Source organism: Asterias rubens, chromosome 10, assembly GCF_902459465.1.
Source record: "Asterias rubens chromosome 10, eAstRub1.3, whole genome shotgun sequence".
NCBI lineage: Eukaryota > Metazoa > Echinodermata > Asteroidea > Forcipulatida > Asteriidae > Asterias > Asterias rubens.
In genome coordinates, this window is record NC_047071.1 from 1,264,553 (window position 1) to 1,552,910 (window position 288,358).

The 288,358-nt window shown below is 38.7% G+C and overlaps 12 protein-coding genes across 26 annotated transcripts; 5 read left to right on the top strand and 7 right to left on the bottom strand.

The window, feature by feature from the left end:
- Positions 1 to 1,505: 1,505 nt before the first annotated feature.
- LOC117295753 (AP-3 complex subunit beta-2-like) lies at positions 1,506 to 24,504 on the bottom strand. Of its 2 annotated transcripts, none has more exons than XM_033778485.1 (23): positions 24,253 to 24,504; positions 23,118 to 23,193; positions 21,334 to 21,408; positions 20,444 to 20,539; positions 19,820 to 19,980; positions 19,327 to 19,393; positions 18,318 to 18,500; positions 17,212 to 17,394; positions 15,893 to 15,990; positions 14,746 to 14,935; positions 14,267 to 14,399; positions 13,653 to 13,762; positions 12,430 to 12,606; positions 11,341 to 11,527; positions 10,775 to 10,893; positions 9,549 to 9,663; positions 8,680 to 8,885; positions 7,524 to 7,620; positions 5,364 to 5,458; positions 4,714 to 4,894; positions 3,612 to 3,747; positions 2,862 to 2,959; positions 1,506 to 2,056 (listed from the first exon to the last, which is right to left on the bottom strand). In XM_033778485.1, the coding sequence occupies exons 1-23, from the start codon at positions 24,375 to 24,377 to the stop codon at positions 1,758 to 1,760; spliced, it is 3,207 nt and encodes a 1,068-aa protein (XP_033634376.1). In that variant the 5' UTR covers positions 24,378 to 24,504; the 3' UTR covers positions 1,506 to 1,757. The 2 variants fall into 2 exon arrangements, with proteins under 2 accessions (XP_033634376.1, XP_033634375.1); XM_033778484.1 differs by having other exon boundaries at positions 5,364 to 5,470.
- A 1,496-nt stretch (positions 24,505 to 26,000) lies between these two features.
- Positions 26,001 to 45,504, top strand: LOC117295754 (secretory carrier-associated membrane protein 1-like). Of its 5 annotated transcripts, XM_033778490.1 has the most exons (10): positions 34,181 to 34,194; positions 34,711 to 34,789; positions 35,294 to 35,374; positions 36,120 to 36,221; positions 36,899 to 37,007; positions 37,907 to 38,035; positions 39,769 to 39,934; positions 42,480 to 42,581; positions 43,180 to 43,312; positions 43,717 to 45,504. In XM_033778490.1, the coding sequence occupies exons 4-10, from the start codon at positions 36,177 to 36,179 to the stop codon at positions 43,909 to 43,911; spliced, it is 879 nt and encodes a 292-aa protein (XP_033634381.1). In that variant the 5' UTR covers positions 34,181 to 34,194; positions 34,711 to 34,789; positions 35,294 to 35,374; positions 36,120 to 36,176; the 3' UTR covers positions 43,912 to 45,504. The 5 variants fall into 5 exon arrangements, with proteins under 5 accessions (XP_033634379.1, XP_033634377.1, XP_033634378.1 ...); XM_033778486.1 differs by lacking the exons at positions 34,181 to 34,194; positions 34,711 to 34,789 and adding an exon at positions 26,002 to 26,236; XM_033778487.1 differs by lacking the exon at positions 34,711 to 34,789 and having other exon boundaries at positions 34,050 to 34,194.
- Positions 45,505 to 51,969: 6,465 nt separating this feature from the next.
- On the top strand, positions 51,970 to 58,265 carry LOC117295756 (monocarboxylate transporter 13-like). Its single transcript, XM_033778491.1, has 4 exons — positions 51,970 to 52,189; positions 52,612 to 52,749; positions 56,646 to 57,503; positions 58,065 to 58,265. The coding sequence occupies exons 1-4, from the start codon at positions 52,009 to 52,011 to the stop codon at positions 58,190 to 58,192; spliced, it is 1,305 nt and encodes a 434-aa protein (XP_033634382.1). The 5' UTR covers positions 51,970 to 52,008; the 3' UTR covers positions 58,193 to 58,265.
- Positions 58,266 to 59,467: 1,202 nt separating this feature from the next.
- On the bottom strand, positions 59,468 to 65,411 carry LOC117296067 (glutaredoxin-like). Its single transcript, XM_033778934.1, has 3 exons — positions 65,228 to 65,411; positions 61,898 to 62,053; positions 59,468 to 61,201 (listed from the first exon to the last, which is right to left on the bottom strand). Exons 1-3 carry the CDS (start codon positions 65,273 to 65,275, stop codon positions 61,091 to 61,093), a joined length of 315 nt encoding a protein of 104 aa, XP_033634825.1. The 5' UTR covers positions 65,276 to 65,411; the 3' UTR covers positions 59,468 to 61,090.
- A 3,351-nt stretch (positions 65,412 to 68,762) lies between these two features.
- Positions 68,763 to 70,841, top strand: LOC117295955. The gene is made up of 2 exons (XM_033778767.1): positions 68,763 to 70,564; positions 70,622 to 70,841. Exons 1-2 carry the CDS (start codon positions 70,027 to 70,029, stop codon positions 70,675 to 70,677), a joined length of 594 nt encoding a protein of 197 aa, XP_033634658.1. The 5' UTR covers positions 68,763 to 70,026; the 3' UTR covers positions 70,678 to 70,841.
- LOC117295953 (transducin-like enhancer protein 4) lies at positions 69,234 to 145,423 on the bottom strand. Of its 6 annotated transcripts, none has more exons than XM_033778764.1 (23): positions 144,981 to 145,423; positions 143,409 to 143,506; positions 139,632 to 139,695; positions 137,743 to 137,787; positions 125,232 to 125,294; positions 124,642 to 124,716; positions 120,366 to 120,392; positions 115,318 to 115,362; positions 112,222 to 112,402; positions 111,639 to 111,646; positions 95,490 to 95,603; positions 93,685 to 93,747; positions 93,313 to 93,456; positions 92,657 to 92,780; positions 92,002 to 92,120; positions 87,470 to 87,549; positions 78,929 to 79,109; positions 76,955 to 77,125; positions 75,987 to 76,132; positions 75,035 to 75,146; positions 74,399 to 74,481; positions 71,681 to 71,861; positions 69,234 to 70,992 (listed from the first exon to the last, which is right to left on the bottom strand). In XM_033778764.1, the coding sequence occupies exons 1-23, from the start codon at positions 145,002 to 145,004 to the stop codon at positions 70,861 to 70,863; spliced, it is 2,280 nt and encodes a 759-aa protein (XP_033634655.1). In that variant the 5' UTR covers positions 145,005 to 145,423; the 3' UTR covers positions 69,234 to 70,860. The 6 variants fall into 6 exon arrangements, with proteins under 6 accessions (XP_033634655.1, XP_033634653.1, XP_033634654.1 ...); XM_033778762.1 differs by having other exon boundaries at positions 120,366 to 120,386; positions 124,642 to 124,734; XM_033778763.1 differs by having other exon boundaries at positions 93,694 to 93,747; positions 124,642 to 124,734.
- Positions 145,424 to 202,111: 56,688 nt separating this feature from the next.
- LOC117295977 (protein SMG5-like) lies at positions 202,112 to 247,304 on the bottom strand. Of its 2 annotated transcripts, XM_033778803.1 has the most exons (22): positions 247,145 to 247,304; positions 246,538 to 246,636; positions 245,574 to 245,697; positions 244,869 to 245,031; positions 244,022 to 244,114; positions 243,426 to 243,594; positions 242,724 to 242,849; positions 242,022 to 242,314; positions 241,222 to 241,362; positions 240,141 to 240,280; positions 239,129 to 239,348; positions 238,758 to 238,844; positions 238,422 to 238,643; positions 237,941 to 238,113; positions 237,203 to 237,278; positions 236,654 to 236,841; positions 222,069 to 222,242; positions 206,417 to 206,476; positions 205,841 to 206,000; positions 204,453 to 204,543; positions 203,363 to 203,443; positions 202,112 to 203,066 (listed from the first exon to the last, which is right to left on the bottom strand). In XM_033778803.1, the coding sequence occupies exons 1-22, from the start codon at positions 247,216 to 247,218 to the stop codon at positions 202,844 to 202,846; spliced, it is 3,177 nt and encodes a 1,058-aa protein (XP_033634694.1). In that variant the 5' UTR covers positions 247,219 to 247,304; the 3' UTR covers positions 202,112 to 202,843. The 2 variants fall into 2 exon arrangements, with proteins under 2 accessions (XP_033634694.1, XP_033634695.1); XM_033778804.1 differs by lacking the exon at positions 246,538 to 246,636.
- A 444-nt stretch (positions 247,305 to 247,748) lies between these two features.
- On the bottom strand, positions 247,749 to 253,870 carry LOC117296192 (sugar transporter SWEET1-like). 2 transcript variants are annotated; one of them, XM_033779086.1, is made up of 6 exons: positions 253,669 to 253,870; positions 252,928 to 253,005; positions 252,307 to 252,430; positions 251,491 to 251,652; positions 250,875 to 250,994; positions 247,749 to 250,059 (listed from the first exon to the last, which is right to left on the bottom strand). In XM_033779086.1, exons 1-6 carry the CDS (start codon positions 253,734 to 253,736, stop codon positions 249,967 to 249,969), a joined length of 645 nt encoding a protein of 214 aa, XP_033634977.1. In that variant the 5' UTR covers positions 253,737 to 253,870; the 3' UTR covers positions 247,749 to 249,966. The 2 variants fall into 2 exon arrangements, with proteins under 2 accessions (XP_033634977.1, XP_033634978.1); XM_033779087.1 differs by lacking the exon at positions 250,875 to 250,994.
- A 572-nt stretch (positions 253,871 to 254,442) lies between these two features.
- Positions 254,443 to 259,905, bottom strand: LOC117296004 (probable UDP-sugar transporter protein SLC35A4). The gene is made up of 7 exons (XM_033778836.1): positions 259,739 to 259,905; positions 258,456 to 258,561; positions 257,931 to 258,125; positions 257,098 to 257,213; positions 256,445 to 256,601; positions 255,771 to 255,917; positions 254,443 to 255,533 (listed from the first exon to the last, which is right to left on the bottom strand). The coding sequence occupies exons 1-7, from the start codon at positions 259,819 to 259,821 to the stop codon at positions 255,336 to 255,338; spliced, it is 1,002 nt and encodes a 333-aa protein (XP_033634727.1). The 5' UTR covers positions 259,822 to 259,905; the 3' UTR covers positions 254,443 to 255,335.
- A 181-nt stretch (positions 259,906 to 260,086) lies between these two features.
- Positions 260,087 to 266,438, top strand: LOC117296005 (dolichol kinase-like). Its single transcript, XM_033778837.1, has 11 exons — positions 260,087 to 260,171; positions 260,676 to 260,810; positions 260,967 to 261,042; positions 261,247 to 261,563; positions 262,065 to 262,216; positions 262,501 to 262,588; positions 263,234 to 263,382; positions 263,899 to 264,096; positions 264,585 to 264,756; positions 265,390 to 265,488; positions 265,703 to 266,438. The coding sequence occupies exons 2-11, from the start codon at positions 260,690 to 260,692 to the stop codon at positions 265,918 to 265,920; spliced, it is 1,590 nt and encodes a 529-aa protein (XP_033634728.1). The 5' UTR covers positions 260,087 to 260,171; positions 260,676 to 260,689; the 3' UTR covers positions 265,921 to 266,438.
- A 710-nt stretch (positions 266,439 to 267,148) lies between these two features.
- Positions 267,149 to 271,821, top strand: LOC117296130 (protein FAM221B-like). Of its 2 annotated transcripts, none has more exons than XM_033779004.1 (7): positions 267,149 to 267,195; positions 267,981 to 268,318; positions 268,971 to 269,114; positions 269,327 to 269,437; positions 270,241 to 270,438; positions 270,812 to 270,931; positions 271,434 to 271,821. In XM_033779004.1, the coding sequence occupies exons 2-7, from the start codon at positions 268,012 to 268,014 to the stop codon at positions 271,625 to 271,627; spliced, it is 1,074 nt and encodes a 357-aa protein (XP_033634895.1). In that variant the 5' UTR covers positions 267,149 to 267,195; positions 267,981 to 268,011; the 3' UTR covers positions 271,628 to 271,821. The 2 variants fall into 2 exon arrangements, with proteins under 2 accessions (XP_033634895.1, XP_033634896.1); XM_033779005.1 differs by having other exon boundaries at positions 267,156 to 267,195; positions 267,986 to 268,318.
- An 816-nt stretch (positions 271,822 to 272,637) lies between these two features.
- On the bottom strand, positions 272,638 to 274,887 carry LOC117296131. Of its 2 annotated transcripts, none has more exons than XM_033779007.1 (3): positions 274,792 to 274,887; positions 273,998 to 274,203; positions 272,638 to 273,791 (listed from the first exon to the last, which is right to left on the bottom strand). In XM_033779007.1, exons 2-3 carry the CDS (start codon positions 274,192 to 274,194, stop codon positions 273,605 to 273,607), a joined length of 384 nt encoding a protein of 127 aa, XP_033634898.1. In that variant the 5' UTR covers positions 274,195 to 274,203; positions 274,792 to 274,887; the 3' UTR covers positions 272,638 to 273,604. The 2 variants fall into 2 exon arrangements, with proteins under 2 accessions (XP_033634898.1, XP_033634897.1); XM_033779006.1 differs by lacking the exon at positions 274,792 to 274,887 and adding an exon at positions 274,627 to 274,785.
- Positions 274,888 to 288,358: the final 13,471 nt, after the last annotated feature.

The window sequence follows — 288,358 nt, forward strand, 5'->3', positions numbered from 1 at the left end:
TGAAAAGTTCACAAGGCTATAGCCTTGTGACTTTTTCGTCATTATGTGAAAAGTTTACAAAGCTATAGCCTTGTGATTATTTCGTCAACATTTGAAAAGTTCTGTGATTATTTCGTCAAAATTAGAGTGTCACGGCCGAGTGGTTAAGAGCATCGAATTCAAGTTCTGGTGCTAAGTCACAGGAGTGTGGGTTCGAATCCTGGTCGTGACACTTGTGTCCTTGAGCAAGATACTTTACTATTATTGCTTCTCTTCACCCAGGGGTATAAATGGGTACCTGCGAGGGTAGAGGTTGATATTGTGAATGACAAGCTTTCGGAGCGCCACGGCAGCTCGGGGCTGTATACTCCCTAATGGGAGCTGAGAAAGATTAAAGGGATGTTTATTGGCCCAATGACCAGGGGACTAATGTAAAGTGCATTGATACGGTTTATTGTGAAATGCGCTATATAAGAATTTGTTATTATTATTATTATTAGACGCCTTATTGTTGCTTGGCAAGACCTGACCTTACAGAATCCACTTTTACGTTCAAAGCATTTTGCTTTAAAGACTTAACACATTTTGTCACCAAGTTGATATAAAGCAACATTTCAGATTACACCTAATAACAGAGCTCATGAAACAGAGATATCTACTGTACATGTACGTTCACAAACTTTGACAATGTAATTTATCACCAATGGAAGGCACTGGACACCTTTGGTAACTCACTGCTGGCAAAGACCAAAATTCACACAATTGGTCACATGTCATTTGATTTGTGAAACACATGTCATTTGATTTGTGAATCACATGTCAAGTGCTACCTTTTGTTCACCATGCATGGAAGGGCTATTGCATTTACAGTTGACTGAAGCTATCCACATTTTGAGTTTCACGAGTCTACGACCACCAATTATTACTAGCGATATTTTCTATTTTTTTTATGTTGATTTCACAAAATACTCTATAAATTTAGTATAGAATTTGTACTACATGTACAGTACATTTACACAGAAAACATGGTTTCAGTTGTTTTACATTGATATAGTGTGTTTTTTCCACGATACTCTACATCTACATGTATACACATGAACACAGACATGAATGAATAGATGTTGTGTGGTTAATAGGCCCCTTGCATAACGCAAAACGCAAGAGGGACGTTGAAGTCACGCGCACGTTATGATGCACAATGAACAGCTATCATCCAATGATTTGCCTGCTCTTGTCTCAATCAGGGCTCTTTTTTGCCTCAGTGAACGCACTTTTTGAGAGTGTGACGCCGTATGAAAAGGGTCTATTGAAGCTTCACACTGGTTTCTTTAAAAATTGCAACTTACTTCTTAAAAAAACAGACGTTTCAAATATTTGATAATGCTGAATATGGAAAACACTTCATCGTCAGCTCAGAAGATTGCATTTTTGTGGGTGTTGACTGGTAAACAATTTCTCTAAAGAAATGTCTTGGCCAAAAGCCACGTAGTCAATTTCAAAGAAAAATAAATATATTTATATTGATAGAATATGGCTTTTTTTTTTTTTTGGGGGGGGGGGGGCTTTTTCAAATAAGAACACCATTTATAGCACTGAGCTGACTGTATGTTCAGGAACAGGTCTGAATGAAGCAGTCACTGTTTCCAGGAGTTCATTTAAATGAATCCGCTATTGGTACTGTAAATCAACCCCCACTTTGAATTCCTCACCCCTCATCTACCCAATGGAATGCCTCACTAGTTGATAAATGGAATGATCTATTGTGAACTTTAGGGATGTCATACTTTAACAAGTATCTTCTTAATGTCTTTCACTAGCATACTACCTATGACCATCTTCTCACAGTTGCTGGTAATTTTTCCCTTCCCGTCGCTGGATGATTTGACAGTAACGAGTACCACCACACCTTTAGATAAGGTTTTGGCCGCAAAGCGGAAGGTCATGAGTTGGGGGTCGCTGGCTGGGACTATCTGCACGTTAGCGACTTCGGCTACTTTGGCGATGATCTTCTTCTCTGTGTTATCGGCCTCTGGAATGGTGATGTTGTCTGAATTCTCATTCATACCCGTCAGCTTGCCTGAAATTAACCAATTGGAAACATTTCAATTAGGGTTTTTGTATCCATTAACACCGATGTGTGTTAGCACTATATACTAAGTACTTTCCGACTACTACAACTGTTGTGGGGATCCGAGAACAAAATAGGTCCACATAATGTTGGTACTTCAAACGCTATGTGGACTTACACACACGTCCACACAGTGTTTGTTACAGTGTTGAAGAATAGGATTTTCCTTGAATGAACAGAACAAAGGAATGTCCACACAGTAACGGCAACACAGAGCTGTGTGTGTGAGAGCGTGTCTACCCATTGAAACCAAGGTCTTTAACAAAAGGGATGCGGGTGTTTGACAGAGGGAGGACGTCCTCGTTTCGCTTTCGTGTATAATGGGAGGACAAACAGTAGGAGAACAAAGAGAAGTCATCGATTGGTAGCTGTAAGCACAAACAAGTGTGGGTGTGAGTAGGTATACACATTCAAACCGGGGACCTATAACAAAATGGGACAATAGTGTCCACGGTTCGGGAAAGGCTCACGCTTGGAAAATGTGTAAAAAAACAATGGGAGCTGTTGCAAAAAAGCTGTAAAAAAGGAGTAAATACAAAAGAGGGACAATAGGAGGTCCACGGTTGCAGGCTTATACAACAGTACTGGCTTATATGTGTGTGTCAAGTGTAGTGCTTACAATGGACATGCACATAATGAGTAGTGTGGCCCCTGTCCTGTTTGTGTACATGTAAGTGTGATACATACACACATCACACTTGCAAACAGCACAGGGGCTACACTACTCAACAAGAAACGAATGATGGTGACTTACTTTGCTGTAGGAGGAAATCGCTCTCGTTCATACTGATTGGCTGAAGAAGCTCACCAACAGGGGCCTTGATGCTTACACTAAACTTGCGAGTCTCCGTACTGTTAATACAAATAAAAAACATAAGAGTGAATTCATGTGTGGATGTGGTGCAAGACTAGTACATGTGCGTATTCAAACTTCAGAGACCAACTTGGAAGACAGTGCGAACTGATTATTTGCAACACGCAAAGTCACTTCAAATTTGCTATTGCGTCAAGTATTGACCAGGCTTTACTCTTCAACACTGATATGATGCGATCATGCTAAATGAGTCATGAAAATACGTTTGTAAATGATTAAAATAATTTTTGTCTCATGAGACAAAAATTATTTTCATGACATTGTTTTACTCATTTCCCCAAAACTACAGAACCTCAGCACGTAATATTTTCAGGTAAACTTTCTACTATCATTATCTTCAAACTGTGTAAGTTTAGTGTAAATCTGTGGTCATTGTGTTTTTTGTCCTACAAAAGTTACATAGACCCTTTAAGTTAAGATTTAAATTGTTCTAGCGTGAAAAGTCTCTGACTTTGTCGGGAAGAGAGTTCCATAGTTAAGGTGAATCATATTGGAAGAAACATTGATTGAGAACTGTGTGTGGACTCGAACTGCTGTTAAAAGACCTTTCAAGCATAGATAATACTCTTTTTAAATGTTTTACAACATTTTGCTTGATCGCATCACATTTCATCCCAATAAGATAATTACCAGATTTCAAAGTTAGCCGGCTGAGTGGTGTCTCCGTAGTCTATGCCTAACGTAACAGAGACTGACTTTCCAACTCCGAGATTTGTCACCTCTGGAAACTCATGTAGCTTCATCCCCGATGAGAGTTTACTTTCTCCTGCAACAAAAACAGAAGCTGAAGTCAAGAAATTGAACTATCCCAAGGATGTAAAATCAGCAAAAATAAAAATTTAACAGTGAGTGGATTCGTTTATAGCTCTCTCATCCAACACTCAGTGACGCTCAAGGCGCTTGAGCATTCAGTATATTCCTGCATGGTATGTTGGACTACGTTTGAAATATGAGACCTAATCCTTTTACATGCATGTAACACCATGTAACAAGGTGCTGGACATGGTGCAATACATGAATGCAGCCAATCAAACCAGGAATACCACGGCAAACCCCTGCTCTTTTTGATAAATGCACTGTTTTATTTTACATGCACATGGAACCAATGGCTTTACGTCAATTCTAAAGGAGGAACCATGATGGTTAAGTGTCTTGCTCAAGGACACGGGTGTTACGCCTGGGATTCGAACCCACACTCTGCTGATCAGAAGCACCAGAGCTTGAGTCTGGGGCTCTTAACCGCTAGGCCATGAAACACCATAACCCAAAACCCAAAACCCAAAACCCAAAAGTAGTGAGAAAGATCCCGAGCATCAGTAGAGCTACAGGCCTGAAAATTCGCAACATGAGAGGGCATGGCCACTTTCATTTTTCAAAGCGTGATTTCATTGGAAAAATCTGTTATGTCTCTTAGGAACTTTTGAATAGCTGAAAGGGCACAAAGGCCAAGAACAAGGATGATTTCACAATGAGCCAAGATTGATCTTAAGCAGTGAATCAATCTTAACTGCTATGCAAAGCGAACTGTCCTAATACAAATAACTATGGTGATGACACATGTAGTACCTCCTCTAATGTTTATACATTAAAGCAAATGTAGAGTATAGTAACGATAGGTTGAATTGCAATGGTACAATATTTCAATACATAAAATTTCTCAAAGATAAACTTGTCTTGGTGGTCTTAGTGTTTTGTCAAGAGTTGTAGTTATGATGATAAGTAACTCACTCACCAAGTTTGATTGTCTGAATCACAGCATCGCTGCTATTCGTGAAGTTGAGTTCAACTGACACCATGGTCGTAGAATACATGCAGGCATTTCGAGTGAAGCGATACGTTGCTGCAAGGCCTTGGCTGTTCATGCGATTCAACAGCTCGTACGTTTGTGTCGGAGTGAACATGGCGCTACTCACCTATACAAAAGCAAAATGTAATGTGATGATCTGTTACTTCTAAGAGACCAGCTAGTCAAGTCAACTTAAACAGAGCCTCAAAGGCTGCCTGCCTTGGGTCGTATTAATAATCAAAGTTTTATAAAGCGCCGGTATCCGCCAATGCAGGCACTCATGGCGCTTGCTCAAAAAATCTGCACTCTAGTCAGCTGCATGAGCTTCAAGTGCATTGCTCGTGATATACATGTAGCATACCACTTTTCAGAATAAGACCGGATATCCATGTGTCCGCCATGCATTGTGCGTAATGCGTAGTGCCCAATGCATACAAAATATATTGAAAGGTCAGCCAGTAGGAGGGTTAAGTAGGCACCTTATCAAAACTACTTCAGGATAAACTGCAGAAAAAATTATCCACAGAGGGCAAATCAATGAGAAAAAGTCAAAAGCTAAACTACTTTTTTAAAATTATAATAACAAGCATTCTTACTGTCATTCCTTGTGACTTGTTGCTGATGGAGAGTCCTTGGAGATCAGTCGCCAACGCCGGCGTCAACATCCCCCCTCCGATACCACCTCCCTGCACTGGAGGACCAACTGTCATGGATGAGTTACCATGACAACCACAACAACAACAACCATGCACAGTACATGCCAGCAAGGTGCGGGAGACCAAAGCACAGTGGAGGATTTCACGAAGGAGGGAGGTTTGGAGGGAGGTTTGGAGAAAGGGGAAGCAAAAAACGCAAAGGGGAAAAGGGTAAAACAATATCAAGCAAAAAAAAGTTTAAAAGCAAGCCCAACTGACCACCCCCCAATAATTATGCTTTTTACGTGTTAGATTTGAATATTGTATGGTACAATGACATTCTTGATCACTAGTTAAATTTCAATTCATCAGACTATACCAAGCTTTTGCGTAGTTACGTAAGACACGGTGAACACCCAAACACAATTCTGAATGAATGTGTATGTCACAATGGTACCAGGGTTTACTCATCTGGAGGTTGCTATACAAACCAAGTCTTGCCCCAAATCATTTGACCTGGCGTCTGTCTCTATAGTCTGAGGAACTCAAATGCAAGCAGTAACTTGTGACTAAGCACTTGTACCAGACATTAATCACATCTAACTCGCAAATGGCTTATTCCCAAATTGATGTGGCCGGGTTTTGTTTATGACGTCATGCAGTTGATTTATAATATTGGATGTCTACGTTTGGAGCTACATTGCACACTTATTGTACAGGCCTGTACAGCCGCTTTCCAAGTTCTATTGTAAGCTTGTGTGTGATCTCTGGTTATACATGTACATGTTGTGTATCCAGTGTCATGTTGAATGGCTTCCAACTGACACGCCCAGCTCAGTTGGTAGAGCACCGAAATACCAACCCGGAAGTCACAGGTTCAAATCCTGTTTTAGTTTATTTGTCTTTGTTGAAACCTAGTCGATTTTTCTTAGTTCTTCCCAAATATGTTAAATTATTTACCCTTGTAAACTATTACTTGTTTTTTAAAAGATACATGTACCAAGACAGTTCTCTTGTGGTTTAGTGGTTTTTTTTTATGAATGTGCATAGGCAACACTTTGTTTTATGCAAAGGTCCCTCGGCCCCCACCCCAAAATAAAACTGTATCACTATAGGAAATGCCTAGCAATGTTGGGAAACGAACTAGAATTTCTAGCACTACCCTGCATGTTCCAGTCAGACCAGCCATTTGCATATGAACTCCACACTTGAGAAGTACTTGTACAATGTACATGTACATATCTGGGAAGGCATGGGACATGTGGCAAGGCATTTACAATGGATCAATCAACCATCAACACAAATATTGCACATCGCATAAAAAAAAACGACAAACCAATGCCCATCAACTACATGTATAAGTACGACACTGACAGCATGCACACATACAAACCAGCAATGAAACACCAATATCAAGATCCATCTATAATGAGCAAAGCAAATGACTGTTTGCCACAAAGATGATTATAATGACAAGCAGCTACATATTGGATGCCATATTGGATTCTCTCGGCCATATTATTTGATTTCATATTAGACTCTCTCAGTCCAGCAGTCATATTGATTGTCGTATTGGACTCTCTCAGTTATATTGGATATCATATTGGACTCTCTCAGTTATATTGTATGTCATATTGGACTCTCTCAGCAATATTGGATTTCATATTGGACTGTCTTAGTAATATTGAATTTCATATTGGACTCTCTCACTCATATTGGCTGTCATATTTAATGTCTCAACAATATTGGATCTCATATTGGACTCTCTTAGCCATATTGCATCTCAAATTACACACACACAAACTTCACAAAAGTAATTCATCAAAAACAAATACTTGGAGTGCAAAGAAAATGCAATTGAAATTTGGCAGAACAGTGCAGAAGTATCACAATTTTATTTGTTTACACCAGTAATTACCAAACCTTGACCAAGGTATTCCAAATCTGCGACAAATTCCAAGCATTCTTTTTCCAAAGTGGGCCAACACTCAATGCTTCTTATTCTGAAAGCACTTTCACATTCTTCAATCATGTCTGTGTTTGGTTTTGTTCACCTCTCTTATGTGGGCCTTCCCAAAGAAAGAAAAAAATATATTAAAAAACAAACTCATGTGGACTTACAGTCGTCAAAGTTGAGGAGTTGGACGTTGGACGCTGGCTGATTCTCTTTCTTTTTTTTGCTTGCCTTGCCTTTGGAGGGAGTTGATTTAGGAGTAGCCTACAGGAAAGGTGTAAAGACAAAACTGTAAAATCACCAAATCTGGTTCAAGATTGTCTCAAAAGTCAAAGGCTTGGCAACAAAAGACTTCCTCTACACAAACCTTCTCCTGTAATACAATCTTGACAAATAGGAGAAACTAGTCTCCAGAGAGGCAAATAATACAATAATTATTACAATTCCAGCAATAAAGTGAGTCGCATCCCATTCTCTGCTGCCACTTCTCAGATTGTATCGTAACGTAAACTTGGACGTCACCCATGGTTTGTATCGTAACGTAAACTTGGACGTCACCCATGGATTGTATCGTAACATAAACTTGGACGTCACCCATGGATTGTATCGTAACGTAAACTTGGACGTCACCCATGGATTGTATCGTAACGTAAACTTGGACGTCACCCATGGATTGTATCGTAACGTAAACTTGGACGTCACCCATGGTTATACAGTCAGTTTCAGGTTGAATGGCTTCTGCCTTGCACCCCAAACAAAGATATTAGCACAATATATAAACCACCATCTTATGCTACTCTATAGGTAGAGTGCCCCAGCCAGCTAATCCAGAGATTGCAGGATCAAATCGTATTCTGGTAAACTTTTTCTTTGTTCACCCCAAAACTTTAAACATATATGTTTTTTTTCTTCTTCAAATAATGAGACTGCAAACATAGGGCTAGATACTGAAGCTCTATAGGTCGAGTGCCCCAGACGTTTAATCCACAAATTGCAGGATCAAATCCTGTTCTCATGGTTCTGGTATTTGTCTTTGTACACCCCAAAAGTTTTTTTTTTGTACAATAAAACTGCAAACATACGGCTACATATAGCTGTATAGGTAGAGTGTCCTGTGTATTTTACAAAGAGTTAAGACTAGTCTTATCTCAGGTTAGGACGATTTACTCTAGCCTTAAGTTTTTTAAATCTCCTAGACCTAACGCTTTGGGAAATTGACCCCAGGCCAGTTAATCCAGAGGTTGCAGTAACAAATCCTGTTTTGGGTCAATTTTTCTCTGTTCATCCCGTTAACAGATGCTTTTCTTGGAAGCAGGGGGGTACCTTTTTTACAGGGACATCACTATCCGAGTCACTCTCATCACTGCTGGATGCCGACGATGACGAGTCGCTGTCACTACTCGTTGCGTCGCTACTGCTACTGCTAGATGACTCATCAGACTCACTGCTGCTGGTGCCGTCGCTGTCTTCACTCTCTGAGGAGCTGTCTGACTTGCTATCAGAGTCCGATCCCTCGCTGCTGCTCACATCTGACAATCAAAATACAGTCACAAAATAATAATCAATTTTATTTTTTTATCGCTTAAAGGGTCTGGGTACTTTTTGTAGGACACAAAACACAATGTCCACAGATAAAACAAAATATTCACACAGTTTGAAGATAATGATGGTAGAAAGCTTCCCTTAAAATATTACTTGCTGAGGTTCCGTAGTTTTTGAAAAATGAGTCACAAAAATAATTTTCCCCTCTGAAGACAGAAGTTATTTGAGCATGTTAAACGTATTTTTGTGACATTGATTTACTCATTCCTCAAAAACTACATGTATAGCACCTCAGCAAGTAATATTTTAAGGTAAGCTTTCTATCATTATCTTCAAACAGTGTAAGTTTAATGTAAATCTGTGAACAAAGTTGTTTTTGTGTGTTACAAAAAGTACCCAAATCCTTTAATTTTATTTGAAGAAACAAGAAATACCAACTCCCTTGAGTGAGTTACTGGATCCTTCCAGGATTACCCAACTTGCTGCTTTGCAGAGAAATTTGCGAAGCAGTCTTCTTCTTTCATTTGATCTATGGACCAAGGTGAACATTGAACACAATTCAATGGGTAGTTTACGTGAAGGTATCCAGATGCTAAGCAGTAATTTCTGCTATACCAAATTTTTTATTAAATTAAAACCGGGGCACTTACCTGATCCAGACAGCTCCTCTGCCTCCGAGCTGCTGCTGGAATAGAACGATTTATTTTTACGAGTCGGCTTCTTCTTGGATGTCGGTCGGTCGTTGCTCACCCAGGAGCGAACCTCCTGAAAACAAAAATAAATAATCAATTGACTGAGTTATACCCGCTTCAGACAGGCACTGAACTCTGTACATAAGGACTCTAGGTCGACCCAAATAAATAATGGTTTCAGACGGGCGCACTTAACATAATATTTAAATTGGCTCGTCTCATGACAAGATCGACGACAAGATCAACGTCTGAAACCAAGGCGCTCCTGAGTCATTAGGAACGACTGCAAGAGTCAGTCTTATTACTTCTAGTGCATCCAGTCGCTCCTAATTGTTTCAGACATCAAACTTTTCATGTAATTAATTCAGAATTTGGTTCGGCACGACTCTGGAGCGCCTGTCTGAAAAGAGTGACATATTGCTAGGTCAAATATCATAGAGCTGCTTAAAGGGAAGGTATGTATAAAATTAATGGCAATAAAATATTTGGATAGCAGCCTACATACAGCAGCTTTTTCATAGTAAAAAGCATTTTGAGAATGATTTCACTCCGAAGTGATGTGATTATGTAAAAAGATATCAGGTTTGTTATGCCACTAAATTAGAATCTGAGAAGCGTTACTGTCGTACACCAGGGCCCAGTTTCAGAGAACTTGAAATACTATCAATTTGTTCTGCTACAGCTAACGTAAAAATAGTCCCCTTTTCATCCCCCTGGTGGCGGTTGATTTGGGTCATCAGTTAAAGACACTGGACACTATTGGTAATTGTCAAAAACCAGTCTTCTCACTTGCTGTATCTCAATACCTAACAAACCTGTGAAAATTTTAGCTCAATTGGTCGTCGAAGTTGCAAGATAATAATGAAAGCAAAACACCCTTGTCACGTGAAGTTGTGCGCAACCTAAAATTCCAAATCTGTGGTCTCAAAATCGAATTCGATGAAAATTACTTTTTTCTCAAAAACTACGCCACTTCAGAGGGAGCCGTTTCTCAGTGTTTTATACTATCAACCTCTCCCCATTACTCGTTACCAAGTTTTGTGCTAACAATTATATTGAGTGATTACCAATAGTGTCCACTGCCTTTAAATGTAGCCTTCACCTTGAAGTGTCCGTCCATAGTCTTGTGATGTAAAGCAACCTCCCATAAAAAAATAAAAAACAAGTAAAAGAGTTCTTCCTACCTCTACATTGCGAACGGATGGGTCTGGCAGCTCCTCAGGGAAGTTAGGCAATTCAATGTAACCCATAGCTTTGGAATTGATAATGTGGGACAGTGATCCAAGCTGGAAATGATCTCGATCTACAATATGGAAACAAAGACACTTAGTTTTAATAATAATAATAATATTGAATTCTTATATAGCGCACGTATCTGCATGTACATGTACCAAACAAAATCCTCAAATTCTGAGTATATACAAACTTTTAGAAAGATTGCAGTGATGAATTCTGAGACCCAATTATGTAGCACCTTATAAAGGTAAAGGTGCTATGGCGCATTCAGGAGCAACAGTCAGGAGCACCGGGGCGAACCCCTTTTCTTTTCGATAAGTGCTTTGGGTTCTTTTACTCCCAAATCTTCTCTGATTTTCACAGGTTTGTTATTTTATGCATATGTTGAGATACACCAACTGTGAAGACTAGTCTTTAACAATTACCAATAGTGTCCAGTGTCTTTAACCACAAAATAGTAGCACCAAAGATTAAAACTACAAAATCCACTTTTAACAAGGGGGAAATGGCTAACCTTTAAAGACAGACTCCAGAACAGGGGCAGGCTTCGGCGACAGAAAGATCTTCTTGGCGTGTTTACTAAGAGCCCCGCCCTTCTCTCCGGGGAAGATAAGCTGACGTAGGAAGCGGGCCCGATCTCTGATGTCGTAATTCTGGTCGTACTTGGCCAAGTTCAGCACGTATTGGAATAGTAGTTTGGTCTGAGAATGGTTGAGAAATTAAATTGACAAAATACTTTCATTATAAAGAAGACTCACTCTTGCTTGATAAAGTTTATCACTTTAACAAACATTCATTTGGCACAAGACAAGTCTTCCGATTCAATTTACTTCTGTTCCTCGAGTCAAGTAGAATCATTCTTAACACACCTTTAAATTAATGTTTATTCAAATAAATGGGAGTCAATACAAATTTAACTTCAACACTCAGTTAAAGGAACATTACAGAATTGGCTTTTGCTAACAAAACAGTTGCTGGCAGTATGACCACTTTATGTTATCCACCATATACATAATTGCTGACAAACCTTAGAAGTTTGATATTGATCGGCCATCTGGTTCTCCAGAAAATAGTGAAAATCCGAATTTTGCATGACATTGATTTAAAAAATAATGAATAAAATGCTCACTGAGCGATAAGATCCAAAAGGGGAAATTTGTTTTATTTATTTCTTATCAAAAATGTCATTTCAGACAGAAATATTTCAAGGGATGTTTTCTACTATCATTATCATCATTAGACCGTGTAAATCTGTGATCATAGACGATTTTTGTTTGTACTAATTCTGTAATGTTCTTACATTTAACTTACACCGTTAAGATACTGATAGAAGAAAGCTTACCTTAAAATATTACATGTTGAGGTGCGGTAGTTTTTGAGACATGAGTAAAACAATGTCGCGAAAATCACTTTACCTGCTTAAATAATTTTTGTGACTTGTTTTGACTCATTTCTCAAAAACTACAGCACCTGAGAAAGGAATAGAAAATCTTTCATTATCTTCACTGTGTGAGCTTAATGTTATACTGTGGACATTGTGTTTTGCGTCCTAATAAAAGTACCCGGACCTTTTAAGCAAGTTCTTGATATGACTTAACATTACCTGTTTGGAGTTGGTAAGAAAAAGCTTTGCTCCTAGATTCAAGATCTGCATCTTGACGATGTCTTCCTCGTTGGTGAAATCTTTAGCCATCTTGCGGAGGACGTCTGGGGCGATCTTTGGCACCCGGTCAGAGTACTCCCCGATCAGCCACAGGATGCTGGCCCTTGCCATTGGCACCTGTTAAAGAGACAGAGAGAGAGACACAGACAGACAAACAGAAATGTTAAAAAAATATAAACTAAATATTGAAAATTTACCTCATGAAATGTCTTTAGTAATATTCATCATGTCGGTTTTCAGGTCGCTGTCCAGTCTGTTCTGGGTAGACCTGCTTTCTCCCTATGGCTCACCTCCACTTAGCCCTGTCCGTCATTGCATGTCATTAATTCTGACACGAAGCTCTGCCACATCTTGGGAGGTCCGCCAATGGTTTTGACTCTTATATAGTGCAATTCCAAAGAATGATCATTTGATCACTGGGCCATATATTTGTATCCTTTAAAAATCTCCGCTCCCAGGAAGTATGGAAGTATCTAAGTCCAAGGCTCTGTGGTTTACAAATAGTCACCCAAGGACCTGTGAACTTCTCCCATTACTTCTCCGACACCCAATTTCAATCAAGGCGAGTTTAATTTGCAGCTACAAACAGTACGAATTGGCCTTAAAAGCCATTGGACACTTTCGGTAAACAGTATTGTCCAGGGCCCACACTTCGTGTATCACAACTTATATATAAAATAACAAATCTGTGAAAATTTAGGCTCAATCGATCATCGGAGTCGGGAGAAAATAACAGGAAAACCCACTCTTGTTTCCGCGAGTTTCGCAGTGTCATGACATGTGTTTAAAATAAATCCGTAATTCTCGCTATCGAGATCTGATATTGTTTTAATGTTTTCCCAAAAAGTAAAGCATTTCATGGAACAATATTTCAAGAGAAGTCTTTCACCCTTACCTTCTGTAAACCCTGTAAACTATTTGTAAATCTGTGAACTTTTTTTTTTTCTGTACCGAAAGTGTATAATGGCTTTAAGGCCAGACAAAAAAACTTTTCCTGCAGCTAAGTTCACAAAACGCAACTTGTGCCATAAACAGTGCACAAGTGGACTAAAGCAGTTGCGTAAGTTTTCATGAAATCAGCTGCTGGATGGTAGTCACCCACAGGTTGTCCCGATTTATTTTGAAGGAGCCCAACACAAGCTCATTGGTAAAGTCTTACGTACCGTGATGGCGTCAGCCAGCTTAGCCATGTGGCGGATAATCTCCTTATGCTCTGTCGGATTCATCTGCAGTAGTTTCTTGATCACTACTACACTCTCAGCAACCACAGCCTCTGCAGGTGACCAAAAAATAAAATTAATAATAGTAATAGAGGCTTCCTATAATCATAGCAGCGCTTGATGCTTAAAGACACTGGACAACTTTGGTAATTGTCAAAGACCAGTCTTCTAGCTTGGTGTATCTCAACGTCTGCACAAAACAGCAAACCTGAGAATAATGGAAGAAAAACACCCTTGTGCTTTCAGATGCTTGAATTTGAGACCTCAGCTGAGGTCTCAAATTCAATTTAAATATTTTAGTTAGAAATCACTTCTTTCTCAAAACCTATTTTACCTCAGAGGGTGCTGTTTCTCACAATGTTTTATGTTATCAACAGCTCTGCATTGCTCATTACCAAGTAAGTTGTTATGCTAACAATTGTTTTGAGTAATTACCAATAGTGTCCAGTGCCTCCAACACATTATACACTCATTGAACCATTATCAGCAAAGTTTATGGATTTCAGAAATGGTAAGGGAAGAATGCCGCCCTGTTTTAAAAAGGGACTATGCCTTACCGTCTCTATTTGACATGAGCCCCATCAGACCATTCATACAAGAGTCCGTCACCTCAGAGATGTTACTGGCGCACCTCCCTATAGCCTGAATGGTAGCTGCCACAAAGTCTTTGTCTGAGCTCGTCACATAGGTCTGAAGGTAATGACATAGGGGAGAAAGGTTCAGAGGGGATGAGAGCATTATACAATTGATATACTCTGTGACGGGATCCATGGTGTTTTGTACACGCTTTGTATCGCTTTCGGGGTATATTCATTCATACCCAAAACAGTTATTAAAGACTGGAACATATTACCACCACAGACATCATATCCATCAAGGACAATAAGACCTATAAAGGAGCCGCTTTAATCCACCTCTAAATCAACTTAAAACTAAGGCGCAGGACAAACCATGATACCCCTGGAAGCAATCAAAATACTTTTGAGAGCGCCCTCATGCTGTCAGATATATGGCGCATTGGACGCTATCATCTCACCTGTAACTCTCTGAGAATGGTTGCAATGCTGGTCTCGCCGGCAATGTTAGTCAAGATCTCCAGCTTGAGGAGACGGATGTGCGTGGGGTCACTCGATCGCACAAAGAAACTCTTGAGGAAGGGCTCAAACATTCCACGTCTCTTGGCACTCATCGTGGCGATGTTACTCAGCACAATGGACTGAACTTCCCTGAGAACGATTTTCAAAAACATAATTATAATTTGCTGTATTGTTTGAAAAAATTGTGTAAACATTTAGAAGTTTGGCAAAACATTAAATTTTGGTTTTACCAATTTGTATACACTGATGTGTGTTAGAACTGTATACTCAGGACTTTCCAGAGTTCTGTGAACAAAATCACAGGCATATTGCGAAGGTGGGAATCGAACCCACGAACTTTGCAATTCTAGAGCAGTTTCTAAACAACAAAACATTATACAGTTTATTGTAAAGAGATATCTTAAGGATGTGTGCCCATACTATCTTGTCTATTAATTTTGGTTTTTACCCATACACCGATGTGTTAGCACTGTATACTCAGTACTTTCCCGAGTCCTGTGAAAAAATATCACAGGCATGTTACTCGGTGAGATTCGAACTGTACTGAGAACTGAGTATTCAGTGCTAACACACATCAGTGTACGGGTAAAACTTCGTATTCTTTATCCTTGATGCAAATTTGAAATATCTCTAATATCGTTGCGGTACCCGCTGCCAAAACTCAAGACACTGCTCTAGAATTGCAAGGGTCATGGGATCGAATCCCACCCGAGTAATATGCCTGTGATATTTTTTCACAGGACTCGGGAAAGTACTGAGTATACAGTGCTAACACACATCGGTATATATGGGTAAAAACTCAAATTAATAATAAACATGATAAACAACAAATCAGCTGAAAATATACTTGTAACTCTCCCCTCTATATACTAAAATAATCCTCTCTGCAAACATGGCAAACACACACAACAGGCCTTACTCGAGATGTGATGTCACTGATCGGTAGAACATGAAAAGTAACCAAAACTACCAAACAGGCATGTAACAAATAAATAAAAAATACAATTCTTTATCCCTGATAAGCCAAATTAGCATCAACAACATAATAATAATGACAACGAAACGAAATAAACAAATCATAATTACCTATGGCTCCTGAGTAGTCGTACCAGCGGCTTAGCAATTACTCCGACTTCATTTTTAGGTGCCAGATGGTGATACATCTGGGCTACTGCCATCACAACCTTCGCACAAAACAAAAATACAGGTATGTGTTTTGCCTATAGAATACCTGTACGTGTACGTTGCATGTTGTGGCCGAGAGGATTAGAAAACCAAATTCAAGCTCTGGTGTTTCTGATCAGCAGAGTGTGGGTTTGAGTCCCAGGCGTGCCACCCGTGTCATAAAGCAAGGCTAACCATTATTGCTGCGTCCTTTGGATGGGATGTAAAGCCCGATGCACATAAAAGAACCCTGTACACTTAAAAGAAACGGAGCTCACACCTGTGTTTCTGGTTTGCACTTACTAATGTCAAGCAGGTAATTCTATGGAAGGAAAGCGCAGAATTCTACAAAAGCAGAAGTTTGGCACTATCTGGTAATTCTCTGTTCCTAAGGTGTCATAAATGTAGAAGTTCCTGCAACCCCTCAGCTCTTACTTTGACAGGCATAATATTTGGTTTTAGGAAAAGAGTAGGGTATTTTTCAGATCAAGGGATGACCTCCTTGTCCATATGGTATAGGGTTTAAAGACACTTGACACCTTTAGTACTAGTCAAATACCAGTCTGTCCACTTGGTGTACCTCAACATATGCATAAAATAACAAATGTGAAAATTTGAACTCAATTGGTCATCGAAGTTGCAGAGAATAATGGAAGAAAAAACCAGGCATGAATTTCAGACCTCAGCTGAGGACTCAAATTCAATTCAAATATTTTAGTTAGAAATTATATGTACCCAAAAACCATGTTACTTCAGAGGGAGTTGTTTCTCACAATGTTTTATACTATCAACAGCTCTCCTTTGCTCATTACCAAGTAAGTTTTTATGGAACAATTATTTTGAATAGTTACAAATAAGGTCCAGTGCCTTTAACAGATTTTTTATGTAATTCATCTAGGTTTTTTTCTGATTTTTCCCAAGTAAAAATGAAAATCAGACTTAAAGACAGTGGACACTATTGGTAATTGTCAAAGACTAGTCTTCACAGTCGGTGTATCTCAACATATGCATAAAATAACAAACCTGTGAAAATTTGAGCTCAATCGGTCGTCGAACTTGCGTGAAAATAATGAAAGAAAAAAGCACCCTTGTCACACGAAGTTGTGTTGTTTCTGATGCTTGATTTCGAGACCTCAAATTCTAAACTTGAGGTCTCGAATTACCAATAGTGTCCACTGTCTATAAGTAGGAATACATGATATTAATGCTCTGAAGAGTCTGATTATTTTCTCTTTACTTACGGCAGAATTCCTGCTCTGTAGCAGTGGTTTGACACTCCTCAGCAGAAGTCGGTGATCGGTGTCCATGACGTACGGCTTCTTGACTGGTTCGTCCTTCTCCTTATCAGCATCTTCCTCCTCCTCCACCTCCTTGTCACTGTCCGAGCCGTAGAAAGACTTCTCATTCTCTTCTTGGATCATATCCTTAAAGAAAGAGACAATTGTAAAATAATAATAATAATTGGTTTTTATATCAAACTTTACACACCCGAAGGGAGTCTCAAAGCGCTTCCGACATTATTACCCCTGGTCACTGGGCTATTAAACCATCTCAGCTCCCCGAGGAGAACACCCTGTGCAACAAACTAAGCTAAATAAATCACAAGAACCATCTCTGCTCTCACAGGTACCCATTTACCCCTGGGTGGAGAGAAGCAATTTTAGAAAAGTGTCTTGCTCAGGGACACAAGCCACGACAGCAACTTCATTACAAAGCACTGGTAAAGTAGTACAGAAACAGGTTGGAGAAACAGCCAGGGTTCGGTCTCATAGAGCTGCTTATAGTACAGGTCCGTACGTCAGATATTTGGATCCAGCTGGATTTTCCTGCCAAAATGAATTTTATTGGCTGATTTCAAAAAAGTTCGGTACCATTCTTTGTAATGGTGTCTTCAGCACTGGTAAAGTAGGAGAGAAGCAAGTTGGAGAAACAGCCAGGGCTCGGTTTTATAGAGCTACTAAGCAAAAATGAGAAGGATACCAGTCACAAAGTGTACTTGTGACTGTACTTTCCCCCCGAGTCCTGTGAAAAAAATATCACAGGCATATTACTCGGGTGGGATTCGAACCGACAACCTTTGCAATTCTAGAGCAGCGTCTTACCAACTAAGACTACCGAGATTGCCTGGTAGCTAGAGGCAGCTCGTACTGAGTATACAGTGCTAATACACATCAGTGTATGGGTACAGGACTCGGGAAAGTACTGAGTATACAGTGCTAATACACATCAGTGTATGGGTGAAAACCAAAATTAATATTCTATTCTGGTAAGCATAATTTTTGTTGAACTTGGCTACTTTTTGTGATTTAACAGCTCCAAGAAATTGAGCCCTGAAGGCTACACTTACTGCCTTGTTGGGATCCAGGAACTGCGTCCTTGAGTACCTGGTCAGCATGTTGATGATGACGATCTGCCCCCACTCCTCAACGTCGATCAGGAGGTTGCACAACTTGCGGAAGTTTTTATGGATGAGGTCAATCCTGTCTGGACAGACCTCCTCAAAGGCGTTGACGACACTACCGGCAACAAGCTAATTCATAAAGAAGAAACAGATTAATGAAGATTGTGTACTACTGTTTATAACTATTTAGCAGAATTTTAAAAGAAAACTCATGTTGCCCGTAAAGATGGTGTCTACTGGGAACTATCAACATGTAACTTTTTAGCACACAAATGACGCGTAAGGACATTATGTCATTTGTGACATTTTGGTTCAGATGGGTCATTCAATGACCGTTAGACCCCAAGTGTGTCTTGCAATGCAGGTCAAAATTTTGAAGTTCGAAGCTACGCAAATTTCAGTTTTGTTACCTTATTCATAGTATTGTATCTAGCAGTTCGTTAATTTGAGTTTTGTATCTTGTTATATCTTTTTCAGGAAAAACTATAATTGAACAACTTAACAGAATAACAAGGGGACACAGTATTTATTTTAACAGTGTATTTATTAAATGTAATGAATCATTTTAAAGACAGTGGACACTATTGGTAATTGTCACAGGCCAGTCTTCTCATTTGGTGTATCTCAAATAACAAACCTGTGAAAATTTAAGCTCAATTGGTCGTCGAATTTGCGAGATAATAATGAAAGGAAAAGCACCCTTGTCACACGAAATGTGTACATCGAGACCTCAAATTCTAAATCTGAGGTCTTGGAATCAAATTCATGGAAATTTTCCTCTTTCACGAAAACTACATGAACTTTACTTCAGAGGGAGTCGTTTTTCACAATGTTTTATACTATCAACCTCTCCCCTTTACTACATACCAAGTAAGTTTTTATGCTAATAAATCTTTTTGAGTAATTGGCAATAGTATCCACTGCCTTTAAATGTAATGAATCATTTTAAACTTACGGTGGTTTTATCAGCGAGTAGTTTCTCAATGACTTCTATTAGTTGGTCCTTTTGTTCTGGGTCAAGACTAACAAAGACAAAGACAAATCTCATCAATTTGCCATGAATAGCAATAACTACTTTCTAGTAAAATATGCAACTGATATTCATGTATTGAGCATAAACACCACTGTTTCCTGCAATTCAGTAGAGGTGGTGTGGCACTTAGTATGTACATTTATAAATGTTTAAACCCCCTAATTGTGTTTGTAAAGCACAATTAAACATGGCCAAGTGATCTCACTCCACACCAATAAGACTGGATGAACTGTCTTAGGTATTTATCAATGAAACTAAGGCCAGCCTGCACCATGAGAGCATACCCTGCATACAGAGTATGCTGCGCAAAATACACCTTGGAACTGAAATTGAACCAACTAGTTATGCTTCTCCACCAAACCCAATGATACCTTCCAGTTTACTTAAACACAATATTAAAAAGTATCGTAAATACCTGTAGAGTTTAGGAATGGCATGGGCAGCAGTCTTCCTGACGTAGGGCGACATATCATTGACACTCTCCTTTATAGCCAGCATCATGATTGGAACAATCATCGGTACCCTGATGCTAGACAGGACTCGTAGGGCAGAAGCTCGAATCAACTGATTTGGATCCTAGAATAAAGAAATCAATATCAGTCGGAATACTTTAGTTATTTATTTATTCAATCATGTCAATCAACACCATATTTATTAATAAAGGATTTCTTCTGAGCTGAATGGAAATGAGACAAAAAGACAGAAAACTGATTCATTACTTTATAAAGTGACTCTTCACGAGGGGGGATATCAGGACAGCCACAATGCTTCTAGTGAATGTGGTCTCCCTGTTTAAATTACATATCACTCTGCAGCAGTGATGCTTATTATAACAGATATTCCCCTTGATCCACCAAGCGTAAAAGGAGCAACCTGGCTGTATTCCTACCCCCAGCCTATAGTGGTTAAGAAACAGCACAAAGAACTAAGTGGTCTCCTGAATTCCCCAATCTACTCCACGGCAAGCTCTTCTCAGAGCTGAAATAGATTTTTTGTTTTCACCACACCCCCTTGACATCTTATGAGAGTTCATTCATACCTTCAGCGCCTTTTGGAATGTACTGATTGACAACAAGGCCAAGTCTTGCTGCTCCTCTGCGTATCGCACCAGGTAAACATACACCAACTTCTTGATCTGCAACACGGAAATAATTTAGCCCATTATACTGATTTACGTCACAATCACATTTCATCTAACTTAAAAACTAAGCAATGTACATCAAAAGTTTGATTCATTTGGAGTTCCAAAACCAATTTCACTTAAAGGAGCACGTTGCCTTGGATCGGTCGAGTTGGTCTATACAAATTTATGTGATTGGAAAGATGTTTTAAAAGTAGAATACAATGTTCAACACAAATTTGCCTCGAAATCGCGTGGTTTTCCTTTTACTTTGCACACTAACAAGGCCGGCCATTTATGGGAGTCAAACATTTTACTCCCATAAATGGCCGACCGTGTTAGTCAACGAGGTAAAAGGAAAACCACGCAATTGCGAGGCATGTTTGTGTGGATCACTGTGTTCTATTTTTACAACATCTTTCTACCCATATGCATTTTATTAAAAACAATAGGAGACTTTCCAACGCTAGGTGGCAGCAGACATACCGGGTAAATTTCCATTGTTTACGTAGTTCTGAACATGCGCATAATTCTGAGAACAATGGATTTACCCGGTAAGTCTGCTGCCCTCTATCGTCCCAGAAAGTCTCCCATTACAAACACTTTTGAAAGACCAACCCCACCGATCCAAGGCGTGTTCCTTTAAGAAAGCCTTCCTTGTTATTTAAAGTATCATATGTCATCATTTTTCCAAACGCCACTAATGAGGTCTACCATAACTAACATGCACAAAAATGTCCTTATCTCAAAGTGGTCTCAAGACAAAGAACCCATGGGTATGTATTAAGCCGTTTTTGTTGACACTTTACCTCAATATTCTTTGAAACAACATTTTTCACAACAGCTGCAAAAAGATCGGATGCATCCTTGCCTTTGGCGATCATCTGAAAGTTTGAAACAAGAGAAGTTCTATGAGTTACAGGCATGGAATTCATTTTTGAGAGAGCAAGGCCAGTTTGATTTTGCAAAGGGTACTACATGGAAACATTTTAAAGTTCATGGGAAACTTTTAAAGGGGCAAATGCTTAAATTTTAACAGGATTTGAAAAATAACTAATCCTATAGGAATTACATGATTAAAATTTGGGAGCCTATGGACCTATTCAGAAGAATTTAAAGATATATCAGACTAAACCTCAAATTTGACCCCGGCCCCTTTTTTTCTGTTAACAAAAACAAAGATATTGAAGACCGCCGAACTTGTCATGTCATGAGTTTACTGGCAAACCTGCTTAAAACCAATGGCCTCAGGCCTGCAGTCCATTGTAAAGATGGTAAATTTCAATCCCTCTCATCGGCACAGGTACAGTGAGCTATAAGCATTAAATTAATAAATCCAATTTGGATTGATAACTGATAAGTTTTAGTTTTAATAATTAACAATACCATACTTTGTCTTTGAGAACATTGTTTATTGCAAGGACTGATTCAAAACACCAAGCACTGAGTATATTTGCCTTCAAACCGAATGACTCATTGACCTTCATGGATGTAACAGTAACCCTAGTGCCTGGTACAGCTTGGGCTACTTTTTTATCAATTACTTCCGGCAGTGATTTTATCCTTTTATTTTTAGGTGCAGTTTTTACGATCAACTCAAGGCAATAGACTAAATACGTACATAGAAATTAATATGATGGCTTGATACATTGTAACTGATGGGCAAGCTTTTGTCTTTTTCATCATGTGCGGACTGTATAAATGTAGTTCAGTAGGGAGGAGAACAGGTGGGTTGGGCGGGGTTTAATAGATTGTTTGAAACTTATTGTATACCCTATTGAACATGTTGAAATGAATTGAAATTGATACCATTAATGGCATGTCTTGACCAACTGGTTAATTGGCATGTTGTGGTCGAGCGGTTAAAAGCACCAGACTTCACCTCTGGTTTTTCTGATCAGCGATGTGTGGAATCGGATTCCAATTGTGGAACTTGTGAAATTGAGTAAGAACTTTACCGTATGCTTTTTACATACATCTAGGTTCTGTGGATTGACAGTGCACATAAAATAACCCAGAACACTTATCGAGGAAGAGTAGGGGCTAACCCAGGTGCTTCTGGTTCACGTAGCAAGCACCCTTGTTTACAGGTTTTCCTCAGACTTGTGAGCTATGTACATGTACAGTGATTAAGCTCACTTATGATGCATCCCTGGTTTCATTACCAGAAATATACCATAACTACTAATAAAAATGCTTTATTCTGGACTTTGTACTTTCTTTTGTTATTGTATTTATATTTTGCTTGCACAGCGTCATACCTGACGGACCCGAGCACTCTATAAAAGAAGAAGCCACTGAAAATTATTATAACTTTGTAATAAAAAATTACACTTAGAATTCTTTGAACCACAAAGTTGAAATTTTGACAAAAGAATGCTATTATTACAATGTCCTTAAGCTTTTCCCAAACCTTAGTTTAGGCTCCAACTCTGTTTGATGGTGAAGCGAATCACCATGAAAACTGTAAAGTGCTCCAAAATTGATAAAACAGAGCCCAAGATGGAGCCAGAGACCAAGCCTAGATTTGGAGAAGACCCCTGAAGAATGAAGGTTCATGACCACCTTTCAGACACTGTTTTGTGATACTTACTCCAATAATTCTCTTCATGGCCTCAAGTTTGAGACTGTCCTTGCTCCCATCAAGCATGGATTTGAGGTCTTCATGCCTAAATACAAGATAAATGACCAAGCTGTTATCATTATTTTGTTCATTGACTCCACAACAAAAGTAAAAGAGGCCATGCAAAAGTAAATAGGTGACTCAAGCACTTGAATTGGCTTTGTGGCAAATTTGATGTTTGTACACTGCCCACCGCTTCATCTGCCCATTATATACCTACAAGCTTTTTGCGATAACGTAATCCTCATCCCGACAGCCGCAAGGCTGGAGGGTTACGAGATTCTCCCGAGCAGCAAACAACAATCTGGTCCAACGGAAAAGTTTCTGTATGGCGCCACCACTTTTTCATTCGATATGAAATAATATAGTATCTAATTTACCTCAATGATATATCCCTTTTTGTAAAAATGAGTGAAAAAGTGGTGGCGCCATACGGAAAGTTATCCGGTCCAACAGTCACGTACAATTTTGACAGCTAGTCACCAGATTTGCCCCAGTTTTAGCACTTTCATTATCAAAACTCATGAAGCAAATTCTAAGGGCACGAGCTTGATCCTCAATGTGTAATGAATTCTATCAATTATCATAACACTCAATTCAAAACACCATTGAGGAAGTATTTTAAAGGAAAAGGACAAAAACTTGCCACAGCCCGGAGCGAAATGGTCACGAATTTCCCAAGTTAATATATATTTTTAACTTTATTTGGGTAAATTAGTGTTGTTGTCCTTTACCTTTTGTTTTAATTAATTTACTCGCAAGCAAAAGAAGTGTTGCAAAAGTTGATTGAAAAAGTGTCAGACTCAGAATCAGACTCAGATCAGAGTCAGACAAACATATTTCACTTTTCACTCGGTCTTTCCCTGTCTCAAGTTGTTGAACTTTGATTTTGAATGAAGCAAGGAAGCAAGTAGGAGTAGTCAATTGCAAGCAAACCGATATTACATGTACATGAAACAAATAAACTATACACATTACTTTGGTTCAATTTCAGATCACCATTGGTGTCGGAAATAGAAGCTACATCATTAAGTTTATGCTTGATAAATACTGTCATAATAATATCCGAGTCTGACAATGCTATGCATTCCGTGACTGAACGTACTTTTTGTAGTCAGCAGCAAAAAAACCTCCGCTGGCAGGATCACTTGCAGTGTCTGTATCCGCTGGAGCTGTTGACGGGGTCTTCTCGTTGGCATACGACCGCTGGTCAGAGCTATGATGAGCCATGGTATTCAGGTTTTCGTAATCCTGAAAAATGATATGAAACGATATAAATCAGCACTGTCAGAAAGAAATTTGCCGACAGAACATCAGGCAATCCGGCCGGCGATGCTGCATGAATCGATTGCAGAAACCAATTATTAACCTCGTTTGCAAAATGACACTTTGGATCGTTCGTATCTCGTCCCCGATTATTCATTACAAGTAGTAACTGAGCCCATGCTAAAGAATACCTGGGGAAAAGGTTATTAAACAAGCTGTCCGCGTAGATCATAGATGTCCTACTTAAACGTTTCACCTTTGACATGGCAGGTTTCTTTCCAGTACAAAAGTGGGATGGGCGCGGCGTGTTTGCTTCATCTCAGCGGAACTCAATTTTTTTTTTTTTTTTTTAGAATTATTTCAACATAAAATTATCCTTTGTTTTTTGCCCATTAGTAAAGTAAGGTTTACACGTACTCGTTTTTTGGTCAAAGGATCGAAGTGTTGTATGTGTTAAGAATGACAAACCGATCATTGCAATTTGAAATCCCGCCCGGAGGGGTCTTGCTCTTTAGTCTAATACTATGATTGTTCTTGTCGGACCATGTTGTAGAAAAATGGTTGGCCTTAGTCAATAATTGGTTTGACCTTAATTCTTAAGTAAGAATGAAAAGTTATGATATATTTTCCGGATGATGTTTTGTCTTTGTACCCATACATGTACATGTTTGTTATGTAAGTCGGTGTTGTGATAGTCTGTTGGTGTGTTTGTTTGTTCGTTTTTTGTCTGTCCGTAGGTACGGGAACAAAACCCTATGTCTAGATGTTGTCCTGTTTGTGATTATTTACTCAACTTCCGTGTAAATTGTTAGTGTCTTTACTACATCTTCTGTGGTTTGCCATTATTTATTCATTATCATTTAAATGCAACTTTGTGGCAACACTGAATTGAAATAAATGTATTGACCTAGTTGAAATTGCAACAGAAGTGGTTTTGTTTTGCAAGTGTCTCCTGAAACCCTCTAAAACAACATATCCAAAAAGTAGAAAGACCTGAATAATGACTAAAATAAGATAATGACATAAATAAAAATCAAAATAATGTTGATTGTTCTATTGTTTTGATCTAATCTTTTTTTTTTAAACAGTGCCGCTAGTAGTATAGCCGGCGGGAAGCTTTGTCCGCCGCCGATCCCGTTATCGGTCACTCAACATGGGCTGAGTGGAGGAGGATGATTCGAAAGAGGGGCTTTCATGAGAAGAAGTTTGTACACATTTTACCATAAGGGGGGGGGGGTACACTCCGAATCTCCAGCCACACCGCCTAACACATACATAGGATCGACTAGGGGGCGGGGGGGGGGGAAGAAAAAGTTTAGAAATAAAATGCGCTCATTGTCATCAAGAGGGCGGTATACTCTTCCCACGCCACGCAGCAGCCAGCGGGCTCTCAGGTTCTCCTCCGGTCGTTATTGGAAAACATGATATCACGGGAATAGATAAAACTCCAATAAGTTTTTTTTGAAGTGGTCATTTTATTCTATTTTGTCCCATTTGTCGTCTGTGTGTGAACGAGGTTTCACGTGCTACTGTTTAACTAGCTAGCGATGTAGCTAAAATTAAAATGACGTAAACCACGCGCATGCTCATTACACGCTATACCGCCATCTTCTCGTGACTTTTTCATGGAAGGTCTAGTCTACCTATTGAGAATCCGCGGTAACGGAATGAATTAAAGATTTTCATAATTCTCACTTTCTTTTCTTAAATAACCTACTGGTGTGTACTCAACCAGAATTTTCCAACGTAACTGGTGAACACATAGTATGACAGATTACGATAGCAATCCTTTTGCTGATCCCGAGGCCGCCAATCCTTTCCAGGTGAGTTTGGTTAATAAATTGAAATGTGAATGCCGTTGATTTGCCTTTGTGTACGGGGGGCCCTTTGCCGGTGAGTTGGTCGCTGGTGGTGGCAGCCACGTCGTTCAACAACCGTCTGGTTCAGTTGTGGGCGTCGCGTTCGGTCAATCGTTTTGCAATGCTGTGCCTATCCCTCATGTCCCTATGCATGTTTGGTTGAAGGTATTCTGTATCTGTATAAAATGTCTAAAGAAGACACATCATATCACCGCATTTGTGTGTACGGGATGGCTTAAATTTTTATTAAAAAGATTAAATTATATTATATTCATAATATTGGCTGGCCAAATAAAAAACATAAGTGCAATCACAATTGTTCAATATCTCACTGTGTCATCATGGTCATTTTCTGTATTTATTTGTAATCTGTGCAATTTATTAATTTATTTTGTTGGCAGATGTATTGTTATTCAATTTCATGATGTGAATATGTTAAGATATTAAAAGAAAGATTCAATAATAAGATAAGACGAATTAATTACATTCTCATTTTTATTTTGAATTAATTATTATTAATTTATTGGCATACAATTTGAATTACAACAATTGCTGGATGCGTCTGTCCCTCACAATCACATCCAAATGTAATGGTTATGTGGTAAACAGTGCAAGCAGCTTTCGTAAAATACCAACCTTCAACCTCATTCTTCCGGGCAAAACTCAATATGATCTGAGTCTCGCTCTTAGATTTCACATGTCATAATGATATTGATGTCAAAAATGATTGTTTTTATTGGGTCAAGTGTTTAAAAAAATAAACACATTTCATTAATTTGGTGTGACTGATAACATTCATTGTTTGTTAACAATAACATTGTAATCTGTGCTAAAATAATGATCGGATACTTGACAAAGTTTGTGACGCAGAAAACAAATTGAATCAGCTCCGTATGGCTATCCTGGAGGGATGTACTCATTTTGGAAGATAGATAGATAAATAAAGATGATCATTTATTTATTATTATGATTTATCCTTCCAAGTTGATGCATGTAAGCTTGTACATGTTGTTCAGTGTAGACCTGTGGATCTGTACTCACTTTGCAAAATGTTGACGAATGCAAATTTGTCAACAACAAAAATGTTTAAATGAGTAAGTTCACAGGATCTAACTCAAACATTTTGTACACTTTCGTTTACTGAGTTTTAACGGTCCCATGATCCAATGTATGCCTTTGTCATGGCCTATACATGCAGGTGTCCCTCATATTTTCCCCAATATAGATTGATGGCGAGTGTGTCCTACACTGTGGCCTTGCCAGCTCATTGCTAAAAAAAAATGAAAAATTCCAGGAAAGGTGTACATCTATAGGGCCTACTGCCTAGACTTATTTAGATACTTTACAGGCTCATGTCACAGTATTTTAAAAACATAAGGCCATTGGACTTGCAGTGTTGATGGTGTTTGGAACTGAGCAAATGTGTATAGGTGTACCAACTGATCACACCCGATCTTAACTATGTGATACATTGTACAATATGGTTGAGTGCACCGTATTTTTGGCCGAGGAAGGCACTCTTAATTTACATATTTGTATCACTTCCGGGGATCATTCATACCCAAAACAGACTGGAATACATAACACCAATGACATCATACAATTGTATCCTTTACGAACAATAAGACCTTAAAGAGCTGCTATAATTCACCTCTAAAGCAACTTAAAGCTACAGCGCAACAAAAGTGAGAGAGCATGCACCAGTTAAAACTGCAGGACGAACCATGTACAATGTATCCCTCTGGAAGTGATAGTACACTGTAATATGCCCCTCTCACATCAGTCATCAAAACTGCATGTTGTGTACAGCCCATTAATGAGATTTAAAGTGGCAAACAATATTGTAATAAAGTGTCATGCTGACTGTGAAAGCCAATGTGGCATTCTCATCTCCATGGGAACCATCATATTGACATGATTGAGAATTGACCTTCAGCAGGTATTGCATGACGTAATGCCAGCAAACAGCAGAAGGGTGATCATTAATTAGTACACCAATGCACCAATAATCAGGATAGTCACAATATTAAGACCAGCGCAGCGTGGCATCCTTATTTTATGGGGTCCCTGTTGATGTCAGAAAAGTGTTGCTGAAGGAAACATTTAGGGAAAAATCATAAATGTACAGGTAGCTTTTAGTTTTATTTGCAAAAGTACGCATAGGGTTCTCACCATAGTCTATTGGATCGATTTGCGCGATTTAAGTGCCGATAACACGCACATTTGGGCTGATAAGCAACCTTTTTTCCCTCTTTGTTTTCCCCCTCTGCTCTCTCTCTGAGCTCTAAATACCGCCCCCCCCCCCCCCAAAAAAAAAAAGAGCAGTATTATACCAGTGTTACTGTGTTAGTAGAGTCTGTGAAGTTTTGTATCACACTAAATTTCACATGATTGTTCCACCTTGTTGACACACCTTCAATAACAATTGACATTGTACACATTACAATGCACTACTTTTTAAATGTGATGCTCTGATAACCATGTTCCCACTGGCAGGTGGTTTGCTTGGGATGCATCAGAACATTAACCTGTGCATGTTGTGTACAATGTACACTACATACATGTGCCATGGATACATGTAGTGTACTGGTGTGGATGTACAACTTCAAGTCCATACAGTGTATCCACAAGACAAGGTTAGACAAGTTAGAGTTCTAAGCTTAATTATAGACCATAGTACCAGTACATTGTAGGTTTATCTCAAACCATACAATTTCTCCATGCTTAAAAGCAGTTGGACACTATTGGTAATTTCTCAAAATAATTATTAGCATAAAACCTCACTTGGTAACTAGTAATGGAGAGAGGTTGATAGTATAAAACATTTTGAGAAACGGCTTCCTCTGAAGTGACGTAGTTTTCGAGAAAGAAGTAATTTTCCACGAATTTGATTTCGAGACCGTAAGTTTAGAATTTGAGGTCTCAAAATCAAGCATCGGAAAGCGCACAACTCCGTTTTCAAGACAAGAGTGCTTTTTCTTTCATTATTATCTCCCAACTTTGATGACCGATTGAGCTCAAATTTTCACAGGTTTGTCACTTTATGCATATTTTGAGATACACCAAGTGAGAAGACTGGTCTTTGACAATTACCAATAGTGTCCACTGTCTTTAAACTAAGGGACTTTTATGGGGAAAATGTAATCCCATGCTGGTAGTTGTACGAGCACAAAGACCATGACCACCAGTGGCACCAGTAGGCATTGATGAATGCCTCTTTTGCCTGCATGGAGTAGCAGGCATGCCCTAGTGCCAGTGACTAATATTGTGGACTTGTATTTCTTGTGAATTAAGACCTGCCACCAGCGTGACCAGGTTGACTCATCCAGTGTTGTGTAAACAATCCTATCACATGAAGCTTGACAATCAGGTTTACTAAGTAATGTGTGAATACAACATCATGTAATTCCAATCAATTACATTAATTAGTCTCTTATTAACTCAAACAGTAATTCCATGGTGGTCTGCTGGACAGAGATTCCTAATAAGCGAGCCTCACAACCTCTGGGCCCAATTTCATAGGGCTGCTTAAGCAGAAAATATTGCTTAACAATTTCCTGCTTAGCAGAAATGAGCAGGATACCAGTGACAAATTGTACACGCGTCATGGTAGTTTGGCTGGTAACCCTATTCTGGTAAGCTTAAGTTTATTGTGCTTAGCTGCTTTTTATGCTTAAGCAGCTCTATGAAATTAGGCCCAGGTGACTATGGCATGACAAGTGTATTGCTTACTCACTTTGTGACTACAGGTCTTCTGGACTTATTGATTGTTTTGATCAATAAGGCCTACATGTACTCAGCAATGGGTAGACTGTAGACAAAATATCTGAAACATGTGAGTAAACACCGTAATGTACAGTGTATCCATGTACATGTGTAAAATACTGTAGGTCTCTACGATGGGTAACTTTTCTGTGTCGACCCTACGGTGGTCATTTGGGTGAGCCCTTGACAAGAGCTAATGGAACGAAGATCACGCGCCCTCTTGCGGTGACGTCATGCACCTCGGTGACCCGTTCCACAAGCAGGGCATTTGGGGCTGACCGGGATGAGCCCCTGGAATGACGTCAAAGCTATTCGAACGTACCGGGGGTAGATCGAGTCGACCCGGGGAAGCTACATGTAATACCGGTAGTACGCACCCAATATAGTACATGTACACGTCTCCTGTAGGATGGGTGGGGGAGGGGCACAGAAACGCTCTCTTGAATTGCCTACATTTTTGTAAGTAATAATTTAAATGAAAGCTCCTTCTCCCTCTCCCACATATTTAGTTGATTTCCCTAATTGGCTAAAGAAAGGGTACAATGTATATATACATGTAAGTAGTCGCCATGACTTTTCTGTCGGTTATTGAAAAAAAAACTTGCAGGCCAAGTCATTGTCTAACATAATTGTGCTTTTATGCTTTCACGACTCCACTAATGTAGAAACAAAATCTCATTCAAATTAAATCGAAGGTGCAGTACAATGCATGCACAGCACCCCCACCAACCATGCATCCATAAATGTTAATGTGTTTGGTGGTTGCTATTAACATACATATTTTGACATAATTTGTACAAGTTGATAACTCACCTTATGTCTGATGATATTGCCAGGGATCGCCATCATCTTTTCTGGCAGCCCAAGTAGCTTCGCACCCGAGGGAAGATGCATGGTGCCAAACTTTGCAGAGATCCCTTTTTTCATATTCTTTGAATCCACCAGGCACTTCTTGTCTTCTGAGCCAACACAGTTGTACTGAATATTTTCAAATTGTGATTTTATTTTTGAGAATTATACTGGTCTATACGCACACGTGTAGAGCGAGTGAGACAACGACATGCTTGAGCTGTTTTAAAGCCAGGGCAATTTGACTTGTTATTGTGTATGTAAAATGAAATGTTAATAACCTGCTTTTGTTTTTAAATGGTTTTAGGCAAACACGTACAATTTTGTGTACTTTAGGGTCTATTACGTAAACAAAATTACCTTTAAAAATTGTTATGTACAGCTTCTTGTTTCTTTCATACAGCTCAAGTACAATGTACACAATATGGCAGCAGTGCATGCAAGCGAATACTCCGGTCTCTGTTTGCATTGCCGTAAATTTAATATTTTACCAGATGTTGATAGCGTTTTTCATTCCCAGCCAAAACCATTGCTAGGCATGGACACGGTTGATTAATGGTCGGACCTTAATTCAGATCAGATCACAGGTTTATTACCCAATAACTTGTATTTATGGTAATCATCTCGAGTCGTATGTAATGTACTGTGTACACACTCTGTATTAAGGTAGTAACAATTGTTATGCCAACTACTATTAGGCTAATGCTTTACACACAATAATAACAATTCAAACAAAATTCTAGCAAATTTGACTTTCTTTTAAAACTATTTACTAAGTATGACACCGGCAGGCCTGAATGTGTTTTTCACCAGCAATGAGTGATTCTTTTCTCATTTTCCAACCTTGCTATCTGTGAGCAGGATGAGCAGTCATGATGTACATTGTACATATACATTGTCATTCATTAACTCCTCCACAAAGTCGTGCGTATAAAATCAGAGCAGTCGGAAATTCAGATTTCTTGTAGAGTAAAACAAGCCTACAAGTGGAGTGGCTTTGTTGGTTCTACAAATGTAGCTCTGTACCAGCAGATTTAAACACAATGGTGACAGTTTACAATCAGAAATTGCTCAAATCAGCATAGAGTGTCATAATAATGCACAGTATTTATAGGAAATGTACACTACTGGTAATTACTCAAAATAATGATTAGCATAAAATCTTACTCGGTAATAAGTAATGGGGAGAGATTGATAGTAAAATACATTGTGAGAAACGGCTCCCTCTTAAGTGGCTTAGTTTTCGAGAAAGAAGTAATTTTCCACGAATTTGATTTCGAGACCTAAAGTTTAGAATTTGAGTTCTCAAAATCAACCATCTGAAAGCACACAACTTCATGTGACAAGGGTGTTTTTTCTTTTGTTATTACATGTATCTAGTGCAACTTCGATGACCAATTGAGCTAAAATTTTCACAGGTTTGTTATTTTATGCATATGTTGAGATACAACAAGTGAGAAGACTTGTCTTGGACAATTATGAATAGTGTCCAGTGTCTTTAAGATTCTTTTGAGTTGTAAAATGCATACGTGTTGGAGCGACATTGCTTACGATTCCTACAATGTACGACTACCAGCAGCATAAGACAAAATGGTGACGGTTAACAATCCGACTTTGCTCAAATCAGTACCAGAGTGTTTTATGCAAACAACACCTGATCATTGTTGTACAAAAACTGATTAAAATGGGCTTGACTAATTTTGCACGCCGAAAGTTGAAATAGAGTGTTAATTAATGTGTAAAAATGCATGCATCACTTAAAAAGCGCAACGCACAGGGCAACTGACTCCCAAAATGGGGCATCCATTGGACATGAAATTGAAGATGATCTACTCAGTTTGGTAAAGGCAGATGATTTGTTATTGTTTATAACTTTCATTATCATATGAGGAGACCCACTTTTTCCACTACTGTAACTTTAAGGGGAGAAAGGGATAGGCCTACCTCTCAAAAGTATGGAACCCTTTCATGGTAAGAAGCACTGCAGCTCTTGTAAATGGAACGTTTTGAAGAACAATTCTCTTCAAATGCCAAATGAATGGTTTTAGAGAGAGGCAATTAAAAGCATATTCTGTCTTGGATGAAATGTTTCTGAGATAGCCTATTTCAATCACAGGTTTTTCTTCCTGTATGAACTTGCGACGCTTTTCGCCGATATCACTTTTAAAATGAAATTATTTCAGTAGGCCTATGGTTTGATTGAATAAATAGAACATAAACTGAGGATTAAAGACAGTCAAATGATTCCCAAAACATACACAAAATTAGTTGCCTTTAAACTTAATCCAGGCAGTCAATGCATGCACAAGGCTAATTTAGGTTAATTTAAAGGATTATACGCAAGCTGATTGTATCGATAAGAAAATGATCAATAAAAAAAAAGTTAATAAATTCTACACTGCTTGTCAATTAAAATCTTTGTTTGTGTGTTGCTCAAGGCTGGTAACGTTTGGTACACAGTTTGAGAAAGGAACTCAATAAAGCCAATTATGTAAATGGCAAACTTAAGAGTATTAAAATATTTACATTAAAACAAATCTAGACTACATTAGGCCGGTCTACACGCTGTTCAATTCATGATACAATACAGATAAAGCTACATTAATTACAATTTTAAGACAGCGTTTTATTAAATGCATTGAAAGTATCAATGTACACGTACAATGACGTGTTCCTGGTACATACGTGTACTGTACATGTACATGAAAATGTAAGTTCACAACATGTGCAAGTACATAGTTTATTATATGTATTATTAGTGAGGAAAAAATATACACAGTCACACAAATCTGCATACACATAACATGTACCACTAAGTAGACCTACAATGTACATGTTATACTGTACATGACATATGGATAGAGTATGCAAATCTTTCTGACATCTGGGTTTTGCACATGCAGGCCATGAATTATGCATTAAATTATGATAATTTGATTATTTGTGCTGGCATTTACATTGTATTATTTGTTCCTATATTTACAACGCATCGACCATGTTGACAACCTCGGTTGAGATATTGATTTTTATTACACGCATATTTAGCACGTTTTAAACAGAGACAGTGCTAATTTTGTATGCCAGACTGAACCCTTATGCGCAGTAGGATACAATCTGCCACTAGCTGTTCTGCATAATGTGGTAGACTGTGCTGTTACTCTTTGCTCTATGGTCATAGCCACTACGCACACGCACACACCTACTTTACCCCGTGTCAATTTAGCGGGATGGATTTATACTAGGACTAGCTAACCATTGGATACTGATTTGCACTGATGAGTACAAGGTGAAGGTACATGTTTAGTAAGGTAATATGCTGGACTCATCCAAGAATTCTGTTTTAATATCAAACCATTTAATGCAAAGAATGATGTTTCTGATGTGGAGAGGCTGATCAATAAAATGAATCGCACAATGCTCGTGGGCATGCTAATGTTCAGCAATGTACATTAGGCCTTCATGTACATACCTGTAGGCCTGGTGGATGTATTTTTATCTTATTACGAGCAAGAAGGTAGTGGGTGGATCAAGGAGATATATTTGTACAGTAATTATGTGTCACTGGATTTTTTTTAGTGGAATAGGCAATTAAAAGCAATTTAATGAATTGAGGCAAATATGCCTAGCCCTCTTAATATTGTTTCATGCCTTCATACATGTACACTGTACAATACAATGTTACAGTATAGACAATTGATTTACAAATGAGATGAGGCAAATATTTTAGAATCAAATGATTCAATGCAGTTTGTGGTCAATTCTCATGCATGATGTCATGGATGTTAACCATCACAACCATGTCCAATATTTTGTTAATACTGTAGCTGCGGTGCTGATCGACCGGTAGGAGGCGCCAGCACGACTCCCATCGGAGCACCGCTGGCAACTCAAGCAGGCCGATCGGTATATCTCCACTTGGTGCATTTTTTCGTCAAAATTATATATAGTTAAACAATAATCGTATACATACGTTTTTAGTGTCAAAATAAGGCTGCCAACCTAAAGCTCTATTCATACTTTTTGTGACTGCCGTTGTGTTTTGAATTGGTAAGGACAGTTTTTCCTATTATTGTAGCGCAAGAAAATTTGCTTCGCACATGTCGCAGGAAGAATTTGCAGGATTAAAGTTAGAACTGGGCTTGTAGTATTTCCACTGACCACCTCTCTCATTTAATAGTTTAAATATAATCAACCATCAATATCACCACCTTTAACATTGTAGGGTTGTGGCCATAGAGATCGTGCTCTATACCAAGGGGAAATTCCTAACCCCCTTCAAGAGTGTAGTTCAAGTCCAAATAAATGTCTAATTTTAATGGGTGTTTTGATTTATTCTTTTGTTCTAAGCTGTGGCATTGTGCTTTTTTTGTTTTGATTTTGCTTCTTTTGTTTTTTTGTGTTTAATAGGACCCCTCGGTACAGCAAGCTACCAGCAACTCCTCCAGAGGACTGGAGGAGTTCAACCCTTTTGAGGAACGCAATTCACAGGTGCACCTTTAACCTTAAAATGTCATAGAGCTGATTCAAAAAAGGGAAAACAGTGTGTTTCAAGCTCGTGGGGGGGGGGGGGAGGGGTGACATTTCAATACTAATCAGTTACATTGAAATGTAACGTGGGCTTCTGAGACCTTTTGATCAAATTTCAAGTACTAAACCAGAAGGAAAAAAGGCTTTGTTCAAACCCTAACTACTTTTTTATCAAGATTAAATTGCAAAAATAATTAAAATAAAAAAATAAAAAGACAGGCTTAACTTAAAAAAACATACATGTACATGTAAGACTTGTACATTTGTAAACATCATCTTATGGTGTGAACATTTTCAAAGAGCCTACTGTATGGAGAATCTTAGAGCGTACAAAGTGTTTGGTTTTGTACTTTGGGTACTTGTCAATGAAAACTTGATTTCATCATTACATGTATGTACCTGTTTCTGTCTTTAACCCGGCTCTGTGGTATTGATCTCTCGTTTAATTTAGTTTATTTTTAGAGAACGGCTGTTGAACCATTTCTTTGCTTATATTTGGTGTGCCGATTGTGTATTTAAATAAATTGTAATTTGTACAACTTGTGGCTTTGCACTTTCACTGTCTTGCAGTTGAGTTTCAAAGTCAGTGAAAAGAGAGATTTCAAGGGCAACAAGGTATTGACCAGGGGAGCAGGGATACTTGCCTCCGTGAAGTATCAGGCCTGGCTGTGTTATTATTATTTATGTATTATTACTCCAATTTCAGACAACCACAGCCAAGAAGACAACACCCACTGTAGTCCCACCCACTAAGCCAGCCGTTATGGAGCCATCACCACCACCATATTCCCCTTCGGCCGCCCAACCAGTAAGCTAATCTTACTAAGTGTCAGGGTTATTTCTTAAAACACTCCCTGAATTGGCCTCAAACCTTCCAAATCAACACAAATGAGCTTGAATCTAGGATCCAGGCATGTGAGACTGCCTCTTTTCAGCTGTTTTCTTCTATTTAGGTTTTGACTTTCCTCTTTGTTTCATCACTTTCTGTGTACTAAAGTATGGGAATAGTATCTTTTCCTCTTTTGTTCTTGTCCAGTTTTCTCTTTTCCTCTTTTTTCATGGATAGTTACTCACATGCCTGAGGATCCCTACTTCCTCAATCCTTTCACATCAACAATTTTTGTTTGCTTATTTATGATGCCATGTACTGCTCAATCCTCCCAAATCGACCAATGTGGGTTTATATTGGATCCCTACTGCCTCTATCCTTCCAAATCAATCAATATGAGTTTAAATGTAGGATCCATATTGCCTCATTTCTCTCCACTCAACCAATATGAGTTTATGTTCTAATGTACGATCCGTTTCGGTTCACCCTATAATCAAATTGATTTTTATCCAGTTATTTAAGCCCAGTTTATCACTAGACCCTGTATGATAAACAGAAAATAAAATTTGACTGATAACCAAACCAACTGATAACATCCATAGTAGATTTGATTCTAAGCACTCTAACAATCTTTTGGTCGTTTTATATTCTAACAGGCACCAACCCCAGGGCAAGAGGACCTTCTAAGGAGACAGGAAGAACTTGAGAGGAAAGCAGCTGAACTGCAGAGACGCGAACAGCAGATGCGAAGTGCACAGTACAGTAGTAAGTTACTCTTGACAGTTCCTTGAATGACATCATCTGGCATGCAACTTTTAAGCTGATCAGCTGATTTCCTTTTTTTCCTTTTCAAAACAGTGCCATAGAAAGCTGTAAAATACTGCACAAAAGTTAAGTGTGATCAGCCACTTCCTCTTTTTTTTTAATTGGCCGTTTTTTTTTCTATTGCCAACATGCACAATGGGGGCTTCACATCAAGCCTAGAGCCCAATTTCATAGAGCAGAAATGAGAAAGATACCAGTCACAACTTGTACTTGTGACATGGTAGTTTAGCTGGTAACTTTATACTAATCAGCACAATTGTGTTATGTACCTGTAATACTAATAGGATTTGAAGCATTGCATGGTGAGGTATCAATATATACATATTTGGTTTGCGATAACACCATGTGGGTATCTACTTGCCAGGTAGAGTTTGTTCTTAGGGAACTGTCTTGCTTTATATTCGGTTTGCGATAACACCATGTGTGTATCTACTTGCCAGGTAGAGTTTGTTCTTAGAGAACTGTATTTCTTTACTCTACTACCGCGGATTAGATTTATTGGATTGTTCAGGAGACTTCTAAGTTCTGAAAAAAACTTTCCTGTTTTTTAACTACTACACAGGCGGAAGGTAGAGAAAATTGGCTGAGACTACTACTTTAGCTTATAGGATCGAAATTAACTGGCCACCGGGGAGTTAGTTCTTGTTATACTTTGCTACCTTTTTGTGCTTAAACTGACTGTTCTTATAAAGTTTTCGAATCCAGAAGAAGTCCTGAGCTGCAAGCTTAATCTCTGAGACGTTTGTTTTGCAAACTCAAGTCCATTGTCTCTAGGAACTACACTTTGTGTGTACCACACAGATCTGACATAATATCAACTTGTATTTTTTGTTTTTCAGCTCGTGTTAACAACTGGCCACCCTTACCAAGCTTCTGCCCAATGCAGCCATGTTTCTATCAAGATTTCGCAGTTGACATTCCCCTGGAGTTCCAACGTATCGTCAAAATTGGCTACTACATTTGGATAAGTATGTACTTTTCATTTGGCATTCCAACGATAACAATGTCCCTGTTTCTATTTTTCCAGAGATTAATAGGAGGGTCGTGTTTTGGTTTAAGTCAATGTAATAAATATTTAAAGGCAAACACTGTTATAAAGAAAGATATTTTTAAAGTCACATGTGGAACTTTCAGCTGAATACAGTGTCTACTTGCTCAGAAAACAGAAAAAAAGTACACAGTATTTTCACAAGAATGTCATTCCATCAATGGATGGCAAGGTGACAGCAGATACAAACCGCTTCTTAGGCCGCAGCCATCATGAACGGACACAGTTATTTCACAGGACTCGAGAAAGTGCTGAGTATACAGTGCCAACACACATCGGTGTATGGGTTGAAAAAAATTACTAGAATTAAATACGACGAAATAAAGGAAATGCAGCGAAATAATAATATCATCATTAGCCAGGAAATAGGTGAGGGTTGAGTTCGCGCTTGAAGGTTGCTGATATTACACGCCAGTTTGTTCCACAATTTAGAGGCAACAACAAAGAATAGACCGTGGGTTTTCCCTCTTATTTTAGCCCGAGTGTCACTGGCCTGATACTGCACATTTAACATGCCCCCTGCTCATTGCCCTAGTGCCCTTAAAATGCTCCAGTAGAAATTAACAATAGCCTCAAACAGGTGCCATTTACCTAGGAGAAACTGCCTTGGTGCCCTTGCCCTTTCAAAAAAACAAAGCAATCAGGCCTGGAGCCCAAAGCAATAAAATCCATCGCAAGACAAAATTGTCAGTAATATCATAGTGATTTGTATTGTGACATCACACTGTTCTTAGCAACTACGATTGATTAAATTACAGTTACGATCAATCTTAGCTCTTTGTGAGATCGGCCCTTGACTATTGTAAACATGAATCTCAAGCCAGAGTCACAGCCACTAATTCAGACTTGGCCGACCTCTCAATGTTTGTTTATAATGATTGCTTCCAGTCTATATAGTCTTACTCCTACTGAACGTGGTTATTAGCCTGATCTACTTGACGCTTGGCATCAGTGCTTCAGCTGGACTTTGCTTTGGCTTCTCCTTACTCTTCCTAGCCATCCTGACGCCTTGCTCGTTTGTATGCTGGTACCGGTCAGTGTATAAGTCCTTCAGGTGAGGAGGCTGGAGGCGATTGGCCGACAGAGAAAAAAAAATCATCCATTTTTGTCAGCGTTCGCTTTTTCATCAGATGGCCAATCATCATGGACACTCATTTTCATTTGCAGTATGTTGACCACTTCACCTGACGTCGTCATCTCAGTAATCTTGGTTGTGCTGTTCTTGGAGTCGTTGTCCCAGTGTGTCATACAGTGTAGTGCACAATAATAATATATAATAATAATATAATAACAATAATAATATAATAATAATATAATAATAATATAATATAATAATAAATAATAATATAATAATAAGACTTGTAATGCGCACATAATCAATAGACCGATCCATTAAGCTCTGCCCCATTGCGTATTGGCCAATCACAACTCATTGCGCCACCAAAAGTCTGACATGCGTGTGCGTAAAAAACACCCTCCACTCACTAAACATCGACATTGTGTTTGTGTTTCAGCGCCACCAAGAGATCATGTCTCAGCATTTCTGCAAAACAAAAAAAATTAAAAAACTCAAACTGCATCTCATATTCATAACATCATTTGCCTCCTGTTTTTCCTTCCCCTCCCTTATTTCCATGCATCTTGGATCATCAGCTTATGTGACTCTGCTGTTCTGCAACGTCATAGTGTCATTTATGTTATTGCTGTCTGGAACTGAAAGCACTGGAGGAGTAGTCTTCGGCTTATCCATTCTTTTTGTAATCATTTGGACACCGTGCTCATTTGTATGCTGGTATCGGCCTGTTTATAAGGCATTCAGGTAACGTGTTCCACATCATAGGAAGAAACTATAAATAAATAGTAAACTTGCAGGTTCAACCACTCTTTAGTGGGAGTGTTGGCTCTGAAAAGATCGGGTGTGGCAAACAGTATACTCTGCTCGTCTTCCGGAGAATGCTTATGAAGACGAGCAGAGTATACTGTTTGAAAACGTCCCGACCACACCGGCTCTTTTCAGAGCTAACAAAAGAGATTTACAAATGGTTGTACCCGCAAGTTTACTATTTGTTTATAGTTTCTTGCTATTTATCCACAATAGTCCTAATCCACACCATGCAAATCTTCAAACAATACTTACATATATCATAGTCATTCTTAGGGTAAACTTATTTTTACTGAGTGGCCATTCAGAAATGTCAATATTAAAAAATGCTGGGTTTTTTTTTTTTCTTTTTCTTTTTCTTCAAAATCTTGGGTGGGTGGGTCAAAAGAAATCACTGAAAATCAAAATTCAGATTTAAAAAAACATACATGTACAAACGAAAAAGAACAGGAAGAACTACATGTGTACCCAGCTAGCCAAAATCGTAAATTTAATTCTAGATTAAGCTACTGTACAAAGTTGTTTGTTTGGTAAGAAAAAAGGTAATTTCTCACGCAACAAACATTGAAAGACTTGAGGCCTGAAGCCTTATATTTTGTATCTGAAGCACACAAGTTCTGACAACAAGGGTGTTTTTTGTTTCATTATTTTCATGCAACTTGAGGACCAATTGAGTCCAGATTTGTTACTTTGGGATACATTGTACACCAAGTGAAGAATACTGATCTTTGACAATGACCAAAAGTGTCCAGTGCCTTTAAGTCATAATTCTTAGTCCAGATATGTGAAATATTTTCTAGAAAGTACACTAATTACTGGAAATTACATGATAACGAGTTAAGCACTCGTAATTTGAATTTTTCAGTTGCTCATCATCAAACACAATTTTTGTTGACACTAATCATAAGAAGTCATTAATCATAAACAATAGACTAATTATTCATTAGGCGGTGCTGAGTGCCTCATCAAGGCCTACATGTATCATATGTGTGTTATCATTTGTGCACATTTTGGGGCTGATAATCAGGACAATTTTCCTTGCCCGCCCACAGTGTTATTTTTTATAACTTTTTGGAGCTTTGCTAGTGATTGTTTGCCTTTGACAATTTTGTTGCCGCAAAAAAAAAACATGACTTGCTGAAGAAAAGACTTGATACTTGGCGTTGTCTTCATTTTGTTTTTCACCCATATACACCGATGTATGTTAGCAATGTATACTCAGTACTTACAACATGTACCTGAGGTCTGTCATGTCTGTGAACAAAATCACTGTACTGAGTAGACAGTGCTAACAGACATCAATGAACATGGGTCAAAACCAAAATAAGTATTCTTTATCCCCAATGCAAATTTAAAATCTATTAAATTGATATTGTCTCGTAAGAAAAATATAAGTATTAGCAGAATTTTTGCCATAAGCCGTGGTCGATGGTCTGCCATGGTACGCTGGAATCTCTGACCACTTGGACCCATTTAGCTGAATCCAGTGATAAACAATAGTGGCAGCCTGTCTATTCTCGTATGCCTTATCTGTCCAACAAAAGGACATGGATCTGGCATTGGGGATTATTCAATAACGCCCAGAGGCAGAATTTAGCAGTACCTTCCGTCTTTCTTTGTACGGGTGAATAACACAAATAATATTTAAAATTTATAATGCGCTCCTTACATACAAAATGATCAAAAGCGCAGAATGCATGTTAAAAAGCACAGAGTGGAAGAAAAAGACAAAGAAAAAAGACTGGTCACCAGGCCAGTGCCCAAACAAAAGTATGGGGATATGTCTGTCCTTTTAACAGAGAACTAAAAGTTACTTATTACATAGCCCTATCCCTGCTGGCATCGGTAATGGTTGACCTTTTCAGGAGACAGATGCCTCTATGCTAAAAACTAACTGGCAAAGTAAGTAATAGAAAAAATTAAACATCATTAAAGACCTGCTTGAACGAAAATGTCAAGTCGTGAACTTTGCTGAATTCCACTTAAAATGTTTTTGATGAATAAGGAAATCGAGTCATATGATTATAAATAGGTTTCAATTGTGTAAAAAAACAATCATTTTGTATGCCCTCGTCCAGAGCTTTTCTGCGAGATTTGCGAAAAGCCCCGTTACGTAATCACTCTCAAAACGTCATAGGTAGATAAAGCCGCTTTGTTGCAGCGTGGATGTATAACAAAGCAAACTCCCACAAATGACGTCAGCGGCATTGTCCTTTGACGCCCGCTCTCAACGGCAGAAGTGTTTTTAGTTTTTCAAAAAACCTTTAGGTAGGGGCCTGATTTTTTACTCGATAATTACAAAAAGTTCAGAAGTGTACACATATTAAAATTACGTTAAAATGGTGAACAAGTGCATTATAAACAAGTAAAAATACCATTTCTGTTGAAAACATTCCGCTCAGGTAGCTGTTTAACAACCAGCTGTTTCCTAATGACATGAAATTAAAATGACTATACATTTTTATTATCTTTGTGTTTACAGAAGTGACAGTTCCTTCAGTTTCTTTATGTTCTTCTTTGTCTTTGGTGTACAATTTCTGTGTACCGTTGTGCAAGCGATAGGAATCGACCAATGGGGATCATGGTAAGTGTTGAACCCCTTGCCCCTTTGCAATAGACAGATCAATTAGCCTCTGCCCACGGCACAATGTGTGAGCAAGAACACGTGAGCCTCTCCAATGCCATGCTGCACAACTCTGCTGCGCGCGCAAATTGTATGCAGGTCTGACCATATTTTGTTGGACTTTTGGTTTTGCAAAGGGTTGTGATTGGTCAAAACGCAATGGGGCGGAGCTTAATGGATTGCTCTATTCTTTCTTGCTGCTCACTCCCAAGAATACAGATCATTCGGAGGGGAACAAAAGTATTAAATGTGCAGTTTTTTCCAGAAGGGAAGTTTTACATTCGGTAATCACTCTTAAAATTAATGGCAATAATAACTCATTAGGTAGAAGCCTATTGGTTCAGCCATTTTGAGAGTGCTGTGGAATGAATGTAGGTCAAAGGTGAATGTACACGCCGGTCTGGTGGCCCGTCTCTGGCGTTATTTACAAGCCTCGAAGTGTGACATCACATGTTTAGGCTAGAGGGAGCCCAGCCCAGCAGGCCATTTATCATGGATTTTTACATTCATTTGAAACTCATCCCTGATTGTATGTGATTCTTTTATTGTTTTGTTGCAGTGGTTGGATTAATGGCTTTACCACCATCGGTGAAGCCGCAGGAGCGTTTCCTACTGCAGTTGGCGTCATGATGCTCATCATGGGACTGCTATTCACACTACTTGCCATAGGCATGGCTGTTTATCTCACAAGGGTAAAAACATTCTCTCTGTTTCATTTTGTCACATTTTTTTCTCACAAAGTTAGAGGCACTGGACACTTTTGGGTAATTACCAATAATCGATGTTAGCCGAAACACTTACTTGGTATCAAGCAACAGAGGGCTGTTGATAGTATAAAACATTGTGAGAAACAACTATCTCTGAATTGCACGGGTCATGGGTTCGAATCCCACCCGAGTAATATGCCTGTGATATTTTTGTCACAGGACTCGGGGAAAGTACTGAGTATACAGTGCTAACACACATCGGTGTATGGGTACACTGCTCCACTAGAGTCACTAATTGAAAATCATAATGTTCATAAAATGTTCTACGCTGATGACACTCAATTGTATGTTGCATTTAAATGTTGTCTGGTTCCTTTACACTCCTATAGGTACATGGCTTGTACCGGAGCACAGGGGCCAGTTTCCAGAAAGCCCAGGAGGAGTTTGCGCGAGGAGTAGTGACCAACCCTGGTGTTCAGTCTGCAGCTAAGGATGCCGGTAGAGCAGCAGCAACTGGTGCTGCTGATGCCGCTGTGGGTGGTGTTAGTGCATCCTTGAGTCCACAGAGCATGAATAAAATGTAAAATTATCATCAACATAGCACCTGCAAGTTTAGCCCCCCTGCAAGTTTAGCCCCCCTGCAAGTTTAGCCCCCATACATGTAGGTGAGTGGCACCAAAAAGTGTCATGTAGTACCTACTACTGTAGCGTCTGTATGGCACCTTCATGTTCAGGTGAGCGGCACATACAGGTGAGTAGCACTTACAGGTGGATGGCAACTACAGGTGAAGCACTTAAAGGTGCTATACCTACAGGTGTAGAGCCTGTAGGTATAGCACCTTCAGCTGGGTGTCACATTTGTTGCATCTGGAAGTGTAGTACCTATTTGTGTACAACCTGTATCACGAGGCAAGTACTGGTGTGGCAGCTATTTGTGTAGCACCTATTGTGTACATGTAGCACCTATGTCCTGGTGTATCACCTGTACATGTACTGGTGTGCTACCTACTGGTGTAGCACCTACAGGTGTGGTTCCTACTGATCTAGCATCTACATGTACTAGTGTGGCACCTACTGGTGTGCTACCTACTGGTGTAGCACTTACAGGTGTGGTTCCTACTGGTGTAGCACCTACTGGGTTGCGTATTGAACCTGCAAGTGTACCTTGGGTACTATATTTCTGTGTACAGATCATTTAATGTAGCTTTGTGATGGCTTAATATCTAAATAGATAAATATTTAAAATCTGAACCGTGTAACACTTGGAATTTACAATTCATTTAACAAAATGTTTAAGCTGACTGTGGCAAGGGGTCATTCTTGTCACGGCCGTGTTGATATTTTCATGAATTGTTTATTCTGTGGAGTTTTGTCACAGTGCAGGGATCTTGTGTTTTTGTTTTTTCCCCACTCAAAGTAATGTACCCATATCAAGGCCGGAGTGGTATAATAGCCTGGTCCCATTTTTTTGTTTTCTGATAAGATTTCGTATTCATCTTTGTATCTGGACACAGGGAAACAGACACAGATTGTGGTAGCACAATACAGTTCAGTTAGCCTGTATGCCTAATAATGTACTTGTGAACTCATTTGTTACACTAATCACAGAGTTGGTTTTGTTTTGTTAGCCCACTGGTGTTCTGGAGAATTCGCAAGGCCATATTTGCTCTCCATCAATTATAAATTGTTTAATTACCCTCGAAAGTTAATACAATGAATGGAGACTTAGTGAGAGATGCAGTTTCACAAAATTGCTTTAAAAACAAAGCACAAAGCACAAACACTTAGCAGAATACTGTTACCAGCCTTTGTACAATCTGTGACTGGTGTACTAACTTTGTTTGCTTAGCAGAAGTTGTTAAAGCAAAAATTTCTGCTTAAGCAGCTCTATGAAACTGGTTTCTTGCTTCCAGGATGGGTGCAAATTGGGAAATATTTCATGAAATATAGCCTTTGAATATTCAATACTTAGTCAAGAAACTAATTGAGGCAAGATTTGTAAATTGTAAGATAGTAAATGCAGTACTAGTGTATAGAAAAAGAGTATGGCTATAGACGAGCATGTCATAGTCACACAGAATGCAGTCTAGTGTCCTTAACGCCCGATTGCATCATTTGTTATTATGTTTTTGCAGGTTTTTTTTTCGTTTTGTTTTGCAAGGATCTCAATGAACAGATTGTAAAAAAGAAGTAGAATGCTGTGGAACTATTAATTTGCCCATTGTTTGGGATGTTTTGGAAATATTTTTGGGCATCTGAAGAGCTGATTTTCTGAGCTCTACTTGGTCCAGAAATTTAGTCTTAATGGCGAATCTCTGTAGGTGAACCGTTCCTACACATCGCACACACATTAGAATATCTACGTTAATACATAATGCAAATTTTTGTTTTTACTAACCGTAAAAAGAAGGCTTTTTTTGCCTCTAATTTGAATCGGTATATTGCATCCAGGTAGACGAAGGCACCGTGACCCGGTGTGTATTGTTGGAGATACGAGACAATATTACACATTGCTGTATAATATAAGATACCCTTAAGGCCGAGTCACATAGCAGCGATAACGAAAATGATAATGACTTCGAAGCAAAGACAACACTTTCTATTGGTTGAGAATTGCTGCATGCAGAATAAGCACTTTCAACCAATCGAGGGCGTGCATTGTTAACGTTTTTTTTCTTGTTATTGAGACCAGTGACCGGGCTTTTAGCCATGTTAAAATCTAGTTACTTTGGCTCTTGGCTGCAGTGACTGCATTAAAGAATTGATCTTTTAAGCAATCCAGACACAGCCACTGCTCAAGCCTTCAAGTTGAACTCGGCCTAGTTCAACATTTTTACATGCGCACATAGACTACTCTAAAAAATATCAAAGCCCTTCCACTCCACGCATAACTCTCAGTCAATGATAGACTTTTTAGCTTTTTACTTGTAGGCTTGTGACACTGTTTACAATTATGAAGCGCTTCTAAGTGAGTGCACCAGTGACTGACTGATTGATTGAACATGGCAAATGTACACCAATCCTTCCGGTCACCAGCTTACACAACATAAAGAAGATGAACTCTGTGCTACAAAAGAACATTGTATGACTGTATACCAGTGCTGTCTATATAGGATTCATGTCTATGCCTTCACATGGACGTAACAGCTCCCTTTTTATACCTTGTATTGCTGTCAGTATGGTGTTGTATTGTCTCTGTTATATTTACGCATGTATAAGAAGTATGTGTTTGGACAGACTTTCCCCTTACCATTTTCATAATTACACCTCTACCCCCAGATCATTTGGGAGAAATAACTATGTAACATTATTCCTGACCGTTTGGTGTTTGTACATGTTAACAACAGTGGGTTAGAATAGAATAAGTGATAGGCTAAGTGATGGAACTCACAGTGATGGACCTGTCTGTATACAGGCATGTCATTTCTTAGGATTTTTCCGAATGCCAGGATTTTCTCAGAAATCTCCTCGAGCCTTCATAATTTATCGGAAGAAGTAAAGGAGTCACCAAAGGGAAAAAGAAATAGTCCACACCGTGTCAAAACCGGTATTTTTTAATGATGCACAGAGTTTAAAAAACCTCCCGAAATGTCAACATCTGAGAGTTTTTGGTCTAGCATAGGAGGGAACCCAACCCCAGCATGCTAATTATTGGGAAGTGTTCACATTCATCAAATCTCATCCATGTGTGTAACATTTAGGATTAACATTCAATCAATGTAAGATTTGACCACTTGGCTAAAATATGGAACTTACACACTTCATGTGTTAGTCTGAAATGCCCCTTTGAGGTACAATTGTTGATCCTTATGTATAAATTGATGGCACAGTTTATAATCTTAAAGTGAACCAGTGACTCTCGAGTCTTGAGTTTCTAGTCGTTAGTGTGACCAGCGTGTTTTCAGCTCTTGCTAAAGCTTGCTATAGCTCTCTTAAGTGGTGTAGTATGATAAATTAACAATCCAAGTGCACGCAAAAATTAGCTTTTGTAATATTGACAACCAATTTGCCGTTTATCCGCATATATGTAAATAAAGTCCCATGTCTATTTCTTATAATTAACAAATTAAATTTGTAAAGTAAACATTCCAAGAATGATTTTGTAGTGGTCATTTCTTCACAATGACAGTGGATTTATTTCAAGCAAATACAAATTTTGGTTAAACCTAAAAATTAACTATTTATGTTATATCCCCCCTATCTGTCGCTAGTTATAATGTCCATCTAGAAACCTGGTATGCTTAATAACAATTTGTATGGCTTGTTTATTTGTAGAGATGTTTTAAAACAACTTGGATATAAGGGAGAACATCGTTATAAAACCATTTATAGCATCAGTCTCCCCAAAAAAAAAAAGATCAGTCTATGAGGTAGAATTTGTTGAATTTGTGGGAAATTTACATAGAGGTGAATGCCCTAATCTAGATGTTAACAATGGATGGAAAAATAGCTAGAAAACACTACAAAAATTTTCTTCACTACAGGGAACTTGGGCCCAATTTTCAAAAGTTGCTTAAGCAGCAATTGGTGCTTAAAAATGTCTACTAAAAAGAGAATGAGCAGGATACCAGTTACAGGTGATACATGTGTAATAGTGTTATGAATGGTTATTCTGCTAAGCATAACTGTGTTGTGCTTAGCTACTTTTGGCCCTTAAGCAGCTCTATAAAATTGTGCCCAGCATTTCAGTCAATATAGTTTTTCATGTAAAGTGTTGTACCAACACCTCATTCATATTACGGTGTACAATGTATGATATAGCATCCCTTGAACTTGTGAAGGTTTTTTGGTGTAAAAGACGCTTCAGTTTCATGGCTCTACTTATTGTGGCTTTCTGTCATTATGGTTCCCTGTAAAGCACATACTTCTTACCGCCTGGGTCCAATCTCATAGAGCTGCTTAAATGGTATAATGTACTTTTTCCCAACAAAAAACACAATGTCAACAGATTTACATTAAACTTACACAGTTTGAAGATTATGATAGTAGAAAGCTTCCCTTGAAATTTTACTTACTGAGGTGCTGTAGTTTTTGAGAAATGAGTAAAAGTAATAATTTTCGTCTCAGTTTTAGCATGTAAAAACGTATTAACCAGTTATGCTATGGTTTTGGTATAATATCATAACTGGTTCAGAAGATTTTACATGCTAAAATAGTTTTGGTCTCATAAGACCAAAACTATTTTGTGACTTGTTTTACTCATTTCTCAAAAACTACACAACCTTAGTTAGTATATTTGAAGGGAAGCTTTCCACTATCATTATCTTCAAACCCTGTAAGTTTAATGTAAATCTGTGGACATTTTAAAAAAGTATCTGAATCCTTTAACAATAAGTGCTTAAACATTATCTGCTTAGCAAAACTGAGCAGGATACCAGTGACTTTGCACATGAGGATTTTGATGTTTGCCGGTAGTCGTGTTCTAGTAAAGCATAATTTTGTTGTGCTTGACTACCTTTTGTGCTTAAGCAGCTAGCGTTAGCGCAGAATTCAGCGGTAAGCAGAGTCATGAAATTTACATTAAAAATACACTGGTAACCCTTCATGCCTTTATGAAGAATTGTACTATGAGCTTGAAGCAATAATGGATGTGTTGTTTTTAAAGGTAGCATTCTGCGTGGAAATTGTGGTACTGTAATCTATAATTATGGGCATTTATAGTAAGTGGTATTTAGTTGTTATGAAATGGCCCGAATTTCATTTAATTACATGTATACCCTTTTAAACACTAAAACTTGCTAAGCAAAAAGACAAGTCTTGCTTAGCAGATACATTTTACCAGTGCAGTTTTTCATAAAATTTACATTGTTGCACTAATTTTTCGCTTAGCAAAGAACTTTGGCTGATGCCCTATTTTGGGTAAACACAACCATTTTGAGTTTTTCCTTAAATTAATGTTCGTGCACCTGAGTAGCTCTTTAAAATTTGAGCCTGACATACAGTATATAAATTCATATACACTTTTTTGTTTAACATAACATTACAAACGGCCATACATTGGTTGTTCTGAGGTATTTTTTGTGCGTGCCCCGTCTGCATTTGTATTAATCAAAATTACTTTGGATGTGTCAAGAAATATTACCAAATATTAAGAAAACTGTGTCTTTGTATTAAAACTTAAACACGTAGGGTTTGTAGTAACCATTAATAATTGAGATGTGTAAATGAATACTGTATTAAAAACATTAAACTAAACAAGTATCTACAAACATGGTTATTTTATTATTCTTGGAAAAAGCCTTTCAAATATGTCTTACTAAATTTTCTTTCCTCCTTTTAAAGTTGGGTTCTGAAGGAGTTTTATTTTGCTATAATTATAATAGTAGATATTAATACAGTTGGCCATTCTGTGTTAATTAAACAAGTTTGAGTTTAGTTTAAAAATGCAAAGTATCAAAATGAGCTGTACCACAGTCGTAAAGACAATAATTAAATATTGTAAACAAAATAATAAAAATAAAATGTGATATAAGCTTGGGCAATATCGATTTATTTTATTCACGATATATCGCCGACATTATATCGCAATATTCGATACAATTGCGATTAATTAAATTTGACATCATCAGTCTTCAAACTCCAAGTGAAAGTTGTAGAAGAGACAGTCGTAGCATAAGAGAGGTGTTCTAATGACCTATTCTTCTGGTTTTACTCCAAACCTATGGGGTGCAAGATGTCTCAGCTAGCAAATACATCGCGATATTTAATCCGATATCGAAATCGTTTCCAAATTAATATCGCGATATTCGATAATATCGCCCAAGCTTAATGTGATATGCATGTCATGTTTATATGGTAGCATTAACGTGAATAAATTACATAGAAGTTTTGTTCACCCTCATGCTGTCAGTGAGATTCCAACTGTTTTAGGAAAGGAATTACAAAGTGAAAAGGTAATAACTGTTGCCAAACAGTGGTGATGCATTGAGAGGGGGGGGGGGGCTTGCAAAAATGACATGCCCTATTATGAGTTTATACTTTTTTTATTAAAGAGATGTTAAATTTGCACCGGGATAAAGAATATAAATTTTGGTTTTAACCCATACACCGATGTGTGTTAGCACTGAATACTCAGTACTTTCCCGAGTCATGTGAAGAAAAAAAACACAGGCATGTTACTCGGGTGGGATTTGAACTCACGACCCTTGTTGGTAAGACACTGCTTTAGAATTGCAAGGGTCGTGAGTTCGAATCCCACCCGAGTAACATGCCTGTGATGTTTTTTCACATGACTCGGAAAGCACCGAGTGTACAGTGCTGACACACATCGATGTATGGGAAAAAAACAAAATTAATATATTTTTTAAGTTGTAGATTTATACCTCGCAAACTTCCCCTAAATATGGCATGTGGCACAGTAGACTTATGGACAAGTCGTTAATGGTCCCACGCGGTGAGATAGTCGAGTTGTGGCGGTGCTTCGTCGAGATCACTGCTCTCGCGTGAACTGCTAGTTGCAGACTTCTACTCCCCATTATTAACGGGACCGTAGTCGTGACAGCAGTAGTAGAATACCGCGACAGACATTTAACGACGTGTTCACAAGCCTAGGTGCACAGAGAATCGCCAATGAATAATTTTCCTTCGTTTTGTTTTTTACTGTAAAAAAAGTGACCCTTCCAAGTACGTTTCGTGTGTTTTTTCAAAGACATTGGACACTAATGGTAATTGTCAAAGACCAGTCTTCTCACTCTGTGTATCTCAACATATTATGCATAAAATAACAAACCTGTGAAAATTTGAGCTTGATTGGTCGTCGGAGTTGCGAGATAACTATGAAAGAAAAAAAGCAACCTTGTCACACGAAAATGTGTGCTTTCAGATGCTTGATTTCGAGACCTCAAATTCTAAACTTGAGGTCTCGAAATCAAATGCGTGGAAAATTACTTCTTACTCGAAAACTACGTCACTACAGAGGGAGCCGCTTCTGAGAATGTTTTCTACTATCAACCTCTCCCCATTACTCGTTACCAAGTAAGGTTTTTTGCTGATAATTAGTTTGAGTAATTATACTTATAGTGTCCACTTCCTTTAATATTTTGTCTCAGTTAATTTAGTAAGGTGCACCATAAGGAAATTTGTGGTGGGTGAAGGGCTTTATGAAAAGGAACGCTCGAGTATTTTGGGTTTTTTTGTATCTTTTAAAAAGAACTGCCCCTGGTGAACAAAAATTATTTGATTTTATGGCCTGCATAGGGCCTAAGGACCGTTTATACATAGTTAGCTAACATATTTGAACATGTATCGGCGAAATAATAATGAAGTATTGTAGCTGTTGTTCAAGAAGAAAGAAGAAAGAGAGAGAGAGAGAGAAGGATGATGCGTTTTTGTTATAAACAATTCCATTAGAGGAAGGTATCCCCTGCTGCAGCGTACCCCCCCCCCCCCGCATAGTGTTTGAATAGAATATCCCTCTATACAGTATTGCAGTATTGTAATTGAACCTAGAGGCGAGAAACGGTCTGCTAGGCTTAAAAAGCCTTTGAAAAGCCCAACAAGTTGTCGAATTTCACATCACGATTCAAACAACCGCTCACAATAGGCTGCTGCGTCATAACTTCGTCCATTTAGCCTTTTCGGGGTACAATAGGGTTGAACCGTTTGGTTTGGTTGTATACAGAATAAAACCTGATACTGTCCTAGTGTCCACCATATCTTTCCGCCACATAGTCTCCTTCAAAATGTCTCCCCAAAAGTGGCGGTGGATGATTCTTATATCAAAGTCAATCAACTCATTCATTACTTTGGGTACGTTTAAAGGTATGGGTGTTTTTATTCCCTATTTCGTGGACCACTTCCAGACATCCGTTGCTTCGGTGGGTCTTGCCCTGGGACTGTTCGGTAGTTTGTGCTCATTGATTGGTAAGTTATCAGTAGGATTTTAAATGGTGGATTTGCATGGTGGAAGTTAAACTAATAGGAGAGGTTTGCGGTAAAACCTTCTCTTATGAGTGTTGTTGGTTCTGAAGAACAATTCATTAACCATCCTTCGGTGGGGGTCTTGCCCTTGGTCTTCCTCATTGTTTGGGAAATCAGTAAGATTTAAAACTTTGCATGGTGTTGGTGGAAGTAAAGCATAAGAATTGCACCAAAACCACGCTACTTCAGAGGGAGCCGTTTCTCACAATGTTTTATATTATCAACTGTTACCACTGATGTTTTTTATGCTAACTTGAGTAAATACCAATTACAGTGTCCAGTGTCTTTAAAAATTAACAAGTCCATTCGATTTAGATAGTATGGAAAATGTGATCACAGTTTTTATGTTTTTTCTATTCACGCAGCCCCTGTTGCCAGTGCGATGACGTCTTACGGGCCAAGGAAACTTGTGATGATTGGTGGAGCTGTTACTGCAATCGGAATTATTGGCGCAGCTACGTCATCGTCCATCATTTATCTTGCCATGTGGTTATCGTTATCAAGTATGATTTTATTAATTTGGTTTTACCTATAAACACCGATATGTGTTAGCACTGCCGTCGATTTCACAAAACTCTTCCTAACTGAAGACTAATCTTAGGACTGTGGACGAGTCCCAACCCTGCACTGTAGATTAATCCTAAGTTAAGACGAGTTACTCGTCCTAACTAGAGATAAGACGAGTCCTAACTCTTTGTGAAATCGACCCCTGTATACCCAGTACATTCCCGAGCTGTTTTTTATGTGTGGGAAAACAAATCACAGGCATATATTACCCGGATGGGATTCGAACCCACGACCTTTGCCTCTGGAGCAGTATCGTCCAAATGACCGTTTACCGGATATGACCGTTTACCGGACGCTTAACCATTGCTTCGTCCTTCAGATGGGACGTAAAGCCGTTGGTCCTATGTGTTGTGTAACGCATGTAAAAGAACCCAGTGCGCTTATCGAAAAGAGAAGGGGTTCGCCCCAGTGTTCTTGGCTGTGGCTGATAAATGCGCCGTAGCAACTTGGGTCTTATAATTCATCACTTCAATTATCTTTCTGAAAGTTTGTATACTCGGCGCTTTGGGTACCTTGTTTGGTAGATACGTGCGCTGTATTTAAGACACTCGTCGTTTACTACGTCAACTAAAAATCATCAAGGCACCTGGACCAGCAGACAGCATTCTCAGATCTTGTAATGACTTTTTATGCAATTTTTTTGGTCAATCATTGAAAACTTGACACGTACCAAACGTCATTAACAAATAAACCATAATTTCTGTGCCAAAACGTTCTCCAGTTACTTGCCTTAACGACTATCAATGCAGGACTTACCCCCTTGATATTTTAATGTTTTGGGCCCAAATTGGATTGGGTAAAATGCAGAACTTCTGATGATTTTTGTTCTTTCAAGTTTGTGTTCAAATTGGGAACAAAATAATGCTTAGGATTAGGATTTTCAATTGTTGGTCCAAATTGGATACAATTGCCGTACAAACGCCTTCGACTTAGGTTTTTTTCAATTTCCGGCCCAAACGATAAAAATGCTGGACTTACCCTTTGTTTTGTTGTTTGTTATTTGGCCAAATATTGGTTACAGATGCTGGACTTACCCCCCTTGTGATTTGTTTTAATTTTGGCAAACACGTTATTAGAAATGCTAGACTTCGCCCCTTGTTTGATTTTGGGCCCAAATATGAGAAACTACTGGAATTGTGTTTTTCTTTCTTCAATATTTTGCCTAAACTTGATTAGCCCCCTAATATGTTTAGACAAAATGACATGAACAATCTAAACGAGTGCATGACAAGAAGTTTCCCACTAGCCAGAATCTCGTGACTTTACTCACCGGTTTCACTTTGACTTTTATCACAGACATTCACCCTGGAACCCACTGTCAGTGATCCCGACCCACAAGCCTACTACATACCGCTGTTGTTTTATTAATTTGGTCAATTAATTTGGTTTGCTTAATCTTGGTTCCAATGCAATAATCCTTTAACTAAAGTCATGGGGCGCCGTAGCTACACGAAGTGCGAATTGGCTGAGAGCCACGAGACCCGGTTTCTATATACCCGGTGGTGTTTCTTTTTTATGCAGTGCTTTAGACGCCAGTGATTTATATAAGTAGTACGAAAAACCAGCTTTTAACCAACGGGCACTGGCAACTGTGCACTGGAAAGTTCAACAGGGACCTTTAGATTCGAGTGAACGTGGACGTCGTTCACGTCGACCACGGTTGTGCTTTTTCCAAGTGACGTCATAACCATAGTTTTGGGGTCGCGACTCTATGGGGCGCCAAATGTATTTTTTTTATTAAACGCAATTATTTACATATAATTCATTATATAACACATAGTTAATTATTCATCCATTATTTTATCTTTATTAACAAATAATAAATTTTAAACCACACAAGTATACATAAGTTTCGCAAGGGTGATGACACACACCACAAGCATAGAGAATCACACCGGATTCACCAACTCAAGACAGTCCAACGCTTTGAACCAAACATTAACACTGGTGTTAAATAGCTTACCATTACCCTCCATTTTACTATAGCTATAGAATTAATTTTAATATATATAGGCCCTGGTTACAACCCCCCCCCCCCCCCATGCCTCTTTTGAAAACACCCTACCACTGATCTTGTTGTTGTTTAATTTGTCCATTAATTGCATCGTGCAAGTTTCTCTCAAATCCAACCCTTTCACGTTTACCTGCATTGCTATACATACAATGCATTACACCCCACTTTTATGGTCCAGTAATCATTCTTTCATACGACCATCCTTTGTCCTCATACTCCTATTGGGGTTCGTAGCATAGTGCCTGCCTCTACATCCACGATCTTAGGTTCATAGCCACCTGGGCCAAATTTCATAGAGCTGCTCAGCACAAAACTTTTACTTGGCAAACAAATTCTTCCTTGATAAAAGAGGATTAGGCCTACCAACAAAATTCCCACGTGGTTTTCAGTATAGGCAAGCAACAGCTGAATACGTAACAAACAATATGCAACTGTGGCTGGTAAGCCTGTTTTTATCAAGGCAGAAATGTAATGCTAAGCAAATTGTTGTGCCTAGCACCTCTATGAAATTGGGCCCAGTGCTTCTTCAAATAGGATATTTGATTGGCTATAACGTTCCCGTTTTTATGGATACTTCCCTTAATCCATTTCCCCCTTTGTCTATAAACAAACAATGATGATTTATCATATTGTAACGGATTCACCCCGGTATCTCGCCGGGGGTACCTCGGGACTTCGGCCTCTACGATGAGCGGTAACTACAGAGACCGGTGGGGCGGACTCGTTTCGGGAGAAATCTACCCCCGGGCGCCTAGCTGAATCACCCACACACAAACACCACACACAGGGCCGAGACTCCAATTAGTTAACACTTGACACTGATTAATATTCGGAACTGGGCTGGTTTATTGAATAACTACTGGCATTGATTAGGGTTCTTGATTAGGTGCTGAGGCTGATTGGTTGTTAAACGAGAGGCAATCTATAGAATCACTAGAACTTAGTAATTAATCATGAATGGACATCGGGACTGATTTACGAGGTGCAGCTACTCACCCTAGGCCGGCGGCGCTTCCAATGCAACAATTCGGATCTCTAACTTCCTCACGGACAACTAAACAGAACAGCACCGAACAGCAACACAGCCGGGCAGCAGAAACAGCAGAGATACAACAGCACCAAGTGAACAGCGGGGAGAGAAACACGAGTGAGCACGTGCGACGCGCCTATATACCCGCGCGGGGTACCCGCAACTCTATCTGATGCACGGACCGCAGCCCGCGCACCACCGCCAAGCAAAAGGGAAATCCCCTCTAGCACGCACCGCATATTCCGCTACAATAATATGTAAATTGTTAATTTTGCTCATGCAGTTATTTTGATATACATATTGGACAACTTTCATTATATAGGGCAACGAAAGCGTTCTTTCAATTATACACATATAATTGTGTGTTGTACAATCTATTATTTTTAAATAAAAGTAAAATAGTGGATAAAATTATATGTTATGTGAACAACATCGTTAAATAAAAAGTTTACAATTGGCGCCTCATACGATACAACGTGCAGACATTTGATTTTGCATCCAATTGGAAATTGCTGGACTATCCCCTTGTGATTTTTTAATTTTGGACAAAACTTGTTAAAAATGCTGGACTTACCCATGCTGTTTTGCTGGAATGCTGAAACGTTTTAATATTTGGCATTATTTGCAACTTCGATGGCCAGTTGAGCCCAAGTTATTATATAAGCTTTGTTAATATCATGCACTTTGTTGGAATAGGCCTACTAGAATAATTGGTCTTGACCCAAAGCAAATCGTCATGTGATATTATTTGTATTATACCCTGATAGATTTATTTTTCTGTCCTAAAGGTATCGGAGAATCTTTGGTTTTGCTTCCATCGTTCAAACCTCTCATGGACTATTTCCCGGAAAGCTTTGCTACCGTAAACGGGCTTTCATTAGCAGTTGGGACGTTCGGCATGATGCTCTTCCCGCCCTTTTCCGAATGGTTAATAGAGAAGTGTGGATGGAGGGGCGCCCTCTGTGTCCTTGGTGCCGTCAACTTTAATTTGTGCGCCACTGGGGCCCTCTTCAGACCGTTAGCAGACAAACAACGACCAGCGATGTCACAAATGGGATATCAGCAAGTTCGTGACCAAGAATTGACAAATGAGTGTGAAGAAAATAATCACTCTAGTGGATTAGAGGGAGGTTGTTTGCAACACTGTCAAACAATATTCTCTGTTCTGAAAGCTAAATTTGACACGACGTTATTTGTCGACGAACCATGGTTTACTTTGTTTCTGGTGGGGTTCTTTTTCAGCGGAGCGGTGTATGCTGGTTGGCATTTGTTTCTCGTTCCGCACGCCATAACCCTTGGTTACGGGTCCCAGTTGTCTTCATTTTTATCAACATTTGGCGGGATTGGTTCGTTCGTAGGTCGCCTCTCGAATGGTTTCTTGATTAATAACAATCTCATCAGACCAGTGAATCTATTCATCGTTGCGTCATTCATCTGTGGGGTGACGTGTCTCGCTGACCCCCTAGCCGTTTCATCTTTCGTTGCTTTGTCTGTTCTTGCCGCAATAACTGGACTCGTTGTTGGGTTCATCTATCCATTGACTTTCGTCATCGTAAACACGATTGCCAAAGGACGAGAAATGGCGGCAATCGGATGGCTTTACGTGTTTCTGGGAGCCGGTCAAATCTTTGGCGGCTACTTTACAGGTAGGCTCTTTGTTCTTGGTGAAATTAATTTATCTAATAACTTCAGGATTATTTTTTACAACAATCTGTACTTCGACATTAAACAGGCGATCTTATGAAGAGCTTTTAAAGTTTAAATCCGTTTTAACATCAAAATGCAGAAACTATTTCCCCAAAAAGCAGAAGCCTACCACGTACAAAGCCAAGAAGACAAGAATTAGATATTAGTAAAGTTTCTTGTCCATAAATTACGCCTGGTTCAAAAGCAGAGTAAAAATTAAGAAATGAGGAAACATGTTCGGAAAAGAATTAACTAGAGTAGAAGCAAAATGAATCAAACCGTACTAACGCAGACTTTACGCCAACTAAAACGCAAGCATATTAATTTTGGCTTTTACCCATTTCCCTAGAACAAATTAATATCCCAGGCATGTTACTCGGGTGGGATTCGAACCCATGACCCTTGCAATTCTAGAGCAGGTCGCAAGCGTTCGACTACCCCTTTCTGGGTATGTTTTGAAGTTCGCCTGAACACGACAATAATCATTATAATGTTTTTCTTTCTCTTTGTGCACCATTAAGGCTGGATGAAAGATCTGACTCAAGATTACGGGGTTGTGTTTATGTCGTATGGAGTGATGTCTCTTGTAGTCGTGGTGTTAATGATGGGTCCTAAACTGAATCGACTTTGCTGCCACTCTGACTCTTAATGAATAAGGATTTGGGTTTGTAACACAAAACACAGAATCCACAGATGTACATAAAACTTACAGAAAAAGATAATGGTAGTAGAAAGCATAACTTAAAATATTAATTGCTGAGGTGCTGTAGTTTTTGAGAAATGAGTAAAACAATGTAATATTAATGAAAATAAGTTTTTTAACATGCTTAAATAATTTTCGTCCATGATCACTGAGACGAAAATTATTTTCATGACATTGTTTAACTCATTTCTCAAAATCTGTGGACTTTGTGTTCTTTGTCCTAGAAAAAGTAAATTATACCCTTTAAGGAGAATGGACGAGAAAGTGTAGATTCGTGGATAGAATACTGGACCGTCTTCGGCGAGTACATTGTAGTCACAATAAACACTTTAGAGTTTATTCTCTGACCTAACTTTTTCCACCATTCTTTGTGTATTTTCGTCAGATGACGTTTGGTCACATTTATAACTGTTTTGCAAAGATTAATAAGCATACTACAATGTATATAGTGATTGAAACATTATCGAGTACAATAAATTGTTATGTTTGAAAATAATATTATTTCTAAAATGCTTGTGGATTTTAAATATAGATTTTCTCGGTCAATTTCAAGAAATGAGCAACCAATTTAACCACCAAGCAATTCTATTTCGCGCGAAATCGAATGCTACTGAAAAGGGTCATTCTCTTTCGTTTTATGATAAGTCAATAATGTAGTGATGCAATTAAAGTAATCGTTCAATTATTTTAACAATTCATCAAAGCAGCATTCAAAGTCGCAGACGTATCGGTGTATGGGTAAAAGGCAAAATTTAAATATTCACTGGGAAAAATGGCCTCAGGGAGTGCAGCTGCCCCTCCAAAATGTGCGCATGAACTGTGTTTTCGTCATCATCAAAACTTTTTATTTTTTGTTTTGACAGGAAATAGCCCATTTTTACACAAACAAACAAGAATCCTGTATTTCTCTAAATATTCCCAACACGGAACCTTAAAACAAATTAACCATTGTGATTTTAAATATCAATGGCCCCCTTTTGGATCTTTAGACAAGAAGGATACAATTCTACACAAAAACAAGACAAGAGTTACCAACAAGAATGAATAAAGAAAACGATGTTTTCACTAAGCACAGTAGTACCCTTCATTTCAGACAAAACTGACCACAATGTTTCCCTCTTGTATTAATGTATAAATAAATGTTGTAATTTTGAATTGTTAGAGGCCAAGTTATGGACCCCCTTTGCAAATGTTGTGTAAACACACACTTTAATGATTTTACCTGATGTTCCAACATTTGCTGCGTTTCACTTTAATAATTTGTTTAAAGAAGTCGGGAATAAAACTCAGATTGGGAAAATCAAATTAAATCTGTCTCTCTCTCACTACAATTATAAATGTGGGGTTTTTGTTTTACGCGTGAAGACTCAAAATCAATTCAACTATTTTACTGAGAAGTTACTAATAATTATCTCAAAAATTACGAATTCAGAGGGAGCCGTTTCTCACATTTTTTTCTTCTCTTGATTGGAGTTATACGACTCCGTTTATTCACACTCAAGAAGATTAGAACTTTTCAGGGAACTTACTGTCAAATCAGGTTGGCAGATTTGCTAACCCAATCCAATCTAGCTTTTGATGTTTTACAGCCTATCACTTTGCCTTTGTCACCACAATTGTTTCAAAAGCTTCGGATTCTGTCTTGATTCTGTCTAAACTTGGTCTTCTAGTTCAATGATATTTAAACACTTTATCACAACTTTTTCAAATAACACATACCAGGTATTTGAAAGCTCATTTTTTAATAAAAAAAACATAAATAAGCAGCTATTTTTGTATTCTAAAAACAATTTGTTTTAGAGAAAACTGTATCTTCATATGCTATAGTTTTTAATAAACACACTCTAAAGTTCGGTGGTCACACTTTATAGAAATTACACAAACAATGCTCAAAATAAGTAACAGTGATTTCTGATTTGTATGGTTTTCAATTTCAAATTTCTTGACTCTGACATCTTTTTCAAACAGACATAATTCTGCAGAGATAGATTTATACTGGAATTGGTGAGCTTTAAGATTTAAAGTTATAACAACAAAAATCATACCAATACTGTACGTTATGTTGGTTTAGTTTTTCCCATTATTCAAAGTTTGAAGCAGAAACTGAAATGATAAGTAAAGGGCTGTCTATTGCAACGTCCCATCCTGGAGCTTTTGCCAACCAGGGTTGGAAAACCATGGGAAGCCATACATTCAAAGAAAAAAACAGATAACCACAGTGTGTAACAATGAAAAAACAGATAACCACAGTGTGTAACAATGAAAAAACAGATAACCACAGTGTGTAACAATGACAACATCATATTTCTCACACTCTTCTGCCAAGGTAAAGAAGAGCACTAAGCCATTTTGAGATATGGTGGACACAATGACATCATTAGGTTTGGGTAAACTTGCCTGTAGACATTCAAACCAAACAGTTTACTCATATATTGTCCACTCAATAATGCTGATTAAGCTCATACTCCTTAAAAAATAGAAACTCGTTTGGTCTGAAGTTATCGTGAGTATTTCTCAACTCAATTCTCATTCATTTTGCTTTATACCCATATACACCCGATGTGTGTTTATAGCTCTGTCTACTCAGTACTTTTCCTGAGTTCTATGAAAAAAATCATAGTCATATTACATTCGAACCTGAAACCTTTGCAATTCTACTGTAGTACCAACTAGACCACCAAGATTGCCCAGTAGCTAGAGGCGGGGGTTGTAAACAACATTCACAGAACTCGGGAAAGTACAGTGCTCACACACTCTGTGTACATGGGGTAAAAACCAAAATGAATATTCTTTATGAATTGTTGATTAAAATTTAACATCTATCACTTCACATTCACACACATTTTAAAGAGCACCGACAGACTGCAGCATTGGTGTTAGCTTGTTGTCCTTCTTCAGTTGTTCAACTTCAGTTCCACCGCCGACAAACTTTCCGCCAATAAAGACACGTGGTACCTGCGTAAAAACAGTCAAGGATGAGAAAAAAAATTCTGTGAAAATTCTTAAAAGTTGGCTTGCGGCCCTGGGTACCCCCCTATTTTTAGACCCCTGTACTTCCCAGATGTTTTACAGACTCTTCAGACCTTCAGAACTGAGAAGTCTTCTGAAAAATCACGATAAATCTACTCTGTGGTAGGGACAATAGAGCAAGACAGTTCCCTTAAGAAACAAACTCTACCTGGCAAGTAGGTACAAACATGGTGTTATCGCAAACCAAATATGTATCGATACCTTACCATACAATGCCTCAAATCATAAACAAACATCTTGTTTGGACACAGTGTGAAATACTACTCTCTCCCTTTGGTGACTGCATTTACATCTTTTGGTTGGTAAGTAGTTTTGCAACAGCTGGTTCTATTTCAGACCTGTATGCTTCATTTTTGAAAGGGCAAGGGCACCAAGGCATCAACGAAGGCATCTTCTCATTGGTAAAGGCCACCCTATGAGAACATTGTAAATTTCTACTGTATAGCATTTAAAGGGCACCAAGGCAAGGACAAGGGGGCATGGAGGCAATCGCCTTCGCTGCCTCCATGAGAATATCAGGCCTGCTATTTTCCAATTTACTAATTTATTAGCTGCTTTCCAAGAGAAGCAATTTTGAGCTGAGAATAGATTGATGAAAGAGATTCTTGGATAACAACTTACACTTCTTCCTCCAGTCAGCTTGAGCAGGTAGTCTTGGATGGCATCCGTGTCGCTCCGGCTCTCCAGCTCGATCACCTTATATTTACCACCACACTTGTCCAGGGCACTTTTGGCCATCTTGCAGTAGGGGCAATACGTCTTGGAAAATACAACCACCTGAGAAAAACAACGGAAGTTGTATGAAGGTGGTGCTGTAAAAGCCACAGGTGGGCGGTGCTGGGCGGTGCTGGGCGGTGCTGGGCAGGCCCGTTAAGAACTCACAATTTTTGCCCAGCACTCTTGAGCAAAATACATTGTGCTGCCCAGCACCGATTTCCCCCAAATTATTTCAAGAGATTGTCCACTGTGCATTGATCTTAGACACAGCTAATGATATTAAGGAGTACATGTATCAAATATCACGGAGAAAAAACACAGTAAAAATGCCATCCACTAATTGCCATTATTACTCAATCAATTTTAATTTTGTATCACGGATAAAGAATATTACATTAGGGCCTGTTTGGTTTTGCCCTTTACACTGATGTGTTTTAATTTCAAGCACTCTGAAGTCAGTACTTTCCCCAAGTCCCGTGAAAAAATATTATCCTGATGCAAATTTACACCAATCTGTTTATTTAATTGACAGTTTTGAAGCAAGTTACACTTTTGGGGAGCCAAAAAGAACTTGGGTTCCCACAAAACTACCAACTGCTAGTGCTTTGACCTTGTAAAGGAAACAAACATCCCATATTTATTTTAACAAACCTAATATTCTGCATAATTTGTGGTCATAATATTTTTGGTTTACTTGTTTATTTGTTTGTTGGGGTGTTTGTTTGTTTGTTTACTTGTTTGTTATCTTCTTCAAAGTTCAAATCTTCATATTGACCAGAATAAACTGCAGAAATTGTGAATTTTGTTAAAAGATCTGTTTGTACGATTAAGTGTTTTACAAACATTTGGCCCTCGATGCCAACCAAGGTGGTTTGTCTATCAACAAAAGAAAGGTCTATTTAACATATTTAACACACAGTAAACAGGATATTGTGCACTGTCATTACTTTAGTATAAGGCTAACTTCCTGGACGTCCACTGAAAAGTAAATATCATGGTCCTACAGTGTCCTACAGTATTCCAGACAGAAACTATTTCTTCAATTTGAAGGACGAGTATCGTCGTCTCCACGCCAAAACTGAAACTAACTTTGCTCAAGGGTTACTAGACTTTTATAGGACTCGATAGGAGCATGATGTAGGGGCAGTCTGCTCCTTCATAAGAATCCTAGCTAGCCTACGGACTAGGTAGAGAAGCTTTGAAGTTGTAACATAAAACTGTTTTATTTAGCATGGTACATGTACTTTTATGTTGTTATAGTGAGTAGATTATTTATAGATATGACAGCTAAACATTCAGCATAAATTACTGATAGTGATAGTTCTAAATACTGGAGTAGGTTGGTAAAATATTACTACGTGTACTCCTCCATGAGTTTCGTTCCATTCTCCTCTCCTCATTCGTGAGAGTGGAACTAACCTCATCATTCATGGTGCAACCAATTTGTGAGGAACTGACAATAGTATTAAGTTATTAGTGTTAATGTTATGTTTGTGCACTGTAATAATATCATTGTGACTTCCTGGACCTAGTTCTACGTTCTATACACACCCCTGCGAAAAAGTTTCCATATGGCGCCACCACTTTTTCATTCGATATGAAATAACATTGTATCTAATTTACCTCAATGGATATCCCTTTTTGTAAAAATGAGTGAAAAAGTGGTGCCGCCTTACGGAAAGTATATATCCATTGGCCTAAAAATGAATTTGAAGGATAAGTTTTGACACCGACAAAAACGTCACTTATTGTCAGATCTGGCCCATGTTCCTTGCGCTAAAAAAAGTCAAAGTGGTACAACTACGACTCTCTAGTACTAGTAGAGTGTAGTATAGTACAAGTATTTGTAAACAAAACTACTTCTAGAAACTATAAGGCTCCCCCGGTGAGCCTTATAGGGGTCTAATATTTTGGACCTCCTTAACGCTACGTTTTTAAAATCGGCGTTGATAGGTGAAAGTTTTACGACCGTTCGCCATCAATAACTAAAATTTCCTTTGTACCACACACTCAATATACATTCATGATGCTTGTATGGCCTTTTTGTTGAGTGAAATTAAAAAACATCTTCAAAAAAGGACATTTTCTGCTCGGTACTCACTGTTGTTTTTCTGCCACATCGCACGTTTTTTGACTTCTCAATATGCTCAACGCTTTATCTTTTAATCACTTGGTCACCAAACGCTGTACACGTGGGCATCAGCCGACTCGCTTGCCGAACTGCCGAACCACGACCGAGTTGGACTAAACCATTCTGTAGAAGGGGTGTTATGCGTGTGCGCTATGTATATGCATGAACGGCGGGCATCGTAAGCGGACAGCGCCCCTATATATATTAGACCCCTATAAGGCTCACGGGGGGAGCCTTAAAGTTTCTAGAAGTAATAATAATAATAATAATGGAAATTTATATAGCGCCTATCCATGTAAACATGCTCCTGGGCGCTGAACAATTAAAAGAAAACATTAAAATCCATACAATTAAAACACCCAATAGAAAATACAGTTAACATGTAATAAATGCAGATTTTGTACACAACAATCAATGATTAAAAAACACTGAGAATAAACCCTAGTTAAAAAAACTGGAATTGCTACAGAGAATACAAAAATATATGTACATGTACTTGTACTTAGTGGTTTAAGAAAGCACGCTTAAAAAGATTTGTCTTAAGGCCAGCCTTGAAGGTATCAACATTACTGGCTTCCCTAAGTTGCTTAGGAAGCTGGTTCCACAGTTCAGGGCTAACTACAGAGAACATCCTATCACCTGCAGAAACCAGCTTCGCTCTGGGGCGGATCAACAGAGTAACATCACTAGCAGAACGAGCAGATCTAACAACAGGCCTAGTAGCAACAAGATCGTACAGATACAAAGGGCAAAGACCATTTAAGTAGGTAAAACCATGGAGGAAGAAAATACACCCTCCATGACCATGGTAAAACCAATTCCTAGAAAGAGCTATGACTATGACTTTTTTTTATGAGGTTCGTTCGGCTATCGTCTCCACGAACTTCGATTCGATAGCCATAGGAGTAGGTAAAACCCTACAGACGAACAAGTAGAGTATAAATGCCTGGTACAACCATGGAGGAATAATGGTACTGAATAAAAGCCTTTATTCATCATGTTCATCGTGTTCATAATCATAGAATCATGATTTGTAAGTTATTAGTATCATGGTGTTAACGATGTGACGTTCATTCATTCATTAAAAAACACCTGTTTCTCACCTTGTTGTCAACAATTGCAGCGTCTACAAATTGTTTAGCACCCGACATGATGATGATGTCTTTCACCTCTAGACGTTCTTATGAAGGAAATGATTATCTGCAGTTCCAAAATCGGCAACGGTGACTCAGCAAAAGCTACACTACCTGTTGCTCTGTGCAGTGCCTCGCTCGACGGACACTACACGGTAAACATTGCCCATCATCAAACAAACAAGCATTGCTGTAAATAGCGCCCTCATTAGACCTTATTAAGCCAATCGAGTCTTAAAAGGTACCTTTTTATCGCTTCTACCAAAAAGACGGGCTGTTTAATTTTGTTAAATGGCATAGGAAACCATTACACCAAGTCAACCACTTAACTGTACGCAGTAGGAAGGGTGAAACAGCTTCAGGAAAAACATTTCAGGGAAATTGCTTTTCACATAATTCATAGTTTTGGGGGTTGAACAGAGAAAAATGTTAGAGCGGGATTTGAACCAATAAAGGATGAGATTAACAATACATTTTTCTGTTTACAAAAGCCGACTATTTTTTATATCTTTAGTCCACCATTATATCGCTGATTACTTTTACACAGCAATGCCCTCAAAAACTCCCAGAATTAATTTTGGTTTGGTTTTCTCTGGTATGATTAGCAATCATAGCAGTAAACCACGTCACGAATTGTTGTTTTTGATCTCTGCACACTTGGGGCTTTAATATTCAAAAAGATGACATCTCTTTTGTTGGGTAAACAAACAAACTGTGGAACAGCTCTGTGATTGTTAGTTACAAATACATTAGGTTTAGTTATTCTTCTAAGGAGATGCATGCAGTTTTGTCAAAACTCAGTGTCCTCACTTGGTGTATGTATACATATCCCACATGCATGAAACGACAACAATGTGTCTTGGGACAACAATGAGGGCTCAATAATTAATGGTCATCGAAGTTGCACAAAAATAATGAAAGGAAACACTTGTTGCATAGAATTGTGTGTTTTCAGATACCTGAGCAAGGCTGAAAATCATCAAAGGGTGTCGTTTTTAACGAATTTTAATATCAAAAGCTCTAAACTGCTCTTTACAAAGTAGTTTTTTATGATCAGATGAATGTATGGAATTCAGAATTGTGATATTCCTTGCTGTGTGTTTTCAGATAGATGCCTGAGAAAGCCTTCAGATTCAGTTGGGGGTGAGAAGTGCCCCTTTCTCTAAAACTAAATTTCTTCAAAGGGTGTGGTTTAAAAAAAAAAAAAAATGACAGCTCTTAAATGCTCCAACTGAGTTTTTATGGTCTATTAGTGTTTGGTTTAAAATCCAAAGGTATCCATTTTATTGATTTCAGAAGTTATGCGATTCCTAGGTTTTGACTTTAAACATAAATCACACTAGATCTTCATCACCCTGCAGCCATGATTGTCTCTTTTTACATTCAAATCAATGTAACCAAACCGAGGCTGTAAATATAAATAGTCAGGTTCCTGTTTTTGTACAATGAGTGTTAGCATCCATTACTGTTATTGGATACAAGTAACATGACCAAAATGGTGACAGCATGATCATAGAGCAAGGAACAGTATAGCAAAGACCTTACCTATAGTAATATTATGGCAAAGACCTTACCTCTAGACTTAAAAGAAGTTCGCACAAGGACACAGACACAAATTACATACAAATGTTTTTTTTTATTTCTCGAACTCAAATGAGTTCTTAAATTCTTTACAGAACAATTCACAATTTTTTTTCTATCTGTGGTGAAATATTTACATAATTTATTTTCATGATGTCACATGGAAATAATAAGACTATTATCCGATCAACTGAACTCAAAAGTTTATTAAATAAATTGCCATGCGTGGCTCTGGTGGTTTTTAGTTTACAGAGATAATTTTTTTGTAACCTTCCCAAAAAAGTGTTAATTAATTTGAGGTAAAAAAATACCAACTCTCACAACAGCAACAAAAAAGACATCAGGCAGTTGTTTTTATCAAGGTCAACATCCGACAACAAAAATTGACACGAAAAAAACCTCCCAAAGTTTAATAAATGGTGACCCCATCGTTCGCACAAAGTTTGCTGGGATAATGGAAGTTACAAACAGTTTTATTTGAAAAACTTTATTTCACTTTTATTTTCTTAGAACATTTACCTTAAGATTTACTTTTTGAGATTCTTATCAGAGCAACTGAGAAAGTCAAATTTAAGATATTCCCTTTCAAAGAATCTTATTTGTTTTTTTTATCCTCTCAAATTATGTTGATTGATGTGGCTCACTCTTTTGTTAACTTACATGAACTGTCTTTCAGAGCATTTTTGACAATCACTATTTGTGTTGCCAATTATTGTTGTTTTCCAACTTATGTATAAACCACCCCTCATTCTTAAAAACCTTTTAACTCTTCGCAACTCCAAAGTTACAAAAAACAATAACTGCCACTCTGTCTGAAAACAACATACGGTGCATAAACATAATATACAATCAGCCTAGATGCTCATAACACTGGTCCCTGTGCTTCTTCGAAAAAAAAAAACCCTCATAAAAATCAAATCAATAAACAGGTGATGTGCAATGACAACTTGTTTTCTTCAGAATCTCAATACTGCAAAAAATGAAAGTTCAAGCAACACCACGCAACAAAAATGTTTACACAGAACCACAAACAACACTTCAAGAAAACAAAAGTTTCAGAAATTTCAGAACAGAAACGTTTGCACAACAAAGTAATTTGCTAATGTTGAGTTTACTTTCAAAAGCATAGACAAAGACTAGCCTTCACAGTTGGTGTATCTCAACATACGCATAAAATAACAAACCTGTGAAAAAGTTAGCTCAATCAGTCGTCGAAGTTGCGAGATAATAATGAAAGAAAAAACACCCTTGTCACACGAAGTTGTGTGCTTTCAGATGCTTGATTTCGAAAACTCAAATTCTAAAATTATGAGGTATCAAAATCAAATTCATGGAAAATTACTTTTTTCTCGAAAACTACATCACTTCAGAGGGAGCCGTTTCTCACACTGTTTTTATACTATCAACCTCTCCCCATTACTCAGTACCAAGTAAGGTTTTATGCTAATAATTATTTTGAGTAATTACCAATAGTATACTGCCTTTAAGGCTATGCATGGTGGAAAAATACTAAGAAGGTTTAGTGGTGACACCATGTTTCACAAACAGCTCTTCTCATCAGAGCCACCACCACTCACAAAGGAGATTTTTACATGGTGTCTCCGCAAACCTCACTTACTTATTCTGGTAAGCATGTTTTCTTAGCTTCTTTCTGTGCTCAACCAGCTCTATTGAAACTGGACCCTGGATTCAAACCATTGGCAGTCATCCTTGTATATTAATACCACTTCTAACATTCCACCTCCTGAAGAGAAGTTGTTGTAGCCACAAAGTTGTGTGCTTTAAGATGGTTGATTTCGAGACCTCAAATTTTAATCTGAGTTCTCAAGATCAAATTCGTGGAAAATTACTTCTTTTTCGAAAACTACGTCACTCCAGAGGGAGCCATTTCTCACATTGTTTTATACTATCAACCTCTCCCCATTACTCGTTACCAAGTAAGGTTTTATGCTAATAGTTACATTGAGTAATTACCAATAGTGTCCACTGCCTTTAATAGGTGCTTGCATGAGAGTTCCTTCCGAACAGAGCTCAGTACATAATCTTACCACATGATATATAAACACAAAATTTGCATCTCTTTAAAAAATTGCATCAGTTAATTTTGAAAATGAAAAAAAAAAAAAAAAATGCAACTTGCAATAATTTGTTTTCATTTTTAACATCCTATGTTTTCAATACCTTTAAAGGACAAACCTATCCTTGTTTAACCATCTGACGAAGAGATAAAGACCAACAAAAAAGCATAATGCACCGCACACGAGGGAAAAAATATATATATTACAATAACTGTACAGTTATAGTTGGCAGTACAAAACTTCAATAGTAAGTCTTTACATGTTAACATGATCACATTTAAATATGTACATCAGAGCTTAATAGCTGTACGGGGAGAAAAAAAAAAAGGCCTTCGTCTTTTCGTTTAATACTCGTTTTCTCCAATTTTGTTTTTATCAATGTTCTTCGTTTATCTTAAACTGTAACTGCTGTTTCCTGCAAATTGACTACTTAAGTTAAGAGTACAGTAGAGAGTACATAAAACAGCTGTAGAATCTTTGTAAGAAGGTGTAATGTAACTTTTTCTTCTGTGCGACGAGTCATACAACAGAGGGCAGCCTTTATGGTAGAGTACAGGCGTGTGGACAGTTGGTCGGCAAAACGGGTCAAACTCGAAAATACACCCGTGTCCATTTGCAATGGCGGTCAACAACCTGGGCGCTCCCCAAACCTTATCTCTAGGTCTAGATCCAGGTTGGGCTTCATCAGCCATTTATAACTGTCAAACACAGAACTTCAAAATGCTAGAAGCCCAAGACAGGGTAAGCCCCTAGACTCGACTATTTATCGTTGGGTGATTCATCTTGTTCATCCTGACCACAGCACCCATCTTAAAAAGTGTCCCCTTCTCTGATAAACTCAGCAGGTCACCACTTGACCGAGTTTATGAAATTCTTTTCCACTCTACAAACATGACCTCTCATTTGTTCAATCACCGTCAGGCAAGTATACCAGTTCTGTCGATCTGTTGGTGCAACACCACCATGTCATCTGGACTTGTCCGAGTGAAGGCGCGGAGATCATGTCCACAGACTCGTCGGAGAATTCACATGATGCCCATGTGACCCCCATCCCCATTAGTTGTTGCAACCCACAGTGCATCCCTTTCCGTCAATGCATCAAACACTAAAATGGCTCCCCAAAAAAGTTTCAGCAGCGTTGCTGAAAGTACACTTCAGTATAGTCCACCGAGCAGCGAAACCCTCCGCATAGGCGTTGCTGAAAGTACACTTCAGTATAGTCCACCAAGCAGCGAAACCCTCCGCATAGGCGTTGCTGAAAGTACACTTCAGTATAGTCCACCGAGCAGCGAAACCCTCCGCATAGGCGTTGCTGAAAGTACACTTCAGTATAGTCCACCAAGCAGCGAAACCCTCCGCATAGGCGTTGCTGAAAGTACACTTCAGTATAGTCCACCGAGCAGCGAAACCCTCCGCATAGGCGTTGCTGAAAGTACACTTCAGTATAGTCCACCGAGCAGCGAAACCCTCCGCATAGGCGTTGCTGAAAGTACACTTCAGTATAGTCCACCGAGCAGCGAAACCCTCCGCATAGGCGTTGCTGAAAGTACACTTCAGTATAGTCCACCGAGCAGCGAAACCCTCCGCATAGGCGTTGCTGAAAGTACACTTCAGTATAGTCCACCGAGCAGCGAAACCCTCCGCATAGGCGTTGCTGAAAGTACACTTCAGTATAGTCCACCGAGCAGCGAAACCCTCCGCATAGGCGACATTCCGCTAATGCTGCACTTGCACAAAGTCTCCTCCGTGTTCTTGGTTTAGTTTAGACCCAGAAGTTCTTAGACTTGATTCAATACAAGAACTTATTTGGGGGGGTCATTGACGGTCCAAGATATACTTCTCATTCCATGGTAAGTGTTACTTCTGGACAAGATGAAAATGAAAACACCTGTACTTCACAGTTTTTTTTTCTTTTACTTTTGTTAATCCCCTGAAGCAAGGCTTTTAGTGGCAGGGTGGCCATTCTTTCTCGTAGATGACTTCGTAAACAGTGGCTTTCTTGTCTCCGGACCCTGTCACGATGAACTTGTCATCTGCTGAGATGTCGCAGCTTAAGACTGACGATGACTCTTTGGACTGAAAGAGACAAACAAATAAGATCAAAAGAAAGTTAAATTATGGAAAGCATTAACTTGAGCGTATAACCCAGTGGTATTACGACATCTCGGAGTTTTGTTTAGCTACTTTGGTGTAAAAAGAGGAGTACATTTCATAACTAATACAGCTTTTTGAAAATTCAGTATTTTATGCAGTAATTACGATATAACATGCAAAGCATCTCAAATGACCACTGAAGTATCTTGCCTGCCAGAAAATGCCCTGGAATACTAAAAGGCACTGGACATTATTGGTAAATGACTCAACATAATTGTAAGCAGAAAAATATCTTGGTATAACTAGCAATGGAGAGCTGTTGATAGTATAAAACATTGTGAGTAAAGGCTCCCTCAAAAGTTAGGTAGTTTTTTGAGAAAGAGGTAATTTCGTACTCAAAAAATTAAAGACTTTCGGCCTAAAAAATATTATTAGGCATCTGAAAGCACACCAATTTCGATGAGTCCAAATTTTCACAGATTTGTTTTGTTATGCATATTTTTGAGATACACCAAGTAAGAATACTGGTTATTGACAATTACTAATTACTAAAGGTGTCCATAGCCTTTTAGGTCCCTGGTTTTATAAACGATGTAGTGCCTTACGTTTCCCAGTCCAACCCCTCAGCCCCCTCAATCCCCCAGTTAAATATTATTCACATTCATCATACCTGGAAGATGCTTGCTCCGTACGGCGTTCTCCACGCATTGAGAAGGTTGTCTTTCCCCGTTGACACAAACCACTTGCCGCAGTGGGCAAACTTGAGCGATAAGACGCAGCTCTCGTGCAGATGTAATTGGTACTTGTCTGGCTTGCTGTTGTGAAGGACTTCCACATTGCTGCTCTCCATCCTGCGTGACGCAAAGATAAAACAGAAAAAAAAGAAATTCATTAGTGGTGGAAAAATGTTTACCTGGAAACCATTGCAGGATGGATCAGTTACATGGTAGATCATATAAATAGACTCGTGCCCAAAATTCAATTTAGTTAAAAAAATGGTTCAATAAAACATGTATTGCAATAAAAAATACTGAATTGCACTTGCTAACATAATTTTTTTTATAAAAATTCATAAAACAGACATTAACAACAGGAAGAGAAACAATAAACTAATATTATTTACATTGTCAAATATAATTAAAAACCTTGGAAAAAAACAGTATAGCCTACATTCAGTGTTGGTAAATCCAGGTAAGACATAAAGGTTTATATAAATAGATAACTGTAATTTCTAATTCAAAATATTTCTTTGAAAAACTGTCCGAAAAATCTGTCAAAGTTTTTTTCATTTTCTTCTTAAAAAAGGTCAAAGCATACCTTTGTTTATATACCACTGTCAAAGCTGTCAATTCAGCCATGGATTTACTTTCATTTTCAAGACATGATCAAGCACTGAACCCAATTTGACAAGCAGCTTGTGACCAGGTTAGATATTTGAAGGAACAAAAGTAGCCCCCTCTCTATGTGCCTGGGCATTTCTTTTAAATTTGAACCGAGGGGTTTCATGCAAGTGAACAAAAAGTCCTGTACTTGGCAAGACCATAAAAAAGCTGACTTTGCAAATTGTAAGTCAATGGAAATTCCACAATCAAATCCCACAGTTGATTTATGCAATGGGGTCAGATGAGTTTTACGCAAGGTAACAAAAGGTCTTTTACTTGGAAAGACCATAAAGATGACTTTGAAAATTGTAAATTAATGGAAATTTCCTTACAAAATCCCTGAGGTCAGAAATAATCCAAGATTATGACTACATTTGCATTCAGATTTCAGATTCACTTTGTAAGCCCCTTTGGCACAATGCTCTAAAAAGCTGGTTAAAATTTCCCACTTGGGTTTTTAAACAATTTAGAGAAGTTAAATGCACAGCGTCAGAACCTATTAAAAAGGTGGAATCTTCCCCAATCAATTAAAGCTGCTCAGTATGACCGTTTAAAACTGAGTGAGCTCTAATTTCCTTTCAGCCCCGGGGCGACCTCATAACAGTCGTCCGCGTAATTATGTCAGGTACCTCATTAATAAGCATTTCCATACCCCAAAAGTTACAGAAACTGCTAAAAAAAACGGAGAAAAAAGAAAGACAAAAAAAGAGTTGGTTAAACTCTCCCAACTCAAACACTTAACACCCCCCCCCCCCTCCGTATTCAAAATGTTCACTTACAGCATCCTGAATGAAACCCTTTTATCCTGTTGGATTCTATTACGTCTTAAAGCTATCCCTGGGAGTGTTTAGCAGTACCCACTTAATTAGATGCGATGGTCGGATTAGGCGCGACTTCTCCACGAGCAGGAAGCGGCCAATTAGGAGGCGACGAGTGGTCTGGTGACCCAAAACATTTTGGCGGAACACCCTACTTAGGCTCGCTGTCGATGAGTGAACGAGATAACGTGGGATTCGGTCCGACGGAGGAGCAAGGGGGGGGGGGGGGCCATGGGGTTTTGATTGGTGTTATGCTGAGACGCATTTAACTGATCACTCAACACACCAATGACTCCCAGGCTCAGCCTGGCGACCCCAGTACTATTTAATATCAGCTATAAATACTCGTACGTATAGAGAAAAATGTAAATTGTCTCAAACGTTTGCTGTGACCCCCTAGGGGCTGGAGCACCTACTGAACTATTGAGGGTGTATCTGGTTCCACTTTTAATAGGGCGATTAGCTCGAGACCGTTTTAATAGGTCTCGTCTATAGCCGCAGGGTCACCCAGAAACATGTCAAGATAACGTAAATAATTCAGAAGTTGAAAAATTATTAAATGTCAGAATTCTTTTTGAAATCTTACTTAGCGTTTGAGTAGCTTTGATGGGTGGTGTCGGCTTACAACAAATAATTGGCTTTGTTTTTGAGTAGTTTTTAAATTTTTATTTCTATTATTTTTTTTATCAAGGAAAGGGAAGGGTCTGTCAGTTATTTTCAGATGAGGATCCAGATTTTCTCTCAGACTTCATTTTTTGGCAACTTAAGAAATTAAAAACGATAGTGACCATTATTTCCTTTTTTCCCAACAAAATAATGCTTACTGTTGGAAAATTTTGTTGAAGATGATTTAGTTCTTAAAAAATTGAGAATGTTACAACAAACTAAAGAGGGCTGAATATTTCTTTTCAAGAGAAAATTTCAGGATCGATAGGAACAGAAAAATTTGATTATCTTAAGCTCAATGAAAATAAAGTTCATACCATTGCCAATCCTCCAGGGAAATATTTCTATCTGAAATACTGCCTATTTTAGCATATGAAGGCCCTAAATAACATCCATGCTTAGTGCAAAAGTCTCAATCAAAATTTAAGAAAGTAGGCAGCGAAACAAAAAACTGCCGCCAAAACAGAGAGTGATTTTATTGTTTTTACCCAAATAATAAATAATATAACTTAAATATCTTACCCCACAGCTAGCCAGTCGCCTGCCGGGCAGTAGCCCAAGGAGAATATCTGTGATGTAAAGTCATGCTGCTGCAACTGTCTGCCCTGTACCAACAAAAAACACAACAACAAATATTGCTGAAAGCATGTCGTATAAAGGCTCTGGTTTAACTGCTAATACCTCAAAATAGTTGTCGTTTCTCATAATGTTTTACATCAACAGGTCCACATTGCTCATTACCAAGTAAGTTTTTATGCTAATATATATTTTGCAATCGTGTCCAGTGCCTTTAAGCACAAAAAATAGCGGAGTAAAACAAAAATATGCTTATCAGAATATGGTTACCAGCCAAAATACAATCCCACATGTAGAATCTGTAACTGGTATCATGCTCATATTAGCTCAGCAGAAAATTGCCACGGTTACCAGCAAAAATTACATCAGTTTTTGCTTTGCAAAAAAATTTGTCAAGCACTTTTTTTTCTGCTTAAACAGCTTTATGAAATTGGGCCCAGATCTAGTCTGGCACTAACAAATTCAGTGAACGAGTGAACAACTACATGAACTATGGACGCAGATTTTATTACGTTATCTTGGGACCCAAAGTAACCTTTCGGAAGATCCCCAAACAGCAAGTGAGATTTCCCTCCGACTTACTTCTCTGAGATCCCACGAGCGTATCGTGTTATCGAGACCTCCAGTCCAGAGTTTGGTGCCGTCTGGTGAGATGTCTATACAACTTGCTCCATCCGTGTGCCCCTGGAATTGTCTGTATTCAGTAAGAGGAAGGTTAAATGGAATAAGAAAATTGGAACAGGCTGTTAGTGTCTGACCATTTAGTATCAGACACTGCGGTTTTTTGGATATTATGTTGGCCTGCTATACGTAATAGCCTGTGTGCCCCTGGAATTATCTGTAAAATAACACGAAGGGGAAGGTCGAATGGAATAACAAAATTGGAACAGGTTGTTAGCGTCCGACCATCCAGTATCAGCCACTGTGGTTTTTGAATGATAGATACACATGTAAACTATTTTGGCCTGCTATACGTAATAGCCTGTGCGCCCCTGGACATGTCTGTAGTAGAAGGAAGGTCAAATGGAATAAGAACATTGGAACAGCTTGGGAATGTCTGACCATTTGTCGATATCAGACACTGTTTTTTTTTTTGATAAATAAACGTTGTCAGCCTGCTATATATGTAGTAGCCTGTATGCCACTGGATATGTCTGTAATAATATAAAGGAAGGTTAAGTGGAACAAAGAAAATTTGAATAGGTTGTTAGTGTCTGACCATTCAGTATCAGCCCCTGTGGTTTTGAACTGTTTATTAAAACCATCAGTGTCTGGCCTTTAAATGCACTTGTGTTGTAATTTTTGTTTTGTTTTGCAATTATTGATAATCTGAGACAATCTGTTTCTTTAGCAAATTTTTGAAGTTAATACATTTTGTTATATATTAATGCTGCTTGGTGTGTGTTGGGTTGGTCTATGTGGTCACTGATCGTGATTTATTTTGTTGAAAGGTTAATACTTAAGGGGGAAACATGCAGCTGCTCTGGAACTAAGTTGGATCACTGCCGAGGCAAGACCCTTTTTTAAAATTTACCTGACAAGTGTTTGGTTGTGCAGGTCCCACACGGCGATGTTTCCGTCGCTACAACAGCTGAAGCAAACCTTGGAGTCTGGGCTGATGGCCAGGGCATAACAGGCTGGGGCACTTGACGTCAACTCGGCCTTTATTCTGGGGGTTGGCTATGATTTCGGATAAAGAATAAGAAGAAAAAACAACCACGGTCATTTTTGATGATGGATGGGGAAGCGCAAAGAGAAATGTGATGAGATTTTTGTTTAAAGTGATGAGTTTTAGAGTGGATTTTGAGGTTTGATAAATGCGTCACCCGCCTCCCTTCGGGACTGGCAGACATGGTTTAAATTACACCTGACAGGTAATCAATGGTCAGCCAGGAGCAGATTTCAACTACAGAGACAGAGAAAGTGATTTCAGGCGGAAACCTATTTCTGCTTTTCGCAGCCCAGTGAAAAGGCCCATGTTGGTCACTAGCACAGCTCCTTCATCTTAATCTAATGAATGAAGAAAACAACAACCCACAACACACACTAGAGGTTTGTTTAAATGGTGTATAAGCTGAGGCCATCCCTTTGTTCTCCTATTGTTTTGACTTAGGTCCCATTGTTTTTTTTAGCGACATTCCCATTGGTTTGTACATGAAAAATCAAAATGAAGACTTTCTTATTACACCTTTTCCTCGAGTCAGTTTTATGTGCCATACACTCAGTGGACATTCCTTTGTTATGTGCACTTGAGAAAACTTATATTCTTCCAACACTGTGAAACGAAATTTGTGGACAATTCACATAGTATTTCAAGTCCCTCGGCTGTGTGGACTACTCAGGTGCAAACTTTGTACAACCAACCTTATGGGTCAGATTTGTGGGCTCATACCATTATTGTTCTACAATTCCTTTTTCTAAAATATTGCTCTACACACAAGGGCCCTTCCGTAAGCCCACACAAAGATAACAACTGAACTCAGCAAAAATGTTGAAACTTACTGCGGCAAGATCCCAGATCGATAACGTGCTTGCTTCTCCGCCGACGAGTAACGTCCGTCCGTCCGGTAGTAGTTTACACGATCGGATGTAGTTTTCTCGATTGAGGCAATCCAGCTGCGAGACTGGGCTCTTAGTACCAGGTTGACTGATGTCCCATACCTTAACACATCCCTGAAGAATTAATAGACAAAAACAGAACAAAAAACAAACTTTAATGGTCTTTGAACTTTTCGGTTTCACATGGAATTTGTTTGAGAAAGGAAATTCATTTAATTAACTTCATAAAATTAAGTTAATTGCTTCTCCCCACCCAGGAGTACGACACTAAACACGTACGGTGTCTTATTCTGGGCCTCAATAGTTTGACCAGGATTCTAACCCACAGCAGGCCTGGAAATTACCTCAATAGTTTGACCAGGATTCTAACCCACAGCAGGCCTGGAAATTACCTCAATAGTTTGACCAGGATTCTAACCCACAGCAGGCCTGGAAATTACCTCAATAGTTTGACCAGGATTCTAACCCACAGCAGGCCTGGAAATTACCTCAATAGTTTGACCAGGATTCTAACCCACAGCAGGCCTGGAAATTACCTCAATAGTTTGACCAGGATTCTAACCCACAGCAGGCTTGGAAATTACCTCAATAGTTTGACCAGGATTCTAACCCACAGCAGGCCTGGAAATTACCTCAATAGTTTGACCAGGATTCTAACCCACAGCAGGCCTGGAAATTACCTCAATAGTTTGACCAGGATTCTAACCCACAGCAGGCCTGGAAATTACACGCATGCCACAGAGAGCATGGCCTCCATTGCCCCTGGTCTTAATGACCCTCCAAAATGTTCCAATAGACTTTAAGAGTTTCCAATTGAAGTGCCCTTTGCAAAATTGAAATGGCCATGCCCTTTCAACATGTTCAAAGATGAAATTCCAGGCCTACACAATCTGATGACTAACCCACTTGAACTTGAGTCTGGTACTATAGACCAAACGGCTACTACAACTTGTTAACAGAAACTCTCAAAAGGTGATTCCAATGAGGAAAAAACTACGGTACAATGTACCTGATATTCTTATAACATAATCCAGCTGTTATCTTTTTTTAACATGTAACAAAAAATGTCAACCGGTAAGGACTGTGTTAACAATCAAGAGCAAATGCACTTCTATGTAATTATCACCATATGTACAGACATAGCTAATTTGGATGATCGTTTGACGTACCCTTTTCCAAAGAAAATGTCTGAACAAAAAATCATGATAGATAGTATGTCAGCACGGGAAGTAGTTAATTCAGGGCAGGACTGTTGCGATGACCTTTTGGGGGCATGGAAGTAGGTCAATGCTTGGAGCCCTTTTTTTGTTTGCAGTCGCTGTGGACGTTTTGTTTTTAGTTTTTACAGCTGTTATCGTTTGGAAAAACTAGGCTCAATTCCACAGAGATGTCTAAAGCACATGTATAACATTGGTAATTTTCAAAGACCAGCATTTGCACTGTTTCTATACAAAGATGTTTCTTGTTTTATTGTTTTTATTGTTATGTACATAATTATAGGCTTTTAAAATATTTTTGTGTGTTCCACCTTTCCTGTAATTTGGGGCTCATCCCCTGTTGGTTTGGTCAATAAAATATAAATAGATGTAAATATTTATGTATGTGACTTTTTTAGGCCCTTTTTCCAGGAGCACAAATATTTCTTTATTCCCTTTATGCAATAAGTCTAACATTCATTATGCAAAAGGGGCCAGGGCTCGATTTCACAGAAAGCTAAGATTGGTCACAAGTTTTGTTCAAATCTTTATTGGTTGGCAAAGTGTGATGCCACAATACAAATCACTATGGTGATGTTGACATTTCATCTTAAAAGATGAATCTTGTTGCTTTGTAAAAAATTGAGCCTGGGCTATCTTTTCCTTTGTTTGGCTGGAACTGCATGAAAGAAGGTTTTTCAATATGGCTTCCATTGCGTACCTTGCCTCCAGTATAAACATGTCTCGTTGGGTTACTTATGGTCACTGCACACACAACTTCTCCGTGGTTCAAGGTGTTGATTTGGCGGGCGTGTCGCGGGATACCAGGACCTTTAAGTGCATCAGGTGGGAAGGGAACCGGTTGCATCTGTCCGTCCGCGCTTACGTGAAAAGAATAAGCACTGCCAAAAAGGGGAACAAACAAAAATCAAGAAATTGCGTTACGTACAAAGTCATAGTCCTTTCCTTGTATAAACATAAATCTAACTTTAAGTAAAACTTTAAAGAAATTAAATTAATTTTTAAGCTCAAATTATTACTACGCTTAACAAGAGGGGTACCCACCATTAATAAGTGAAGTTTAACAAAGGGAAACCTAATATGAGCGTGATATGTTGATGCCTAATGTTTTGTGTCTGTCATGTAAAATTGGTACATTTCTGTGGAGTTTTGATGCTTAAAACCACACACTGTGAAGCCCACTTCATACTTTACAAGATAGCAAATGCGAAACAAATTTTGGTGATGCAAAAAATATAATCGATACGTAATGTTTTTTTCCAATTGTGACTCAAGAGAATATGCTGAGCTTTATTTTTTGCTTGAAGGATGATCTGGGCTTTAGAGTTAATGTGGGTTATAAAGTGGCTGTCTTGTGCATTGTACACAAAGTTAACATTTTCCTTTGTCTAAATGAGATTTATTCCAGCCCATTTAAGAAAGCAAACGATCAGAGAATATTGTTTCAATCTTTCACAACTGCTAACTTGTTTGTTTGATGTATGCCTAGATGTTGTGTATTTGACTTGGATTTGCTAATATTTTGATTGATACCACCTAAGCGTCACTTAATGTTTAATTTTGTCATCAAGGAGAAACATAATAATACTTGTCAAGTCTGCTCTGAGCAGTGTTTTTAATATTTACATGTACGATTACATAGATCTCAAAAGAATAAAGCCACCCATTGTGGGAGCTGCAATATTTAATAATAATAATAAAAAATAAACAACAACAAAGAAAAACAGAGACAAACATTTTCTAGTTTGCCCACAAGAAAGAGAAAACAACAAGCTCCTCTCAGAGGTTAAACAAATTTTGACTTCTGTGCCTAAGTCTATGTGGGTACAGGGAACCAGACCACGATTAAATATACCACAAGAAAATCAGTCTGATCTCAGGCATGCAAGTGCAGTTTGTCAAAAAAATAAAATGAAATTTCAACAGAGTAAGACTTTGCCCAGAGATACCAACATTTCCATCTTGATATCAGGAAGTTTTTGTACAACTATCAGAGAGATTTTTTGAGTTGCATTTCAACATAAATGGAAAAAAAAAATCCATAATCAGAGATTTTTAATATTTTTTCAGACATACAAATGCAGTTTGTCCAACAAAGTAGCAAGACTTTGTCAGAGCTGCAAACATTTGCATCTTAATATCAGGAAGAATTTGTACGAAACATCAGAGAGATATTTAGAATTGCGTTTCAACACAATAGGGAAAAAGTTGCCATAATCCGATATTTTTTCCTTTAGGGAACTTTCTGCAGAATCGGGGAGAGTTGCGGCTCTGCTTTGTGCTGTGTTTTTAAATTTCACATCTGGGGCACCCAACACGTGGAAAACAGCTGAGAAAATTGCATGCCTGTGATTTTCTGAATGTTTTTTGCTACTTTTGCCTCAGACTTTTGCACAGTTCACTCTTGGCTACTGTCTGTATAAGGAACAAATAATGGTGGATTTTCTCCACCAGGCTAACTTTAAAAAAGTCTGAATTCGGAAGAAAGTCTGAAATTTCTCACCCCTGTCAGGGAAGGATTTCATCCAGCACTTTTGCATAGCAAAACATTTTGACTTCACAGATTAATATTGAGTCACAATAGATGGTTTTTGGAGTAGCAATCGACACACTTTGCATAGCATTTTGCTTTGCTAGGTAAGGGGAAATCGTTCACAAAGAAACAAACCGGCGATCTTGTTCAAAATAAGATGGCCCAACCAAAATGCATTGTGAGAGTGGTGACATTGGGTGATTTTGGGTCAATCTTACAATTTTGTTATCAAATGTCAGAAGGCAAAGAGTCAAGGAAAACCATTCAGGGAATACCTGCCTTTCTCATTTCTTGTGGTCAAGGTACATGTAATGTAATCGTGACTGTGGAAAAACTGCTCAACTGGATTTTTAACAACCTACTTATACTGTAGTGAACACGCATTACTCTAGATGCAAATAAGTGGACTAAATTAATAAGGTAAACTGTGAGATATGACGAGGGAATTCCAGATGCAACCATTTCCCCCCTCCAAGGATTGCCCCAGGATTTTGAATAATCTATCAAAGACTCTATTTTAACTAAATTGAGTTTGCAATGAACGAGCCCATGGATGACTCAAACCTTGGTATTGATCCTGGAATGCAATACCTACAATAGGATGAGGGGATGATGCGGGTGCCAGCCTAAAACATTTGCATGCCAAACAATGAAAAAGTTGCCTGCGATTAAGACAAAATGGCTGCTGTACAGATCAACCAATAAGGTTTCTTGTACTTTGCCAGTTTTTTGTATATTAAAAAAATATGTCCTCACTTCAAAACACACCTTAAAAAAAAAAAAAAAAAAAGCATTGAAAACAGTTTGTAAAAAAAAAAATGAAAAAAACAAAAGGGTTCTTGTACTTTTGCCAGTTTTTGTTTATGTATGTAAAAACATACTCCAACTTCAAAACACACATCCAAAAAAACAAAATAAAAACAAAACATAAATAAAAACTTAGTTTCCACAACACATGAAACTGTTTAGCCGACAGAAAATTTTCAGCAAGCTAAGAAGAAAAAGGTTTGTTTGTTGTACTTGCTGGAAAAGGAAGGCTAGACCAGGAATTACTTTTTTGCGACAGTCATAACTGGCATTTGGGGAATATCTTATGACCGTAATACTTATTTTTCTATTTAAGGCAAAGTAAACCTTTGGTTCTAGAATTTTGGATTGTTTTAATCCTGCGTTAATGAAGATATAATATACAATTACAATGAAACTGACCTGTGAAAATCTTATTTCAAAAGGTGGTAGCGTTTTTGAGTTGCCGAAAATCTGGAGCAGTTATGTCCACAAAGGAAGAATAATCTCTAATTTGAAATACACAATCTGATAAATGTTTCATGCAGAACAATTCTCAGATTGAAATCTTCTTTAAGAGTTCTTCATTCTAAAACCAAATTCTCTTTAAGGGAATTTTTATGGTCAATAATCTTTGGAGTAACTAACTACCAACGGAATACCCCCGCTAAAAGATTACATTTATTCCAGTGGCTATAATGTGCTAAGTGGACAGGTGGAAACTAATAATGTTAAAACTTATTAATATTGAATAGTAATTTCAAACGATAGAAAAACTAGTTAACTTCAGTAAGTTAATAAGAGTTGGATTCTAAAAGGCAGTGAAGTGCTATAATTTGTCTTTTTCTGTGTACATTTTTCGATACATGAATACTTACAACAGCAAAATTGCACTTTGAGAACATAATAATGTTGAAAGATTTTTTTTTCTTCAGGCTGATAAATATTTAAAAGGACAAAGAAATTAATGCCTAAATCTAATAATAAAAAAAAATTAAAAATAAATAAAAATGCCTTTCTACGAAAGCACAAAATAAGTAAATAATTTATTCCCGCGAGATAACGATTGATATTCATTAATACTAATAATTTGACAGTTCCTTTGGAGAGATTGCACACCATTGGGTATTATTTAGATTGATTGTCTATCCCTGAAAACTTTAATCGAACAGTAAATGTGGGAACCCAGTTGCCGGGCACAAGGTGAGAGGGTATTTTTAATTAATTATTTTATAGATATTTTGGTGAAGAGAAATACATACAAAAGAAGCAAATTTTAAGGAGGAATATACTTAATTCATCTCAAGTTATAATTCTTATAAAGTTTTCTCAGGGTGTGGTTGGGGTAGTAGAGGATAAACCCTTACTCCCCCACCTCCTATCCATACCCCAAGCTTTGCAACTGACCACACATCATCAAAGCCCACGCTTTTAAAAACCATCCTTTTTAGCCTCCCGATAGGGAATCATTTAGCAAGTTTCTATTCTCCAAAAAACTGTGCAAGGCAGCTAAACTTCTCAACTTTTACTGACTTTTCTGTGCACTTAATGAATCTAAGTAAACGATTCCCTTAAACCATAGATGCGTTGAAAAACATTTCACCAAAGGTGTACATCTCTCTCTAGTGGAAGACCTACAGGTTACCAGACTCTTCTCCAGACAAACAATCAATAAAATTGATTGTTCACTCTATTTTAGCTGTGCAAAACAGTCACATTCTCTTTTGGTTGTCTAGGGTACCCATTGCAGGATGCTAGGGTACCCCTCCCGGGACCAGTAGGAGTTAGTATGATGAGAGTACGAATCCTAGCTTGTCCACGGACATGCACGTTTCCCCAACCCCAAAACATCATCCACATACCAAGTAAATCCCTATATTATGCTTGAATGTATGATGATGCTAAGTAATCCCAACCAGCACAAATCTCCCCAAATCTATCACACAGCTTTGGCTTTCAAAGCATCCACTTTTAGCAATACCAAGGGGAATAATCGTTAGAGAACCCTGAACACCTGGTATTTCCGATTAATATTGAAAGCACCCTCGTTCAGAGCTACAAATTCCACAATGGTTGAAAAAATATTCAAATTCAAATTCATTACCATAAAATGTTAGGAGTATAAAACTACAACCTTGACTGATTCAATACAACTACCCCCATCATAGTATATGTATATATTTCATTTTTTAACCAGTTCACTTCAGAATCAAGACTTTGCCTGTAACCCATGCCGGACTATTTCAATTCGCACAAGCACTTTTACTTTTCTAGCCATTAATAATTTGTTTTGTCAATGAAAGGTGTTTGGACACCCATAGTGTGATTTGAATGGCTCTGTTCTTTATTGGTCATGTCTCTGAAGTACTATGAACCAATTGGAAAGCCATTATGTCAAGGCTGATCATCAAATCAAGCCTGGTTGAACAGAATTTCATGGCCTCTGCATGTTGCGTGAGAGTCTTATGCCATTGTTGTGTCCTTTGAAGTGAACCAGTTAAAGCAGACCATTTGAATATATTACACTTAACTACGATCCAGTTTCCCTTATGCCCAATCTAATTTGAGTTGCGTTATATGTTTTTGTTGTACAACTGAGTGAAAATTTAACCACCGCTTTTTAAAAAACAAGGCTTTGAAATGAATAAATATTTTGTCAGTGCTGGCACATCGTTTGAGTGGAAATTTTTTAAAAAGATTGAAAACTTCGCCAACGAAAATTTTAATCTTTATTGTTCAACTTCTTTAGAGAGTAACTAATGAAGTGCCAACAATTAATTATTTAAATTAAAGATTAGTCAGAAAGAAATCCAATAAAATATTAAAAAGTACAAATAAAATATCTACCCTGACAGGGTCTACATGTAAGATGTGCAAACAAAATTTGTTAAATTATTTTCTAATTTTTTTTTTTTTACAATGGACATGCAATGAGTTAAAAACTGTTCATTGTTTGAATGAAGAGTTACTGTATGTAATATTGAGCTCATGCATTGTTAGTCTGTATTGATATAAGTTGAAGACATTTGATCGTGTTTTGAATCATTAGAGCTGTTGTCACCCAGTAACAAGGTACTCCACAGCTGCCAACTTTTGCATCTTGCGATCAGGAAGATTTATTTTTCAACAACCAGAGAGCATAATAGGAAATAATTTCCATAATCAGAGGAGATTTCTTGTTGGAGAACTTTCTGAAGAATCAGGGAAACTTGGCATCTATGGGTTATGAGTCAAAACAACAGCAGAGGGCGCAATTTTGATATTTTCACCAAAGGACAACCATGAGGAGTTTCTCAAGAGGTTAATTTTTATTCTACTCAGGACTACTTGGGTGACTTAAGACAATGAAAGCTAATTCAGGGCCGGCCAACCAAAGTAACTTGTATCAGTATTGCGTATCTGTGATTTATGTTGTTACGTTTGATGATAAAATTTCAATCTGAGAAGATTCCAGAACCCAGTTGCATGGCTCTGCTTACTGCTTACTGCAGAGTTCGCTTCCAGGGTTACACAGCCAAATCTCTGTGCTCTGGTAATTACTCAAAATAATTATTAGATAAAACCTTACTTGGTAACAATGGTTGATAGTATAAAACATTGTGAGAAATGGCTCCCTCTGAAGTAACATAGTTTTCAAGAAAGAAGTAATTTTCCACAAAATTGATTTCGAGACATCAGATTTAGAATTTGAGGTCTCGAAATTAAGCATCTGAGCTGAAAGCACACGACTTTGTGTGACAAGGGTGTTTTTTCTTTCAATATTATCTCGCAACTTCGACAACCAATTGAGCTAAAATTTTCACACTTTGGTATTTATGCATATGTTGAGATACACCAAGTGAGAAGACTGGTCTTTTACAATTACTAATAGTGTCCAGTGTGTTTAAAAAGAAGAAGGCTTAAAAGGAAAGCACGCCCCAAATTTCTGTGCTACTTCCATGCGTCGATTTTGCTGTTACTGTAAGTGATAGGTTTTGGGTCAACCGAAGCCATGAAAAACACGTTTTTATTTAATTATTTATTTATTTTATATATTATTATTTTATTTGTTTATTAATTTTATCAATGAATTATTATTTTTTACCTCATTTTAATTTTAATTTTCTTTTGTATTTTTTGGGGGGCCTTGTTTTGTACAGGTTATAAAATAGCCTAATGAATATAAAAAAAATAGGTTTAAAAGGAAACCCATTCGTTGCAATAATTGATTTTAATTCATTTTTTAATTGTCTGATGGGAAATTGTCATTTTCATTTGTTAGCATTGGCCAATGGCCAAAGTACATTCTTCCATAATAGCCAAAAAATTGCTTTCTGAGCGCATTCCCACAATGAGGACTTGTACAGATACTGATTGAGTCAAAAGACTCTGGGAATGTTTTCTATTAAATCACCTCCCCCCCCCCACAATATCTTTTTTCTCTCCCTCCAACCCCAATTAATGAAGTCCACAAATCCAGCCAAATGATTCCAGACAGACAGACAGACAAACAAACGAACAGGTGGGGAAAGACAGCAATTTCTTCTCACAAAAGAAACACGCTTTTAAGCAAGTAACTTTTGGTGTCAGAGTCTAGAAACACTAAAAAAAAAAAAAAAAACTTTATTCTTTATTAAGAAAAAAAGCTTAAAACCATTTTTGGGAAAGCTTAAAAACATTTTTTTTGGGAAAAAAATGCACAGACAAACGGACGGTCAATCAGACAAGGGTTGGGATAGGTCGACAGAAAACACAGTCCCCTCTAAACAGCGAAATAATACTTTCCCGTTTCAAACGTGTGTAATCCACCCCCTTCATTTTGCAAGTCTGGGGCCGCCCCTTACACTAACAAACAGACAGAACAATCCAAACAAACAAGAACATCACACTTCCTTAGAAGCAGGAGGGCCATGCAGAATTGAAAATCGAAAAAAGATGAAACTTACCGGCGTTGAAGCAGTTGAAGCCAGACCAAACGAGGGGGTGAGGGGGGATGAAGTGTTTCAATTGACTTAAAAATCAAAATGTTTTTTGTTTTTTCTTGAAAATCAAACTGAAATTTTTCATGTAAGGGCTATAGGCAATAGAGTTTGTATGTCACAAGGAATGTGGGATACTAAGTTATTTGGTGTGAGTTGTATCTTATCAGTTTGGTCTGACCCCAACTGTTTCTATGCTACGGCTTACTTAATGTAAAGCGCATTGAGACGTTATTGTGAAATGCGCTAATAAGAACTAGTTATTATTATTATTATTATTCTAATTATTACTTCATTACATCTTTTACTCTAAATGCTTGTGCGTTTATTTAAATCATTTTGCGACTTTGGTTGGCTTACCCATCATCAAGCTTTTGTGGAAAAAAAATTTAGATGATTTTTAAACTTTTTGGTTTTTAGAGAAAAACAAAAGCTCAAAACTAATGTCTACATGTTGTTGTTAGTGTGCAGAAATGAAATTTTGAATGATTTGGGTTACACACTTTATAACAGTAAAACAAAAAATCTGTTTAAATATTTACTAATATTTTGTACATGAATATTTTATATATTTTTTAATCAAGCCAAATTTGTTTTTTTTGATTTTTTTTCCATTTTGCTAATCTCTCAGAATAAATCTGCATAGCATTAGGTCGTGACGAGTGTTTGATTACAACGACTGATATGAGAAAGATTTATATCCTGAGTTTGTTTGTGTGTGCATGTGTATCTGAAAGAATCCCATCTCTAGGTTTTGCGTTTTTTTTTTTTTTTTTCTGATTGAAATCAAATTCTGCATGGGCCCCCTGCGTGAGTCTGCCTCTCTCCCAACTCTCGCTCTCTCTCTTGTTACGATCCTACTGCATAGGGCAGCTGTGTCCCATGGGTGCAGCGGTAGGGGGACCAGGGCCAGGCAGACGAGGCGCTCTGGCGCTAGATGGAAGATGGCATTGGGTGAACTTACGGCTTGCCTCCCGGTATGCCAGCCAGTCCTGAAATGCGATTGTGCGAATGGGGGTCAAACGGCACCTGTGCATGATTGAACTGCAAAGAAACACAGACAGCGAGAAAAAACCAAATGGTGGATTTGGTCCTTTTTTGGTGGAGGAGTATGGAAAAAAAGACAAACACAAGAGAAAAAACAAAAACTCAAAGGGAAGGAAGTTTTTTTTTCCTTTCGGAGTCATGAACAAAGAGTCTGGCATGAGAATTCATCTACGTTAATAAAGATTTTGTTTCAAGTAATATTCTACTTTCACTTTTTCACCCCCCAAACATTTTTGAGTTTGATGTGGTTAAAATTTACTGAATGGATGATTTCTCAAAGACCAGATAAACTCTGTGACTCAGAGAGGAAAAAACACCAGAAAGACTGGGGGAAAACGCAGAATTAAGAAGAGAGAAATAGTGGAAGTCAAAAATAATAAAGAACAGAGCCCGGCAAATTAAGGCAAGCAAAAGAAAACAGCCATGGCCTATTGTCTTGTGGTTCTTGGGTTTTTTCCCCCTGCCCAAAACGAAGCCACGTATACAATTAAATTTGGTAAAAACGGTTCATTCTGAATGCTGCATTAAAACAGCAAAACCCTTAATTAAACCCTAAACTTTTGAAAGTGAGAAATAAACTGAGTCTTCTTTATTGATTCAAACATGAGAGGTTTGTTTACAAATAAATTTCTCGTAACTTTTGTATACGTTTTATCCAGCTATAAAACTTTCCAGGCAAAAAAAAAAGAGTTAACAAATCAGAAAAAAGAGAGGATTTTTGTTTTAAATGTTTGTGATACAGACTTATAAAGGGAGTTGCCCCCCAAAACTTTGCCATGCAAAAAATGACCAAATCCAACGAAGCAAATAAAAAGAAGCAGCAAATATTTTGTTGTTCACAGTCATAACATGAAGACTCAACAAACCACACAACCATTCTGGGCATGCAATAGAAAAGAAAGGTACTTCAAATCCAGTACCAGAAAAAAAATCTAAAGGCAGTACCCCTCCGCAAGGGAAGGGGTATTTAGAGAAACTGCCTGAAGTTTTTCGTCTTACATGCAAGGGTTTACATTCTCAAAGACAGACAAGAAGAAGACCAGAAAATACAGAAATATGTCTCTAGGTACACCTTTCATCCTAAGCATGGTATTCCATTTGTCTTTACAGTGATATCTTTCACCCAGTCATTGAGTCTTGATTGGCTACAACCATAATGCAGACAACCATTGCATTGCCTCGTTAACAACTGCTTAAAGCCCGGTTCATACTTCCTGCGAATGCAAAGCAAATTTTGATCTCCCATGGCTGTTTTCACAGAGGATGTTCGCAGGAGTTGAACACAACTCCACTGTTGCGATTTATTCGTTGCGAATTTGTGACGACAAGATACGTATCGCATTTGCATTTGCAGGAAGTATGAACCAGGCTTTAGTCTTGTGCAGATTCAAACTTGTCTGGAATTGCTTTCGTTCAACGCACATTGCTTCAACACATGAAGGAAACAACCTTGCGCACTTGTGAGTCCCAATGTTCGAATACTACCAGACTTGCTTAGTCTTCAATCGTAAAGAGTGTGGCAATCTTTTCACATGAACCAGAAAGTAAGTTCTTGTTTTCAAAACTAACAAATCTAAGACAATCAGGCTTCATATCTCCGAAACAGACAGGTGCCTTTAAGTAGAGTCAATTTGCTCATTGGAAATTTTAATTGACACACAGGGAACAAGACTAATGGATGAAAGCTGTACTAAGAGTACAGACACTTTGGCATGTTGTGTTTCAATCACGTAAGGCACACTGACTCATAACAAAACTTGCTAGTTGATTTGACTTGTCTCTTTAAATAAATAAATATACACGTAGTGTCGAACTGTTTGTTCACCAACGTTAAACGTTGACAGCATTTGGGTATCGTCTAACAGATGTAGTTAATTTAGCTTATTGGAAATTAGCATGAGTCATTGATTAAATTAAACCCTAACCATCCTACTAATGACTGATCATTCAATCTCGTTAATGATTTTTGCATGACATGGTGAAAGCACTTAGATTGACTGTGCCTTGCGGACTTTAAGTGGTGAATGGAAATGTAGATAGTGTTCATTTCATTCTGAGCTCTGAGTAAAAGGAGATTGGAGTGCCATGGCCATATGGGCAAGAGTACCCGGCTCAAGTTCTGGTGTTACAGAGAGTATGGGTCTTGGTCGTGAAACTTGTGTTCTTGAGCAAGACACTTAACCCTACTAGACTATACCAATCCAATACACAGGCTTCATGTCCTATCCAAAGGACAGAGCATTTATGGTAAAGTATCTAACTCAAGTGCCATGACCGGGACTCGAACCACACTCCACTGATCAGAAACATCAGAGCTCCAGTCCGGTGCTCTTATCCGTTTGGCCACAACGCGATTACGATTTATTCTCTCGGTATATACAATTAAATTTGTTTTTCCTCAACATCAGCTTGGCTCAAAGATTATGTGCAGCTTCCTCAAAGGGGGCGGGGGGATTTAATAAAAATAGAGAGCTTATGACAGTTCAAATTAATTGGGTAAACTTTTTCTAACCTCGGAGTCTAGAGCTTAATCAAGTATTGGCTTTGGGGAGGGGGGGAAAGTCAAGTCAAACAAACTTGGCAGGAGATTAAACAAGTCAGTGTTTCTGTCGTTTACTTCAAACACAACATGCAGAAGAGTCTATTAACATTGTCAAGCAGTAATCACTAAATGTTAAAAATAAACACAGGATACAAGACTGCTACTGATGTCTCTAGTATTTACTGTCCTGACAATCCTGACAGGTTTTTACGGGTAAGTGTGGATCTTTTTTTTCTTCCCCGTTGTACCATTTTTTTTAAGGGTAAAAATGTTCATTTTGTAATTTTAGGTAACAAACAAATAGTTTTGTGGAACAATTTAAAACGCTTGCATCTCTGTTTAGTTCATAATGAATTTTGTGTGTTTTATTTTGCAACAGTTAGTTAATCTTGTATCCCTTGTTTATTGTTCTTTTTATTTATTTGGCAGGTATTTTATCTCAAGAAACAGGATGGATTTTCAGCGATCAAATATTTTAATTCTAGAATCAGGAAAGAGTTTGAAAAATTACATTTTAACAGGTACATAGAATAGAGCAGGTCCATTTTTGCAATCAACCTTTAGTTTGAGAGGGCGGTATAAATCTCAATGACGACACTTTGGGAGTCAAATTAGTCTTACTATGACAGAGCTGGCAACATTTTTGTCTCAGAGAGATAATTATAAATCAACATTCAACTAAAATGAGGGGAAAGTAATGCTAATCAAGGAGATTGTTTTAATTTGTTTGAGAAAGAGCGATTTATTTTTCAGTGAACTGTCTGCAGAATCAGAGACAGTTTGGCAGCTCTGCCATGGAGGGTGAATTTTAGGCAATGCACCTGTGCTGAGATTCAGACCATTTTGTTTTTACACTATTCATCAACAATAGTGGAGATCAATGTTTGCATGCAAATTGACTTCCAACATGGGTACCTAGCGGCAGGCTGTTGCCACAGGCTGTATATAGTAGCCATTTTATGACGTTACTAGGGGTCTACAGACTGTATGATTACATTGGAAGATCAACAGTCAGAAATAATATTTTTTGTTCTACAATATAACACTTTTAATTTTTTCAGGCAGAACTTTGTAGAGCTTGTTTGAATTTGCATCAATTATTCAATTCAAACCCATTCAAAAGTAAATTGTTGTTCATTTGATCCTTTCTATCCTGCATATTGAGATAAAACACCAAATAACATTTCTTTGAAGAGGCTGTCCTCAATTCTCCATCAGTTTTTAAAAAGTACACAAATCATACACTGCTTCAAAAGGTCAATTATTCCAGTCAGCTTTCCAGAGTAAATGCAGTCAATTACAAGAATCCCATTTGTGTCAATTCAAACAAATGCCATCAGTAGGCTCATCAAATTTAGGTATTTGCAATGTTGTAAAAGCTAACGAGTAAGGTTTACAATGCAGTTTAACATTATTTACGACTGTCGAATCAAATTCATAAGGGGATTTAACACACTTGTGCATTAGGTGTGAGCAAAGTCTCCTTCAAGATAATGGATGGTCAGCTTTAAGATGGTTGTATAAATGAAAATGCAAGTCAGACGTTTACATAAGCCCCACTATTTTCTTATTTTGTTGTTAATGCAATTTTGTCCGAATATAGCACAGGAATACGAAAGAAATCAAATACCCAAGTGTAGCTACATACTCTTCTAGTGGTTGAATGTTTTAAAGAATGTAATATAATTTAGTTTTAATTAATTTTAATTTGTCCATACAATTGTACATGCTCAGTGTTTGACAAATGAAGTTTTTTGTTAGCGCCCTAGAGCATGTCGCAAAGATAAGGCGCTATACAAATTATTATGATTTGTGTACTTTTTTAAAATAACAGTCAAACTGAAGACACCTCCTAAAAAAATGTTCTTAACTTTATGAGATTCCTCTCACAGTGAGTGGAAACTTACCATTGGACCTCTATATGTGTTCATAGCCCCTGGTGAAATGTTATTGTGTAGACCCGGAGCAACGTACGGGTTGGGCATATCATGGTTCATGCCGGGGCCTGGCATGAATGGGTAGGACCCTGGTCGAAGAAAACAGATCAACAAAATTTAAAAAACAAATCAAGTTTAAAGGGTTTTGATACCTTTTGTAGATCAAGTTTTTTGGCCATGACATGAAACCCTACTCATTGTGAATGAGGATGTATGTAGTATAATTTATCTCCATTAGTCGTCAAGTTTTTGAGAACAAAAAGTGAAAGTCACGGATTAATGTTTTTAGGAGAGTCGAGTAAACCCGTTGTACATGTACATCAATGTGCTGATATTATTTTCACTGAGACAACATTGTTTTTGTGAAATTGTTTTATTCATTTCTAAACGCAAGCAGGTAAGTAATATTTTAGTAAGGGAAGCTTTCTACCATTATTATCTTTAAACTGGGTAAGTTAATGTAAATCTGCAGACGCTTGCGTTTTGTGCCGTACAAACAAATATCCCAAACCCTTTTAGGACCAGCTTGAAGGAAACGGGCAACAAGTGATCTGTGCTGAAGTTCATTTGAAATGAGGTATGAGATTGAAGAGGTAAGAAGAGGTATATGATGCATGTGACCTACCCAACGGGGGCACCTTCCCAACGGGTGGTTTTAGCCCGGGTACACTGCTGCTTGAGCCCGGTGTTGCTGCCCCACTACTTGTGGGTGTTTCTGACTTGGGAACCGGTGACGGCAGTTTGTCATTCTAGAAAGACAAAGAAAACAAAATCGATTGGTAAATATTTTTCAAAATAAAAATTATACAACTAAAAATTGAAGTTTCAGTTTTTAGAAATTTTTGAACCCCAAAACAAATTTTGAACCTAACAAGCACAGTTTCTTAACAATACTGTTTTGGCCAGTGATAAAAATAATTAATCGCAAAACAATGACTTAGTGTTTGTAATTAAAAAACAAATATTGCGAATGCAAAAAAAACCCCCCCCCCAAAAAAAAAAAAAAAAAAACTAACCCAAAGCAACCCTTTTTGGAAGACTTTTGCGATGCTGGCGGTAGTAGACATAACAGTCCTTTTTTGCGGCTCTTAGCGTGTAGGTCTGAGCACACGCACTACTGGCCAGAACTGTAAAAAAGGACCGTCCAAAAGTCTCCCTTTGCTGGAAAACTTGTAACAAACCCATAGACTCAAGAGAGTGATTTTAAAGATGTTAAAGACCCTAAAAGATAGAGTGATGTACATCTATTAAACCTAAAGATAACCACTTGAGTCTACAAACCTCTTTGACTTTTGAGTTTGGTGTGCTTGCACTTGATGCTATGCTGTTGGGTGTGCTGGAGCGTTCTTTCTTCGTCCTGTGCTTGTCTGTGTTGTTCTCCCTTGGTGATGATCTCTCGCCGTTGGCTTGTGGGGAAACGGGATCCTGTTGAGAGAAAGAGTGCAACCACAAATGTTATCGTTTTGTGGACCCTAAGTGCTTTGATTTTGTATACATGTACTTTCGAAAAGAGAGAACACAAAAGAGTTGACTAACATACAAATGTTTCTTCAAGTTTTTATCAGAATGTGGAACTTGGTGGGTTAGTTTATAAAAAAACTGAAATAAAATAATTCAAATTCTTGGTAAAAGCATTCCAAGTTGTACACTTACTATACCAACCTCATTTGATACATCCACAACTAGATTATCGTCACTCTTTTCTGCTTCGCTGTCCTGCATGGGAGGAGAGGGTTATGTGTCATTTAGTAAAAGAGACTCGACGGTCATTTTGCATTGATAACGTCCTTCTATGTTTTGGACAAACTTCATTAAACAAAAAATTATTAAGCTGTTGAGAAAGACTCTGCTTTTAAGGTTGAAATAAAAGGCCATTAAAAATAATTTTGTAAGAACGAGGAATCATTCTGAATATTTAATAACTTATTAGATGCCATAACCTTAATAGAAATAATTAGAGAAAAGACTTCATCTCTCACAGGATGGGCTGTGCCTGTATTAACCTGGAGTCACCCATATATAAGCATTGGTTTAAAATGCGAAGTCAACCACCCGGTTTTAACATTAAGAAGTACCCCCCTTTAAAAAAACACAGCATAATGAGTTAACAAATCGCAATAAAAGATGCAAACAGAACAATAACCCCCCCCCCCCAGCCGACACGACTGCCGCCGCGACAACCACAAGCCGGCCACATTTATAAACTGACTGCCAAGTTAATATGATATCCACAAGCCGGTGATAGATTCCTCACTTAAAGCACGGACAAGCGCACTTTACTCCCGTCAGGTCCAATGATGCTGATCGCGCCTTATCCCGGGGAAAAGGGGGCTTACAAACCTTACCATGAGTAATCGCATTATCGCCCACGGGAAATTGGATGTGACCAAGTGGTGCAACAAAAGTCAGCTTTCGTATGGGGTCTTGATAAGCAGGCAGGCCCTCAGTCGGGGTGTGGGGAAAGAGGGGGGGGGGGGTTATATGAGTACCCTGTTGCGGCTACTAACTATCCCTTAGGAAGGTCATCATAAATGCGTTTCAAACGGTGGCCTTGGCTGATAACACAATGCGTTATCATTGGTCATCTCGCACACACTACGGTTACAAAAAAAGGGTCTCTGCTCTTTCGGGGTAATTATACGATTATTTTTTTTCGGTGACAAACCATCACCTTAAGGCTTAGTATCTGGAAATGGAAAGTTTGAGAGTAAGTATATAGCGACAAATTGAGACGGGTTGGTTTGCCTTTCTCTGCCTGACAACCTGTCATCTGTTTAAATGAGAGCGCTTGCATGTGTATTCAGTTGCAAATGTCATCCTTAACATCTCACTGGCAGGGTTTTTTCCCCAAGAACTTGAGTGGGTTGATAATTCTTGCTCATTTTCTTACAGGTTTGATATAAATACATGCAAATAAACTTCTTAAATCCCTTAAAAGGAGTTTCATGGTTACATTACATGATGGGAACAATTTTAAAGAAAGATTATTATGTTTTTTTATTTCATTCTGTTTGGAAGAACATGAAGTCCACAGTAAAATCGAGAGTGAAATGGAGGATTGCACATATCATCTAAGTAATACCCACTGAACTGCATCAAATCATGAAACTGCTGCCCTTGTGCTAATGAAAGGAATATACAGGATTTGTAGGGTTGACATAATAGTCACAGACAGTGTTCATGGTTTGTCACCTGTGAAAATTTGGGCTTAATTATAGTACAGGAGAAAATATTGAAAAACCATGCACAATTTTCAACATGGAAACACATTGTCCTTAACTTGAGATTAACCAAAACTGAAGGTTTTTTAGGTTCTCAAATTTGACTACGTGTCAGAAAAAACAATCATAATGGCCTTTACCAAAATCCTTAATAACACCTTTAAAGAACTGTCTTTTCATAGAAAAATTGTGGGAAAAAACAGGACTAACAGTTGAGTAAACATTGAGAGTGCTCACCCCCGACTCTTTCTCGTCTCTCTTTCTCTTAGCGTTCTTGGAACTTGATTCTCCGTGATCAGAGGAGCCACGATACTTATCGGACGAACTCCTGTCTGGCGGGGAAACTGAATTCTGCAGAAAAACAAAAATAGGAAAAATGATAAGTCTTCACAATTTTTAATAAGCTAGTAGTCTGTTGTACATTTAATTGTTATTAATTAAAAAAGTTGTTATTATCCCCTTTGGATGAGCAAGGAAAGAAGTCAACTGGGCGGTCAGGTTGGTGTAGCAGTGTCTTGCCTCGCCTTCCACCTCTGGGACCACGGTTCGAATTCCACCGGGGGCACTATGTGGATTGTATTTTCAGTCCATACATGACCACGTGGGTTTTCGCTAGACTCAACATCCCACATCTAAAACTGAAATTTCTTCCTTGTCTTCTTTCTTCTGCCTTGAGAACAATAGCACTATCCAGATTTCACACTGGGAATTGTTTTTCAGGCAACTTGGAGGCAACAACTCGAATGCAATGTATGCAGAAGGAACACTTCAGCACAAGAGACATTACATCCAACTTTAACTCACTATCTCCAAGACAATAACAAGCAAACTGAAATGTGACTGATTTTTTTCTATTAAGAGATTGCCAAAAAGCTGGTTGACTGTTTTGGCTTGTGTGACATGGCCTACACAGCACGACACTTCACATTCCTAATCAAGCGTCTAGATTAGAAAAGTGTTTTTCAGAAAATAAAAACGGTTAGCCTTGTTCACTGCAGGAGAGTCTCTACACAACAAGACTGCATACAGATTGTCTGTTCATGTATGAAACATCAAATATTTATGAAATCTTTCAACATATGTTTACATTCTTTCAACATGTGTCAACGGATACCAAAAATAACTCAATCCAAATGCTATTCATGAATGAATATTTTATGGATTTGTTTTTCATGTAGTTTAAATAAACATGAAGCGCACCCTTTTGTAAACGGACACCAACAAAACCCAATACATATTATACATGAATGCATATATGACTTGTTTTTCATGTAGTTTTAAATGAACACAGAGTGCCTCATTACACATGCCCTAGCACCACCTGTCAGGTACAATCTATAATCTATCACCCCTGTGTTTAACATAGGTCCTCCTTGTTCATTAAACATTACGGCCTTTTGTTCTGCCCACGCTTCGCTCTTGTATCACGGTAGCAACAGAACATAACCCCGGTACAACACACTACTTGTAAACACTGTTGTTGATAGAAATGCACATCCAAAGTTCTGGTTACGGTAAACATGGTTTCGGGTTGTATTCATAATGAAACCAGACCAACATTGGAATCATCGATCCTAAATTTAGAGGCCATATTATATAGGTTGCATTTCAAGCTCATCTTAAAAATTAAAAATAAATTAAATCACAATTTGATTTGCAATTATTCTTATAAACAAAGATTTTTTAGTCTCATTTTCATGGACTTTCAAATGTTTTATGCTAAAAAAAAAAAAAATCATAATTTGATTTTAAATAATTTGGTTACATGAAAGTTTTATTAGTCTCATTTCCATGGACTTGTCACCGATGTAAACAAAATTTAAAAGTTAGGCTAACAATGGCCAATACCTTTCGCTAACCTTCTAAATGCCTTTGTACCAACTAGCTTTGGTTTGAAAATGTTGACACAATTTGGTCAAAGTTTGCTTTGTTCACCAGAGTGGAATACAGCACACTTAATTAGTGGTCAGAGAAATTAGTGGTCCATTAAACAGCCCTATTCAGAATCCCGACTTTAATTAAGGGATTGTCACATCAAATAACCAAAAGATGAGTCTCAATTAATTTGACACGAGACAGGATCTGTTGAGCGCCGTCCCTGAATCCATTAATAGCAAATTGACAATTAAAATATTTTAAAAAAGGGACACTCCTCACAAATACACAAACTTTACTGCAATCCCCTGGTGGCATCCCCCTGATAAAAACAAACAAGCTTGTTTTCCCTCTGGTGGAAGTCCGTCATTACTTAGGGCAGTATTTGATATTTCCCTTCAAAATTAAAACGGCACTTAAAAAACCCTGAGTGACAACTGCGAGTCTTTTCAATTAGGAGATTAAGCCGACAGTGAACTGCTTATTACAGATCCCAAACGGACCAATATAACCTAATTCCACTTGACATACATAATAGAAGTAAATGCAATCCCCTGATGTGGATCTCTCCCCCAGAATTTCTGCTTTATTTTTGTCAACCTTGTTTCCTTCCCTAATGTCCCAGAATCTCTCTAGGGAAGGGTGCTTGTAAGTCCCGCCCAATTCAACAAGGCCCGAGATATATCACTGGTAAACTCAAAGTACTGATCCCCATTAGTGTTTTTCTACACCGGTCCCCTGCCATGATTGGTAACAAAAGGCAGCTTTGCCAACCTGTCAACAACTGTTTATTCAGAGTCTCTTTAGACCCCCCTTGCAGGACACCAGGGTAAATTTGCCCAAGCATTCCCCTCCATTTAAAGCTTTAAGACCTACTGCAAACAGGTCACCAGGAATAAATTAAGGAGAACTAGGGAAACACACCAACCTCCCACTTCAAAATAATCCCCCAAAATAGAAGAGAGAAAAGAAAACCCGAAGCAAATACTCGACACATAATACGTAGGTTGCAAATCAAAAGACTGGGCTGACAAACATGGTAGAGAATGGTGGTCTGTGAGAAGTGTTTATGGACTACTTCTTGGTCAATAGTGAAGAGTGGACTTAGATGAATGACACAGCTGCAATCCCCACCCCCCCCCCCTCCTCAATTCAAGTGGGGAGCTGGAACCTCTTAAGTTGGTTTGAAGAGCAAATATAGTCAGGAATACAATGTGGACAGTTAAATAAGAACCCTTGTGTCTGCCGAGCACAATTGGGGCACTCATATAGCAGGGTTTCGGAGACTGCATGCTTTCTACCAGGAAACAGATATTTAGACTATTATTTATTTCCCTTAGTTTCCTTTCCTCCCTCCTTTTACCTTCCTCATTATTCAAAGTAAAGCTTTCACTGGACATTTATATTGACTTTTAAATAAGAAATTCTGGTTCCAGGACGCAGTTAAATGTCAGGGTATTATTAAGGGCAGGGAAACAATGATCGATGACTGTGTTGCTATGAATAATTCATTCTCAGAGACGGAGACAGGTATCCAAGCCTTAGCTAAAGAGCATTTTCCTGCACATACATGAACTTCCACGGCAACTCTTTCCAATTAAGTCTGTACTCCGGTCGCCGCTTGCGACTCATTTTGATTCAGGCGCTCCGAGGCATTGATAAAATTCACCAGTAAATATCCGTGGATTATGTACACAGCGCAGCCGGAGGGGAAGCGTGCCCACAGCCAAATCCAGCCGCGCATATTCATTCGGCTTGCCTCTCACTCGCAGAATTCATCCCGCTGTAATATGATCATGTACTTCTGTTGCGCCATGGCGACAGGGGGGCAAACGCTGACAGGCGTACACGTCCAATGACTAACGCCGTGCAAACACGGCCATGCCTGTGTGCAGTTCATATTGAAGGAGTAGCGACACCCCAATTGAAAATGCCAACGAAATTTGCACAGGCACTTGTCCATAACACTCAGGGATGCTCAATACAGCTCTAAATCACCTAGCCACAAAACATCATATTGAAAAACCATCACGAGGAGGGTCTGCGGCCCCTCCATCTTCCTTCTATTTGTCCTGTCAACACACAATTAAACCTTTTCTGCCTTTAGTCAACGGCCAAAACGAGAGAAGAGGGAAAAAATGAGGGGGGGGGGTGGCTTGAGTGCCAAAACACGCTCAATAAAATACAACGTGCTCATAAGACCATGGGCAAATATAGGTCCGTGTCTGCTCGCTGGCAGAGCAAACACTCCAAAGTGAGCTTGGGTTTGTGTGCCAAAAAGCAAATAAGCGGCGGGCAGAGAACGGTATATAAGGATTCCCGCCACAAAACAAGAGGCAATATTGGCCAACAGCTCTACGCATCGCCGACGAGCAGACAGCTGGACCCTGTGTCAATAACACGACCACCAATCACAGATTTGTCTGTCTCGTTTTGTTAAAATGGCTTTAAATAATTGAACTCATCATCACGGTAAACTCACCTTCCACTAATTGCTTGCATCTAGATTTTTTTTTTTATCTGAAGGAAGGCGAGGACAAACAGTGTCAAGCTTGTGTCAATAATAAAAGCAAAATAGATCCCTGACGTAATTGACATTGTTTTTACATAATTTATCGTTGTCGCATAATTTGAATTTAGGCTTGTCGTGCTCTGGGCAGTGAACGTGCAGTTGAATTAGTTACACACCTTTGTGAAACTTTATGCTAGAATTTATTATAAATTATTAGATTACAGCGTTATTTTTTACTTGCCCTGCTTAGCCCTAGCGAGATGATTGAATTGATCGAAGTACCAGGAGATGCTGATTAAAAAAAACTGTCTTTGTTATCGGAAAAAAGGCCTTTGTCAGCAACAATAAACAGCTGCCGTGTTGAAATTAACCTTAACAACCTCGACAAGGTTCCAAAAACACAACTTCCTTACAACACGCTTCAACACTGATTCCCAAAGCCAATCACCAAATTAAACCATTTTTTTGTCAGACATACAAAATATTTACAGACCAAAAAAAAAGATACCCCCAAGTTAGAAATTACATTTGTAACAACCCAATTTTAAAATATAAGGTTTGAATTTGAATAGTCACTTCCAAAACGAAAAAAGTACATTTCAATTGATAAATGGAAATAGATGTAACTGTTTGTCAATATGACAACGTTCTTATCTGTCTTAACAGTGGTCCGATGGCTAAAGATCAATCAAAATTAACCTCAAGTGGTCTGATTGGCTAGCAGTGCTGACAAGCTTCCTTATTTCATTTTGAAATATGGACCAGAGTAAAAGATGATGGACAATGTTAAGGCAATCCCTAAATATCAAGTTATAAAATCACAAGGGAAACTTTTGGATTTCAGTTCAGATTAATTCAGTGAATTTTCCTAAATTCTCATTATCGAAGAACTAGCTCAAATCATTGCAGTAACTCTCAATCCAAATAAACATGCATTCTTGAATCGACGTGTGCATTAGCCCCTGACGAAAAAAAAAACACTTTCGTGACCGGGAAGGCAGTCATTCAAAATGGCCGAAATTAATACGTTGCCCCGTCACTGAATTAATTTGCAATAATATGAGGCGCTGTCGCCACACACAACTACAGCAACCATAGACAGCCAATATGTTTGCCAATCCGCGAGGCAAATGTTTAGAGAACGCAGGTTTAATTCCAGGCCCATTTGCCTGAACCAATATTGACACTGGGTGTTTAAATATCGTATCTAAGTCCAAAGCTGTGTATTGTTTAGCTTGTATAAAGGTTACCGCGCCCGGAAGAATAAGTGCAAGGGTTTTGTATTGTATGTATTGCCTCTCCAACTTCACATTTGTTCGCTATTTATTCTCTTCAATAACAACATTATATGATGACTTGATAACATAGAATGATTTTATTTACGAGTTGTTGTTGTGTTTAGTTTTCTTCGAAAAAGCACTCATGTACTTGAAGATTTTCATTTTAAGATGATTTAAGATGCGGCATTTAAATAATGCTAGTAGCCACCATTTCATCTCAATACATATTTATAAGTTGTCATGTTGAGGGTTCATTAATGATAGCCAAAACACCATATTTATTAATATTTTTTAATAATTTGTTTTCTTTCTCATTGTGCAGTTACAGTTTTTTGGGGTTTTTTTTAGGTTGTTTTTGCAAAAATTATTTATCAAAATAGATTTTACGTCTGTTCAGTGTGCAGGAATTTGCATTTGGATTTGAGGTCATCCTAAATTTCAATTGAGTTCATTTCGGCTGTAGCTCTTTTGATCGTTACCTTTTTTGAGGGGGGGGGGGGAGGGGTATTGTCTGTGTGCTTATGATGTCTGATGATGCGTCAACACTTCTATATGCCAGCTGTCTGTTACCTTGTGTCTCGTCTCAAACAGTGTTTTTGTCCACCGAAGGCGGGAATGTAACTACTCAGTGGTTAGATCTCTGGTTTGGATTTTAAACCGCAGGCTGTTTTGAACAAGTGGTTTTCAAGGTTTACGCAACTCTTCTGAAAACATTGCTCTGTGATTTTTCACTTTTTTTCCCCCTCAAAATTTGATGAATAATGAAGCTGAAAATTTAACTGGTGAGTGGGATTAATGTCATGGCCAAAAACCTAATCTACAAAAGGTATCATAACTGTTTAATGGTTACATCTATGTTTAGGATTTTAAAGAGCAGGCTGTATTGTTCCAGTGGTGTTTAAGTATAAATGAATATTCAACTAGTCCCTAGGTGGGAGCATGCTGAACCCCAAAAATAATATTGCCAACCTCAGTAATTCCACTTCCGATTATTCCATGATGCAACCCACGGTAATTAGGCATAATCTTCTTTCAAGTTAAACAATGAGACACATGTCCCATCTACCTCCATGGTCCCATTATACACGTTTCAATACCCAACAATAAGCTTTATTCTTGTGTTGCACCATTTCAACAACAAAGACAATTTTCAACACTTCGGCCAGATTAACTCAGAAGTGTGTCACCCTCATACTAAAAAGGTCACAACTTGAGTGAGTACTACATATGCTAAAGCCCTCACTTAAGCCCTCACTCTTGTGCCTGAGCCCCCCCCCCCCTCCCTTCCCACCAAAGCTGTAAGTCCATAGCAACAGCTGATAAGCCTGGTAATATCCAGGGAGGAAACTTAATTTGGTGCGGTCTCTATCTCTATCAATCATTCAGGCTATATACATCTGTATCACTTCAGGAGAATGCAACTTTGGGGGCGTACATGGGGGAAGTACAGTCATACGGAAGGTCAAGTGCTTGTGCTGCTAAGTAACAACACACACACACTCTCTCCCGCCAAAATAATCGGTCCCCTCGATACATGGAGTCAAGGGCGCTTTTATTTTTAAGATCGCAGCTTGTAATTTAAAGAGGTTGTTTTAAGGGAAAGAAATGGGCAATAATGGTTTTCCAGCTTTTTACCCGTTATGAATAGTGCTAGATGTGGTTGTTTAGAGTTACACCCTGTTTTTTTTTTCAAAGGTAAAGCAATTATATTTTCAATAAATGCACCCCCATAAATAACTTTTACTTCTCTTTTGTTTTCATCTCAAAGCGCATGGAGACTTCTCTGTGATATCGGTCTACAAGAATGGTTCACTACTTCATCATCAAATTCACATTTGAAAAAAAAAGATTTCTGCGATGCAAAATTACTCTGCTAGGGTCGAAACATCAGGCCATAAAAAAAATGCAAAACAAAAATAAATTTAGTTCCTTGTTGTTATTACTGTATGTTGGTCTTTGCTATAAAACAATGGACAAAAATGAACGCTAAAATAATAGTTTTCACAATGATGGAAATTGATTAATAAATAAGTGACATCAATCACGTCAGCAACACATAACTACAAGCAAATTTCCAACAAAAGAATCACCTTTCCATAAATCGCACGGACAAATCCTGCGAAACATTATCAACGCCATCACCACACCGAGCAGGTCACTGAATAACACCGTAAAGACAGAAAATATAACTGCGAGCATGCTCTGTCACGAAACCGCAGATTACTGATGCATTTCAACAACAACCAACCTCGAAAAAAATAGCTGGCGGGCACGATGAGGCCACGAGAGCGGGAAAAATGAAACAGATAACATTCCATCTTTGACAAGGTTTTTTTTTTTTTTTTGGGGGGGGGGGGGTGATCGTAGCCATATCATACAAATGCATCAGTAAGATGTGTGCAGGTATAAATATGTCCCGCGGGCACGTTGGGGGAGTTAGTGATGACGCGGCTAATCTTGGGACTAATTAGCTTAGAACCCCTCTCTCACATGGGGGCTGGGCTTGATTGAGTTAGCATCTACTCCCCTGGCAGGTAATCTACGGCCCGGAATGACGTTATCTTCTCAAAGCATTAGCTCCTGACAAATTAGCCCAAATAATCCTTTGTAGAGCGCTGTGGTACATTTGAGGTTTTTTTTTGTTTTCTACTCTCCCCACAGAGGACATATACACACTACTTGCCTCCATAGACCCTCATTAATATGTCTTCTATTAATCCCTGATGCAAATAAAAAAAAAAAACTCTGGTTTACGGAGTCCATTAATCATATAAAGCCAACCAAAATGAATAACAAAAGATCAGCCCATAATCACGCAGCCACACTCTCCAACTCCAGTGGAAAGTGAAATCCAAATGCACCCTGCAAACGGAAACACTGTCAACACAAATTATTTTCACCTTCCTTTCTAAAAACTATCAAAGAGTCTACTGGTCTTTGTATGGTTCTGAAGGACCATAAAGGGAGTACAGCGCCCTCACAGTCCATCTGCGACCAGTCAAAAAAAATGCATTGTCAATGAAAATCATGTCCACATGTACAGCTCTTTAGAATGCTGTAGCATTTGATCCACTTGAATGCTATCAACGACCCGCCGCCCGCAAACAAAACCATCTATCAAAGAGAAAAAAACTCCCCATTGAGAAAGCAACTCACTGCATTCAGATGTTGACTTAGTCTGTTATATTAACATTTGCATATTGCAGAGACATGTAATCAGGAATGAATGGAGGGGTAAATGTTGACCCATGTACTACTTTGCTTGCCCAGCGAACGAAATAGGTTTAAAGATCTCTTTTTCGGGTCGGTCATAATCCTGGGGCAGAGGTTTTGGGTTTAATGTGTAGGGGCTTACAGCGAGATAGATTACTGGTGGATATTTTCAGTGTATTTTTTTTTAGGTTTTATGTTTTCCAATGGAGAAAATTCAGGCCATGTCTGAAACGGTGGCTACAGCCAGTGGCTACAGCCAGTGGCTACAGCCAGTGGCTACAGCCAGTGGCTACAGCCAGTGGCTACAGCCAGTGGCTACAGCCAGTGGCTACAGCTAGATTACCACGTCACCATGCGTTGAAGTATTTCAGTTAAATTTTCCATTTCCATTTCACTGGTTTACAATTGGCATACAAATTAACACTAAATCAAGTCATTTGAGAGTACTACTTAGGTATAGGAGGTCCAACAGCCCTATAGCAACTGCCGTAGTCGTAGCTGCAAGCTGCCAACTTGGATAAGACCTAAGAAAAAAAATGTATTTATAAAGCAAACATTCTTGATATTTTGTTTAGCTTTGAGTGTAGGTTATACAATGTGGGTGGGGTTTGTTTGTATAGTAATAGAACCCTTCTGACAGTGTGAAAAGAAACTGCAACTTGTGTGAACTGCCCCCTTTCATATTTATGAATTATTTAACAAAATGTAACAAACAAACATTGGTAGATGTAATGTAGCCCTATCTCACAAACGAAAGGAGTCCGTGGTTAGACAAACTAAAGGAGAAGATTCGAAGTTATTCACTCACTTGTTGATCAACTTGAACTATTTTTTTGAAACCTGAAAATTTGTTCTTTGTGTTACACAAATTCCTTAATGAGACTGCTGTTGACATTGCCCAAAAAACTATTTCAGCTTTCAAATCTAGGCTCCTCATTAGCTTTTGTAATTCCTGCCGAGCGAAATGCATTGCGTGTCAATTTGGAATTCCAGACAAGTACGGCTTCATACGGCGTTGTAAAACACAGCTCATTAAGATAACTACTCGTGCTTTATTGTCATCTTTTAATTGGATGGAAAATCTAATTTCAACCCCCTCATGTGTGCAGCAACAAAAACAGACCTCCAATTGTGATTCATTTTGAAACAGCTGGTTGTTTCTAAAATATCAAACGACAATTAGTGATGCTGAAATTGTGTTTCATCTACCTCCATGGTTTCATTCATCACATCCTGTTTGAAGATTAGGTAAGGAGAGAAGGGGGTGCTTTCTAAATATATTTTTTACAATGCATTGGGACAGGCATTATAATCATCATTATGCAGAAAAAGAGATCTGATCATGATGATGATAAAGCATTATTAATTACAACTCACATGTATAAATGAAGATGATGTCAAGTAGGATTTGAAACTTTGCATGGTGGAAATACGATATAGTAAGGTTTGCGGTAACACCATGTAATGATAATCTATAATTGAGTTGGGGTGGTTCTGAAAAGAACCATTAGTTTCAACTCTAAAGATGATGCCATAACCCCAACTCTTAATAAAACGGTGTTTCCTCTTAAAAAATTTCATAAGTATAGGCACTTAAAAAAACAAAATCTGCAGGCTAAACCACAAACAACAGAAAATCTCATGAATCAATAGGTAGGCCTTAAGTCTACAAGCCAACAAGTGCAGACAATAAACACATCGGTTTTATTTACTCTTAAACAGATAACTTTGAATAACTGGTCGGTCGCAAGAAACACAGAGCATGGAGAAGGAAACCTGCTCGGATAGCAGCATGACATGTTTGAATTTGAAGGATTAGACAAAAGAGCCCCACATGCCGAGAAAAACATGAATTATTCCAACTGACAGTCAAGGAAAGTTCCAAGGGAAGGTGGAATCCTTGAATGCTTGTGATTAGTTCTCATCCTTTATTCATATCCAATGTACAACATTTTGATTTGGTTTGCTTTTATCAATTTTTCTGCTCTTTGGCCAGACTTTTCTCTTTGGCTAGAATTTTATTTTTACATTATTATTGAGAAGCTCATTTAGAACAATTATTTTTAACTTATGTTAAATAAAAAGAACTCTATCTTGTGATTCTTTCATAACTGGAAATCTTGTTGGAACGAATTCAACTTTCACCATGAATATAAACTATATCTGAAGTGTCGAAATGTGCCTCTTCACGAAACAAGAACAACTGGTAATGCTGTATGAATTACTTTCACCATGACCTGTAAAACTAACAAAAGTGTAGAAAATGTGCCTCAGACAGCCCGAGAAACAAGTCATCCAATCCTTGTGGCCAAACAATCTCTGGCATGGTGTCTCCATTTCTCAACAACACTTTTCATTCAGACCTCAGAGACCTCACAAAACCACAAGAAGATGATAGAAAACAGAGGGGGGGGACTTGTTATGAGCCTTCCCAGCCACAGTCTGAAACACAAGCACCCAACTATCATCCTGCCTGGCACAGGTCTAGCAGCTACAATGCCCCCCCCCCCCACAATTGGGATCCTACAAACTCAACAACCCACAGAGCATGCATAGAGTTATCACAGCTCTTGACTTGATTGCTTATGTTAATGACCCATTCTAATGCAACTAGGCCACTGCTGTGTGTCATGTGTGTGGAGATATTTACTCAATGGTCTCAGTCCACACCACCCCCCCCCTTTCCAACAACCCTTGGGCTAATAAAAACAGGAAAAGAACACTGTCACCTATATAAATGAGCTGGCTTAATACTGTGGGTTTGTGTCTGTAAGGCTAGGGCAGAGAGAAAGCTCCTTGCTAAGGTAAATAAACTGTTTCATAACCATGGAGTCAGGGGTTATCTCAGTGCTAATCAATGCTAATCTGATTTGGGTGTATTGAAAGAGCCAGATTACAGGCATTTTTACAGGGTAGGGGCTTTTCCTATTCCAGGTAATGGCAAAGGTGTGCCTGCTGTGTGTGTGTCAGCAAAGAGCTAGGACCCATGAGCATGGAGGAGTGTGTGTGCATGTCCTTCTGTATGTTTGCATATGACTTGGGAACCGACTATGTTTAGCATAATGGCCCAACTACAGAACATGTGAAATTGGATGATGGTGATTGCTTGAAAGGATTTATCATCATAACTAACACAAGGGGGGGGGGGCTGCTTTATTTCTCGGCCGCAAGGCTCTTCTAAGCACTGCCAAGAAAAAGAAAGCCACATGAGTACAAAGGTGGCCATTATGGGCAGGAAGCTCCTCTTCCTCAGTGAGTGTGCAGGCAGGCGTGAAAATGCGATTAGTGGGGGCTGCCACTTCAGCCATGATCAAATTATGTGTTGGCCTAGGCTGGTCATTGACTGCATTAGGCCAGGGCAATTTGAGATCAGAAACAATGATGCAGACCAAATAGTCACCCAGGGCCACCCCAAGGCTCGTGGGACCTTGCCTTGAGCTGGTTCTGGGGGGGGGGGGTGAGGATACAGCAGAGTCAGAGTCTTGCTCAGGTCTTAGAAAATAAGGAGTGCCCGCTTCCATTTCAGAGTGGTTTAATTTCTAGATTTTCATCGAGCAAACCAAGTCCATTATGATAAAAAAACAATTTCCACTAACTAGGCAGTTTCAACCCCCCAAAAAGTGAACGTCTGTGTTATTTTAATTTAATGTATAGTGCAAGAGTGATTATTCACTAGAAGGAATCTCTTGAAATGTTTATAATCGGACTTTCAACAGCGAAGTTACAATCGTTTTTGTTTACATTGTAACAATACCTTTCCCCGTTTCTTTGTTTAGCTCCTGTATCTCTACAAAACTTATGGATTTTCAACGAGCAACCTACACAGACTTCAGTCCATTCCACAGTGATGACAAAAATAAGTTTCTAATTGTTTCTCCTAAAAAACTGAACATAAAAAAAATGACTCTACCAAAAACGAAATTCTAGGAAATTTATATCAGCAGATTATCAGCCTTTGAAAGAGACCACCATTTCTGAGACCACCAACAATGTCATACTGCTCTCTAGCCATTTCAAAACTACCATCAGACTATATAATTGCATCTAGTCTGTGTAAAAAGCATCCACGCCCGGGCCAACCAGCAAAAGTACCTCTAGAATCTCAATAATACTTGACACTGAACAAAATATATAAGCGTTGATCGTTAACACGTCAATTTCATCACATTCAGTTGCTGTGGTGATAAATCGAGCAGCTGCGACTTGGGCCCAAGACTAGCACATGGTGCTCATCGCACAATACCCTATTCTTTAGGTTGTGACAGTCTAGTTGCCAGCCTCTGTGGGCAATTCAGTTGATGGTAAAGGCCGATTGTACTGACTGAGAGGAGGGTACCATCCGACCTACAGACTTTTTTAAAAAAGACTCATGGACCTCTACAATAAATAAAAAAAGACTCCCGACCTGCTGAATTTTAAAGAAAGGAAGGACGATAAACAAAAGTTGGGTTTTACATGTCCTATAAATAAGCAGGCACAATTTGAACTGCATCTGACGATCTGTCATCAAAAAGAATACATCATGTACTTCCCAACTCAGTCTCTACTAAAGAATTAATAAGAAGGAAAAGCCATTGTGGTCGGATTATCAAACTCCGGGGCAATAATCAATCCTTTTGACCTTCCTGGCAGAGAGAAATAATACACCAAACTCATTAAACATACTAGCCAGCAATATCCCTGGTAAATAATTACTAAGAAAACCGAGAGGGCCTATCTCTAAATATCTGTCGCAACCAATTGGAAACCCCCCCCCCCCAAGTATTTCTTATTATCCAGAGTGGCGCAGTCTTTCAAATCTTCGCCATCACATACACAAAAAACTTCTCCCAGGAGTTTGCAAACTAACCCTCCCTGAAGCCAATCCGTCCGATTCCTGCATCCCCCCACTTCTTCTCCCTAGATTAATACATTTTTCATAACTTGCATTATCGTGCGTCTGCGCGGGTTGGCGCATAAGCTGATTATCTTGGAACAGGGTGTGGAGGGGGGGGGGGGGGGGGGTTGCAAAGCTGCTTACAGGTTTTGACACCATATCATCTCCCTGAGCTCATAATCTTCTTTAAAAACAGCACATTAGTCAGGAGGGAGCCCGGGCTGTCTAGTCGATACTACTCCAGGCATGGGAGGCTACACTCGTCGTAATTATCCAAATGACGGTATTATACGACAGGCATTGGGATGGGGAGCGTTGTCGTACAGTTGTGCTGTGCTGTGTTTTTTTGTTAATGGGATGGTCTGATAAACTAGTATGTATGACCGAGAGACTTTGGAATAATAATTTTTAAAAAAAAATTTAAAAAAACTTGTGGAGGCTGCTTCCGATTAGCAATTTTCCAATTACGTTAATTTGTAAGATATAAATGGCTTAACCTGCTTGGGTACTCATCTACATCAATTTGATTGAGATCTGATTGTAAGTAACATGGAAAATATTCACGCGGTTTCGGGCAAACCTTACCAGCATGAGTCTGACAAAAATTTGTATATTCTCCCCTACCCCTTTTTCAATTCAATAAATGTATGGGTTGCAAAACATTTTCAGGCCTAGTCAAGGTCACTTTCATTTCAAAATTTATCTAATCCTGTGGTTTATAACTTGATATACAAACAAATAAAATAAAATAAAAACAGCCAGATTATTTCCATTTCCGTAGCTAAATTGAAACCATTAGGAGTGCATAAATTTGTGTAAATTGAACTTAACTGTTTTTTTTGTGGCGGTATGTTTTCAAGCATTTTTGTATCTTTGAAGTTCTCTTCTTTTTTCCCCCAATAGGTAGATCAAGTGGATATTAATAATGGCACTTAACCGAAAGTACCGAAAGTAAGCTTTTCAATAAATACATGAATAACCATTGCTAAATTACAGCGCTATAATTATTCACACAGGCATTTGAAGTCAATTGAGAAATACTGCCATCGCTTTTTTTGAATAACAGTTTTGTGTCATTCCCGCACAGCAAAGAGAGGCTGTTCAGGGAAGGTAGGCCTCTATACTTATGGTGATCACAAAAATTGATAACCATTATAAACATCCTTGGTAATTTAAAGGTTTTGCAAAACCATTCCCCTTCAAAAGCAGTTGATTTTATAGTGAGAGGAATTCAAAAACAATTTGATCGAAAAATGTTTTCCTTGTGAAACGTTTTTAAGATTGCGTTTCACATTCTTCACAAGCAAAGATAACTACTCTAGATTTTTGGCAATATTTTCCAAATGCTACCACCTTTGAAAATGAAATTTACACAGGTCAGTGTTATTGTATATAATCTCCATTTATACAGGATCAAAACAATCAAATGGTTAAAAAAACACAAAGATATTATACTTTAATGTAAAAAATTTCTTTGAACACAAAAAAAACCCAGATCAAGAATTGAATTCACCTGGAAAAAAGCAAACAAAAATTGGAAAGCACAAAGAAAAATAATTTAACCTTTCCTAATATTCAGGCCCAGTCATCCTAACGCCATGTCCCATCTGTTAATTTATAACCCCCGAGGGGGTCGGATGAAGGGGGGGGGGGTAGGATAATCCAAGGTTTTCTAAGGAGTGGAGATAATCCGAGATAAGTAATTCTCTCTGAACCAAAGATCTTATCACATGCAAGAGTACCAGAGGGGATATGCAAATACAGGAACTGGAGAAAAAGATGGAAAGGGGGGGGGGGGTTGGTTGAGGACAGTTGAGTGGCAACCATGGCCTAAGACCCTTTGCTCAAATCAACCGAGCTTTAATCCATGGATAAGTACATGCTACTGTGTCCTGGAATTGTTGACAGTGAATTCACATGGAAGGCCAGGTTAATATTAACACCCTCTTATAAGGAGCACCTATGGGAACAGGTCACAGCTGGACAATGGGGGCGTAGTCTGCATGGGAAAGTGGTACAGTTCAGTAGGAAATCTCAGCTGAAGACCTTCAGAACATACTGATCGAAACGTTGAATTTCCAGTCAACATGCAATCCTTTGCTAACAAGATTCTACTGTGTTCTGGAATTGTTTACAGTGAAAAAGGTTTTCGCTGAAGATGATCTGAACATACTGATCAAAACGTTGAGTTGCAGAGCCACCGCAGCACACACAAAAAGAGATGTTTCTTGCACCATGCTTGCACAGTGCACATGGTGTTACTACAAATTTTACTATTGTACTCTATCATGACTTACGATTAAGACCGCAACTTTGCTGATAAAATAACATCAAATGGAGACCGCCAATATTGGGCTTAATATGGCGAGCACATTAATCCGGAGGTCGGTTGTTCGAATCCCACCTTAGTCAATATTTCGTTGTTCAAACAAAAAATTAAATAAAAATCATGAAACAAACCAGCTGCATCTTTTAAACTGAATACACAAATGACCTCTTTGAAGTCTTGCCATGTACGTAATGTCCTTGGACCCAATAGCCTTTAACACACCTGGTCTTTATAAATTTATAAATTGGATCAGGAAGAAGGACAACAAGAAAATATTTGATTCATTTCAAAATGAACTTACCTGTCTCTCTGTTTAGGCAGCGGAGGGGGCAGAAAGGAGCGACCAGACAATTCAAAGCAACCATGTGGTGTTGATCAACAGTGAAAGAGAGAGATCGCATGTTGGGAGGGGAAAACAAATTGAAGAATCAGAATAGGATATTGGTTGCTGTGTGCCACGCTTATCCTGAAATTGTGTGTTTTGCTGATGAAGCATCTCAGTTTTGGGTAATTGGGTTTTTAAAATAATTAGCAGAGACAAATTCACAATATTTATTTATCTATTTACTATAATCTATTGACTATTCATTAAAAACAGGATGAATTGGAATCGAGAAGAAATGTTCAGATTGAGATGTGGGAGGAAAACAAATGTGTTTGCTTAGCAAAAATTAGCAGGAAACCGGTCAAAAACTAATGAAATTGAAGTTCGACTGGTTAACCACTTTCTGTTCCAATTATGTTTTGCTCAGTTAATTTTTGTGTTTATATGGCCTCATGCAATTCAGATCCAGATTCTTATCGGGAGTTTGCTAGTACTAGTAGAGAGGATAGTTTAAATAGTAATTAATATTTTGTGCATAATTTTGTTGTTACATCCTCACCCTTTTCATCTTTAACAGGCATTGGAGGGTGCGAGTTCATAGCATTAGACAGCTGCAACAACCCCGACCCATGACCCGACATCATTCCGGGCGCACCTCCTAAGCTGGCTGGGTGTGCTGGCATGGGGACTGGTGGGGCGTGGGCGTGGGGTAATGGGTGCTGAAGAGACGCCTGGCCTCCCTGCAAAATTGGACAAAAAATGGGTCAAATAAATCCCAGCAGAAGATTTCATATTAAAAAAAACCCGCTAGGATTAATCCTATCTCGAGTTCTCGCCCTAACTTAGGATGAATCTTAGGATTTATCATTATAAGGTTGGGACTCGTCCCAAGTCCTAAGATTAATCCTAAGTTAGGAAGAGTTTGGTGAAATCAACGGCAGTAGCCGCAATACCGAACAGCAGTTTAATATTAATTGATTCGTGTACGCAATATTCTAATCCAGAATTCTCTTGAAAAATAGTATATTTTTTGCTTACTTTCAGGCAAAATATCATAAATTTATTAAAAGTCACCCGTGAGAAGCCCAGTGTCCATGCGAGATTTAACATTTATGTGTATTTGACAAGAGGTACCAGACTACTCCAAGCTGATGATGACAGCGGGGAAGTTTCCCCTAAAACTTTTTTAACTCTCGGTTTCAAACTAAAGTCATGCACTAGCCACGTCAAATTACCAGATCTTTTTATTCAAATCAAAATGATATTTACAAAAAAAGCCTTAGTGGTGCATTCCCCTGGAATTGGAACAGCAATGCGTGAAAAGGGTAAAAAAGGCCAGATCACCACACAAAGCAATAGGATATCTTAAACACTCTGGTGCCATGCGACATAGTTATTTAGCACCCTGGAATGGGAAGAGCAGTGCAGATTTGAACACCACACAAGCAGAAGCGAAAAAGTAAATGGTACAAACATGGGGCCACGGCTGGAGGGGAGCAGGATTGGTTGGGTGTGGGAGGGGAGCAGGATTGGTTGGGTGTAGGAGGGGAGCAGGATTGGTTGGGTGTGGGAGGGGTGAACTAATGGGGTTGTCTCTTGCTCTATGAAAAGGAAGGGAAGTGGTGTACACATAATTTACAGAGACGGCTATAAAGTGGTTGGGTGGTATAGTGGACACTGTGGTGGTACAACAAGTACCCTTACATATAAAGCAAAACAAATTGCGATTCCCACTTATCATCTGGGGGATGGCAACATGACGGTATCGGTAAGGCATCGATAATTTCCCTAAACACCAAACTGTGTTATGGGAAGCTACTAGTTATAACTGCTAGTTAAATATCTCGACTGCGAGTTAAATATCTCGGTTAATAATGGAATTTTTTAAATGTACCATATGAAATGCGGCCATCTTGATTTTGGTACCCTTAAATAGAGGCATGATATTTGGTTCTTGGGGAAAAAAGTAGGACATTTTATCAAAGGCAAGCGCTAACCTGCATGTACACATAGTGTAGGCTGTAGTAGCCATTTCAGGCTATATTCACAATTTATTTTTTATTTTTCAAAGGGCAAACAAATCGGAAACGGACGAAATGCCCAGCAATATCATCAAAATGAGACTGGATAGGATGAGCATAGGCTGGTCACCCTACCATGAGAACTGGTGAAATAAAGCATAGAGCAAGGATAGAAAAAAGGGTGGAGTCAGGCAACCTGACCATTTACTGGATGTGTGTCTCACACCCAGTGAGGAGGAGAAATAATTTCAAAAAACCCTCTTTTTTTTTGCATGATCTTCCTACAGCAATAATATTTATCACACCAAAATATCATCACATCATACTAAAAAATTCAAAACAAATTCAAAACACATGTGAATGCCTCGCAAAATGTGCAAAGAAAAATCAAACAACTGTAGAAATAATCACAATCTAATTGAAAATAAAAACAAAGGTCCCAAAATTACCTCATAAAACAGGAAAATATGAAGAAAAATAATAATAATAATAATAAATAAAATAAAAATGCCAACAGTAAGCCAATTCATGCCTTTTTTCTAACAACACTAACATGACAACAATATAAATAATAGAAATACAATTGAAATATATATTTAGCCGAACACTTCAAAAGAACTATTATCTAAGTGCTTATTTTACTGACAAACTCAACTTGCGGAGGAGCAGGGTAAATTTGTTTTAATACTGGCAAAAAGACAGTACGGATATTAACTTATGCATTTGAAACAAGCTGTACTGCCACTAAGAGATAATAATTTGTCTCAGTTTAAAATAACAAACGATCTGTTTTATTTCATAAGTATATACAGTTTCCCTGTGTTTATTATAAATATTTTTTTCTTAAACGCCTGATACACCTTTGGTAATATCTTTTTTTTTAAAGCTTCCACAAGACAACGAATTTTAAATAAAGATTCAATAGATTCTTTGTTTTTGAGGGTTGGGAAAATTGTTAAAACATTGACTTTGGACTATTGGTTGCAGCTTTTTTGGCGTCACAAATTTCGCAACAAATAATTTGCATCAGTTGAAATGTGCTCAACTCCTGCAAAACATTCACTGTGAAAACCGCTGTTTCGTCAAAATTTGTATTGCATTCACATGCGCGGAAAGTATGAACCAAGGTTTAGGCTCGATACAAAATGGATAATTAGGCTGTATCAAAAATGGCGGCTACAGCTATTACTGTTGCTTAGCCCTTTGCTAAGCACGTACAATTTAAAACATGAGAAGTAACGCAGAAATCTAGCCGCAGCCAAAGCTGTAGTCGCCCACTTTGAAAAGAGCCTACAACTTTTAATAGTCCTTATCAGTGTTCTAATTTAATAACAGAATAGTTTTTAAAGATGATGGGCCTTCAAAGATTTTTTATCAAATTTCCTTTCTAAATACTCTGCTTTATTTTCAAAGCAGATGAAGAAACAATTACTAAACATTAAAAATGTTTGTTAGTAAATGTATTTACCAAAGGTGTATACTAGCTTAATCAGAGGGAAAGAAAAAAGTTTTTTTTCGTTGTGAGTGTTTAATAATTATTATAACCAAAACTACTGACAAAAACGAGAGGCAGTTTGTTTGAAACACTTTCGATTCTATAAATTAACATCGGTGCTGTCTTGGCAAGCACTCACTTTCCAAGATGATCCCTGAAGGAATAGCTGTTGTTGAACAACACCCTGTACAACACCCCAAAACCACAAAATATTAGCTCCGATATATCATCAACATATGGCACATTATATTTATAACCCAACAATTGGTTCAAGGTGCTATCAGATTTATCATAATATAACTTAAAGTGAAGGTACGGGTCGGCACCAGAATTCTCTCGAACCAGTTTAGTTTTATGCTTATTTTCCAGCATAAGTTGACTCCTGAAGGCAGTTTCACTTGCAAGTTTACATAAAATTCACTGCAGTTTTTCTTCTGTGAGGAGAGTTTTACTCTGCTCACACCCAATAACATTAATAGGTTTTATTATTTTGCCAAAAACAAAATTGTCCACGTTGCTGCACTCGCTTGCCTGTCTGCTCTCTATTGTTTACATTATAAACCACAAGGGTTTATATGTTAAGACTGGGAAAATTGTGTATGTGTTTCACAGCTAGGTGTTCAAATTATTATTTGAACTATCGAACTGACGATGTACCTTCCTTTTAAGTTTTACAGACAACACAGGAACAATGCAAGTGTATTATATTGCCAGCATGTACACGAACAAGGTGTGACATGGTGTGTGTGACTTGAGTAGGTGACCAGCTGGAACTGGTAGGACATTCACTTCTGCCCAACACTGTGGCATTTATCAAACTAAAAACATGCAAGAACTTAACACTTTGTTTGATCGTTTGTTTGAAAACCTTTCTACACATCCTTTTGTATCATTCCATCAATCAACTGGTAGCCTGTTCTACTCTTTGTTAGACCAATTTTGTCCTTTAACCATTTTCTGTCTGTCTGATTTCATTTTTTGTATAAAAAAAAATTAGTTTGTTCAAAATGTTTAAGAACTTATTCATTCCTGTTCACATGTGCAATTCGATTTTTTAATTGCCAGTTATGCTATTTATTAAACAAATCATTACTAAATTGAATTGAAACATTCTTGTGGTTAAGAAGTAGAGAGTATCAAATGTTATTTCATATAGCGTTCAGTGTTAGTTGCCCAGTGGGCCATGCAGAAGAAGTGGTCTCCAGAAACCACATTTCACTTGCAAACTTACACAAAATTCTCTACAGTTTTTTAGGAATGTTTTACTTCGCCCACCCACCATTAGCTTTATGTTAACAATAACATCAAATCTCTGGCAAGTTTCAGCTTGAACGGAACCCATTAATCAGTGTTTATACACACAGACTGCAGATGCAGGGAGCTTTGTACACCCATGGAGGTAGAATTAGAAGGAGTTCTTACCCCCATGGCCATCAACCCCAAAAATGCAGTTTCTTCTTCCATGAAAATTTAGTTTTATCAACAGTTTTTTTTTTTTTTTGAGAGGCCAAACTTTACTTTTCACATGCAACAACCCTTCATTGTTTTTTTCTTCACAAGATTTAATGCAATGAAGTTGTCCTGCGCCCCTGTTAAAAATTTCTTATCTTTGAGTTTAAATAACATTAACTTATCAGTAAACGATTTCCCTTGTGTAGCAGATCAAAATGCTACTCAAAATATTTTGATCGCTACTAAAAATTCAGGATTTGCTGCTCAAAGTTTCGGTGTGCCACAAAAAAAAATCAGTCTACATTTTTTCTTGCTACTGCAAAATTGCTGGATGAAATCGATCCCTGTTTATTTATTAACTAAATTGATCATGTTCAATCTTGATTCGCAGTTGATTTATTATAGGCAGACGACGAAAAACCAGCAATCCGTTCAATGTTTAATTTGCACATACACTGTACTATGTATGGTCCACCTCTGTGTCCATGAAAAATGCGACACAATAAATATAAAGTAAATACTAGCCCAGCCAATTTACTGTAAATTCTAATTTATCCCCCCCCCCCTTAATCCTTAAGGTAGGTAAATGCTTTAGTTGACACAGTGCCAAGTCAATAGCACCCACAGCCTTGGTAACTTGACAAACCAAACAGTGAGACCTCTTACTTAACGCCTGCGATAAAACCCCAACAAAAAAGGACTGTTTACTCCGCTGTGCACTATTAGGAGATTATAGATTCGATTACTGTAATCTTGTCACGTGGTGGTGGCCTGGTGATAAGCAGACAAATTTAATGAAATAAAAAGACAACAATATTTAAATAATAAGATAAGGGAGGGCATTTGGGGGTACTGTCTGCAAACAGTGTTGGTGTGTTTAGTAGTGCAAGCTCAATTGAAGACACAGTCAGAATTAAAAGACACACACGCACTGCGCCACCAACCTGTGTGAACGCTTCACTAACAACTTAATTATCTCATTTCCTTCTGAGTAAGAAAAAGTCTACAACAATTTAACGGAAATGATGCATTTTCTTTGTTCTTGTTTGTGAAAATTTCCTTCAAATGGGGGGTAATTACCAAGTGAGCGTCTTTTCCGAAATGCATACTAGACTTTAATTTAGATTTCTACAAGACAAAAAAAGACAAGATGAGATTATTTCTAAATAAAACAAAAATACCTTCGAAACTTAATGTCCCCTTCATCTAAACAACTCTAGAATCTTACATTTTTTAACAACACAACCCTCGGTTGATGTTTCCAAAACACCTGGTCATTGCTTTCCCCCCTTCTTTATTTGATGAGCTTGCCAGTGATTTGATTGATCTACTGTGTACTCATAGTGATTTGTTTCATCCATGTCAAAGGTCACCTTGGCCAGGTCCACTCAAGGTCAAACTGTTAACTATACAACAGTATGACCTTTTCCCATGTGTACACATCACTGGCAAGCAATCCTCTATGGTCAGATAGTATGGTCAGCTTGCTTTTAAAATGACAACTATCTCCATCGCATATGGATTGTGGTACTCTTTAGTCTTTATCTACAAACAAATTTGCAACTGATAAGCCACCTGTGAGTTTAGATTTGAATAAAATAATGGTGCAATGCCTTGCTGAGTCTCAGCTGAATGCTTAATTTGAGTTTCTCAGACCTCCATGCTCAGACCCTTGCTCTATGCACAGACTATACATAGAATGCTCAGCCCATAAGATCCAGTGTTTCTATAGCCGTGTTTGCATTGGACCTATTTAGGGTAAACTAACCGAGCAAATACGTATAAGGTGGCAGCATACTTATTAGGTAAATTCATTGTTCTCAGAATTACGTGCATGCTCAGAACTACGTAAGCAATGGAAATTACCTGGTGAGTCTACTGCCACCTACATGTAGCGTGCTAAAATCTCAAATCGGGTAAACATTTTTTGAAGGTTTTTTATTTTATGCGTGTGAACTTTAGACACACCATGTGTGGATACTGGTCTTTGACAATTACCAATAGTACCCCTGCCTTTAAGCAACAAGGATATATCAGTGTTTGCTGATCTCGGGGCCACTATAGACCTTTTCGCAAATACCATTGCACAAGCGCAGACTGTGGGATAGATATGGATCAAATTTGATCACCAGCTAGACCACAATGCACCTAATTCAAAGCTTTACGCACGTGCCCCTGTAATCGCGAAAAGGTCTATGTTAAAAACACACCCCCTGACAACATGATGTAAATCCAGCAAAAAGTATTTTTTTAGTCTGAGCAACGGTCCGAGGATATCAAACTTAGAGCATTAAGTATAGTGACAAGGCAAGTCAGAACACCAGACATCATGCAAATTTCACTCACAATTGCCTTATTTACAAACAGACTCATTAAATTTTGCGGTTCAATCGCATTCACAAGACAGATTATCTGAGGGTTGAGTCAAATTAAAAAAGGCATAGTATTCTACCAAATTATAAATCATGCATTTTTTTGTAACTTATACAAAATAATAATGGTAATACAGAAACAGAACTTGAAAAGGGTTAATACATCATTGAATTTGTTTCCATTCTCGTGTTTTCAATAAACACACCGTCCAACCCAAGCAGTAAAAACTTCACCAAATAAAGGTGGCCCCGTTTTGAGTTAAAACAAAGAAACAGGGTTTCTCTGTAGGACTGGCAGTAGTAGACCTTCCTACAATCAGCGAGTCTTCGGACTAGTTAACGATGTTTTTTTTTTAAACTACCACCAGCCCTAAGAACTTTGTCACTAATAATTGAAACAATTTGTGTCCATTCCAATGGTATCAATTCAATGTTAATGCAAACATGCGGATTAGTACAGGTTTCCCAAACTTCTAGCTCCATATTGTACAGTTTATAGTAAGAGCTGAATAAGAAACTGAATAGTCCCCCGACTCAACATGATAGATATGCCATGAGACAGTTGGCACAGCACCAGACATAAAGACCAACTTTGGTAATGGGGTAAACAGGAAGGGGAAAATCAGTACATTGCAGAGGGGGGGTGTAGCAAGCCACTGGGACAAGATAAAGGGGCTGGGATATGTAGAAGGGTACCAATGATATGCAGTATACTGGGGAAGGGGGAGGGGCTTCAGCAGAGCTTTGTAGGGTGTTCTGGGGAGGGGATTTCAAACTTTGAGCTACATGTTTAAAGGAACACAATGCCTTGGATCGGTCGAGTTGGTCTTTGAAAAGCGTTTGTAACCGTTTGTTATAAAATGCATATGATTGGAAAGATATTGTAAAAGTAGAGTACAATGATCAACACAGACATGCCTCGAGATTGCACGATTTTCCTTTTAACTCGTCAACTAACTCGGTTAGCCATTTATGGGAGTCAAAATTTTTACTCCCATACATGTAAATGGCCGACCGTGTTAGTTCGCACAGGAAAACCATGCAATTTTGAGGGCAAATTTGTGTGGATCATTGTATTCTACGTGTTTCTGGCCATATTTAATTTTATAAACAAACAGTTACAAATGCTTTTTATATACCAACTGGTCCGATCCAAGGCAACGTGTCCCTTTAAATGATTTGGACTGTTGTTCAGGGTTTTGTTACAGCAATTGTATTCTATTTAAAATATATATACTATTTCAAACAAGTACAAACTTTTCAGGAAGGTCTTTCTATTTTTGAATGTTTGTTTGAACTTTTTAAAACATTTTTTTACGAGGTTCTTTCTTCTGGTTAAAAATATAAGGAAGTTAATACTTACGGAAAAATGTGGAAACGCCGACTGTTGCTGAGAAAGAAACAGAACAAAATAAATTAGAATATGCTTCAAATAAGGTTAAAACAATGGCACATCAAACACTATTTTTCTTGACAAAAATACAAAGAATGGAACGTGAAGGAATAAATTGTTAACATTGTCAATGTGTTTGTTCGTTTGTTGGGGTGGGAGATTGTCAGTCATTCAGTGTCGTCCAAAACTCTTTTCCTTTTTCAAAAGGTTAAGTGCAAGATTGAAATTTTTTTTGCAATCATGTACTACACAGTCTGTGTAGATATGACATTATACATGTACATGTACATGTACATGGTGACAAAAGCAGGCTATTACAAACTTACAATATGTCATTTAAGTATCAGCCGTAGATATATTTTATTTTCAAAGGCTACGCAAAATTTAAATATGTTTCATTGAGAGGCTTTGAAGGAAATGTATGACATGATACATGGTGACAAAAGCAGACATTTTTACGAAAACACAAAACGTCATTCTGTGTCGACCGAAGATATATTTCTTTTGAATCTGTTGCCAAAATTTCCCATGATGTATTTGAGAGTCTGTAGATATTAACAGTCACAATACTTGGTGGCAAAAGCAGACACATAACAAAAACACATAACGGAGTTCATTATATTCTTTTTTAAAGGCTGTGCAACAGATTCTGTCTGCATCCCTTTCCAAACTTTTGAATATATTTCAATAGACCTTATGCACATGACGTCATTTCAGTACGGCGCCCCCGCATTGAGGTCAAAAGGAGATTGTTCATTGGTCAATCTATGTGCGTTTTGATTGTTTCGTCACCGTTCGACCTCAAAGATGGCGGCTGGATGACGTCAATGCATAAGGTCTATTAACATTACGGTGTGAATCTTTTGGGAAGCATTGCCCATGGGTTCATATTGAATCTTTTGGGAAGCATTGCCCATGGGTTCATATTGAAACTTTTGGGAAGCATTGCCCATGGGTTCATATTGAAACTCTTGTGTTTTTAAAACACTCCATCAACTGAATCATCCATCAACCAGACCCCAAAACTATCTGTCCCCCTAACACAGTGATCAATCAAATCTTTTTGTCCAACAATACACACAAACTTTACAGTCGGCAGGCTTTCAGATTTCTAGAAAAATACAACACAAAGTTTACAGTTGGTGGCTTTCAGATTTCTAGTTTTATCAAAATACAACACAATTTTTACAGTCGGTGGCTTTCAGATTTTCTAGTTAACCAAACAAACTGGTACACTTGACCTAAATGTAAAGCGGGAAGAAATAAGCGCTTCACTCGAGGTGCCAACTTGTCTCTAATACTTACAACAATAACATCCTATTGGCTTGAATTCCATTCAACTTTCCACTAAAGCAGGGCAGTGTCAATTCTGTCTGTTCAAAGGAATAACTTTTGATATAGGCTGTAAAGTTTGTTTTCGTTCCATGATGTCCAAGTCCAGCGTCAATTTAAATTTATTTTATTTTACATGGTAAAAGTTTCGTTTCAAGTTTCACTCAGGGGACCAGTGAAGCCACTTTTTAGCACAGCAGAGAAAGAGAGAGTGGTCGCTGCCGCAGTTAAAACCGAGTTCCCGCGCAGACTCATGACTGTCACAAAGACTACAGATGGCAGTCTGTACAAACAAGACCAGCATTATATTTACATGGGTAACTGGGAATAAAAGCACTGGATATACAGGAACGTGTACTAAACGTGTGTTGAGGTGACGGTGTGGTCTACTGGTGTGGTATGACTAGAGAGTGCAATGGATTGGAGATATGACGGCAGCCATGTTTGTTTTTTTGATGAGAGTTACACATCTACGCACATGTATGACTATCACGACGGTTAGCTGTGTAGGTATTTCTCAGGCAAAGTCATTCCACTAATGGCTTCTCTCCAGTAAAACGCAGGCCTTAAGCTTCACAGAGGCAATGAAGGCGATTGCCTCCATGCCCCCTTAGTGCCCTTGAAAAGCTCCACTAGAATTTTACAATTTCCTCATACATAAGGCGCCCTTTACTAAAGTGAAAATGCCCAAGTGCCCTTGCCCGTTCAAAAATGAAGCATACAGACCTGCAGTTGAAGGAGCATATAATTATAAGCATTTCTTAGAAATTGGAGGGATGATGATTTTGAAAAATCAAGCATAAACAAAGGTTTATACACACCCACGTGACGCGCTCTCAACCAACAGGAATAGCGAAACTGTCTGAGGTATTTATGCATATCTTTTTATTGACAGAAGAACTCTTTGAATACGCACTTAAAATAAATAGGCTGCACTTTGACTGAAAAGATGTACACATTTTTTTTTATATAACTGCTGTCTCTCTCTCTCTCTCTCTCTCTCTCTCTCTTGCTTTGCTCCCCTATTCCCTCCGAATCAACCTCTGGGGCGAAGCTGTGACAAACAGACATAACGCTGCGAAAACATGACTTCGTTGCTCTATTTTGCGAGGCTCTTCGCTCGCTCTTTTTTTATTTTGACAGAGCGAGTCACTTGGGCGATCCCTACGAGCTTTACGACTCGAGGGCAGAAACAATGAGCGAGAAAATGTCACGGTACAAGTGTACTCGGAAATGTTGTAATCAACACTAAAATAGTATAGAGTTACGGATCAATGTGTGTGATTCAGCGAATACTGAGTAGCTCAACTAATTTCTAAAGAGACTATGAAACCTTTATGGTGTTTTTTCACTCTTCAAAATTCAACTCTTCCTGTAGAATCAAAAAACAATTTTAACTAGACATTCAGTTTTTGTCAACTACAAAAATTAGGTCTTTGTGAGTGATGTCATCAAATTGTGATTTATTGTTGACGTCATTTCATCTGGTTCAGTGGTTAGATTGCTGTAGTGTTTGCTTCACATAATGATGAAAGCGACTTGCACAAAATTTCTCTTTAATTGACCTAAAATCCCTAGAATTTAACATTGACATCATGTCATACTGGGCAGAAGAAGCCTCTTCTTTGAGAAAAGAAATGAACAACCTTGATAAAAAACAGGGAAATATTATATGTTCATTTTTCCTCAAAATAACATTTAAAACATTTTTTTTTTTAATGAATCGGAAAATCAACTCTTCTTATATTTTTCTCAAAATAACATTTTAAAAACCATTAAAAAAGGAACTGACAAATAAGTTAAGTGTTAATTTTTCCTCAAAATAACATTCAAATATAAAAAAAAAAAGAACAGGAAAATGTACTCAATGTGAATGTTTCCTCAAGCATACATGTAATGAACACACATTACATGTACCACATACACGTAGCATGCATTAAGTATTAGGCCTACATCAGATTGACAAGTTGCATTTAAGTTTCCGTTTTCTGTCTAGATGTCGGGAAATTTGCCGGAAATATCTCAATTAGAGCGACGTGTACCCTGGCCTACCTTTGTTAGTGTAGGAAGGAAAGTCTGTCACTAAACCTTTTCCTCATGTTTGAGCTATATATCGCAGTTGGCAAAACAAATTCACGTTTTGGCAGGTCGCCTCCCAAAAAATGTACCACTGGGAATTGTTACGGTCTGCGTAAGGAACTCATGTGCTCTGCGAAGGGTTTTTCAGAAAAACATTCTAATACCGACTTGAAATATTCTGTACTTAGGTATTTTGAGAATGAGTGATTGATGTTTTTTGAGATAGGACATTAGCCATAGCTGTGTATGATGTAAGTATGTAGTCCTGTTGAAGTGTGGTGTGAGTGAGACTCGATACTGCCTGCAACCCACAGAGAGAGTCGAGGTAGAGAAGGTGAAGGAGGGCAAGTTAGACTGCAGCATGGCCGGCTGGGCTGATTCGAACTTCTGGCCACAGGCATGCTCAACGAATTTACTGCATTACCATAATCATTACACTGAGTACAACACTTGGGTACCCTTCAAAACACCACAGTCTGTCAGGTTTTGTCTGGTCTGTACATGTACACAGTGTACAACACTTTGGCACCCTTCAAAACACCACAGTCTGTCAGGTTTTGACTGGTCTGTACACTGTGTACAACACTTGGGCCCCACAGTCTGTCAGGTTTTGACTGGTCTGTACACTGTGTAAAACCTTTGGCCCCACAGTCTGTCAGGTTTTGACTGGTCTGTACACTGTGTACAACACTTGGGCACCCTTCAAAACACCACAGTCTGTCAGGTTTTGACTGGTCTGTCAACTTCACAATAAAAACTCCACCACTGTTAACAAGGTACTTTGTTAAGTCGGTCCAGAGGGACGGACTATTTCAAGAGTATATGTCATGCTCACCCCAATAATGGCGTTGAGTTCTGTCATGGTGACCTGCTTCGCCCGTTCAACTGCTGCGGCAACTTGCTGCTGGTGCTGCAATGAGATACAAGGCTATATGTGAAGTGCAGTGCAAAGTACCACGGCTGAAAAGCGGCTTTACAAATTGTTGATTACTACAGTCTAAACTGCTAAGTAGTAGGACTACAACAGTTTGACTTGCAGTCTATTTTATACCCCACATTAATGCTATAAATAATTAGTATAAATTGTCAAACATATGGAAACTATTGTGTCAACTTGGCATCACTCATTCTTTAAGTGAAAGGCATATTACTTTAACACTGTTGTTGTTTAATTAAATGAGTTATTATTAATGATAAAATACACACTATTATGTTCAAATAAATAAATGAATAACTAGTGCAATTTTAGCAATCTTCATATATATAAGTACTGCTAAATATGATTTACTTTTAATAGTTTTGTCTCTGGAGGTAATTTATCTCCAATTCTTTATGCAATCTCATGACAGACCCACCCAGGTCAACTGCACTAGATGCTTTAAACCAATATAAGATTACAATAAGTAAAATATACATGTAGCTTACCTCCTGTGATAAGAATGGGATGATTTGCACACAAATAGCGTTGAGTCGCTTAGCGATTTCTGTCTGCAAGGATAGAAAAAAGAGCATGAACAAGTTATAAAATGGGAAGAAATAAAAAGCTCCAACAACAATAGTTTCTTCACTTGAAACCTTTCACAGCACAACACCAGGCCTGGCATTTCATCTTAAAGAGGGCAAGGCCACTTTCATTTTGCAAAGGGTACTCCGATTGGAAATCTTTAAAATCTATGGGAACATAAAAAAAAAACATCAGATACCGGTACGACATTTCAACATTCTTGATCAGTGATTTGAACACATTGTTGTCTGTACTCATACATTTGTACCTCTAAAAAAAATCTGGGCGAATGCATTCACTGACCGAAATTATTTACGCCCTGAAATAAAAGGCAACTGCCTTCATTGACTCTGCGAAGTATCAGACCTGATACCGGCTTAAAAGAACAATTTAGCATGATCCGTGCAAACCCCACACAGATACAGCATTTCATATTTTGTGTTCAGCGATTTGAACGCATTGTTGTCTTTACTACACACCTTTAAAAGAAATCTGGGCGAATGCATTCACCAAACCAAAATTTATCTTAGACCTGAAACCAATCTCAGCAGGAGTGTTGACAACAACTATTACATGTATGAAACCAGGCATGATCCCAGGTCAACTCCGTGTGCATGAAACGGCGGTAATTATCCCGGCAAAGGAAACGAAAGACGAGAGAAAGACATGGGGGAGGAGGGAGAAAACGAAGCAAGAAAAGAAGAAAAAGTGAAGCCGAAGAAGGAAAAAAAAGGTAAGTAGAGCACAACGATGAGCGATCAATCAACACGGAAGGTTGATCAATCTTTCCATCCCTGGCTTGCTTTACCCATCCACTAATGGCAAGTTTTCACTTCAGTCCCCAAGGGTGGCATGTGTAGTTTTTCCCCAGATTCTCAGTCCGGCCTGAGCATCATTTGCTTTGGCAGTCCATACATGTTTTAAAAGAAAGCGGGATGGAGAGAGCGATGGGGACTTGGAGAGAGATGACAAAACCACACAAGAGTGAACTGACCTCTAGAGCTTCATGTCACTCAGTCAACTGAGAGTAGGACTGAGACGTTGACAACTGGGATAGAGGTTGAAATGAGTAACCAACTACCGCAGCTAGCATGCTCCTTTTAAAGGCACTGGGCACATTTGATAATTGTCAAAGACCAGTGTTCTCACTTGGTGTATCCCATATGCATAAAATAACAAATACTTGAAAATTTGGACTCAATTGGTGATCGATGTTGTAAGAGAATTATGAAGAAAAAAAACACCCTTGTTGCACAACTTTGTGTCATTTCAGATGCATAACAATAAGTCTTTAATATGTCTATTAATATTTCTCAAACTACTTCAAGAGGGAGCCGTTTCTCATAATGTTTTATACTCTCCGTTGCTCATTACCAAGTAAGTATTTATGGCAAAAATTATTTTGAGTAATTACCAATAGCGTCCAGTGCCTTAAGACAGACACTCGATGGGTGTATTTTTTTGTGTATGTGTTCCAAGAGAAGAAAACAAATCTTTATCTCGCTATCCACAGATTAACAAATTTGACCAAATATTGGAGTGGGTACCCGAAGGCGATCACCTTTCTTTCTCTCGTCTCTCTCTCTCTCTCTCTCTCGACACAGATGGTAATACTAGAGACCTCCCCACCCCGGGGGAATTTCATCATTGTCAGCAGAAATTATTCAGGGCCTAAAAGGTTGAGTCTGAATGGAACAGTATCTATGTTAAGGGAAAGAAAGACACAAATATCTACATTGATCTTAAAAAATTCCCCCTCCTTTTAAAAAAAATGACAGCAAGAAACGCTGTTTCAATGGCACACAAAGAGATCTTCAGGCTTGAATGGCTTAGGGGAGCCTTTCTCTTTTGCTTATTATTTTCCTTTGGGGTCTCCAATTTCATCAACACTATTGTAAAGCTTCTTTCTCAAATCCAATTAAACCGGAAAGATTTTGAATTTAAGAAGGGGCTATTAAACTGCAATTTCTTTCTTCTTTTTTGATATATATAGAAGACTGCAGGACAAAATGCGATAGTTGATGTATTATGTCCCATGGGAAGTGGGTACAATAGAGTGCCAGGATATGATGTACATGAGCAAGTAGGCAAGTTCAATTCATATGCCAATTGTAATTCATTTTATCCATAGTAACTACGTTTGACAGAGATTTGTTTCACTTCTTAGTTTTGGGGTGTCCTGTTTCTGTATATTTTCCCCCTTTTTTTTCTTATTCCATTAAAGCAATCCACATGTACAACATAATACTTTGAAACAATTTGTAAAAGTGTTGAACATGTAGCAGGAGAGGCACAATTTGTTTGGAGCTCAAACAAAGAAAAATATCAAATCGTTCTGTTAATTGAGTTTTCAGTCACTGTCTGACTGTGTGGGTTTTCCCCCCTCATCTAAGAGTTTCCTCCAATCCCCACGCCTAAAAATGTCTTTATTTTATTACTGAAAAAAGGGGGGAAAAAAACACCTGATTTTTGCATAATTTATACTAACAAATTTTTATTTTAATATGTTTCATCTGAGAAAAAAAACAGAATTATGCATTCACTACTCGACACAATAATACAGCCCGACCACAATGGGCAAAATAGAAATACTGCTAAATAACAGAGCGGTGATCAAATCAAACATAAATACATGGACATACAGGAGACTGTAGTAACACGACCCTCGCGAAAAAAGCCACACTGGTTAATTGCAAATGATAGGCATCTTATAGCACTAGCAGCCTTTCATTATACACAAAAACTCCTATCAAGGGAGAGTAGAGATGGGAGAGAGAGTTGTACATGTAGTAATTTGCATAATAGTCTTGTGATTCTATCCGATACGCCACACAGTGCATAACCACTTTTTCTCCAAGCCACTACCCCCCCCCCCCCCCCCCCCCGATGTAAGAATATGCATATTCCCCCCACCCCTAAGCCGCAGCCCGCTGACGTTGGTCGTCGGTGACCGTCCTGCACTATTAGTCACGTGTGGTGATTAATCGCAATATGGCCACCAATCCTTTTACAGCAACATCATCTGTCTTCATTCGGTTTTGGTTGTTGCCGTCATCAGTCCAGGGTATTGCGAGCCACCTCCCCCCCCCCCTCCAACCAACCATCGCAGTAATGCATGACCAACCAAGGGAATTATTTGCAAAGCATAAGCTATTACCCATGGATAAGGGATGCCTGACACCCTTATTCTTCAAAAGGATGACAAGTCCATGCCATATCACTAATATATTAATGAAAAGCACTGCTTTGCCAGCCATGTGTGTCCATTTGCACTGGCTCGTTTAGCCCGGTGTTCGGCGGAGCATGCCCAAGCATTTACTTTTGCATTCAATCTAGCGGAACCAATCAAAGGAACCAAATAGCAAGGCACAGAGTATTATTATTTTTCAGTATTACAGCAGGCAGGCGAACCACAGCCAGCCGGACAGTTCAGACCTTATTCGATTCACTTGAACAGAAACAAAAACACACACCCCTCTCTTTTGACTAACCGATTTCCTAAATGACCTTTTAATAAAAAATGCTAGGCAACCATGTTATTGTTACTGCTGTGTGCTGGTTAATAATGTCATTTATTCATCAAGCATTGTGAATTTTATTGATTGCCGGTGCACTCTGCCAGGTGACAATTTCGGGGGGAAATTCCACCATTGTGTACGTCGTTCTTTCAATTAAATACAAAAAATAGTTAATGGCCTGACGTTTCGACCCTGGTAGTCTTTCTCAATTTCATTTACATATACAACTCTCAACTCTGGCCAACAAAACTTGGCAGATAGTTTTCCACTAACTTTCTAGTACTAAAACACGTTACCTTACACCTAAATATGCCATGAACGTCTCTTTCCAACTTGCGCACCAACAAACTACATGATCACCTCAGAGAAAACTCTTAACAAGAAAAAAATGTCTGCGATCGGCATGTCGGATTCGTTTCAAGAATAACAACTCGACGCAGAAAAGAAAATTAATCAATTTTATTTTTTCATTTTCTTGATTTTGGAACAAGATCCGCGGACGAGAGCTCTCCACACTGTATCTTTTGGGACAAATGACCTGATAATGACCCACTCGTGTTCTTCTGGTTCCAAACCAATCAAATTTAATAGCCGTGCAGAAGGATTGCCCGGCGATTCCTAGGGTTTTCTGTGTCCACTTGCGATCGCCACAAGAGCCCTGTTCTTGGCCTACGAGTGGGTCTTTCGATAGTGTTTTTGCTCGGGGAAGAGTCGGGGAAACGATAAGAGGTGTCCAGTGACGAGGCGAGACTGGTTTCGGGTGGCACACCACAGGCAGTGGCTTCTCGTGGCTGGCCACTCATGGAGGTTCTAAACACAAGACGGGATGTTGCCACGATATATTCACGTCTTTTTTTTTTTCTATTATAACGTGTCCTGCGCTGCTAAAAAATTGTACTGCTTGGGTCTCTTAATTACAATTGCAATATTGTGTATCGATCAATATGAAATAAAGTAAGTGGTGGTACTGTCAGTTCAGCTAAATATAGTTGGTCTTTTGCTGGGTTTTTTTATCAATAAAAATGACATAGGTGAAGCATTGTACATTGTAGCTTACATGTTTGCCTTGTTTGTGATGAAATATTATTAGCCCAATTTCATAGAGCTGCTATTAAGCACAAAAAGTTGCTTAGCCCAAGAATTTTCAATGCTGTAATTACGCTACCAGCCGAAATACCATGTCACACATTCACTTTGTGACTAGTATCCTGCTCATATTTGCTTAGCATATTTAAAATAATAACTATCTGTTCAATGAAATTATTGGACAATTTGTGATATTGGAAAATAATCAAATGAATCGGAAGGAAAGAAAGAAAACACAGTTCCGCTCAACAAGACAACTGAGCTCCTATCTTAAAATCCGACATAATTGAAAAAGTACCATCTATCAGATCACAAAAACAGATGACGCTTTTTATTCGCAGTAAACAAAAAACAGTCAGTTTCTCTGTTACCAAAATGTGCTATATTTCTTCAGAAACCCCAGCATGCATGCATTCAATTCACACTTAATGAAGTGGACCATGAACCAAGAGGAGTGTGACGGAGTGGTTGTAGTGCATGGGTGACCAACCCTGTTCCGCCGACTTAGAGCGTGGAGACCGGCTAGGCTCCAGAAGGGCTTGGGCGGAACAGTACACATCTGCTTGGGAATTTCAAATTTTGTATTTTGTTAGTCTGGGGCCGCTAAGAAGTTGCACTTGACTTAGAAGGCGATGAGTGTACTGATGCATGTCCACTCGACTACACTCTGTTACATATTTCTGTACACGGCTTAGGCAAATTTTCAAAAAGCTTTTAAAGGGGGGTGACCACAAGTATTTTGGCTAAACTGTACTTCTTCAAAAGTGTAAGTCTGTGTTTGCTCAGCGCTCTTTTTATATTTCTACTGTTTGCATAAATTAAGGCCATAGTACAATGTACTTGTATTTCTGTTTTTTTTACTTTGTTTATTTTATTTCACATCCAACAGCACAACAGGATGAAAAGAAGATGTGAAGAAGTGTTAAGTTTCAGATATGGGATGAAAACACCAACAGGGGAAAAAACCCACACAATCAAGTAGGGACTGAAAACCCCAATCCACACGCAATGTTCCAGTCACGAATGCGAACCAGGGTCCACACAGGTTCAAACGGTTGCACTCGAACTAAGAATTTCAGAAAATTTTACTCACTGCATCAAAAAAGGGGAAAACAGCTCTTTCTATCAATATTTAATAAAATTTAATCACTTTAAAGTTGCTGAACTGAAATGAGTTGTAATTTTATTCCAGGATGTCAACAGAACCCATGAACTATTTTACAGCTTTACAATAACAGTATAACAGTACTACACACCGCATTATTGATGTTGGTATTGGTTATTGATTTATTATTTTATTGCCAGGATAACAAAACTGTTGATCATCCTCCATATGGCAATGACAGGGAATGATCGTCTCAAAAGACTGAGTCCAATTTCATAGAGCTGCATGCTCCAGCACCAAATATTGCTTAGAAGAAATTTTCTGCTATAAACAAGAAAAAGCACTGACACCATTGACAAACGGTACATGCGGAATGCTATTTTGGCTGGTAACCTTTTTCAAATAAGCATACCTTTTATTGTGCTTAGCTACTATTTGTGCTTAAGCAGCTCAGGCTTTTAGTACTTTTTATAGTGTCCTTTGGCGAGCTGATGTTTTATTTCTGTTGAAAGTTTTAAACTGTTTTTCTTGTATTTTACAGTGCAGTGTATATTCCATTTTTAAATATTCTTAAATAATTGCTAACATCTGCATTTTTCTACTATTGTAATGCACATCTGAACATAAATTTGTGAGCGCATATAAATTAATAAATTATTAGTATTTATTATATCATTGAAATTTGGCCCTATATAAATGAATAAATTATTAGTATTTATTATATCATTGAAATTTGGCCCTGGATGTTGGTCTTCTTTCTTAAATCGCCGGCTAGCACAAACTTCCATTACATTCACAGCGGCGTCTCGCAGCCAGCAGCCATGGGGCCTTTCAGGCTAACACAAACGTGTACGCTATTGATCTGGAATGATCCTTGTGACAACACATGGAACAGCCTTCCTCAAATACTTGCAGTTGGATAATACAGAGAGGGAGAGAAAGGTGGGATGCCGGCGGTGGAGAGCTAGAGCGGAAAAAGGGGGCAGGGACCGTCATCGAGGAGGCGGACAGAGTTTCTGATTTTCTCATCCCCTTGATGTTGACTTGATGAGCACCATAAACAAGATGAGCAATTTACCAGCACTACAACCCGGCCAGTGCCAAATGGCCACGACCAGTTTGGCAAACACGCTGTGTGCAAACACTCACAAGAGATAGAGAGGCCAGGAAAGAGGAAAAAAGCTGACCCTTCGTATTTTGCCTTTCTGCGCCTCTGCACATCTCACTCAAACTCACCCCCCCCCCCTTCTCTCTCTCTCTCTCTCTCCAACTCGGTCCCAGTATGTAAGCGGCTCAGTCTAGCTTGAGAAACACTTGACCTACCCCTGACTGGAATGGGAAGCTGAGGACTTTGCACAGGGCTGTGAGTGGTAATGGAACGAGAAGAGGGGAAACAAGACAGAGGAGAAGAAAGAAAAGGAAGACAAAAAATTCAACTGCGGAGGGACGACGGTTTATCATTCATCATTCATAATGCTGACAACAGCTACTGTGCTGAGTGCTGGCCCTGTCACCTGTCTATATTTGCTGAGTAAACAGCCCCGGTCGGGGAGGGAGAGAGTGAAACAACCATCCACGGCAGCGGCAGCGGCAGCGGGGCGAACATTGATCGCGGGGCCGTGTAGGACTAAAAACACTAATTCGTGTAGCTGACATCGGCCTCCTCGAGTAGAGGTAATCTATTCCACGCGATGCTAACCGCTTACACTACACATGACGTCAACGGGAGGCTGAGTTCGTTTTAGCCGGCCCTGTAATGCATCACACCCATGCATGATTGAACCTTACGTTGTCATTGCCGTGGATCAGGCTATGTTGAGCTGCACATACACACCTCAAAAGAAGACAGGAAAAAGAAGCAGGGGGGGGGGAATCAACTCTACTCTCCAGAAAAACCCTCCTCATGTATTCAGAGATTCTTGTTTACCAAGTCCTCACTGATTCTTACAACACCACTCTGCAAACACCATTTGCTTGTTCAAACAGCACCTTCTCTCCCCTCCGTTTTGATTGCCGAACCCCAATACTGCATTCCCCTCCATTATGCGCTGGAAAAATATTTGAACTGCCATTTGTTAAAATTTTAAACAGACAGTTTTTTTTCTCGATAGCAAAAGTAAAAGTTGATGACTGGAGTACTACGCAGAAGGGGTTTAGTCATGTAGACAAGCAGCCGGTTTATATTAAAATCCAACTAGATTATGAATCCAGGGGGGGGGGGAGGACTTGAATTCTGACGACAGCTCTGCCGATAATTGCAACCCTAACAAACACATCATACAGTGCCTGACCTTTCAAGAGATAAACAGGTCTACTTTAAATGTTTGATCACATAATAACATACTGATACCAGGAGTAGAGTGCTCTTTTAATCATTGATTGTTTATTTGTTACATGATAGGCGGTGTTGCTAATTTGCATTTAGTTTGTATGCTTTTCTTTTGAGCATAAACCGTGTCATTATTATTATTTAACTTTGAAATTTAAATGCAATGCTTTAATATACAGTTGACCATGTTGTTTTTCTCCCACTCAAACTAATAACCAGATTGAGGCTGGAAGGAAAAAAAAAGTCTGGCCCTTTTTTATAAATTGATAATTACAACTTTCTGCGCCATTATGTACATAGGGAATATGTGACAAAGATTGCTGCAGTTTAACGTATGTGACATGGTCTGCCATTTTGTAAACCAAATTTGTTAATCCACAAAATGGCGGACCATGTACATTTGTACTGAAAGGAAAACCATAAAATTTGGAGGCAAATTTTGTTTGAATGTTTGAAATGGATTTATCTTTCCGACCTTATTAATTTTGTTGGCATAAAAAATATACAAAGCGATATGTGTCCATTTAACCCTGCCCAATACATATGTAGCACTCCTTACAATTTTAAGTGGGTTTTAAAAACAATCAGATGGAAAAAAACTGAAATTTTATTGACAGGAAATGAACTACGATGTGGCGCTTTTATACTTAAATGATCATGTAAAAAAATCCCAATCCGCCTAAATCCAATCCTCCAATTTAATTCGTGCATAAATGAATCGCAAGTATTTAAGTGGGTATTTAAATTAACCATGCTGAACAGTCAAACAAACATTCCATTAAAATTTACACTTTCCATAGAGCTGAAAGCAGAAAAATACTTAACAGAAAAATATTGCTTGCCAATTTCCTGCTGAGTGAGCTGGATACTTGACTCAAATATGGTACAAATGACATGGTGTTTTGACTGGTAATGTTATTCTGCTAAGATCTTTGTTTGCGCTTTGCTACTATGAAATGTAGTCAAAATGTTATATGAAGTAATGAAATAATTCTCATTTTATTTTTGATTCCTTTCTGGTTCATGGACATTCTTTCGTTTCTCTTAGAAAATAATGTATTGTTTTGATATCGTTTAAGACCTTTCAAGGACAGATGAAATTATAAGGTATGTACGATAGGAACAAATTATATTTAGCCAGACATGGAAACAAATATTTTATGTTGTCCAAATTTATTTTCCCTGTAAGTGAACTTTCACAAAATATATTTGTTTCTTATGTATTTCCTGCGAAGAGAAAGAGATATTGCCCAGGAACACGTCTCCCTGGTCACCAGGGTAAAACAACGACCACTCATAGCTCATCCCCACCTCATTCTCCGCTGACACCCCGAGCAAAAGCCCAGACGATTGGTCACGTTCGATTAAATGCCATAATCGCGCTGGAAAATAAATTACCCTGTAGACTGCATGTTCATGGATGCACATCATTACGATCTTGCGGTAATGACGACGGCCCCATAATGCAAGCAAGCAATAGCTCCCACAACAGAGAGACCCTGTACCATGCTAATGGTCGGATAGGCAGCTGGTCACCATGAATAATTAATAGCGGATCACATGATTGCTGATCCGCGTGCGCGCTGGCCGCCCCGACAGCCGCCGCCATGGACAACGATGTGGGGTGGTACTCAATATCATCAACGTGATCCATTAAAGTGTACTTGTGCCACCAATTTATGGGCAAATCTGGGGCCCCCGATGAATATGCAATTCCGTCAAGATAACCCGGGAAAGTAGAAGAAAAAAAATCTGCAGACCAGAACAAAGAAGAAGCTCCTGTTATATATACTCAATGCTTTGAAGTGTAATTGGCATGCATGTGTGCCTGCCCCATATGTGTTGACAAGATCTTGGTTGGCGCAGTGAGTCTTCGCAGTGCTTGAATGCCAATCAAGCTATCTCCGAAGAACGTTGGGGTGTATATATACTCGGCCAGTGCATGAAGCACTCTTGAGCCAAGCCAACTCAAGGGCCATGGCTTCACTATGAAAACACTGTCCCTATAGCTGACACACAATCTCCAGCATCTTTTAAAGATGGTCACGGTGCACGGAACCCATGCCTAGACCAACCTTTCTTTGTGTTGACTCCGCTGTCTTTGTATTGACACAGAGTCGTATTGCTTTACTGCAGGGAGAGGTGGGGGCAAATCCTTGGGTGAAGTTCTTCGCACCATTGGGTAAAAAGACACCATTTTAGGGTGGCGATATCAAAACAAGGGGGTAAAAAATGTGACTCAAATAAATGTTTTTAATAACAGCTAATAATTTAGGGTTTTCTTTCAATTTTAAAAACAAAATTAGAAAAAGAAAATGAATTACGATTTCTTCAAACAGGCAACGACTTCCACACGATCAGTTTAATTTTCTAGGTTTTGTTGTCATAGGCTGCACAAAGCTCTAGGTATTTAAAGATCACATGGCAACAACTTCTTGCATACATAACAATGAAATAACAATGCACAACTTTGGAAGACCTACAATTTTGTTTGCATAAATTTCTCAGTTATTAATTGATGCCAGGCGCCTAGGATTTGGGAGCGACAGAAACAGAAATTGGATCGTTACGAGACCCAGAGTCTATGTTCAAAGAAAGTTCCATGATACTGACAATGATAGTGATGAGGCATGGGAAAATGCGCAAGTTAATCAAAATTAATATGAGCCCAAGGAGAGGGGACATCAATCTTGGCAGTTGAGTTCAGTAGAAATTTTTAGAACTTTCTACTGCAAACATGGGGAAAAAACGTCCTGCCATTTACAAAAGGCACGTTTCGTTGATCCAAGTGCTTCACTTTGACAATTTCATTAAAAGAAAAAAGAAAAGACTTTTGTTTATTATATTAGGACAAATTGTGTTCACTTGTTTACATTGATAAAGACAACAGTTATATCCAGTAACTATGAACAAAATGTTTTTTTTTATGTTTAAGATGTATCAAATGCTCAATGTACTTATAGATACACGTGTATATATGTACCAATTTACTTGTGAAAATCATGACATTGTACAAAGAGTATTATGGCTTCATTCATTATTAGTAAGATTTCACCTCAAAGATCCCAATAATGACTTTACAATTGCCCTGCTAATAAACATGTGATACACGCCCTACACAGAGAAATCCCACCAACAACCGCCTCCGAGCGAGATCCCAAACGACCCCTGACCCAATTTACAACTGGTAGCTTGTTATATCCACGGTCCCAGTCTCCAGCCATGCATGCATACCTAGTAATCACAACCGCCTTACATTCACCACCTTCAATATTCCCCGACCCCGCTCCCGTACACTGATTGAATTGGGTCATTCACTGACAGCACTGCCACAGCTCTCGCAGTCTCTCCGACATCTACCCTCCCCCCCTTCTGAATCTCTCTCAAGTTTCTTCTCTTCTCTCGCGGATAACAACCAATGTAATTACTGGCAAACTCGGAGATGGGGAATTGCTGGATCAGGGGGACGGGCGGAAATCAACATCAGCACAAGCGGGACAAGGCCCTGGGATTTTGCGGACAGCCGAGTCCGTGTACAGGTGGATTCAAGTGGGATATTTAGCGACACAGTGTAGTGGATAAAAAGACACTTAATAGAACTGCAACATCGTGTCTTCGTCGGCCATAAACTCAGGCCTGATACTTCACAGAGGCAACAAAGGCAATTGCCTCAATGCCCCCTGGTCATTGCCTTAGTGCCCTTAAAATGCCCCTGCAGAAATTAACAATTTCCTCATAGGGTGCCCTTTATCACAGGAAGAAAATGCCTTGGTGCCCTTGCCCTTTCAGAGACAAAGCATACCGGCCTGTAAACTGGTTGGTACAACAGTAACTAAGTCGTCGGCAAAGGCAAAAAAGGAGGTGCTCAGTAGGAACCCGGGGTCATGTGACCATGCATAATCGGGATTGGGCTATATTTCGCACCTGACACTTTCCACCCTCTGTCACAAATACTGAATAACAACCCCGTCTGATAATTAATGGGAAGGTTGCAAAATTCAATTTTATCAAATAATTGGGCAGCGTAGCGACAAATTTTTCAGGAATTAGAACGACAACTGACACAGATTTTCTTGACACACAAAGTGTTCTTTTTTCTCGCCTGAGCCTTTTCACAAATTCCAATTTAAAAAAACTAAAACCATCATCATTTCTAGGCCACACAGATATTTATACTGCCAAGAAAGTCTTGCTACGTAAAACAGACAATTAGGGGAAATAGGCATGCAACGCTCACAGAGAGGAGAGTCAGTGATGACAAAAAAAAGTCAGAAACTGGGATCCAGATCTTAGGAGGTTGAAATTAGTGAAAGTCAACCTTTTGACAACCCCTGGAGATATAGACTCAAAAGAAAAAAGGAAAAAATGTAAAAAAAAAAAGAGGAAAATCTTACCTGTTTGTGCATTTCCACATTCAATCCATATGACATTTCGTAATACTGTAAAAAAAAAAAAAAAGACACATTTGTTTTAGGATGTTTGTGTTGAGTCTCATCTCCCATTTTTCATCCTACAGCGCCTCAGACTACTTTCACTGTGTTAGATACATGTAGATGGTTGTACTTAGTGCTTGCTATTAAGTGCGCTTATTTATTTATTATTTCTTTTTATAATGTAGGACCTTGAGATCAGATGGGAGTACCGCCACATAGCAACAGTCTGGAAAAGAAATTTGTTATAGCTGGCCATTTTTTGAGACACTAGTTGCAATAGGAGCTACATGTACAATACATGTATGGCAAAACAAACAATAGCCCAGTCCATGGGGGGGGGGGGTCACTCTGGGTACTTGGTCAGAGTGTTTGACCAGCGAGGAATAAGAGGGTGTGAAGAGTGTTGACCAAGTCACACTTGTTTACATTGTTCAGGCCTCTCTGTAAATATCGTTCATTTTCACAGAAAGACTTCAATAATGTGACAATCATCAGGATTTATTTTTAGGCAGGGTTGCTTCAGCATCAAGTCAACACCGTTTTCAAAACTGATTAGTTAGGTATTTAACTTATGTCCTGTTAAGATTTGACATGTTTTAGCTGACGTGTCGCCAAATCAAGTGTTTTTTTCATGAGATGCCCAAGTCAGCATTATTTAGTCACCTCTCAGCGAACGATTTCCCTTGTACAACAGAGCACAATGCTTCTCAAAATGTATGATTATGCCACTGCGAACTCACCATTTGCTACTCAATGTTGTGCCTAGATGTTGCCACTTCTTGTTTTAAGTTCACTTTAGAAATATTCAGTGTGTATCAGTCTAATAAAACTCTAGACAAAATCGTTCCCCGCCTCTTAGCCGGAGTGAGGGATTGGTCAGAACAATTTGTATCCTTTCTAGTCAATGTCAAATGACCCATCGCAGAGCATGTTGTTTATGTTTTTTGGGGCAATCATTGTCGTTAACGTTTGTTGATCATCAATAAGCTCTCGGATCATCAGAGTCTGCCAATGTCAGTAATTTATTTTTAGCGGCAATTAATATAAACTCAAGAGTAGCTTAACGCACAGTTGATTTCACGCATAGCTGCCCGCATGATCCGCTTGGTTTAAACTGACAAGGCCTTGCATACACTTAGTACTCAGTTTTCCCATAATAGCTGCACTATAATTAACAAACCCTGCCCCAATCAAATCCAAACAAATTTACTGTACATACAACACATGAGTGACACATTTTATGTCCAAACACCCTCCCCTTGTGTTTGTACCTGATAAACTAAAATGAACATTTACTGTCACAACTAGAGATTTCAGAACCGAATCCAGAGCTGTTTGTTTAAATTGATCTCAGTATTGACTCTTCTATTGCTAATTGTAGAGAGGTGTAGGTTTGCGTAAATGTCACTTGAAAGCTTATAAATAACTCTACTTTGTGGGATGGGATTACTACCAAAAATATATGCACAGAACTGGTGAAAAGTGTATTTGGTCACAAGCTACTTTTCTATATCGAGTATACCCTACATGTATGCATTACTGGAATATGCAGTTTTTGTTGGTATGTGCATGAGTAAACTTGATACTTACACATTTAAACTGGTACTGCACTTAGGCCTACATGCTGCCAAGTTTGGAGATTAGGGGAATTAAAGCTTCACATCAAATTTGATAGATACTGTAATATGTCCAGTATAAACAACGAGGAAAACTGACTGGGTAAATTTTAAATAATTAAGGGTCTAGCTAGTCTAGTATAGTATTTCTTTGTTAAAAACCATGAAACTGCACAGACACAGAGTATACATTTTTTAATGACCCCGTAAAAAAAACCTCTCAACTCAACTCACCATGACGTAGTGTCGTTGCATTTCTGTCTTTTCTTGCGACAACTTTTCACATTCCATCTTGAGGCTAAAGCATGAGAAAGAATAGGAAAAAACAAAAAAATTGTTAAAAATATTTGTAATTTTAGTTCGCTTTCTTTTTCACCCCCTAAAAAGTTTGAGTCAACAATAAAATGGTCTAGCAGTGACACAGCAAACACAAACTCACAAACAAACTGGACTGATTCATGAATATTCACAATCATGCAAATTAGAAAGTCACTGTCAAGCAGCCAGCAGACCCATCCTGTCACAGCGCAGGACCCTTGGTGGTGCCCGCTGATAGGCCCTTCCCATCTCACCCCATGCTGTCAGCGAATTGGTCAAATTACCAGGCACTGACTCACCCTGGCAGTGCCTCCAAACCCCCAGGGCCCCACAATGTTTATTATTACTGGAAACACTCTCCCCTCCAATGATTTGTAAATGGCTAGTTGTAAATTTCATCTGACATTCCTGGACCATTTGATATGCCACATGTGGCTATAAAATAATATAAGAAGAAGAAAAAGACAAGGGGGAAAAATGAGGTGAGGCAAACATAAATCAAAGGAAAAACAGTTTTTGGTTTGTGGTAAAAATCTGCTTTTTGAAATGTTGATAATTTTAGACAGGAAAAGACCAACCACACTGTGGTAGATTATGCTGATTCAGGGAACTTTCAATAAACTTGAACAGTCATATTAATGACATGGTTTTTGAAAGGCCATGGCCTCCGTGGCCTTCATTTAATTCCAGGCATGCAGTGCTAAACAGCGTTCTCAAAGGAAATGGGCAAGTTCCTTTTAATCTTGTATTGAAATGGCCATATCCATGATATGGCATAGAAACCAAAACAGATGCAATTCTTTGAGGAGCACCAAAGTCTAGAGTCGAGTCGTAGAAAGTCATAAGACAATCAAAAACACACATAGGTCTATAATCATAGTATTGATTGCTCCATAAATCATAGAAACCTAGCCTTTTCCACACTTTAGAGAATTTAGCAAGACTCCCATGCTACATTTTAGCATGGTTTGTGAAATTTCACATCGTGTGAAAGGATACATAGAGGGATCCTCTGTTGCCTGATTCAACCCTTGGCGCCAAAGTGATTTGTGAAAGCTATTTAATTTTAAAGAAAATTCAACACTTCACAGTTCTCAACTGAAACAACATTTGGGTTGCAACCATAATGGTTGAGTGAAAGTGTGGTGAAAGTATGTGTCAAGAGCAACTTGAAACCGAGTAGAATGGCTCATAATAAATCCATTTTTTGTCCTACTCTGGGCAATATAATTCCTTCGTTTGTGGACACAAAATCCTGACCGCAAACTGAGCCACACCTTTCGAGACTATAGTAATCAGGCTGATCCAACATTATTGGAAATGGGTTTGATAGGTGACGAAAGAAGGTGCAGCTGCTCCACACAAAAACAAACATTGACACGCTACCTACTACCTATTTACCATCAAACTTATCAATTTGATTTCCTTTTGAAATTTAATTTCCCCTTGGAAATTTTATCGTTCAACCTATGACTTTGTTTTGGGGTCTCTATGACTATATAAGAGGTTAGCATTTCTCTATTTTATTATAATTTTTTTATGTATGAACCTGCCCAATTTGGCCGAATTAAAATGTAAACCATTTTTGTATAGAATATTCATTTTGATTTTACCCATTTACGATTAAAAACCAAAATGAATATTCTTTATCCTGATGCAAATCTATCATCTATTAAATTGTGTATGGGGTCACCAAGCAATGAACTGCATGGGGTCACCAAGCAATGAACTGCATGGTCTCTCTGTTTCTAACAGCATTCTGACTAATAAAATGATGTATTCTTTTAGAACAAATTATGTTTAATTACTTAGGATGCTCAATTCAACAAGAGCATTGGGCTAAGTATGTGCAGGTCTCTAAAGGATCATTTTGCACTTACTAACTTAGCTTAGGCTTACGTTTCAATTTTGGTTATTGTACATGTAAATATTATTCTTTGTATTTAGCGCCATGAGCACTTTGATGGATTTGTACGCTTTATAATTTCTCATTATTATTATTATTATTATTATTATGAATGTCTTTCATGTACCCACAGACAGGATGACCGACCACTCAGGTTTGAGAATCATCCCCTGAAACCATCTGACCATAGGAAGCAGAATTCCGTGACCTGAGCTGAGTGACAACCAAGGACTGGAATTACACAGGTCAAAGGTCAAAGAGACCATGGCCTCTGTTGCCCTAGTCTTGGCCCTGGTGCCCCTTCAAAATGTTCCCAATGACTAACTTTTCCAATAAGCCTTTTGGAGGTATGGCGGACGTGATACGCGGCACACGCGGCGACTGATGCCACGCTCACCATGAACGTTGGTGGTCAATAGGTTTACATGTAAACGCTGCGTCACCTAAAAAAATGCGCACTTCACTAAATAACACACATTCTGTTTTCAATGGTCAATATTTCTATGGTAGTGCCCTTTACAAAATGTAATGGCTTTGCCCTCTCAAAAGATGAAATTTAATTCCAGGCCTGGACTCATGTAGGCCCCACCCATAAAAGATTTAGAGGGAGCACTCTAATTACACCATGGAACTGCGCTGGCCCACCACCATGGGTGGGTAAAATTACATACAAATTTCCCCTCTTCAAAATGTTGGATGGGTGAACTGGTGCATGAACTCGTGTTTTACGATGGATCTGAACAATTTTCTCAATGGCATAAAATGCTTCTTGTTGGGCTGTGTCACATGGTTGTTACATCCTTCAAGTTATTTTATCCAAGTGTACATGTATGGCCAATAGTTGTGTAAACCTATAGTACCTACATGTACATTTTCTTTTTTAAAGTACCCTGCACATCCTACATATTTCCTTCCTCCTACACTGTATAAGTAAAGATATTGCGGACTCGGTATCAACTGACCAATGAATCAAATTGTGGTGTCTTACTCAAATTACTGTCACTCTAGATCACTGAGCAAACTTGGCAAATAATATGCCCAGAAAATGACTACCTGAAAGAAAATACTAAACACAATTTACTTTCAGATCCTGAAGTTACAGACCAGGAACTACATGGAGGCCATTGCCTCTTTCTTTTGCCCAGTCTTGGCCTTGTTGCCCCTTGAGAAGTTTCCCATAGATTTTACTTTCCAATTGTGCCTGGAATTAATTGCCCTTTCTTTGCAATTGTAAAAACAACCTTGCCCTCTTAAAAATGAAAAGCCATGCCTGCAACAAGCTGTTCAGCAGTCATCCTAATTAATTATGCCTAGTCGAGAACAAAATTACCGATAATAATGCATTGTCACCACGGCCCTCAAAAACATCTGCTCTTTAATTATGCTGGTTTATTAATAGTAATCTCATCTTAATCCAGAATTCATCATCCTGGAAAATGGTAATGTCCAGTTTATAACAAGCACAATCTCCCGAATGGTCCACAGCACTTAAATGTATTAGCTGAAAAGCCCAACAGAGTCATCTCCCCAAAGCATTACCCAGTGTACAGTACACACACATGGTTAGCAAGCTCTATGGAGATTACATAGAGTTTAGTGCCTTGAAGCATAGAGCAAGGCTTGAAGGTAGGATCTATAAATCACACAAACAGCTTCAAATCCAATTCTTGGGAATCTAACCCCCCCCCCCCCCCCAACAAGTCAAACTGTTTAGACTGGTGGTGTGCTGCTATATAAATAATAATACACTAGCAACTTGGGGGCTTTTGACCTTTGACCTCTCTCACCTGTGATATTGTGCTTGGAGGAAACTGAACTCCTCCTTGATACGGTCACATGACTCGGCCACTGTGAACTTGAAGGGCTGACCGGGCTGGTGGGGCGCCTGCATAATGTAAAAGCCAGGTGGGGGTTTAATTGGTGTTTAGTATCAACACAAGACAAGGGAATTCAAACAATGAGGTAAATGATTAATAGTAACAGTCATGATGTCAGGGGTTACAGAAGGGTCATTGCCCGCCATTATAACTCTTTTACAATAGATCATCACTCCATGGCCATCTCGTCAAAAAGGTCGACAAGTGAATTTCCAAGTTGCTGATTTAATAAATAGTTAAAAGACGCCAGACTAGTAGATGGTGCCAGCTTCTGTGTGGTTTCGTGTATTGTTATGGTTGAAAACAATATGGCTCCAACCATCAATAGGCCTAATAACATAGTTGTGATCATTTGTGGCTCCATTTCGGGATCTATGTCAGAATATAGCTGGTACCCATGTGGTGGGTTACCAGGACACAATCAAAACACCCCAGCCATCTTGGATGGAGTTTGCGTGACAGACAATGCATAATAAGCATGATATATACATAATAAGCATGCGGATAACTTTCCGTATGGCGCCACCACTTTTTCACTAATTTTTACAAAAAGGGATATCTCATTCAGGTAAATTAGATACTATATTATTTCATATAGAATGAAAAAGTGGTGGCGCTATACGGAAACTTTTCCAAGCATGCAACTAGAGTAACTACGAAGATCAGAAAGAGCTGAACACGCGAAAATGCTTCCTCTGTCTGATGCATAATTAGCAACGGAAAACAATAGTTAACATTGTCTTATCATTTTAAAAATTATTACATACAGATTTTTTAAATTAAGAAGTAAAGAGTAAAAAAAAAAACATGTTTTATAATTAAAATCTTTTGACAAACACAATTTACTTTTTCTATGGCCACATGACATTGATAGGTTTTTTTTTCATGTCTTCAAAACTGGGTTTAAGATTTTTCTCATTCATCAGCAGTAATTATAGAGTTAATAATTTCACTATCACTATATAAATTTGCTGACGAACCATGGATTAACAGACTTGCTGAATTAGACCGCCATTTTATAATTTCAGTATCTCTTTGCGCACAAACACGTGGGAGCATGCTCTACATAGCACGGCGGTCGCGCACAGCTAGGCGACGCATAGCCAATATTTAGCAACCGTGCAAAAAAAAACATGCTATAAACACGTTCGAATTATTAAGCCCGCACATCCAAAGATGCCATTTTGATTCGATAAGTATATTGTCATGTACGTGTTAATTATGATACATTCAACTGCAAGAAGTACAGATATCATGACATTTGAGAAATTCATGTAAAAGTGTCGTTGGATTTTAATGAAGATTTAGTGACATGGATTCTCAAGACAGCCTATGTGTCAATATCCATGTAAAAATGACGTGACTTTTTTTTGTATCACGGTCGGTGTGGGTGAAACGGCTTCGTCGCCACTACTGAAAAACAGACGCCATTTATTTGGCTCAAAACTACAGTTAGAAGAAGCAAAAATTGTTTACACTTACCGGATGTCTGCTTTGTGGGTACATAGCTTATTAATGATCCACCGGAAAGTATAGAAAAGGAAAATGCCCGCGGATTCGGTGACCTGCCGGCTAGTTCGTTTCGTCCCTCTGTACACACACACAACGTACGTACACTGTAGAGGGCTCTCCCCCCTAACAATCCCAACGCTTGTTCACACGTTCAACGTATCCAACAAATTGCACAATGTACACCGCAATTACTGCCACGTTATTTATCATCCACGAAAACAGTACATTCCAAGCGTAAATTCCTGCTAGAAAACACTGGACAACATGGTGAACTCCAGACGCGATGTTCTACGGTGTCAAACAAGATGTCCGCCCGAGTTTTCCCACGATTTTCGCATCGGAAAAAAGGGCAAAATTTCACCGAATTAGTTCAAAAAAGACAAGCTGTTAAGATACCACACACACAAAGTGATCTCAACGCCGCTCGACAAAGAGCCAAATGACATAACCATATATGGAAAATAATTGATTGGCCGTATCACTGAAAGCAATCAGTCGTGACCACTGAGAGAGCTGCAAGTCACTGACAATCCAAGCACAGAGTCGACTCTCTCCCCGGCTGGACCAATCACGGAGGGCCCTTCAACACTAGCAACGCCCCATCGGTGATCCACCACCGTTAGTAACGTGGTCTACCGTTGACAAATTAGCAATGGGTACCGCCCACCACTTATCTGTGGAATGCGGGCATGCAAGCGGACTCTGTTAGTACATGGGTTTTTAGCTGATTTTTTGAGTCGGCTGTGTATTCTTAGGCTGGAGCCGGGAAACAGTCGGGTCCCAGCGGGATAGCCAACCCCGCACAAAGAAAGGAAAATTATCACCTTTCCCTGAGGGCTTGGCTGCCACACTAGAACGATAAGACCTTCCACAAACCGTGCGGTGGGGCGCTACCTCAAGCTCGCCCTCATTTATTAAAAATAAACATCTGCGCTACAGTAATGTACATGCAGCTAGCAGACTAACCATAAAAACATGGCAGCCATTGAAGACGAGGCAAGGGAAGTTTGCCCAGATAATAAACCAATCAGATGTTGTTTGTGCGCCACTGATACGCGAGATACATGTACTCAGCAGTATGTAGTTGTTGAAATCGTGGGGGCCAGCAAAAGGTTCAGCGTATGGTCCTTGCTATATTTTATGGTTTGATTCAACTTCAAGTATCTGCATGGTGATGGAATCAATTCACGAAATACAATCTTGTATGCCTACTCCTTATAACCATGGAGATATGTTACATGTTACAACTACAGTCAAATTCATCACAGATCACTGGACTTCTTCTTAAAAAAAAAACATTGGCATCGAACTGATTGCACTTATGTATGGACAAATAACTTGTCACCACAAAACCTTGAAAATGTTTTTGTTTTTTGTTTTTTTTAATACATGACTGTTCTTTCAATGGGGTTATATACAGGAAACACATTGAAATACTGAGGTTATTCTTCCTTTGTTGTTTGACGAAAAACATATGGCAAAATTGGAATGAAACAGAGCAACACAGACAAATAAAAACACTTATCAAACAAGAGTTTGGTGCGTAATAAGACGATCATGAGATTGATAAATTAATTATTTTTTCCACATTTAAATTTGATCAAGATTTTGTGTTCAACACATCATATTAACGACCACCAAATTTAAGACAAACATTATTAAAGGAGAAGTTGATTCCCCCCGAAGTTTTGTTAGATTTTGAAGAAAATTGTTTGCATTAGCTGGGTTGACTTAGTGGATTACCACAGCAGGCCATGATTATTCAGATTTATAACAATTTGGGCGGGCAGGAGGCTGTGGGGAGCTTGCCACACAGTGATGTCGCCCGCACCTTTGTTGCACATTTGCCGATGCTATAGCTGTCATTCTTAATTGGGTAAATTATATGCTGAATATTAAAGCCAGCCAGCCGCCATTCAATGCTACCACGAGTGTGCTAGTCAGGTTGATGTGATAACCCCTGTGTACCCAAATGCATCAGAAACCCTGCGGCCTTGGTGCTGGATATTATAAGTGAATGCGTACACATCTTTCTCTCTCCTGCTGCATTCATAATCAGCAATTTATTACACTCCCGCGTATTTCTCGCCATTACAAAGTCACCAGCCTTTCCCCGACAATCAGCGCCACTGAAGAGCCAAACAGATGGAGGAAATATATCATCAAGAGGTTAGCCAAATTTCTAGCGGTACAAAGGGGCGATTTCATAACAGGCAGACATGAAATTTGAAACCGTCATGGATCTCAGCGGGATCAGACAACAGTCGTTAATACACCACGCACACCAGCACTGCATACACACATTGCGCGCATTGTATGCATGCAGCAGTTCAATAGCGCTGACACAGCGAATAGCAGTGATGGGGCGTGGCTTATTAGTGGTGGGAGTATACCTTTTTTGTGATTGGCCAACGGGGTTGTATCTCATTTCGCAGGAGCGGTGACTTTTAGTCAGAGCGGCGTTTGTGAAACGACGGACTGGAATTAGAAGGGTTGTATTCACTAGTGCACGTAGAATGACACATAAATAGTTTTATTTATAATACTGGGATATGGTTAAATGTTGGTTTTTTTAGGTACTTCTTACTGCAACTAGAATACTTTTCATTTACACGAATGATTAATTTTGAATAAATAATTATTGGCCAATATCGCATTTTTATAATAATATTCATGTTTTGTTTTGGGTTTTTTTCATTCACGGGGGGGGGGGGGTACTTTGTAAATTTTCTCTTGGTTGAAAAAAATAATAATCAGTGACGTGACTAAGACTGTATATTTTTGAACTACAGTAATTTGTTTGACTTGAAAGCGACCACATTGCGGTCAGGTCACTCACAGTGGGTGTTTGTTCAAAAAAGCACTCAGCAGTGACCAGATCTGTCTCACAATGAACTTCAGTGGGAAATTGTGCATTTTTGAGTGGTCATGAAACCGCAACTGAAATCTTTTGTATGAAGATGTAAATGCCTTACAGTCTTTGCTCTATGCACGGAGGTAGCTCTATGCTTGTAACAAGCAGGTAGCGATGGTCACTGCACTGGTCGTCATCAGTTTTGAGTCACATGTTTGCTCTGCCCACAAGGAGCCCCCCCCCCCCCCTCCAGTGGTGAATGAAAATATTATTGGAGGCGTGGTGCGCATGCGTACAATAACTCCCGTCATTGTATAAACTTGACAGTGGCTCGAAGTTGAAAAGATACTTATGTCAAGTTTCTAAGTGTGACGTCATTTCACTGTAAGCCACACACACTTTGCAAAAACTGGCTCAAACGATGACCAGAAACACATGAATTGAACTAGTTTTATTTCTCTTCTTGTACTGATAAATGCAAGAAATGTTTCATGTTGACTTGGCTAAGAAATCACTATTAAACTTTAAGTCATAGACAAATTATTTTGATGGATTAGTGGACGACTTTTAGCAAAATGAGGCTTGCATCCAGAATGGAAGAAAAAACGCCCTTGCTGTACAAATTGTGTGCTTTCGGAGACCTCAAAATCAAAATTAAATACTGAGGTCTAGAAGTCAAATTCACTAATATTTTTGTGAGAAATTACTTCTTTCTCAAAAAAATCGTTACTTCAGAGGGAGCTGTTTCTCACAATGTTGTATTACTATCAACAGCTTTCCTTTACTCGTTACCAAGTATTAGGTTTTTATGCTGATAATTATTTTGAGTAATTACCACTAGTGTCCAGTGCCTTTAACTGCAGGGCTAGCAGCACAAGACATACACGATTTCGCCAACCAAGTGGCGTGTGGAAGGGTGGCAAACGAGGGGCAACCGTAATAATATACCATCGTGCATGCCCAGGCTTCTGTATGTCGATTGGATAGATCACGGCTCGCCCCTAATCAATAGTGAACAAATTAAAATACTACCCCGAGTACACAGGTTTTACTATCTCCAATTTGATTGCGGCGGTGTGCGGTGGGGGCAAATAAAGATTGCATGACAACTGGAGCGACTACCGATCGATAGTCAAGTTACGGTGACGATGCACTCTTTGGGGACAAGGTTTTTTTCTTTTCTTGCTGGGAGTTTTCTCTCAAGCTCTGTACCTTCTTTTCTGTCGTCCTTGCTTGCGTTTTTTTTAGTAATCGTGTAGACCTATCGAATACACACACACAAAAAGACGATGGACAGAATTAACTGAAACTGAGCTTGGAAACAGAACTCTATCTTGGGCAAACATTGAGTACCAATCTTATGAAATGTTGGGGGATTCGATAAAGTTAATTTGATTCTAGTTTTAAAATAGCCTCTATTTTAAAAGAAAAATCAAATTATTTCCTTTGAATGGCTTGGACGTAAAGTTAATGTCAAAATGCTAATTGACTGAAAAGTTGTGCATAATGTACATAGGCCCACCTCAGTGTTTTCCCGTCTTCTTGTCATTGATTGTGTTCCCGTGGTGTTGGTCCAGTGTTTATATAAACGCAATCGAAGATGTCTCTTGCTCGCGCATGCGCCCAGCCTCTTTAATCTGCTGGGGAAAACTAGAAAGCGCTAATTCTGTGGGGAAATTTCATCTAAATTCAATCAAATTTCATTCCGAAATCCCCGACTGACAGGCAGGATTTTAGAAACAACCAGCGCATTTCCCGTTTCGCGCTGGGGAGAAACAAAATTCCGCCCGAGGCCAACCATTTTTTTTTTTATAACCGAGGCATCAACTTTGACATTTCCCCCCCCCCCCCCCCCCCCCCCCGTCGGCCGTCAGGCGTTGTGAAATCACGGGAGACGAGGAGTCCCAACTTTACACAGAGAGCTGCCGAATAGTAATATAGATGAGAAATTATAGGCCTACTCACCCGCAGCCTGCACTAATATTAATATATTTCCCGTGTGGGGTATATTTCTTGTCAACTTGCAGTAATTTTGTTCATCTCCTGAAAAGACGACAATGCATTTGTGAAGCGCCCTCAGGGGTCCATCTTCGTACAGCTGCTGCTTCTCTCCTGTTCTTGCCCGCTGGCGACTTGATGGCGATAAAAACACGATTTCGTAAAATAAGAAAATATGACTTGGATATAGGTTTGGCTTCTCGGCCCATTGGAACTCCTTCTTAGGGGGAATTGGAAGGTGGATAGGGCATGGTGTTTAGCTATTTGTTTAAAGGAAACTTCTCCAGCAGCGGGGACAGTTAAAAGAGAGAGAGAAAGAGAGAGGTAAAAAGAGGAGAAATTAATGACAAATGATTTTGGAAAGGTTAAACTCGGCCCATGAAACTCCTTCTAGGGGGATGTAAGATTTGTGGGCCATGTTGTTCAGCTGGTCGTGTTAAAGGCAACTGTCTTCTTAACAGCAAAATCCATTTAAAAGCGCACTGAAGTGGTTTGAAACTAGCACAGTTGATAATAGAAAGGTATAAAAACAGAAAATATATACTAAAAACGAAATGTGGAAATATGAAGAAAATAAATAAATAGTAAACTTGCGGGTACAACCATGAGCAAATACTTTACATGAGGAAAGTACATACAATGTACATGATTGGATTAAACATGCCAAGTAAAGCCTGTTTATTTTTCCTCTTCTTTGTTTGTGCGTGTATTTAGTAAACTAATCGTTCATGTTGTTGTTTGTAAAGTTGTTTTGTTCCCATCCGTTATCTTGTTTCTTTCTGTCCATAGGCTGATTACTACAAACCTTTTCTTTGACTGATACGCTATCACATTGTGTATGCATTCTGTAATGCTGTTGTTTTTGACTGTAGGCCTATGTATAAAAATTTAATTTAATTTATATTCCCCAACGTGATTTGTCTAAAAGAAAAATTACAATTACAGATAACCAATTGGCACTCGTCATGTACTGCAGATGTACCGTTATTCATTGTAAAAAGTATTCACAGTTCCCCAAAAAATAAAGAGAAATACACAAATAAATAATATCTGCTTTCCCTCGCTCATTGTCGTCCTTTTGAATTCCTTTAACATAATGAAACCTTTATTTAACTTTTGGAACCTAATCATATTTACAATGCATGCGAAAGCGATCAAGCTAGAAAACCCACCTCAATGTTGAATAAAACCACATAAAAATAATATACCATTCCCCCCAAAAATCCACCAACAACACTTTTATGTTTCACGCATGACTTACAAAAGATGTAATTACAGTTTGATAAAAAATAGGTCCCAGGATCTGTCTTTTTTTCTGCTGGTACCTTCTACTGTTATTTGCGTTTTTCCCCTACTGTTTTGCAACGCAGTAAACTAATGTTCAACGACATAGTCCATTAAGTTATAAGACAGCCAGTGATGGGGTCAATAGTCAGTGCTATGTTTTTTCTTCCCTTGAAGTTGAGTGGAACAATGTTTTCTGAATGATTGATTTAATGGTAGAAATGCCATGGATCCACAGCATTGTGCATTTCGAAAGGCAATGGACCCTATTGGTAATTACACAAAATAACTGTTAGCATAAAAACTTACTCGGTAACGAGCATTGGAGAGCTTTTGATAGTATGGTGGGAAAAGGTTGATTGTATAGCCCACACCTTGAGGTGGCCTTCAGGCCTTCAGTCAGCGACTTGCATAAAAAACACACACACACACACATAATGAGAAACGTCTCTGAAGTCATGTAGTTTTTGAGAAAGAGGTAATTTCTTACTCAAGATTAAAAGACTTCAGACCCGAAGCCTATTTAAGCACCTGCTGAAAGCACACAAAATGCACCAAGGGTGTTGTTTTTTCGTTCACTATTCTCTTGCAACTTCGATGACCAAATTGGGTCTAAATTTTCACAGTTTTTATTTTGTGCATATGTTGCGGGAAACCAAGTGAAAATACGTGTCTTTGATAATTACAAAAAGTGGCCAGTGCCTTTAATATCAGTTGCAAGTGATAACGATAAATCCCCGTTTTTTTGATATTGCAAGATTATAGACTTGAAATCTGACTTTGCTTGCTTCCCAGATATTTTCAACAGACCCTTTCAGGTGTAAAGCGGGAAATTACCATAAGTGCAAATGACACCTTTCAAATAAGTCAAAAGATCGATGGCTCTCTTATTTGCAGTAGGAAGTAATGCGTCTTGCTCGGGCAATAAACAATACACGAGTTTGCAGAGGTATTAGTACATTGCCATGGTAACCGTTGGAGCAAACTATCAATTGACCACAGAAGTCCTGTGATCCGACGCGCACTACAGCGGCTACCCATCACTAGACAAATAGCAGGGGGGAAGTACAGAGCGTTGCAATACAAATATTTGTTATTTTGAGAGTTTATGGCTGAAGGTGGGCTTGTATGTAAGATGATAGCGCTTGCTGATATTACTCTGTAAGGTGAGATCCAGCCCACCTATTTGGTTTACCTCTTCGGGAGTTTTAAAAGAGTACATGAGGAGCCCTTTGAATGATATATGATACCAAAATATCAATAAAACATTTGCATGTACCAGATCTGACAAAGGGGTGGGAGTAAAGCAAGAGAGTGCGAGCGCGGGGAAGAGGAGGTAAAGTACAGTACTGGGTGGTATTTTGTGAATGTGACCGGTGTCGGTTTGTCATCATGGGGGGGGGGGGGGGTTGGGCAAAAACAATATGGGCTGTTGTATCCTGAAGCTGTTCTCATGCCCCTGATCCTGACATCTGAAACTCTGTAGGCAAGAAGAAGAAAGAAGAAGACGCGGCAGAAGAAATAGAGGAGGAGTAGGAGGAGGAGGAGGAGGAGGAGGAGGAGGGGAGGTTATGGAGGAGGAAGGTGAGGTTATGGAGGAGCAGGAGTAGGAGAAGAAGAAAAAGACTTTTTAATTGAATCTTTATTTATCTCAATTGAATAAGGCAGCAATAACAAGCCAATGCAACGAAATTAATATCCATGATACTCTAGGTAACAAGAGGAAGCAGACTTTCAACTGGAAGTTTATTGCCTCAAAACATTCTTAAAACAGTACAAAAACTTACAACTTACGACAAACACTTTAATCAGATAATCATGGTATTATTTATGTTCCATTTGTTTTCGAAAGTCGACAAATCTGGATGCGACTGCGCCATATAACGATGGGAGAAATTAGACTTTTGATACAACCAATAAATTACGGATTTGAAAATAATGAGGTAGTTGGAGAGATGGACTCGCGTGGGCGACCTTTGATATGTGGGAGGAGGAGGAGGGGAGGATGAGGAGGAGGACGAAGAAGACGACTTGTTTTTGACTTTTTAACTGGAACTTTATGCCTAAAAACATGAGCTATTCCATTGAATTTATAACGACCACAAGAAGGGGAATTGAAGGGGATGGAGGGAGTCTATGATGGAGTTATCAAGTGAGGAGGTTGCAAGAAGAGATAGAGAAAGAGAGACAGGCACAAACCTGACAGATATTGCTTTTTTATTGTGATATGCGCCGGGAAGCCATTTGGTAACCGTGAAAAAAAAAATAATAGAAACACCACCGGCGTTTCCCCGCCGTAACCATGCGGTGCACTCGCAGTGTTTTCTCGGTCATCACCGGACACTGGGTAAACAACAAGTCCGGGGGAAAATGGGGGAGTTAGATTAATAACCAAGCCAGGGTTTTAAGTTGACAACCTCAAGGTATTTTCCCATTATCGTCTGACGTGTCCCTTTAGGTAATGTGTTGTCAGCTTGGGATGCGAACGACAATAGGAACACATTAACAAATTGGTATAGATTAGTATCGGGTGATACTCTTAATTATATTGCACATGGGCTGGGGTAGGAAAATAATGCACAAGTGGGAAATGAAGTATAAAAAAACAGCTTTACGCCGAGAAAGCTTTTTGATTACCAACAAAATATATTGGATATTACTAATCACAGTATCTGTACTATCTGTATATATCAAATGTCAAATTTGTATGTAAATTTTTCACTGTAGTGGACCTCTGTAAAAATATTCTATACAAACTACTTTTTGTTTACAAAGCAACGCTCATAGTAATAAATGCTTAAGAATCTACTGATAATTAGCAAACAAACATAGGAAGAATTGTTAATGGTTGCTTAATTGTGATAGGAAACTAATTTTAATATACTACGTTAATTTTAGACACAAGTCTTACGTCATCTTGTATATCAAACTGGAATAGATGCAGGTATAGGATTTATGCGTGTAAAGATGATGTGTGACCTTTGACATCACATGTTTACAAAATAGCCACAGAGCCCGGACTTCATTGCAGGCAGGATTTGTAAATTAGCTCAATGGATAAATACATTACATTTTAAAGCACTGGACATTATTGCTAAATACTCAACAAAATGTTAGCACAAAAAGCCGTTACTTGTTAACGAGCAATTGAGAGCAGCTGTTTAGTATAACAATAACAATAACATATTGTGAGACACGGCTCCCTCTGAAGTAACCTATAGTTTTTGAGAAAAAGGGTAACATTCTGACGCAAATATTAAAAATTTTTAGGCCTGAAGCATCTTTTAAGCATGGACTGACACAAATTAATGTTTGGGGTTTTCTTTGTACACGTACATTCCCAAGAGGAATTTGGCGTGTTGACTGAATCATCGAAATTCATGAGATGACCTAAAACATTTCTGATAGAAAAAATGTACAGACTGAATGTGACATCAAGTTTTATGTTGTGACACAATTCGCACTGGGAGGTATCAAACATACTGGCATTTTACACCATTTTAATGTGAGGTTACATCAGACCTTTTTCCACACCCAAAGGTCTCTAAATATTGGAAGTTGAGTTCATCTCAAAACTGAATTCGTCCTTGTCCTTTCATTTTATTAACAGCTCCGTGATCATTCGATTGGTATAACATTTTTGCGAATTGGGGCGGTCTGGTTTTACGAGCATTTCAAAGCTAACAGAACACCTTCAAGCTGTGGTCGATAAAACCAATTAGAATATCCACCATTGTCTTTGGAATTAATGTCACGAATGACCGATTCTAAACAGGAAGGTACCAGCAGAAAAAAAGGACTTCTATACCTGCATAATGATCTATTGATTCTTGAACAGCACTGTGTTATTTATAATAATATTCGGGCAAATAATCCACAAATGCACCCTGTATACAAACCTATAAAATATAGAAGAGCATATAAAAGTAGAACAAAAAAGGTCGCAAAAAGGTCTATAAAGTAGAATAGTCAAACGACAATGTCAGCAAGTAGTTTATGGTGAAATGGTATTTGAAATGACAATAATTGGATCAAACATCTTCTGCAAGTTGACTTTCAGGAATATAAAGTTACTGTAGAATGTACAACGTTATTTTATTATTGGAGTGAGAAGTTACCTCTTTCTCAAAAACTACGTACATAGGCTATTATAGGGGGGAACCGTTGCTCACAATGTTTTTTGTCAAACCCTAAGCTCTACATTGCACGTTAAGTTTTTATGCTAAACAAAATTTTCAGTAATTATCAATAGTGTCCTGTCTTTATACGCTACTTCTGCAAAAATATAAAAAATAAAAAATCAACACGGCATTGATTGTTGGATTCAGCCTGCTTAACATCGAGGGGTGGGGTGAGATCTATAGTGGGAGTGCCAATTACTAAAGAACACCTACTAATACCAAATCCATCATCACGCATGCAAATCGCTCCCTCTCTCCCTTTACTGTGCTATTTCCTCACATAGAGAGCTAGAGAAAGCAAGGTGGATGGGATGGATGCATTCACAGTTTAAAGTGCGCCATTGATCCTGGCGTTCCATTTCGAGTGGTCATTACGTCGGCATATCGTGTGCTTGTTCACAGGCGGCACGGGAAATCCGAGCTTAAGTCAACACCGTTATGAGAGAGGGCCCCGTACAAAGAGTGTGTGGATGGATGGCCATTGCTTCCGATCCGAGCACATGTTTCATGCATGTATGTAAATTGATGTTTCTAGAATAATCATAATAATGAAGAACAAAATACAGGCTTGCTGAGTGTGCTCGGCGGTCAGACCGGAACAAAAGAAACGGCGACGACGTGTGCGAGTGGGAAAGTTAATAATCCCTATACACATCTTGTGTTGGTTGCTTTATACTAGAACCAAGGATTCGAAACTGTAATATTTTGCAAATTAGGACAAAGAGTGATTCATGAATGAAAGTGATCTTCATGTATCACAAAATGAATTCATTCAAAGGCACTGGACACTATTGGTAATCACACAAAATAAATTGTAAGCATATAAATTACTAAGTAGCGAAATTATTTCCATCCCTCTAAGTATTATTTCGTCCCTCAAAATATGATTTCTTTCCCTCGAAAAGTTAGGCGTTCCCAGGGAAATTGTTTTGTTACCTCAAATTGTTTTCAAAAATTCACGGCAAATGACTTCTTTCTTAAAAACTACCCCACGTCAGAGGGAGCCGTTTAATGTTTTATACTGTCAAAAGCTCCCCCATTACTAGTTACCAAGTAAGGTTTTATGCAAACAAAAATATATTTTGAGTAATTACCAATAGTGACCACTGCCTTTAAGCAGCTCTAACAATTGGGTCCAGGATTATCCTTGAACTGATTGACTCTTCAGATTTTTTTCAGAACATAGATCCATTTACAGACGTCCAAATGGAGAGATCCCATCGTTAAGCTGCAGGGCTAACAGGATTTGACATTAAAACAACACCATCCCCCGTTCCTCCATCTAGAAATAGTTGAGATATAAAAAGGTTACATTTATTAACTCCGAACGGCGTCATCAATAATTCAATGATAAAACCCAATGGACACCTCATCATTCTGCAATTTGTATCGGCTTAAAGCCACATTAAGTATATTATCAACCAATTATGATATCTGGTAATTCTATTACTCAAATTTCTCGCCAACGTACACAGGATTGGTATTAACTATAAAAACAAATTTTAATATAAAAAAAAATCCAAATTTGATATACCAATCCTTAAGAGCAAGGTTTTCAACGAAATACTGTTATTGTCAAGAATTATAGACTCTAATAATCAGTATAACTGCAATTGAAACAAGTCCTCAAGGAACGTGCAAAAGTCCAAACTTAATTATAAACTAGTTACTGAAGTTTTCACAAAAATTAGACCTCGCTAATTTGATGAAATCATCTGGTTGGTTGGACGTTAGTTTTCTTTTTTTTAGTTTAGTGTTTTTTTTTTTTTTGCAAATACGAGGAATGACATCATCCAACTCGTCTGCAACCAACTCCTCTAAACAAAACATGTAGTGTTTTACACTAATTAAAACAACAACAAAAATACAATTATTAGCTTATTAAATCAATAGTTTAACTGCCAATTAGGGCTTACTGTAAAATTTAGTTTCACTGAGAACACACTAAGTACTAATTAGTCATTCCAAACGATAGTGACGATTAGTTTTGGTTAAAGGGAAGGTTCACGTTTGGTAATTGTCAAAGACCAGTCTTCTCACTTGGTGTATCCCATCATGTATAAAATAACAAGCCTGTGTAAATTTGGGCTCAATTGGTCATCGAAGTTGCGAGAAAATTAGGAAAGAAAAAACACACTTGTTGGACGAATTTGTGTGCTTTCAGATAGGAATATAAGACTTCTAGTTCTAGGGGAAGAAGTATTTTATTATTGTATTGATAAATTACCTCTTTCTCAAAAACTACGTTACTTCAGAGGGAGTCATTTCCCACAATGTTTTATACTATAAACAGCTCTCCAACGCTCGTTACCAAGTCAGTTTTTAAATCAATAATTGCTTTGAGTAATTAACAAAAGTGACCCATTTCCCCGCAACTTTCGTTGAATTTTGCAAACAAGAGGAATGACATCGACCTGTTCTCTTCCAAAGCAATGTTATCTATTACTTCAATAAATAATACAGACAAACAGTACAATTCCAATGATTACATTATGAAATCAATTATTTGGTTAGCAATAAGTGCAAACTGTATGATTGGTTGCACTGAGAGATAAGACAGTAATAGGTATACTTATTAGAAACTTCTAAACGATATTCCTGATAATTTCTGATTAATTTTATGACCGTTTTCCACACAGCTTCCTTAGTTTTGTAAACAAGAGGTATGACTTCAACCTAGAGCAATGGTGTATTTTGCCTTTTAATATAAAAACAAACAACAATTCCAGAATATTACATTATGAAATCAAAAACTCAATTAATAATTACTGTTATAAGAGCGGTTGCACTGGGAGATAAAACAAATACTAATTAGTCATTACAATCGAAAATAATTCATATACGATTTTCTGATTAATATTATGACATGTTTTCCTGTAGGCCCGTATACAACTTCCTAAAAAATATACAGTTTCTCTTTTAAGTATCATCACGTCCTATATTCAAGTAATACATATATCACCGGGACAACACATTACAATTCATATAAAATGGACATGTTTTCCACTTTAGACGGCGTGTTCATTATATATAGCCGCCCCTTTCGCCAGGCCGCCGGAAAATCGAGCGTTTGACAAACATCACTTGACAACCTTTCCCCGCAAGTGCCATAATGTGGCTCTAATACCCAGAACATTTAATCACAGCGAGTCTGTAATGCATCGCGCACTGATCACAGAGCCACACTATTTCTGTGAGTTACTTAACAGTGAAATTGATGATGGGCCCGAGCTTTTGTTGTTCCCAGAGTCCCTTTTTATGCTTTTTCGTGAAGTGGCATTCCTCGGTGAGCCTAGTAACAAGACCACAGAAACCTCCAAGATGAATTTCTCTCTTTTGTGTTTGACAGGGAATTAATCGCTGTTACATTTTGCCAGGCACAGATGGCATGCTTTGTCTTGCTCCTTCAAGTACATGAATAGAGTGCTCCGGACACACACAAACACACACAACAAAACATACTTGAAGGACACGAGTTCTTCGTCGGGAATGCAATTCATTTTTATAGTATTTATAGCATGTCTCCCACCATTATCTGGTCGGAATTAAATGTGTTTCGTCGTAAACAATCTTCGAAGACAAGGGATTTAATTCAGCAATACCCCCATGGTAACACGGAGCGATCTTCGAAGAGGTGGTGGGGGGGTGTAATTTCATTGGTTTAAATGGTTTCATTGCTGTTTATGGATAAATTATATCAATCTGGCCAAGGATACTTTGGCTATTAGTATTTATATATATACAGAGTGTACCAATGAACATGTAATAAATATTGATAAGAGGTTTGTCAAGCCCATCGCTGATATCATGTGGGAATAGTGACTTTTGTTAATTCTCCAAATTTGGAACATCAATCTGTTATCAATCACTCCAAAAAATATTCTTTGAGACAATTACTAAACTATAAAACAGAAGATAAAAAACATCGTGGTCTGTCAATGGTAGTCCATAGCGTAACAAGATGCAGGTTGTGCAAATAAGTAGGCCTAATTACAATGTACAGTTATGAACCATAACTCTAAACACAAAAAATACGATGCAAGTATTTCTATAGAAAGATGTGGTTGATTTTTCTAGAAATCATTGAAATATTCTACAGCATACTATCCATTTTATCACTTATGAATATGTGTTTTTTATATCGAACACATCTGTACACAAACTCACACAACCCTCGCCATCAATACACACTTGAAAGTCAGGCTACATCAGCGGCGGTAGGTACTCTTCCCGCGTTAAATAAGCTGTTGAATATTCATAAGCAGAGATCCAACCACTCGTCGGACCTGACACCCCTTCCGTCATGTGCTCCATAATGCTTGAGTGACGTAGAGGGCACTTTATACATGCTTTTTAAAGGCACTGGACACTTTTGGTGATTTTCAAAGACCAGTATCCTCACTTGGTGTATCTCAACATTATGAATAAAATAACAAACCTGTGAAAATTCAGGACTCAATATTGGTCGTCGAAGTTGCGAGAGAATAATGGAAGAAACAAGTTGTGTGCTTTCAGATGCCTTTAATTCAAGACCTCAGCTGAGGTCTCTTTTTAAATTAAACTAGTTTAGTGAAAATTAATTACTTCTTTCTCAAAAAACTACGTTACTTCAGAGGGAGCCGTTTCTCACTATGTTTTACACTATTCAACCTCTCCCCATTACTCGTTACCAAGTGAGGTTTTATGGTGACATTTACCTTGAGTAATTACCAATGGTGTCCACAGTGCCTTTAAGGCAGCGATACGCCTGGCCGGAGTCACCTTGTTTCGTTTTCATCACCGTGCTCTGCCCGCGTCGTCATTTTTTGTGTTAATCTGCTGAGCTATCTGGGCATGACTTTGAGCTCCAGTCATCCGGAAAGTGTCGTTGGGCGTGCAGAAATTGTGATGGATTTTTTTGCTCGCTGATCATGTTGGGAACTTTTCTTTTTTGTTCTTCTTTATATTGGCGGGCAAATCAAGTGTGAATTGAGACAAGAGCGACGACATCAGATTTTTTTTTGAGGAGAATTAGTTTTTGGGGTGTGAAGGTTTGGTCGTGGGGTTGGGTAGCCTGCAGCAAGGCCAACCTGTTAAAAAATTGTACCGTTTGCACCATAGAGCAAAGGCTCCATATTCGCCAGTCCCCATCCTTGCTTGTGGAAAGTGAAACAGGAAAGTAAAATAGATTGTAAGTTCTGTTGGTGGTCTCATGCAAAGCAAGCATGCGACATTTAAGTTTATTTCCCACACCATGCATGGCAACAAAGATAAGGAAAGACACCTCTGATGTTTAGGAAGGCCGATCATAGATCTTCCCCAAGCTTCTTCAAAAATTAAGAATTCCCCCTCCGTGCATAACTTAACATAACAAAACAACTTAAATTTATATTATTCCATGAAGATCATAGCGCACATCATGAAGCAATTAACATGGGAAAAGTTTTTTTTTTTTTTTTTTTAACTTTACGAAGAATGTAGATGTACGTAACAGATTCCCCAAATGACATCTGCTTGTTATGGTATACTGGTGATTTGGGTCGATCTTCATACCTTGATGTCACTCTATAAACGCGGGGTTTGAGGTTTCGTGGCGTGTGAGGCTTGCGAGAGCAAGCCCTCTGCAAATACTTTAAAGGCACTGGGCACCTTTGGTAATCGTACAGACCTATATTCTCAACCCAAACTACATTACTTCAAAGGGAGCCGTTTCTCACAATGTTTTATACTATCAACAGCTCTCCGTTGCTCGCTACTGTAGTAAGTTTGTATGTTAATATTATTTATTCTAATAACTATTGTCCAGTGTCTTTAAGGTGAGTTTAGTTTTTAGCATTTCAGCAGAATGTATTCGTCCAAACAGTTTTGTTATCAAAGGGTCAACAAACATTTTCTAGATCATCTGAAACTAAACAGAGGCCAAGGGACCATCGCCTCTTCATCCCTTGTCTTGGCTTTAATTAAAATGTTTTTTTTTTCCAATGGAAGTGCCCTTTGCTAAAATGGAAATGGTCTCAGGCCTTAAATGCCTCATTACTTTGTCTCACGCGATCAAATGACAAACAAGTACAAGGTATTAAACAACAATAGTGGATAAAAATCAATACTTAAAGGCAGTGGCCACTATTGGTAATTGTCAAAGACTAGCCTTCACAGTTGGTGTATCTCAACATATGCATAAAATAACTAACCTGTGAAAATTTGAGCTCAATTGGTCATCAAACTTGCAAGATAGTAATGAAAGAAAAAAACACCCCTGTCACACGGAGTTGTGTGCGTTTAGATGGTTGATTTCGAGACCTCAAGTTCTAAATCTGAGGTCTCGAAATCAAATTCGTAGAAAATGACTTCTTTCTCGAAAACTATGGCACTTCAGAGGGAGCCGTTTCTCACAATGTTTTATACTACCAACCTCTCCCCGTTACTCATCACCAAGAAAGGTTTTATGCCAATAATTATTTTGAGTAATTACCAATAGTGTCCACTGCCTTAACACCTTCTAAGAGACAACAACACCGGCATGAGTCTTCCTGTTCAGGGATCGCCCAAAAAAGATTTCTGGAAACAGGACATGATCATTTGACTTGAGAGGTTTGACAGCAATGAAGGAAAAAGTGAATTTGTCACAATATTTTTTTTTTCCATCAAAGGCTAAACTATTTAAAAAAAAAAATCAACTCCTGTCGTCAGCTCAATTGTAATAATTGCATTTAATAATGTTTTGTCTTGTAGCCAGTTACCAAAGCATTACTGGCAACATTAGCAAGTTACAATTTACATAAAAACAAGTGTTTTGTTTTGCTCTGAGGTGCTTGCATTATTGAGAAACGATTGCGTAACACAAATGCAAATTCTTGTATTTTCTTTAATTTACTTTAAATACGTCGACAGAAGACAAATTTCCTACGTCTGTTATTATACAATAATTTTAAAGTGAAGTATTTATTATTCTGGCAGATAACAGTAATTAGATAACCGCATACAATAGCGTCACCGTATCCCCGGCATATAAACAAATAAGTATGATTAATAAAATAAACAAAATGAACAGAAAAACAAAAATAGTGTTAATTTGTTTAAACAAAATGAACAGATAACAAAATGTTAATTTATTTAAACAATTGAAAAAATTACCAGTTGACAGAAGAACAAAATTAAGGGAACAACATAAAGGGCAGATACCTAAATAAATACAGCTGTTGTTATTTACACCCGTCTGTTTAATGTTCTAATTGTCTGTATCTATTTTTCAAAGTGTGTTATTTGCATTTACATAATTGTTGGCATATTAAATAGTAGGCCTGAACATGAACACATGGAGCGATCAATGAACAAAATACGCCCCAATGCGTCCAAGAATAAGAAGCATTTACCTGTTGAAAATTCCTGCTGTGTCTCTGTGCAGTAAAGAAAAAACTGGCTCATTTGGGCCATTAACCACTACTGGCCAATGGGGGCATATTGGTTTAAGGGATACATGGTGTGTTTGTTCGCATTTCGGAAGAAGAGCGTTGTGGATTTAACCTAGTGATCTACATTACAGTCAGTCACAGCCTACACACGTACTACTAGCAGTTTGTTTTGTATAGGCGTGTGTCAACGAGGGGTATTGCAGTGGCTGTGAACGAAGAGTGTTTATTTGAACGCTACCGGGCTCGATTTTTCTCTCTCTGGTACAGAATTGCCATTTTTTGAATCGATTTAGAAAGAATTAAAATCAAATGTCCCAATCGAAAAGCACTAAGACAGTGGCAATTTTCATGTACAGAAACAGAACTCCAGGGCTTCTGTGTATGTGTAATTCTCAAAATATGTTCTATTTTTTGTCTTCTTCAGGATTCCCTTTTTTTTAGTCGATTAAGAAGAAGAAAAATCCCCATTAAAAAGCACGACGACACTGGCAAATTGTGTAAAGCATAAAAATATAAAATTGCCCACCAGGCGCTACCGAGCTTCTGTGTATGTTTGGCTCCATTTGCATACAGTGCCCAATTTCAAAATTCTGCTTAAGCAAAATAATCCATGCTTATTAAAGGCAGAATACCAACCAAGACTCCACTCAATTGTTATGCTCAGTAACCAATAGCTCAATACCAGTCACAAGCAATGTATATGGCATGAAGTATATTACATGTGTAAAATGAGCAAGCTATTTTCGCACTTAACCAATTTTTTTTGCTCTCTGAAATTTTGATTTTCTATTTAATTCTACACAACTACCACATCTTCTCTACTTTTTCCCCCATCGTTGGATGTTTGAGTTTTTAAAGGACTTTTTTTTTTACATGTAAATGGTGTAGCTGCTGAAATCAAGAAACTCGTGTGCAATCAAGGACATTTAATGTTTTCATGAAATAAAAGATAGGAGAATAAAAGACTAAGAAATGGAAAATAATCAACAGCAGTGTCACATACTTTTAAATGTCACCATCCATTAGAGTGTCTTGAATTGAAGTAAAATATGAAACTATTTCAGAAAATTGAACAATAGTATATTTGGCAGTCATATGCCTACATTTAGAGGGGCATGTTAACCAATTCTATGAAGGGCCATCTTTTAATGAAGACTTGTCTTTTACTCAAGGTGAAATTACCAGAAAGAGAACATCACACCACAACGTTTCTTTTTATCTTTCCACGAATGAACCAAATTTGGAGAAAGGTACGAGTGAGCAGAACGAAGCCAAGGTCAATCGTGACGGAGAAGGAAGTATTTTTTTCAAGACATCAACAACAAAAGGTTTGTGTGAACAAAACGTGTCGTGAATAGAAAGAAATTAAGCAATTTCAATCAAAATTTGTGAGTATTTAAAGGGCTTGCAAAAAAGATGAACTAGTTAATCCGAAAACGGACTTGGCACACTGCCAACTTCAAGTGGTCAAATTGGGTCTTAACACTGATGTCTAGTTTTGAATTAATATTTTCATTTAATTGTCTCCGTAAAAACTCTGTATTATGATTGAATTCCCCTTTTTTCCACAACAGAATTTCATTATTGTAGGGTCCAACACAGCCCTACATTGGAACTAATTAAGAGGTTGACTTAAAAGGATATAATTGTCTGACCTTATTTTAAAAGAAAATAGAGAGTGACTGGTTACCAGGAGCCTTTGGCAGTCTGGACCTTGGCCTTGATACATTCACAAATCTAGATTTCTTTTAGACTTTGGGTAAAGGCTAATGAAATCACCATAAAAGGCAACCCTATTAATTTTCCATTTCTGTTTGTATAAACGGTTGCCTCAAAAGCAATGTACGCCGCTCTTTTAGGGCGAGGACAAAAACAAAGCAACTAAATAAATTCCCCAGTGGATTCACGCTATGCGTGGTTTTGTTACAGGGTAATTGATGTTTCAAGACGTGATCATTTGACTTGAGAAGTTTCACAGTATGAAAGAACAGTGAATTGGTCACAATATTTTGTTTCCAACAAAGGCTTTTGCTAATGTTCACAACCGTTTTCATGATTCCATGTGAGAGAAATGATTGTGGGGCTCCAGCACGTGACAAATCTATGTGATGTTCTGCACTCTAAAACAAACCAGGTCAGAATTGACCCGGATTCTGGTCCCAGGGGCCAGACCTAAGTTCTGGGTCAACGTGACCCAGAATCCGTGTCATTTTGAACTGAAATTTGGTTAAAAGCGATGATTTTGACTCGGATTCCGGGACACATTGACTCAGAAATGGGTCTGGCCCCTTGGACCCAAATCCGGGTCAATTCTGACCCGCTTTAGAGTATGAACCAGCTTTCAGAACTCAAAAATAGAGATTTATTTTTATTGTGCATTGTTACTCCGCAAACAGACTTATAAATGTTGCTTGATGTACTCGAACATTGTAAACAAAAATGTATATGTATATTCTTACGAGGCACGGTGGTTTCTGAACACCAAAGTATCCAAAGAGCGTACTCTGCATGTTTCCCTCCAACATATAATCTAAACTGCCACAGAGGATTGCATCAATTCCTACCTTCAGCTGTCCTGTGTTTCTGTCATCTAAATATTGTCTTCCTGGTGACCCTCACCAAAAGTGGCTTTTAGCCTTGTTTGTGGCCAATTAAAACACAACTCACACGGAGATTATTGTTCATATTCATTTTCTGTTACCACTCACATTTCTATGTTTCTGTTGATGTTGTGGTGAATGCCGAGTTGCAGACTGTGAAGTGGTAATTTTCTAATCAAGTTGGACCACTAATTTCTACCTCCATGGTTGAAACATGGTTGTGCTGATAAATTGGAGACTCACAAGAGTTACGAAGCTGTTCACTCAGGCATGAAGTGCTCTCTAGCCATCATAATGGAAAGCAGATCAGCAAACTGGGTAAGTTGGTCAAGTGTGACAAACACATTCAGCAAAGCTAATGTGGTATGTAACCTACACGTTTCAACAGGGATGTTAATTGAAACGGCCAGTGTGGCCTCACATCAATGCAGAATCATTTAAAAACCCTCTCTCTCTAGAACAAAAAAACATAAATAATAGCAAACATGCGGGTACAACCTATGTATTAGGTTAGCTGAATGATTAATACTTTTTAATTATGTTTTTTGGGCGGCAATTTCTCACTGCCGTTTATCTGCATAATGTGCGCTTTGTCTATTTGTTATTGTGTAGCCTTCGTGGTTTTAGTGTGGTTTTAGTGTATTTTATTTTTGGAATTTTAAAGTTTTTAATACTCGCAAACCAAATTGAATTTCATACGTGTGTTATGTGTATTTGTGTCATTAAGGCCATTATACACTTTCGGTAAACAGTATTGTCCAAGTCCCACACTAAGTGTATCACAACTTATATATATAATAACAAACCTGTGAAAATTTAGGCTCTATCGGTCATCGGAGTCGGGAGAAAATAACGGGAAAACCCACTCTTGTTTCCGCGCGTTTCGCCGTGTCATGACATGTGTTTAAAATGAATCCGTAATTCTCGCTATCAAGAATTGATATTGTTTTAATGTTTTCTCAAAAAGTAAAGCATTTCATGGAACAACATTTCAAGAGAAGTCTTTCACCATTACCTTCTGTAAACCCTGTAATTTTTTTGTAAATCTGTGAACTTTTTTTTTCTGTACCGAAAGAGTATAATGGCTTTAAAACAAAATGAATGAATGACTGTATGATATATCTTCTTAGGGGTGTTGGGGCTCTGGGGCATAAAACCTCACTTGGTAACGAGTTATGGGGAGAGGTTGATAGTATAAAACATTGTGAGAAACGGCTTCCTCTGAAGTAATGTAGTTTTCGACAAAGACATAATTTTTCACGAATTTGATTTCGAGACCTCAGATTTGAGGTCTCGAAATCAAGCATCTGAAAGCACACAAAAACGTGTGACAAGGGTGTTTTTTCGTTAATTAATATCTCGCAACTTCGACGACCGATTGGAGTCAAATTTTCACGGGCTTGTTATTTTTATTCATATATTAAAATACACCGAGTGAGAAGACTGGTCTTTGACAATTACCAATAGTGTCCGATGTCTTTAAGCATTAATATTAAGGGTTTGATAGGGACAAATTGAACAGTAATGTCAGTGTCACTCAGAGAAATGAAGGAAAAACACCCTTGTTGTACAACTATGTGTGTTTTAAGATGCCTAGAAAAAGGCTTCAGGCTTGAAAACTTTTAATATTTGAGTGAGAAATTACCTCTTTAGTACTATGTTACTTCAGAGGAAGGAGTTTCTTACAACGTTTTATACAATCAAAAACTCTACATTGCTCGTTACCAAGTCAGTTATTATGCTAACAATTATTCTGATTATTAACCATTAGCGTCCAGTGCCTTTAAACAGACAATTGATGGCTTTAAAACGCACAAAGTGGCAGACTTTGTCCTCACTTTACATCCGGATGCATTAAGCGGGAATCACCATGGTAACGCAGTGGTGGATGCTTACAGCGTGTACAACAAGCAGTCAGGCGTCACAGATGAGGAGGTGCCTGCCCGTGTCTTGTCCCCATTAATATATGCTTTCGGAGTACCCAAAGATTACACAGCATTATATTTTGTTTGTTTTGAAAGAGTCTGAAGTTAATTGAGGGAGGTTAAATTAAAAAAAAAACTGTTTAACATCAAATGTTTATGTTTAATGTATATAAACAAATTACTGAACTACTTGTGCAATATTTTAAGTTGTTTAATTTATCTACAAGTTTACTTTTTATTTATTTATTTATTTCCTTTTATTGTTTATCCTTACCTTATCGTTATTTCTACTTATTTATTTTAATTTATTTTGTATTCTTTTTATATATTTATTATTTGCTATTGGTTGTATAATTATCTGTTTTTTAATGCTTTGTGTACTACATGTATATTATGTTAAATCTATATTAATTTTATTGTGTACCCCAGATGTGGGGCAACAGATCTACGGATCATAGTATGTATTTGCTTTTGTTGTCCCTTGCCCATCTCGGGGTATATTGTCAATGTATTATGTTTTGTACTGTTATGGCAAATAAATAATAATAAAATAATAATAATAATAAAAATGGTTTTGTGCTTATTTATCTGGTAAGGGTAAAGACGATCCTGTTTATTTATCATTTTGATTTACTTTTATGATCTTTTCCAATGGTCTTTTTTTTTATATTGTTCTTTTATTTTTATTGTTATTTTTTTGTTTGTTTACTTATTTGTTTATTTATTTATTTATCTAATTAATGATATATATTTATTTGTAAATTTGTTATGTGTTTTCAAACCTGAATTAGCTTGCCGGATTAAATCAATTTCGATTGACGTCAAGTCAATATTTTGTTGAGAATTAAAGTTGAAAACAGTTCACAATTTTAAAGTGGTTATTTGTCTCTGCATTTTCAGGTTTCAACCAGCCCCAACCTAACTCAAACTGGTTGCAAATTGGGAGGATGTGTGGTACTGTCTGTCTGGCAAGTCCCCCCCCCCCCCTAAACTGTCCTGTACGTTGGGGGTCTGTGACAATGAACATTCATGATTGCCTCCAAGAAAACCGAGCTGAGGGAAAACAGGAGGAGGGCACACAGAAAAAGAGCACACTTTGGCTTGGCTATTATCTATCTAGGTCAGCCGCAGATCAGTCCCCGCGAAAAGCAATCAAAAACTGTAACACTCGGGGTGACGCTATTACATTACGGCTCTCGGTGATTTATATATACACAAGATTGGCTTACAGGCAACCGTGGGTTTGTTTTCGGCCTCTGATCTGCTTCTTTGCCAGGCCAGGCGACCTTGTTTTTTCTTGGCTGTGTTTGTCCAAGGCAGCTGCTTGTGTTACGCGCTCCCCCCGTGGTGCCCGCGGGAGGCAACACCGCTGCATGCTTGCCTCCGCCATACGTGGCTTTCCATACATTGCTGGATTAGGAGCTAGAACCCGCTTGTCGTTAACGGCTTTCTAGTTGTGTTTGCTCCGTGGAGCGCATCGTGATTGATTCAGCGATGGAGGAAGAGGAGCGTCCGGGCGGCTGGTTTACTCGCCACGGCGTAATCTGGATCAGAGCTGGATATTTGATATGTTGGCCTAGCCCTGCACTGTGTGTGTGCTGCTTGGCATCTAAAATGATGTGGGTGTGTGATAAATACATAATGTAATAATGGGTTCCTTTCTTGACTCCACCCACACCCCACCACGGAGCAATTGCTTCATGATGAAATCGGGGTCCTTTCTCTATGATCAAACCAACCAAAATCCCGATTAGGTGGAACTCAACCACGTGTTTCTCTACAATAACAAGCAAACTGGTTAATACGGGTGCCTGATTCTTACATGGATCCGTTGCATGACGTCATGCCCACAACAGTCGATGAAGAGCTACCATTGGTTGAGAGTAGTGTGCAGTGCGCACACGCGTGCACGTTTCCATGACAACAGCGGCGGCTGCTATTGCTGGGGGTCCACTGTTTAATGGCAAAGATGGCGGCCAGTTCAGGGGGTTCTATTGAGGGGTGCATAATGCAACGTGGGTGCCTACCTACGCCCCTTCTCAAATCATCGGCCAATGGAAGGGAGTACATTGTTTGACAGTTAAGACGGCGGCCGTTACAGGGGGTTCTATTGAAGGGTGCATAATGCATGCAACATGGGTGCCTTTTCCCTCCCACTTCCACACACCCTCTTTATGTATAGCAGCAAAACTATTGTGAAAAAAAACCCCAGCTAAACAAATTGTACTTTTGCAAAGAGTGAGGCAGATATCAATTATTTTCCATCACGGAGAGACCAGGGCCCAATTTCATTAAGCTGTTTATCTGTAAGCAAACATTGTGCTCACTGTGGCATAATAATGTGCGTAACCAAGCATAAACGTATTTCAACATGATTTCTCAAGTTAGCGGAAAACTTCTAGGCGCGCATGCACGTTCACCATGTATTTGCTGTGTTGCGTCACCCATGGTGCCAACCGCAGGTTGGGGGGGGGGGTAGCCAGCATTTACCCTTGATTTGTGGTAAACAACTTTATTAAATAGAAATTCTGCTGAGGGCACTTCGTAAGCATAAAACGGCTGCTTACATGTTTTATGAAGTTGGGCCCAGAGAACATGTAAATTGAACCTGCTTCCTAACCATCCACCTACAGACAATATGCAAACAGTGAAATAGAAATCCGTATTGTGTACACAATGTAACAGTTAGACCAACAATGCATATTTTGTTTGTGGTTTGAGCGGAGTGCTCAGCGATCAACATGAATCACCCAATATCATGAACAATATTTAAACGTAGCGGAAGAAAGTCGTTTGCACACAATGCCTACTTATACCGCAGAAGGTGATGAGGATTTTCTTGTTGTTGTTGTGTGTGATGATGATGTAGGCCCTATGCAGCATCTGCTGATGTGTGGTTTCAAATTCGCCCTTCAAAATTTCAGAAAAATTAAAAAATAACAAAAATGTCTTTGTTTGAAGCAATTATGGCAATAGAATACCTAGTTAGCAAAATATGTTTTAGGCACTCCTCATGTCGTCAGCAGGCAACGCATATAAAAATAACTATTATACAATATAAATATTGGATGCTTGAAAATTAGAAAATATTATAATAGGGTAGAATCTGGAGTATTCCCACCCAGTGAAGTGGAAAAGCCAGATTTCAGTTTTCACAAAGTGATTATATTCTGCAACAATACATGAACGAAATGCATTCAATATTAATTGCTAAATTGTGACCCACACATAGATGACATTTGTCTCTCAATAAAAACAGAATAGACACGAAAACCCATCAACCCAACACTCTGAACCTAAAACAAAACCTTTTAAATGCACTGGACACCTTTGGTAATTGTCAAAGACCAGTGCAGTTTTGGTGCATCCCAACATTTGCATAAAATAAAAAATCTGCGAAAATCTTGACCGATGGGTCGTCAAAGTTGCAAGATAATAGTAAAAGCAAAAACACCATAATCTTGTTGCACAAATTGTGACTTTCATATTCACAATACAATGCTTCAGGCCTGAAGTCTATCATTGGGCGTCGGTTTCCCAATGCAAGTTACATGAACGCTGCACATATGACGCGCACGGTAGAGACGCACTCCCTTAGTTTGCGTGCAATTTGACCCAGCAAAAATGGCCGACCACTGCATGCATTGGATTAGACTTGTGAACAAGTCGTTAAATGTCTATTGCGGTGATAGCATTCCGACTCTCCCCGCGATTCCCGCGGTATTCTCCTACTGCTGTCACGACTACGGTCCCATTTAATGAGGAGTAGAAGTCAGCAAACAGCAGTTCGCGCGAGAGCAGTGACAACTCGTTTATTTTACCGCGTGGGACCATTAAGGACTTGTCCACAAGTCTAGCATTGGATAGTCTGAAGAGCGATATCAATACAAAGGGGGGGGGGGTCTATATTAACTGGGTGAGTGTCATTTTAATCCATGTTGAATAATTGGAAAAGAAGCAGTCAAGATATAGGGGTGGGGTTAAAACAAAACCCACTAATTTGACCCCAAAGTGGCCGACCATTGTATTGGTAGGCTGCAGAGTGACGTAAATACAAGGGGCGAGTGAAATTATTCATCCAGAATTGGACAAGGGAGAGACAGTCAGAGACTTGCCATGATGTGAACAAAGATACCACGAAAAAGTGACGCGTCAATCCGAGGGGTCTGTACTAACTGGGGATGTTAACTATTCATCCATTGTGAATAATTTGATAACTGGGAGAAGCAGTCAAGAGTAGGGGTGGGGCTTAACAAAACCATGAAGCACTCGTAGTAATGTGAACAAAGATGCACCACTGCTTCCGTTATACAACTACATCATTTAGATACATTAAAATCGACTCTGGGTGAAATATTAAACTCCATCAATTAGTGATTCAAATCAACTGTAAGTGAAATGTTAATGAGGACACGCCCACGACCCTCACTTTGCTAAAGAAATCACAGAATAACAACTAATCACTTTGGATTAGCCTAGAAATTATAATCTGAACAAAGATTTGACGACACGTGTGTGGCATGGCCCCTTCGTCACTTTGACAAATGAACTAGAAGCAAGCAAAGCCTGCAATCTCGCATTATGTCAATTGACTATGCAAGCAAGACGACGCCGTCATCCTCTCCGGACAAATCTTGCGTTTTGACGGCAGGAGTAATTACTTTTTTATACCCTTCAAACTCCCGAGACCGTAAAATATGTTGGGATAAATCTTCTGGCGCCAAACCACAGAGACCCTTTACTTACGCCACATTTTCACTCACAGTTGAGTTCATCAAAAAGGACATGTATTTTAGTTTCTTGGGGTTGACCGTGAAAGATATAGTGCTTTTTAAAAATTAAAGGGATGATAAAAGTTAGTATCTAAAAGACTTAACTTATGAATATGGAAACAAACTTTTAAAACTGTTACACAATTAGTGTTATGGATAGTGTGTTGCTACATGTTATGTTCGTAGTACTTTGAAATTATGTTGTCACTCTGCATAGAACCAATCTTAACACAACATGTCCATTAGAAAAGTGATAAATTTTCATTTCATTTCATTGACACATTTATTTTCATTGCTGCCCTACGTTTGTCAGTTAGATTCAAATTAAGAGCAGTTCACAGTAACAGATAGTAACTTAGGATATGAAAAACAATATGAAAGTTCACTAATTGATATAAACAAATACACCCTTGATTGATTGATTGATTGATTGATTGGTTGATTGATTGATTGATTGATTGATTATTTTTGATCGTAGTAATGCTTTGCAAACCCTTTTACTTTTCGTGTCGTACTCTTATGATGCTGCATATACAATTATGATACACATGATTAACATCTCTTATATCGTGGCAATACCCGCTGCCAAAACATAGGATTCGAACTGCCTCTAGCTGCCGGGCAACCTCGGTAGTCTAGTTGGTAAGACACCGCTCTATAATTGCAAGGGTCGTGGGTTTGAATCGAACCCGAGTAACATGCCTGTGATATTTTTTTTTACAGGACTCGGGAAATAACTGAGTATACAGTGCTAACACACATCGGTGTATGGGAAAAAATATATATATATATATCTTTATCCCCGATGCAAATTTAACATCTCTTATAATTATGATATTATTATTGTTAGCACTAGGATTGCTCTTTTCCAATGCATGATTCTGCTCTGAGCGTGTCCGGCTTTGATTCAATCCAGAGAGGTACCTCAGGTGGGAACCTGACCTTTGACCCCACCCTTATGGCAGATGTTTCAACCGCAAGACCACTGAACTTGCCCCATGACGAGAGGCCAGCTTGCTTCCTGTAATTAGTGGTGGGCTCCTTAAAGGCAGTGGACACTATTGGTAATTACTCAAAATAATTATTAGCATAAAACCTTATACTTGGTAACGAGTAATGGGGAGAGGTTGGTAGTATAAAACACTGTTTCAGCCGTTGCTCTCGACCAATAGGAGTGAATAAACTGTCCTATAAGAACATGTGCAAGGTCGCGCGCCCATGAATTAACACTTTTTACCGGTCATAAACAAAGGTTTATACACACCCACGTGACGCGCTCTCCATCAATAGGAATAGCGAAACTGTCTGAGGTATTAATGAATACATGTTTAACATGCACTTTCAAATCATTTTTGGGAAATTAATATTATTATGTTTTAAAACACCGAGACTTATTTCATAAAACTGGAAATGTACAGTATCGATACCTGAATGACAACATCACATCAAGTCCGAATGCGGGATTTATCGTTCATATTGCAATTTGCTATTCAAGCCCACAATTTTCCTATTGATTGAACATGAAAGATACGACTTCTTGGCGCTATTCATTCAAATAATTATATCATAAAAAAGTGAACCCCCGGGGACCACTAATCAAACATCCATTCACAATCTTGATTAACATAAACCCTCTGTCCTCTTCACCAGTGCTATTTGATACCATTGTGTACTGCTATTCTCCTCGCTACATGATTGTAATACATGCATCACTCATGTACCCTCGATGGCCAATAAGTGGTTTACACACAAAGGCAGCGTGTGCGTGCCTTTCATATTCCAAGCCGACTCCATATTTGTGTTTTAAAACTACACCATAGATCCTACCTTCGATTGCTTCAGTAACCTACCCAAGCTCTATTGACTGAAGGCCATCACATAACAAAAAAAATGAAAAATGAGTTTTAAAAAAATACACCTACACACGTAAAGACAAAACAAAATTATATGAGTGTTCGGTCTTATATAGCATGGCCGCCATACATGCATTATTGACATAAATATTGCTGCTATAAGCTGATAACATCCCTGACGCCTCCCGCGTGCATACTTTCTCCACCCCCCCCCCCTCCTCTCCCCATCACAAACGAACGCAGGAACATAATCCTGTTGCCTGGGACAACCGTTGTAGGATCATACTTCATTTAGGGCCTGCACAGGTCCTCCCCGCAATAACTAGCCAATATATCAATTTGCTATGCATTAACGCTGAGTCAATAGACTCTGAAAGCTTGTAATTTCCAGTAATATCCGAGTCAGATAGAATTGAGAGGGGGGGAGGGAGGGGGGGGGGGTAGCAGTAGAGATGTGCGCAGGGCGTCGGTGTATTGAGACGACGAATGCAAGGGTACTGTGAGTGACATTTTAAGGCAAGGCATGTAATTCGAACACTCGGGCCGGCCATTTTTACTTCATGCTTCATGAACCGTAATTACGACGGAGAGAGGCAAGCCGTCTGATTGCCAGTGGTGACTGAGCCGTGTAATTGTTTGCCGAGTAAAGTTGCTGTCACCAGATTGAAGTTGTAGTACCGGCATGATGCAACATTTATTGTTGTTCTGCATCCCCCCCCCCCCTCTCTCCCTTTCCTCCGGATTCCCCATTTATCTGTTTTATGTTTGTAGTCCGTTTTGAGGCTGATGATGGCCAAGATAATGTTTGTTAAACTGCAATTATTGATGAATATGAAATGTAATTTTGGAACGGGTTGGAAACAAATATTTGCAACACTTCTTAGAATGAGATGAATTTCAAGCAGAGGTTATTAAATCTACACTTAAATTTGGTAATTAATGGATTTCTCATTATTTGTTGATGATTAGGGCTTTCCTGTCTAAACACTATAGAATAAATGTTTATAGACATACCTTTTGAAAACAAAACCTCCAAAAGAGAAATACCTTAATGACGCGCATCTAAATTATTGATAATAACAATTATGTGTAAAACTCTTTTTTGTAGCAGCACTTACTTAAAAAAAAATGTTTTCAATTCCCCAATCTTAACACGGCACTCATACCTTTTTCTAATGAAATTTAAATTTATGGTCCCCCGAGAAAAAGACCCAACATAAAATAATAGGGTTTAATAACTACTGAACTAATTTATGTAGTAACCCAAAAAAGTATTTGTATCCGGCCACATAAACTGTGGCATTTTTAAACCTTGAAGATGCTGTGACAGTCAAATTCATCTCTATATAAGCGACCCTCAAAATAGCCTACCCTAAAATATCTCCTGCTAAACGAAAATTCCTGAAAAAAAAAGAAAAAACTTCCAAACATTTGAGATACATCTTTAATGAGCCAATTTGATTTGTAAAAAGACCGTATAAGTAAGAAAAAAACAGCAACAAAAGGGCCAGACCAGGATTAATGAATTCATCAATACCCATAAACAAATCTACGCAAAATGAGACTATGCATTAATTTCAATAATTAGACTCTCAAGGAGAGTGCAGCGAGCTCAGGTCACTTCTACGGATAATTGACCATGTGATCAAAGGCCTTGGATACAACACAGACAAGACACCCCCAATCCATTAAAGGCACTGGACACGTTTGGTAATTGTCAAAGACCAGTCTTCTCGCTTGGTGTATGTATCCCAACATTATAATGCATAAAATAACAAATCTGTGCAAATTTTGACTCGATTGGTCATCGAATTTACAAGAGAATAAAGAAAGAAAAAAACATTGGTGCAAAAACTTAAAAAGAACTTTTTTTTTTAAAGTTCATAAATCCTATAAACCGCACATTAAATGTTCAAAGTCTGCACACCATTGACAAGGTCTTCAAAAACCGAACTACCGCTACCACTAATGTGACCCAATTGACCTTGGCTTCCGCTTCAAAAATTGAAGTTGAAGTTCATTTGTTTCATTCAATCGGCAATTTGATGACATCATTCAAGAAAACTTAGTTTTGTTATTAACATAATAATAAAATCTAGTTGTTTATTTATTTTTCTAAATTCAATTGTGTGAAAAATAACCTTTCTTTTAAACTCCATCACGTAAAAGGGTGTCGTTTTGAACAACGATTTATAATATCAACAGCTTCTCATAGCTCTTTACCAAGAAATCTTGTTATTTTTTAGTAATCACTTGTCACGTAAATGTACGGTACATGCGTGCGCACAGAGCAGTCACTTTAGCTAGCCAATCAGCGCTCCCCTTCCAACGGTCAGTGACGATAGATAATATCGGCATATAGAATTTGAGCCAGCTTTTGAATAAGTTATTTGATAAAATTTTCAAATAAGACCGACAGCAAAGTTTTGCACAATTCCCTCTGTCAGATTCTGTCATTTGAAGTGAAGTACCAAGGCCGTCCAGACGGGAAATCAATTTGACAATCAATTCTAAAAAAGAACAGTGAAGTCCACAACCTTCTAAATCAAGAAGGCGGGAGGCACGCTGTGAGGTTGTTGTTTACCACTTTTGGAAGTAGGTCTCATTTAAGGATATTTATAGCCGCCAGAGAAACATTACAAAGAGCAGTTTGAAGAGGGTCATACCAGGGCGAGAACACCATTTAAACTCACAGAAAACTCATTTCCGAGGTAAAGCAATATCATAAACTTTCATCTGATTAAAAATTCTTATGTTTTGAAATCAAAATAAAACAACAAATTAGACCAATAGAAATTCAACTTATATAAACTCTCTCTCACCCGTTTCCTAAACAAAGGACAATACTTTTCTAGTTACCGATACATTTGTAATAATTAAAATGTTTTGAAATCTAAACAAAACAAGAAATTATGCCAATAGAAATTCTGATTATTAAAAAAGAAAACCCTCTGTCCTTTCCCTCCACAAACGACAACAGTTATTTTCCAGTTACAGATGATTTTTGTAATAATTCGGACCGGACACGTTTGTACAGTATTCTCACTTGATGTATTCCAACATAAGCATAAAATATTAACAAACCTGTGAGAATTTGAACTCAAATGGTTATCAAAGTTGCAAGAGAATAGTGAAAGAAAAAACAGCATCGTTGCATTACTTTGTGGGCTTTCAGATTCATGATAAAAGTCTTTTATTATTTGAGTGAGAAATTCAAAAACTACGTTACTTTATCAGAGGGAGCTGTCTCTCACAATGTTTTATACTATCAACAACTCTCAATTGCTCGTAACCAAGTAAGTTTTATGCTAAACAATATTTTGAGTAATTGCCAAATAGTGTTCAGTGCCTTTAGTGACATTATCCTGATATGGAAGGTATCTTTAAACAATAAACCAGATGTGTGCATCTGCTTCTTGTTTTTGTCGCCGGAGCTAGTGTTCACCCAATCCTTGTAATAACATTTCTCAGATTTCTCTTTGGGAACAGAACTGCAACTTTTGTATCCCTGTGACCATGCTGTGACTCATCCAGTATCTGTCCTGAATCACTCCCCTCCTCCAAAAACACAAAGCCAAAACCCTCTCGCTTGAAACCTTTCAAAAGCCCACGAAGGACAGAGAAATGAAAAATACACTCCCTATACGGACGAGAAGGCATGTACATGTACGTGTACTTGTATACATGTTGTCTTGTATGTGTGTACCTGTACATGTAGGTCTACAATACATGCGTACACTGTACCACTGTACACACAGTTGTGCATGTTAAATAAAAGGAGCATTATAATTCCAGTCCGTCGTTTCGCAAAGGCTGGTGCAGACCACTGCCTTCGCAAGATACTGTCTCTGATTGGCTTGTGATCACTGAAAGGGGGTGGAGCTATCTAAACCACTGTAAACGTACGATGACGATGACGATGTACATGTACAAATACACTATGTATTGTACATTGTACACGTACAGAGCTGATGCAATAACAGTGGCGCGGCAACGTACAGCGTTCCAAGCGCTAGGGGAGATAACTTTCTTGTACACAGCAACATAAAAAAAGGAGAAGTTTGCATTATTCATGGGGTAAACTAGCTGTGGCTGGCTTGCACAAACCTTTCCAATCTCCTTAATTACATAGTGTGCAGGCAGTGGGTCTGATGGTCACAGATTAGTTTGCCTGGGTGCCTAATCATCGACTGCTTGTACAACTGCATGACCTATGCACACATAAACTACTCGGTATACAAGACCTTGGGTATATGAATTCATGCCCAATGCTTGTGGTGGCGGCGAAAACTCGACTTGTTTGGCTTGAAATTGGGGGCCAGCTGGAAAGAAAATTATGTTTCTCAATACTTCCGATTGAGATTATTGTGACATCAAGTCATGGGCGTTTACTTTTTGAGAATATTTTTCCCCATGCAACTGGGTCACCATCTGGTAAACAACTCCATGCGTGGCACTTGTATTTCTTAACTAGTAACCGCAATACTTTCAACAAGTCAGGAAGACATTTTGGTTCCACAATGGATCTAGGCTATGGTCATTGGTCACAAGCTTCAATTAAAAAACTTAAATCAACAATTTATTTTGTGAATTTACATCGCCACACTATCTGCACACCACATGCATTCCATTACACATGGCGTCATACCACAAACACAATCATTATATCACTAATTACATTTGCAAACCCACAAACCATAGTATTGTAAATATCAAAAATGAAATAGATTTTTTTTTCTAACACCACCACCGCAATTCCAGCTTAGCCTATGGTTAATTATTTAACACACCACAACAATAAACATCAGGGTCCAATTTCATAGAGCTTTGCTTGGGCACAACAAAGTAGCTAAGCACAACAAAATATGCTAACCAGTTAACCACCCAAACTACCATATCACATGTACAATTTGTGCCTGGTTTCCTGCTCATTTCTGCTTAGCAAACACTACTTGTTAAGCAATATTTTTTGCTTAAGTAGCTCTATGAAATATGGCCCAAGTGACCAGTCACTAAACCAGATAACAAACAGATGACTGCGCTGCCACCATTACGAAGCAAAAGGACCTTGTACGCAACAAGAAAACTCAGCAATGCATGGCAATAACACAACACTAGTTGGGGACTTCAAAAGGAACACCGCCGCCTTCTTGTGCCTTTCTTCTTTGCCGGTCTAGGGAATATTGGAATGGGCAGCCATGCATCTTATCCTTATTATTATAACAAGGGTTTTTTTGAGACTACAACAAGATGCTCGATTCTTTTTTTATTTCCCTCTGATATTTGGGGGTGATTCAATGCAAGGGATCTCCGAGAATGGGAAATAAATTACAGAGGAAAAAATTTAAAAAATTAAACAGATGACAGTCGTTTATTGTCATGGAGGTATAGGTTTTCATTATTATGGGCAATGGTCCTTGATATATCGCCATGGATATCAGGATAGTGGCTAGAAAAACAAATACTGTTTGTGAAGTCACAAAACCGGAACAATGATAAGTAGGCCTAACAAAAGAAGGCAAATAACATTTAGCAAAATACAAGCTCCATGCTGAAATGTTTAACTATTTTATACTTTAATTTAAGTAAACTATGTTTGAATTCTAAGAAAAGCCCCAAAACTTCACATTGGTGCAGGACCAGTTCCCTAAATAAATATGAAATCCAAGGAAATTCCAGGGGAATTTATAACCACACCATCATGTTTGTTTTACACCTTGGGGAAAAATAAACACTCGGTATGCTATCTCTGGGCTTTAACCTTGCTCCCCAGCAGGCGTTATAGCTCCATCCCCGCATCCAACCCCTTCCTTCAGCTAGTGACCTCGTTGACGTCATCATGCCATCATGATTTTGGAGGTTACTGATGAAACAATTGAATGCATGTTGCCTTTGTTCAACCCACATCTTAGTTTCATCGGCTCTTGCGAAGGCTTCGGGCGACTGGAGTGTACGCCAGAGAATCGAAGTTGAAATTACGAAACGCGGGCAAATGTATGAAAACAATTATGTATACAAAAAGTAAGCAAATATATAAATAAAAGAAATACATTAGATTCAGGCCTATCTTGCGGTTTGGATACCAAGGTATGTCACATACCTTTACTATGGTACCTTCCATTAGCCAACTATCGTATACTTTTCCCCACAAAAACACCAACAAAAAAGAGACTTGTATTAAAACAGTCCGGCCCTAAATAATTTAATAATAATCAGTTCCCACATTATTTCTTTGGCATTGACACACAGGGAAACCAAGTAGGCTCTATAGTCTATTCACTTGGCAGAGCTCATGTCCGCAATTCACAAAAGCAAACAGTGTATATGGTGATACCATTAAGTGCAACATTCTTGAAATAACAAGAAAGTTCAAGTGCCCGGCAGAGAATTCTCTTCAGAGATTTGAGATCCCTAACGAAAATGTTAACCAAACAAGTTCAACATTTTCTATGAATGAAACTTGCAACCCCAAAGACTAATGGCAAACATTCCAGACCTTTACACAAGCTCTTCCCAGAAAACCACACCATTTTGAATACCCTCCGTTGACTGGTGTAATCATAGAGTAAGCTTACTCTATGGTGTAATCATCACTATATCGATTATGGCCAAATCCTTTAATCAATATGCCACCACAAACACACGTATTGTAACCGTCAACTCTAGCACATCCCTCTAAACCTTGTGAATCGATACGGATTAACACTCTTCCCTTTTTTCGATCGATCAAATCCAGAGGTTTACCGGGCAGTGAATAATGTCGAGTTATAGGATAGACTCAAAAGGCTATTAAGGGACTTAAAGCAGACGGATTATTTTGTTCCCTCTTTGTTTTCTTTTCCTAGTGTGGTATTGATGAGTAAAGCTGTGGATTTTTTCTTTGTTGTAGCAATGTATGAATGCCTTTATTGGCGATGTGTTTGTGAAGGGGAATCAATTGAAAAATAATACTGCCATAATCAGTCAATACAAAAAAACAACTCTCTCTTAACAGTGTCAGTCGGTGCTTCAAACACGAAGTTCAGTTTGGTCAGCATACTTTTGAGTAGTGAAAACATACACATTTATCGACTGGACTTAAACAATTCAAGTCAGCAAACAGTTATCTTTAATTCGAATGAAACGGAGATAAGCCGGCTCAGCTAAAATGTTAAAGGCAGTGGACACTATTGGTAATTACACAAAATAATTATTAGCATAAAACTTTACTTGGTAATGAGTAATGGGGAGAGGTTGATGGTATAAAACATTGTGAGAAACGGCTCTCTCTGAAGTGACATAGTTTTCGAGAAAGAAGTATTTTTCCACGAATTTGATTTCGAGACCTCAAGTTTAGAATTTGAGGTCTCGAAATCAACCATCTAAAAGCACACAAATCGTGTGACAAGGGTGTTTTTTTCTTTCATTATTATCTCGCAACTTCGACGACCGATGAAGCTCAAATTTTCACAGGTGAGAAGACTGGTCTTTGACAATTACCAATAGTGTCCACTGTCTTTAAACGCTGTGGAATAAAAAGGGTTATTTTTTTCTTCCCGAAACCATGCACACAGCTCATCAACCACAAAGCGTATAGTTTCAAACTGAAAACATCACCAGCCCATGCATTGTCTACAATTATTAGCTTGTACTACCGTCACAATTGTAATATCGTACTGCAGAAGAAAACCAGAAGAAATTGCTGTATAAATCTATTGAAATTTATTACCATAAGTAATGTCCCCCCCCCAAAAAAAAAAGAAAATGTCATAGCTCGAGCGTCGAATCTTTTATTTACAAATCTTATATCTGCTATCACAAGGAGCTGAAATTTGAAGAAGAAAAAAATCATCAAATAAAAAAGTATATATTAATACTGACTGACAAAACAATATTATTCCATGTCCATGTAATGAAATGCCAATACAGAGTGATTGATCCTCGCCTCCTCCCTATACTTGTATTTACAAACCTACTAGCCATGGTACCTCAACGATTTCATCGATTGGTTGTCCAGACGACGATGTTATTGTAAAGATTGGTCAATTGTGAGAAAGAGGAATTGACGTGTGTGGTGCTGAGTTCTGTGTGGTGCTGAGTTCACGAGTAGTCTACATTACATGAGCTGATGTGCAAACAGACATTTGTAAATTAGCATAAATAGCACGATACACAACAAAACTGCACATTCAAATTCACCTACGACATGCTATTAATTCTGAGAAAAGTTAAGACAACCTTAACACACTTAACTATATAAAGAATGGTAAAGGGCTAACTGAGGTCTTAGGAACATCGTGTAATAAGGAAGACCCCTGAGAAATCGTTAACATGGTATCAACATCTAGCATTTTGACACTTGCCCTGCAGAATACGTAAAACGGGGCAATGGGGATGGGAGACTCTCGTAACGCTAGGTGGCAGCAGATTCACCAGACAGCTCCATCTTTCTCGCAAATGTGCGCATGCTCTGAATTACGTATTAATAATTTAAATTTAATATGCACTCTTCTGCCACCTATATCGTTCCATGGTCGTGGTACACGACCTTTTAATAATTAGTATTTCTGGAGAAAAACATACACTGAACTTCAACAACATTTCACTAAGTAGCCCAAGTTATGTTTGACGAGTTTAGGAGATTGAAGACTAACTATCGTTCACAACAAACCATCGATTTATGGAGTCCTCAATGATCGAATCGAATAAAATGACATAAGATACGGTCCGCCATTTTGTGGAGTGAAAATCTTGTCCAAAAAAAAAGCAGACCGTGCTCTGTCATGAAGTTACACAAAACCACACAGTCATTCTCAAGGGATATTTGTATGAATACTCTACTTCTAACATGATCAAACCATGCATTTCATATAAACGCTTTTCATTATTCAAATCGCCGTATCCTTAAGATTTGAACACAATTTAAGATGAATCTCTCAGTGTATATTCCATGAGAAAAAATACATCTTGTTCCAAACATGGAGGAAGGCCGCCCCGTCTGATCTGGCAACAGTATACCCCATCAAGGTGAAGGGGTGAATAACTGCGGTAATCCCGTGACAGCTTAAGCCATTTAAACTAATTCCACACTAATCTCCATTCATTGAAACAATAATGGGTTGATAGGACTTTAGAGCAGCTTAAAAGTTCATGAGGAGATAAAAGCCCTGTCTGAAGTGCTGATAGGGCCATCAAAGAGGGTCTATTATTGACTGAGTACTGGGTTTAAGTGCTGGCCTAGAACTGAGTGGCTAGAGACAGGGGGTTCAACCCTTTTTGGACACCCGGGGTGCATTGTGTCTGGTTTGGGGGTTCAATATGTTTGTGGCATCCATAGTGATGCATTCCAGACTATGTTCTGTATTATCATCCTTGGATACATTTAATTGTTAAAGGCAGTGGACACTATTGGTAATTACTCAAACTAATTTTGAGCATAAAACCTTACTTGGTAATGAGTAATGGGGTTAGAGTTAAGTTCAGTGAAGGGGACCACACCCTTTGGACCCGGGGTGCATTGTGTCTGGTTTGGGGGATAAATCAATTTCTGGCATCTTCATCTATGCATTCCAGACCATGTTCGGAATAAATTTTATTATCCTTTGATCAATTTAATTGTTAAAATTATTTACTTCTTTGAATTTAAGACATGGATCCCATAAAACCATTACATTTTATAAATATTAAATAGATGTTAATAGATCAAGGGTGGAGGTCGATAACGCCAGATAACGCCAGATACCTGCCTGACCGGATGCTGCCATTATGTACCTTTGATCTCACGTTCATTTCACGCGGAGATTCACAGGTAACGCACACGTACATGTACAAGTACAGTGTACACGTACATCAGTGACTGATATGTTACACAGTGAATAAAACAACATTACATGATGTACGATCGAAGCTGGCATGATGCAGGCACCTCGGACCAATTACAACACAGAACTGGAAAGCTTAAACGTCACTGCACGTTTTATCCAATGATTGATATCCAATTAACTCGTTGGGCCAGTTAGACCACAGTGCCTGTCTTAATCCTTGCGGGAAAAGACAGGGGATCAGTTTAAGACTTATTTGACAAATTTGGACCCCAAGCCTGATTAATTAATTTCGTTTGTGCATGGTTTGCAAAGCGGCAATGTCGTTTTCATTTGCGAGGCTGGTACTGTTTTTTACGCTTTCCGTGCTCAATAGTTAGCTGCGAGTGTGACTTGTAAGTCAGCCAGTTTTGTTCGTGTTTTCTTTTTCTTCTTTTTTTTCTTACTTTTTTTGTGGGGGGGGGTGCTATCACGGAGCTTTGGAAATACTAGCCGACATGTTCAGATCCCCAGATAAATTATACATAAACTAAATATTTTGTTTGGATGAATTATACCCGTATCGCAGATTCTATAAAAAGCATACTTCTCCTTTTAATTGACACGTCATAGATTGTATTTGGCGCCAAAATAACTGTCTGTAATTCTATAAAGAAAACAACTCTATCCTAAACAAAACAAACACGTTACAAAAAGACGTGACCTGTTTTTACAATTCCATAGGCGTTCTTATAAAAGGTAACCCGTCGCCTAGTGATGTTTTGCTTAATTTGCTCGTTCTCCTGTGACTTTTGACGATGAATAAAATAATGCCATCCCCGCATTTTCATCTCCTGGCACTCTCTACCTCGTCAGACCTCTCAACGTTTTTTTAATACTCAAAGACAAAAAAACTGAATCTAGCAATATCTTTTCCCTCGGGCACTCATCTGGCGAAATGTCACGACTAGTAGTTCGACAAGATCCATTCTGATTAAAACCGTTCATGGCTTTGTCGCACGCTCACTCTCAACTCCGACCCCCCCCCCCCCCCAACCAACCAACGAGTCTCCATAATATAGGAAACAAGGCCATCACACTTTGAGCATAGGGGGGGGGGGGTAGATAACTAACACATCGGGACGTAAGATCTCCTTGTCTGTTTTCACAAGCCCAGGCCCCGTCAGTAGCAGGTAGCAGGGACCCCGGCACCGACCGGACAAAGAGGGGAAATGAGATTGCTGAGCAAGCCTGCAAATCAAAAAGGAATCTTTCCTGCTAGGGGAAATTTCTCCATCACCCAAGCAAAGCCGTTCAGTTTAATGGCCTCCATTTCCTCTCTCTCGGAATTGTTTTCCACAAAGTAGCGACAGGAATCTATTTTTTTATCCCTCGGAGTGATCAGGTGAAACCAGAGGCTTTTTAGGCAAATCAACAGCAATAGCAACAACCCAGGGAGATAATTTGTTTTCTTCTTTTTCTCTATACTGTTCCAGATGGGGCTGTTAACTATAGCTGACTGAGCAAACAGCTTGTTGTTGACCAACTGGAGAAAATCCCATGTAAGGAATTTTTAAAAGCACAGTATTGGGTTTCATAATATGTAGCCATTAGACGTTAGGGGCTCATTTAAGATGTGAATTTTATTAGAAAGATTTTTTGTTATTGAACGGTTGAAGCAATAAGTGCTGACTGATTTGTTTTTGTTTTTTGCGTGTGAAACTTTTTTGCGTGTGTGAATTATTAACGATACCTCGATGGAAGCTCTAATTAATTTCAGGGTTATTATCATTAGGATAACCATTGGCACTAAATTATTTTAACATGTATGTCAAAAATGTGGACATTCTGTCAGCCTAGTAAAGGAGTATACACAATGTTTAAGGAAAGCAAATTAAATGTAGGCCTATATAGGCTAGCTCAAAACGAAGGGTAAATACGAAAAAAACTTATAAAGGCTAGGCCTATTTGTTTTCTCTTTTGCGTGACAAGAACACCCCACTTACACTAAATAAACCAGTATTTAGAAAACGATGCATAATTAAGAACCTTTATTTCAACACGGAGTGGATATAATGTGGTCCACTACACAAATGGAATACTTACCAGGTAAATTTCCATTGCTTGTGTAGTTCAGAGCATGGGCACATGACTGAGAACGGTGGATTTACCAGGTAAGTCTACAGTCTGCTGCCACCTAGCGTCAAAGTATTAGTGGGGCACGGTTACTGTGACAGCATCCAGTGTATGGTGCAAGGTCAGTTAGTTTTGCGTCTGGACATTCTTTTATTGGTTTCTAATCAACAGTTAGAGACACTGGACACCTTTGATAATTGCCAAAGAACAGTCTTCCCACTTGGTGTATCTCAACATATGATGCACAAATAACAAACCTGTGGAAATTTGAACTCAATTGGTCATCGAAGTTGCGAGATAATAATGGAAGAAAAAACACCCTTGTCACGCGAAGTTGTGCACTTTCAGATGCTTGATTTCGGGACCTCAAAATCTAATTCTGAGGTCTCGAAATCAAATTCGCGGAAAATTACTTCTATTTCGAAAACTACGTTACTTCAGAGGTAGCTGTTTATCACAATGTTTCATACTAGCAACAGCTCTCCATTGCTTGTTACTAAGTAAGTTTTTATGCTAACAATTACTTTGAGTAATTACAAATAGTGTCCGGTGCCTTTAACCAAAGTATGCCCCAATATTCAAACCAGCTACGTTACCAAACCAAGGGGAAAACAGGAGACAGATTTTTACATCTGCAAGAGAGCTTGGAAGCAAATATACATCAATGAAGAACAAGAAAAAAACAATCAGGAAATCAGAAATATTACAAGCCTGAAAAATACTCACAGATAGCTTGATATCAGAGGGATTATATTTCAGGCACCAGGAAATGTCGAGATTTTCAGAGTATCTCTTCAAATCAATCAATCACATTTTCTTTTAATGTCTTGCCTTTTTTTTCCATGACGAGTGACAAGGAAATAACATACTGGGTTTAGAAATTATACGAATCCCACAAAGTTTCCATATTGAAAATAAACACACCACTTCGTATAGTCAAGATCAGTGATTAACATTAATTGAGGAAATGTTTATGGAGTAACTTAATTAGAAAAGGAAACATATATTAAAAAGATGTTTTTATTTATTGATATCCGTATTTATTTAACTGGTTTTACTCCCTCTCACTGTTGACAGTATCAACATATTAATTTCTCCTTGAGTTGGGTGGGTGAGTTTGAGCAGTTTGTGACAATGTTATACAGTTAAAGGTGGTAAACAGGATTGGTGAGGATAAAAAAAAAAATCATTATTTATTTAACTGTTTATTTTGTCCCCATCACTGTTGACACGCGTCTCAACAAAATTATTTTTATACCTGGGTTGGGTGGGTGAGTTATTATCAACTAGGCAAGTTTTATGAAACTTCTTGCAAAAAACAGCTCTCATTTCAAAATGCACATTACAAAAGGTCGTATCTCGGTTTACAACAAAAAAGTTGCTCTCCGGCACAATGATTTCCTCACTAATAGCCAAACTGTACTTTTCCTTGGACCAATTTTGTCTTCTCTAATAGGATTTCCATATTCCACTCCAAGAAAGGTAGCCTGATAATTTATACAAGATATTTCCCCTTTAACAGGAAATATTTTACAAGGTTAATGTAGTCAAACAGGAAGGCAAACTAACGGTACGGTAACACGAGTTGGTTTGCTTCGATAACATTGGTGAAGCGTTTCGTACGCTCAAAGCCATTTGTAGCACAGTGCCCATTTTCAATAAAGGCTGTTGGTCAGCACAGAACTGTTTCATCTAAAAAACCAGGAACTCTGACATTATGTTGGAGCAAGCATTAGAAAGAAGAGAAAAACAATAGCACGATTGATTAAGGACTCTGCTTTTTAACACCAAAATAATGCTGGTTCGATTCCCACCATAGTCACAAGGATTCTAAACGCTGGATGTACACAAGGCTAACAATACCAAATACAGGTGCTATTAATCCAAAGCAAATAAATACATCATAGGTTGGTATATCTTGTTTGTTATGCCTAAAAAAAGCTAATGCCAAGGGCTCTTTTTCACAAAACACTGCTGGTTCGATTCCCACCGGAGTTACCTGAACACTGGATCTACATCAGTGGAAGGCATAAAGTGAAAACCAGGTAGGTCTAACTGTTCTCATGTCTAGAGTTACATAATTGAACAGCAAAGTTAAGTTGGACGAACAGGGGGTAACAACAATCCCAGGACTCTTTAACACAAAATACTGCTGGTTCGATTCCCACCAGAGTTACCTGAACACTGGATCTGCATCAGTGGAAGGCATAAAGTGAAAACCAGGCAGGTCTAACTGTTCTCATGTATAGAGTTACATCATTAAACAGCAAAGTTAGATGGGACAAATAGTCACAGGACTCTTAAACACAAAATACTGTTGGTTCGATTCCCACCAGAGTTACCTGGACACTGGATCTGCATCAGTGAAAGGCATACAGTGAAAACCAGGCAGGTCTAACTGTTCTCTAGAGTTACATAATTCACAGCAAAATTAGATGGGACAAATAGTCCCAGGACTCTTCAACACAAAATACTGCTGGTTCGATTACACCAGAGTTACCTGAACACTGGATCTGCATCAGTGGAAGGCATAAAGTGAAAACCAGGCAGGTCTAACTGTTCTCATGTATAGAGTTACATCATTAAACAGCAAAGTTAGATGGGACAAATAGTCACAGGACTCTTAAACACAAAATACTGCTGGTTCGATTCCCACCAGAGTTACCTGAACACTGGATCTACATCAGTGGATGGCTCATTATGATAATGTGAAAACCTGGTGAAAACTAGGTTTCCCAAGGTATAGAATAACACCATTATGCAAGTCATATACCTCTGTGGTTACAAAACAGTAACGGTTACAAAACAGTGCAAGGGCAGGTCAATGGCATACTAAGCCTTGGCTGAATGACCTGTCATCAAAAATCCTTGAATGCCATTCATCACATAGCGAATTGTCACATGGAAAGAAAGGGAGTTCAAACAAATTGTATAAACTGCATTATAATTACAGACACAAAAGAGGTTAAAGATTCATAGACAACCGGGGACAGAGATGGTTATCTTATACCACTGGAGCGGAGGGGAAATGAGCCAAACATCCGCCTTGGCACACACTACTACAAACTTGATGGTATAAAATAATACAGGAAAATACAGAATGCCATTAGGAAGTGCTGTGTTGCTTTGTTTGCTCATGGTTTGCTTGACACATCTCGAAAAGAAAGCGATCTGTTTGCACTCTGGGAGAGCCTTCAGATTGGGTGTGATGCTCTCTCCATTTTGCATTGTGGGTGGAGGTGGTTGAATGTTAGAGGGATGTTGGTGTGGACCATTATATTTTAATAGCCCAAAAGCGCCCAATCCAAATGCAATGAGCAAGTTTGCGCATAAGAAATATTTCTCTATGAATGATGGTTTGAGCAAGGGACTAATTTATTGACCATTGGGCGATTTCGCCGGTACCCGGGAGCGTATTTTTGTTTTCCTGGGACGAACGTGGGCAATTTACATACCCGGGACGTGTTGCATGCACAGGTCACCATGGGACATTCACTAGGTTGACAAAAATGGTCGCTGTTCGAACTTGGCCATAGTTTCCCTTTAAATGCGTCCACCAAAATTGATGAAAAGTTGATGTGATTATTGAAAACTAGGGGATAGAAGTTAATTTCATTTTCTCCCAAATACAAAGTTGTATCGGTGCCAGAAGTGTAATTTTGTTTGCGGCAATGTCCATGGGTTTCACACAGCACCCACCAGGCACTGAGGAACCTGCGGTAGAGGTTGTTTAAACTTGGTTAGCCAAGGCCACCTTGCGGCCGAACCGCAAAAGGATTGCCGAACTTTTCTCTCACGTGTGGGAAGTATATAAAGATACATGACACCTTTTTGTGGGTTTTGTCAACAAAACCTGGAGGTGACTTTACAAAAATTTCACCTGACCTTTTTGGATCATGGATACCATACATACAATGCATTAGGTACCCAGGTTGATCCTCTCTGCTATTAGTATTAGACCTTTTTTTATTGCAACGTCACAGCCCGACTTTTTGCCAACCGAGGTTGGAAAACTATGGAAAGCCATAATATGCACTACAGAAACAGATTGGCCACAGTTTTTAACAATGTCTTCTGTAACAATATCACACAACTATTCAAAATTAGTGTTGAATTTGGAAACAAAACAACCAATCTTGGGACCGAGATAATTGTTATTTAATTGAAAATTGGCAGACGATTTTGAATTTGGTCAGAACATCTGATAAAAACACCAAAAGCAATGGATAGCCTTAAATGAAAACAAACAAAAAACAGAAATAGAAATCCACAGTCTGTAACAATGTCCGACGCAAATTTTCAATAGTGTTGAATTTGGTTTATTTAAATGAAGGATTGCAGAAAATGTTGCGGTTGGTTAAAACATAGGTTAACACCATTATTGAAGGTTTTAATAACATTCGGCCGTCCATGCCAAAACAGTGCGGTTTGTTTTTCAACAAAATAAAGGTCCTTTACAATGGGTGTGGTAGCTTGGTGTACGATTTTGTTTTTCGAATCAGAAAGAGAAAGTAAAACCACATAGCCATGAACACAAGCCTAAGCGACCTAGTCACATTAATAGGTAGAAACAAAAACAAAACAAAAAACAATACAACCACAAAACAAAGACAATAGGAAAGTGATAGAAGAGACAAAGCTCATCATCAGAACAAAGACAATGCGAAACCTTGACATAATCAAAACAGCTCTCACAATAGATAAATAGGGTTAGGCCCAATGTTGTTTAAACGTGACAAGTTGATTTAATAATGCCTTTGTCATCAAAGTAAACTCTAGAAGACAATGGTTAAACAAACAAAAAAAATTTTTTAGAATGAAAGTTAGTTCGCCATGAACCAGCTTATCCAACTTTTTTTAACCTAAAAACTTATCTTTTAAATGAAGCATTAATTGCATACAGTTGTTTTCGGAGTTTTCTAATTGTCTCGTTGTATTTTACATGTGTGAGTTTGAATTTTATGTAACATTATCTTGTACGTTTTAGCGCCATTGCGCTTTTTGTAGATTTGTGCATTTCATAAAGGTTCATTTGTGTCTATTATTATTATTATTATTATTATTATTATTATTATTATTATTATTATTATTATTATTATTATTATTATTATTATTATTATTATTATTATTATTATTATTATTATTATTATTATTATTATTATTATTATTATTATTATTATTATTATTATTATTATTATTATTATTATTATTATTATTATTATTATTATTATTATTATTATTATTATTACTATTATTATTATTATTAAAGACAACATGAACAGTTTTTAAGGTAAACTCAAGGTAAGTTGATCACCGGTATTCATTACCCCTTGATCATTATACAATCTTCTTCAAAATACTTAATGTGATTATACAAGTGGCATTTTCCATCAATTGCTAATAAAAATTAAAAAATAAAGTGTTTTATCTTTCTAATGACAGATTATTTGATGTGGATATAATTGCCAGGAGAGCAACAAAGGGTCTCTGAATGGAGCGTGGGGGGGGGGGGGGGGGGTTGTCTGATTACCACTAGTGTTGGCAAAAAGGCATTAGCAGCAAATCGACTCACAGTGAGTAAATACCATTTATCTCCTCAGCTTAATTGAACTGTATTGATCTTACAGGCATTTGTAATTTTACAAAAAAAGTTACAACACAGGTCTTATCGTGTGGTTTAATCAGGCGTGGCACTCGTAGGCTGTATGGTTTATAGGCACCACGGTGACAAAGTGGCTATTGTACTGTGGTGTTGGTATTACATTGGTGTCTGGCGCTTTATGTTATAATAACGTCAAGTGGTTATAATAATATACGCACCATTACTTGAATGAAGTATTGTAGTAGGATTAAAACAAAATGAAAGCTTACTGATTATCAAGTTCCTACTACTAGAACAATTATTTCTGTGAACAATTTTCAAATTCCAAATTGTCTTCAAACTTTCGATTAAATAAAATACTTCCCAAGATTGCTTGCTTTGTTGCCAAGTTCAACACACATTTTGAAAACTTGTTACATGTGGAAACTGTAGCCATACGTTTCTGTTTTGCATGGCTTTCCATAGTTTTCCACCTCGGTTGGCAAAAACTCCGGCTGTGATACAAAGGTCAATAATATTGTATGGTACATGTGATACAAAGGTCCATAATATTACAATACAATACAATACAATGGGTTTTTATATAGCGCCATTTCATTAAGACCACAGAGCTTTAAACGAACAATAGCAACGAACAATAGCAATATTGTACGGTACATGTGATACAAAGGTCCATAATATTGTATGGTACATGTGATACAAAGGTCCATAATATTGTATGGTACATGTGATGCAAAGGTCCATAATATTGTATGGTACATGTCATTTGTTTTGTCTGGGCCCAATTCCACCACATAGCTGCTTGACTAACATGAGCAGAATACCAGTCACCAATGTACCTGTGACATGGTAGGTTAGCTGGTAACCTTATTCTGTTAATCATAATTTTGCTATGCTTAGCTACTTTTTGTGCGCAGCTCTATGGCATATGATGGTCATAATTTTACTGTATACAATTGGATTGGATTTAATAGTGGGTAAGGGTTGTGAAAAGTCACCTATGAGTGTAATACTGTTTGGGTTGGGAGAGGAGGCTGGAATAGCTGTTGTTTTCAAAGGCAAAACAAACAATCCAGTTGCTCAAAATAACACGTTCAAACTTCAAGACAGTGATGGCTTTGAATCTACTTGGGCACGGCAAACAAGGAGCAGCAGTGACTATGCAAATGGGAAGGCAGGGCCTAAACCCCACTGCTGGGTTGGGAAGGTATTGTCCACTGCGCAACCTGGCCTAGTGCCAATATGCAAATGTATAGGCGGAGCCTAGATTGGTACACAGACCATACAGACAGGAATGGGTGGTCCAATGCCGACATCAATACGGAGTGTAATGAGGCAGTTTAAGTCCAGAGAGGGATGATAAGAAAAGAAAGAAAGAAGAAAAAACCTGAGAAGGCATGTGACACTGCCATCACCAACCCCCAGTGGTCTAGGGACTTTGTTTATGCTATACGTTTCACAAGGTGAGCCATGGGGTCATGTCCTGATATTCTCTTGCCAAGCAAAGCAACCAATTTCCAGCCCTCCAGACTAGAAAGGTCTTGGGTTTTTTTTTAGTCGGGCAGTAAATTGCTGAGGCCCCTGCACTGCTCTGTCGACGGGGGACTGTTTGGTTTATTGTTGTAATAAGTCAAGGACTGAGGGTGGACTATAAAAGAAAAACACGTAGAATGTGTTTACTGCGGTTTATTTTTCACCGGCGCTAGCTGCAGTGGATGCTCCAAATAATAATAAAAGCTGGGGCAATTTTGTTGCTGTCTGTTAGGTTGTAAAAATAATTTTAAAAATAGTACTCCAATTTGACATGCACAAAGCACATGTCTAGTTATTTCAGCACATTTTCGAATTATCACTGTTCCCCAAAATAGTCAACAGACAATTACTCTCACAGTTCCATCGAACAGAAAAGCCATGCAATTTATTCTACAATTTAATTTCATGCATGACAAAATACAATCGAACACGTTTTGAATATTTTGACAGTATATAACAAAACCGTACCCTTTTTTGTTTAGCTATGGTAGACACTCGCTATAATATTTAGGAGTGAACTGTTTGGTTTGGGCATTTTTTGGTAACAGACAGTCTGAGATAATTATTTACCCATAAACTTATTTAGTGTCATAACAGTGCTGTGTCCGCCATATCTCAATATGGCTTTATGACCATTAAGACCTCTGCTGTTTCCATGAACCTGTCATAAAAACTTCAAAGGTTTTAGTTTTAAAGGTATAGGCAAAAAAGGACGGGTAGTGCTGACAATGCCCTAGGACAGTGCTATTGTTTTGTATGATAAATCATACACAAGAAACAACAACCCTGCGAAAATGTGTTGTGTGAGCAGTCAGGGCCAAATGGTAAAAAACATCCACAATTTTAAGCATGTAGGCCTAGCTACATCCATTAACCCTAATTGTGGTTGTAACAACTGAACCCTTCGAACATAGTTGTTTTGTCAAAAAAAAAATGGTATGATTGACAACAGAACAGAGTCAACTTGGCAAATATGCACTGGTATGTCATTCCACGATGAAGCAAAGCTTGAAGTTATCAACTATCTCTTCCATGGGAAAGTTCAAACTATAAGAGTATACTTGTTGTGACAAAATTATTGCGTAAAATAAGACACACACAATGAGGCGGGGCATGTCAAAGGATAACAAACAGCAGTTGTCTCGTCCTGAAATCACATATTTTACAAAATTTCCCCCAAATGACTTCCCAACATCGAAAACAAGAAACCACTTCATGCTGTCCCCAAAAAGCTTTTTATGGGTCTAATGGTTTGATCCTTTAGACATTTCCTTCCTCCACACCAAATAGTTTTTTTCTCCCCCTCCTTTTCTCTTGAATACAATGACTCAATTATTGTTCCCTCCAGGGCCCAGTCAGAACTGACAATCAGCCCCATGATTTATTTCAGAGGAGCCCATCCTGCCATGATGGCCACCATGATGTACTGTACACTCATCACCTCAAGCCCAGCCCCCCCCCCCCACACACACACAGACCTCAGTTCTGATGGAAGAAAATTGCTGCTAGTTAAAAAAAAAAAGAGTCAAGGTAACCATAACAAGTATGTGTGGCCGGGGGGGGGGGGGGGGTACACAGCGGCTGGCTGGGTAATAACCAACCGAAGATAGAGAAGGTCACATGACTGTGGTATGTAACGCATACATAATGGCAAATCGGTGTTGACAGCTGGTAGGCCACAGCAGGCATGGCTGATGGGACCCTCCAACTGCTTGGAGAATGTTTCACTTCATAAGCATAATATTTGTGGGACTCGTGGGTCATCTTACATACACTAATTTCCTGTGGGATTCTTCTCCTTTATAGGCTGATGGAAGGGCTGGCGAGGCTTACACTGCACTAATGTTTCTCAGATGCATGCCAATCCATTTTTGTTTTATAAGTGATGCAGACGTTTACGGGTTTTTTTTTTCAGTGCTGCAGTGATGTTGGGTTTTATGGTTAAACCACACAGGTTTTTAATATGCAGATCATTGGAATAGTCTTCTTTTCAAGATATACTAATTTGATATCAATATTTACTTGCTCGGGTTCTAAATAACTAGGAAATCAACAGAGGGAGCCCTTGCCTTGTAATGTAAGGCATGGGTAATAAAACAAGAAAGAAACGCCATTGTTGCCTGAAGATGATGATCAGTTAATCATTGGAATAGTCTTCCTTTCAAGACGTTCTTATTTGATATCAATTTACTCACTTGAATTCTAAGTAACTCGGTAATCAACAGAGGGAGCCCTTGACTTATAAGGCAAGAGGAATAAAATCAGACAGAAAGTGAAGACGATCAGAAAACCATTAAATCCAAATTTCAGTGAAGAGAAAGTAATGGGTCACATTTCAACCGACACGAAACAAAAAAAGGAACCAAACCTCATCTCGCACCCCTTCACAATAAAAGAAAAACAAACAAACAAACACTCCAATAAAGAGTTTTCCCCAAACCTCCCCTTTAAGGGCATAGATAGTTCTCTATCACCATCTCGGTTTTTGTTTTTGGATTCATGGATACTTGAATAAATGATATGCCCTTTTTGTCAATTGTAGTGAAACCAGTCCTGTAGAAGAACAAACATTAGCCAGCACCAATAACTCCCTTGCATATTTGATCCAAACCTCTTGTACTGAAAACCCCTACGCCAGTAGAGTGAAAAGAAAAAAAAGGTTGCTGTTGTTGATTCGCCTTCACCACTGACAGGAAAGAGCAAAGACAAAAATTGAAAAACAAAAACAAAACACCTGCGAAGGAGGCAGATACCTGTAACCTGAGAAAGCCACCCCATTGTTGTGCAGAGTAAAATGAGATGCATGCACAGTCAATGGGGGGTCGAGGATACATGATGAACATTCCATTTAGACAACAATAGAAACACAATACCCCAAACACTCACCCAAGGTTGTGTGGAGCATAGGAAGAGCCCCTGGTGTTGGTTTCCTTTTCCCTGTTACCCCCCCCCCCCCCCCCCCCCAAAAAAAAAAATAAATAAATAAATAAATAAATAAAAACATAACCATGCCAATAGTGATGGAAACACACCTGGATACAACAATTTGTTCTCTCTAGAATAAACAAGCACAATAGAGCTTGGCTGTATCATCTTACTGTTGGTTTAAACATGGCAGTAACCTTCTTTTATTGTACAAAATATCTGGTTCTCCTGTTATGTTGGCTATTGTTGTAACTAATATCTTGAATGACCTGGTTAACATAAAGCACCTTAAACACACTCTAGGAATTCTATATCATTTTGATCAGTTCATTGCAATAATGTATCGTAGGCTAAAGTTTGAAAGTAGGCAGAAAAGAGAAAGTGGACCGTGACTGAAAGAAAATGTTAACAAACTTCGCTTTGGGATTCAAAATCCCGGCTTCTTCTGTTGGCAGCACTTTTTGAGATATCAACGAATATCTTGAGCAGTTATGTCCACATAGGAAGAATAATCAGTAATTGGATTACACAATAAAGAAGCATTTCATGTAAAACAAATGTGTGTAATCCCTCTCTCTCTCTCTTTAAACTACACTCCTTCGAAGGGAAGCATTTCTCAACATGTAAGGCCCTTACAATATGTCAACAGCTAAAATGCTTCTTACCAAGCAATTTTTGAGTAATTACCTAAGAATATACCTTTCCATTAGAACAAGTTCAATTCTTTTTTGTATATATCAGAAATGAGACTCAGGTGTCACAGTTTGTCTCCTCCGAACACCAAGGCTGGTCAAACATTCTAGATATTTCTCTGAAATGCTCTCCCTCGATCAAAGGTATACACCCTCCCTCGATGCCGACCCAATAAATAACTCCCAATTTACAAAATTGCATATAAATTAACATCTGGGATGAAAAACAGCTTCTGGAAACGCTTCATCACAGAAATTATTGACAGGCCCAGGGTGAATCAAATTCCTGCTTGACTCAACCATAAAAATGCTAACCTTGTAATGTGAAGCTTCCCTGATAGGGGGGGGGGGGTTCTTTAAAGGGAAAGTTGCAGGATCAGCGTCCGGCATTCATCCTGATGAAATAGTTTAAAGAAACACTAACAAAGTCACTTCTAGGTTACAGGAGACAAACATTGGGGTTATAATTTATAACATGCCTGGTATGGGGCAAAGGCTTTTCTCCCCCATGTCTAATAACATAAGCCCCTTTCGCATGAGAGCAATTTAGCAAGGGTCCCTTGCTAAATTGTAGCATGGTTGTAAATGTTACAAAATGTACCTTGTGTGAAAGGACAACAATTTTGTCTACTGTTTAAGTTCTCTTGCAAAATCTTGTCAAACATTGCTACATTTTACAACCATGCTAAAACTAAGCCATGGACCCCAGTTAAATTGCTGTCGTGTGAATAGCAATACACTCCTTTCCTCTTGTAAAGAAGCACCCCCCCCCCTAGAATTCCTGAGATTCCAAGCACACAGTGAAGACACAATAGAGGGGGTAAACAATGCCCCCATACTGAGCACCAAATTGATGTTTACAACAATAGCACATGAACTTACTGTCAATAAATACACATGGTATCAAACCAGGATCAAAAAAGATGGCTGCCATTTTTATTTTTTTTACTGTTACATTATTTTTGATATCAGAGAGTCCCCGACATTCCCTTTAAACACCCTAGGAGTCAGTTCTCAGCACTATTGCTACTTGTTGGTATTTTATTTCCTCTTTTAAGGGTCTTGGTGTTGATTGAGGCAGGAGGACACAAGGGGAATAGGTCAGATTGGTTCACATTTCCAGGTTTTAGTCTGCGCTGGGTGTGCAGGCAATGCAGCAAAAAGTGTCAGGTGTTATACCAGGATAATAACTCGTTGGGAGTGAATGAACAGGCCTGGGGTTCATGACTTGCTGGAGCTGTCATGGTGCTACATTACCAAGGGTGAAAATGTTTACTAAACATTGAATCACAGGCAGCAAATTAAGGCCCAATGTACCAGTGGTGACTGTTCTATAATAATCATCACCCCCTTTGTTCAGACATCCTGTTCGAAACCAGTATGTTCCAGATAAAAAAAACCTAGTAGTTCACATGCAAGTAGGGTTAGGCATAGGATTATGTAGGATTTGAGGCATTGTGAGGTATCAATGTATATTTGGTTTGAGGTAACACCATGTGTGTATCTACTTGCCAGGTATAGGGTTGTTCTTAGAGAACTGTCTTGCCTTATTCTACTGCTGCGGAGTAGATAATGGGAGGTTCGGGAGACTTCTCAGTTCTGAAAAGAACTGTCCTGCTTGAAGTCTCCTGACGATGACTAGAGCAAGCTAGTCGAAACGTTGAGACCAATTCAGAACTGACTCCTATAAGCTAAAGTAGTAGTCCAGTCTATTTTCTATACCATCCGCCCTGGTAATAGTTACTTCAGAGGGAGGCGTTTCTCACATAGTTGTATACTATCAACAACTCTACATTGCTCGTTACCAAGTAAGTTTGTATGCCAACAATTATTCTGAGTAATTACTAATAGTGTCCAGTGCTTTTAATATTGAGTACCATCAACAATGGTACTCAAGTATAGTACGGAGTGTAGGAATACTATATTACTAAAGATTGCGTAACATCACTAAAGGTTCTTAAGTAGTACTTGAGTAAAAGTATCAAGTACGAATACTACTTTTTCTCAGGAAACATTCTCTTGGTTTTTCCTCCCACATCTGAAACTAAAACTCCCTTATTTGTCTTCATTGGGTTGGCTAGTATTTATAGCTCCATGGTATAGTGATTAAGTTCCCTTTTCCTGAACTTCCTTGGCTTTACAACCAGAAGAAATTGTATGAAATCTAGTCCAGTTTGTGAATCAGGTTGAACTTCCCATCTAGTTGTCATGAAACTTGGTTAGGCAGTTTCTATCTGCACTTGAACAAACATTGCATTGTGGTCACATACCTTAGTTTCTGTCCATGGGAAAACAGTTTTGAGGATGTGAAAATCAGAGCATGTAATGGAAAGTAGGTTAGGCTATCATCAAACTGCTACACCAAAACAAGTTCACAAGGTGATTCCACAAAGGTTCATGGAAACTTAATTTACTGGATCAATCATGAAAACCACTGAAGTATGACCAGTTCAGTCACCTTTGACCCTTAGCACCCCAACCTATCACTCAAAACACTCAACTGTGTTAAAGGTACCATGCATCATTGCATTTATTTTTGATGAGTGAATCTATCTTAATGAGCACCTTCTCTGGTAAATTTTCACGCTTCTACGCTTGCTTATACGCTTGAAAAAAAGTTTCATTCTATCGGACGACATCTTAGTAGTTACACTGGCACGTCAAATTCGATTCCATAAGTATTTAATATTCAAAGCATGGGAAGTAGTCACCCAGTCATGTGACCTGAACTTGCTGCTGGCATTATTGCCCTCCCGCAGAAAAAAAACCTCAATGTGCTACAATTTTAGTTTGACCAGGCAGGGCCTAATTTCCTTCTACCATGGTTTTACCCAGTGTATACCCTAATGATCAAACATGTGGGCACTAAACTGCTCATTGTCAATGCGTGATCGCAGTCATTCTACGTTAACTTCCATTTTTCCCATTGGTTGATTTGGTATAAATGTTGCCATACAGCCATATCACACCCTATGTCCAACACTGACCATAGAGGGTGCTCACAGCAGACACGAAAAACAGCAATAGACCTTTCGCATAAACTCATTGCGCAAGCGCTAACTGTTGAATGAGGTGCATGCTGGTCTAGCTAGCCGTCATACGTGATCGCTAGCTAGACCAGCATGCACCTCATTTCACCGAGTATTTGCGATAAGGTCAATCCGCTCAGCATTCTCCGTGTTCCATTTCTACGCGACATACGCATGAGTTGAAAAAGCCCGGGACCACTTCTAAATAGGTGGTCGTGTTTTTGCCAAAACAGCAAAAACAAACTTAAGTTTTATACACTAGATTTTGTGCCAAGGTTCTCCCAAGCTTTATATTCAAACATAATATCCCTCTGGAATGGCACAATGGAATTGTGTCTATTATATCAGAGATAATGAAACAAATCTAAGGTTTGTTCGCATGAACTCCTTCAAAAGAGGGTTAACTACAATCACGTATCTGAAGTGTTTTCAGCACAACCACAACAGCAACTTCAAAAAAAAACTTTTTTTGTACTGAAGAGAAACATGATTTTCGTCTGGCATACCTTTTTAAACCTATCATGATTGATGGATATGAACACTGCATCTGTAAAGGGTGTGTACACAATCAGGGCATATTTAGCACTGGGGGATTGTGATTGGCCGGATGCCAGACACAGGGTACAGGTAAGATTGACCAATCACAGGGCTGGGTTGGAGCTGGGTCACTGCAAGCCAGCCATCACATTATAAAACAATGTTTCTCCTACACATCTGCTCGGTGTTTGCATTCTTTTCTTTTTTGCCAAAGGGTAGGAGCTGGGCTCACTGCAAGCCAGCCATCAGATTATAAAACAATGTTTCTTTTTTTTGTCATAACTGATTGAATCAATAATAACTATGGGGCCACCATCCAATAGAAAAGACAAGAACATCATTAAGAGTAACTATAAATATAAACATGAATAGTAAACTTGCGGGTACAACCATAGAGAAAAATAAAATCTCTTTTGAATTGAAGTAGTGGTGGCTCTGAAAAGAGCCGGTTTGGTCTCGACGTTTCGAACAGTATACTCTGCTCGTCTTCAGGAGAAATGTTATACTGTTCAAAACGTATAGACCAAAACGGCTCTTTTCAGAGCCACCACTCCTTCAAAAGAGATTTTACTCATGGTTGTACCCGCAAGTTTACTGTTCATATTTATATGTATAGTTACTCTTATTCTCCACACCATGGAAAGCTTCAAACACAATTTAAGAACACCATTCTTGAATAGATTCATTTGGAAATTAAAACTTCAGTAAAAATGTTCGTTTTACCAATTCCAATATATGGATGAAAAATGGAGAACAAAGAAACACATTTTTGAGTGACAGGAACACAATGTTTAACACATTTGGTCAGATAGCTGAAACAAAGTGTGCTCACCAAAAAATATAATAAAAGCAATAAACGTATTTACAAAATATATGAAAAACAAGCAAATAAATACCAGCAAAAATGTCATAACAGCCTATTGGATGCAAAGTAAAAGTCAACTTAAAACTGGAACTTAATTACAATGGAGCACTTAATCACAAACCCAAGTTTACAGAATCTTGCTGAAAAAAGGCTTTCAGTCAGGACCCAACATAAACATCCCCACAACCCAACTACTGAAGCTGATCATTTTGCAATAAAAGTTACCCATTATAACGACAGGAAACCAGCTGCAAATAATGTATTCTGGTTTGGAACCCCATTCACTAAATGAAACTTGCGCAACTGTGCCAGATAATTTAAACTGCTAAACCAGGTCAATTATCGGTGTCACCACCAACCCCCTATGCGACCCCCACCCCAATAAATAAAAAAAAAGTAAAAATAATAATAAAATCAGAAATAAATAATGACAACTTTGCATCCTTTAAATAACTCTCATGATTTATTCACAGAGGAAGACATCCATCCAATGATTCTACGTATACTTATATTTTTTATAATAACACTCAATAAAGAGGTAATTTACTCGCGCGTTCTATTTGGGACACTTCACGCTCCGGCACCCACCCGCCTCAAACGGCCATGAACTAACCGTCCGACCTTTTGTATTTCATTAAATCGTATTTATTACAGAAAAGTTCTTTGATATCAGTTGACTCAAACCCAGTCAAGTGAACAGCGTCAAAGGGGATTTTCTTTTTTAATAACTGATATTTAATATCCCATGCATCAATGTCACTTGCAATTTTAAAAAAGTTTTGACCCAGAAAAAAAATCAGCCTTATCCCAGGCTGTCTGCTTTATTTTTAAACTGACCTAAAAACTATTACGATAAAATGGGAAAATCCAGCTACAGTATAAAATGTCAGTGGGTATGAAACCACTAATTCAGACCACATTTTACTCCCATACACAGATTGATTATAATCGCTGCATATTACAGCGGCTCCAACCCAACTTCCAGCCGACCCTTTTAAAGGGTTTTAATACCTTTTGTAGATCAGGTTTTTGGCAATGACATGAATCCCTACTTACTGTGGATGAAGATGTTTGTAATATAAGTTACCTGTAGAAGTTTCAGCTTCACTAGTCGTCAAGTTTTTGAGAACACAAGTAAAAACTACAGAGCAATGTTTTCAGGAGAATAGCGTAAATCCCTTGTACATGCTAAAATAATTTTCGTCTCACTCAAACAAATGATTTTTGTCTATGTTTCAGCGTTGTTTCCTAGAGCCCTTTTCACATCACAAGGTCAAACTAGGGTCCTTCGACTTGTGCTCCAGTTGGCTTGACCGTTGTAACTCTAGCTAAAACCACGGTCCTAGTTCATTCACACTGCATCCACAGACGATCATAGTGAATTTTCACAATGTTTCAGGATTGTTTTATAACTCTAAAGCCCTTTCCACACCACAAATACAAACTAGGGTCCTTCAACTTGTGTTCCTGTTGTCTTGACCACGGATGTTGGTCAACCGCGAACACGTCCAACGTTGTAACTTTAGCTAAACTATGGTCCGGCCCTTGGTTTCGGTGGGCGAGCCCGTAGAGTGTTCATTCACATATCCACAGAAGATCGTAGTGAATTTTCTCAGCTTTGTGTTTTTTCTCGCTGTCTCGATCAAAGTCAAAAAAAGACCTGTGCTCGTGCAGAGCAGAGGTACATTTCACACGATGTGGACTAAACATCATTTTATTCTGCTTATTTCCCTTAAGACGGCGGCATGATGATGTCAATGCATAATGTCCATAACAACTTTTAAAACTTAATGAAATAACAACAAATCAAAAAGTATTTAAAAGTTACCTTTCTATTACTATCGTTGATTGTGCTGGTCTTTTAGATTCACTCATCATCAACTCTGCGAATTCTTCCATGAGTCGTAGAACTCGGAGGCGTTTTCCACGCGCAGACCTCTCCCCTGAGCTGTCTCCACCGCGCCAAGCGCTGGCTGAGATGCGGCCAGCTGACCTGGCCGGTAGTCTGTCAGGATGGTCACCATCCCGTGGCTATCGCTACCTTGGGAGGCCGATCTCTGGCTGAAGTAGAGGCCGCATTCGATGATGTGGTAAAGTGTCCTGTGATGAGTGGAATGTAGAGTCAACGGCTTTCAAAATGTCTGACAATTTCTTGTTCAACAACAAATTTATTTGTCTCAGACAATTTGGCCTTGAAGAAATACTTTGTTAGGGTCGAAACGTCAGGCCACTTTAAAAAATGTGCATTTATACCATAGGTCCGTTGATTGGTAAGCAGTTTACAACGGCATTATATTTTTTTTTTAACAAAAATTAGACAAGAATAAGTGAACAGAATTGTTAGATTTTCACACTTGATGTGCCACTATATTTATCTTAAATTATGGTTTACTTACTTAATAGACTTGTCCTTGTCCTTTGGTTTTTTCTCCTTGTCAAGTGAGACTACTTCATGCGCTCTCTGGACTCGGATATGTCTAATAATAAAGGTAAAACAACATTGCAGGTAGCTTGTGCCTTGACATTTATCGGGGCAGTTACCTTCATTAAGCTGTCCATCAGAAAATGGTACTTAGCCTGTTGTTTTCCCCTTACAGAATTCACAAAAGTACTGAGTTACAGTGCTTAGAAATACTAATTGGTGTAAAGGCCAGCTTATAGTTGGTGGCACGATGGTCGCGCGATGGAAATCTTGACGCGCGATCCCCCCAAAAACGCAGCTTATAGTCACCGCTAAGGTATATCAACTGTGTTTTTTTATGATCGCGTGTCAAGATTTCCATTTTCACGGTTAAAACAGACTTATATGGTTGAAATTGTTAACATGCAATAAGGTGGACAATAAGGGTGTAGCTGAGTAAGACATTGGTCGAGATTGATTTATACGATTGGCGAGCAGACACAATAATGCATCTTCACCTTAAAGAGACTTACAGGCTCTAGACACATTTTATAATGATCAATGTTCTCACTTGGTGTATCCCAACATATGCATAAAATAACAAACCTATGAAAACTTGGGCTCAATTTTGCATCCAAGAAAATAATGAAAGAAAAAACCCTTGTTGCACAAATTTGTGTGCTTCAGATGCCTGAGAAAAGACTTCAGGCCTGAAGCTCTTCTCAGATTCAAATATTTAAGTAAGAAATTACTACGTTATTATTCTAAAAACTGATGTTACTTCAAAGGGGAGTTGTTTCTCAAAATTTGTTATACTATTAACAGCTCTCCATTGCTTGATACCAAGTAATTTTCTTATGTTACTGTATATTTTGAGTAATTACCAAATGTGTCCTGTGCCTTTAATCATCATCACAAAGAATATTTAATATTTACATCACATGACATCCAACCATAGCATGACATTTCCAGGCTGCGCCTCACAAACATGCAATTTAAAAAAACATGAACCAGGGTTTATTGGCCTTCAAAGTTTTTTCACTGATTTCAGGCACCGACCCACTTAACGTATTCGTCTCACTAACCTGCTTCCTTTCTTGAGGATCTGCTCAAGGAATCGACTCGCCTCTCTGGCCTCAAAATGCTTCTTCTTAAAGTGGTCTAAGTGACCCACAACTGAACAACAAAAACAACGACGAGGGAAAAACCTTGGGTTACAATTAAAGTCAATACATTTCATTGTTGAGACATGACTGCAAAGCCTTTAGAAAACAGGCAATACCAGATTGCAATAAAAAACTAGAAAACAAAATAAAAATGGAGAATAAATTTCTTTCAATGCCAGTTATGTGATCAAAACGAAATCAGATAAGGACTAAAATGTTTTATATCACCGAAAACATGGTAAAATTTCCATAGTCTGTCAAAGCAAAATAGCAGTGTCCGACAGGTTGTGTTGTCAACATTAAGAACATCAGGCAAGAAATCCGTGGGTCTGCGTGTGTCGTGCGTAATGTGCAGTGAGCAATGTAATGTGTCGTACATAATGAGTAGTGCGCAGTACGTGAAAAATAACAACACTGGGCAAGCCCATTGAACAATACTATGTATCCGTGTTACGTACTGCATTCTCTAAAAAGGTGATGCACATTGCGCAGTACACATGACAACACACATTGCGCAGTACACATGACAACACACATTGCGCAGTACACATGACAACACACATTGCGCAGTACACATGACAACACACATTGCGCAGTACACATGACAACACACATTGCGCAGTACACATGACAACACACATTGCGCAGTACACATGACAACACATGAATTTCTACCCTGCTTTGCCTACCAATCGGTACCAAAATGCAAAATATGCAAAAGGTCTACCAAAAAAACTATATCACGACAAGACTTATTCATTAATATTAGTTAAAAGTCAGTGGATGTCAGTTCTCAGGACAGAGAGTCCACTTGAGTCACAGACTACTGTAAGGAACTTGCATACAAATTTAAATAAGGAACTGGAGATGTAGTTTGAATAAGGAACTGAAGTTAAAATTAGAATAAGGAACTAGAGAAGAAATTTGAATAAGGAACTGAGTTAAACTAGGAATAAGGAACTGGAGTTTAAGTTGGAATAAGAGATATAGGTAAGGAACTAGGGCAAGGAACTGTGTAGTAGAAGTTTAAATAAGGAAATGGAGCTGATTTTGGAAGAAAAAACTTAGGTCAGGAACAGAACAAGTGCCAGGAACTGGAGTGAAAATTTGAATAAGGAACTGGAGTTTAAGTTTGAATAGGAAACTTAGATCAGGAACAAGGGTAAGGAATAGAGTAGAACATGGAATAAGAAACTTGGGTGGAACACGGGTGCTAGTAACCAGATCCAGGAACTGGAGTAAATCACTGGGATTCAGACCCTGGTTGTCAGAGACTAGGGTTATTTGGGGGGGGGGGGTGTTCTGACCTGCATAGGGTACAACGATGATGAAGCGCTCACTGTCCGCTAAGAGTTGAATGAGACCCAGGTGGTTCATGAGAGCATTGGCGTCGGGGACGAGGTAAGGAGAGAACTGTGTATTTGCCGCTCCATCCTCAACCTGATCCTGAAGCTGCTCAATCTCATGCTGTGTAAAGGAGAAGACCAACTCATTACTAACTCAATTTCCTAAAGCTGTTAAGCAGAAACTTCTGCTGAGCAAAATTCCAGTCTGTCTTCCTAAATCTGCCACAAAACGCCAATATTTGGTCACTGTGGTCCCCAGTGGTTAGACTGAAGGACTTGTAATCACAGGGTTATGGGTTCGAATCCTACCAAGCTAACCGCTGATTGCACAACGACTAGAATAAGTATTGTCGTCTAGTTACTGAATCACAATTTATTGATAATAATAATAATAATAATAATAATATTAATAATGACGTGTGTAATTTAGTATCCAAGATGTTACACCAATGTTTGTACAAACAAACCAACCAACAGAAGAAAGAAAAAAAAAAAAAAAAAAAAAAAGTACATATGATTTTGGAGCATAGATCTTACCTCCAGCCAGCGGACTGCCAGGTCCCTCATCACTTGGTTACGCTTTTCATCTTTCTCAACCTGAAGACAATAAAACAAACGAATGAGAAATAAGAGAGCTGCTGCAACTGATGGAACAAGCCTCAAGGAAAGAAGTACAGCTCCAAAACCTGCATAGAGGAACAATGTCAGCACATGCTGATTTTATTATTTAATATTTCTGGTAACGAGGCCAAAGGATGCCTCATAAGTGAACTTAATCACTGTAGAAGAGTTAGCCTTGTCCATGGTTTTTTGAGGTTGTTGTATTGATCCAGCCTCGTTGTAATCTCGTTGATACCTCGAAAAGCCATGCTTCGACCCCCACGGTATCAAGCACTGTTATGTATCGTGCGGTATAGTACCTATTTCTTTCGCCATTAATTTTAAGAGTGATTAACAGAGAAATAATAATAATAGACTTCTATCATGCTGCCTCCATCTTGATCAGTTCCTCGTATCGAATATCAATAATGAGTGCTAATAATAACTTACTTTGCTAATAGGATACCAGACTATTTTGTTCTTCCAGCCTCGGTTTGGTTACATTGACATCAATGGGAGAAATTCAAGATGGATGCCCTATGATAAAGGTCTATAGGCATTTTTAATGCGGCATATTGATATTAAAGGCAGTGGACACTATTGGTAATTAGTCAAAATAATTATTAGCATAAAACCTTACTTGGTAACGAGTAATGGGGAGAGGTTAATAGTATAAAACATTGTGAGCAACGGCCCCTCTGAAGCGACGTATTTTCAAGAAAGATGTAATTTTCCACGTATTTGATTTTGAGACCTCAGATTTAGAATTTGAGGTCTCAAAATCAAGCAACTGAAAGCACACAACTTCATGTGACAAGGGCGTTTTTTCTTTCATTATTATCTCGCAACTTCGATGACCAATTGAGCTCAAATTTTCACAGGTTTGTTATTTTATACATATGTTGAGATACACCAAATGAGAAGACTGGTCTTTGACAACTACCAATAGTGTCCAGTGTCTTTAAGAGATGTTCAAGGCACATAGACAATGTAAACAAAACAATAAAAACGCATACCTTCCCTTTATAAGCTCCTTTTTTTCTTGCATGGATGCTAAATTATAATTAAATCTGCTACATGTATTTGCTTTTTAATGACCTGTGCCTCATTCAGTCTGACTTTACAAGAAAGCTCACAATTACAAACCAACAGCTCAGGGCGTTAGTTTACAGTGAATGTCTTCACTCTGTGAGTACAGCTAACGTTCCACTCCTTTGCCGAGTAAACACAATAGTCTAATTCTAGAGCTTTGTAGTAAGACTGCTGTCAGGGCAGGACTTCACCTCCTCCAACTCCCAGCAAACATGCTATAAACACAGTTTCCTTTATTGTCTGGAAGAGTGTAACATTACATCTCTTGCCTCACTCCCAAAAACATCCACCATTCCTTTAAAGGCACTGGACACTATTGGCATTTTTTATACTCAAAATAATAATTAGCATAAAAACTAACTTGGTAACAAGCAATGGATGGAGCTGCTGTTGGTATAAAATACTGTCAGAAAAGAATCCCTCTGAAGTGACATAGTTTTTTGAAAAAGAGGAAATTTCTCACTCAAATAATTATTTTAAAGACGATAGGCCTGAAGCCTTTTATATTCATCTGAGCGCACACAAAGTTGTGCAACAAGGTTTTTTTTTTAAATATTATTATTCTCTTGAGTCAAAACTTTCACAGATTTGATACTTTTTGCATATGTTGGGATACACCAAGTGAGAATACTGGTCATTGACAATTACCAATAGTGTCCAGTGTCTTTAAAGGTTCAGCACACCTTTGATATTATAGGATCTAATTAAGGAGAATTCTTATTCCTACTGCCTGAAGCTTTAACTTCATTAGGAAAAGAAATCACATTTTACATCACTCCTTGAGAGGGAGTGAGCTTTTTTACATTCACAAACTCACAATGTAGTTGATTCGGATGTCGTCTCTTTTTTTTTAGTACCTCCTTCAATCAAGATGTAAAATATAAACTAGAAATTGGTAACCCTACCTCTATATCCGTGACCTAGTTTGGTGATCTGTCCAATCTGAAAACAGTTTTTTTAGAAGCATTTTGAAATTCAATTTGACTTTTGTCTGATTTAGTGGGGAAAACACCAGCCAGCGTGAGGATGAACTACGGGGGAATTTAACACCCATTGTTCCTTCTCAATGCCTTCGGAGTGGGGAGATGGTAATGAAATTAAGTTCATTAAAACTTCTGACCTGAATAAATAAGAGTTAACGAACAAAGAATTTGAGGGCGGCATAATTTTCATCCAAGAATGCACAACATACCCTAGATAGGATTTGAGGCATTGCATGGTGAGGTATCAATGTATAATTATTTGGTTTGCGGTAACAACATGTGTGTATCTACTTGCCAGGTAGAGTTTGTTTTTTAGAGAACTGTCTTGCTCTATTCTACTACCGCGGAGCAGATGGTTCGGGGGTTCGGGAGACTTCTTAGTTCTGAAAAGAACTGTCCTGCTTTTTAACTATTACCCGGGCGGATGGTATAGAAAATAGGCTGGGACTACTACTTTAGCTTATAGGATCGCGGAGTCAGTTCTTAAATATAACACTCCCTTGGTCATCCATGGAATCATGTAGTTCCTTATTCAACAACTTATCATATCAAATAGTCCGAGTCTATACATCAAAATGATAGCCATCAAAATAACTCAAGTAAATACTCGTCAGTTAGTGTTGTTTGTTTCCCCACTTTTTTTCTTCTTCAAAACTGCACTTTGAGCTACATTTGTTTGCCGGGTTGTTAAAATATACTGGTAGGCTGAACAAACAAATGCCCTAACTTCTGAAGGGTTTTCAAAACAAAATTTGTCTAAATGTATAACTTGTGAAGGATTGTTAGGTGTGTGTGTTTTCCCCCTCTTGTTGACTTAGCAATAATGATCAAGCTGATTAAGTACAGGGTACATTTTGCACAATTCATGGGCGGAGTCTATCATTGTGACAACACATAGTCAGCATTTGTAGTTTTTAAATACATATTTGTAAATAATATTCTCTATCTGTAATAATTGTGCTATAATTTGGCTCTGGCTGCGGATGACATTTCTATCAATAAACCATTTCAATTTAATTAAATTCCATGAAATAACAAGCAAGTTTAAAGACAGTGGACACTATTGGTAATTGTCAAAGACTAGCCTTCACATTTGGTGTATCTCAACATATGCATAAAATAACAAACCTGTGAAAATTTGAGCTCAATCGGCCATCGAACTTGTGAGATAATAATGAAAGAAAAAACACCCTTGTTACACGAAGTTGTGTGCGTTTAGATGGTTGATTTTGAGACCTCAAGTTCTAAATCTGAGGTCTCGAATCAAATTCGTGGAAAATTACTTCTTTCTCAAAAACCAAGGCACTTCAGAGGGAGCCGTTTCTCACAGTGTTTTATACTATCAACCTCTCCCCATTACTCGTCACCAAGTAAGGTTTTATGCTAATAATTATTTCGAGTAATTAGCAATAGTGTACTGCCTTTAAGTCAACAGCATTTTACAGCACAAGATGACTTTTCACATTTTTTCCTGTTGAATTTGAGAACATGGTCTTGTGCTTGTACTTAATAAATTCATTTAAAAAAAAAATCATTCTTTTGATTTTCACTAACCCTTTTGACAACCCTACAAATGGAATCGTTTCGTTTTGCGAGCGAAAATAAAAGACATTTGCTAAGCATAATTTCGGTCATTTGGCCAATAACATTCCTTTAATCTTTCTCAGGTCCCTGAGGCAAATACAACCTACAGAGCTCCAAAGGCTCTTTCCATACAAAACATCAACCTCTACCCCCACAGGTACCCATTTATACCCCTGGATAAAGAGGCGCAAAGTAAAGTATCTTGCTCAAGAACACAAAATTGTCACGACCAGGACCAGAGCCACACCCCAATGACTTAACCACCAAAACTTAAATTTGATGCTCTTAGCCACTCGGCCACGACACCCAGTTTCCATTCTATATTTCACAAATGAGATTATCAGCAACTAATGATGGGGTTATCTTGAAGTACAACAGTTCAGCCAGTAATTTTAATATCATACTAGAATAACCCCCCAAGTAAATATCAATTTAGAGCTTCCTTATCACTTTGAGTGGCACTGCTGGTATGCTGTGAGTATAAATATTAGATAAGTCCGATATTTTTGAATCCCCAGTTGAATTGAGCAAACATTCCAAAAACTTCAACGGTAATATACAGGATTGGGTAGGATAAGAAACACATTGTTTAGTTTGTGTTAGTCTGAACGCTTACTGATTATGAAGCTGATATTAAAAAAAAAATTGTGTGTGAAATATTTCCCTCTGAATTGAAATCATGTTTGAGAAAACTGTATCAAAAAACCTATACAAAAGGCAACTGTTGATATCTGTTGTTAACATTAAAGGGAAGGTACATGTTTGGTAATTACTCAAAACAAACTGACTTGGTAACGAGCATTGGAGAGCTCTTGATAGTATAAAACATTGTGGGAAACGAGCCCCTCTGAAGTAACGTAGTTTTTAAGAAAGAGGTAATTTCTCACTAAAATAATAAAAGACTTCTAGCTAGAAGTCTGTTATTCTTATCTGAAAGCACACAAATTCGTCCAACAAGGGTGTTTTTTCTTTCATCATTTTCTCGCAACTTCGATGACCAATTGAGCCCAAATTTTCACAGGCTTGTTATTTTATGGTTATAATGGGATACACCAAGTGAGAAGACTGGTCTCTGGCCATAACCAAACGTGTACCTTCCATTTAACAACCAAAATGTGTTTCCATGCTAAAAATTGCACATGGTTTTCTCTATTTCCTCCTGACTCGCATAACGGATTACGCCCAAATTTTCACAGGTTTGTTATTTCATGTATAATGGTTGATTACACAAAACATGAACACTGTACTTGTCAGCTCTTCTGATCCTTTATAATACCTTAGATGCATTGCTCAATTTTTCCAAATATATCGGAAAATTTCGAATTTTTTAATAAGAGATAGCTCTTTAGTCGAGGCAGTTAAATTTCAACCTTTATATGAGACACTGAACCAAAACATCTGACATTATCCAAGGCTACCAGCAGTAACATCATGTTTTTTTTTGAGAGAGATAGCATAACATCAAAAGACCTGACAGTGACAGGCACTTCAAGGTGGGGCTAACACTTAACTGATTTGGGCTATGGACCCAAATCAAATGCCACCATTGGCACGTTGCCACCTACTCCTAGGGCTAAACAGGGTTACCCTATTTACAGTCCGTAACGATGTTGGCATGGGTATCATCCACTAGGAGCCTGGCTGGTACAGCAGAATGCACTACCTCCTAAACCGTTTACGAAGCAATTAAGGTTAGCTGCCTTGTTCAAGGGCACAAGTGTCATGACCGGGATGTGAACCCACACTCTGCTGCTGACAACACCAGAGCTTGAGTGCGGTGAACTAGAACACCATGTAACAACAGTTTGCAGGTTACAGGGTTTTTTGTGCATTCTTTGTGGCATTCTCTGAAGTATTTCATAATTTTTTTTGTTTTCTTATCTGACACATCATCATCATAAAAATGTCATTTCAGAGGTAAATGTAGAAATGCTTTGGTCTTTCTGCGAAAAACAAAAAGGGCTGATGCAGCGATAATGACATAAACACCATGATGGGTTACATTTGCCGGCTGCAGCCACCAAAATCAAACAATTACAAGGGAAAGTGGCAGATCGATTACAAGGAATTGAAAACCACAAATTAAGTTAACTTGCACTCGTCATTTTGTGGCCCACTTTTACAGACACACTTCTAGGAAAGTTCAGTTACACTGCGGGCACAATAATTTCTCATTAATTCGCAACTTGTACACAGCTCATTAAAAAATAATGCATACAAACACACATTTTTTGGAAATTGCATTGTACAATTATTTTTCTGCAACTTTTGATGTGAAGAAAGGGGGCACATATCTCAAATCTTGTTAATGTTTGTTATTGTTTACATCCTTTTATGTTACAATGTGAAATTATTTCTCAAATGACTTGTGTAGTGTTTTGCCTGCCAGGAAATGCAATGGAATGTAACAATACAGAATAATAATAATAAATCTTAGAAAGCGCTGGTGTCTAGAAAAAAAAACTATTCACTGCGCAATGTACAATGTCACATGTATGATGTTGTATTGATTCTCGAACCTGAAGAACTTTTAACTTTTCAGTCAATTCCCCCCCCCCCCTTTTTTTTATCTTACTATAACCACATCCACACCAGGCTTTAAAAAGTGTACAGGGAACCAGACCTGTAATACTTGACGACATAATTTGTTAGTGGGAATTTAGCAAAATTTTGTTTTTTGTTTAAGATTGCAGAAGAAACACTGTGAGTTCTGTTAAGAACTTGAAACTGTAAGTGTAATGTATCTCCTTGAAGCACTCCACCTGAAATGGTGGCACTTCAAAACAAGTTTTATTTGGGTAGGCAACAAATCCCAGTCTAGACATTTTGGAAGCTTCCCTGACGAGCCCAAACTGCTGAACATGTAATCCTAATGTTTCAAGGGACTTTTGGCGTCTGCCGTTGAGCCTTAACACTTCACACAGTATGACTATAGACACTATCAGTTTACCAGTTTAAAACATCATTACTTAATGAGCATCTCTTCAGAATCCAAAAAGCTGACTCCTTAAGTTTTTCTCTCAAAACAAACTCATATCCCTCATTCCTTAAAGGCACTGGAAACCTTTGCTAATTTTTAAAGACCAGTATTCTCACTTTGTGTGTATCCCAACATATATGTTATAACAACTCTGTGAAAATTTGAACTTAGGTGGTCATCAAAGTTGCAAGAGAATAATGAAGAAAAAACACCCTTTTTGCACAAATTTGTGTGCTTTCAGATGCTTGATAAAGGCTTCAGGCCTGAAGTGAAGTATTTTAATATTTGAGCGAGAAATTACCTCTTTCTTAAAAACTACGTCACTTCAGAGAGAGCCGTTTCTCACAATGTTTTATACTATCAACAGCTCTCTATTGCTCGTTACCAAGTAAATTGTTATGCTAACAATTATTTTGAGTAATTACCAATGGTGTCCAGTGCCTTTAAACAAATAATCCCACCACTATCTAAAAACAATTGATGAAAAGATTCAGCATTCTTCATTTTGGCAACTATTTTTAGTCACTAGTGGGTTTTAAAAACAAAACTATTTGGGTTGAATTTGCCAATTATGCACGCCCTTAGGGACACAATGAATGTAAAGGATTGCGATATAAACACCTCTCTTCATAAACGAAAAACTATGGAAATCCATTTTTCGTTTAGAAATTCGATCTACACTTCGGCAACCGCTCAGATAACGCAAACTAATTTGACTGCTGATAATGTTACACAGCATGCCCCACATAATAACCGGATCCATTTTCTTCACTCACTCTCGTGGTGAAAGCAACATAATATCTGGGCATTAATGCCCCGACAACTAGGCCAGAGCTTTTGCTGATAAGCTCGGCGCACTAATGCTGCCCTCTCTACTTGAAATTTGAAACACTTGAGCTGTTAATGCTGTGCTTGTGTATTGATCTAATGATGGAATGCCTGTACAATGGCCCACTACCTACCGACACCCCCCCTTCCATCACACACACAAAGTTGACAATTATTAATCCATACAGCCTTCTTAAATTTAACATGAAATCATTCTTTATGGATGAAACCCTGCTCTCCACAAAATGTTTCCCCTGTCAATTTTGTCTGGGCGAGATAAAGCCCCAAAGCAATCCTTCTAAGAAAGAGGGAAAAATCTATGATAATACCACCTCACACATTCCAATTTTTGTAAGTGATTGATACAATGCTAGGGTTCCTAAGACATGCTTAAACTATTGTCTCCAACACCCATATCTCTTAACACTCAATGCCCTTAACACCCACTCCAAACAACACCCACTCCCAACAACAATTCATTCTAAAATCTTTAATTCCCAAAACCTGTCCACTCATCTTCATGTCCACCATGGTGCCCATGAAAAGCAAAACCCAAACCCATACTACCCCCCCCCCAACAAAAAAACCTGTCACATTTAGAAGATTGATTTGTCACCAAACAATTCTCAAGTGTTGACCTTTGTATGAGCAAGAGCTGGTAATAGGCAAGCATTTTCGTAAACAACTTGTTGAACAAGTAAGTGCAGTTGAGGGTTAGACTTTAAAAAAAAAATGCAATCTGATGAGTGTCTGATAAAAAAAAATGTTGTTCATTGAACCACAAGAAAAGGGAAAAAGGGTATTTGTTTGTATATTTATATATTTATTACTATTTGTATTAAAAACGTTTGCTCATCAGTAGTTTCTTTCCCTGCCTTTAGTTGACCCCACTTCGAATCCCACCTCAGAACAGAGCCTTGCATGTGGATTGGGTTATCAGTCCCTACCCGATTGCGTGGGTTTTCCCACTGAAATTAACGAACCTAATTCAGTTTCCCATCAGCAACTTGTACCTTTTGACAATATATTGGCAATTTTTTCCTAAATTCTTTGCCAAATTTCCTCACACTTTCAATCTACCTAGCAGAGTCTTTCTCAATGGCTAAAAATACTATTAATACATATTTATTTTCTCAACAAAAAAAAGTGAAGAAATAGCTGTTGCAAATTTCTTTTAAAACCAAAAATTACATATTGAATTTTAAAAAATGTAGTAAATGCAACAACATTTCAAAAGAAAAAAGCTACAATTGTCAACGACAATGAATTTAACAAAGACAACCTAAAGTGCGAAATAAAGTGAAGAATGGGAATGATGGAGTATTTAAAAAAATATATATTACTGTCAAACATCTCTATTTCAAGGAAGTCACCATCACATTAAAAACAAAATTACCGTAAAATAATGATTCATGCAGAAACACTAATGGTAAAATGCTCAATTTATTATTCATGTTTTTTTTTTAAGAAGAAACCAAAACCTCCCGTGATGATGGTGATATAACTCAGTAGATGTTCCTCCTGGAGATAGATCATATAAAGAATTGTAGACAAGCTACATGTAGGGTAATTCATGAGCATCTTGTGTGGAGGTTTAAAGGCAGTGGACACTATTGGTAATTACTCAAAATAATTATTAGCATAAAACCTAACCTGGTAACGAGTAATGGGGAGAGGTTGATAGTATAAAACATTGTGAGAAACGGCTCCCTCTGAACTTATGTAGCTTTCGAGAAAGAAGTAATTTCCCACGAATTTGATTTCGAGACATCAGATTTAGAATTTGAGGTCTCGAAATCAAGCATCTGAAAGCACACAACTTCGTGTGACAAGAAATATTATTGGCCCAATGACCAGGGCACTAATGTAAAGGGTATTGATACAGTTATTCTAAAATGCGCTATAAAAGAACTACTTATTATTATTAAATATTAAAACATGTCAGCTTAGTGCTGATATCATCCTCTTTACCTCGTTCACAGGATTACAAAATATTCAAACTAATCTGTGTGTGCAACACCAAATGCAAATACCTGAGATAACTTCAACTGAACATTCCCTTCATTGTCATTCCTCCCTCTGGGCGAGCTTCTGGCCTCTTCAGTAACATCACTAAATAATGTACCTCTCCAGTGGGAGTAACCCAGGTAGAAGGTGTAACATACGGGAGGCACACCATGTGCAACTAGTTCCCAATGCACGTTCTCACCACTAGAGGGCAGTATGTATATTTAATAGGGTGGGCAAGCAGACCCTGTCTTTCCATGAAAGGTTTTGTTTGTTTGTTTGTTTGTTTGTTTGATGTTTGTTTGTTTGTTTGTTTGTTTGTTTTTTGTTTGTTCGTTTGTTTGAATGATCTTCCACTCAAGGGAACTTGGCAAACTCCCACAAAGGGATACAAACACTAAGCTGGCAACAGTCAATCTCTTGAGAGGCCAAACAAAGTAAATTGCTGAAGTCATTCTGACAGTCATTCAAGAACAAACAAAAGAGAAGAAACGATTAACCTGCAACGATGCCACTGTATACAAGAACAAATTGTATTGTAATTTTAAATTGTAAACTTTGTTGCAATTTAGCTTCCGGGCGATAAAATACATTGTTTTTAATAAACCAGAAATAATAATATGACAAAAAAAAGGCCAGTACATAAAACCATCATAATCCATCCCTACAATATGCACATAAAAATAAATGTATTATCAATTGTCAGAAATACATTTGCACTGAATCAATCTCAGTCACCAATGCACCATCCCTTCTATAATAGGTATGGTATCTTTCCTACATGTACACACATTCCTTGAGTCTCATCATAAGTCATTCAGATGAATCTATCCACAGGCATTCAGACAAAAGTGAAAGTAGCAAATTGAATTTAAAAGCATCGTTTACCCACAGCAAAAATTTACCACAAGATTAAATTTTCTAACAGCAGAATAGTAGTCATGGTATCTATCTACACACATTCCTTGAATTTCATGAAGTCATTCAATAGCATCTATTGACAGGCATTTAGACAGAAAAGTGAATGATGCAAAATTGAATTTAAAAGCGTCATTTACCCAGAGTAAAAAAAAAAAAATTTTTACCGCAAGATTAAATTTTCTAAACAGCCGAGAGTGTAGACATCCTGATTAAGTTTCCAATTCTCGATTACTTAACAGACGACAGTCTGGGGAATTGTAGAACTTTTACCCTCCCTCCCCCCTAGACCATTCCTCCTCCGACTCCATTCACTCTCGCGGAGGTCTCACGCACACGCATCTCACGTTAAGGGGAAACAGGGGGCATCTAATTTCAGTGGTACACATGCCCCGTCCGGCATGATCGGTCTCGTGTGTTACCAGGAAGTACATGACAGGTACAATTACTGGCAGGTGAATTCAGTTTAGTATGTCTTGGGTCGTGTGTCACATTGTTAAAAAAAATAAATTGGAAAAAAAGAAAATAATAAAAAAAGACTGGCTGTGAGTGAAACAAGGGGAAGAAAAAAGAACTTGTTTGTTTTGGGGAATTGGGGGATACATGTCCAGTAGTTTGACAACTACATAATGTTGGAAGTGTTTTTGAAAACCTTTAGGGAATTCATGAAGAGCTACATTGTAAATAACGTTTCTGGGTTTTTTTTGTTAGCAGCTTTGGTACCCTGGTTTATTACACTATAGTAATAACCCAGTTTATGGTTAATGAAACAGTATACATCATGTGTTTGAAATCGAATATCTCCAGTCATGTTTCGGACTGATTGTTGAGATGAAATGCTATATTCATGTAGAGACATCTAAAGTAGATCACCGACCCGGCATTCGTGTTAATATGAGAACAGAGTTCCTGCCAATAAAACAAGTTTCTTTTTTGGTTTGCCTTCCTTAAAGGCAGTGGACACTATTGGTAATTACTCAAAATAATTATTAGCATAAAACCTTACTTGGTAACGAGTAATGGGGAGAGGTTGATAGTATAAAACATTGTGAGAAACATCTCCCTCTCAAATAACATAGTTTTCAAGAAAAAAGTAATTTTCCATGAATTTGATTTCGAAACCTTGTAATTTTGGAGGTCTCAAAATTAAGCATCTAAAACTAAAAGCACACAACTTTTTGTGACAAGGGTTTTTTTTTTTTCATTATTATCTCGCAACATCGACGACCAATTGAGCTCAAATTTTCACAGGTTGGTTATATTTTTATGAACATGATGAAATACACCAAGTAAGAAGATTGGTCTTATAGTGTCCAGTATATTTAAAAGTGCTAAGATGAAAATGAAATGTATCTACAGGATGTGAAACAATGTACAGTTTGAAAAAATCAAAAAAAAAATCCAGAAATTAAGTTTTGTGGTAGCACCTTGTGATTTTATTAAAACATCTTAAAGACAAATATGAAATATTTGTATGCTATTCCTGAAAAATATGTACTAAAACATAAAAGTGGTTTTAGATTAACCCGAACTAAACTTGTTTTCCCCTCTGCCATTACAATTCAATCTGTCCAGAGGATGAACTCTGACCTTTCATTAAATTAGCTAGCCCTGCAACCACCCAAACAAGATCTGAAAAGAGTCAATATTTGACAAGTGTTTCCTAATCTCTTCGCAACTCTTTTTTATTATTTTACCGGGTTCTAATTCAGGGCAAAGCTTAAGCACTGCGATAAAAAAAGACAATAGGATAAAAAGTCAACAACAAATGTGCCACTAATCTTAGGGGGGGGGGGGAGTAATAATAAATATCAACTGATGATTGCTACAATCTGACAATGAGTTGAGTGAGAAAATATTTGCATTTAGTCTGATTATCGGAGACAAAACAAACTTCTTGTTGGTAGAAGCTCATCGCTGGAAATAATACAATAAAAATGGGTCAACTGCCCCCCCCCCCCTACCCGGGATGCACTTCAAATACATTTCAAATACATTTCAAACACACATCATCAACCGTTGGTCATTATTGTTTTTGTTCTCAAAGGTAGAACCTGTTGTGTAAGGAAGTATTTTTAAAGGATCCAATGAATAAAATGACAATCAAGTAATAATAATAAAAGACTTGTAGTGCGCACATATCCACTCTGCATGCTCTGCCGGTAGTTCAAGGTGCAGTGAAACAAAAAACAAAACGAAAGAAAAAAAAAAGAAAAAAAAAAATTAGTCCTTGAAAATATGTGACATAAGATAAGTTTTGAGAAGAGATTTGAATTTTGTGGTACAATAACAAGGTAGGGAAGAGAGTTCCAGATGCATGGCGCAGCTGAAGAAAACGACCCGTCACCCCAGGAGTGTCGAGACTTGGGTTCATTGAGGAGAAGTATAGACTGTCCAAGATTGGTTTAATTTCAGGGAACTTTCTGCAGATTCAGGGAGAGTTGGCAACTTTGGCTGAATAACCAGGTCCTTCTTATTTTTTTGGTTTACGATGTATGTTCTTCATTTCGCGGTTTTGCAAATCAGATTTTGAGGTCTCAAACCCTTAGGTCATAGTCTTGGTCTAGGACCTGTTCTTCTGAGTCACAGTATCGGTCTCGGGTCTCACTCTGAAACTTCCAGGTCTTCGTTGTGGACTTCTTGGAGCTTATTTGACTTATATGAAGAAAAAAAAATTGGTATTTGAAAAAACAGCCAATGAATATTTGGTTTGTGGCAATACCATGTTTATCTACTTGCTGGGTAGATTATGTTATTTTGAGAACTTGTCTTGCTTTACATTCTACTGCCGTGGAGTAGATTTTCAGACTTCAAGACCCTTCTCAGTTCTGAAAAGAACTGTCCTGCTTAGTAACTACTATCTGGGCAGAGGATAGGAAATCAGCTGGGACTACTACTTTTGCTTTGGATCAAGGGGATTTCTCGCTATTAGCTTCACTGTTGCAGAGTGACTTCTTAATTGGTCTCAATGTTTCGACTAGCTTGCTCTAGTCATCGTCAAGAGACAGCCATTTATTAAAACAAAAAAAAATAGGGTTCTGTTTGGAGTACTCATTTCACATTCAAAAATGGAACTGGCAGTAAGACGGACATTGCAAGGCACTTTCTTTTTTCATGCAAACAAGAAACATTTGGCATTCTTCCAAAACCTGAAAAATTGAAACCTAATATTTTGAACGATTTCACTAGCCAAGGGTTAGGGAAAATATTGCTATCATAGGTGTTGTACCTGTGCTCAAAGATACAGTGGGCGTCCGACCAGGCTGGGTTTGAAACAAAATAGGTCCACTACCCCATTGCCTGGTATCTACTGATAACCTCATACTTCTTTCCTTTAAACAACAGGAATAATTTCCACTTCAACTGAATCAATTGTATCGCCAAAGACAAATTGGGGAAGAGTCATCAGATAAAAAAAGGAAGAAAAACAACCACACAAACACACTCAACAATGGCACTCCAATCTCGCCAAAAAAAAAAAAAAATGCTTTCCAACTGTTTACCGCCTCTCAAATTCATAACCCAGTTAAACACCTACTCGACACACCAAGACCAAAGTTCACTATTTCTGTTGAAATCCTGATGGTTAATTAATCAGACTGTAGTTGATGTACTACTAGATGATATTTACTGCAAACATAGAGTAAGCTGCAAACGGCAGTAGTGTCACACTGTACAATAATGGGAGTACAAGGAGGCAGCAGACTCAGGCATCATGGAGGCCCTTGTACTATGACCCCTCGGTATCAGTAAACTATTAACAAATACGCTGTTTGACAAACACACCTGTATGGGACAACAACACTTAAGCCTATTTGCCAAGGTTTTACCATGAGCTCCTACTTAGCACTCCAGCTATTATCGCTGTGTTAATATTGACTGTTGCTAGTGTAGTTAATATAACACACACACCCCCCCCCCTCTCTCTCTCTCCCAAACTCCTTTACTTAACAGAGTTTGGCTATTACTTAGTGATGATAAGATAAATGATCAAGGGATAACTGTGTTAAGTCAATGTAACTGTCCCCGGTGTGTGTAGTGGAGATTGTGTCTCCAGCAACAATAACAAAAAGAATATGTCAGTCCGGTTGTTTGATCAACCCTGAATAAGTTGTGAGTAATGTGTGTGTTTGGCAAATAATCTCTTGGAGCGAAACAAACAAGTGTCCCACCCTTCAGAATGTGATACCTTCCCAATACAAATTCCAATTATTGTTGCCCCGGTTTGAGTGCTCGAAAAATTATTCTTTAACAGAGTGCATGAGTCTGTTTCTTTTTTTTTTCTCAAATTGGAACGGTTAAAGATTGACGTGAGCCTCACATGATACTGATTAGAGTATCCAAGAGGAACAGAACGTTCTTTGTGTGTAAAATTGTGTGGTGAGCTCAGCGCTTGTGTACCGTTTCGCGTTATGCAAGGGGTCTATTGCAACCCTTAATGGCTCTGTCCCTCCCCAGATGTTATCATCGCATCAAATGTTGTAATAGTACTTAGTTAAATAGTACACATGCTCCTGAAAAGTACTATAAAATGTTAATAATGATTATGTATTTAGAAGATAAGAATTCTGTAAAGGGGAGGTGAAATGTTACAGTTGAAACCCAAAGTATCATGGCCGAGCGTGTCATGGCGAGCGGTGAAGAGCACCGGATTCAATCTCTGGTGTTTGATCAGTAGAGTGTGGGTTCGAGTCCCGGTCGTGACACTTGCTACATCGCGACGATTCCACCGATAAGGAGCGTTTCTGTAAGCCGCGATCCCACCAGTTGTTTTGAGTGAGATGTAGTGGTGGTGGTGGTGATCTTGAAGTTTTTCGATCAGCGCCCGCTATCTTTCCGTAGTAATGTGTGCGGCGCGGTAAAAAGATGTGTTATTTTATGCATATGTGGGATACACCAAGTGAGAGTACTGGGCCCAAAAACTCATAGAGCTGCTTAAGAATAAAAAGTTGCTAGGTACAACAAAATCATGCTTACCAGAACAGGGTTACCAGCCACAAATTCCATTTCACATACTGTATAATTTTTGACTGGTGTCCTGCTCATTTCTGCTAAGCAGATTGTTCAGTAATATTTTCTGCTTAAGCAGCTCTATGAAATTGGGCCCTGGTCTTTGACAATTACCAAAGGGGTCCAGTGCCTTCAACATACAAATGTATTTCCGAAATACTATTTTGATCTTGAAACATAGACTTACTGGTTTGGTCTCAGTCCCGGCTGCCTCAGAACTAGCTTCAGGAGGGTTGACATCTTCAGCATCGCTCGCCTGAGCGTTGAAAAGTTGTCCCTCCGGATCAAACGAGAAATTCAAACCTTTCACGTTGGTGAGAAAATGGCCGAATTGGTGGAGACACGTTATTCGCAGAAGTGTCTAAAATGAGAGAAAATTTTGGAACAATATTGTATTTAAAATACTTTTGCTGTGGTTAGTGGAAAATTGCTTGGCAAAACTTTAATTTTTAAAGCTTGCAAACTTTTAGGATAACTTTAAATTGGCAGCCCTACCTACATGTAGTAATGTTCAGAACACTCTGACATGCTCTCAACAGAAATAGTACAGCGAGAAACATTTATAAAAATGATATAACAATGTGCATAAGATATCACAAAGTGTTTTGAAGTAGTGACACTCATTTGAAGAAAAAAAAATATAAAAAGACTGCTTAAGTCGAAACGTGAGGATATTAACAATTTCAGCATTTATATCAGCAGTACATGTAATTTTGGTTAGTGTAAAGCAGTTTGCAACAGTGTTATTTATTTTTTTTTTTTTGTAATTCAAAATCTATGGATTTATTCAAAAAAATGTCTTCGCAAATCCCTAACTATCGCTAAAGCTATATTCCAACCAAATTGGAATATTGGTGCCTTTAAGGAAACAAAATGGTAGGTCACTAAAAAATAAAATTTTTTAGTCTGTCTATCTGGGAGCCCAACGAATATGATCAAAGTGCAGAGAAGTCCCGCAGGCCGAGTCTAAATTGATATACTATAAGATGACTGCAGCATCAATCAAATTGCACTAGCGGGGAAAAACAGGAAATGTCTGCAGAATGTGGTTTCAATTGATAGTATGAGGATCCAAACGGGGGAATGACTTGGGGCGAAGGACCTTATAGATTTTTGGGGAGTATGAGCGAGCTTAAAGTATTTAACTAGGAATTAAAGGCAGTGGACACAATGGTAATAACTCAAAATAAATAATTCATAGCATAAAACCTTGCTTGTTAAAGAGTAATGGGGAGCTATTGATAGCATAAAACATTGTGAGAAACGGCTTCCTCTGAAATAACGTAGTTTTCGAGAAAGAAGTAAATTTCCACGAATTTGATGAAGCTGATGAAGGGCATTGGATAAAAAGTCGTTCATTTCGGTGATTAATAATTAAATACAAAAAGGCTTTTGGATTTTGTGATTTCAGTGTCAGGCGGCTTGAAGGCAACAAATGATAATCAATCATGTTGGGGGGGGGGGGGGGGAGAGAAGGGCACGAGTGGGGTAAGGTCTTGGGTTTCGCTCCTCCCATGCCATGAATGATCACTCTCTTCCTGGGACAACGAAGTGGGAGAAATACTGACAGACTAATACATGCAATGCCAGAAGTAATTAGCTACATTGTGACATGTCTATTCGCAGGGGTTTCTCTCATCTCACATTTTTTTTCGTCTTACTTTATAACTCAGGTTTGTGAGTCATTGAGACTAATTCAGCGTTGATTCAAGACACAAATCTGTCACATACTTTATATTGTCTCTTGATGAACACGTTTTAAAGATAATAATAAATGTTTGTAGTTAGGAAACTTTTTTTAATCAAGTATACTTATACTATTTATTACTCTGTTTGTATTAAGTTATACATCAATGCAAAGCTGAAGTGTTCCTCTTTAAAATGATACCACATTTACAATGATGACATGCTGCTGGTTATGGGCACATGAGTGAAAAAGAAACAAAGTCACAAATCAAATGTGCCAAAATTAGCAATTTTGTGTTACTATATGAACAATGACACTGTAATTCAAGCAAGCAAGGCATCTTACTGATCTTAATCCACTTTATATTGAGACAAGAGGTTCAGCATGTTCAGTAACGAGTCATGCAAATACCCAAACAGTGTGTTTTTCAGGAGATGGGGGGAGGAGGGGGGTTAATTAATGTGTGTTTTGTTCTCACCGGTGCAAATCTTTGTGTTAACCATTCATGGTTCTGAAACTTGACCGATTTGATTATTGATCAATACCTATTGACTGTTTAGTACAGATAAGGGTAATTTTGGCGCGTTTGATTTGTGACTTTGTCATTCATGTAGCCAATTTCACCCAGCAACATGTCATAATTGCAAATGTGGTATCATTTTAATAAGGAACACCTCAGCTTTGCATTGTTATATAACTTAATACAAACAAAGTAATAAATGATAAAAACATACTTGATTTAAATGGGTTTCCCAAGCATGCCTGTTTCCATCGGGGATAATGAATATTAATTTTGTTTTTACCCTTACAGCTGTGTTTTTTGTTCTTCACCCAACCTCGAGAAGGTATCGAGTAAACGGAGCTAACACTCAACGGTGTAAGGGTACTATCAAAATTAGTAAGCCTGTAAAACGTTGGTGACCGTGCACATTGAAAGGTTTTAAGACCACTTTGCGAACACTTTTATATTTATATGATAACCTGTAAACTATCGAATACCAGGGAACTAGTCGTGGATAAATGGAAGCATTCCAAGTAATCCAACTTTTCTCCTCATGAAAACTTGCCACAAATCCAAGGTTTAACAAGACAGACAAGTTACTCATTTCCAATTTCCACCTCTCCACCCCCCCTTCCCACTCCTCACTCTAGAGCAGGCCCCTCTTGCCTCAGCCTTGACAAAATATGCAATGGGAGGTGGGGGAAATTGCAGTTGATTTCAGTAGCAGCAACGCACACTGACTGAGTGAAATCACCGGGGCGGGTCCGGTTGGGTGTTAACCGTCAGGAAGCTGGCTTCATAACCCTTTTCTCTTTGGGGGGTTCTGATCACTCCGAACATACTACGGTGCGTACCTTGATGGTGAATGATGGAACCCTATGAGAGGTAATAAAAGGGCTCCAACCTTGCAGGCTTTCAAAAAGGTTTGGGTACTTTTTGTACAACACAACATGAAAACGTCCACAAATATACATTAAACTTACACGGTTGAATGATAATGATGGTAGAAAGGCCACCTTAAAATTTTATTTGTTGAGGTGCTGTAGTTTTTTGAGGAAATGAGTTCATCATTTTCATGAAAATAATATTTGTCTCAGTAAGACAACAATTATTTTAGCATGTGATTTTTTTTTCTTTTCAAAAACGTGTCGGCTAATGAAGCTAAAACTTTCACAGGTAAATTATATTACGTTCATCTTCATTCACAGTGATGTCATGGCAAAAAAACTTAGTTTGCATCGTTCTTGAGTTTGATTGTACAATGTTGAACAATCCTGACAAGTTACTATTGGGTTTAGAAGCCTGGATATGTTTCGGATATCGCTGGCTAGCTTGTTCCATAAGACCGAAGAGACCATAGTTAAAGGACCACATCATAAGACTGAGGTGTGAAAATAAATTATGGTTGCCGTTATGGGTATGAGAGAATCTGTTTTATATACCTAATTGAACCCTCGTCCATATTAGAATTTTATGTGCAAATTACAATAATTATATGCAAATGATTAGAGTCCAGTTCAGATGACATCCTGGAGGAAATTTTCTCTTTTCATAGAAAAAAAAAGGGACGGAATTCCAGTCTAGACACCTCGATTACCTGCTTAGCCTGTCCAATGTTCCAAGCTTAAACTTTGCAAACCTGCTGGCAGTCTCCCAAAATGTCTATATCATTCTCTTCTGCAGGCGCTTTAAAACATTGACAAACGTCTAGTTCCTCATCTCTAGAAATAGCACACACAATGCTCGAGGCCGAAGTGTGTCTGGCATCCATGTTATAAGAATAACTGGAGCATGACTTAGCTGAAGGATTTCATCTGAAAGGGTCTCGTGCTATGAATATTTGGTGGGAAAATATTCTTGCATCAATAATTCCAACAGAATGATGGATTTACCTTTAAAGGTGCCAGACTCTAAAGTTGAGAGTGGGCGCAATTGGAAAGAAAAAACAATGTTTGGGGGAGGGGATTAGAATATCTGAGCAAGTCTAAACAATGTCAGAATAAAGAAAAGTCCTTAAATTAACATTCAAAAATCGCCTGCGTAGCCCCCCTCTGAGTAGCCCCCCCATGGTTTGCCCTTCCTCGATCTCGAGGGGGAATTTCAGGCTTCCTGCATGGGGGTCCCGTAGGGGGGCTCCTGTCGCTCATTTCCCCCTCCCCAATAAAGCTGATCCCCCCTTCCCCCATGAGTAGAAACCACTACTTTATCACTGTGCTAATTTCCTGGGCATACTGCTGGGTCGATACGAGATAGCTGGGGCACCTTGCAGACTTGGAACCCCATGGGCCAGCAGACTCATTTTTTTTCCTTTCATTTCTCAAGAGATGGCATTTGAGCCTGCGGGTGACGTTCAACTTCCCTGTACCCCCCCTCCCTTACTGCTATCCTCCCCACCATGGGGGCTTTGACTTGAATCTACATCCTCAATACTGATGAGTTATTGCCCACCATCAGTAAAGGAGGGGGGGTAGACTTACCTTAAACTCAAAAGGTGTACAATCTCTTTGATCTGGTTATTTTTCCTTCTCTCCATTGAATGATTGATTACATTGTACTTTAATACTTCAAGAGGGATAGATCGTTATTATTCAAGTTGCACTTCATTGACTGGTGAAGAACGGCAACTGCAAAGAGGCTGATTATGATGTTATTGATCATACAGACTTTACACATTGAAATGCGATAGGGTTGAAGTTGACAAAATAACTTTATCTTTGTGTGCGTGCGGGGTGGGGGGCGGGGGCTGCCACAGGAATGGGCATCGAGCCATGAGCTGCGTCATGGGGAACCTGTGTGGGGTTACATCAGGCCTGATCCTTCACTGAGGCAACAAAGGCGATTGCCTCCATGCCCCCTGGTCATTGCCTCGGTGCCATTTCAATGCTCATGTAGAAATTTACAACTTCCTCGTAGGGTGCCCTTGAGCAAGGAGAAAATGCCTTGGTGCCCTTGCCTTTTTTACAATTTCCCTGTACAATCGATTCATGCTGTAGGCCTATTACATTATAATTATGATTGCTGTTGCACTGTGGTAACAGTTCCGTGCGGTTTCTGAGAGCTGAAGACACCACTATTATGAGGTTTCAGATTTTCTCAACCACAGAGAGGAAAAAAAGTGGCAACATACTCACTGTGAGAGTACTAAGACAACTGTAGTCTTGGCCAAAGACGTCAGTGATCCATAGCTGATAGTCAGGCCCGATACTTCAAGGACGCAATGAAGGTGATTACCTTCATGCCCCCCTGGTCATTTTCTTGGTGCCCTTGAAATGCTATACAGTAGAAATTTCAAACATTTTCATAGGGTGCCCTTTACCAAGGGTTTTGTGCCCTTGCCGTTTCAAAAAAACGAAGCATACATGCCTCGATAGTGTGCTGTGCTCGATTGTAAATCGTTATAGCACGCCCTCTAACTGCAAGATTTAACCAACTTGACTGATTAAAGATAGCCTGCAACAATTACCAAAAGTACACCCTGCCTTTAATTCCAAGGAAATGAATTGTCATAATACTGAACCATTTTCTAAAAATGGTCAACAAACTAATTTCTTACAAACACTTCAAAAAGTACGAGGTTTAATCTGTTTTTTCCCATCTAGCCCCATTCCACTAATGGCTGAAGTTTTGAGAGCTTCATTGGTGAACAGGTTGTAAATATTGCTGTATAATTAACGGATACTTTGACCTCACGGTGGGGCACTCCCATTTCCTTCTCAAATCCGCACAATTCAACAGCGCAAATGACTAATTGAGCTGTCATCATTACTTTTCTGAAACGTCATTCAACTATTTATTTTTTTTTCAACTGCCTGCCCTAAAACTTGATATCTTAGCCTATATCTACAGCTGTATACTGTGTTTCCTCTTTGGATTTTAAAAAGATGGGGATCAAATGGGGCAGAATGTCATATCAACCCATGGAAAAGGAGGACTAGGGGGCTAAAAAATCGATTCATAAAGGATGAATTTTGTGGCGTGTCAAGGCCGAGCGGTCTAGTTCACCAAGCTGAAGCTTTGGTAATGCCAGCAGCAGAGTGTGGGTTCAAATCCCGGTCATGACACTTGTGCCCTTGAGCAAGGCACATATAACCGTAATTGCTTGTAAACAGTTGCTCTACCGGCCAGGCTCCCAGTGGATGATACCCATGCCCACATCCTTACAGACTGTGAAGGGGGTAACTCTGTTTCAGCCACAGGAGTAGGTTTCAACGTGCATGCGGTGGCAGTTGATTTGGGTTGAAAGCCCAAAATAGTGAAATGTAGCCTCACCTTAAAGTGGCAATCCGGCCTTGTGATGTTTGGCAATCTCATTCAATTTTAAAGAACAATTGACTCGCAAAAAGACACCGCCAAAAAAGCGGCAGAGATGTAAAGGAGGTTTGCAAAACAGACCACATGGCCCCTGCCTCTGAACAAAGGAAAAGGGTACATGGACACTATTGGTAAATGTCAAAGACCAGTCTTCTCACTTGGTGTATCTCAACATATGTATGCATCAACTAACAAACCTGTGGAAATTTGAGCTCGATTGGTCGTCAGAGTTGCGAGATAACTATGAAAGAAAAAAACACCCTTGTCACACAAAGTTGTGTGCTTTCAGATGCTTGATTTCGAGACCTCAAATTCTAAACTTGAGGTGTCGAAATCAAATTTGTGGAAAATTACTTCTTTCTCGAAAACTACATCACTTCAGAGAGAGCCGTTTCTCACAATGTTTGATACTATCAACCTCTCCCCATTACTCATTACCATGCGAGTTTTTTTTGCTGATAATTATTTTGAGTAATAACCAATAGTGTCCACTGCCTTTAACAATGGATAGAGAGACAAAGCCTGTGTAATATCTCCAAAAAAGGAGGACGCAAGGTGACAGCCTACATCCTGTGACCTACATGGAGCACCTCCAGGGGAGGAGACATGCTTTGTGTCAGGCACAGAAACATACAAAACACATTATCAAGAAACTATAAGTGTTTGATGGCATCAATTGAATTATACTTAATCCAGAGGTATATACTGAAAGTCATGTTTTTTAAAACAACCTTCCAGAACGGCCACAGCCCATACTAGAGACTGTTTATTGTAGTGTTACCCACAAACTTTACCAGCCGTTAAAATTTAAATTAATCTTAAATTGATTTTGACTTCAAGTACTGTACACTAAATGAAAATTCCTATTTTTAATTTTACTAACGTCACCTGAACACAAACACTGAATGAATAACCACAGAGAATGAACACACTGCCTACTGATTGGGCAAAAAAAGGAAGTATTCCTGAACACAAACACATGAATGAAAAACCACAGCTTCATAGGAATCAAAAAAGGAATCAGTTACTGATTGGGCAAGGTAATGAACCATTCCTAAACACAAATATACAACTGAATAAACCACAGCTTTACTCCAAAACGAATAGGCCCACAGTTACTTATTGGGCAAGAAAATAAACCGTTCCTGAACATGAGTTTACACATGACTGAATAAACCACAGCTTTATACTCCAAAAACGAACTCAGTTACTGATTGGGCAAGATAATAAACCATTCCCGAACGCAAAAACACGACTGAACAAACCACATCTTTATACTCAGTTACTGATTGGGCAAGATAGCGAGTTGTTTTTGGCAAACAATCAAGCTCTTTTACTACTCTTCCCAGTGATATATCTCAATCATGACTGACAGTGACAGCCCATTGTGCTGCTCTATTACAGGTCCCTGTAGTATTGAAGGGAAAAGTGAGAGAGAGAGGGGGGGGGGGGTCGCGTTAAGCTCGGCAGGAAGCGTATCCCCCTGACGCACCGCATCACTCAGATTTTGGGGGTGGCCAAACACAGCTGTTTCGGTTTTGCCGTTAATTTGTGATTCACCCCATGTTGGCAGATAAGGTTTGGAGTGGAAATGAAAACATGTGAATACCGGAAAGGATTCGGGAATTTGCGCTGACAGACGCTTCAGGGGGAAGACCTTTCGAGTCCTGATGTCATGCATCGTCGAGAACAACCCCCTCCCCGTCTACTTTTTATTTTATTTTTCCGTGGCTGCTACACGCTCTCTACAACATGTACAAGCAGGAGAAGCCCTTTGCAGGTCGTTAACATAATTACTACATTTGGTCGTAAATCTCACTGTTTCTGAGCAAGCAATGGTCATACAAGGCAGTGTTTACGATTCTACCCCAACACCCATCAATATCCTGAAAAAGTCAGGCCATATCCAAATTGCCGACTACGGCTTTGACTGTTGCAATGGTGTTGCACGCGATCCAGTCGTGGCCGTAGCTGTAGACACCAATTCTGACTCAACCCAAGATAAAGACAGGGTACCAATGAGGCCTTGGAATGAGAATTGATGACCAGCCCCTCCAGTTAATGAAGAAAATAAGCAGAAATGCACAACAAATTTCTTTGCTAAGCTTAATTAAAGAGTGGGGTACATTGTGTATTAACCAAAAGTTGTTATAATTTGGCCGATAACGTATTTCTGCTAAGCAAGTTTTTATAAATGCCTAACAATTTTTGCTGATCAAGTCTTTAAGAAATTGGAACAAGGAGTTGTTCAATCGTGACGTACACGTATTGCCCTGAATCCTTACTCAGACTAAAAAATTTAGGTGAAATCTACCTCTCTCTCTAAAACTCATCATCATCATCATTTTCTGAATCCATCATGGGGGATGTAGAGCTGCCCAACCAATGCGATCTGATGCAGAAATTGCCACAGCTGCCGTGCCTGAGACTCAAAGTCTACTTCCAGCTGACACACCCAGGTGTTATGAGGTCGGCCTCTTGGTCTCTTCCAGGCTGGGCTGGGCGGAATCCTCCCCAGGCGTGGACGCTCAGCTTGAGGGCCACATCACTTCAAATGGGGTTCTTTCTAACAATGTTTTAAAAAACCAGCAACAACGTTTTGTTTTCACAACCCTTTCTGTCCCCTGCTCAAACCCTCCCAGTCATCTAACACACATTACTACGACCCCGAATCAAAACTCCATAGATTATTAAAGACAACAGTTCGTTAGCCTTTTTGCTTGGCTATGATGCACGACCGTGACTTGTACCGCGTTTAATTGAAGACGTGTGTCTCTGGTTTAGGAAGATGCTCGTCCCTTGGATACGATCGCTACAAGACTTCTGAGATCGTTTGTCATCACTCAGCTTATCTTTGCGGCAGAGGCTCCCCCTAATCCTTAAGTATAAAGTCTCAAGTAATAAAATTAACTTGTTTCTTGCTATCTATGCTCACTGTGTGTCAAGACATTTCAGTTGACTGACCTCAAAATTAAGTAGGAGTATACATTTTAAAGGCATGATAACCCCAAAGGAACCTTCATAGGATTGTGGTTTATATTAAAAACAATCTGTCCAAATTTTCTTTCTATGGAGGATTGTGACCCAGGGGTTTCTCAAGGGTCATCTAAAGTTTTCAACATTTTCAGGGTAGTAAAACGACTATGGTGGGGAGGGGTGGGGTGGGTGTGGAGACCATGTATGAATTTAAAGGTTGTGTCAAATGTTGGTATTTCAATAATGTGCATACATTTTGAAAGATCTTTTTGAAAAGTACTACTCTGGGAGGCAGGATTCTCAAAAGTAGTGCTCTCCAGTATGCCCTGAAAAATTATTAAAACTTTGTAGGGTCCCTTAGTCCACAAGTTAATGACCATACAAACTTAAAAGGTAAAGAGCACTGGAGACCTGGGCCCAATTTCATAGAGCTGCTAAGCACAAAAATTTGCTTAGCATGAAATTTCATCATTGATAAAAACAGGATTACCAACCAAATTTTCACGTGATTTTAAGGATATCTTTAAGCAAGCAACAGCTGGATACCAGTAACAAGCAATATGCAACAAATGGAAATTTGGTTGGTAATCCTGTTTTTATCAAGGAGGAAATTTCATGCTAAGCAAATTTGTGTGCAGCAGCTCTATGATATTGGGCCCTGTAGATATGTTGAATACCATACATTTACCATTTGACGCAAATGGTACCCCCACTCAATTCTTGCTTAGCAAAGAAATTTGCTCATCAGAATTTTCTGCTTGGCAACTTTATGAAATCAGGCCCAGGTGCTAGGCACTTCGTATAAGCACCTAATTTTTTTAAGCATGATTGAAAAATGTATACGGGTACCTCCTTACTACAGATTGAGGTTGTGAGTACCACTGCACATTTGACAACCAAAGTACATGTACATGTTTGAAAGGTGCTTTACATGTACATGTACATGTACCCTGACTTTAAGGCAATCCTCCTTGCAATGAACTGTCTCCCCTGTCAAAGACTCAAGACTACAAGCTTCTCTATTAGCCTCATCATGTTTGATAAATGCCTCCCCTCTGGGAATTTTGAGTTTGCGGCGGCAGCATGTGACTCAGGTCATGTTCGCGGTCGATAAGGCAATCGCATAACTGAATTAAACATACGAATGTCTGTGGTAATTTGACAGTACAATTCCTCTTGATCAAGTGGTGGGGGGGACTCTGAAGCAGACGATGGGCTGTCACGGAGAGTAAAACTGTGGATTAATGCTTAATTTCATGAGGAAGTTGTGGTGAAATGTATTACTTAATAAAATCATTTTCTAAAGAAAATAAAATTATGTGTAGGGCACCAGTTGCAGCGGTGTCGACTGTGTGGCCTTTTGGCTGGTAAACCTGAGCGAGGTGTTGTGCAAGATCCTGGGCTCGGAAATACATGTAGGGCGTTGTGGATTCTACAGCAAGCCTGGATTTTAATTTTTGAACATGTTGAAAAGGGCAAGGCCATTTTCATTTTGCAAAGGGCACCTCCATTGGAAAATCTTTAAGTCAATGGGAATCCTTCGAAGGGCACCAAGGCCAAGACCAGGGACAATGCAGGCCCCACCTGCTTGCCACACCTGTAATTCCAGCCCTGCCACAGTCAACCCACAGCTCAAGAGATAAAAATACGTATTAAAATTAGCATTATCAAAATCTTTCTGGCAATGAAACTAACTAAGGTGCTCTCATATTCGGTACCTTCAGGAGTCATAGGACAAAACAAAAAAGGGAAAACAAGAGAATTCCATAGGGAAATTCCACAAGCAATTTTGTGTACAAAGTCTATGGGAAGATCTACAGAACAGGCACAATGGAAAGAACAATGGAAAGAACAATGGAAAGAACAATGGAAAGAACAATGGAAAGAACTGTCTCCACAGGGATGCATATTTGAGAATGGGTATTTGGAAAGTGACTCGCCAATATGACCCCCTTGCTGTGAAGAACAAAGTCGCACAAGAAATGATCACCTTCTTTTAAAATAGCACACAATTCCACAGACTAAGCCATACTCTTCGGCAAACACCTTTTGCATCTGACTCCAAGATCAGTAAACCGAGGTCTGTGACCTTTCAAATGTATTTATTTTCCTGTCTCTGCCGAGATCACAGCGTTTCAATAATCAAGTCAAATTTAACAAATCCCCATCGGCATTAACACCTGTGGAACTGTCGCGCTGGGCTAATTACGCTCAGGATTTGTTTATCACCGCACATGTTTGAAAATGATGAGACCGTCTTTTCACGAGCAGCTGATCACTCCTTTATGAAAAGAACGTCTGCGGAATTTTTTTTTATTTTTTTGCACCAACTTTCACACTCTTTCACTCCTCTATAAAAGAACTGTCTGCAAATCTTCTTTTTTTTTTACACCTACTTTCACTCTCTCACACTCTCCCTCTCCCGCAATCGGTAAACCTTGCCGGGGTAAAGCGACCGATCACTCATCACCAACGGTAATCTCTGGTGAAAAACTTCACACGACCTTAAGCCCTTCTTCAATAAGAGACCGAAGTGTTCCCCCTTCCCCCCGGGGGGCGAATAAGGGGGGGAGGTGAGATTATGATCTAACCAATTACAACCAATTCCATTCCTTCTGTTCACACTTCGGCGTAACCTTCTCTCGTTAGACCATGGTAAGGTGACCTATTTTGCATCACCACATGCCGTCCGGCCCCCCCTTTTGAAATTTACTCAGACTTGTATTATTTTGGTTGGGGTGACTCCTAAATCCTGAAGGTGTCAGTTATTATTTTCCTGATCAATTTTCGAAAGCAGGAAGAGCCCGATTTGGTTACAGTTTACACTCCCCTTAATCTAATTTACACCCAAAATCCTACAGGGTCTGCTCTCATTACGCCATCGATGACTGCCGTCAGACTCTGTGATCCGTGATTCAGATTCGTGTTGATTAGGTCGCCGTGCTGATTTAGAACGCTTCTGACATTTCAAATATATGTTTTTCAGACGCATTCTGAGCTGTATAAAATCAGTTATTAATGAGGAGTTAGCCACCTGACATGCCACCCTCTAAGGAAAAGACGAAAAAACTTCTTCCTCAGCGCCAAAGTTGACTAAGAGACCCGAGGAAATCGTTTCACTCGTCAAACGCCGATAAATACTCCCTCAAAGGAGCCATTAACAAAGCTGACAATTTTGTTTCAGCAACCGTGGCAAAACAGCTCGCCGCAGAACGTCAAAGAGGCACACGCCTGAGTGCGCCGACTGCAGGCGCCATTAACAATGACGGTAACCCTTGAAAGGCGTAATTTCCTGGGGCCTGGGCTCCCTTCCTTTTGTTCGCTGACACACACAGGACAAAGGGGATATTAGGCTCTTAGTTTGAAACTTCCTAATAGGTTTACACGGCTAAATCCATTACAAAAACAACAGCGCGCCCAAAATCTGGATGCTGTAATTCCTCAAGAGTTGAAAAGCGGAGATGACAGAATGAGACCGAGGTAATTGAAACAACTTTTTCTTTAGTTTGGTATTGACAGCTGAAAGATACGACTCAGATGGAAAATATTGTTTTTGTTTAAGACCTTACAAGACGCCTTCAAGGGGCACTTTCTAAAACAACCATCCAAGCTTATTTGCTATAGCTGAATCTGTTAATCCGGCCTTAAGCAGGCCTGGAATTACATGCCGGCCATGGCCCTCCTTGCTCCTAGTCTTGGCCTTGGTGCCCCATCGAACGTTTCCCATAGACTTTAAGATTTTCCAATGGAAGTGTCCTTTGCAAAAATGAAAATGGCCCCTTTCAAAGATGAAATTTCATGCCTACTTATGCATTCTTGAAACGGTATAAACTCCTTTGAAGTATGCAGCATTGGAAACCAAATGTGCGCAAAGGATTTAAATCCTTCAGATCACCAATGACTATCCCTGAAGTACATTAGAAATCTACTCCTTGGGTAATTAGAAGCAAATAGTTATTAGTGTCTTGCCAAAAGGTCACAAGTGTCATGACCTGGCCTCCCAACCCCATACTCTGATTACTCAGAGCTTTTCAGTCCGACGCGGCGAATCCTAAAAAGCCAACGTGGACACCTTTAATTCAGTCGTCTAATTGGGAAACCTGTCCAAGGTCGCTCGTAAACTGAACAAGAACAAACAGGCTATGAATGCGGCCAGGAACAGACAATGGAACACCTGTTAGTCTGCCTGCTCCATGCACCCAAGATGACCTGGAACCAATGAACTGCCCTGTCAGAGCCTGTGTGGAGCACTGGACGGTACTTGTGAAGTGACCCGATAATAATAATAACCAGTTATTAGGGCGTCTCAAAGAGCTTCCAACATTGTTACCCCTGGTCACTGGGCCATTTAATTCATTCCTTAAACCATCTCAGCTCCCTTGGGAGTAAACAGCCAATGCAAAAAATATGCGCCACTAAGCTAAATCAATCACAAGAACCGTCTCTCTGCCCTCACAAGTACCCATTTACCCCTGGGTGGAGAGAAGCAATTATAGTTAAGTGTCTTGCTGAGGGAGACACAAGTGTCACAACCGGGAGTCGCACCCACACTCTGCTGAACAGAAACATCTGAGCTTGAGGCCTATGATTTTATTGCCTGTAAACCTATAGTGAGTGTGTAACTGCATGTGAGTCAACAACAAAAAAATTGCTCAATTCACAGGAAACCCAACTACCAAACTGGCCCAACTAAGATTACTGTGGTGTTACAGGGTTTGTCCTTAGCTGTTGTAGTAAATAAACAGCAGGACCCATCAGTTTGTAATTTCACTAGCCCGCCAGCTTTTTCACTGGTCCATATATTCAAATATTGTCAGTAGCGTGAGACTTGTAATTTGAACTGATGTGAAGCGGTTTCCATCTAAGGAAGGATGGGACTTCAGCAATTAGCAAGCCTGCAGGACTAGTTGGAAAGAACTCTTACTAGTCCTTAGGTGTCTTAAATAGCATGAAGTTAATGGACCACTGTTCACTATTTTTAAATTTTCTAGTATTGCTTCAGATTTTTAATGTCTGTTAACAGTGCTTTGATGCCAATGCTATATGCGCTTTATAAATAGTGGTTATTTTTATTATTCAGATAGATCACTGTGTGATGACTTCAGGTTAACTAAGTCAATAACGGATACACAAGTGTGAGGTTTCGCATGCAAAAACAGTGCAATTAGTTGCTAGATCATCAAAGGCAAATGAGCACAATGACCGTCCTGTGTGGTGAGTAAGACATATCAGTCATAACGTGTAAGACATCCACGCACCAATTGTGCACGAGCCCGGGACAATCTTAAAGACTTACCTCATCCCTTTCGTTTAGGTCGTGGTTCAGGTGAAGGTCAAAGGTCATGACCTTCTGTGTGTCACCAAGCGAGGGCAGTTTCATCACGGCGATATCCTCCGTTAATGGGATAATTTGTTGCCAGGAGCCGTCCGATGTCTGCAGACTGGAAGCAATGGACTCGAGCGCTTCGGAAGACTTGCACCATTCTGTTGAATGTAATAAATAAGAAATAAAAACACAAACCAGGAAGTGAGTTGTGCCAAGTTAACATTTGATTCGGGAGGAATCCTAAAATTGATGCCATTTCAATTTCCTATAGAGGAAACACTTGATTGAGAGCAGGAATTATGCTACAATTTTTTCTTTTTTGCAAGTCTGTTTACTTCAGAGTTTCTTTTTTGACATCTGCAATAAATCTTAAAGGGCAAGTAATTTTGGCAATAGCATGATTTCGAAACTAAGTATTGGAAAGTTCACAGGGTGTAAAGTTGGCAGAGGTACCGTGTTTTTTTCTGGTGTATTTTTCAGAAACAAACTCAAAAAGCAGATTTTTAAATCATAACTTACCCTCGGAACAAATATCTGGTACCGGAGGAAGTTGATTCAGAAAAATGGCGAGCCTGGACCACAACATCTGGGTATTCTGATGTTAAGAAATCAAAATAGACAAACACGTTACCAAAACATATTACTCTGTAATAGTGAACACAGTTCGTTGAGCATTTCTGGCTGCAAAGTTTGAATTTCTTCGGTGAAGGACTGGGTAGGTTTATGGATAGAAACCATCAATGGAAGATTAAGCAGACCACACTTTTCAAAATGTCGAAACTCAACTTTCTCTCTACCCAAGTTCTTCTCAGAACCAACACGTCTTCCTAAAGTTTGCTATTCATAGAGGAAGGTCCTGTTTCAAGTTTTAAAGAGTATCGAATACAATAGCATTTATTTGAACACCATTTTAATATAGGGTTAGAGACTTGTAATTTTTAAGCGAAGAACATAAGGTATGCACATACACAAACAAACATTTCTATAATAAACTAGATTCCACATAGGTGTGCCATTTTCAACCATGTGAGGGCGCTTTGGGTGTTACAAAATCATACACATAACACAACAACATATGTGTCTAAGAATTAACCAGAATCTACAGAGGTAGGCCATTTTCAACCATGTGAGGGCACTTTCGGAGTAACAGAATCACACACACAATGAAACAAATTCTGCTTTTTCGAATAAGGTTCAAAAGTGCCCAGGCTCAAAAAACGTACTGGGCCAAAAAAAAATTGCATTTTGAACCCTGACCTCAGCTGTTGTAGTGATGACATCACTGTTTCCTCTCAGCCAATCAGTGATGAGTTTGATGGTGCACAGAAGTCTCTCTTCATTCAACACCTTCACGAGAAGCTCCAGGGGGTACGGTTTGTTTTCAGAGTCACCTCCTGAAGAGCCACCGGATTGGCCAATGGTTTCACCACCTAAGGGTTAGGACATTACGCAATAGTAAAGTGTCATCACTAACAGGCACCCTATTTTTTGGAATCAAATTTTGAACTCCACAAAATGGCCGACCGTGATAGTTCACAATTTAAAAGGAAAACCACGCAATTTCGAGGCATATTTGTGTGGATCATTAAATTGTACTTTTAAAAAAATCTTTCTAACCATATGCATTTCATTACAAACGGTTACAAACGCTTTTCATAAACCAACTCGTTCGATCCAAGGCAACGAGTCCCTTTAAGAATGATTACCAAACATATATCTTTCCTTTAAAAACCAATACCTGATTTTCCAGCCGACATGTCACCATCCTGTGCTCCCCCGGTCTCTCCTGCTTTATCCCCCGTCTGGTCGTCGGACCTCTCCTTGTTGTACGCATCAAAGCTGGGGGCAAGGCGGATGTTACGCTTCAGAAATCCTGTTGGGCTTGGGGCGAGGAGCCTTGAAGAAAGATCTCGGAGGTTCTGGGCGAGGGTGCTAGGACTCGTAGATGACCATTCCTTGACTGAAAAAACAGGAATAGGATTTTTAAATCAATACATTTTGTTCTGGTATGGTTGGATGTAGACTTGTATTTTTTTAAAGAGAACGTTCTTGACGGCTGTTTCAAAGAAGTTACCTTTATCTGATTGTGATGTTTGCTCCTTTGCTCCGGGCGTTTTCTCTTTTCCTGCGTCTTGTTCTTCCTTGAGTTCTTTACTCTTCTCTGTTTGAATAATGCAATTCAATTTAAACTCATCTTTAAATGTTTCCATGATGTAACAAGAAAAGAGACGATGACTATTTATCAAGGACTAGATCTTGTCTTACAATGTTTTTGAAAACAAACAACACTCTGTGCTTTCTACTAAGTGCTAAACAAGAATTTTCTGGGAACCAGTCATGTACGGTAAAAATGACATGGCATCTCAACTGGTAACCTGTTTCTTCTAAAAGCAGACCAATCATAACATGGAAACTGGAAGTATGAACCGTGCTTAAGTCACCTACCTGGAGATTTTTCTTCCTCTTGGTCCTGGCTGTCCATCAAATAGTCACTGTCGGACAACGCCAGAAGCCCGCCCTCGCTTGATCCCTCCCCAGCGCTGGAGCTGAAGTCGGATCCACCGCTGGCACTCAGGGCGCCTTCGCTGAGGTCTGAATCATCGCTCTCTGTACGGCCAGACATAGGGCGCCTCCTACGCCTGTTTAAGGCTTTACGTCGCTTGTCCTGGTGAAACACAAGAGTAACTTTCTTGTTTCTAAGTAGGATTTGAAAACTTTGTATGGTGGAAGTATAACTAAGAGAAGTTTGCTGTAACACCATGTGAATATCTCTTTTAAAGGAACATTACAGAACTGGTTTTGCTAACAAAAAAATTGCTGGCAGTGTAAGCACTTTATGTAATCCACCATATACATAAACTGACAAATCTGTAGAAGTTTGGGATCGATCGGCCATCCGGGTCACGAGAAAATAGTGAAAAACCGATTACACATTTTGCATGACATTGATGCAAACAAAAAAATGAATAGAACGCTCACTGAGCGATAAACTCCAAACGCGAAATTAGATTATTTATTTCTCATCAAATATGACATTTCAGACAGAAATACTTCAAGGGATGTTTTCTACTATCATCATCATTAGACCGTGTAAGTTTTATGTAAATCTGTGATCTTCATGATTTTTGTTTCTTACCAATTCTGTAACGTTCCTTTAACAAAGAACCACCGGTTCTTTTCATAACCAACTCTACTTAAAGGAACGTTACAGACTAGAATTGGTCAGAAATTGGTCAGATGGCCGATCGATCTCGAACTTCTTCAGACAGGTTTGTCAGTTCATTATATGGTGGATTACATAAAGTGCTTATATGCCAGCAGCTTTTTGGCTAGCAAAACCAATTATGTAATGTTCCTTTAACCCTTAATTAGTACTGAGGAATTTACTTTTTTTCAACTACAACGCCAATGGAAGACAGATGTCACGAGGAAGAGGGGAGGTAGGGGGGATGAATACCTTTTTTGGGTGTGGACGTTTAACCGTGCCGTCACTGCATGTACCAGAGCTTTCTACTTCCTGACTATGCGTTGGGGTGAGGGTGCCTGCAATACTGAGACGTTCATTCCCTGACTCGTCGGTCTGGCTACTGCTCTCATCTATGGCCAAAACAAGGTACAAAATACAAAGACACTTTTAAGACCCGTCTACTCCTTTGTCTTCATTTATTTGCTGTATAGACACTATGTGAAGTGCCGCCATCGTGCCGCCATCGAGGAAGCCAAACATCAGGTCCCAATTTTACAGAGCTGCTTCACGGCTGATTTTGTTCTTAATATTTAAGACTCCATGTCATAGCGCTGCTAACTGAAGCACCCAAAAAGGCATGCTTACCTTCCAGTGCTTTTTGAATGAAAATGAATGACGTAACCACGCAAATGTGGTGAACGGCAAGGTGGCCGCTTACTATTCTTGATAACCTGTGAAAGACACTTATACTGTAAGTTTTTCTGCTACAGTTGGCCCGAAAATTTGCATACCGTTAAGCAGAGCTATGAAATTAGCCCCAAGCTATCTCACAGGTTCATATGTCACGTACAGCTCTCAGCCAATACTTAGTATCAACCTCCACCCTCGCAGGTACCCATTGTGAAGAGAAGCAGTTATAGTAAAGTATCTTGCTCAAGGACACTTAAGTGTCATGATCTGGACTCGAACCAACACTCCGATGAGTTAACCACCAGGGCCCAATTTCATAAAGCCTGTAACCACAAAAATTTGCTTAGCATGAAATTTCTTCCTTGGTAAAAACAGGATTACCAACCAAATTTTCATTTGTTGCATATTGCTTGATACTGATATTCAACTGTTGTTTGCTTATCCTGAACATCACGTGGAAATTTGGTTGGTAATCCTGTTTTTATAAAGGAAGAAATTTCATGCTAAGCAATTATTTGTGCTTACAGGTTTTATGAAATTGGGCCCTGAACTTGGGTTTGATACTCTAAACCACTTGGCCATGACAATAATATTGAAAACCTCAGTGAATGATACTAAAAGGATCATAAGCTGAAATAGTGCCACATTAAGTGTTTCATACCTGAACTTTCATCAGATTCCTTGATCAGTTTGGGATGCTTGGCCTCGTATAGAGCATTCTGGATTCGTTCGTTGACATGCGTTAAGAGATGAGTGAACATGGCCAGCATGAAAGCAATGGACGCCGACACCCACCTACGCTCTGCAGAAAGAAAATATCATATAACCAAGGTTTTAGTCAATCATATATCTCTAAAATATTATTAGTATTTCATCTTATCACAGCATGCAAAAGAACGATAAAAGTTTTTCCTTTGTCATTTGTTTGTGGTGGTAACTCTTTGAGTCGGGCCCTGGCCTTGGCCCAATTTCAAAATTTGCTTAGCATGGATTACCAAACTAATTTTAATTTGTTGCATATTGCTTGTTACTGGCATTCAGCTGTTGTTTGCTTATCCTGAAAATCACGTGGAAATTTGGTTGGTAATCCTGTTTATATTAAGGAAGAAATTTCATGCTAAGCAAATTTTTGTGCTTACACGCTTTATGAAATTGGGCCCAGGACTCAAACCCCCACTCTGCTGATCAGAAACACCGGAGCTCGACTCTGCTGCTCTTTTAAAACCACTCAGCCACCCACGACACGCCACAATCAATCCTAATTTTCACGCGACATCAGCTACGGTTGCGCATTCCAGCCATAGCCATTGCTGATGAAGCCATTAATTTAGACACAGCCTCAGACAACATTTGGAAATAAAAGCCCGTCCCCATTTTGGTACAATTAGAATCATTTGTTACTGCTAATGCACACAGGGAACGAGACAATGATGGCGGCCAGAGAGATCAAAACAACATTACCTTTCTTCTGCAGTTTGTATATCGTCATCAACATCATGACAAAGATCTTAAACACGAGATCGTCCGATATCGTCGACTCTTTCAGGGTGTCCCCTACTCTTGGTAAGGTGGCGGTGGCCTTTGGAAGTGGCATCGTCCGTCGATGGGTTCCGGTGTGGTACATGCACAGACTGAAATCGTGGACAACCGTCTGGCATAGAGTGGCCAGCTGCTCCTGGGAGGGCCAGGCGTTTGGTTGCAGCAGCTCTTGAAGGTACAGGAACTTGATCAGGAACTGCTTCAAATCCCTGGGTCTGTCTCGGTGATAATGACATCAGAGAGAAATCAGTGAACTCAATAATGTGTATTTCAGCGGTAGGTACAACTTGTGGACCTTACAACACAAGATGTCTGCAACCATGGGCCTCCTATTGCCCTCTTTTGTTTATACTTTTTTGCAACAGCTCCCATTGGTTTTGTACACATTTTCCAACTGTGAACCTTTCCCGAACTGTAGACCCTATTATCCTCTTTTGTTATAGGTCTCTGGTTTGAATGTGTCTATACCTACTCGCATGATTCTATACAGTATACACTGTGGACATTCCTTTGTTTTGTGCAATTAAGAAAAAGCGATCAGTCTGCTGGATTGGTTACCCCTTAATAAAGATGGTTAATAAATAAATAAACACCTGAATTCTTTTGTTTTTTTAAACCTCTCACCTTTGCATGTCTGGGGGAAGGTCACGGTTGATCTGGCGGGGAAGCTCAAGATATCTCTTAGTGTTTTGTTCCAACGTCTTCTCCAAGTTATCAATCGCCCCATCAAAAGGTATCTCTGACAACCAGCTACAGGATAAAAAACAAAACGTGATTGTTGTTTTTTTGTCTGACTAATTTTATTTGATTCCCGTACCCTTTAACACTCATACAGCATATGTACACAGTAATGGCGACTGCTGCTTGTTTCGCGATAAACTTATTGGTGTTTTTCAAAACAAAATACTGTGTTTTAAAAGGATTTTACAAAGCGTTTTAGGTACAGAGTACACAATTAGCCCTCCTACTGTCTGACCATTTACCATTCAATATCATCCACTCTTTTGAATGATGCCATGCCAACCTACACAACCCATGCAAGTTTAATGGATGGCCCTTTCCCTCGAAAGTGTGACCAGGGGCCCAATTGCATAGAGCTGCTTAAGCACAAAACTAGCTAAGCACACATAATTATGCTGACCAGAACAAGGTTACCAGCCAAAATACAATGTCACATGTACAATTTGTGACTGGTATCCTACTCATTTCTGCTAACATACAAATTTTAAGCAATATTTTGTGCTTATAAGCAGCTCTTTATAAAATTGAGCACAGAGTAGGAGGGTTAACATTCATATGAATTGGCCACAATAATGGAATACACACCATCTGAGGTAGTGGTAGGCACAATCCAGTCCCTGATGTCTGTTGCCTGCCAGTGTGCCCAGCTGATTGTGAGGCATTCCCATTGCGGGGTTCAGCAGCAGTGCTTGGTGGTAGAATCGCTCTGCTTGCCGACAGCTACGGAATCCATCAAAGTCTTGTCTGTAGCGAGCTGGGATTTAAAATGTATAACTTTTTGATAATGGTTTTTAAAATGTAGTTCTTCTACAATGTTTCATCACAATCTATTGGGCATCTAAAGTCACTCATTAATTTGATGACTTGTGAGACCCATTTAGGGTTTACAAGGTGATACAGAACAGTTTAAAGGCAACCAATACAGAAACATTGGGTCAAATTCCCATTTTTTCAAGGGATTGCACTCCTTTGGCAATTACTCCAAAAAAATGCCCAGAAGAATAATTACCATAAAACCTTAGTTGGTTAAGAGCACTGAAAAGCTGTTGATATTATACAACATTGTTACAAAACGATACGTTTAAAGTGATGTAGTTAGAGAAAGAAGTATTTTTTTCAGAAGGTTTTGAAGGGTTCCTGTACATTCAACAAAAACATGAGACTGCTGAAGACTTGCTCACCAAGATCTCCCAAGTAGATGAGACAACGATGGCAGGCTTTCTCAGACCAATCTCTGGCTTTGGCTCGCTTGCTACCTGGCGGCGGTAAAGGACCTAAGAATGAAGACACATTAAAAATGAGAACATAATTTGAAAGAAGTATAGACTAAAGTATTGATGGAGAGTTAAGCCTGGTTCATACTTCCTGCGAACACGATTGCGATACGTTTTGACGTCACAAATCCACAACAAATAATTTGCATCAGTTTGCCCTGTGCTGAACTTCTGCGAAACACTTACTGCAAAAACAGCTGTGTGAAGGCAATGAAAAGGCAATGACCAAGGACAATAGTATGTTGCCTTTGTAAAGTATCATGCCTGCCTGTTTGGATTGACAGACTTTAGGGTCACAGGGTTTAAGTACTCTTTTGTTAATCCTGGCCAGCTTGAAATGGGTTGTCTCTGTCCCTAGTTTCCTGCTCTTCCCTCTCCCACCCTGTTTCCTGTCCTTTCACAATCTACCCTACTCTATCATCTATTCTTCACATGTTTCTTGTTGTATCCAAACCTTACATGTATGTCAGTCATCTTCATTCAGGACCAGTGCTTTAGTTGACATGATTTAGCATGTTTGCCTTCGTGTAGTTCTGTTCAACATATTTGTTTTCTTCTTTCCTATAACTATAACCTTATTTGGAATTACATGTATTATTATTGTTCTTTGTGAAATGGCCGAATAACTAATAATAATAATAATATTTAAAGAATCTTGTGGGGGGCTACAAAATATCTGAAAAGGTCACTTGCAAAAGATACACAGTGTAGTCTTTGTTATATTTGAAGCTGTCAGTTTTTACTTGTGCCTTACCTCTACTGCTCCAGTGATCTCCAGCATCAACAAAGTCCACAATACCGCGTAGATTCAGTCTGTACTGCTGCTGTAGCCTCAGTAGCAGGTGATGGTAGAAGCCAGTAGCTGCCAGCAGATGGGTGTGGTAGGCACACTCCAGGGAGGATCCCGGGCGTACGTGCTGTCAAATAATAATAATAATTATTTAAAAAAATACATTTATATGAGGGTTTTGATTGTAGACCAAGTTTTTGGCCATGACATTTTTTTAATTTTTTTTTATTTATTCTTCGGACAAAACAATAAAACAAGCACAGGCTGTCCAGGGAAGGGCAAATGTCAAAAAAGTGCCATCAAAAGAGATGTGCCCTCCCAGACCTAGCTCTGGAATGAATCCCTACTCACTATGAATGAAGATGTATGTAATATAATTTACCTGCTGTAGAAGTTTCAGCTTCATTAGTCATCAAGTTTTAAAAAACAAAAAGTGAAAATCACATAGCAATGTTTTCAGAAGAGTCACGTACAATTTTTGTCTCATGAGATTAAAATAATTTTTTTGTGACATTGTTATACTCGTTTCTCAAAAAACTAAAGGAAGCTTTCTATCATCATTATCTTCAAACCACTCAAGTTTTATGTTAATATGTGGACATTGTTTTCTGGGTCATACAAAAAGTACCCAAACCCTTTAACTTAATCTCAGCTGTTGACAAGAATTACTTTTTTGTTTTTCCTGACGACACTGATGACATCATAGTAGACCTTCCTCCATAAAAGTTCCTCTGCCTTTCGTCCGTAATCCACTGGCTGGAGAAACATTAACCTCTCACACAGGTCCTTCAGTCTGACAACAAAGACACAGTCGCAGAGTTATTTTAAATGTGTTAAAGCCATTGGACCCTTTCGGTAAACAGTGTTGTCCAAGGCCCACACTTTGTGTACCACAACTTCTATATCAAATAACAAACCTGTGAAAATTTAGGCTCAATCGGTCATCGGGTCGGGAGAAAACAACGGAAAAACCCACCCTTGTTTCCGCGCGTTTTGCCGTGTCATGACATGTGTTTAAAATAAATCCGTAATTCTCGTTAACGAGAATTTATATTTTTTTGCTGTGTTCTCAAAAAGTAAAGCATTTCATGGAATAATATTTCAAGAGAAGTCTTTCACCATTGCCTTCTGTAAACCCTGTAAGTTATTTGTAAATCTGTGAACTTTTTTTTTTTCCTGAACCAAAAGGGTCCAATGGCTTTAAAGGTACAGGAAAATATAGGTAATTACTCAAAATAGTTATTAGCATAAAAACTTACTTGGCACAAGCAACGGAGAGCTGTTGATAAGACATTGTAGGAAATGGCCTTCTATGAAGTAACATAGTTTTTGAGAAAGGGGTAATTTCTCACTCAAATATCTAATTTTCAGACCTGAAGCCTTTTAGGCATTTGAAAGCACACAAAGTTGTGCAACTTGCAACTACAATGACCATTTGAGCCAAAATTTTGATAGATTTGAAATTATATGCATATGTTGAGATGTACACCATGTGAAAATACTGGTCTTTGACAATGACCAAAGGTGCCTTCAATCAAGTGCAAAACCATTTGGATGATATTGAATGGCCAGACAGCAGGATGATTAACAAATCTTTGACAAACAATATTGTAAAAACAACTCAGCTACCTACTTCATGCGGAGTTCAATAGCATCCCATTCAAAGACACTGCGGTAAGGTTGCCTGTGTCTCAAGATGTTGTCTAACTTGGCAATAATATCCTGGGCACCCCTGCAAAACAAACAATAATCAAAAGATGTTTTAGGGCCTACTTTCAAGGTTTATTGCAGAGATAATTATTTGGAGGTCATCCAGCAAATATTATTCAACAGTCTCTACTAACTAACTCAAACTTTATCAATTTCAGCTTAAGAGAAACTTCCAAGAAATGAGAAACTTTCAATGTTTTCTGACAATAGAATATGACATGACTTCAATCTTCATCCGTAATGACCAACTGCTCATCAAATTATCAGCCTTGGGCCTACGATCAAAACGCTTTTGTTTACTATTAGTATTATTGTTTACGTTTTCTAAACACCGTAAGAACCCGCAAGAACTCCCCCTGCTGGATCCATGAGCGCGACCTCACACTTTCCCTGTCAAATCAACTCCCAATCCCCCCCCCCCCCCCCCCCATCCCATGGTTAATCATTGCATTGCATGTGTCGTGTTATTGCTAATTGCTTTTGGACAAACCAAAATCAAAAAGAAAAGGGCACTGTCACCATGCACTTACCGATAAATCCGTTTAATTTGCTGTAGTTTTTCAACTTCTGGCTTCACTGTTACTTTGACTTCTTCTTGCTCCATTGTAATTTCGTGACATGTATTCGTGACAATTTATAAACACTATTTATAGTAGATAATTAATTTTCCAACACATGACAATATGCAGTGTGCACAGATAAAATAGAGACAGATGTCGGTTTCAAATGAGGGCGCTGCATGCGTGAGTTTAAACTTGTGCAAGTCCTTCTACTATTGATACGGTAAAATTTCTCTGAATCAACTTTCAAAGCGAACTTTAGTCTCCCAAAGCTTTATTATAACAATTATGGATATTAAAAAGGGAAACAGAAGTCAATCAACTCGTACCGTAACATGGGGAAGAGTTGACCAGGATACGAATTGACCCGGGGACGATTAAAGCTATAGCGCCATGGTCAAACTAGTTAAAAGAAAGGGGGAATATTAAAAATGCAAATTCCACTATTTAAAACATAATTAGATGGTGCAGTGATATTATAAACTTCCTAGTAGGTACCATGTGACATAATCAGATTGAACAACTCACAAAACACTCAGTAACATAGTGCTTATCGTTCTTTAAATAATAATGAACTTTTATTGTGACAAATTCAATTAACATTATTACATTTTATTATTATTATTAGAAAATATATTAACCATTAATTGTACAAATTGGTATCAGGCATAACCTTTATTATACAGCTGCTTGCATAACATTAAAAACAACCAAGGAATACATATCAAATGTTGAAAGCTGATTGAAAAGGTGTTAGCATTTAAAAAAAAAACAATTAGTATACATACTTATTAGTGTAGACTAAACCCTGAATTTCATAAAAAAGATTATTATTTAATAATCAGCTAAGCAAACTATTTGCAGCGAGTCATTTGTTCAGTAAAAATAGATCTTTGGTTTAAAATTGTGTACAAAAAAATAAGAGTTATACAAGATATTTATTATTATTATTAATGAGGCTATTGTCAGCAATTTAAACCTACTGCTTGTGATGGTGCATGATATTTGAGGCAGTATTAATAATGCACAGGTTGTCTGCTCAGGTCACTAATGGCAATTTCATATTTGTAATGATCAAAAGGTCATTAAATGAAAAATGCATATCAATTTGAAGAAAACAAACTGATCCAAATCAACAAATGTTTGTTTTACTTAGAAAATGTATGAATCTTTTTGCCAAACAGTTACTTTGAAGACCACTTTTGTTCAATACATCCCAACTACCAGGAGCTCCAAAATATGCAAAAGGAATTTATCAAGCCCTTACAAATTGCACTAATGACCTTATAGTTCTGAGCAGACGAGGTATTTTATTGAAAAGGGGACAAAGACATAAATAACTTTGAGTACCATAATGGTTTAAAAATATTACTGTATATAATGTATGACACTTATATTGCAGCTATCTTAGACAGCCCGGTAATCAATTGAAGATAGAGTATCCATGAGTCAAACATTAAATTTACTTTCAACTTTAATTCAAAGTTGATGACTAGTTCATCAAGTCCAATTGCATAAATGAAACTTAAAAGCAGTGCATATATTATTTGGTATTATCCCTAGCTTTGCATAATTTCATTTTTATAAAATTAAACATAATACTTCATTTGTAAATCTTTCACTCCAACTTAAAAACCCACTGTATTTCTAAAATAGAGAATTAAAGTGTACCAACTTGGAAATCAGAAATGAAAAATTGACTATTCAGTTATTTCATTCATCGATCACACACAGTGCTGGATAAATAACAACAAAACATCAGAATTGAAATATGATTGACTAATAATCACTTAAAGATAGACTTTAACTCTAACTCTTACTAACTGGGTTGGACTGGGTTCAAATCCTGTTTAAGTGACACTTGTGCATATTTTTAGAAAGAAATCTGACCCAGATTGCTTCTCTTAAGCCAGGAGTGAGTGAACACCTGTGATGAGGGTTATTGTACAAGGTGTATCCACGCAAGGGAGCCATGACTCCTGCAGGAAGGAAATAACTGGCCAGTAAGAGAAGTAAATGTCCATGTGCATATTGTTGTTCAGCAGAAATATTTTAAGCAACATTTTCTTCTTCTTAAGCAACTCTATAAAATTGGGCCCAGGTATGAGTTTTGACAAATGGCTTTACAGCCTAGGTTCCCCTCTTTTTCTAGACCTGAAACCTCCCAGATATTCCCATAATTCAGTTTGAAATCAAAAGGGTTGAAAAACTCTGTGAATCACCATAAAATAATGTAAAACTACAGGTTTTGGACCGAATGAGGACTGTTTCGATCTCCCTTTTGTGACTGCTTCACTTCTTTCAAATAAAATTAAAGGCTCAAGGTGACTTTGAGAAGATCTTGCAATCAGGGGGAAAAACCTGAGAAATCAAACACCGATATACCGATAATGACCAGGGCCCAGTTTCATAAAGCCTGTATTTTGCTAAACACAGAATAATATTGCTTAGCAGAACCAGGCTACCAGCCCATTAAATGAAGTTTGCATTGTTGTGACCGGTGCCCAGCTCGATTTTTGCTTAGCAAAGAAATTTTTCGAGCAGTATTTTCTGCTTAATAGCTTTATGAAATTGGGCCCTAAAGATGGCGATGGGGAAGTTAGTGGAAATCTCAGTTGTAAACATGGGAGGGAAAAACCCAGAGTGGGGTATGGAAAACCCAGACAGGGGTAAAACAAAACACGCAATCAGCAAAAGAGACTGAAAGAAAACCCAATCCACATGAAAAGGCTCCAGTCCAAGGTGGGATAAGCTGTGAGGGTGTGAACCCGAAACCGCCAAGAATCACCCACTTATTCAGCTTTAACCATCTTTGCCTTTGATGGATAAGACCACAGCATGTAGTACTGAACCAGCCCCGAGAAGACTCCAGACAAACTTGGCAGCTGCATATGGGAAGAAATAATCCAGGTTTGTTAAAAGTTGGAAACTGCCAAGGTTGCTTAAACTCAATAAGCCATTTGCACGTTAGATTTCAATATTGTCTGGTACAATGACATGCTTGATCAGGAGTTACCACTTCAATTTTAATTTCTCAGACTATAGAGACAATCATTCAAGGCTTAGCCCGCTTGTAATTGTATCAATTTTTACCAAAATTGTTGACAAAAATGAAAGACTAATCTACCCGGTTACCCCCTTGAAATTATATCAAATTTCCCCATCATTTTTAACATTAAATGCAAGGCAATGTGTCCCTTTCACATCAGACAAATTTGCTTGTTAATTCCCAAGAATATTTGGTTGACATTTTCACACTTGCCTGGCAATCTCTGGGGAAATGTACACATTCTGTGAACTAGCTACCTATGCTTTAGTGAAGGTTAAGAGAGTTAACCACAGGGCTACTGTGGGTGAGGTGGGTTTTTTTTCTCAAGAAAATTGAATCATTTGCAAAATGACCAAATGGATTTGGCAGTGGTGTTGCCACTGCTGCAACATTCAGAGAGATTTTTGTACCACAAGCAGGAAGATATTTAAAATCACATTCAATATAACGGGGGAAACAATTCCACTAATAAGGAAGGTTTTCAAATTTGATCATCAGATCATGGACAGATTGTTTTATTCAAGGGAGTTTCTGCAGAATCAGGGAGGGTTGGCAGTGCTGATGGTATAAATCCCCAGGGATTTCCTGGGGTTCTATCTCATGAAACTAGTGTGAAAAAGGGCTGTGGACGGCAAATGCAATTGAACTCACAGTAAGCACAAGGTCATCGACTGCTATACCGTACAGCACCCATAAGCAGGACGTAACAAAAATTGCAGTGGCGATGGAAAATGACAGGCCCTCGCTTGACTGCCTCTTAAGCATGTCGCCCTGTTGGATACAGACAACATCACAAAACAAAAAGCATGCAAGTAAACATAAGAAAGCAGCAACAAAAATAATACTACAAAATAATTGCTAAACTTTAAAAACAACATGCCAAGATAGGAAGGTTGTTGTGAGAGGACAGCCAAAAAAAGAAACACAAAGTAAAAAGAGATTCGGACTTAGGAATGTACTTGTTAGGTCTATTATAAGCAGAATCTCTTGAATAATAACAGTGCTCTTTATTTATAACAAAAGCTGACTGTTATGACATCAAAAGCAAACTATTCATTGCATTTTTGTTTCTCCAGGCCTGAAATTACACAGAGGCAATGGATTCTGTTTCCCCTTGTCATGGCCTTGGTCCCCCTTCAAAGGTTTCCCACATCCTTTAAGATGTTCCGATGAATATGCCCTGTGCAACATGAAAATGGGCTTGCCCTCTCAAAGAAAACAAATTTCAGGCCTGTTTATGTGTCACATCCATTGTATAGAGACTTACCACACTAGCTATGGGAGCAAGATTCATGCCAGTTATAAGGACACCGACAACGAGGCCGAGTTGTGCCTCAACGGAAGATGGCTCACGGACGAACCCTGTCAGATAAAAGTAGAAACTGAAAATGGCGACACCTGAAATCATCAGCTGGCGGGAGGTTTTCCCCTACAATCACAAGGGTGAAAAAGAAAAAAAATTACTACCAAAATAATGAAACACTTCTGGGTCTGGATTCTCATTGCTCTTATTAGAGCCAAACGAAAAGAGAAAAGACAATTAAGAAATTTAAGTTTTAGATGTGGGAGGAAACCCCAGATAATTATTCCAGGGAAAACCCAGGCACACAGTGCCCCTGTAGGGATTCAAACGGGGGTCCCAGAGGTGGAAGCGAGGCAAGACACCACTACACTAAACTGACCGCTGTATCATCAACTTCGGCATAATCCCACCACCTGCCTAGGCCTACCATATGAACGTGGCGTGTTGTGGCTGAGCAGTCTAGTTCACTTGACCCAAGCTATGGTGTTGTCAGCAGCAGAGTGTGGGTTTGAATCCCAATCATGACACTTGTGCTCTTGAGCAAGGTACTTAAACATAATTGCTTCATGATAGGTAAGGAAGGTAGTACATTCTGCTCTACCAGCACCTAGTGGTGGATGATACCCATGCCTATATCCTTACGGACTGTGAAGGGGTAATTCTGTTTCAGCCCCAGGAGTAGATGGCAATGGCAAGTTCAAGTGTTGCCATCACCTTTTCTATCATATTTTCTAGCTATGCAAGAATTAGACCGGTAAAAACCCCCAAAATAAAACGTACCACTTCACTACTAAAAAAGAGAAAGAGCGAGACGTAGATAGTACTCATGATGATTCCAACACCGCTAACAGTCAGCAGAACGCTATCAGCCCTCATCATTGCATAGCATATGCCACCTGTATTACTGAGAATAAGAGTAAAAAGAAAACCTCAATATCACAAGAACCGCTAAAGCCAAAATTATCGCTCACAAGTTAAAGTCAAATCCCAAACCTGCCATGGCTCCTGTTGCCCCTGGTCTTGGCTTCAGTGCCCCTTTCAAAAGTTTTCCATTGACTCTTAGTTTTTTTTAATGGAAGTGCCCTTTGCAAAATAAAAATGGCCTCGCCTTTTCAAGGTTGAAATTCCAGCCCTGAGAACAATCATTCTTTACTACGATTACAAATGATATTTCATTAAATTTGGCAGTTCTTCATAATTTGTTAGAAGAGAGGGCGAGGCAATTTTCATTTTGCAAAAGGGCAAATCAAGTTTATGGGAAACTTTAGTTAGAAGCTCACCAAGTTTCATTTTTACGTGAAACAAAATTTGGAACATAGAAAAAGGAACATATAATAATTATGTTGAAATATCGTTTTCAAGGGGTTTAAATTCAGACAAAACAAATAATTTTATTTTTACCTTACAAAGCCTGCCAAAAAAGGTAAAAAAGGCACAGAATGGGTACTTCCTTTACGGATGATGTCCATGAAGACGGGCCTGTATTACGAAATTTAAAACGAAGGAACAAAGCATTTTAAACATAGTATTTTGTATTCTGAATACAGTCAAGAGGTTGTTGTGAAAACTAAAGGAAACTTTTCGTATCTTAGCTGCCACCACTTTTTCACAAATTTTTACAAAAAGGAATAAATAATATTTTATTTCACATTTTATTTCGAAATGAAAATGGCACAATACAGAAAATTTTCCTCCTCAACTCAACCTGTTTTGGTAGAATGCCATGAATGTTGCTTTTCTAGGGCAGAAATTGGTGGCGAGGTCGTAAACAAATTTGGCTCTTCCTTGCATCAGCATTTCATGCTCATTACTACAAATGTTGACATTTATCATTATCAAATTAAATTTATTTCAAATTAAATTGAAACTCTTCTTTAAATAAGTAGGGGACCATTCTCAGTTTACCCACCGGCCCAACCAAACCAGAAGTTGCAGAACTCGAACCTCAGCTCCGAAACCCCAAATGTTATCTTTCTTTTAACAGTCATTGAAAACCTCCATGTTGAAACTTTTCCGAGCTTAATTTTATATAAAAAAAAACAATAATTATCAGAAAATAAAATCAGACCTTTTGTTATTTATTGTATTTTAAAAATAAAAGTTTACAAAAAACAAGCCTCATTTCAATTGTTTTAAACTTACATTCCTCCAAAGTTGCTGGCTATTGTTACACAAATAGTAACTCTGGACAAAAGCAACACCCAATCCATTTTTTGTTTTTTGATTTTGTTGGCGAACTTGAGCTGCAGATGGTCAACAAGTTTTTACGCACACGTGGAATCGGATGGATGTACATGCATGGTACATGTACATGGACGTAAGCACTGTGTGGATGGGCGTGTGTCAAAAGAGGGAACATGAGAATCCAGGGCCTGTAACACTTGGTGGCGCTGTCCTCGGAAATAAACATAGGTTAGGCCGTATCCGAAACGGCGACTTCGGCTACAGCTACGGCTAGATCGCGTGCGTCTGCCTATTCTTCAACACTGGTAGACGTGCTGATCTAGACGTAGCTGTAGCCGAAGTCGTCGTTTCGGACACGGCCTATTAGACCTTGTCGCAAATATCAATGCGCAAGCGCAGACTGTTGAATGAGGTGCATTGTGGGATAGATATGGATCAAACTTGGATACCAGCTAGACCACAATGCACCTAATTCCAAGCTTTACGCGCGCGCCCCAAACACAACTAGCTACTTTTATTTTGCCCTTCAACATTGGAGAGAAATTCCAAGTTCTTACAATTTGATTAGCCTTTCGGAAATGAACTTCCAGTTAGAAAAAAAGTTCCTCCCCACGAGCATAAATATTGTTGTGTTTATAAACCAGAAGTTCTTGTGTTGATGTGCTCGGAACTATCTTCAAAAAAAGGGTTGAGATTTACAAAAATAACATACATCTGGCCAGCACAGAAATGTCCTTATGGAAGGCTTGTTTATTAAAAAGAAAATCAATAAATAATATTTTAACATTACATTAATAGTACATTATTTGGTAGACAAAACTATCAATAACAAAGTCTTTTTAAGAACTTGAAGTGCAGGAGGTAAATGAGTTGGGATTGTTTTTTTAATTAAACACCAGTCTTCTTTTTTCCAGTTTTTCTAAATCTTCAAGGATCTATGCCTTTTCATGGTGTAATTCTTTCTAACACTCATAAATGAACCCTTTGAATTTGTTTACAATTTTATCTTCCTGTCAAAAACCGTCTACTAGACATGGTTTTAACCAAATTAAACCATAACTCTTAAAAAAAAAACATAATTTAAACATCTTTGGGGGAAGATAAGCAGAAAATGTGTTTGCTACATTAGACAAACAACACAAAAACTGTAAACACTTTATAAAAATGAGCACTGTTTTCCTTTTTAGCTTTGTTTTAAAACAAAACAATGCTTTTTCTGGTATTTTGTGCACTCTGATGTGCTTTGAATTTTGTGAAACCAGAGTACGAACGAGTGTTTGGTAAAAGTTTATGGGGTCAGGTCCAATAAATGGAAATAATCCTCCAAAACAAAGGGTCTGAACATATTGATGGCTGCCAGTCGTTATTTTTAACCCCGAATAGCAATATACTGGACCAATTAGTCAACTTTGAATGCATAATATAACTTGACTGCAGTTGTTTTTCCCGGACTTATAAAAAAAGAAGATTTTATTTTAACTTAAAAATGCCGGATGGTGTAGTAACTGCATTCGAGTCCATAATTCTACACGAGCTTGAAGGCCCAACAGGCCCACTATGACAAAATAGATGAAGGGTTTTAAACATAATTTAAAGTACATGTAACTCCTATGCTTCAATGACCGTTAGCTCTTTTGGTTATAATACAAATACAAGGCAAGGAGCACCAGAACAAAAGCCAGCCAGAAATCTATGCCTGGTTGCAACGAGAAAACAAGCTTGGAGAGGACCGTGTTGACCACCATAGCGCAGGAGATGACGAAAAGACGCAGAATGTTACTGCCATGTTTCATTATGACAGACATGATCAGGCCAATCACTGCCTGAAAATAGAGAAAACAATAAAAAACTTCTTTTTTATCATGCCATATATTATTTTGCTTACAAGTATTGTTTTTTTGTACCGCCTGTATCAATGCACTGTTTTTTTTTTCATAATGCAAGAACTCGGGAAAGTAACAAGCAGAAAGTTCTTAAGCCACATCAGTGTAAGGGTAAAAGTAAACTATATTGAGGACATACAGGATGAAAAAGTGATGGGCAAACTCTGCCAGGCCTACCTGGGAGATGATAATAACGAAAGTCCAAGTTGAATAGCCATCGAAAAACCTCACTTCACTGGAGCCCCATGTTGAATAGTAAAACGCCACAAGGTTAAACGTAACACCATACAGATACAAGTGCAGATTTTGAAGATGCAGTGAGGACTGAAAGAAAAGTCGAAGGTGAATATGGTTAATATTGTATAATAGTGAAATAAATAATAAATAAAAATAGCATTGGTTAGGGGGCCATCGAAAAGTTCCAATAATTTCAGGGTCAAAAAAGAGTATGACGGGGAGGGAGGAGTCGGAGACTACATACAAGGCCTGGAACGACACGGAGGCCAAGGCCTCTGATGCCATTGGTCTTGGCCTTGGTGCCCTTTCAAAGTTTCCCATAGACTTAAGGATTTCCAAATGGTAGCGCCCTGTAAAAAATGAAAATAGTCATGCCCTCTCAGGCCTTTAAAAGGTGTGTCAAATGTTCACTGCAGTCAAATTTCACTTGTGGTTTTTTTTTTATCACTCTCCAGTGACTGATCCATTCTAACCCCCAAAAAATTACTAAAAAATATTAAAACAAAAAAATTCATTGTCACATTAAGCATTTTAAGGCTTGAACTTTAAGCCTAAATGAATGATTGTTGAAATAAAAATATTTTGAAGAAAAAAAGCATAACAAACAAACATACCTGTGAATGCCATTTGAGTATAAACTCAGTCGTGATGCCTGCCGCACCCGATACGATACAGTACACCGCCATTAGCAGGATACCGGTGAAGGTAACAAAGACCTCCCTTGTGTTATGGGAACCTGTAGAAGATTGTTGAACTTCTGCACCACTGTAGCTGGAGATACAAAACAGAACATTTAAGACATTTTATGAGCGTAAGGACCCGTACCTGCTCAATTTCAATATAAGTTTTAACAATGAACCTGCTAGTTAGTCGGTATTATCAGATCAATAAGTTTTTCCTTTATTTCTGGAAAATCATTCCACAAGGTTCAGACATAATATTTTACCCTTGGAAAATAGTGGGAACTTTTTATTGAGTACAAGCAAGGGCTGACCTTAATGTGGAGTAGGCTTTGATAGGCATTTCAAGTCATTTCATGTACAAACTTTCCTGAGGAAAAAAACTTAAGAAATCACAAGTATCTTCATTCAACAGGTTAAGAAAGGTTCAATTCTATGTTAAGAAAAGGTAAATTCTATATAAATCTGTCTTTCTTTGCACAAATTTTGCTTTGTTCAACCCAAAATTATTAAAAGTTTACCCAATCAGTTTCCTTGATTTTTTTTTTTACTTGATATTTCATTTTAGCAAGTGTAGCCAAACTCACCACATTCCTGCAACCGCTAATAAACTAACTGCAAACCACTGTCTCCAAGCAAACTTCTTCTTGAATATTAACCGATAAAAAACTGCCGTAGTGACGATCTTCATGTTACCGAGGACCTGTAATTTAAAAGCAGCAGACGCAACGAGGGATTAGTGAAACATTTAAAAGCGCTGTCATTTTGGACATTAAACCCAGAGTAACATCCCAGAATTTGAGTTAGGAGGATAAAATCAATGAGCTTATGAGCCCAGGAAGGGGTGGGACCGAAAGTAACTTGTGTGTTCCCCACAACCCCCATTCCAAAGACAATTAAATTAGGATGCATCATTCAAAATAGCGTTCAAAGTATCAACATTGCAGCCATAGGTCAGAGGAAGACCTATTATTCGCTGAGAGCAGGCCTAGAATTACACGAAGGCAACAGAGGTCATGACCTTCATTGCCCTGGTATGTGCCTTGGTGCCCCTTGAAAAGTTTCCTTTAGGCTAGACTTTCCAATGGATGTGACCTTTGCAAAATGAGTATGGCCTTATGCTCTTGAAGATGGAATTCTATACCTTTGAGATAACTTACTGTGAGAGTTGTAAGCGACCGTTTTTACCTCGGGGGCCTAAAATGTAAACAAGGAATCGACTACAGTCCGTTTCCTTTCCTACCCAGGCCTGATCCTTCAGGGAGGCAACGAAGGTGATTGCCTCCATGCCCCGGGTCATTGCCTTGGTGCCCTTGAAATGCTTCAGTAGAAATTCACAATGTCTCACAGGGTGCCCTTTACCTAGGAGAAAATGCCTTGGTGCCCTTGCCCTTTAAAAAAACGAAGCATCCTGCCATACCTGAGAACTTGCAGGGTCCATATGATCGGGGACATGGACGATGATGTTGTTGTTGATTCCATACAGCACAGCTGGCATTGCATAGAGGAGACTGTTAACCCAAGTCCAACTTTGATGATCCTTGCTCCGTTGATTCAGCATTGGTGAAGGAGGCTGGTGAGTAGCTCCAAAGTACATCATCAACGACAGGACTAACTTTTTTCATAAGAATAAAGAATAGTTTTAGCCGATAGACACATGTTTAGTAAACACTTGGCTAAACATGGCGAATTAGACTTGCCCGAGAAATCTATGCTAAATTTAAGCATACATACTGAACATTTAACAGGTTGGCAAACAAACACCGTTGTGTTTGACAAACACTATGTAGTGTTTCCGTATAATGCTAGACATGCATTGATGAAAGTATTATTTGCCACTAGTTTGGTAATAATTCAACAATTTCTTACTCAAGTAAAATAAAAAATCACATAAATTATGTTTTTGGCCGCATGCCCTAAAAAAAGTCTCAAAAGTCTAATTTACCTTTACTGCTTCAATCATGACCACAACTGAGGTTGACTGGAATGGAATCTTGCCATCTACCTTACACAGGTTCAATAAAATTGAGTGTGAGCCATAAATTAACACCCTGTAAATTGTAAAACAAAAATCAGAGTGTCACTGTCAGTAAAATAGAATGCCTGAAGTATCTACTATACTAGATTTTTGTGGACAAATAATGTTGCGAGAGCTGGCCCTCGTGAGACTACTGCATGCTCTGGCGACTATGGTCTCATCAATTCGCGAGCAGTCTGGGAGCTACTCCTAGAACTATGCAGTTCGTTCCGCTACCGGACGATAGCGGAACGAACCTCATCATACATGTAGTTCTAGGAGTATCTGAGAGCCAGCAGCCTCGCGCACTTTGAACGATACAACAACTTTTTGAAATCATGGCAAAACAACATTATGAGGTTTCAATCAGCTGCTCAGTCTGTACATTCTATTTTACAATACAGTTCCTCTGCTTTTCGCATGAGATGGCGAGAGGGAGAGTTTCATTTTGGGAATTTGGGGAATTTTCCTTTTTAATCACAATTTACACAGTAACAACACTTTCTTCCTGCAGGTACAAAAAACACCAATTCCACAACTCAAATCAAAGGCAAGACTATAATAATATAATAGCCTATTGTATAGGGCCTATATAGACTACCTATATGGCAAAAAAAAAAATATCTAAAAAAAGGAAATATTAAATATATTTATCTTTAATTATGTACTACTTCTAGATAAGGCTCCCAGCTCTCGGGGGTGCCTTATACTGTTTCTAGAAGTAAATTATAACTAGGTCTAGGCCCCCTACATTTATTATTTATAAAAAAAAAACAGATATAATATTTTAAACTTTAATTTAAAGTCCAACAGCAACACCAACATTATTAATATAAAGTTAAACAATTAAAAACATCAAATTCAAATAAATCCTTTAAAAAATAGGTGGCCGGTTGCAGAACAGAAATTTCATGCTTGTTGATATAATTATAATATATTATTATTATATATTACTCAGCTTGACTTGAGTGGCCTAGCTCTGAATCCTTGAGCTCTGTCAGCCACGCCCACACCACACCACCACACATTCAAATCACACACTGGCACCTTGGTCCTGGACTGTACTACAGTTACAGTACTGTTGTTGAGTGCATGCTTCTACCATGGAGGAATAAATTAGTCCTCCATGCTTCTACTCATCAGTCACTGTACAGTGTACTGAACACGGTGATCCTCGACTTCTTTCAGTTTCAACATTACAAATCACTTACCCAACAGCAAGCAGAGCTATCCATGTAATCTTCTCTTTTGCTTTCATCACCAATTGAGGTTTTTCCCTCACCCTCACACCCATGGCGTTCTCACAAAAACGTCTCACGACTACTTTTTTTACAAGTTTTCAAAATGGGGGCCTACAATGTGTGTTGAACCTCGTGTGCAGTATAGTCTTTATGGTGATCGGACCCACGTACATTTTGCGCAGCAACGTTGAAGAACAAACATCAAACCGGATGCAAAGGTTGAAGGGGAATATCAAGTATGAAACCTGGACGACTGATTAGTTGTGTACGGTCATAGATAAAGCAAACTGACCGGACATGACGAAATGGTTACCATACTAGTCTAGAAAACAACACGGCGCGCGCCAGAGCAAAGTTCAGCATGAACAACTCGCACAAAAACCAAGTTTGTTAGCTAAATTCAGTAAGTTTTCGTTCTTATAATGTCGAAATTATTTTAAGTTGTAAGTTGTCTTTTTAAAGAATGATATAACATATATTTTGAAAGTGTGAAACATTTTTTAGCTGGTGGTTTCTCTCGTGTCTTTTTGGTGACACCTCCCCCTCTCTCTCTGCTGGATCGGACCGATGAACATGCTGAAGGAGGATGTTTCAAAAGAGGGCGCTGTCACTCAGAAGTTGTTTATAAACTCTGCAACTAACAGTTTGCCGTATGGGAAGAGCCACACTGAATTCTGAGAGCCATAAAATGGGTTTTTTTATAAATAATATAGGAAATTTGACACATAGTTTCAGGTCAGATAATGATATTGATTTTGTATTATTGTATATGCTGTTTTGAAAAGTGAGTATTTTGTTGGACTCTTGGTTTGGAGCCAGCTTCTGCGCAGTGAGTGAATCGTGAGCATTTTGACCAAGACTTGACAGATATCGGCATGTTATAATGTAAGTGTTATTATTATATTAGTTATTTATACAGCAATGACGAAGCCTGAAGTCTTGACTCCAGCATGGATGGAGAGTGTTGTACTTGGGGCTGGACTGGTGACCATAATGCTGCCCGTATCGACACAACTGGAGAATAGCGCTGTTTTAGCAATAGGTAAAAATACTTCTCTTTTGCTTTCATTTTGTAGCAGAACATCTTCCAAAGATAGTTATTTTCCAACAGCTGTTCCTGTGTAACTTTTAAGCAATATCAACATGCATTGGATTGCATTCAGCCCTTTCTAATATTTCATTTTCTGTAAATTTCCAGTTTTTATTCTCAGTTGGTACGTCCAAGAGGTTTTGAGGAGCAAAGGATTTGAGCAATCATCGGAAATGAAGTTCAGGTGAGAGGGAAGAGTCCAATTGTTAACTTAATAGCTTGACAAAATTAAATTGAAATTTTCGATTTGTTTTATCATTGCAACAGGGCACGCACTAAACCTACCACTTTAACTCTTTTTAATATTGCATTCAGCTCTTTGAAATAGGGCCTGGTCATTTGATTTTTGGGGGCAAAATATTAAAATCTCTATATTTGCCTTTGACAGACCACACAGCTGCTCTGGTTTGTTGATAGGCAACCTTCTGATCCCCATGGTAACATCATCTTCGTTGTCATCATCCACCAACCAAGACACGCCTCATTTCAATGCACTCTTCCAGTCACTAGTCCTTTACGTATGTGTCCTGACTCCATTGGTGTTACTCGGCTGTGTGTTTTTGAAATTGAAACCGGCCACAGAGTACCGCTTCCATCATCATTTGTGGATTCTTGGCGTTGTTGGTCTTCTGGCATGGGCGCTTCTTCAGCCGGGGTACAATGTCGCCACCATCTGTATTGTTCTGGTAACTGTGTCTCTTACAGGTAATTAGATTTGCTCTCTTAGTAAATTAGGAAGTAACTACAGACCCTTGCATTCTCTGCCATCTTTGATGACAAACAATGGCAATGTGTACATGCTGCGCACGACTCTCTGACATTAACTCGTCATGCATGCACATTTCATCAGGTATGGTGGTCAATGCAAGGGGTCCATGGGCATAAATAGTGCACTTGCGAGTACAACCATGTGTAAGTCTCTTACGAGAGGAGTGTTGGCTCTGAGAAGAACCAGTATCTTGACATTTCAAAAAGTGTACTAGGTTTGTCTTTGAGGAGGAGTAAAGGCTCATGGGCAGAGCTTCTCGTGAAGACAAGCAGAGCATACTTTGAGCATTAAAGTCCACAACATCTGCTCTTTTGAGAGCCAACACTCCTCCCATATAAGATTCACACACAAAGAACACCTCAGAACGTAGTTACTTCATAAAGAAGAATGGTTGTGGGTTATTATTTGTCCACTAATCTGATCGTCTTCTCTTCTAGTTTATTTCTTCTTCACAAGGTTGCTGTATTTCCTGCCGGGGAGTTTCACTTTGGGTGAAGCAGTATTCGTTTCAGAGTCGTTGACTTTACTCACAGCGCTGTCTGCTTCCTCGTTGATGAGGCCTATCACACACCTGTTTGCTTGCTTACAGGTGAGTTGGAACAAAATAATGGCTGCATTAAAAGGTATTGTACAGGATTGCTAGAAACTGTCCATGTAGTCACAGACAAACCCGTGAAAAACTTAGGCTTAATTTGCTGTATTCCTCTTTACTCATGTACAGATGTACCCTATCCCCTAAAACCCTCTAATATTTACGGGAATTTCCAGAGCAAAATCCATGCCACTCATCAAGCCAAAAATGAAAAAGCATGTTCTTATAATGAAAGGAATTGTACATTTTGAAAAAAACTGTTTGGCCCTTTTTAAACTCAGGTCTTAACCTTAGGATGTGTAGTTACTGGTCTTGCGGTTTCTCCAGTGGCTAACAGGTTGCTGAAGCATCCTTACCATCACCCACCTTGTGAAGGACAAACACCCAAAGGCGTGGCAGGGGAATCTGAAATAAGGTAAAAGTGCCTGCAGCTGCATAGTCCAATTATTTTGTGATCACTTTTTTTTTCTTGTTCCACTTTTATGCAAGTTGCCAGACACACAAGGACAAAAGGCCACCTCAAGAAGTGGGCTACAATCAACAAATTTTGTTCAGGGGGCGTTGCCACCTACTCTCGGACTGAAACATTTCCATGCTTTACATTCCAAGCTGATGTAGGCTTGGATATCATCCATCAAAAAAACACTACCTCTCTAACTTTAAGAAGCAATCATGATTAAGGGTCTTGCTTTAGGATACTCTTGTGTCACGACCGGGACTCAAACCCACACTCTGCTGATCATATCAGAGCTTGAATCCAGTGCTCTTAACCGCTAGGTCACGACACGCCACAATTGAGTGTAGTTTGATTTATTTCGATCTAGTGTTATTACTATTTTCTTGCATTGTGCTTGAAGTTTTGTAAAGGTAGAGCAGCTGAAATACTTTATGTGTGATTTGCTAAAGCATAATGGAACAGAATGTAAACACCTGCCGACAATTTTAATCATAGTACCGTTTTCTTTGGAAACTTAAATGTTAACTTCCGACAATTTTTGTTTTTATACAGAGCAGATGGTTGGGCTTATGTGAAGTTATCCTTGTATTTCTACCTGTGCGTAGCTTCAGCAATAATTCTGGTCTTGCTGCCATGGCTCGGTTACTTCCTTGGACAGCAGCCGCTTCTGTGGGGATTATATTTTGTGACTGCTACAAGACTAAGGGTATGATTTCAATCATTTAAAGCTCTAGAAGTGCCATCCGACATGTTGATATCCTGAGATAGGGAATACTGCACGGTGGTCAAGTTTGGGGTTTCTTTCCTCACTTTCCACTTCTAGTACCCCGTAGTAAGAACTAGTTCATCAGATTCAATGGGATTGGTTGGGGAGGGGGGGGGGGACAGTCTTTAATCAAAGTACAGTCTTAACTACCGTGTGACAAGTCCTTTTACAGTAAGTAAATTTAATGGTTAAACGTAACACATGGCGTGTCACGGCTAAGCCGTTAAGAGCACTGAATTCAGGCTCTGATGTTTCTGATTCTGATCAGCAGAGTGTGGGTTTGAATCCCGGTCGTGACACTTGTGACCTTAAGCAATGAGGCACTTTACCATGATTGCTTTGTAAAGTTGGGGAGGTAGTGCCTTCTGCTCTACCAGCCAGGCTACGTATTGATGATAACCAAGCTGTAAAAAAAAATGCACAGTTTCTTATTGATTTCATCTTAATCGTTTTCAGATGGTACTTTTATGTGTGTGGGTGGTTCTGGTGATGGGTGCAGTGGGCGTGATCTTGTTACACCAGTCCTCCTCGACCATTGTCAGAAAGTACTTTCACATCCTAGCCATATGCATATACGTCCCTGGTATCCTGTATGATGTAGACCTGCTTTACCTTGCCTCAGCTGGTACCGTTTTCATTTTTATTTTGTTGGAGGTATGTGCCTGTTTCTTTTTTATAGAAATTCACGTTCATGGAATTCCTTATTATTAACTAGTTGTATTAGCACTAAAAAGTAAAGCTTTTTGCCCCTGGCCAAGCATAACTGAATTTAGGCAAAGCCAGGGTGTGGAAATTTTAGGGTTTGAGGTTGTAGATGTTAGGGAATGAATTTGAGTGAAAATTTGTCAAAATACCCTGTTTAAAAATAGTACTAATAATAACAACATTTATAAAGCACCTTTTTTCTAAAGGATGCAAAGTGCTCAGAGAATGACCAAGAAAAAAACAACAACAGAGTCTAGTTAAGTCGGGCTCTCTATGACATGTACCTGGCCAAGCGGAACAAACTATACAGATTTTTATAAAATGTACCTTGAGTTTTACACTTAATTTTCATTTCATTTCATTTTTTGTTTTTATTTCGTCTCTTTTTGTGCTATAGTATGAAAGCTGAGGTAAAATGATATCCTTTTTTTCCCTAGATGCTGAGAGTGTTTAGAGTGTGGCCAGTGGGTGGCAGTTTACACAGTGCCTTCTTGGTGTTTCTGGATGACCAAGATAGTGGTGTGGCCGTCCTAACACATATCTACCTTCTACTTGGAATGGCAATACCGGTGTGGGTTTACACAGAAACTATAGGCAATAGTCACCAAGGTACCAAACTTGCAATCATACATGAATCATAATTTTTGTCTGTAAATGTTTGCCTTTGATAACAATAACAGTGGCATTTCTATATCACTCATATATCTGCCAATTTCGATGCTGATGGCTCATAAACATTAGTACCCCAGTCACTGAGCCATTTATTTAATTTCTTAAACCAATTCAGCTTCTTGTGAGCCTGTAATTTTTTTTTTTAAATAGCCTGGCTCCCAATATGCAGTGCACCTTCGCTGAACTGTCTCTGCCCTCTCAGGCACCTGTTTACCTCTGGGTGAAGAGCTGCAATTATAGTCAACTCCCGCTATAGAACAGGGTCGCACAGTCTGGTCAAATTACCTCTTTATATACGGTTGATTATTAAAAGGACCACAAAACAAAGAAACACAAATCAGAAATGAGATCTGAGGACTACGCAATGTACTCTTTATAAGCAAACTCGCTGTATAACAATGTCTTTATAACGAGGGTCGACAGTATAGTTTATTACTTTGCTCATGGACAAATTGTCTTGACCAGGATTCGAACCCATCCCATACCTTGATGACTTGGCCACCATAACTTTGAGTCCATAGTGCACTAGACCACTCGGCCTTCATACTATATTTTTGCTTTGGTTTCAAGGATCGTCTTTGGCGCTGTATAGCGGCGTTCTCTCACTGGGAGTTGGCGACACTGCAGCATCCATTTTTGGCTCTCTTTATGGCAAAATAAAATGGCCAGGTATGTTGAGTTTCCTAATTGATTTTTATGTAAGGAGAGTTTCGGAATTCTGCTGCTGCATTGGTTGTGTCAGCAAAATGGTTTTGAAATTATTGTGTTCGTGTTTAAAGTTGAAAATAATTGATGTTGAAAAAAGAAAAAATTCACTAGAGCAAGATTTGAACAAATGACCTAAGGATTAATGTGGTTTTTGTTTTTTTGGTTTTTTTCCCAGGCAGCAAGAAGACAGTTGAGGGGACATGTGCTGCATTTGTGAGCCAGCTTCTTGGCTGTTACATCCTCCACTGTCTGGACCCTCGGATATCCCCTCCATACGGCTGGTTGGATGTGGTCTGGGCAGTTGGTCTCACCTCCATCTTAGAGGCTGTGACGACTCAGATAGATAATTTAGTATTACCAATATTTATGTATTCTTTGCTGATTAGGTTATGATAATTGACCTGGGTCCGATTTCATAAAGCTGTTTAGTAGAAAATATTTTGCTTATCAAATTAAAAAAATGGGAGGGGCACCAGTCACATCACAAGTTGACCATAAGCACGTCATCTGTTTATATAATCAGCACCAAGCTGCTCTGAATAGCTTGTAGTTTGGTTTGTCGATACAATCATGCATACTTGATGTAAATTTTTACCAATTCTTCCTTAAGGAAACTTGATATAACTTACAATCTAAAATATAACGTGTTCAAATCTTAGACAATTGGCCTGTTTGACTGATTCAACATACATTCTGCATTCAACCTGTTTTGCCTTTACCTATTTCTATTTGTAATTTTGAAACAGTTGTTTGCTAGTTTAATAATAATAATAATAATAAGACTTGTAATGCGCACATATTCACCCTGCTGGGTTTAGGGTTATCAATAAAATTGATATAAAAAGCTCATGGTATGATTTGTCCGTATGTAAATAAAATTATTTATTTTTATTCAATAAACTTAGATAAAGATCCGATCTGAGAAGATATTTGATAGTTGTATGCCTATTGAATTTATTTTTGAGTGGATCCCTCAAATTTCGAAAAGAACATACACGTACACTCATGTGAGGGTGTCAGGTTGCAAGGCGCTGAAGTGACCGGTTAGCCCACTAAGTGCCCCCCCACCCCCCAACCCACCAAATTTCATTAAAAAAGTTGAGTTTTTGAGTCCATTGATCTCTCGGCCTAATGTTACAGACTTGCTCTCTATGATACAACCATTTTATATAATATCCATCTGCAATGATTTTGAGTTTTTTAAGTTGACAACTTCTATCGTTTAGTTTAAAAAAATGTAGCTGCCTGCGAGTAAGTGATTTGTAAAGAGATGTTTTTAATTTGCCTTTTTTGTTTTTTGTTTGGCCCCGCCCCCTGCCCCTACCCACCCCAACCCTCTCCTCTCCGCCGACCGACCGAGGCCACCACACTTCCGGGTGGCAGTGCCAACTGACCTAGCTTTATGTAAATGGAGAGATCCATCATTAAGTGTTCGTATCGGCTTTGTGGCTTGTAATAAGGATTCTCTATCGAAATAGATTATTCTAAAAATTCATTACTTTGTAGTAAATTATGACATAAAGTTATTAGACGTGACAAATTACTCACATAATTTATTACACCCCCATTTTACAATGGAACGAACCGACCTAACAACAACAGCGTCATATGATACAAGATGGCGGCGCCCGGGTGATGTGACAAGCTGAGTGTTGTGCTTCTTTCTTGGTAATGTTTGTAATTTTTTGAAATCTAGCCCCATAAATAGGGCAAATCCGATTCCTAAGGATTTGAATTGGATTGGCCCTATTTAATTATGGCTTAATTTTACCTCCATGCTTGTAAAAGTTGTACGTACGGTATATAGCATTTGTTGGTTCAACTTCAGTTGACTGTTAAGTTAGTGTTTAGTGAATAAATATCGAACACAACCACATCCACAACGTGAAATACTGACAAGTGACAGCCGACACGACTGACACTCCCTGACAGTGACAGTGACAGCCCCTGACCATGACCATGCTGACCACTACATGGACTGACCATAGAGTAAGGACAGAGATCTGCTCTACTGTTAGAGTAGAACTCGGCAGTTTCTGCATAATAAAAACCCTGATAAAAATTACAAATGAAAAAGGTTCTCACTACACAGTGCACTAGTCAGTGTAGCTAGGTAGTAGTACTAGTAGGCTAGTACTAGTAGTAGTAGTAGTACTACAGTAGTAGAACTAGAAGTATAAAGTAGTTTACTCTAAGTCTAACAATAACAAAATAAAGGAGTAAATCAGTAAGCATCATGTAGACCCAGTAGTGCCAGTAACTGGGGCGCTGTACACATTTTTTTTTCAAAAATTGTCATAATCGAAATTTCAAGAGAAAAAAAAGAGTATGACTACAAGTGCCCAGTTACTGGGTCTAGTAAAGCTTGATAGTGTTAATACAGATATTTAAAAAAATCAAGTGAATTGTTTTAAAATCCTAGTAATCTCCCTTGTTTTTTAATTCTCAAAAAGGTCAGTCTTGGTCTGAAATTCACAAGTAAAAATGAGTTCAACAAGACCAAAATCAACGAGAACTAAAGTAGCTCAAGCTATAGACCAAACAAACATTGGTTCATCACGTCCAAGGACTTCGGGTTCGGGTAGTAGAGCCAAGCCTCGTCCAGGGTTGGCGCCGACGGAAACTCTGCCTTCACAGTCAGCCAGAGTACAACCCAAGTCAGCTGCTCGAGTTGGGACCAAGGCTTTAGTTCCTCGAGGCACTCGCCAGGTATCACGTCCCCTAGAGGCACTTACAAACCCTGACAAGAGACTTGTGATGAAAAAACACAATGGTTTATTGCATCCAGAGGGTAAGTTGAGTCTGTATTATAAGAAAGGATAAAAAACAAATCGTAAACTGTCTTAAAGCTTATTATTATAGTGGCTTCTTATATAGCACTCACATTCTTCACTCAATGAAGCTTAAGGCGCTTCAACATTCAATATTTGTCTGCAAGGTATTTGGGACTGCGTTTGGAATATGAGACCTACTTTTTTCACATACATGTAGCACCAGTAATGGTTTACAAAGTGCTGTGGCACATTATGCTGCCAATCAAACCAGGAACACTGGGGCAAACCCCTCCTCTTTTCAATAAGTGCACTTAGTTCTTTAATGTGTGTACACAACACACAGGACCAGCGGCTTTGCGTCCCATCCGAAGGACGAAGCATCATGGTCAAGTGTCTTGCTTTTAAAAGGACACAGGTGTCACAACTGGGACTCAAACCCACACTCTGCTTATAAGGTTCATACTAGAACAATATCTTTTTTCTGTGAAGTGTTGCCCCCCTCTGATCTAGGCAGCACAATGTTTTTTTCTCAGATTGCTGGGCAAAAATTGTGAGTTCTGGGTGGGTCCGCCCAGCACCGCCCACCATGGCTACAACACTGCTACTGACCATGTTTGTGTTTAAATACATCAAAATAAATAAATAAATAATTATTTATTATTTTTCCAGGTTACTCTGTGAAGCCAGTGATTCCTGCGGAGAAGGCTGAACTCATTTCGGTAGCCCGTGCCATGAACAGGGAGGAATTTGGTCCTCGTCTGCAGAAACTATTCCACCCTGAAACTGAAGCAGCAACTGATGCAATACAATCCGGTAAGAGTTAAGCCCGGTTCAAACTGGGTTCAATGATGGGGTTTAAGTTTAGATTTAAATTGAGTTTAAGTTCAGTTTTTAACTATGATACATGTTTTAATAAACCATTTTTGATTGAATTGAGTTTAATATACAAGAACTGATTGTTATTATTTTTATCAATATAAGTTTCTATCAAAATAACACATCTATTCCTTGTGTGTGATTCTAAGGTGTCTATATCGGCTGGCGTTGTCCGGAGTTCACTTGGGACTGTATCAGAGTAGGCAGAGAGTCCAGATGCTTCTGTGGACATCTTCTGAAGGAGCATGCTCCTTACAATGGTGATTATAATAGTGGCTTCTTAAACAGCGTGCATATTCACTCAGTGATGCTGAAGGTGCTTCAACACTCAGTATTTAACTTTGAATTATGATACCTTCTCCTTTTACATAGCACCATGTAATGTACTTTGGCGCAATATGCAGCCAATCAAACCCCCTTGGGCAAACCCCCTTCTCTTTATGAAAAGTGAACTGGGTTCTTTTACCTGTGCTGCACAACACACAGGACCAACGGCTTTACATCCCATCTGAAGGACAAATCGTCATTGTTAAGTGTCTTGCAGGCAGTGGACACTGTTGGTATTTTCTCAAAACAATTATTAGTTGTTATTAGCATAAAAACTTACCTGGTAACAAGAAATTGGGAGCTATTGATAGTATAAAACATTATGAGAAACGGCTCCCTGTGAAGTAACATATTTTTCGAAGAATGAAGTAATTTTCATTGAATTTGATTTCGAGACCTCAGATTTAGAATTTGAGGTCTCGAAATCAAGCATCTGAAAGCACACAACTTCTTGTGACAAGGGTGTTTTTTCTTTCATTATTATCTCATTATTAAACTTCCACGACCGATTGAGCTCAAATTTTCACAGTTTTTTTTTTTATGCATATGTTGAGATACATTGAGTGAGAAGACTTGTATTAGCGCTTACCAATAGTGTCCAATGTCTTTAAGGACACAGGTGTCATGAATACGACTTGAACCCATACTCTGCTGACCAGAAACATATCTGTGAAGTTTAGCCCCTGCATATCTGTGAATTTAAGCCCCTGAAGTTTCATGCATTGATTGTTTGCAGGCCGTAGTGTTCGAGTACCATGCAGGCAGTGTCCTTGCAAAGCCTTTGCATTTATCCCTGGTAGGCCTGAAGACATTGGAGAGTTCTGGTTCCAAAGACGTAGAAACTTTGATCCTACGACATGGAGAGCAAAGTGTCGCTGTAAACACACCCACGAGGAGCATGCCTGCACTGGCATGAGGAGATGTAAAATGCGAAGTAAGTTTTTATTATTTGTATTTCTGGTAATGAAACCAAGGATGCCTTTATGAGTGAACTTAGTCGCTGTAGTTTGCAAGCCTGAGGAAACCTGTTAACCAGGGTGCTTGCACAACAAAGTTGACAAGATCATTTTGTGAAATCTTGTTTAAATGGCTTTAAGGGTAGCAATATGCTGCCTTTTATCATTAGCACCAGTCATAATCCAATATTTGGCCACTTTCAAAAGCAAACTTTGAATCACTCTTTGTTGCTAAGAATAGTCTGATGCCATTAAGTTATTACAAATTTCTGTAGAAATATTGACGACTCGTCCTAAGATGATCGCAGCCCTGGTTTTACAGCCGATTGATTGTTACCCATTACTCCATAGGTTGTGGGTGCGGAGTCTTCAATTCCAACTTCTTGTGCGCAGCGTGCGACCGACATTGGGAAGATCACGAAACAGTGTTTGAGACTGAATCTGAACGACACGACAAAAAAATCCCTTATGGTAAGTGTAGGGTGGGAGGGGGGGGGGGGGCATAGAGGATCAAAGAGTGACCCGTCTGGGTCCAATTTCATAAAGCTGTTAATCAGAAAAAATTGCTTTCCAAATTTCTTTGCCGAGCAAATTTCTGTGCTTCACCATTCTCCGCTTACAGTGAGCGCCAAGTTTCTGTGCTACATGTAGATCGACAAGTCAAGAATGCAAAGTACAGGTTCACAAGCACTGTTGGTTCTGCTTTAGTTTCTATAGTTTTTTTATTTGCTTTTGTTTTGTTTTGTATATTTTTGTATTGTTCTGGTCGAATAAATATCAATAATAAGTAATGAAAACTTTTTTGGGTGCTAAAAACCAAAAGTTTCTTAATGAGTGTGTAAGTATTATTTTCCACAGGTTACACTAGATATTGTTGTAAAACTCAAATTTGTATTTTGCTCTTTAGTTTTAGTGGTTGCCTGCTTCTAAACAATTGAATTGTCATTTGATCAATCACTCTTTGCTATCGTAGGTGAGGACTACCTTCCCTTTGCCGAGATGCCAGACCTGCGCAACATGGCGCTGACTGGAGTGGACAGTGACCCGGGCATCTATAAAGCTCTGGTTGAGGGCCAGGGTAATATTCCACGTGGACAGCGTGCCATCGGTCAAAATACACCAGTCAAGCCGCCGCCAAAAAGTGGATTCAACCCAGTGTGGGACTGACGATACTCTGTTACCTTTTGTGTGTGCATAGGTTTAGACCCTTGTCGATGAAAGGTCTTCATTGACCTAAGTAAGGGGACTGTTTTGGGCATGGGACATATACTACGCAAGGGGTAGTCTATAGGTCTACCTGTTCACCGAAGACTTGCAATAGTTCAGATCAGGTGACATATTATATGGCACTCGCCCTAATATACTCAAGTGGAAATATGTTGGATAATAGACCACTTGCCAAGGTCTAGGTTTAGACCCTTCCAATGACTCTCTGCCAATGAAAGGTCTTCATTTGCCTCAGTAAGGGGACTGTTTGGGGCATGCAACAACATCATATGCAAGGGGTCTACAGGTTTACCTGTTCACTTAAGACTTCCAATAGATAATGGCACTTGCCCTTATGCTCAAGTGGACAAATGTAACACAACATACCCATTGCATAGGCTGCCAGAGCGCTGCAGACAAACTATGGAAACATGGACTGGTGTCATACAGCGCACAACTATTGGCCATTTATTGGGGCTGTCAGGTTGGCGAAGTGGTATTTTTTCTCAGGCACCTTCCACCTTTGGGCTCCTGTTTCGTAACCAACTTGGGTCCCCATATGATTAGGTTTTCCATCCCTGCCTGATGGTGTGGGTTTTCCCTGGGTATTCTCTCTGGGGTTTTCCTCCTGCACGACTAAAACTTCTTTGTCGTCTTTCCATGGAGTTCTTGGCTAGTATAGTGATTTGGATTTTAACTTTTCTGAAAACCCTTGTCATCAAAACCAGAACCAATAAATAAATGAAATATAGGAGAGGGAGCCAAAAAGGGGGAAACAAAATGGAAGGGAGATGGAATTTTATTAAACCTGTTGTTTTTGGGTAAATTTTATTTGTAAATGTTCAACAACCCCAATGTTTTAACAGACTTTTACAATGGTTTAATACTAAAAATATAAAACTACAAAAATAATTTTTCTCTACGTGTATATAGTTTTTGAGGCATTGCATGGTGGGGTATCAATGTATTTTTGTTTTGAGTTAACACCATAATCTGCGTAGATTTTGTTCTTTGGGAACTAGGTCTTGCTTTTTTGTTTGTTTATTCTCCCAAATTCCAAAATCTACCCTGTTTCCAAAGAACAAAATCTACTTAGCAAAGTAGATGTACACATGGTGTTACCGCAAACCAAATATACAAAAAGTATTTCAGAAAGATACATTTTTAGCTATAGTTTAAAAACACTAGAGGAGTACTATTTTTACAATGAGTAAGCATGATATTTGTTTGATAAAGACTTGTAGGGATAAATTCATGAAGTATGTGATTCCCAGTATAAGACTTACTTGTCAACTAAGTGTTTGCAAACTTTAGATAAACGTTTCCATTTTTAATTGAAAAATACAATACTAGCTATGGATAATATTATGTTTGAAGTATTTCATGTATATAAACAAATTCTTTTACTATATTTATGAGTTGGAAGCTTTTCTACACAAAGCAAATAGGTACTATTAAATTACTGTTATGTTGTTTTAAATAATATTGTGCCTAAAAAAAACTGGGTGTGATTTCTAGTAACTACTTGTTTTTAAAAGATGCAACCATAGTTTGAATCTAAGAAATTGAGTTTCTGGATTAACCTGACTCAGAATGGGTCAGACCCCCTCCTGGGACCAAGACTTCAGGTCAATTTTGTGGAGAATTCATTAATTGTTTGTCGCGGTGATAGCGCTACGACTCTATTCAGAATCTTCCCGTGATTCCCGAGGTATTCTTGCAAGACTGCTGGCCCCGCGAGACTATTGCATGCTCTCACGATCACGACTACAGTCCCATGTAGAAGTCGGCAACCAGCAGTTCACGCAAGAGCAGTAATCTCGCGAGAGCAGTAGTCGATCACGGAAACTTGAATCCGATTACGACACGGCCACAACTCGGCATAACGACTTGTCCACAAGTCTATGCTGACCCCGGAGTTGTAATAAGAGTGTACATCTACATAACCACAGTTAAGACACAGGTGATGAGGAGACATATGGTGTCATATCCTATGTTGACAAGATATGTGGACCAGCCTTTACCCTCATATGTATTATGAGGGATCTGCAGAAGGGCACCAGCCACAGAAACACGTAGGGCAAAGTGGATAGCCTCCTCCACAGTTTGCACTCCAAAGAAGGATCTGCAGGGAAAACAGAACAAGTTGACAACAATTTGTTTTTTTTAGGGTAGAGCTCTTTCAAAGAATGTGGAGACTCTACCCCTGCTTCAAAGAGCTGCTTATAAGCAGAAAATTCTGCTCAGCAGAAATTAGCGTATCAAAAAACATGTAGAGGCCTAATCATTGAAATTTTACATGTTAGAAACCTGTGTTGGAAATGCATATACCTCAGTGTGTTGGACATGAAGACTGCTAAAGCAAACATGGCAATCCCTGACAGTACTAATGAAGTATGTCCCATGTTCTTGAAATCCTTGTGTGTCTTGCCAAGACCTCGCATCCATGGCTCTGAAAGAAGGGTGAACCAGACTCCACCGAATACTTGCGTTGCTACAACTGATGCTATGACTGATGTGATAGACATGATGAAGGACTGTACATATAATTAGAAAACACCATACTAAAATGCAGAAAGTTTTCCTCTGTACAAATGCATGCTAAGACAAATACATGTACAAACTATGATTACAGCCTACAGAATTAGCGCTGCCCACGTGCTCTCTGTGACCTGACCGTTTTTGCCGTTTTAAATGTGTCACTATGAGCATGCTAAGAGATAATTTTCCCGCCCTAATTTTCCATGTCGGCATCGTGCGGCTATACAGGTCATGAAATGTTGGGTTATGATACGTTCACGTCTTTCCGACCTTTCATACGGCAATACAGTGTGGAAACTACAGTTGTCGTCAGCTCAGTGTAGTGAATAGGGTGAGATAACTTTCCCGCCCTAATTTACCATGTCGACAACGCCATGTGCATGGGTTATGAAATGTAGGGTTGTACGACTGCAACTTACCGAACGTACTTTATACGCCAATACAGTGGAAACTTGGTATAAGTTGATCATCTGCTGTTTTACTGAACAGTCAGATAATTTTCCCGCTCTAATTTACCACGTCTGCATCGTCATGTGCAGATAGGTCATGGTCATGAACTGTTGGGATATGCGATCAGAACTTACCGAACGTTTATTAGCCAGTGACAGTGGATGAGTTGTCGTCTGCACAGTGTATGCCAACTGAAGAGTGTTGGTAAATAATGTCTAACCATGGTCTAACCTTTCTCAATGGTCTATACTCAGTAACGGTGCTGACAAGCCTAAAGGAAATAGGTCACTGGTGGCGATCTGATGCAGTCATGCGCAAGCAGATTTACTATGTCTTTTTGTGGAATATCAACACAGAGTGTTGCACGAACGCAAGCGACCCATTTTTTAGAGTGCCAATTTTCGACTTTGTTGCCAGCAAAGCTATAGCTACCACAGGTCAGGGGCCGATTTCATAAAGCAATACAAAAAACATTCATCGTTTACCCTTTCTGGGTCTAACAAACATGTTGGTGAGCTGGAATGATTCGTTAAAATTTCGTAAAGTGTTTTTTTTTCAAGACTCGCCTCTATCCATGTGTATCAATCTATTTTGTGTTCTATATAGATGGAATTCATCATCAATCATATCAATTATAATCGGGCAATTATAAAAGGTGTCCAGTGGCTTCAAACAAAATGTTCCAATTATGAAAAGGTTTTATGCAATCCAATTGGCCTCCTTTAATTACAAAGACGGTTACAATGCGTGTGTTTGTGGTGGCATATTGATTAGAGGATTTTGCCATAATCGATAAGTGATGATTACACAAGTCAACGGGACCCTAGTATTGAAACATGCGTGGTTTTCTGAGAAGGGCTTGTTTAAGGTCTTTAGGGTTGCTAGTATGGTTTACAATTTGTTATGTAATTTTAAATCTCGGGAAGAATTCGTTGCAGGGCACTGACACTTTTGAAGGAAAACAACGAACGCAAGCACGACCCGGAAGTATTAATGTTAAACGAATTTGTTGTTAATGTTTCAAAATATTGTTGCCTCAGTCTTGAACTCTTTTTTCAACTTTAAATTTTTTTTACTCAATACCTGATGACGACATCATGACGTCATCAAGTTTGTGTCGTCTTTATGATGTTCAAATTGTCTGATGAGTTCAACAATCATGATAAATTTCAATCGTATGTTGCATAGAAGAGTTTAGCGGAAGGGGACACGGAGGAGAAAAAAACCCAGAACCAAATCAAGATGCATTCGTGTCCATAATAGATGAACACCTAATCAGAACAAAATCAAAGAAGTGTTTGTGAAAATTGAACGAACACCTCATAGTATTGATCAAAGGTTGATACACAACACAACATGGTCTGGAATTCATAGCTCTGGATGTCACAAACAAATTTGTTGAAAGGTAAAAACAGACACAATGCATCCAGGTATTCAAACTGGTTTGAACCCACCTAGTTACATCCAGCTGTTTCTAACTAACCCGTCCCCAGTACTCGGTAAATGATGGGCTCTCTTTAGTGGCACTATCAGTACTCCAGACAGGCCGCTATCAGATTATGTATTGGACCTTAGAAACCATTCCAGATAGCGACTGCATTTGATTTACTGATTCGCTCGCAAAAGTTGCCTTTAAAATCATGACTCCTTATATGGCTTTGCATAAATGTGTTTAAAAATAAAATCAGGACAATTAAGTAGTGCAGGTCATTGAAATGTTTCTTTGACCTTTACCATACTTACTCGGCGTTTTGCTTTATTGTATGCAGATTCGGAAAACAATATACATGTAGTATTAAAGGGCAACCAAACGCTTTAACTCTGCACGTGGTCTGCTCAACATTTTGCTTTGTATGCAAATTAAAAAATTCAATAAAAAAAACTACTTCTATAACAGATAATTAAAAGTCTACTCTATCCATCATCTGTTTTATTCTTCCTTCACGTCTTGTCAGACATCGCGGATTAACCAATAAGGCTTTGATTCCCAGTAGTTAAGATGGGGAGGCACGCCTCCCTTTTTCGGCGTTTCCGCGTGTACAGTACATACAACTAATATAAAGAAACTGAAAAGTATTTAACGTGGGAGTAAACATAATTAAATTGATCCAAGGATAATTTACAGAACATAGTCTGGAATTCATAGCACTGGATGTCACAAACATGTTGTTGAACACAAAACCAGACACAATGCATCAACGTATATTCAAAGGGGTTTGAATCCACCTACTTTCCACCCATTCGTATCATAGGAACTTAACCCAGTACTCAGTCAATAATAGGCACCGTTTGGTGGCCCAGCATTTCATACAGCTTTTTATCTCATTTTGTTATTGGACACACACTCCTATAGCAATTTTGCAACCCGCAAATGTATGGGAGGATTATGAACATTGTTAAACTAACCTGCTATGATATGTCAACTTTACTGCTCGAGATTCACAGGAAAGGCGGTGGGGTGATGGGGGGTGGGGGAGGGGGAAAGGGGCACCACGCAACCACTGTGTACCGCAGGTAGGGGAAGGGGTGGAGGGTCGGGTTCATCAGTGTTGCTCCGATCTTAGGGGATGCAAGCCTAATATTATCAATAGACTTATCAATGATTGGACATACCGAAACCAACTTCACAAATTTAATAGATGGAAATTTGCATCGGGGTTAAACAATATTAATTTTGGTTTTACCCACGTACACCGATGTGTGTTATCACGCCTCTCTAGCTACCGGGCAATCTCGGTGGTCATAGCTTGTACGACACTGCTCTAGAATTGCAAAGGTCGTGGGTTTGAATTCCACCCGAGTAATAGAGCCTGTGCCTTGTTTCAACAGAGCTTGGAAAAGTACTGACCACCGTATGGTGTATGTGATGGGTGACACAAAAATTAACCTGACTTTAAATGGTACAGACAATGATGAGGATCAAACCAACACCATAATAAACTTTGGACGAGGAAACCAGCATGTATTTCAATCTTAACTCCATGTCATTTTTTTTATTCGATGAAAATTCTCACTCTTTATCAATTTTGAACTGGAATGACTCTATCCGTATTACTTGCTCAATCTGAGTGACTCCCTGCATATCGCAATGATCAGAGGAAAGCTGGCCTTTTCTATATATCTGGAATTATGGCGCTTGCATTCATATTCGGCGATTTGTTAATTCTTATGCTCAGCTTTCCTGGCTCTTGCATGCCGACTTACAATTTCTTAGTTGTTGTGGCTGATAACTTCTTCTCTCGGTCCTCTCCGGAACTCATCTGGAAGCAAAACAGCTCGACGAAAGGCGCATGGCTGCAGGACTCCTATACCTTTTTGGCAGCGTAATTTTAGGATATCGCACTTGGCCAAACTCTGTGCATTACAGCGTATGCATACAGGTCACTCACACTGATAAGCATTGTACAGTTTTCTTTTTAACGTGCAATCACTAATTAGTGCACACACACGCACACGATGTGTAGGGCATTATGTCCTTTAATTATAACAAAAAAATAAAAATTATTAAAGATGCTATGTCAGATTTTTGGCCCCAAACATTAAAAAATATATTTTTTTGAGTGAATGGTACTTCAAAGAGTATCACCCGCTCTAACGAAAAAAAGTTAAACTTTTACTTTAAATTGTCAGGATCCAAATTTAAACGTTTCTTATAAATCACATAAGAACTGGTCACGTGATATATTTTTGGGATCCAGACAAAAACTAGTTTTGAGCACTTTATTTCACTGCTACTAATAATTGGCAGCCTTTTCGAGCAATGGCTCGAATGAAAGCTTGTAACTTTCTCGACCCCCATCAAAATACCTATTGAATTTTATATCAAAATTGTTGGGTCAAATCGGCCAAAAATCTGACATAGCATCTTTAACCAGTTGCGACATATACATGCATCTGTCGTTTTAAAATAGTAAGAATTTACAACTTAATGTTCACTGGTGATGAGTCCATCACTCATCAAGGACAAACACTCTTTTACTGTTAAAAAAATGATTGTTATAGTTTGTTATAACAACAAAATCATAATTCTATTCGGCAGGGCTCATTCGCTATGAAAGTCAATAAAAGGAGAAGCGATTTGTTGAAAGGGATAAAAGGCAGTATAGCCTAACGTCACAAATCACAACTTCATGAAAACTTTGTGTCTCTCATGACTAAACTATTTGCCACCAAAAATGTTAAACAATATCAACCTCGTTTAAACAATTAAACAAACAGCAAATTTATACACACAAAATTAACTAACTCTCTACACGTATAAATCATAGTACAACCTAAATGTACATGTACATTATTCGCTCCATTGTCATTGTACTGCACTGTAACGTACGTTTAAACCGCGTCAAATATTATTGATGTAGTTGCCTGATACCTTTTGGAGACAACTAGCTTATGTTTTTCTCCAATTTGGGCGTGTTTTTTTATTTATTTTTTTATTTTAATTTGGCGGTTCATTTCGGAAGAAAGCCAACTATCATAACGTTATGTGGCAATAGGGGCACATGCCATCCGCCAACCAATGAGAAAACACATAATCGGTCCTGCATTTCTATTTATAGATTACCCAATGACTACAGGCCACCATAAAGATTTACTCTCATGCGCGGATGAAGCCACTAAAATTGCAAGCATTTTAATTCAGCTTTTATCTCATTTTCTGAATTCGTTTCCTTTCAAAGTGATGTAGATTATGTTGTGATCAACTCTTACACAACTATTTTATTGTCCGCAAGAAAGTGATGGTGATTTAAAACCTATTACAGCGAGCACCAAGTCTCGTTTCGAAACCACGGCTTCTGCTCAAAATTCGGATCAGGCTATAGCTTGGCCCCGCGGTAGTTTTGACAAAATGCGCGTGCTTTGCGTTATACGTGCTCAGGGCGTCAGACGAGAAAACGGAGCCTGAAGCCGGATCCACAGCCGAAGCCGTGGATTCGAAAAGGGCCCAAGTCTTTCTTACAATTCCTGTCGAGTTTTGTCTGCAGCTAGGTTATCGCCTGGCTTGTTTAATGGGAAAATAGCATGTACCACCTTATGCGCAAACTGACGTTCAGTCGTTGAGTCCATTTGAACCACTTTAGTGCTTCTAAAGGGTTTGCTAGCAAGCGCGTTTGTTTTCTCACTGATTTGTAGGCTGATGATAACTCTGTCTTGATAATCTGGGGAGAACTTAAATTCTTGCATCTCTGCTAAGGTATCGGCTTTGTAAGACGCCCCTTCGTAATCCCCAATAACATCTGAATTAGTTGTATCCAATTCCAAAACACTCCCGTGCAGTACTATCTTATTATCCGTTTTTCCTGGAGACATAAAGTCTTCTACTTCCTTAAAATCTATTGAAATACTTTGTTGAACACTATGCCAACATTTAATCTCGTGTTCATTGCGAACCCAATGCCACACTTCAATGTCCCGGTTTTCAGCTCTGTTTCCAATATCTATTGAGAATGAACCATATGGCTCGTAATAATTCTGCATTACGCCATCGTTGTCACACGAAAACTCAAAATTGCCAGAAAGATGGTAGTCTTTCAAAACTGTTGGTTTTTCGATGGCGGTTACGGGACTTAGTTGTAATTCAATTGTAACTCTATCTTGTGAGTCTGGTTTAAATTCCAATTTAGTAAACTTGCTCAGTGAATTTGCTTCGTAAGATTTCCCATCATAATTTCCAATCATATCGTCACCAGTTGGGTCGTCCTCTTTGACTTGCCCATGTAAAGTTATCTTGTTATTGGCCTCATCCATAAAGCGTTCGCTTTCCTGAAATCTGACCATAAAAGGTTGACGATACATTCCACCATTTGTGAACGCGATTTTATTAGCCCCAGACTGCCATATTTTATAGTTTTGATTAATGTTTCTATTCCCAGCGCTAATAGCTAAGGACCCGAAAGGCTCATATTCAGAACCATGCAAGCCGTCACTATCACATTGGAAACTAAACACACCATTCAGCTGGTACTCTACCAGGTTTGACTCTTGTTCTTGTATTACTTCTCCTTCTTTGACTAAGGAAATGGAACGGTCCCCACTGTAGCAACATTTACTCAATTCTCTCTGATTGAATGTTTTCCAATCAATTAGATCAAAACCCAAAGCATTTCCCTTGGATATGCAGTCATCAAGGGCAAGTGCAGTATTACCATCTAATTCCCATAGGTTAGAGAAAACAACGTAACTATGCTCATTCTCATTTTTATAATATGCGCTGATTGGAAGTTTCTGACCACTGTTAATTGAAAGGTCATTGATTGAATTATAAACTCTGCTGTAGTCAAATAGTGGAAACGCCGGGCCTTGAATTATGGGCAATTCCAGATCTTTGAGCTTCTCGGGACATTCGATCTGCGTAAGATCTGTCAACAAGTCACATACCTTAAGAGTGCTGGCCTGAGGTAACATATATAACTGACCGAATAGTTCATTTCCTCCTAGACCGGGATCCGAAATGCTCCACGCATCGTCCACTCTTTTGTAGTTTCCTGGTTTGCTGATGGGATCTTTGATCTCCTCAAGAGTCAAGCCAACCAGATAGATGCCCAACACGTCTTCTAACAGGTGAACAGCATCAGCTGCGGAAACGTCAGGAAACTTGTTGGCCAAGTCGTAGAGGTAATCGATGACTGCATCCATATCTGCCGCACCATAAGGAGAATGCAACTTGTGATACCCCTGTTGTTTGACAAACATTTTAACAAACATCAGTAGTGCATTGCCGCCCAAGTCTTTGTTTTTGTTCAATGCTGACATCGAATCCGTTGGTTTACGCACTCGATACGAGGCAGAACCGCTGCAGACAACATCATCTTCTGAGGTGACATCGTCTTCTGTCAAGTCGCATGTTATCTTCACCTTCTTGGCTGGAGGACCGGTGTATTCAATGGAGAAATACCGCACAGCTGCAAACTGGATGTAGTCAAAGTCACCACCACTGTCAAAAATCGCCTTCGTCTCACCGCTTGGCAACTCAATACTGATCTTTCCTTTGTACTCCGATCCTTGGAAAATTCCATGTGCCTTTCGAAACAGCTCGCCGACGGACATGTTCTTGATCTTTTCGATTGCGGTTATAACAGATATCTGAAATGAGTCCCAGTTGACAAAAAGCAGAGCTCCGCTGAGCCGGTATCGTTTTGGGCTAGCTGCTTTTTCGCTTGGCTTGTTGTCCTCGGCATGAGACAGCGAAATCCACAACAAGCTGAAGACAACAACCAATCGGAATAATTGCTTGAAACTCATGTTCCTCCCCGCCATGGTTGTACAACCTGTTGCGTATGTATTGCTCTCTAGGCAACTTAAACAATTTGATAAATTTGACTACTAACTGTGTTGTTTCACTTCACAATGCAAGACACGAGCGCTCTCAGTGAGAACCACTTAGCAATTGGATTTGCAGTGAGGTACCGCAACGATTATAATAGAGTGCAGCGTTTTATATAGGATCTGAGCCATGGTTTGCTGATAGTCCATAACATCTGACAATCACACAAAAGGGTAAAATCAATAATAGTCTAGTATGTGTAAAAAAACACCTCTCAAATTTGCATAAATTACAGACTATTTGCTGGCCCAGACAGAACTTTGTCATTTGGACATAGGCACTATATTCTAGAGGGGTGTTCACTGTTCAGTCACCTGGCGCCCTAGATTGCCCCATGCACTTGGCAGGCGGGAAACAAAGGGCGGGCCTGCTATAGGTTGGTGACACAAAAACACACTGCGCGAAATGAAACAATCCTTTCACTGAATCTCTCTCACTGTGAACATTTGAACTGTGTGTGTCATTATGTAATGTTGCCGCAAAAAGAAGACAACATTTTGCGAATTCATGTCAACATTTTGTAACGAATTCACTGGGAAAAGATCACCTCATTCACATAGACTTTGAAATCACCCTATAATTCTTTCTTGCTGTTAGACATGTCTAGCTCATAAACTCAGGTTGATTAAATTTAAAACATCCTGGGCTTCAGACCCTGACATATAATCAGCCATCTAATCTAGCCTTCTGGTTGCTGCAGTAGTGGAGTAGATTTCACAAACAGTTAAAACTAGTCTTCTCGAGATAGGACAAGTAACTCGTTCTAACTTAGAACTACCCATGATTATTATAAAACTCATTTAAAGAGTTCTAAATAGTCATGGGACCTAGAATAACTTTGTACAAAACATTGTGAGAAAAGGGCTCCATCTGAAGTAGTTTTTGAGAAAGAAGTAACTCACTTAAAAAATATTTGAACTGAATTCGGGACCTCAGCTGAGGTCCCGAATTCAAGCATCTGAAAGCACACAAGTTTTGCGACAAGGGGGGCGGGGGTTCTTCCATTATTCTCTCGTAACCAAGGACACCGGGGGACTGACCTCTCTTAAAAAAGGTCCAGAGGTTCATCACCTGACCATGGAGCAATAAACTGATGAAGTCCTGTCTTATCCGGGCCAGCAGTATGCAAATTTGAGGGCTTTTAACACACAATAGACTTGTACTTTACCCCTTTGTAAGCATCGGGTTTTTGGGGGATTATCAGCAGCCAAGACTCAACAGTGATCCCATAATAAAGCAATCTGTGATCGATATATATTGGCCGTATCTTATCGATATATATTTGGCTGTATCTTATACCATTTTTTTGTGTATTATTCCTCCATGCTTATACTGATACTTATACTGCTTAATACTTATACTGTTTGGCTTCCCGGACCCAATTTCATAGAGCTGCTTAAGCACAAATAAGCTAAGCACAACAAAATTATGCTTTCAAGAATAAGGTTACCAGCCAAACTGCTATGTCACATGTATTACCTGTGACTGGTATCCTGCTTATTTCTGCTATAAGCAGGAATTCTTTAAGCAAAGGTGTATGTTTAATCAGCTATATGAAGTCGGGCCCATGACAGTTCCGGAGAGGGGTTGGGACGAAGAAGACATCAGCCACCGGAGTTGCAAAATTATAAGTCTGCTAGCAGGAGCAGTAAAAGCTACAGCGAGTATAAGATTTAACAAATCGCCAAATATGAATGCAAACGCCAGTTGCATTAAATTGCTAGTCAAATTAAAGAAAATGCCAGCTTTCCTCTGATCATTGTGATATGCAAGGAGTCATTCAGATTGAGCGGTGAAATATGGACGTTGAGTCATTTCAGTTCAAATTAAAAAAAGAGTGAGAGTTTTAATCGAATAAATGAAATGGTGTTTTCAGATTGAAATACATGTTGGTTTCCTCGTCCATTACTACAGTCTCATTTTGTCAAGTTAATTTTGGTTTCAAATTCATACAACTAGCACTGTATACTCAGTACTTTCCCGTGTTCTGTCAAAAAATCACAGAAATATTACTCGGGCTGGATTTTAACCCATTACCTTCTATAGAGCATAGTGGTAAATTATGGGGCAGTGGTCTAACAAACTAGACCTGCGATACACCCAATAGCTAATGTTTGTCCAATCATTGATATAGTGTGTTGATAACTTAAAGGAACACGTTGCCTTGGATCGGACGAGTTGGTCTATAAAAAGTGTTTGTTACCATTTGTTATAATATGCATATGGTTGGAATGATGTTGTAGAAGTAGAATACAATGATCTACATCAATATACCTCGAAAATGCATTGTTTTCTTTTTACCTCGTCGACAAACACGGTTGGACATTTATGGGAGTCAAATGACGTTTAACTCCCATAAAAGGAAAAACGTTCATTTTTGAGTGATACTTCTGTGGATAATATTCTACTTTTAATACATCTTTGTAACCATATATGCATTTTATAACATACGGTTTCAAACGCTTTTTATAGACCGCAACTCGTCCGATCCAAGGCAACGTCTTTGTTAAACTTCCATAGTTAAACTGGGACCACCTCAGGGAAATTCTTCAGAGAAGGGATTAACAGAACAACAATATTGAAGGACCCCACAACAGAGAGTGCAAAAGACAGTGAAGGTCAAACTGTTTTAAGTTGTCTAAACTTGGACCACGACGGGGACCTTCTTTTTGAAAAGGGATTAACAGAACAACAATTGCAGGACCCCACAATACTCGGGTGATCCCCTGATAAGAGCTAAACGAACGACCACTCACCGCTCTCGTACTTACGTACCTACTTACGCCCCCAAGTGACCCACTCCACAAGGCAGGGCACTGGGGGCTGACCTGGGTGAGCCCCCGGAATGACGTCGAAAGCTATTCGAACGCACCGGGCAGACCGGGGATGACCCAGGGAAGCTAAACGAACGCACCCATAGAAGGACCATTCAATACACACAATTATTTATTGTAATATAATAAAATGTTGTTTTTATCAAGGAAGAAATTTCATGCTAAGCAAATATTTGTGCTTAGCAGCTCTATGAAATTGGGCCCAGATACAAAGCAGACAAAGGACGATCTCGCTTTGATTTTGTGCATCGAGGATTTCGCTAAAATCAACTAATTGAAAACAATCGGCAAATACAGTTTGTGGAGGGGGGGGTAGTTCTCTCTTTCACTTGTCCTAGCATCAGGTCTAACTTTTTGAGGTAGATGATGAACAGTTAGCCCTCAAACTTACAAAGTTGACACGAGAAAAACATAGTGCATGAAAAGCAGGCGAGCATGACCCCGAAACAACCGGCATAAGTCTTGGCGGCTCCAAGCTCCATATCTGCCCTGTCCTGCCTTTTTTGGTCTTTGATCGTCTGCAATAAAATACACATAGAATAATCACATTGATGGCTTAACTTTAATTGTGTCAAGGTTTAAGTAATGCTGAAATTAAAGAATGATTTTATGTTTCATCCTTTCAATCTTTCTTTTTGTATCCTTACCAATCCTCTAGGTTTGGAAATTCACCCAGTGTTTTGCAGCATTTAAAGCCGGAACCCTACGGATATGAATAATCTTGTAGCAAAGCCACACGTCAATTGAGGCGTGTTTAGCGATTGACCCTTGACCCCAAGTTATCATACGCGATAACCAGCAATGGTGTGCAGTAGGCCTACACGATCATACAAAAAAATACATCTATATATGCAGATACCAGGTTAAAATACCTTTACAAGAGTTACTAAAATTATTATTACCCATTTAGCTTGTTTTGCCAATGCATCGGCAACTTTTCGGGCGTATGCGTCATCGGAAGACCTGATAGGGCGCTCGAGGGCCTCGTTGGACCTGGTGGGGTACTCCAGGCCCTTGGGGGAATCGGTGGGTTGTTCGTGGGCCGTTAGTAAACTGATGAGGTTCTCCAGGCCCTTGGGGAACCCGCTAGGTTGTTCATGGGCCGTTAGTAAACTGATGAGGTTCTCATAGGCCTTGGGTGACCCGGTGGGGTATTCGTCTTCCTCGCGGGACCCGGTAGGGTGTTCGTGTGCCGTTGGTGACCTGGTGGGGTTCTCCTGAGACTTGGGGGACCTGGTTGGGTTCTCCTGGGACTTGGGGGACCTGGTGGGGTTCTCCTGGGACCTGGGGGACCCGGTGGGGTGTTTGTGTGCCGTTGGTGACCTGGTTATGTGCTCCTGGAACTCGTGGGACTTGATTGAGTGCCGGTGGGCCTTTGCGGGCATGATGGGTGATGTGCTGGCCTGGGATCCCCGATGATTAAGAATGGGTCCTTCTCCCGTTCTCGTCGACACAGTACTAATCAGACTAGGGTCCGTAATTCTCTTTAAAGGGCGTTCCACTGTAAACGCTGCAAGGCCAAGAAAAACAGTAATACATTATCTTTTAAATATTTTGTCGAGTTCTGGATAACTTTTGACTTTTGCCAGTGGGGCTGACTGCGGGTAGAATTACTATGAAGAGAATAGTATAGAGTCCAAGTAGGACTCTTTAGGAGCAAAAGCGTAGGCTATGGTATACACTATGTATACACTTAGCATTAATTTGGTCCGGGCCGGGATATAATTTCGGTTTGGCTCCCATGGGGCCTTATATGGGGGTCAGTATTAACCAGGATCTGTATAAAAATGACCCAGAAGTCTATCAAAATTTTGCAGATTCCTAAATATAGTCCCGATTTTTACCCACTTTATAAAATCAGCCTGCCTGGACACAATGGGAAGTATAGCCTAAATAGGCTACAGGCCGTTTGTAGGCTACACGCATGGCCCAATTTCATAGTGCTGTAAGCACCAAAAACTTGCTATCAGTTACATATATGCATTTTAAGCACAGAAAAGTATTGCTTAACAGAAAGAGGTTACCGACCAATATGTTGTTAAAGGTTTACAGTGTTGAATGGTGCCCCACTAAATTTTGTCAACCCAGTATGTTTTGCTTAACAATTTCATGACATTTGGCCCAGATAGAAAGACCCTTGATCAAGTTGATGTTTTTCGGAAAATTTAATTCACGTTAGGAAAAGTCATAGGCCTAACACAATTTGCGTACACAAACAAGAATGTATTCACATGTTTACATGATAAATTAATAGTGTAAAACCAACTCACCCCGACAGTTCGTTGATAGAACTATGATCGAAATTATAAAAATTGAGAAAATATTTCTAACTTTGCCGAAATTCTTGCAAAGACTCATTTTGCCAAAGTTTCTGCAGCAGTTCAGAATCAATCTTGAAGTATTCACACACTCTCTTCTCCTGTGTTTCTTTTCTTTTTAACATCATGAGAGCAGACTGCTGAACGCGCGTTTGGTTGGTCGGATGTTCGAAGCTCACGCGGGGCGAGTGTTGATGCTTTTATGATTAGATCGGCATTGCGGGCAGACCGTTTCACGCGCACAATTAGTGCTGCACGCTGCCTGTACAAAATTAACATCGCGCTCCCCTATACCGCAGGGTACAAAACTTGCGCGTGCGGGCTAACGCGCAAGTGATGTACGCTGTGCCACCATTTGGGCTGGTTTCACGGCCGGTGGGCATGCATGCAGTGTGCAACAAGAAGCTTGACACAACTCTCATTTGTTGTGCGAATACGCCTCTCTTAATACTTGTGCTTTCTAACGATTTAATACTCAAATTGCGCTGACCAGACATCACTTAAATCATGTCCAAATACTTGTATAGCGAGCCGCAACGAAATAATCGAGACACCGGCGTTGTACAAGCTTAAATAAATTTTGTTTCCTGAGGCGAATCTTTTTCCCGTGACATTGTTTTTTAATACCCATTTCTCAAAAACTACAGCACCTCAGCAAATAATATTTAAAGTGAAGCTTTCTATTAACATGCATTTCCTTCAAATCTGCTAAGTTTAGGGCCTAATGTAAATTAATTGTGGGCAATGTGTTTTGTGATGCATTAGGTACCCAAACCTTTCTTTGAGCTCAAAGACCACGTGTACCATTCGTGATCCTAGTAAAAGACGCAAGAAGCCAGACCGAAACATCGCACAACATGTTCGTACTGAGGTTTACAACAAATGGACAAAAACAAATATTGTTCATGTTCTCCCAAAATGGTGAGCGACGAAAGACTGAAAAAGAGAAAAGGCACACAATGTTTGTCTTTTTCATGAGACACATTATGTTATAATTATGTTTCAATTATGTTGGATGTATACTGGATGAACTGCATTGATGTTTTTTTTTGGTTGTTGTCAATATTGAAATAAATGTCTAAACTCATGTGAAGATTATACTATAAAGAATGCACTGTAGATTATATATGTTTATTAGTACTGTACAGTGGTGGATGATGGCAGAATTTAGTCGAGGCATTGTTTTGTTCTCTCTTTAAAAAAAAGACTCAGTATTCTAACTTCA

What these genes read in the sequence shown, in the direction of transcription:
- LOC117295753 (XM_033778484.1), bottom strand. Translation starts at nt 24,377, where the DNA reads ATGGCTCATCATAGCTCTGACCAGCGGTCGTATGCCAACGAGAAGACC. An exon ending in TTTGCTGCTGACTACAAAAA is followed by an intron (nt 23,194 to 24,252) that starts GTACGTTCAGTC and finishes TCTTGTATTTAG; the next exon opens with GCATGAAGACCTCAAATCCA. An exon ending in GCCATTCCTAAACTCTACAG is followed by an intron (nt 19,394 to 19,819) that starts GTATTTACGATA and finishes TGTCTTTGTTAG; the next exon opens with TCTTGACCCAGAACAAAAGG.
- LOC117295754 (XM_033778486.1), top strand. Translation starts at nt 26,180, where the DNA reads ATGACAGATTACGATAGCAATCCTTTTGCTGATCCCGAGGCCGCCAAT. An exon ending in CCTGTTTATAAGGCATTCAG is followed by an intron (nt 39,935 to 42,479) that starts GTAACGTGTTCC and finishes TTGTGTTTACAG; the next exon opens with AAGTGACAGTTCCTTCAGTT. An exon ending in ATCGACCAATGGGGATCATG is followed by an intron (nt 42,582 to 43,179) that starts GTAAGTGTTGAA and finishes GTTTTGTTGCAG; the next exon opens with TGGTTGGATTAATGGCTTTA.
- LOC117295756 (XM_033778491.1), top strand. Translation starts at nt 52,009, where the DNA reads ATGTCTCCCCAAAAGTGGCGGTGGATGATTCTTATATCAAAGTCAATC. An exon ending in CATGTGGTTATCGTTATCAA is followed by an intron (nt 52,750 to 56,645) that starts GTATGATTTTAT and finishes TCTGTCCTAAAG; the next exon opens with GTATCGGAGAATCTTTGGTT. An exon ending in CTTTGGCGGCTACTTTACAG is followed by an intron (nt 57,504 to 58,064) that starts GTAGGCTCTTTG and finishes TGCACCATTAAG; the next exon opens with GCTGGATGAAAGATCTGACT.
- LOC117296067 (XM_033778934.1), bottom strand. Translation starts at nt 65,275, where the DNA reads ATGTCGGGTGCTAAACAATTTGTAGACGCTGCAATTGTTGACAACAAG. An exon ending in CTGCAATTGTTGACAACAAG is followed by an intron (nt 62,054 to 65,227) that starts GTGAGAAACAGG and finishes TGTTTTTCTCAG; the next exon opens with GTGGTTGTATTTTCCAAGAC. An exon ending in AGCTGACTGGAGGAAGAAGT is followed by an intron (nt 61,202 to 61,897) that starts GTAAGTTGTTAT and finishes GTTTTTACGCAG; the next exon opens with GTACCACGTGTCTTTATTGG.
- LOC117295955 (XM_033778767.1), top strand. Translation starts at nt 70,027, where the DNA reads ATGGCTCCCCAAAAAAGTTTCAGCAGCGTTGCTGAAAGTACACTTCAG. An exon ending in CAGCGAAACCCTCCGCATAG is followed by an intron (nt 70,565 to 70,621) that starts GCGTTGCTGAAA and finishes CCCTCCGCATAG; the next exon opens with GCGACATTCCGCTAATGCTG.
- LOC117295953 (XM_033778761.1), bottom strand. Translation starts at nt 145,004, where the DNA reads ATGTACCCACAAAGCAGACATCCG. An exon ending in CGGCGTTTCCACATTTTTCC is followed by an intron (nt 115,363 to 120,365) that starts GTAAGTATTAAC and finishes GGTGTTGTACAG; the next exon opens with GGTGTTGTTCAACAACAGCT. An exon ending in CAAACTCAAAAGTCAAAGAG is followed by an intron (nt 92,781 to 93,312) that starts GTTTGTAGACTC and finishes TTGTCTTTCTAG; the next exon opens with AATGACAAACTGCCGTCACC.
- LOC117295977 (XM_033778803.1), bottom strand. Translation starts at nt 247,218, where the DNA reads ATGGAGCAAGAAGAAGTCAAAGTAACAGTGAAGCCAGAAGTTGAAAAA. An exon ending in GCCTACCACTACCTCAGATG is followed by an intron (nt 242,850 to 243,425) that starts GTGTGTATTCCA and finishes TTTATCCTGTAG; the next exon opens with CTGGTTGTCAGAGATACCTT. An exon ending in ACCAGATATTTGTTCCGAGG is followed by an intron (nt 236,842 to 237,202) that starts GTAAGTTATGAT and finishes TACATTCAACAG; the next exon opens with AATGGTGCAAGTCTTCCGAA.
- LOC117296192 (XM_033779086.1), bottom strand. Translation starts at nt 253,736, where the DNA reads ATGGATTGGGTGTTGCTTTTGTCCAGAGTTACTATTTGTGTAACAATA. An exon ending in TTTTTGGCAGGCTTTGTAAG is followed by an intron (nt 252,431 to 252,927) that starts GTAAAAATAAAA and finishes TCTTATTCTCAG; the next exon opens with TAATACAGGTGGCATATGCT. An exon ending in TTGCTCCCATAGCTAGTGTG is followed by an intron (nt 250,995 to 251,490) that starts GTAAGTCTCTAT and finishes TGTATCCAACAG; the next exon opens with GGCGACATGCTTAAGAGGCA.
- LOC117296004 (XM_033778836.1), bottom strand. Translation starts at nt 259,821, where the DNA reads ATGGGTGTGAGGGTGAGGGAAAAACCTCAATTGGTGATGAAAGCAAAA. An exon ending in ATAGCTCTGCTTGCTGTTGG is followed by an intron (nt 258,562 to 259,738) that starts GTAAGTGATTTG and finishes TACAATTTACAG; the next exon opens with GGTGTTAATTTATGGCTCAC. An exon ending in TGGACCCTGCAAGTTCTCAG is followed by an intron (nt 257,214 to 257,930) that starts GTATGGCAGGAT and finishes TTTAAATTACAG; the next exon opens with GTCCTCGGTAACATGAAGAT.
- LOC117296005 (XM_033778837.1), top strand. Translation starts at nt 260,690, where the DNA reads ATGACGAAGCCTGAAGTCTTGACTCCAGCATGGATGGAGAGTGTTGTA. An exon ending in TCATCGGAAATGAAGTTCAG is followed by an intron (nt 261,043 to 261,246) that starts GTGAGAGGGAAG and finishes TGCCTTTGACAG; the next exon opens with ACCACACAGCTGCTCTGGTT. An exon ending in ACCTGTTTGCTTGCTTACAG is followed by an intron (nt 262,217 to 262,500) that starts GTGAGTTGGAAC and finishes TTTTAAACTCAG; the next exon opens with GTCTTAACCTTAGGATGTGT.
- LOC117296130 (XM_033779004.1), top strand. Translation starts at nt 268,012, where the DNA reads ATGAGTTCAACAAGACCAAAATCAACGAGAACTAAAGTAGCTCAAGCT. An exon ending in TGGTTTATTGCATCCAGAGG is followed by an intron (nt 268,319 to 268,970) that starts GTAAGTTGAGTC and finishes TTATTTTTCCAG; the next exon opens with GTTACTCTGTGAAGCCAGTG. An exon ending in AACTGATGCAATACAATCCG is followed by an intron (nt 269,115 to 269,326) that starts GTAAGAGTTAAG and finishes TGTGATTCTAAG; the next exon opens with GTGTCTATATCGGCTGGCGT.
- LOC117296131 (XM_033779006.1), bottom strand. Translation starts at nt 274,677, where the DNA reads ATGATCAACTTATACCAAGTTTCCACTGTATTGGCGTATAAAGTACGT. An exon ending in TGGCGTATAAAGTACGTTCG is followed by an intron (nt 274,204 to 274,626) that starts GTAAGTTGCAGT and finishes TTATATGTACAG; the next exon opens with TCCTTCATCATGTCTATCAC. An exon ending in TTCATGTCCAACACACTGAG is followed by an intron (nt 273,792 to 273,997) that starts GTATATGCATTT and finishes TTTTCCCTGCAG; the next exon opens with ATCCTTCTTTGGAGTGCAAA.